This window comes from Phaenicophaeus curvirostris, chromosome 25, assembly GCF_032191515.1.
Source record: "Phaenicophaeus curvirostris isolate KB17595 chromosome 25, BPBGC_Pcur_1.0, whole genome shotgun sequence".
Lineage (NCBI taxonomy): Eukaryota > Metazoa > Chordata > Aves > Cuculiformes > Cuculidae > Phaenicophaeus > Phaenicophaeus curvirostris.
In genome coordinates, this window is record NC_091416.1 from 5,543,095 (window position 1) to 5,788,139 (window position 245,045).

Genomic DNA, 245,045 nt, shown 5'->3' on the forward strand with positions numbered 1-245,045 from the left:
TTCAAAGGGAGAAATAAAAAATAAATCAGTACCGGCGCAGCCTGAAGATCTCTTGGATTTTTATAATTTGGCAGTTGCTAGTCATGTTCACAGGACCAAATGGACCCTGAGCCTTTTATTCATTTGATTTCATTTTCTGGATGGCTACTATTAGATAAAGGCAGCTTTCTCAGGTGCTGCAAGGGTACTGGCCATCAAATTACATCTGGCAAATCAAATCTCACCCGCTCAGGGCTAGACTCACTCTGCTGCCTGCTGTCTCACCCTCTCCATCACAACTCAGCTTCTCTCACTCCTCGAATCCTGTGTTCAGTTTTGGGCCCCTCACCACAAGAAGGATGTTGAGGCTCTGGAGAGAGTCCAGAGAAGAGCAACGAAGCTGGGGAAGGGGCTGGAGAACAAGAGGAGCAGCTGAGAGAGCTGGGGGTGTTTAGCCTGGGGAAGAGGAGGCTGAGGGGAGACCTCATTGCTCTCTATAACTACCTGAAAGGAGGTTGTGGAGAGGAGGGAACTGGGCTTTTCTCCCAAGTGACAGGGGACATGACGAGAGGGAATGGCCTCAAGCTCCACCAGGGGAGATTCAGGCTGGATGTTAGGAAAAACATTTTCACGGAAAGGGTCATTGGGCAGTGGCAGAGGCTGCCCAGGGAGGTGGTTGAGTCACCTTCCCTGGAGGGGTTTAAGGGACAGGTGGACGAGGCGCTGAGGGACACGGTTTAGTGATTGATGGGAATGGTTGGACTTGATGATCCGGTGGGTCTCTTCCAACCTGGTGATTCTATGATTCTATGATTCTCTCAGACTCAGGCACATGGCGCAGGATGCAGCTAAGCAAACTCCCCAAACCCATGTGCGATCCTCTGATTCCTCAGGGTGGCATCTTGCGCGTTGGGAAGTGCTGTGGCATGGCCAGGGCGTCTCTGACCCAGCCTGAGCAGCAAGAAGATCAAACCTGAGTGTGGGTTATGGCCAGTAACCCTCTCCAGTCAACTCTGGATCTGTCCCAGCCATGCAGCACCGCATGGCACGTGTTCACTTGAGGAAACAGCCTTGGGTATCAGCAGGAGAGGTTTAGATTGGATATTAGGAAAAAAATCTTTACTGAAAGAGTGCGGAAGCACTAGCAGAGGCTGCTCAGGGCAGTGGTGGGGCTTCCATGCCTGGAGGGGTTCAAAAAGTGTGTAGAGGTGGCGCTTTGGGACATGGTTTAGCAGGCACAGTGGTGTTGGGCTGATGGTTGGACTGGTCTTAGAGGTCTTTTCCAACCATAATGATTCTGTGATTCTGTGTGCTGCCCTGTTTGGGACACATCTCATTATGGACTGCAATTTCCATTCTGTTCAGTCAGACAAAGAGGGCACCAACAGACAGAAGTGAGTCCAGACATGGAAATGGCTTGGTCTTCCCCTGCCAAATGCTCTGGATTCATAACTAGTTGTTACAATGAGACAGAAAAGTGCTGCTGTTCTCTGATTTTGGAATGGGACTTTGGCTGGATGAACAGGCCAACACAGAGTGTTGCCTCTTCCTGTCTTGTGCATGTAACAACTCCATTACAGGTCTGGATCCCACTTGGAGAACGACGCTGGCTGAGTATGTAGGCTGCCAGCAGTCATAATAATTAACCATTAATGTTAGCAAACACTTGGCAAATCTCCACCCGCTTTCATCCAGAGCTCTCAGAGTCCTTTGCAAACATGAACAGATTAAACTGTGCCAGACACCCTCCATTTCTACACATGAATTGAAAAAGTTTCCTCCACTTCTGTTCTCTGACAGGGTATTTAGTGAAAGCGTGAGGTTGGGAAATACTCAAGTCATCCCCGTTTTATGATGCGAAGTGGAGACCCGGGGGGGAAAGTGAGTTCCCAAAGCCCCAGCAGTGCTGCTGGTGCAGCACTTGCGAGCATTTGTGGCTTCCCACCCTGCACCCAGCACCTCCAGCCCTGCACCACCCTTCCTTTGCTTGGTAGGTCTTGATTCCTATCTCACTGTCAAGAAAACCCAAGCAGGAAAGGGGTGCAGGCTTATCCCAAAGTCCAAGGTGGATGAGGACACTGGGAGAGCGATAGCTCTGCTGCTGTTCTCACTGCTGGGACACAACAGCTGCCACAGAGAGAAGCAACCATGAGCAAAGCACAGGCCAGTCAGAGCACGGTGTCCTCTATGAGAGCATCTCCCGTTGTGCCCGATCCTTTTTTGCTATCCAGTTTTACCATCCTTGCTGCTGCTTTCTGACAACAGCACCTTGTGCTCACCGTTTTGTCCAAAAATAAACCAAAGAAAAGGGGGCTTCTTTCCAGAATAACAATGTCCCCTTGAAATAGTGTCCATGTGGAGGAGCAATAACGAGACAGCTTGGTCAGAGTAACTATTATGCCTGCTAAACCAACAGACTTCCCCTACAAAGACATTTCACAGAATCACCAGGTTGGAAAAGACCTCCAGGATCATCGAGTCGAACCATTCCAATCAACCACTAAACCATGTCCCTCAGCACCTCGTCCACCCGTCTTTTAAACATCTCCAGGGATGGTGACTCAACCCCCTCCCTGGGCAGCCTGTTCCAGTAAACTGTGGTTTTATGTTCAAGGTCTAGCTTCAAACAGAAATATTCATCCATCTGACTCTGTCAGACGGCCAGCAGCATGCTGGGGCCACTTGAACTGGCCAGCAAAACAAACCTTCCTCTAAAAAGAGAGCGATCTGGCTCACAGGACCTCGGACACTCAGTAGCCTCCTGCTAATGTTTGGCTCCCTACAATGTCGTGACCTCCATTTCAGCTGTCTGAGGGATGAAGATGTTGTGGCTGATCAATGGCTCAGGAATAAAACCAGAGGCTGTGTGTTCACCTCCGTGTCCCAGTTTAGTTCAGCAAGCAATAATCAGAGCATCCTCTATAGCTGCACTCACTAATGCGCAAGGGTATTTACTGTAGACTCTGGAAGAACAATCAGTTTTAGGCAGGCGGATCAGACATCCTAATGCTCACCTGGGAATAGAAGGTCTTTTTTTCTTTTTCTCCCTTAGCTCCTTCCCCTCATTTGCATTCACTTTTGGCTTAGCAATAAATTGCTTTAAATCTCAGCTCAGCCAGAGCTAAGCCTGAAAAGCCAGAAGACGACGTTCATGAACATTTCCTGGGAGTTCAGGCAAAAGCCAAGCTGAGACCCTTTTTCTGAGGCTGAGCAACAGGAGGAGGAGTACTTGGGGGATGAATAAGAAAGGTGCTTGGAAGGCAGAGATAGAAGAAGAGGAAGGACCGAAGTTAACAGGTTTGAAAAAGGTCTCACCCATGCTGGTCTCAATTGCCTTCTCCTCACCCAAGTCAATGAAACGCCCCTTACTTCAGTTAATGTTTTGTCCCAAACTAAGCAGAAAGTCCTCTCTGTTCTCCACCGATTTGGATTTTTAGCAGCCACTTTGGACCAGCTTCGTAGCAGGAATAGCCCAGCATGGCTCCCAGATGGGTTAGCAGAGCCGAGGATGCCACTCTGCAGGAGTCCTGATGGACTATAAGAACCATTTCCATCTGCCAGAAACAGCCCTTCTCCCTGCCTTTACACTCCAATAGATGTTTTCTCTCCTTTGCATCCTCAGCTCAACACAAGAGAAACCACAAACACAAGCACCACAATAAAAACAACAGAAAGGATTAGTCTATACAAATCAATCAGCACACAAGAAATACTAGTCCCAAACTGCCTAAGTCAAGGAACAAGAAATGTTAGGTCTTTTTGTTGTAATAGACCCTTATTTATCACGCCAGGAAGGGTACTTTTTAAAGGCAAATGGCCAACTAGTCCCTTTGATACATGGAGATGCTTCAAGATAGGTATGATATAGAAAACCTAGGCAGAAGATATGTACCAGCTAATCTGACAGTTATCTCTTTTACAGCCAACTACTGTCATTTCAGTCTTTGAGAGCTGCCAGCTACGCTGATAACTGCAGACCTACATGCAGCAGAGGAGAAAGCTTTTGTTAATTAAGCTCGCTTCCTTCATTTTCTTACTGATCTGGCCTCAGCAGAGCTTTCTGAGCAGTGATGTGTTGCCCTTTGTGCTGGTGCTGGACCACCACACGCCCCCCGAGACAGCTGCATGTTGGTGGTGAGGGTGGTGACCCTCATCTGCCAGCTGGAATGCTTTCTGGGATGAAATGCTGCAGCCCTGCCACAAATCAGACTATTAGCTCAGCTGGAACACAGCAGATTCCACCTTGGAGGGGAAAAAAAACCTCCCTGAAAGATGCATAAACCTACCCATTGTCTGATCCAGCTGATACAGAGCTGATTTTCCCAATGTGGTATCAAGTTCCAGAGGAGCCTATTTATCCGGAATTCATCAGTGCTACTTTGTACCCAGAAGAGTTGAGCTCTGTATTTTCAATCAGTTAGTGGCCATCAAACCCTAATGGGGTTTCTGGAACTGTGGGTGCATTATCCTCTGCTCAGCAGGCGTTTCGGCCAGACGTGCTGTCCCCTCGTGGTGAGATGTCCAAGCAAAGAGGGACAACACTCAGCAGACCTGCAAGTGTCAAGTGTGAGCCCGGAATTACTTTTTACTGTTTCTGATGGCATTTGACTGTTCCTTTTGCAGACCACTGGCCTGATTCTGTCTCTGCTTATGCCTTTATGTTGTGGGGGCTATTTCCCTTGCTTTGGAGTGGTGCCCCACCGGCAGGCTCTTCTCCTGATGGGCAGTGCGACTTTTTCTGCTCTAGCTAAAGCCATAGAATCAAAGCCACGAGGAGAAGTTTCATAGAATCATTAAGGTTGCAAAAGACCTCTAAAATCATCAAGTCTGGCTGTCTGCCCAACCCCACTGTGCCCACTAAACCATGTCCCGAAGGGCCACATCTACACGCTTTTGGACACTTCCAGGGATGGAGATTCCACCACTGCCCTGGGCAGCCTCTGCCAGTGCTTCACCACTCTTTTGGTGAAGAAATTTCTTCATCGCCTTCACTGGATACACAAGTGAAGTAGAGGAGAGAAACACCTATGTTGCAGGTAATTTACCTCCGAGCTAAGTGAAACTAAAGCTGAGGTAGGGGAATTTGGCCACTCATGCCAGCCTTATCCTAGCCAAATCATGACAGCTTCACGCCAAACCTAAGCAGTCCATTTTTGCTTTTTTGTTCTTTCATAAGCTAAATCATCAACCACTTTTCACCGAGGAGACCACCCCACGCATAGGTCCTTTCCTTTTCCCTAGGAATGTCTTTACTGTTCAAAGAGAGTAAGCCGAGAACCATCAAAACCAGTTGCTCACATTCCTGTGTCTAGCCCAGCTACTCTGTACCCACAGCTGCAGTTACCAGAGCTGTAGATATCTTCTCCAGCTTACGTATGACCACAAAGACTCACACCCCTTCCAGACCCACTCTGTAACTCAGGATCTCTGCAAGAAAAATTAAAAAAAGAAAAAAAAATTGAAACAACAGCTATTGCCTTTGCCTTTTCTCCACCTTTCAGGTCACTTACCTGATGAGGCACTTGGGGTTCAAGGACATAAAGAGGCTCGACAGTGAAGATTTCCATGGACCTGTAATGGTTAAAAGATTCCCGCCTCAGGACCACGTAGGTCCAAAGAGTTCTCTCTGTTTTATAGAGCTTACCGTCTTTCTTCCTCAAGTCCTGTGGGCTCTCGTGGTTCACAGAACCACCCTTTTCTATTTTACTTCCACGACTCCGTTCAGTAAATGCCCCCAGGCTTGTCCAAGCCTTGTTAATACCTTCACCCCTGCAACCTCTGGGGAGAAAATAGCTTTTTATCATTAGGTGAAAATGGAACTGCCTGGAATAACAACACAAACATGGGGTTTAGAGCACGAGGAGAGATCCCAGGCCTTTTAGTTCGGAACCTGCCAGACTGCTGTTGACCCAGCCGGCATTGGAGAACTGGCTGTGACTGCAAGGAGCCCTCGGCCCCACTGCCCGAACAGAGGGGCAGCAGGAGCATCAAACAAAGCAGTTAGAGGGGATAAAGCAAAGTATTAAATTTTAATTGATCTAATCTTTTGGCTCCCGGTGGAATTTGCGGAGATATCTTACTAGAATTACTCGTTTTATCAGGAGATGGCAATACTGGGAAAGTGCCTTTTGGACAGCAAAGCGCTCCAGACCTTGAACTGCATTAGCATTGGGACTGGCTGAGCAGAAAAGGGCCCCACAATAGATTCAAAGACGAGAGAAAAACTGGGGAGAGAGAGAAGATCTGAGATGCAAACTCATCTGGGCATACAAATGCACACGAGTACTCTGGCTTGTGCAGAATCCTGTCTGCTGGGGGGTCCCTCCCGTGTAAAACCCATCGGGATTTACCAGTCCTAAAAACACAGGACCTACTGAGACACTGGAAAAGGCATCTGAGGGGCAGCAGCTTTAATCCTCTTGCAGGGTCCATTTCAGCTCCGAGAGCAAACACTCCGAACACGTAAAACCAAAATTATAGGAGAAGAGGGCAAGAGGAACATGAAAAAAGAAAATCTTCTTAAAATACAGACCCAGCTACAAAACAACATATGGGTGGAACAAGCTAACAGGAGAGATAAAAAGCAAAGACAGGGAGAAACCAGGTGGTTTCTCATAATTTCTTTCCTGACATCCTCTGCCTGAGCAGATGACTGCAAGATCTTTGGAGAAGCAGAAGAATAATGTCTGGCTCTGTCAAGATCCCTCTTTTTTCACTGCAGTGAAAGGGTGAAAAAACATCAGGTCTGATAAATGATTCATGGACCCTTTTCTTCTGCTAATCTGTAAATAAATTTTAGAAAGCGGCTTCCCTTTGATGAGTATATTCTGCTGCTCGTAAAAACATGTCAGCATTTAAACACAACATGGCCACGCTCAGATGTCTCTGGTGTTGCTGTCAGCACTTTGAAAGCCCAAGTTGGCTCCTTGCGGAGGGCAGGGATGGAGATGTTGGTGTCTTATCTCCTTTGAGGTCCTGTCCCTCTAATCTCACGGACCCCTGGGCTCTGGCCAAGCTGCCTTACCTCATCTCATGCTCTCACCTTCACCACTCTTTTAGTCAGGAAAAGGGTCACATCCTGCAGATGTGCACCTGCCAGAAAGCACCTCTATGAACATCTCCTATGACATTGTGCATAACAAGCCCCAAATCTTTGTTGCACGATTGCTCTCCAAGCGGGCACATTTTTCTGTCACTGTGTGGCAGACACTTCTTTTCACACATTGCTGGAAACAACAACTCCAACGTGCCCATCACCATGGCATCACATCCCGTTCCCTGCGCATCCTCCTCAGAAACAGCTGCTGGAGACAGGCTCCTGCCTGCAATAACGTGACCCATTTCACCTGCTCTACTGCAGGGGGTTGGACTGGATGACCTGTGAAGCTCTTTTTCAGCCCAAAGCAATCTATCATTCTCTGATTCTACCTAACCCTCAGCCCGTGGTCAACTGGGCTCCAACCACCAGGTCTAGGAAGTCTGTAACAGCCACGGGTCCCCATTGCATGGAGACCTGGGCAACCTTGACAGGCTGCACTGCCGTTGGATTTGGGTTCTTTCCCTCCTTACCAGCACATATCTTGGGCTTTCTGATTTTCTGTCCTTCTCTCTTTTTTTTTTTTTCTCCCATTTCCATTCAGGTGCAGAGAACAGCAACATCATGGGTTCAGATGCACTGAAACCTGCAACAGCCAAAACACCTTTTCCCTTTCAGCTGGGGAGCAGCTGGGTCTCTCCTTGAGCAGATGGGCCTCAAACCTTCTCATGACATTTGTGGGTGTGGACAGGGAAGGAAAAAGAAAAAAAAAAAGCATGATTATCCAAGGACATCTTTTATTTCAGTACATTCGAGACAAAAAGAAAAGAAAACAATTTGAGAACAGGATGTACCTTCACTCAAGGCTTTATCTCCCCTGCCCCTCTCCATTATCGTATCTATCCTTTTACAACCAGAAATTGCATAGAATTTTTTTTTTTCAATCAGAAAATTAAACTCGTCAATGTAAAACCCATGTCTGTACCAAGCAGAGGGTGAGCTGCTGCTGTTGCTAGGGAAGTAAATATTTTCCTTACATCAGATCCTGGGCTAATGGGTTTTCTCCAACGCTGTGCGGCATCGCCGCTGTTAGACAGGGGCTGGAAGTCAACCTCGAAGCCAAGGGAGCTCCATGGGTCATGAACAAGGGAAGCTCGGGAGCCTGGGGCAGAGCTCAGAGTTACTGGCTGAGGAGAGCGCAGAGCATGGGCTGTGGACACCTTGAGGAGCGACAGTGGGCAGCAAACACCACCTCCCTCCCCTGGTGGGAAAGAGCAGCCTTCCCCAGTGCTCCCCGTTCTCGCCTGCTCCCACCTCACCTTCCTCAAAAGGCTCCCCCACACCTGCATCCCGAAAACAAAGGGAAAAAAAGGAGAACATAACCCCAGAACTGAACAAAAGACACAGAACCCCTGAAATTCCAGGCGTTTCAAGGCCTCTTTGAGTTCACTGTGTTCGTTGGTTGGTTTTTGGCATTTGAATATATATATATATGTGTGTGTATATATATATTTGTATTTTAACAACTCTTCAGATGGACTTTCAGCAAATGTTGCTTCTCATGGGGAGCGTGTCCCACCCCTCCTGCCCTTCCTCCTTCAGCCCACCATGCTCTGATAAAGGAAGAAGAGTTCAGCACCTGAAACTCGGTGCCTTGGAGACTGGGTCCAAAATAAACCAAACCAAAACCATGACTCCTCCCTTCCCGTCCCTTATCCGCGTCAAATAAAAAGACCCCTCCCCCCACCCTTTGAGAACATCCCCCTGGAAGTCTATGTGATGGGGAGACGGCGCCAACATCCCTTCTCCTGGTGTGGGGTGAAGTTCCAAGAACTTGCCCCAAATATCTGCTCCACCAGTTACCCACCACATCCCTCCTTCCCACCTCGGAGCCGCATGGAGACAACTGCTGGAGAGCTCACTCCTGCTGCATCGAGCTTCCATGAGACGCACGTCCTCTTGGCTGCTGAAACCAAAGCTGTCCCTCTGGCCAGGCCTGCGCAAAGGTCTGCTCTGGAGAAGCTGGGTAACTGCTTTTAATTTAAAAACGAGTTGACATTGTACAAGTCCATGTTCTGTAAAATGGAACAGGACCCTCTCGGCCCACCCCGACGCCCCCCATGCCCCAGCATTACTCGGGCTCGCTGCTGTTGGTGGTCTTCTCCCACTCCAAGCTCTCTTCGCTCCGCGCGGGCGAGCCCGCAGACGGTCGCGCCCGGAGACCCTGAAACCTGCGGCACTCGGGGCAGACCCGAATGTGCGTGCACCCCCGAGCGACCAGGGCAGCTTCTTGTGCCAGTCTTTGTGCCAGGGGATCTGGCTCGCCCCCACTGCACAGCTTCCCGTTGCTGAGCGTGGTTGTGCTGTGGGCTCGGCGTTCCTCCGGGATAACGGGGCGAGTCCGTATCATTCCCCCTCGCCTCCGACGAGGATGGAAACTGTCCTTGCAGAGAATGATGTTGCGCAGCTCCGTCACCATCTCTTGGCACACCGACACCTGGAAGGCAGAGCCGAGACATACTTCTCACCTAAGGAAGCTGTGAGCCCAGCAGAGCTGCGTCTGCTCTAGATTCTGATGCCAAAGTGCTACAGACTTGGTCGTTAATCAGGCCAATGGATTTCAACATCAATGCTTGGATATTCATATTCAATTTAGCCCAACCGACTCCACCTCTCATCAGAGACCCTCCTGTATGCTGGATCCCCAAGTCAACACAAGACCCAAACCTACAGCAGATAGAAATCCTCAGATGATCCTGTCTCCAGGAAAGGTACCTGGACGTTGCAGACATCCTTGATCCTACAGAAGCCCTTAGAGCACCCCCCTGGCCTTGATCTTAGTAGTAACGTGTGAGAAGCTCATGTATTTTAGACCCTGACCGATGCTTCTAGGTTTCTTGTGTGATTGAGGTCACTTTACTAGGAATGCCCATCAGCATGAGTGCATTACTTGCTCCAGAGTACTGCACTGCTGCTAACGATAAACCCACACTACCCCTCTGGACACTTTCAGGTCCTACCTCTGATTGTTCAGAGTGCCGAAGGCTCCACAAAAATTCCAGCATAGCCATAAAAATCGCTACGATTAAGCCACAGATGAGAACCACGAAGATTCCACCAATATTCTCCATTCCCAGGCCTAAAATAAAGCAGAAGAGATGATGCTGCGGAGAGGCAGACACAACATAAATGGCAAGCATCCCACTTCTTTACTGTTTAGTTGGCATCGCATAGACTCAGGCAGGGACCAAAACCACGTAGCCAGCACTGTCCTATTAATAGCTACTCGCCTGACTCAGATGGCAAACTGAATGACTTGCAATAACTGCCCGATCGAAGACGCGTTCTCAGAAATGATGATTTTGCAGATAAACAGCAAGTACATTGGAGGGAAGTACAGAGCAATTTGTGGACAAACTGAAAACAGGGGGAAAAAAATGAGAGATCAATTGGACACATTAATCCCTGCAAATTATTCACCCAGCTCCGGTTGCTTTGAACTTCACGAAGGCGGATGAGCGATGTTGTTAAGGAAGCAGAGAAGAAGATGACAAGAAAGGGCTTTAAAGGAAGCTGGCACCAAGCAAAGCTCCTTTGATTGCAGTACAAAGTGCTGGTGCAAAATGATTACGGCTGGTTGTATTGCAACAACAAGAATTTCCAAACCAGACCAGGACCCAACACCGTCTGATGCTACACGATGACCGAATGGGGTCTCTGCTACCTAGGGTACCTGGTTAGTGTTGGGTGCTCTGTGCCCAGCACCCTGTGGCCCACAAGGAGGAAACAGCCCCTTCCATGGGGTGAGTTATCTCACCTCCCTTGGATCGAGGGCTGGAGCACCTCAAGGACAGGCTGAGAGAGTTGGGGTTGTTCAGCCTGGAGAAGAGAAGGCTGCAGGGAGACCTTAGAGCAGCTTCCAGTAATGAAAGAGGCTGCAGAGGGGCAGCTTTAGGCCAGATATAAGGAAGAATTTCTTCACTATGAGAGTGGTGATGCACTGGAACAGGTTGTCCAGGGAAACTGTGGCTGCCCCATCCCTGGAGGGGTTCAAGGCCAGGTTGGATGGGGCTTGGAGCCCCTGATCCAGCAGGAGGTGTCCCTGCACAAGGCAGAGAGTTGGAACTGGATGATTTTTAAGGTCCATTCCAACCCGAAGTATTCTATGATTCTATGATAACTTGCTTACAATGGGATAACTGCCATCTCTGCTGATTGTAGGAGCCATCCAGCTGCCCCATGCCAATTGCCTCACCAATTTCACCCCTCACTAACCTGCCCTGAGCTTTCCACGTGCCAAGGCTGTCACCTCGCTTTCCACCGTACCCCTTGTCCCCAAAGCCACAGCCGGTGCCCCTGCCTGGCCCTGCAGAGCAGGCACGTGAGAGGAGTTGGGGAGCAGCATTAGTTTTTCAAGGAAGGGCTCTTCTCTCAAGTGTTTGTTGGTTTGGGGTCTCAAGTGGACGGGGCTCTGATTGGATTGATTACTAAAAAGCACATGGTGCTTTGCACCGAGGTGACTGTATGAGGCCATTACTCAACAAGAACATCTATAAAAATCTTCCTCTCCCCTCTGTAGCATTAAATCAAAGTGTAAGAATCAATGATTTATTGACTTAATCTCCGCTTGGCTTTTAGACATAAAATCTCACCAAAATCCTTGTAAATCGCTGACCTGTTTTGTTCTAAAACTTAGGAGGTCGCATTTCTCCCTCCCCCTCCTTCATTCTTCCGGCATTGCCTCTGGAGCAATCTAGTGCCTCTGTAAATCAGCCCTTCGCAGAGATATTTCCCTTAAGACAGCAATTGCAGGGTAGAAAACATAGCCCATAATCACAGTTTAGACCCAAGATAAAGGCCATCCTCTCCTCCCAGCAGCAATCATGTTTGAATTTAGGGCCAGTACCTCTCTGTACATCCTTCTATCACTCTACCTGGGTGCCACCTCAGACCAAGCCCACCTGAGAGGCATTTCCTTCCTCCATACATGCATATCAGCAGGCTACAGCCTCCCTGGTTTTCCAGAATGAGAAAGTGAGCAAGGGCAGAGGGCATAAAACAGTGAAAAAACTTGTCCAGGGTCACAGAGCACGCTGGGTAGTGCCAGAAACAGCCCAGGAGCCTGCTTCCAACCAAATCCCCTTCCAAAACCATCTCAAACCAGATTTTACTGCATTTTACAGAATCCACAGAGGAAAATACTCCCCTGTGCCTGATATCTGACACTGGACCAGCATCTCCTGCCTCCACACGAACAACTGAGGCTGCCAGCGGGGAGCTCGAGCTCGCAGGGTCCCATCCAGCCTGGCTTCCAGCCTGCACAGACACCCCCCCCTACACCTGCGGCACCGTCAGAAAAACAAAAGAGCTGCCACAGGCCTCGCTTAGTTCTCAGTCTCTGCACTCACAAAGGTCAGAAGACTGTCCTTGCAACTGAGGGACCTGCTGGCCTCCCTGAAAATGCTTGCTGAGGGAAGGGCAACTGCCAAAACTCAAAACTACAGCAACTGCATTAAGCTGGCAACTGCTCTCACACTGGGACGTCAGCCTAATGTGGTAGCTTTGCTGGCAATTTGCATAGCATTACCCTAAAGAATTTGCTCCTCAGTTTACTGATGTAGTAAAAAGTCCTTGTGTCCCTTCCCTTGGCCGTTTAAAAGGAGCTTTGCACTTGGAGCTGTTAACCAGCGGGCCTGTGGTGGAGATCCATCTCCCTTGAAGGAACCCAGGATTTCTGTCTGATCCCTTTAGCCATCCATTTTCTCATGAAATGCTGCAGACATTCATTAGAAGCTAATTTACCCTCCATATGCCTCCAATATTTGTCATTTGGTTGTTCCCGCTATCTTTGCCCCAGGCAAAAACACACAGCGTGAGGCATAGCAGAACTGTTTGGCTTTCTCCTTGAATTGAGAAGGAAGGAATCTCAGGTCAGAAGAAGGGGAAAAAGTAATTCTCAGGCAGAAAACCTGGCAGCGCTCATGTGCGGACGGACACTCGTCCTTGCCCTGACAGCAAGGATGCTTCTACTGCTTGGTCCCTTCACTCAGCTACCGGAGAATGATGTGGCTCACCTTTGGCTCTGTGGTCCTCCTCTTTGGGGCACTTGCCTCCTTCCCACCACTTTCGCTTCAATATCTCCAGGCGGTTGTTCTCTTGCAGCTGGAGAATGGCCAGGTCAAACTCGTCACGAAACACAGAGCCTGCAACGCCAAGATGGACGTGGTAAGGCACCACCTCAACCAGCTTTCTTCCCCACCAGTGTGCCCAGCTACAAAAACCCATCTGTGAATGCTCTGGAAGGGATATCAGTCCATGTAAACCCTTGAAACCTGCAGCCTTCTTGCTGGGACCATCACCTGGTTCACGTAGTTTGCAGATGGTAGTTTTGCTTGTCCACCAAGACCCACATAGGTCATTTAAAGAGGTCCCTTACAAAGGGGAGCTTTGGCTTCAGAAACGGGGTCTGAACCAGCAGTTCAGTCTCACGTCACTGCTCCTCCAGGCCACTGAGGTCCCTCTCCACTCATGCTGCCTCCAACTTCAACCTTGCTCTAATGCTTCTTCTCTCAACCTGGTGCACTGCAACAGCAGCACATTCACCCTACGCACAAGCCCAACCATTCCTGGTTGAGCAGGCTCCCTCCTGCGCTTGTTACCAAGCTCTCCTGCAGTCCTTGAGCTCTCCTGCAGTCCTCACGATGCCTGCTGCCTGCCAGAGATCAAGTAAAAGGGCCGTGGGAACGACCACGGTCCTCCTGGTAACTCAGCACTATTGTCCCTTTTGGCTCTTCTTATCTGCTACAGTTTCACTGCTTAACAAGACAATGTCAGAACAAATTTAGTCCTGAAAGTAAGGATTCGTACTCAGGATTGGGTTACTGTGACTTTACAAGCTTGCGCATGTTAGCTAACCCATGGTTGTGTCACAGTTCTTATGTAATTCAGCTTAACTTTGTATTGCTAGGTGTGGGTCCTTAAAGGTCAGGGACGAGGCTTCCCAAGCCTGTGAGACAGGCTGAAAGATCAGCTGATCGCTTGGAATAACAACTATTACATCCTTGTTCTGTGCAGCCCTGGGAAAGGATGTTCTCTTGCTAGGTCTCATATTTGAAAGACAATAACCCTGTATTTGTTAAACTTGATTATTAGCTGAGATAATCCCCAAATTGCCCAATTCTCTCTCTCCTGGAGTTTTAAGAGCCATCAGTTGTTAAGAAACTTGGGCTAAAACCAACGAGAGTTAGAACAACGTTACTTTTTCAGCACTTCTGAGATAAAACAAGGAGCACAAAATGATTCAAAACCACCGGTCCGAAAGGGAAACAGTCAGCAAAGAGCATATATGCAGAAAAAAAGCAGCAATTTTGAAACATCTTTCACACGAATTATTTAAAGAGCCACAGTCGCGTGTCACATGGCTCTGGACCGGAGCAGGGTCTCGTACATCTAGCTCTGAGCATGCACCTCAATTGCAATGTATTTGACTTTCCTCCTGAGAGAAAAATGACCCTGGGCAGAGCTGTGAAACGTGACGTTGGCTTTAGAGCCGGTTCAGCCTTTCAAACACTCCGGTCCTCTGCCGAGAGCTGAGAAGGACTAGAATTTGTCTTCACTGCCTACCGACGGGCATGCCAATCCCGTAGCCCTTGGTGTCCAGAAGGCCCCCGACCTGCGTGAGGTTGCAATTGCGCTGTCGATAATACTCGTTCATGGTGGACTCCAGCAGGAAGGCATAATTGGAGTTCAGCACGCGCGCAATCCCTTCCTCCGTGCTCTTCACAAAGACGCTTGGCTGCTTGGAGTACATGTAGTTCCACATCCGCTGGTACGTCTGGTAGCGGGAGTTCTGCAGGGGAAAAGAGGCAAAAGAAGCTGAAGTAGGACCATCTTATTGTAATATAAACCCTAAATTAGACCCTACTATGAAAGGGCCACAACAGGGTTAGGAGTCAAAGCAGATTTGGTGTCAGATTCAAAATAGATTTAGATGCCTAACCTCCTTTTATTCCAATGAGATTTAGAGGCCCAAATATCTTGGTGGATTTGAGACTTTGCTGGCAAAGTGAGGCATGAAATGCATACCTAATTCCAATAGGTTCCAGCAAAGCTCTTTCCATAAATTCCATTTTACAATAATACATGGTTTCCGTGACGGTACACAAAAAACACACACAAAAAAGCCAGGAGAAATAGCTCATGCACGGCTGATTAACCCACCGAACACTCCTGGTACGGCTTGCACCTTATCATTATGGTTTAGTAGTGGACAGGTATGGTTGGGCTTGATGATCTCAAAGGTCTTTTCCAACCAAACAATTCTACGATTCTATATAACTGTAACCTTGTGCTGAACAGTTCATCTGCATCAGAGCCAGAGACCATCACCCTGAAAAGGGCACCAAAGCCTGGGGGCAGCAGCAAAGCTCTTCAGTTTGTTGCTCCCTGAATCTGGATTTTTTCCACTCCCTTGTAATTCAATGCCTATGTAAGACTGGAGTCTTTTCATTGACTACAGTGAACTACAGCTCAACCAGCCCCAAAATCTAAGACATTGTTGGTGATTGAACCCACCTTGGTTTGATCAAGAGAAGCTGACTATGGTTAATCTGTCTTGTTGAGCACAGAGTGAAACCTGCTTGTATGAGGACTGAAGATAGACACATGCTGGTCTACATTAGGACTTTCTGAATTTGCCCCCTTCCTCTCACCCTTGAATTTCTACACCACCTGCCCTCCTGGCCACCACAGGAGGTACATGATGTGCTGCCAGGCACCCTCTGCCATCACCCTTCCAGCGACTCATTTTCCATGGCTGGTGAGCCACGCTGGAGGACCTCAGGGGATGTGCTACCTACTGTCCTTGTCTGTCCAGCTCTGTCCTCTGGGTGCAGCCACTTGGGCATGGGATAGTCCAACAGGATGCATGTTTGTTGCCCATTCACTGCACTTTTAAACCTTAATCCTTTGTGTTATTGTCAGGGAAAGCAGCTGCCAGGACAAGGCAAGGTGCTCCAGCAGTAGACTCATCCCATGCAGCCAGGACTGGTGACGACAGCCCCAGCCATACCTGTGTAATCCAAAACAATTGACCCACCAGAGGCAGATGGATCCCAACAGAGTTTAAACCCTCATGAATGGCACACGAACATCTTCTACTAATTTCTTCTCTGATACCAGCAGCTCCAGTACCCGCCAGACAGCGCAGAGCCACAGTCAGGACTTTAAACTCAAAAGCCTTCCTCAAAGAACTAAACGAGTGCCTCGTACGCAACCACCTTAGTCACTTGGGCTCTGTTCAGCTCATTTTAGATGTAACATTCTGCTTAAAAGTAGCTTTTTGCCAAACCGCTGAAGGGTGCAAAGTCGGGCTGAACAGCTCAGGCTCACTCGAGAGATTTCTGAAGCTTCCCAATTCAGTTCAGGCTCAGAAAGGGGGAGAAGTGAGAAAAGCTTTCTCTCCTCTCGGAATTTCAACAAGTAATAAATAAATAATCCTCAAGCAGGTCTTTGTGCATTCAGAGCACTTGCAGAAAAGATTCACTCATCTATTTCCCTTCTGAATAGAGCAGGGAAGATAAAAATTAAATTGGGCTAAATGGCTCACATAAGTTTGCATACACTCGGCTCATTTGTTTTCCAGACCACATACAGACTCCAGGACCTTCACGCACACTGACCTACCTGGGCTGGGCAACCGTTTCTTTGCTTACCCCACCTGAGGGACTCTCATCTAAAAGCTCAGATCACTCAAAACCACGTAGAACAGCATCTTGTGTCATCACTGCCATGTACCACTTTCCCACACACATGGTGACGCTCCAAGCTGCTAAGCCCAAGCAGGAATTTCTTCTTCTCCAAGATCTAGCACAGATGTCCTGACTGTAGTCTTCTAGCATCCAAAGAGCATGCCAAATGCTGTTCATCCTGCCTATCCTGTCCTTCGCCATCATTCATCCCATCATTCATCCCATCGTCACCCCCTGGGGATGGCGCCCAGTCCTGTGCAACAAGCAGCCCAGGGTCTCTCCAAATTTCCCCTCCATGCCAGAAACTGGAATGAAACAGGCCAAGGCAACATCCAAATCTGGTTAAAGGGTGCCCTCTGCACCACTTAGCAAAAGAACGGGGTTTACTTGGAAGAAGGTCATGCTGGAGCCTCCGTGAATGGTGCCGTACTCGATGGCTGTCTGGTCAGCCAGGTCATCTACAGACTCGATGGGGACATCCATCCGCTGCACGGTGAGGAAAGCTGCCAGATTGGCCGTGTAGGAGGAGATGATGATCAAGGTGAACGCCCACCTAGGGAAAGGGGAAACGGAGACAGTGACCCAAGATTACCCCATGGACTGAATCTGATTTCCATCCCCATCCTCTACCTCTCCCTCTGCTTCTACCCAGTAGAGACCCCCAGAGAAGCCTTCCTGAAGAGGAGGGCTGACCTCCTTACCATACTCCACTGACACAGCGTGTAGATAGTGCTTGGGGAGCAATAGTAGAGCCTTGCTGCATGAATCCCCCAACTGGAAACCACAAGCTGTTGCCGAGAGAGTACTGATTCACGAGAAGATTGCATCTGCCTTGCGAGCAGGGGTGAGGGCTGTACCATTCATACGGTGTCAATCTAAAATGACAAGAAAGAGGTAGGTCAGTAAATTCACTGGGAAACGGGGGCATTTTGGAGGAAAGATGCAAAAGAAAAGCAAAGCTGTGAAGCCCTAACTCTCCTGGAGGCAGATTTTTTTCTAAGGGGGAAATCCTTTGCTGTCAATTCATGCCGAGGGCTCAGCACTGCATGAAAAGCTTGCTCTAAGATTCAGAAGCCAGAGGCTTTCTTGTAAAGATTTACAAAAGTTTGGAGAGGCTCTGCTGAAAATCTGGGCATGGGGAGGCTGCAGCCCTGTGTGAAAACTCGTACCGCAGACAACTTCAACAATAATTCCAGACGTGCACAGACTTGATGTGAAGTTGAAACCAAACATCTCTGGTTGCGTTCCCTGCTGGAAAAGGAGCATCAATGGGAAGTTCAAAAGTGATGTGGGCGAGACGTGACTGCGTGACACCATTAAAGAAGTTAACTATATTACTGCAAATGTTTGCTCCAGGAGGGTCTGCCTGCCCCAGCAAAGTCTAGATTGAAGCCAAGTGGCAGTGCTTCAACTCATCTGATACTTCCAGTGTTCACGGGGATAGGACAGAGATGGGAATCTGAAATAACTGACAGCTTGTCACTGAAGTGATGGTAGCCTAGCTCTCTTTTTATTTTTTTGCTGTTTCCAATCTTCCATTCTCTGGTTGCTAAGAAAGTCCTCTAATTCTTATGCTGCAGGTCATTAGATTGCTAATGGGTTACAAAGCTGGTGCCTGGGAGGGTCACTTTGGGGATCCTGCCAATGCAGCCACACAGCTATTTCTGCATCTCCTACCTCACCATGAAGCCGGGGAAGTGGATGTTATTTCTTGAGGACTTTCTATGGTTGGATCAAGCACTGGCAATAAAACCCACTGTTCTGGGAGAGTCTTCTGCAACTCACTGGGTCGAGAGCTCCTTACTGCTGAGCAAGGCAGAGAGAGGCATCCAAACGTCCATCTCCAATGGGAAGCCACGTAAAGGCACCTTTTTGGAGAATGACGTTTAAAACGTGAAGAGGGGGCTAAAGGGCCACCAAACCTCAGTCTGCAGAGAGCATGAGGCTGCATTATTCAGTGGTCTCCTCAGAACTACGCTTCTGAGGCTGCAACAACATTTGAAGAAACCATTAAAGCCCTGTCAGGATGATAACTTTAGCCATGCTAAGGGACCGAGTGACAGCACAGTTCCAATTTCTGTAATGAGAGCTGGGTATTAACTGTGTCCCCAAAAAGCCTTCAAGCCCCGAGTCTTTGGTGCACGTTGCCAGGACGCAGCTCAGCTCTGTCTGGAAAGGTCCAGCTATGCCACCAACCATAAGCAGCGTGGCAGGAGGTCAGGGAAAGCAGCAAAGGAGCACGCAGCCTGGGTCTCGATGGGAGAAGTGCTGCAGACAAGCACTCAATGATATATTTTAAGGCTGATTTAAATTAGTCATAAGGAAATGGAACCGCGAGATGTCAAGTGAGGCTCTGCACATCAACCAAGAGGCTGTTCAAAGATATTAACGGGCTTTATTTTGATGTACTTGCTGGGTTTTACAGGGCCAGAGGAATCAAACAGCACTAGTGGAATTTGAATTAATATCTCTGAATGTGTTTGCCAGCCTCCACCCTTCTCGCTCAAGACAAGTGGTTCATTTACCTATAGGGAGCAGCATCACATTCAGGGCACCAGCCTGAATCCCAAGCCTCCTCTCACCATTCCCATGCAGCCCTCGGGACCAAAACCCACTGCTGCAGCCGAGCACAATTCCAAATCAGAGCACGCTGCTCCTGCTCGCCATGTCACAGCCATCCTGGGGCTACCATACGCATCAGTGACGTGCCAGCCTGGGCAAAGCCCCAGTCCCCAGCTGGTGTAGGACAGAAGGCTGGGATGCTTTGATTCTCCTTACTGCACCTTCCAAGGGGTGGCTTGAGAGGTGTCCCCGTGTCCCCTTGGGTAACCCCTCACCACGCATCCCCCTCCCTGGGTCTGGGAGCGTGACGCTAGATGGCATCGCGAGGAAGGAAAAGGCACCACCAGTCACATTACCGAGCAACCAAGAAGAGGACGCAGCTGACAGCCAGGTAGGCGAGCAGCATGAAGAGCCAGACGCCAGGGGAAAAGGGATCCAGGAAGGAGAAGTAGCCAGGTTTGCGGCCCTGGAAGGGTAAATAGAAGGAGTTTGAGCTGCTTGTATTCCTACAAATTAAACGATCTGTTCAGAAAATGACACACAGAAACACACCTGCCCTAATGCTGATAATGGATGGGAGCAAGAGAAGAGAAATAAAGAGAACGAAGCTTTGCAGGGTAAACAGGAGACATCAAATACAACAAAAATATGAGTCCTGCAGCATCTCTCCGCTGGGATTCACCTCCTTAGGCTATTCTCCTCCTCACCTCAAATGCTTCTGTTCCTCCAGCCAAAGAAAGAGGTGAATCGATCATGAAATCAAGACAACCATGAAATCAAGACAGTTGCAGCGCTCTGACCTCCCCATGGTGGGATGTGCTGCACCCCTTGCCCGCAAGGTCTCCAAGGGGAAAGACCCCATCCCGCAGCCTTCTCCACCTGCAAAGGTTGAGCTCAGAGGTGGGTGGGATCCTTTGCACAAAGCAGAGTGGGGGGAAAAAAAAAAAACATTTGCATGCACAAAAGGAAGAAGAAGAGATGTTTGCAATATTTCTGGTGTTCTTTCTTCAGTCTTCAAACTTTTCTTCTCTACCTAACTCAATGAAATTATTACTTTTATCTCAGTGAATGTGCTATTTTTATCTCCAGGATGCATCAGAATTTCCTGGTTGTTTTTTTCTCAGCAAACCACCTTTCCATGAAAAGTAAGGCTTCACTGCTAGAAAAAAACAGGTGGAGCTTCTTCCAAAGTGCCGTTGGCTTTCAGAAAAACTGCCACCATTGCAATCTTGTCGAATTTAGCAGAATTTATGCACAGGGAAGATTAATTTCAAGGAGAAGTTTCTCAAAACCTCAGCACCTCCCATTTTGGTGAGCATACATCCCACCACCACCAGCTCTGCCACCTCCAGGCTGGAAAGAGCAGCCACTAATTCACCTCTGAGCACACTCTGAGCAGCTGAGGGAGAAAGGGAAGGAGGTAAAAACAGAGCACAAGCCACACAACTAGAGAAGTTTGTTCTCTGTGCGATTTTGAATAGGCATGGGGAGCTGAAAGTGCTTTATTTCATCACCATACGCCCCGACACTTCTCCCACCTCAAATGCTACTAGTGTCCAGGCAACTCTCATTCACCTCGAGCATCTTCTTTCCTCACTGTCTCCTCAAAGGCTCCCAGCAAAAGTAAGAACTCCAAACATAGGGCTAAAACCTTGCATGAATCCCATGGCAATATAAACCCTTAGTTCAGAGGAACCTCTATCTTCTCCCCGAAACCACAAAGGCATGGCAAAACCTCAAGCTCTGCTTTCCCCAGGCACCTGTAAGCAAGAAGCTGCCCACGAGTCAGTGCTCTTGCAAAGGCTTTTACTGTAAAATCAGAGTGGAAACAGCCTTTTATCACATCTTGGTCAAGCTGCCAGTGTATTTCTTACTGGCACCTTCCTCTGCCACGTGCTGAAAATGTCCAGCACACTTGGCTCGGCGCTGCTCACTCCAAGAGCCGTTTCCCAGCACTCACAGCACAGCAGCCGCTGTAGTTTGCTCACTTCACACAAAATCTGCTGCTCGGGAGCATCTCCGACACACAGCAGCCTGGATTTTCCCAAGTCCACTGCTTTACCCTGCCCGTCTGTGATGCCACGTAAACTAATAATAGCTAGTAATAAGTAACACCTAACCTCAGTTGCCATCGCAAACTCACAGCCATCAAAACCCAGAGTCCCTGTATTTTGAGATTTGTTTAATCCAAAGGTGGTGAATAATTTTCCGTTTTCACAAAAGCCCCCAGGAAACATCGCTGCTATTTTTTTTATCCTTCCCCAGACTCAAGACCAGTGATTTAAATTCCATTTCCATTAAAAAACATTGCTTTACTACTGAAGTATTCCCAGTCTTACACGAAAACTGAATTTCACAAGGTCTTGGTAGTTCTTCTGAAGACTAAGTTGTTGCCAGAAAAGGCAATAGTTGTTGCACAAAAATCTTCCTTTACTAAAAATATCTAGGCTACTGTGATATTCTCAGCTTCAGTCCCCAGCTGGGACTGTAACATCTCAGAAACCTTGTACAACAAACCCTGCCCTGCAGAAAGTAAAGAACTACCACCGTGTCACATAGAATCGTAGAATCGGTTGGGTTGGAAGGGACCTCAAAGCCCATCCAGTTCCACGCCAGCCATGGGCAGGGACACCTCCCACTGGATCAGGGGCTCCAAGCCCCATGCAACTTGGCCTTGAACCCCTCCAGGGATGGGGCAGCTCTGGGCAACCTGTTCCAGGGCCTCCCCACCCTCACAGAAAAACATTTCTTCCTAAGATCTCATTTCAATCTCCACTCTTTCAGCTCTAAACCATTGCCCTTCATCCTGTTCCTGCACTCCCTGGTCTAGAGCCTCTCCCCAGCTTTCCTGGAGCCCCTTTCAGCACTGGAAGCTGCTCTGAGGTCTCCCAGTAGCCTTCTCTTCTCCAGGCTGTCATTGTATGGGAGGTGCCCCAGCCCTCAGATCATCTTTGTGGCATCCTCTGGACTCTAACAGATCCCTGTCCTTCCTGTGCTGGTGATTCCAAAACATCCCTATCCCTGTATCCTTAAAGACAAGATGAGTTTGAGCTTGGGACCCACAGTAGCATTTTTAGAAGATATTAAGCCTTTTAACAAATAGATCATAGAATCATAGAATCACCAGGTTGGAAGAGACCCACCGGATCATCGAGTCCAACCATTCCCATCAATCACTAAACCATGTCCCTCAGCACCTCGTCCACCCGTCCCTTAAACCCCTCCAGGGAAGATGACTCAACCCCCTCCCTGGGCAGCCTGATGGGTTAAGAATCCATGGTTCAGACCTTCCTGTGTCCATTTTCAGGTTATTTTAAAGTCACTTCCCAAGAAAAGTTTCAGGTTCTCCTGGGCAAGGTCTCTCTTCTCTACCAGGTTATCTTACTGCGGTTGGTGTAAGCAGGCGTGGTACCGTGAAAGACAGCATGTTCTGCTTTTGTCCTTTCCCTTTCTTGCTCAATTGATGCTGTGTTCTGCTTTTCCTTATGTTCTTCCCAGAAATCCAGAGACAAATGACCGCTACAACCAGCACATGCGCTTAAACCAAGGGCCTTCAGAGCCAGAGACACTGCTGGAAGCTGCACCCTCAGCATCCTGGAGGGATTCAGTAACATCCTCTGCTCACCTCGTGAGCTGCTCTCGCTCCTTTGGAGTGGTGTGACCATCTCATGGGTCTGTACTTCTCACTGATCCCATCCAGATGATCATGGATTTCAACAGAAAGCCAAGGTAGGTCATGTCCATGCTCTACTCTTTATCATGGCTTTTCTGGATGCTTCACTGGCCCCAGGTTCCTGTTTTCAGCTACAGCTAAACTGGCTCAGCTGCCTCTCCTCTTCCACAGGTGTTTACATGCTCGGGAATGAAATGAGGCAACGGGAACCTGCAAGGTGTGAAGGGCACCATCTGCCCTCAGCTGAGCAACCTGGAGCTTGTCAAGCAGGAGATGATTCCAGGCAGCTTAGCCCTCCCAGCATCCCAGAGCTGGCAGGAGACTCCCAGGCACTGGCAGTGCCTTGGCTTAGGCTCCCTTGTGAGATGCTCCTGCAACAAAGTTCCTTTCTGTAATTAAAGCCTCACTGTCTTCTCTATGTTTCGGGGGCAGTTTGTCAATAAATTACACTCATTAAGGAAATTGCGTTGGAAGCTTTAAGTCTCAGGCTTGGCAGTGACTCTCTCCTGTGACTGTACAGTAGTAGTAGTTCTGCTTCTTTTCAGCTACAGTCATTTTCAGGCTGCTGCTACATATTCTTTTCATTCACAGTTGTGCATACGAATAAAGATATTCTGTTCCCACGGAGGGCACAAACGCTCTCTTATCTGTCTGTTTTGAAGATGGGAATGACAATATCTGGAGTCTGTCAGATATTTTTAGCTGGCCCCAATACAGCTTTGTTAATTGGAAGAGCTATTTTTCCTGGAATAGAAATGTTCAAAATGTCCAATAATTGATGAAGGCCTCCTGCAAATCCTCAGATGGAAGCAGGAGGGATGCATTTATCCTCAGTTGTTCTTGGAAGTCTTCATTTTCAGGCAAAGAGAACCAGATTTCTGAGCAGATACCAGTGATGGAAAAACCTCAATGTGTAGGACATCTGGGAAGAGGAGGAGGAGTGGAGCTCTATGGCCTGGTCCTGGGTTTCATAGAATCACAGAATGTCCCAACTTGGAAGGGAGCACAAGGAGCATTGAGTCCAGCTCCTGTCCCTGCCCAGGACACCCCAACACTCACACCGTGGATCTGAGGTCGTTGGCCAAATGCTTCTGGAATATTGTCAGGCTTGGTGCCGTGACTGCTTCCCTGGGAGCTGTTCCAGGGATTTACCAGCCTCTGGGTGAAGAACTTTCTTCCTTTGTCTGTGTTCAGGTCCGTAAGAGACCTTACAACTCGCTGCCTACCCTGCAGACACACACACAGAGCTCAAAGAGACCCCAGTGCTTGTATCTTCCCTCTCACAGAAACAGTCAGTCCTACCTATGCCATTTCTCATAGACCTTTGTCCCTGGGCAAGGCAGGAGAGCTCTCTTCCCTCTCTGTAATTCAGAAAGAAAGCAAGAAAGATCATCCTGGAAAGGCAGAAATGTTGATGCGTGCTTGGCATAACTGCAGTGCATTTGGTCTCACCAAAACAAAGCGAGTGTATTCTTGTGGTCTCACAACAAGAAGGATGTTGAGGCTCTGGAGCGAGTCCGGAGAAGAGCAACGAAGCTGGTGAGGGGGCTGGAGAACAGGCCTTATGAGGAACGGCTGAGAGAGCTGGGGGTGTTTAGCCTGGAGAAGAGGAGGCTGAGGGGAGACCTCATTGCTCTCTCCAACTACCTGAAAGGAGGTTGTGGAGAGGAGGGAGCTGGGCTCTTCTCCCAAGTGACAGGGGACAGGACAAGAGGGAATGGCCTCAAGCTCCACCAGGGGAGGTTCAGGCTGGACATTAGGAAAAAGATTTTCACGGAAAGGGTCATTGGGCAGTGGCAGAGGCTGCCCAGGGAGGGGGTTGATTCACCTTCCCTGGAGGGGTTTAAGGATTGGGTGGACAAGGCACTGAGGGACATGGGTTAGTGATTGATGGGAATGGTTGGACTCAATCGTCCAATGGGTCTTTTCCAACCTGGTGATTCTATGATTCTATTCTGGGACGACCGTGTCTGATCCAGATGCAGATCCAGACCCCTTACTCTCCATGGTCCTTTCTCTGGAGTCGACAAGCAAAAGCTAAGCGCAAGCTCCTGTGAATATTGAGCCTAATTTGGAGTCACCAGACGGTCCCCAACCAACAGGCCAAGGCACACCACGGCTCCAGGCACACCTGGAACCAGCGGCTGCTCCCATCCTGAAGCAGGAGGCTTGCTGGCAGGGCAGTGTGGGTTATCAGGAGGGATGCTCAGCTCCTCATCCTCAGCTGTTGAAACTCCTCTGGCTGGAATGAAGAAGTTATTCATCCCGTCCTTCCCGCTGTCTTCCACAGCGATCAGGTAGAAACTTCAAGCCTCATTTCACTTGTCCTAACTCACCTGTTCTGGTGTACTCGACAAATCTACATTTTTCTTATCTGAAGGGAGAGCACAGGGAGGACCTTCAGGGCTGATGAGCCGATTTGGGTGCTAGGCAGTCCCTCATTCCCTGCCGTAGAGGCAGGTATGTGAGCGAAACACATGGAAGCTACAAATAAATGCAACTTTCAGCATCGCTCTGTGCAGAAATGGCACTGGACACCTGATTCCAGCCCTCTGCCATGCAGAGTCACTGCTCAGGAGTTGTCACCTATCTCCTGCCTTCCATGGGTGCCACCGGACAGGGGACATAATAAAACTAAGCAAGCTTTTTCTCTTAGCAGCCTGCAAGTCAGAAAGCCTATTAGAGTCCCCATGTCAGAAATCCATACTTGATTATATCACAACAATTGAAATTGAGAAAAATGACAGCCTCATTTAAAGCTGCCGTCTTTGGTTATACGTGATAAGAGACACGCGCACTGTGGTGGGGAAGGGAAAAACGAGGGAATCTCAGCAAGAGATTTATTTGTGGTTATTTATTAGGCTACGTCTGATCGGCGCCGTGATTAACATACGTCAGCTCCAATTTTTGACATTGTAGAGACGTTTGTTGGAGCGGGGAAGGGAGGTGGTAGGAAAAAATTGGACTGTGGAGCTGCCTTCCACTGCTCTGCAAACCCCATGCAATTAGCTCTCTTGCCTTCCCTTGTTAAATAAATATTTGCCGGTTTAATTAGTTAATTGCCACGCTGAGCTCAGAAATTCTCCTTGCTAAGCAGGAAAGGTCTGGACAAAGAGGGGCCAAGTGCTGGAGAGGCAAGAGAGGGTTCTGAGCTTCCATGCTGCGGAGATATTCCTGCTTTTGGGGAGCACACAAGCCCAGGCTGCCCCTGCCATCGCTTATAAGGAGCAGCTGAGGGAATTGGGATTGCTCAGGCTTGATAACAGGAGGCTGAAGGGAGTCTCTACAACCACCCAAAAGAAGGTTGTAGCAAGGTGGGTGCTGGTCTCTTCTTGGGGATAGGATGAGAGGACATGGCCTCGGGTTGCACCAGGGGAGTTTTAGAACATTAGGACATTAGGAAACATTTCTTTGCTGAAAGAGTGGTGATGCACTGGAAGAGGCTGCTCAGAGAACTGGTGGAGTCTCTGTCCCTGGAGGGGTTCAAAGAGTGTGTAGATGTGGTGCCTTGAGATATGGCTTAGTAGGCATTGTGGGGTTGGGCTGACAGTTGGACTGGATGATCTTAGAGGTCTTTTCCAACCTTGATGATTCCATCATTCTCTGTTTGCTCCTCATGGCCTTGATACAGTGAAGTGGGGCTTGCTGCGGGGTGACCTGACCTGGGGTGACCTGACCTGGGATGGCAGAGGACTATTTGCCAAACAATTTAAAGACTGTAATTATTAATCCTGTTTGGTTTGGTAGATGCCTGGAGAGCAGGCTGGAATGTGGCTGTGTTGCGTTACTCTGTTATCAGCACAAGCAGCAGATGTTCCCTGCCCTGAAGAACTTACACCCTAAGTAGATGTGTCAGACACATTTACATTGAGCTCGCACGGAGGCAGCAGCAAACGCCTTGCACTTATAGAGCCGATCACATGCAAACCCTGCACCAAGATTCCTGTGTTTCCTCTGGAGGCAGCGACGTCAGCCTCACGCTCTTCAGGGAATGATGCCTTGTTAAAGGACTTGCTGGAGGTTATGGTGCAAATTGGAGGCAGAGCACGCATGGTACTCAATCCCCAAACCTAACAAATGCATGCAAGAAAGCAAGTAGCGCCGTTATAATCTCAGCTAAGAGATGATGGCAGAAACACCTCCTGGATCCATGAGGTGAAAAATCTAGCGTGGAAATGAAGAGTCGGTTACAGGAGCTTGGAGAGGCTTTCTGATCCGTAAACTCACTGAACCTAAATCCTGCACGTACCAGAGGAAACAGAATTTTAACTTTAATTAGTTTTGCTCTTGGCAGGAGCCACTCAGCGCTGAGAGATGTATGTGCAAGTTTGTTGATGTTCGTAGCGAGCGCTGCATCCTTGATAACTGAGAGAACTGGCATCTACCCACCCTTTCCCTGGTCGCATCGGTCTGATGGGGCTCTGCTTGCACCCCCCACCACAGCCTGGATGCGTTTTGTGCACAGGGGGGACAGGGAAGGGGAGTTAAAATAATGGGAATTGAATCCACCAAACTGATACAAGGCAGAAAGACAGTGAAAACAAAGAAAAAAAAAGTCATTTTGCATTTAAATAAGAAACGAAAATATTTTTATGAGTGGTTCATTTTTCTTCTATAACCAGGCATGGATGCATGCAAAGAATGGAGGGATACAAATGGTTCTAAAATAAGTCTCTTACCATATGAACTCGGTAGAGAATGCTAATTCCCAAAGTCATGAACGGCTTAGAGAAATCAATCACTTTCTCGCGCTCCGCCGTAATCGTCAGCCCCGCCACAGCCAAATCTGCTTTCTGGAGAGAAAAGAGAGCAGAGGAGATCAGGAACCTGAGCCTGGGTGAGCAAAGCCATGTCCAGGACCATGGAAGACCCTCACTCCTGGAGGGTGGATGTCCCCTCTTCTCAGGATGCTGTGTTTTCCTGCAGGGTAAAACTCAGGCTCTGTGGCATTTCATCAGTGCTGTGCACTTGGTTTGGATGGTGCTTCTGCATCTCTTTTCCCTGGGTGGGTTTCACATAAGCCCTGCTCAAACACCCTCCCAACTTTAACTCACCCCGTGCTCTGGATCCTTCTCCTCTTTTTAAGTTTGCTCACTTAGGTGTTTTTTATCTCTATATTTATGGGTTGGAAAAGCCCAAAGCTCTCGGTGGGGAGCTCGGAGCTGTATGAGCAGCTGAGAGAACAAAGTGCTCACAGCCTGATCACAATTTCTAGTCATTTAGTGCTTTAAGACCTGGCAAAACAGCAGCCATCAAGACAACAAATGTTGTATCAATCCAAAGAAAATGCAATCTCCCCCTTCCAAAGTCCCTGTTGTGTCCCCTTCCAGACAAGACTGGTCCTTGCAAGCATCACAAGTAGGAAAAAAAGCAGCATCGTTACCCCCACACCCCAAATGATAAAGTGTACAAGCCTGACAACCCTGCCCTTCCAAAACTGCAGATTTGTCTCCAAAAAATTCACAGGACTGGCATAAAAATTTCCAGATTGACTTGCAAAGCAAATGAGATTAGGGGAAAAGAATAAAAAGAATTTATTCCAGTGTTAATACCCTTGTAATATAGATAAGGGATTTGAATTTTAAATATTATTTTTATTACTATAGCTCTTTTAATGTCTATAATTGCTTTCTGTAAAAATGAAACCTCCTCCATTCTCTTATACATTTGTTTGCCTGCTTTGCAGGATGATGATTATGCAAGTGGAAAAAGAGAAGAGGGGAGGAGGGGTGGAGAAAAGCTGTTTGCACTTGTTGTCCCCAAGTTTCATAAGGTCTGTGCAGAATCCAAGGCACCATCGGGCCCCAACACCAAAATACAGAATCATAGAATCACTAGGTGGGAAAAGGCCTTTGAGATCATCTAGTCCAACTGTTCCTGTTCACTGCTAAACCACCCCTGAGCACTTCATCTACCCATCCTTTAAACCCCTCCAGGGATGGGGACTCCACCACCTCCCTGGGCAGCCTCTGCCAGTGCCTGAGAACCCTTTCAGGGAAGAAATTTTTCCTGACACCCTGGAACCCACAGGGAGAAGGAAAGGGGATCTGCAAGCCTGCCAAGCAAGGGAGACCAGGGAGGAGTGGAAAGGGAAAAGGGGAAAGGGAGAAGGAAAAGAAAGGCAAGGGGATCTTCATGCCTTCCCAACAAAGGAGGTCAGGGAGAAGGTGGTATTTCAGAGCCCATACAGGATGGCTTTATTGGACAAGCCCAGTGCCAGGTATTTGCAATTGTTTCCTAGCAGCTCTTACAGATTCCTAGGAGGCTTAGGCTGGAATGAATTATGAGCTAGGGAGAATTTCTGCCTAGCCAGACATTTACCCATGAGGTTTTTAAAAGGCACCAATAATCACAACGTGGTGTGTGAGCAGTTGAGCTCTGTGTAAACACCAGCAGATTACTCAGATGGGACAAGTTCATCTGTCGAACATGGCATGAGAGGAATTTCCTCCGCATGGAAAGCCCAAAGCTTCCTAAACCTCTCTTGTCTGTGCTTAAAAGGGCTTGCAAGTACTATTGTCCTGGGGTGAGCTCTTCCAGCAAAGCCCCTCAAGAAGACACAGCTTATTCTGACAGTGTATTCCTTCTCCCAGTTTTCCAAACTGACTGCCATTCTGTAAGCAACGTGATAGACTAAATAGGTGGTAAATACGCCACATCAAAGGTGTTTCACTCAAAAGCTCTAAGGACATTCGTGTTCCCATCCATAAGTGGGTGTTGGTTGACAGCGACTGACCATGAGCTAGCAGGGGCTCAGGTGGCCAAGAAGGCCAATGGCATCTTGGCTTGGATCAGACACGGCGTGGCCAGCAGGGCCAGGGAGGTTCTTCTCCCTCTGTACTCGGCACTGGTGAGACCGCTCCTCGAATCCTGTGTTCAGTTCTGGGTCCCTCACCACAAGAAGGATGTTGAGGCTCTGGAGTGAGTCCAGAGAAGAGCAACGAAGCTGGGGAAGGGGCTGGAGAACAAGAGGAGCAGCTGAGAGAGCTGGGGGTGTTTAGGCTGGAGAAGAGGAGGCTGAGGGGAGACCTCATTGCTCTCTACAACTACCTGAGAGGAGGTTGTGGAAAGGAGGGAGCTGGGCTCTTCTCCCAAGGGACAGGGGACAGGACGAGAGGGAATGGCCTCAAGATCCACCAGGGGAGGTTCAGGATGGACATTAGAAAAAAATTATTCCCGGAAAGGGTCATTGGGCATTGGCAGAGGCTGCCCAGGGAGGTGGTTGAGTTACCTTCCCTGGAGGTGTTTAAGGGTCGGGTGGACGAGGTGCTGAGGGACATGGTTTAGCTTTTGATAGGAATGGTTGGACTTGATGAGCCAGTGGGTCTTTTCCAACCTGGTGATTCTATGATTCTATGATTCTAAAGCTGCTGCTGAAAAGCACAGCCCCAGGTTTACCCAGGCAAGTCCCCATCCCTTGCCTTCCCCAACCTTCTCCAGTGTGGGGTGCGGATGGCACTGGGGAACTTTGTGCACTCCATTCCCCCAGCTATCATGCTTTGGGACCTAACTGATCACGAAGACAGCAACATCTTGAACGCTGCTCTTCCCTATGGTGTGAGGAGCAGCCATGTTCCCTCCCTTTCCTTATGGAGCAGAAACTCAGCACAGCAAAGCTGCTTTCCCTGGCCACACAAGCTTTGTGCCAGGTTCCTTCTCTCACCTCCAGAGGGTCCTATATTCCATTAGAGTTGATTTCCTTCCACCTCATGCCCTATCTGATAAACTTGTGTCCTTTGAGGACTTTTGGCATCTCTAGGGCTACAATAGCACCCAGCCTACTCCAACCCGTGCTTGTGCATATCATAGAATCATAGAATCATAGAATCACCAGGTTGGAAAAGCACCTGCACCAGAGCTCCCAGCGGCACAGACCAGCTCCTCGTGGCTTTAGCTGGGGCTCTGCTCCATCAAAGACTCTCTCTGCAGGCTCAGAAATCATGCAAGTTAAGAGCTGATCTCCGACAGCAATAAACTTTGATCTGGGCATGTCATGCCACGTGTTCTCTGCCTGAATATCACCCATTTCATGCTTTCAACTTTGTTTCCTGATGCTCACAAAACTTCCCTGTGATTCACCGAGGTCAGCGTAGCTTAGTTACAGAGGAGCTCTGCAAACCCAATGCTCTCCCCACCTGAGCAGGGGTAGGAGTTGATGTTTTAGAGGCTTAACAACACACCGGGGGAAGAAATGGATTTTGCTTTGTGTTTCCTGCACTCTGTCTGCAGTCGAACCCTGGGAAAAGGGAAAACGGGAGGCAAAGGATGGGGGGAAGAGGGGGCAAACTCTTCGATTTTCATCCTTCCAGCACAGTTGCAGCTATAAACGTCAGTGAGTAATAGGCTTAAGAAAAGACCCAGAGCACTTTGTGAGTGCAGGTAGATGCTTCTTTAACAAAACGCTGCTTAAACAAGGCCAAACTCTCACTAGACGAGACGAAGCTCAGGTGGGCTGGTGTCTGAGATAAAAGCTTGAGCTACCACCACCATACCTGGCATTAACCTGTCTCAGAGACAGGCTCAGGCTGCCACTGGAAAGGATGTTAAACACGGGGGCTGAGCCGGGCTCCTGAGGAGGAACAACAATTAAGCAGCCTTAAGAAGCAAATTGCAGGGACTGCCAGTCCGGAGGAGGCGGCCGCCTCCTCGCTGCGGATGCTGACAAGGCTCATCTTGGCGCTAATGGTGATGAATGGGGCCTGACGTCAACCCTCAGCCTGGGCAGAGAGGGATGCCAAAGCCTCCGGTGGCACTGGGGACTGGCCTGGAGTCCAGCCCTGCTTCGATTCACAACCTCCTGTCAAGCTATGGAAACAAAACACAGTGAGGAAGTCCAGCTGGTTCAAGGCTTTGGGCTGTCTCGTTGTCAAACCCCAGAAAACAAGCCTGAAGGACAGACAGCTTTGTGAGCACAAGGCTGGGGTTTCTTCCAGGACTGTAAGTCCCTGACTTGAAGAGCATCTAGGATGCTACATCCCCTGGGTGCATATGAGAGCACCCTTCTCACCCACGCTGCCCATAGAGCACTAACACCACAGCCAAGGTCATGGAACACTAATTCTTACCCTGCTCCTGCACTTGGAGGACCTCGTAGAAAGCTCAAGTCAGTGTTTAACCTTCAGGACCCACCCGACCACCACTCATTCTCCCCATTGCAGACCCATCAGCACCAACACTTGCCTCACTGGAAACTCGAAGGGAACGTGGTACTGAGCACCCAGCTGGAGGTGACCTTGCTTTGCATGGGGAGCTGGGCTGGATGATCTCCAGAGGTTGCCTCCAACCTCTTATGTTCTTTGCACCTTGGAAATAAGCAGCAGTTTGGTTGCACCCTGCCCACCCAGGCAGCAGCTCTGGAACCACTGTGGCAACGACAGGTCAATCTCTCTGCATCTGCAGATCTGTCCCACAGCACAGCCGGTGCAGCTCGGGTGCCGGATCAATGTACTAATTGCTTCTGCTCCAGCTGCCCATCTGACCTGACAGGAGCTATTTTGGGTTGTGCAGCTCCTCCCGCTGGAGCGAGCAGCAGCCACATTGTGCACTCAGATGCATATTCTTGCATTTAAAACCAGGGCCAGATGAGGGTCACTCAAAACTGGTGTTTGTGTTTTTTTTCTTTAAGGACGTGCATGAATTCTACCATAAGAAAAATGACAGCCTGCAAGCACTGGAGGCTGCAGCCAGTTAGCGATGGGATGACCAGCAATCAGTGCAGATCATAGAATCATAGAATCACCAGGTTGGAAAAGACCCACCAGATCATCGAGTCCAACTATTCCCATCAAACACTAAACCATGTCCCTCAGCACCTCATCCACCCGACCCTTAAACACCTCCAGGGAAGGGGACTCAACCCCCTCCCTGGGCAGCCTCTGACAGTGCCCGATGACCCTTTCTGTGACAATTTTTTTCCTAATGTCCAGCCTGAACCTCCCCTGGCGGAGCTTGAGGCCATTCCCTCTTGTCCTGTCCCCTGTCACTTGGGAGAAGAGCCCAGCTCCCTCCTCTCCACAACCTCCTTTCAGGGAGTTGGAGAGAGCAATGAGGTCTCCCCTCAGCCTCCTCTTTCTCCAGGCTAAACAACCCCAGCTTCACCCCTGTTTCTTCCCCTGCACTTTGTCTAGGCGTGAGAGTTAAAAAATCTGTGCCACGTGTTTTCACCACGCCCATGGAAAAGCCAGTTAAGGTGAGGCAGCAGGAATGGGGACCCGAGTGATACCCAACCAGCTCACACCACACTCAGCATCTTGTGTGTGATTCTGGCACGATCAGCAGCGTGATGCAAACCTCGCTGCCCATCCCCTCGCTGCATTTGCTCAACAACCCACGCGGCCTCGCTTCCCCACTCCCCCTCACTCCCCACCTTCCAAGCCCCCCTGTGTCACACTTGCCAGCTTGATAGCTTGCAAACAGACTCCCCCTCCCTCCCCTCACCCACGCACAGCTTTTCTCGCCAAACACCAACACCCACAGCTGAGTGGAGAGCAGGACTCTGCCTGATTTTGAAACACCTCCTCCCTCCTTACCCCTTCCTGCCATTCCCCATCTCTGCAGCAGTTGAATTTGTAAAGCACCACCTGGACACCTGCAAAGAAGCTGGAAAAAAAACATCACCTCAAAGGTTTAAAGACATTTCAGTTCTTGGTCTTGCTGCTCCTAAGGCCAGATCCTTCCATGTGCTGGACACTCCATCTCCCTTGCTTTAAAAAGAGCTTTGATCATCACTGATCCCAGACAGCTTCAAACCACTGACCCCAAAGGCCAAGCGTTATCCACAACATCCTGCTCCTCCAAATGATTCCATGCAGAAAGGAAGAGCAGGAGCTGGCTGTCCCCAGTCACCCTCTGCTCACTGTGTGCCTTCTGCAGGACCTAATACACTTTGAAATACTCAAACACCCGGGGAACACCACTGGACCTTCTGTGTTACCATCACCAAATAAGAGAGGTTAATTAAAAGTGCCAAGCAAAGCCTAGGCAGCTGACAGATGCTGCACAAAACACACAAAACCAGTCTGCATGGAGGGTACTCCTGCTGGGGCTGCATTGTCCTCCCTGTCCCCTGCACCTGGGTGGGTGCTTTGCAGAGGAGACCATCACCTAGCACTTTAACCCAGCCAGAAGGGGCATTTAGAACCATAGAATCACCAGGTTGGAAAAGACCCACCGGATCATCGAGTCCAATCATTCCCATCAATCACTAACCCATGTCCCTCAGCACCTCGTCCACCCGTCCCTTAAACCCCTCCAGGGAAGGTGACTCAACACCCTCCCTGGGCAGCCTCTGCCAGTGCCCAATGACCCTTTCCATGAAAATTTTTTTCCTAATGTCCATTCTAAACCTCTCGTGCTGGAGCTTGAGGCCATTCCCTCTCATCCTGTCCCCTGTCACTTGGGAGAAGAGGCCACTTGGGCCACTTCCCGGCTGCATCAGAGGGAAGTTTCTCAGAGGTCTTAGAGCAAAACTGCAGCGTCAGATTCCTGCCAGCAAAGCTTCCTGGCAAAACCAAGCTACACCATCTCTTGTTAGCTCAGCTTTATCCTCCTGGGGCATTCCCAAGATGGGTAAATGCAGGAACTGTTGCTGAGGAAGCTCTCAGACACCAGCCCATCTCCTCTGGGAGGAGCACGGGAGGCGAGCGCCAAGGGACGCGCAGGCACCGAGCAGCCATCACCGCACTCCGCTACCAAGACAGCAAACGCAGGCGCGGTGGAAAAAGGAGAAAGCTGTCATGTTGCCCTGAAAATATATTCATTGGCTTGTATAAGACTAGCAAATTCATTTCGGCTCGAGGATGTGCAGGAGAGGGAGATAAAGGGAACACCAGGCAACCGGCAGGGACTCTGGGCCAGAGACTGCACTGCAGCGGGAAGGAGCGAGAGGTAATTCTTCCAGCCCTATTGTCCCCTAAGGCTCCGACGCCAAAAAACAGAAGACAGGAAGATTTGCTGTCCCTCCTTGTTTGCTCATTATGGAGAGCACACGTGGATGGTGTCAGCCAAACTACTGGAGACTGCTGGTGTCTGTGCCAGGACCAGCAGGGCTACTGGGGGAAGTGGCCAGAGTGGCTTTAATACCCTGTTCACTCGAGGAGCAAGCAGGGGGTTCAGCCTCCCTGCCCCGTGTGCACAGAGGGACCAATTAGCTCGGTGTGTTCTGAGTTTGTGACATCTTTCACTAAAGAACGAGCTCGAGTGCTTCCAAGTGGTTCCTCCCAAGCCAAATCTCCATCGGCTGCTCATGAAACTCATGGGTTTCTTGTGATAAGATGACAACCCAGACATAGGGGTCTCTGCTGCTCTGCCACTAATCCCCCAAGCCACCCCAGTCCCCCTCTCCCTCAGCAATTAATTAGTCGATAAGATATGTACTGATGAATTTGGGTCAACAACACATTTATGTTTATACAGCATCCTTCTCAGTCATATCACGAGGCACAATTAGCTGTAATAGAATTCTCAGTGCTTAAGAATAAATCAATAGCCGGTTAATTTAGAAGCAATAAAACAAAACACTTTTCCTGTATAGCCTATAGTTGCTCTGAGGAGATTCAGGACTCAGTGCCACGGGGGAATTAGAGACAAAAAACATGTTGGAAAAGTGTTACACGGACTGGATGATTTTCTGACCTTCTGGCCCCGCACACTAAGTGCACGAGAGGAAAATCTCACTGTCTGACTACTGAGCAGGATCAAGAAGGAATCCCTTTCCTTCAATAATAAAGCTCTAAACAGAGCGATGAGTGCAGAACTTTGATTTTGGGGAGGTTTGGGGAGGTTTGACTCCTGTGATGGGTTTGTGTTCCAATTAATGCTCTTTCTGGCTGTATGAAGAAAAGCACCCAAAGAATAACTCCACTGGAAGAGGAACATGTGCCCAGCACAGGATCTGCTGGCTCTTCTGCTTCACACGGTCCTGAAGTGGAATAGGAGATGAAAAAGGGGCTGAAAGCTTGGATGAATCCTGTTGGGATCTGCTGGCTCTTGTGCTTCGAGTAGTCCTGAAGTGGGATTGGTGATGGACAAAAAGCTGCACCAAGGATGAATCCACTTGGGATCTGCTACCTCTTGCACTTTGAGTGATCCTGAAGTGGGACTGGTGATGGACAAGGGGCTGCACCATGGGTGAATCTCCCTGGGGCTAATTGTCAAGGAAGGAAAGGGAATGCTGTGGATGAGGTTTAGGCTGGACATTAGGAAAAAGCTTTTCATGGGAAGGGTCATTGGGCCCTGGAACAGGCTGCCCAGGGAGGGGGTTGAGTCACCTTCCCTGGAGATGTTTAAGGGACGGGTGGGTGAGGTGCTGAGGGACATGGTTTAGTGTTTGATAGGAAAGGTTGGACTCAATGATCCGGTGGGTCTTGTCCAACCTGGTGATTCTATGATTCTATGATGGTGAAAGCAACATCCCAAGCAGCCCTGAATAAACACCACAGCCAGCACCCAAACAGATCTACCCTGGCTGACCAGACCCAAAGTGCCGGTCCCAGGGACTGATCAAAAACTCGCTGAAACCATTAGAAGATTTTAACAGGACTAGAAAGAACAACACAGATAAAGCTCTCTCACTTCTCCGGTTTTTGATTCAGCCTCACACAGGCTTTGCCAGCGCTGCCCTGCTGAAGTAGAATAAAAATCCTCCTAAATAAGGCTTGAGCTGCCAAAGAAACAAATGGTTTCTATGTGCAGATGAAGTTAAAACACATCACTGCAGAGAATCAACCCTCCCGAAGCTCCTATTTAATGGAGAGGCACCGCCAGGGTTAGTAGGCTAAAAATTTGATAGCTGTTCTCTTCCTTTGTTTGTGTAGATCACACGCTGCTCTCTGCACCTTCCTTCTCGCCTCCCGAAAGGAATGTTGTGGAACTGTAATTGTGTGTGTGTGTGCATGTATATGTACAGAGAGAGATGTATAAGAACTATGCCAATAGCCCAGAGCATTTGCAAACAGCCATACAGAAAGCTCTTTAGAAGAAGCAGACGGAGGTGCGATCTCAGCTGGCATCGAGAGCTCTCGCTCTGCTGGGGAAGGGCGACTCAGGAGACAGGACACTAGCTCAGGAGGGACCTCCAGTCCATAGCATGTTCTGTCATAGAATCATAGACTGTCCCGAGTTGGAAGGGACCCACAAGGATCATTGAGTCCAGCTCCTGTTCCTGCACAGGACACCCCAACATTCACACCGTGGGGCTGAAGACGTTGGCCAAATGCTTCTGGAATATTGTCAGGCTGTGACTGCTTCCCTGGGAGCTGTTCCAGTGCTCCAGCACCTTCTGGGTGAAGAATCTTCACCTAATATCAAACTTAATCCTCCCCTGGTGCATCTTCATGCCATTCCCTCAAGTCAAGAGAGAAGAAATCAGCGCCTACTCATTCTCCTCCCTGTGTGAGGAAGCTGCAGAGCATGATGAAGTCTCCTCTCAGTCTCCTCTTCTCCAGGCTGAACTTAAACCACACTTCATACATCTTCCCCTCTAAACCCTTCACTACCTTCAGCTGTGGGGGAAAACAAAGAGCAGGGAGGGGTATCCAGGCTGAGTGAGCACACATGTACACACAAGAGCTGTCAAACATCAGAAGCAGAGCAACCAGCAGGGCAAGGGAGGGGATTATGCTCCTCTGCCCCACTCATGAGACCTCATCTGGAGCCCTGCATTTGCTTCTGGAGTCCTCAGCGCAGGAAGGACATGGATCAGTTGCAGCAAGTCCAGAGGAGGCCACGGAGATGATCCAAGGGCTGGAGCATCTCCTGTATGAGGACAGGCTGAGAGAGTTGGGGTTATTCAGCCTGGAGAAGAGAAGGGTCCGGGAAGACCTCAGAGCTTTTCCTGTGAGGGTGGGGAGGCCCTGGCCCAGGTTGCCCAGAGCAGGGGTGGCTGCCCCATCCCTGGAGGGGTTCAAGGCCAGGTTGGATGGGGCTTGGAGCCCCTGATCCAGTGGGAGGTGTCCCTGCCCCTGGCAGGGGGTGGGACTGGATGGGCTTTAAGGTCCCTTCCATCCCAAACCACTCTATGATTCTATAATCTCCACTCCACAAGCATTTGGCTTCCAGTCTTGTTGCTGTGCAGTGACACGCTGAAGCAGTGCCATGCAAAGTTCTTGATCCACGCACTTCAAGCAAACAAAAGCTGGTCCTCTTCAGAAATAATTCTCAAAGTCAAGTAGTTGAAAAGACCCTGCCAAAACTTTTCTAAGCAGAAACGTGATCCTTCCTTTCTTCCCTCTCAAACAGTGTGGGTTTGTGAGATCAACTCCTACTGGCTCCTGCCAGAGCCTGTGTTTTTTTCTGTTTCAATTTCTCATTCATTTTTCCAAAGGGGAAAAAAAATCCATTCTTTATCAAGATCTTCCTCACAGACTCTGGAGTCCAGGGCTCTCTTCCAACAAAGCAAACATCCCTGAGAGCACTCAGAGGCTCCGACTCTCCCGCCAACTACTTTGCACACTGTCACATTGACACAAAAAATGCATTTGCCGTTGGGAGAACACATTAAATAGAGATGCTTTGGTCAAAGTCTCACAAATGGCCTAAAAACCCCATCCATCCTTATAATCCTGGAGCACTTCATAAAGCACCAGGGCTTTTCATTGCCAAGTCCCACCAGAGCACAGTTAAAAAGAGCAGCTAATTCACTTACCCGAGCAATCAGCTCCCCGACCATCCCTGTCCACGTGCCGTTTGCCTCAGGGACTCCATACACACCATCGCCAACGAGGTGGATCTTATAGTTGAAACGCAGGATCTCTGCCAGCTCCTTCAGCATGTCCACGCAGAAGCCCTCGTAGCGGTCGTTGCCTTCCAGCTCCTGATGGTTCCACTTCAGCATTAAGTAAGGGTTTTCCTGCATTGAAACTGGGCAGCTGTCATTCCCATCTTAACCGAGACATCCCACCAGTACGGCGCAGGGCACGGGGCAGAGAGGGCTCCCTGGCAGCATCGGAATGGCAGAGGCTCTGATGAGCCAACCTCCCGTGTCAATATATCCCTCTCAATCAGGATATGAGAGATATGGAAAGCTGATTTGGCCACTTGGAAACCCAAAGTGATGTAAAGTCAGCAGAGCTGTGTCTACACTGCTATTTATTGACCTCTGCTCTATCAGAGACGGCCTCAAGTTGCACCACGGGAGGTTCAGATTCGATATTAGGAAAAAATTCTTTATTGAAACAGTGGTGAAGCTTTGGAAGAGGCTTCCCAGGGCAGTGGTGGAGTCACCATCCCTGGAGAGGTTCAAAGAATATGCGGCTGTGGCACTTCGGGACACGGTTTAGCAGGCACAGGGGGGTCATGTTGATGGTTGGACTGGATGAGCTCAGAGCTCTTTTCCAACCTTAATGATTTTATGAGGTGCAGAGGGTAAATCCCAGTTTAGAAAATGAAGCAGAGCTAAGGTATCCTGCTCTGGGGGCTGTTTCCAACTCCAGTGACTGTTCTGACTTACAGCAAGACATACAGAACTCAGCCTCTCTTGGTACAGAGACGCTTGTCCAGTTTGTCCCCCTTTTCAACAAGCTTTGTAGGACATGAGGCCATAGAGCCCAGAGTTGTTCAGGATTTTGAGTGTCTTTAAGGAAGGAGCAGAGATACTGCACAAAATCACAGGGCAGGCAGCACCTGGAAGGGGAATTTGTTGAGTAAGGACAGTGGAGCATGTAGAGGTGAAGTCTTGGTTCATAAAAGGTGTACCCATCTTGGCCAATTTCAGTAATTTCATGGGTAGAAGGGACAACTGCCCCTTCCAACTTACCAGCTGTACGCAAAACAAGAACATCATTCAGAGTTGAATGCAAAATGGCAACTTATCCCGGTCCCAGCCCTCTCCCCAGCTGCTTCTGAACTCATCAAATATCATTTCCATATGAAACATCAACTTGAGTTTAATTACACTGTCATGAATTGTCCTCAGTGCTGTAATTAGGGACTCGGTCGTCTGTTCTTTATGAAATCAGTGTGCGATGCTGCATGCTGGGGGCTGAGGAGGGTAGGAAGGGGAAATCATATCCTAGCTGATTGACACCCCTAAGTGTTGGACTGGCGAAGAGCTAATGGGAACTGTAGGTGACCCCCTCACTTACCAGGATGGTGGTGACAATGAGCGTGGTGTTGAACAGACTGTCTGATATGTTGGAGGAGAAGATCCTGTTGTCCATGCTGAGTCCTTCCGAAACGTGCCAGTGGCCAATCTGGAGAGATAAATGATACAGTAAGAGAATTTACAGGGCAAATTACCGTATGCACCCACCATATGGCTCCAGTGTCTGATGCCCATCGAGCTGGCCCTGGAAGAGGTGTTTACAAACGCTCCATTAACCTTACAATGCACTCCCACACCGGGATGGCCAAGAGATAAACCCGCTGGTTCATGGCTCCAGCACACACGCACCTACATGACAGCACCAAAAACCTGTCCCTGCTCACAAGAGGGGCTGCCTTCCCATGCATCCTCTCTGCAGCCCTGCACCAGGAAGGATCTGTGCCATGCACAGGTACCCAAGGCTTGTGATGACCAAGCAACCTTCTGCTTTGTCCCCAGGTGCCACCAGGACAGGTCCATCTCACCAAGCAGCCCCTACGCAGCGAAATCTGCAAGCTTGTCCCACCCAGCACGGTGCGGCTGGGAGCCTCTGCCATCCCTCACACTAAGACACGGCAGCTAGGTGATGGATACAGGCTGAAGACTTGGTTGTTGCTCTCAAATTGGTGGATTTTGACAGACCCCTCCACATCCTCAGCTCTCTGAAGGCCAACTCCTAGTATTTGATAGGAATGGTTGGACTCAATGATCCGATGGGTCTTTTCCAACCTGGTGATTCTATGATTCTACATGGGACAGGCCACCAAAGTGCTTCATGAAGATGATCCAGGGGCTGGAGCACCTCCCATACAAGGAGAGGTTGTGAGAGTTGGGCTTGTTCAGCTTGGAGAAGACTCCAGAGAGACTTTAGAGCAGCTTCCAGTACTGAAAGGGGTTCCAGGAAAGCTGGGGAGGGGCTCTGGATCAGAAAGGGCAGGGATGGGACGAGGGGGAATGGTTTTCAGCTGAAAGAGTTCCTCGGAGGTAAAAGCCACTTCACAGGGAGCATCGCATCTTCCCTTGCAATCACTGGAGCAGCAGCACGGACATGTGCAGACGCTTTCCAGCCCTGACCAGCAGCTCCACCTTGGCAGCAGGTGGTAACATGAAACTACACTCTCAGCGGTGCTGCACCATGACTCATATCCTCTATCAGTTATAAAGGATGCCAGCCACTGGGATTAAGTACCTCCAAACCCTTTGATTCAGGCTCATCACAGCCAAGAGCTCCATGGACAGCCTAATTCACCCATCCAAGCATCAGTGTCACTGCTGCAGTCCTAATTCCCATCACCGGTGGTGGGGACAAGTCTCTCCTAGCACTTGGGAGGACATCGTGACTCAGCTGTGACGCAAGGCAACCAGCCGCTGCCTTCAGCCAGGGGGAGGAATATTCAACAAAACCTAATTTTAACTTCAAGAGCCTAATCTCCCTCCCTCAGAGCACTGGGCAGAGAGATCAGCACCTCCAGCAGCTTGTTCAGAGCATGCAAATTAGGTTTTTACTTTCTTATGCTTCCTAAAAGAGTCTCTGATTTTTCTCATGGATAGACCAGGAAGGCCAGCTCCTTCCGAGACCCCTTTTCTTTCCTTTTTCTCCCGCAAAGCCTGTCTGCTCCCATCAATCCCAGCTCTCTGCATGCTGGATTGCTGGCCACAGCCAAAGCCCTCTGATGCCACAGAAGGGAGCACTGCTGTGACCCTCAGGGTCATAGAATGGTTTGGGATGTGGAAGAACCTTAAAGCTCATCCAGTTCCAACCCCCCTGCCATGGGCAGGGACATCTCCCACTGCATCAGGGTGCACAAAGCCTCATCCAACCTGGCCTTGAACACCTCCAGGGATGAGGCACCCTTGATTTCTTTGGGCAACAAGAGGTAGAGGTTGGCCCCAGCATGCAGGGGTGTCTTCATGGCTCCTCCACAGCCATGGTGCCAGATCAAATCTGTTCCCAGTTCCCTCGTGCTGACACGATCCATCTCAGGCACTGAAAGTCTAAGGCAGGTTCTCCTTTCGCTGTGCCACAGTTGTCAGGGTGGTAGGAAACAAATTGATTTCTCTTCCGCCAAAGAGTAATCTTATTATGTTCAAAGAGGTGGGTGGAAGGCGACACAGAGCTACGGGCCAGGCGACTGCACTGCCACAGAAATGAATGGGAAGCACGCTGATTTACACCGCCCCAGGATTTACTCCATGCACTCAGTTACTTTTCTTGGCAGTGCTTTGCCTCTGGCGTGACTGATGGTTCAAGGATTTCAGAGTCACTTCCCAGCTCGTGCATCTGAGCCAAACACAACCTGAAACTGCTGCAGGCTGAATCGCTCTGGACACTGAGGAAAGGGCCACGTCCTTTCTTCTCCTGACTGTCGGTGCAAATCCAGCCCAAGCGACTCCGACTCACAAGCTGTTATGGAAGCATCCACCTGTGAGGAATCCCAAATCCAGTCTCCTCATCGCTAGGCACAAGGAGCAGTGGGAAGCTTATACTCGATGGCTCTGTAGAAGGAAAGCAGGCAGGCAAAGCAAAAGGCAGTCGCATGCGTGCTTGCTCTCCTTCATAGAATCATAGAATCATAAAATCACCAGGTTGGAAGAGACCCACTGGATCATCGAGTCCAACCATTCCCATCAATCACTAAACCATGTCCCTCAGCACCTCGTCCACCCGACCCTTAAACCCCTCCAGGGAAGGGGACTCAACCCCCTCCCTGGGCAGCCTCTGACAGTGCCCAATCACCCTTTCTGTGAAAAATTCTATCCTAATGTTCAGTCTAAACCTCCCCTGGTGGAGCTTGAGGCCATTCCCTCTCGTCCTGTCCCCTGTCACCTGGGAGAAGAGCCCAGCTCCCTCCTCTCCACAACCTCCTTTCAGGGAGTTGGAGAGAGCAATGAGGTCTCCCCTCAGCCTCCTCTTCTCCAGGCTAAACACCCCCAGCTCTCTCAGCCGTTCCTCATAAGGCCTGTTCTCCAGCCCCCTCACCAGCTTTGTTGCTCTTCTCTGGACTCGCTCCAGAGCCTCAACATCTTTCTTATGGTGAGGGGCCCAGAACTGAACACAGGATTCGAGGCTGGAGTTGAGGCACCAGGATACAGAAGTGCAGGCAGAGCCAGCTGAGTCCCTGAGCGGGTGTTTACTCTGTGGATAACAGGACAGAGATCATTCCTCTGAGCTGCCAGCCCAGTCCCTTCTCCAGCAGAAACAACGCTTTGCTAAAACCACCTGGCATGGCAAGAACCTCTGAATGTATTGGAAGCATTAACTCTTGGAGGCTGCCCACCAGCAGAAGAGGCACAGGAGGTTACTACCCTCACCTGACAAAGAAGGAGATGGAGGCACAGTGTCAGAGCAGGCTGGGAGCAGATCTTGGCCATCCTGTCCCACTGACAGCTTCTTGTGGCTTAACCACAGTCAAGCTTGTAGCATCACGGTGATGCTGCAGTGCAGGACTCATCTCTGGGAACACCAGTCCCAAACTGGAAGATTTACCATATACTTCATATGCAGGGAGGAACCCTTGAGGCAGAGCTTTAACTGGCCTGCACAGGGTCTGGATGGGTGTGACGGGATGGATTTATCCTGGCTGTATTCCTCACCTCTGCACAAAGGTGCTTGCCTCTTGCTGAGACTGCTGAACAACATCCCATCTGCAGCAACCGCCTCTCGGAGTGAGCCATCAGTCATAAGCATCGCCACATTTTTTTTTTTTTCCTCTCTCAGATCTCACAACCAGAGATTAGTGACAGATTAACTTTAATTTTAACAGCCCTAACTGTTCTCAAATTCGTCCCTCCCCTGCTGGCATGCTGAGACTAATTGTCTGCCTCCTCCTCTGACAGCGCAGTGGGGTTGACCTTGCTTTTAACACAGCATCAAAGCCAAACCCTCCCATGTGCTGGGGTGTTTCCACCCCACCCTGCCTGGTTCCAGGTTCCAGGGTGATCAAGCCCCTAATCAACTCCTCGCGCTGCTCACTGTGTCAGAAGATGTCTGGGAACATCACATCTCTCCCTCTCTTGCAAGATGGATGTCAAGGTGATTTTAATCATTTCTATCTACGTATAAAGCACCTTGGAAAAAGCCAGAAAACATATTCATCTGCAAAACGTGATGGAAAACAATCAAACCCTCTACATGGACATGGAGGGGAGGATCCTGTTGTTAAGGCTCTGAACTAAGACTTAAGAGTTTTTTAGGACTTGGGAGTTTTTAGTGTTGGATATGATTGGTCTGTATAAATACACCAGGTGGAGGAGGTCCATAGCAAAGAGGTAGCACAGCTTTTGAAGCTAAAATGATAGCGTTGGCACAAAAATAAATAGATGTAAACCAGCCAGAAATAAACAGGCTGAAAATTAGAAGAGGGTTTCTAATGATCGAGGGAGCTGAAGTGATGGCAGATCATTCCCAGAAGAGCGGTGAAGGCAACACAACCACCTGGTTGCACGTTGGAGCTTTGCAAGAGGGATCGTACATGTTCATAGCAGGCGACAGTCCATGGAATGGATGGAGAAAGGTCTCTCCGTGTCCAGTTGCTGTGTGGTCCCACTGCAGACCCTGATGTTCTCACCTCTGTACCTCACTGCACTCAACCCCTCTGCCTCCACCACAGGGAGAGTGCTCTGCTCATCCATGCAAATGTCTCGATTCAGGAGGTTTGCCTTGTTGTGTCCTTGTTGTAGGCAGGGAGCAAACATACAGCATCAGTGTGAACCAACCCAAAGAGCCTCAAGCTTGGAATGAGCAAGGAAGTGCCATTGCGTGTGACACTGCCCCATCCCCACCAGCCGGCAAGGTCCCTCAAATTAACTGCTTTGCAAAAGCCGTTATTTGGATTGGTGACACTTGAAGGTTTCACATCTCTGCAGGAAATCACCAGCGGCTACTGCGATGCAAGTGGGGCATTCCCAGTTCGCTCCTGCAAACCTCCATCTCCTCTGTTCAGACACAGCTACGTTAACTTTCTCCTCGTGGTGTGAGATGACAAAATACCACTCATGCTTACGATTTTAACGAAATCTTCTGCTCAGTGCCCCACAAGCCTGAATGGCAGTGAGAGAAGAGATGGCAAGATCTCTCCATAAGCTCCAGAGGCTCCACAGGTCTCACCACCCCCGTTGCCCAGCAGAAAAATAAGGTAAAGGGATCCCTGAATACAGGTGTCTTAAAACAGGCTGGAGACCAACAATGCAACACCACCAGATACGCTCTGAGTAGCACTGTCCTACAGATTGCACTCATCACCCCACCTTCCTCTGCATCTCCAGGAAAAGGAAGGAGTGCAAAACACTATGATTTCTCCCCATGTCCGTGTTTGGAGAGCCTTGTTGGCACTAATGGGAAAGAGAGTTGGCCAGAAGGAGACACCGTTAAGTAGCTCCTGGGTACACGGTGCCTTCACGGGCCTGAAGTGGGGGAATTCGAAGTGTCTGAGATGGGAAAGGGAATAAAAGAAATAAATGAAGGATAGCCTTCAGGGGACACTGCGCAGGTTTGCCACTTCTGAAGGACACCACTGCAAGACTGATACTAACAAGACTAGCAGGCAAAAGCTTGATTTTCTAACCTTGGGGGCTGGAATCGGATGATCTTTAAGGTCTTTTCCAACCCAAACCTTTCTAGGATTCTATGATTCCTCCAGAGAAGTCAGCATGGAACATAGTGAGCATCAACTATTAAAACCTGTATAACTATGAGACATGCACACAACCCACTCCTGAGGCCATGCAGCAACCACCCCGCATCCCCTGCCTCCCCAGATGTCCCCAACACCACCAGTACCTGGCATGGCCCAGGCAGGACCTAATCATAGAATCATAGAATCACCAGGTTGGAAAAGAACCACAGGGTCATTGAGTCCAACCATTCCCATCAATCATTAAACCATGTCCCTCAGCACCTCGTCCACCCGTCCCTTAAACACCTCCAGGGAAGGTGACTCAACCCCCTCCCTGGGCAGCCTCTGACAGTGCCCAATGACCCTTTCCATGAAAAATTTTTTCCTAATGTCCAGCCTAAACCTCCCCTGGTGGAGCTTGAGGCCATTCCCTCTCGTCCTGTCCCCTGTCCCTTGGGAGAAGAGCCCAGCTCCCTCCTCTCCACAACCTCCTTTCAGGTAGTTGTAGAGAGCAATGAGGTCTCCCCTCAGCCTCCTCTTCTCCAGGCTAAACACCCCCAGCTCCCTCAGCCGTTCCTCATAAGGCCTGTTCTCCAGCCCCCTCACCAGCTTCGTTGCTCTTCTCTGGACTCGCTCCAGAGCCTCAACATCCTTCTTGTGGTGAGGGGCCCAGAACTGACCCCAGGATTCGAGGAGCGGTCTCACCAGTGCCGAGTCCAGAGGGAGAAGAACCTCCCTGGCCCTGCTGGTCACGCCGTGTCTGATCCAAGCCAAGATGCCACTGGCCTTCTTGGCCACCTGGGCACACTGTGGCCTGCACCAAGTTCACCAGGTCCTGGAGGGCAAGAGACACTCCGCTCTCGGCAGGATCAGCCCCTGAACTCTTGCTGGGGGTAACAGCTAAAGCAGAACAAGTCCCATCGAGGCTGATTAGCTGCTTCTAAGCTAAAAAGGTTTGAAACGGCAGGGATCGCGGAGGGTCTCAGAGCTATCAGCTGGTAACTCATCTGTATCTCATCAACACAGCAACTAAGACACCCCCGTCACTCCCACCGCCCTGTCTCAGGACACCAGCAGAGCCTTGAGCTTCGTGGTGACTAACTGGCTGCGTGTAGGACTGGGCAAGGGGTCACAGGCAGCGCTGGGGACACGGTGCCCACTCAGGTCTCACGGTGTCTTCTCCTGCCTCTCTGCTCACTTGCATTCCCTGGGGCCGTATCAATCACAGCCCCTTCACTCCCTCCTCCTGTTAAGCTGCCAAACCTCAGCTCTTGGTTTACTGCAAATCACTACGCTGGAACCGGAGGGGTGTGCTGCAATATTTCTTAACAGGGCAAAGAAAGGGAAAAAATAAAAAGGTGACATTTACAAACTCAGTCCCTGTCAGATCTATGGATCACCAACACATTAATGAGTCTGTGCTTTACTGCGCATCCCATGAGCAGAGAGCAGCTCTCATACGGCTGGGGAAAAATTTCCACTAGTTAAGCTAAATTAGGAAAAGACATGTTTGGTGCGTTACATAAATGTATTAAAAATTGGATGTCAAAAAACCCTGTTCTCCTTGGCCAAAAGAAACAGCAAATTACAAAATCTGAGTGTCTCTGGTTTGTTTGCTGGCTGGATCATCTTCAAAATCTGGTGAATCCTCTATCAAAGCTGATGAGCTGGAAGTCCCAGTGGCTTTGATGGATGGAAGGCGAGAGAGAGAGGAAAGAGAGGAAGAGAGAAATGGGCAGAGACCGTGAGCTTGATTAAAAATAAGGAGAACAGAAGCGTTTCAAACAAGAGCCCGAGCAAATCAGTTAATATGACCCACGGGAACAAGCTTGTCTCCAGGATGTCAATGTCTGTTCCTTACCCCATCCCCTCATGGCAGGTTTAATTAAATGACTTCTAATTATTTCTATTACAAGAAGCGGTGTCAGTGAGAAGAAAATAACCATCTATAGCACAGCAGAGGGGTCTTTGTCTTCCCTTTGCAGTGACCAAGAGGTGCAGGCAGGACCCAGATCTCACAGCTCGGTCTGGGATGCTCTTCCCAACTGGACACATCACTCTTGCAGCAGGGATCTAACCCCGCTCCAGGCGTTATCAGTCAGGCAAGACCCCTGAGAAAGGGAAAGCAAACAGTAGAAAGGCTTCCGCAGGCATAAGGAACAGCTTTACAGAGACTAACTCCTCCCTGGTGGGATTCTGAGAGGGCTTGCAGCCACCCCAGGCTCTCAGCAGGCAGGGACCACCCTGTCCTTCCAGCATCTTGTTACTGTGACTGGAAGTGATTTATCACCATCACTGCCTGATGGGGAATTGGAAAAGCTTAGTCCCAGCGCAGCTTTCCTGGGTACCTCTGAAACATGAGGCTCTTTATTTACCCATCTGCAGCACGCAACAGGTAAACAATAAAAAACAACAACTGTTTTCCCTTGTCAGACCAGGTTTGGGGAGAAAAGCTGAGTCTTTTGTCTCTGGGCAGACTAGGCTACAGCCATAGCTCTCTGTGGAGCTCTGGGAGAATCCCTGCTCCAAAAGGACCCGTGCATCGAAAGTGAACTCCCTGCCACATTTAAACACATCAAAACCATAGCTGTCGTCGTGAGATTCGCAACGTTTTCTTCCTTTGCTCCAGCTGAATGCACGCTCTTATTAATGCGGATGGGCTGGGATCTGTCACTTTTGCTCAGAGCCTGATGGGTTTGGGAGATGATTAAAAGGGCACCAGTGCTATGAGAGATCCTACCGTGGGGAAAATGCCATCCTGATCGTCCCCTCACTCAGCTAAAGGCAGCATCAAAGCTGAGCTGTCACTTGACAGGTAAGAACTGGCAGGCAACATCCTTGCCAAGGCTAAAATTCACTCCTGCCAGACCAGGAGAGATTTCCTAATGCCAAAAACCTCTCTTTGCAAGGGTTGGGATACAATAGCTTTTGTTCTCTGCCAGCGTCTGGGAGAAGGAGCAATCTCAGAGAAAAGGGCGACTGTGGAGCTGTCAGCAGGGAAATAAGACAGATAAAAAGCCATTTTTTTGGGATTTCCACATTTTTTTCTTTTTTCCCCCTGAAGGATGTTTGGATTTCCCAGTAAGCCCCGAATTCCTAGAGTCTGTGTCACATAACCTCTGATATCTGTGGCTCTGCGTGGATATCCTTAACTTTAGCTGAAGCAGAAAATACCCCGTGGGCAGAAAGAGGGTAACAAGCAAGAAAAGGTCCAACACTGTGAGGAATCTACAAGCACTGAGACAAAAAACCAAATGAGAGTCTGAACTAAGCAAAGACATTTAAGAGCATCACGTACCGTAAACTGAGAGGTAAATTATGTTGTAGTTCCTCCCGCTCGCCACGCTGGGGAGAGACGGGGCAGATCCTAATGTGGAAAATGTCACTTTCCCCTCCAGAATCAGTTGTTTGGAAAGGTTCTTAGAACCCTCTTTGTCCATTTAATGGGAAACTCCCATGTTTTCTCAATCCAAATAATTTTGTGTAGACATGTCTGAGAGAATCTGAGGCTGAGAGAGTTGGGGGTGTTCAGCCTGGAGAAAAGAAGGCTCTGGAGAGACCTTACAGCAGCTTCCAACACTGAAAGGGGCTCCAGGAAAGCTGGGGAGGGACTTTTTACAAGGGCCTGGAGTGACAGGATGAGGGGGAAAGGCTTTAAATTGGAAGGGGGAAGATTTAGGTTACAAGTTTGGAAGAAATTCTTCACGATGAGGGTGGAGAGGCCCTGGCCCAGGTTGCCCAGAGCAGTGGTGGCCGCCCCATCCCTGGAGGGGTTCAAGGCCAGGTTGATTGGGGCTTGGAGCCCCTGATCCAGTGGGAGGTGTCCCTGCCCATGGCAGGGGTGGGACTGGATGGGCTTTAAGGTCCCTTCAAACACAAACCACTCTATGGTCCTGTCTCCACAAGCTTAAGAACAGGAGTGTCCTGAGCGTGAGCTCGCATCTAGCACACACTGTATGCCCTGCATTATCTCCTGCACAGGAGGGTTACTGTGACAGCACAGATATTGGCTCTAACATCACCACCTCAGGGGCCTGATACATTCAGACAAATCTAAATTATCTCGAGACACATTCTTAATGAAGTAAAACACGATCTGTTTGCCAACCCTGGCCCGCCAAGAGCTACCGTGACAGTCACGCCAAGCTTGTCGCTTGCTGAACGCCTCATCTTGCAAAGGGAGGGCTCTGCAGCCCCCTTGGATCCCACAGCAGCAACCAGACCATCCCCAGGCACCATCCCTGGGGCAGCGTGCTCGCTCATACCTGCCGGAAGCCGCTGCGTGTGTGCTGCAGGATTTTCAAGGCGTAGTTGGATCGCTGACCTTTGCTGTTGAATTCGATGTGGCCGGTGAGACCTTCCAATTCTACCTGTCCAAGAGAGAATGAGTTACAGCGCCCATCGAGGCAGCTCACAGCAGAGCCAGGGGTGGTGACCACTCAGGCATCCAACCCTCCCACAGCACAGACAACCCTCGTGGCTCAATCCTAATTGCTTTTCTGGCTAGGGTAGCACTGAGAGACATGGAGGAGAGCAGGAGAAGCAGCAGTATGAGATGCTCTCCCAGTTTCTTTGCACTAGCTGGTTTGGTAGAACCTCCTCTGCAGCTCCTCGCTGCCTCCCTCCATCCCAAAGCCAACTCAGGCACAGCCTCTTTGCCGTGTCACACTGAACCACGAGCTGGGGATCCCTCCACAAACCATTTCATGCTGTTTCATGGCACGGGGCTGGTGTTTAACACAAGAACGTGCTGCAGCAAAGCCAGGGCGAGCGCCCAGACTCCCAGTGCAGCTCACTTGCTGCTGGAGCACCTCTTGAGCAACAAGAGCAAGCTACTGCACCTCCTAGAAGCAGAGCCAAGGGAAGCTAAAGAGTTTGGTTCTCTCTAAAGGTGAAATTTAAAGCAGGGTTCACATGGACTAAAGCAGCACAAGGTTCAGTTTCAGCTGATCCTTCTTTTAGGGGAAAAAAGTTATCTCATGACATTTCAATTGCACCCCAAACAGACTCAGAAAAGATGCTCCTTCTGCATGGTCAAGCTCAGCTCTCAGGAATCACATCGAAAAACTCCAAATGCTCCACAAGGCTGAAATTTCAGGGTCTGTCCTCATGCCAGGCTTGGTTGGTTCCAACAACCACACTTCTGGGTTCAAAGGAACCCAAATCCCTTCATAGGGAAACCCACCTTTTGCCACTGAGCTCTAAGCAATTGTACTGCATGACCTTATATCGACTTAAGTTCACTCAAAACAGAGCTGAAATCACTTAGAAACATTCATACTTTAAAAAAGAACTCATTGAATTTCAATTTTACTGCAGCAAAGCCTGGAAAACGGAGAGTTTCATGTCGTTTCAAGGCCAGTGACAAACCAGCCCTCAGATCTCCTTTCTTTTTCATTCCCAGTGCTACCTTCAAACAAAGCAACACCGTGCTTGAAGACTGTGCCAGCACCAGCATGTACGTACACGCCTTTTGCTTCCGGCAGCGATGAGCTCTAGTTCCTAACACCCCAGCAAACTTCAGTCCCTTCTCACCATTCTCAGGTAGTTCATCAGGCTGGTGCCGTGCTGCCAGATCTGGGCAGAGCCGCAGGAGAGGGGCTTCACACCGATCTCCTGGCTCCGGTTCAGCTCCTGCACGGCGCTCACCACAGCGTACACAGCGTCGAACAGCAGGGCGGAAGAGAGCTGTGGGGGAAAAGAAGGGGAAAAAAATGAGATGGGAAGACAAAAGATCGAGCCTCCCGCTGAACGTTCAGTCCCTTGCAGCAAGCAGGATTGTGCTCTAACCATCACCTCAGCAGGGATCAGAAGGGAGCTTGTCCAGAGAAGAGCAACGAGGCTGGTGAAGGGTCTGGAGAACAAGTGTTATGAGGACTAGCTGAGGGAACTGGGGTCGTAGAGCCTGGAGAAGAAAAGGCAGAGGGGAAACCTTATTGCTCTCTACATCTATCTTAAAGGAGGTTGCAATGAGGTGGGTGTGGGTCTTTTCTTCCAAGTAACAAGTGGTAACAAGAGGAAATGGCCTCAAAATGCATCAAGACAGGTTTAGATTGGATGTTAGAAAAAATTCTTTACTGCAAGTGAGGTGAAGAACTGGCAGAGGCCGCCCAGGGCAGCGGTGGAGTCTCCATCCCTGGAGAGATTCAAAAAGTGCATAGATGTGGCACTTGGGGACATGGTTTAGCAGGCACGATGGGGTTAGGCTGATGGTTGGATTGGTCTTAGAGGTCTTTTCTAACCTTAATAATCCTACGCTTCTGTGAAATCCTTGTCTACCATTCTGCTGCAGCAACAGCCCACACCCAATCTGCATCCATCCAAGGGCAGATAGAACAACAGCAATTATATCCCTGACCTGTTGTGCCTGTGTATGCACCGCTGGGGCAAATGCAGTCCCTTTCCCAACCTCAGTCCTTCCTCATTGCTCTCTACAATTACCTGAAAGGAGGTTGTGGAGAGGAGGGAGCTGGGCTCTTCTCCCAAGGGACAGGGGACAGGATGAGAGGGAATGGCCTCAAGCTCCGCCAGGGGAGGTTTAGGCTGAACATTAGGAAAAAATTTTTCAGGGGAAGGGTCATTGGGCAGTGGCAGAGGCTGCCCAGGGAGGGGGTTGAGTCACCTTCCCTGGAGGGGTTTAAGGGACGGGTGGACGAGGTACTGAGGGACATGGTTTAGTGATTGATGGGAACGGTTGGACTCGATGATCCGGTGGGTCTTTTCCAACCTGGTGATTCTATGATTCTATAATTCTCCCAGTCTGCTACATTTCTCCTTCAACTTTCCTTCCTTCCTTATCTTTTATGCCTCTGCTTGCTTGCTTGCTCCTCAGAGCATCTTCTATCACCACCACCCTTCTATCTTTGGTGACCCCGGAGCAATCTCCTGGCCAGGGGAGAATGCTCCTGAGAGCAGGAAGTTTGTGAAGTTCTAAAAACCAGGCAGCTGGGCAGAATAATGATCCGGTGCCTGCACCCAGAGAAGGAAAGGTGACTGTGTTGCTTCAGCCTTCATTAAACACCACAGAGACCTCCTTCAACCACTGCTATGAAAGGTAGGTCCATGAGAAACAATGCTTTGCCAGATCTGCTTCTTAAATAACTAAGTCTTGGCGTTCAGACCCCATTAGAGACCATCTAGTTCCTCCAGTTCCCTGCTGGCTGTTCCCTGCTCTGTAATGGCATTGCTAAAGCAACATACAGAATCACAGGGCTCATCCCCTCTCCTTCTAATCTTTGCTTTGTTTGCCTTTTATCAGATTTCTTTGTCCATCAAGCCTCGCAAACTATGTTTTTGCCCATGCACAACTGTTTCAATCTTTTTTATCTAGTTAATAATCAGCCTTTTGCTCACTGTTGTGGCTAAGATTTCACTTTTAATTATTGTCACCTCCCGACTCTGCTGGAATTAAGCCGTTGCGGCTCATTACTATCAAGGCTACATTTTCCTCATGGCTACTTCTGAGAACATCCTCTTACCATCCCAGCTCCCGGCAACAGGCTCAGTCTCTGGCTGGAGCTCCTGTCCCCCACCTTACCCCATCTGTGACTTAGAGCGGTGTCCACATCCTCTGTTCCTCCTAAAGCCTGATTGGGTTTATTCACTTCTGTGAGTTGCCCCGTGGGGACAATCTCACCCAGTTCAATCATCCCAAGGAACCTTTGGTTTCAACTGTGTTACTAATTGGAAGAGAGCGAGCCAGACTTAACTCTGCTTGATGCTGCTCTGATCAGTTGTGAGCCCTCATTGACCACAATGGCCTGGGATTAGGCAGTTAACGAGCAGCACAGAACCTGAAAATCAACGAGCTGGCACAAGTTAAAAGGTCTCGTTCCAGCTTAAGGCTAGCAAAGCCCAAACACCAGTTTAACGACACCAGTGACCCTTCCCACTTCCAGCCCTGGTACAGACTCACTTCTGCTCTGTCACGTTCCTCCTGCACGTACCTGTTTAATCCATTTTACACAAATAACTGAGCTTTGAGTAACCTGACTGGCATCCTTCAGTCTTGCATCTGACCCTTCCCTATGTAACAGTCATACACGATGAGAGTTTTCTCCTGTTAATAAGGATTGACTGGCTCCAGAGCAATAATGTTTTATTACAACTGTTTTGCAGGAGGTAAACTATAACACCAGAGAAGCTGACCTAAACATTCTCGTCCTGGGAAGCATTTTCCCGAGCTTCTTAAAGGCTCTGATTTATCCTTCTCCCTGCCTTTTCCTTTTTACCTTCAATGCAAGTTCCTTTTCTAATGGGTCCTCTCCAGCCCGTCCTGTCCTTGGCCCCTGTTCCATGAAGCTCTGTAGCAGAAACCTTATTTTAACCATGGACCAAATCCCTTCAGGTTACAGGATACATTGCACAATTAGCAATTTCTTTCCTTAATCAGAAGCCATATTAATACCAGTTGGTCAAATGAAAATGTTATGAGAACAAACGCAAGCCCTGTGATCCCAAAGTTTCACCAGCTCATACTGAACCAGAATATTGGCCCAGCATTTTTAATTGTCTCCTGTTGGGTTTTCATTTCCATTTTCCCTGAGCAGTTAATGATCTCTTATTAGCTGGTGAGCAAGAGACTTGTAGATCTTAGCGAAGCATTTGACATTATTGATTGGAATATTTTACTGCTTAGCCTTGAACAATTTGTTAAGATTTCTGGCAGCATCCTTATGATTTCAAGCAATTTAGGGATTGGGGAGGGGGTTGTGAGGCACAGGATCAAGTCCTCTTGGCAGGGAATGGGACTCCCTTCCTACTTTTAACATATCTCTCCTTTTTCTGTGAAAATAAATCACAACTTTACTCAGAAGCACCAGATCTCCATTCCCAATCCTGTTTGTTATTTATACCAGCCATTCTCTGTCCTGCTGGGCTCAAACCCAGGCTCCTATGCCAGTCTCTCTATTTTGTGGGCCTTGGAGAACGGCACCTGGATGCATGGGAGCCTGGCAAGTAAACAGCCCTGTTCACCTCTTTTTAAACCCCTACCTCGATTCTCCCTTCAATCTCTCTTGAATAGCTGCCAATACTCAGACCTCGGGAGGTTCATGGCCTCCACTCTACTCTCTCCTCCGGTATCAAAATCCCCTGTATCCACTCCATATCTTCCCACAGACACTGAATCATTCACGTTGGTTTAGTGGTGTCAGTGGGGTTGGGCTGATGGTTGGACTGGATGACCGTAAAGGTCTTTTCCAACCGTAATGGTTTTATGAGTCCATCCTGCCCCACCACCACCTGCACACCCGCCATCAGCAGCTCTGCTGCTCTCCCACTCGTCTCTCATCCCAACCCAACACAGTGGTTGCTCTGCTGTCCTGTACCACCTAATGTCCATCTTCTTCTGCCTCTGTTCACTCAGTAACACCAATAAACCATCTTCAACCCAGCCAAGTAACTTGGGATGCAGGCTGTGTGGAAGAAACCATTCACAATTACATGGCAGCAGAATGCAGCAGGTCTTCTGGGTTCTTTGTCTCTCTGGCTTTCATAGGTAGGCGAATGTCTTCTCACAAGGTTAATCTGGGGGTAATAACACAAGCTGACTGCTTCCAGCTGCCCCCTAGAGCCCAACAAGTTCAGATGAGCACTGGGTCATTTCAGCACATCCACTCTGGGGTCTTAAACGGAGCTGCTTGACTTTGCACTGGAACAGAAGCAGAGCAGCCACACGTTCCCACATGCATTTGGACCACAACCTTCAGCAGGGTGGGTAGAAAGAGCTGGACACAGCATTTTTAGCTTCCTCCAGGCATATTCAGCCAAGGAGATCTGTAACTGCTCTCCTGTACATTGCCTCAAATTTCTTCATGTTGCCTTTAAAATCTCTCACTACTTTTATATTCCTACTTGAAACCCCAGCTTTGTCACTCTGTCACAAAAAGCCAATTTGCCTGTTAACAAATTGATTCTCTTCCTCGCGTGCATCGCCTGGTTTGAGCAGATCCCTGATGGTTTTGTACCATCTCTGCAAGGTAAGAGCTCCAAGACAGGCTGAAAGACTTCGTAAGCGCAGCAGTAGTCCTACACTCACAGGTTCATGGGTCACAGGGGACTTCCCTCTGTCTCTAAAGGCTAATTCTTGATGATAAATATTGCCACTTGATGTACTTAAAGGGTGCCCAGTACTGAAAGGGGCTCCAGGAAAGCTGGGGAAGGGCCCTTGATCAAGGAATGCAGGCATGGGATGAGGGGGAATGGTTTGAAGCTGAAAAATGGGAGATCTAGATCTTAGGAAGAAATGTTTCCTCAGGTTGCCCGGAGCAGTGGTGGCTGTCCCATCCCTGGAGGTGTTGAAGGCCACGTTGGATGGGGCTTGGAGCAACCTGATCCAGTGTCTTCAAGACAACTAATGCTATCGGATGCCCTGCACCTCAGGAGCAGGGATGGTGCCTGAGCTCTGCTCTGGTGCAGCTCCTTGCTTAGTGCAGCACACCTTTCTCCCAACACCAGATCACCAGCACGTTAAGCATAGTTGAGTGGAAGATCCCACTTTAGTTTTTATTTACAGATATCTCCCATGTGAGGGCCATGTTTAGAGGTAAACTGATCCGCAGGGAAATACAAACAGGTTGGGCAACTCTCCATTTTGCCATGGGTTTTTTTCTGTTTTCTTCCTAAAACATTATCATCTGTATCTTTGCCCCCCAAAATAACACAGAGCATTAAAACCATTAAAACCCTTTGCAAAAGACTTTACAATCTGGATTTTATTCAATGACATAAACACTTAATTACAAACATCTGTTTTAGCCTAAATTCTAATTACCTAATCTAGCCATCTGTAATTTGAACGATTTTCTCTGATTTCCTTTCTTTGCAATGTGATTAATGAGAATGGCATTAGAGCAAGCAGCTCCCTCCTCCTTCCTCAGATGCTTTCTCAGCTCCAGCAAGAAAGCCCTGGGATTTTGCAGCTCATAGGAAACCTCCCTCCTGTCACTTCCAGCTGTTGGCCTTCCTTTTCTGTTTTTAGCATGAGCCATCCCACGAGATATCTGCTTCCCAGCCTTAAAAGTGGAATTTCTTACACAGAGAGATGCTCTCCCGCAGATGAGACCTGCCAGATGTCCAAGAGCGGACGCAATGCATGGCAAAATAGTGCTGGATTTCCTTTGCACAGGAGAGGAAACGTGCCCTGTCAGGGAATATTTCACTTCACCTCTGCTCTGTATTTTCACTGCTTAGGGCAAAGCCCTTTTCTCATCACTGGGGATGTGGCACATTGGTGATGGGAGCCTGCTATGAACACAGAGTGAACCTTCCGTCCATCAGAAAGAAACCACCTCTTGGCTAAGATTCTACACTAGGATTAAGGAGAACTGAACCCATTTTTTTCAACCATGCTGTACATTCTCTGACTCTGACATAACAGAACTCACTTCACTTCTATGTCTCAATTCCCTATTTGTACACCAAGAACCACAATCCCTCTGAGAAGCTGATCACCGGCAGGCACAAGGGGAGCTTCTCAGCACAGCCAAGAGCAGCCACACAGCAGGAGCTGGGGAAGACACTGAAACCCCTGGGAATGTCCTCTAAGGAGGGAACATCTCCTAAAGAGAGCAGGGCTGGAGCAGTTTAAATCAGGGCGATGCAGTGTGACCAAGCCCCGTGTCCTCCCTGGCCCAGGAGGAAGCCTGCTGTACGGCTGATTACGCTTTATGAATGAATGAAAAGAGCATCCAGCTGGCTTAATAATACACTGATGGGTGATTTAGGCTCAGGCTTGCAAACCAAACAGCTCCACGCAGCTCTGAACTCGTTCACTCTTTAAAAAAAAGAAAACAAACATGCTGCAATGGGGCAGCATCCTCCCACCTACAGAATCTGCTGGTTGTTCAAGACAATACAGGATGAGAAGGCACAATGAGATCAGTTATTTCCCCATCACGGCTGCTCCGCTCCTACTGTCTTCTGTTTGTACTATTAGATGGAAATTTGTTTATAATGCCTTCAAAAAGTCCCTGCAACTGTCATCCAAATAGGAAGTTTCTTGTTAGCAATCCCATAGAGATGTAGCAGGGCAGGCAACAAGCTCGCTGCAGCTACCTCTGTGCAGAGGGCTGGGAGGACGGAGAGCAGGATGGACCCAGGCATGCACTAACCGTGGCCTGAGCATCTCCTCAAGCCAATAGGATGTGGACACATAGGGCAGGAAGCTTATTTTACTTGCTTAAGATCACTTTGTAGTGATAATAAGGAGGTTTTCAGCAGCACTCAGCTGCCTTGGCTTGTCAAAGGGGCTTTGGGCTCATAAAAAATGATGAAAAAAGTTCCACTGATGGCATTTTCTCTTTTTCTCCTCCCCCAGCTCCCTGCATCCCTGATTTGGCAAATCTGCTTTGCAAACCTTCCCAGTTATGAAGAGGCCCTAGGGAAGATTTTGGTGCTGATCTGCACTCTCCGTAGGTAGACGTTAAGAGGGTGCAACGTAACACAGCCCGGAGCCCAGCCCTTCCTATGCTATTTGCATCCAGAGTCCCTCTTCCACAAGCCAGTTTCCTAGAGGTTTGCTGAGGGACATGGTTTAGTGATTGATAGGAATGGTTGGACTTGATGATCCAGAGGGTCTTTTCCAACCTGGTGATTCTATGATTCCCACTCTCCTGGGGGTGGTGGGAATTAATTTTACTTACTGCTGGCCCAGTAAAAGGAGCGTGGTCACAGTTCTCCTGCCAGGACTGGTTGAGGCTCTGGACAAACTCTTGGAAGAAAGCATGAGACTGGTTGAAAATGGAAAATCCCAAGATGTTGACTCGGTCATCCAGCAGACTGTCCAGGTGCTGGAGGGAAAACTCCTAAAGCAGCCCAAAACAGAAAATGGGGTTAGGGAAGAGAACAGGCACCAAACATTTCAACCACTCAATAACCTTGAAGGGAAGACGGGATGCCACAGCTACGAGAACATGCACATGAAACACTGGAAGAGGTTGCCCAGGGAAGCTGTGGATGCTCCATCCCTGGAGGGGTTCAAGGCCAGGGTGGATGGAGTTTGGAGCAACCTGATCCACTGGGTGTCCCTGCCCATGGCAGGGGTGGAATTGGATGGGCTTTGAGGTCCCTTCCAAGCCAAAACTTTCTATAATTCTATAAAACCTTCCACCTCCAAGTTGGGGCTTAAATCCACGCACTGGCCAGTAAGGAAGAGTCTGGGTGTTGACCATGACCCAACTCAGTAAGGCTTTTAATGAAGATGTCAGCCAAGTGCAATGCCTTATTGGCCAAGTTCCACAAAGACCAAAACCCCTCCAAAGAGGATTCTGGGATGTTCCCATTTCTGAGCTGCGCTTCCTGCCAACCATCCCAGAGTGCTGTGCTGTTCTCTATAGCTCATAAACCAACTCTGCTGACAGGAGGTTCCCTGTAACACAGAGTTTACAGCAGAGGCAAGGGGGTGGATGGTATTTTTCGGATGAAGCCAGTAACTGCTATAATTGGCCAGAGAAGGTCAGTTCTGCTCTGGGAGCTCCAGAGCACAGAGCTCCTTAGTAGATTTATACTTTCCAAGCAAAGCCTTCTCCAAGGCACTCCCAGAAGAAGGTCCTTGCTGTGTTCACAATGATACCCGTGCTGTGCCTGGGTGTCCCTATGGCTGAGAGCCCCAGACACTCTAAGCACACGGGTGGTAGCTGTGCATCCAAACCCAGGGCTGCCCAGACCATCAGACTGTTGAGACCTTCTTTATTATCTTTAATTTCCGTCGAGAACATCCTGAATTAGACCCCAGCCTGGGTAACCAACCTCATCTGCTGAGGGAAGCTGTTCTACCACCACCACACACAAATCAGTGATGCAAAGCTAAAACTGCTACATTAAACCAGTTCCTTCCCCTAAGGCAATCCTGCCCTGCTCCTTGGTGCCATCAGGTACCAGGAGATGCTAATCATGGGACATCCTAATGCCCCTGTGGAGGGTAGGAATGTGCTTTGACTGTGAGGCCCATTCTTTCACATTTCTGAAGAGCAAAAGTAGCAACATGTATAAAAATGACTGTATAAAAAGAAATTAAAGCAAAAAGAGAGCACTCTGTTTTGCTCCTCATGTCAGTGGAAGCAGTTACACGACAAAGCTAGTTTCCTGGGGAAGAGTTCAGACCTCGTTGTCCTATTAGCAGGAAATAATGGTGCCTTCCTCAGTAATTTCTCTTTTGCTAATTGCTAAAACGGAGTGAGTAGGTAGGAGTGATGGCTTCAGAAACTGTTGGATACCCATTCCCTTCCATCACTAATACAAATGCCTTTTGGCTCTTTAGACTCTGAGATCTCCATGAGTCAAGTCATTTTTTCTCTTTCCTGCATATGCACGCACGTAGGAACAATGTCTGTAAATCTCCAAAACATGGAGTTGCAAGACTATTCCAGCACAGCAAACTCCCACGGGAGTGTGATCAGACACAGGATTAAGTGCATTTTGGACACAAAAGCATTAACGCTAGGTAACATGAAATTGCCTGTGAACTATTGATTCATTTGAATGATATTATCCTCCCGCCTCCCTGACAGGTTATCCATTTACCCACAGCATCCTGTCAACCCACACAACGAGGGCAGATGGCTAATGAGGACCTGAGCCTGATGAGATCCTGGATGCAGGCAGAGCAGCAGGAGATATGTTGAGCCCCTGTGAAATACCATCTCCCCCCCGAGCCAGAAGGCAAATTGCACGAGATACAGGTGGAGCAGGTGCCCGACTGCCCTCTTGGCTTGTTATAGCAGAAGGAAAAAGGGTTGTTGTGTACCAGAAGAGCCACACCTGTCTCAGGCCAGACTGCCCCCACCTCAAGGCAGCTGAAATCAATGCCTTTTGTTACACCTTTTCTCCCCTGCAAACATTTCTAAGCTTCTGAGGTTACTCGGGTCCTCACAGATTTGTTACACGCTGCCCCTTAAATCAGCAGTTCCTGGGTGGGAGAATCATAGAATGGTTCGGGTTGGAAGGGACCTCAAAGCTCATCCAGTCCCACCCCTGCCATGGGCAGGGACACCTCCCACTGGATCAGGGGCTCCAAGCCCCAATCAACCTGGCCTTGAACCCCTCCAGGGATGGGGCAGCCACCACTGCTCTGGGCAACCTGGGCCACCCTCATAGCGAAGAATTTCTTCCCAAGATCTCTCCTCAATCTCCCTTCTTTTAGCTTAAAATCATCCTATCCCTGCCCTCCCTGATGAAGAGCCCCTCCCCAGCTTCCCTGGAGCCCCTTTCAGTACTGAAGGTCTCCTCAGAGCCTTCTCTTCTCCAGGATGAACAACCCCAGCTCGCTCACCCTACTGTCACAGCAGAGGTGCTCCAGCCCCATCAGTCTCAATTCATATGGGGGAAACTGAGGCAGAGGTGTGATTCGCCACAGTCACCAGACCAATCCCACGGGCTGCCTGAGGGAACGGGTCATCCCAGTCCTCAGCTTGGCTCCCTGCACCTTCCAGGAGGATCATCAGCCCACCTTCCCTGCAGTAATGGGGACGGAGGCAGCTGTGACAAAGCGGTCGCAGGCAGACCAGAGCGTGCTCCCCCCGGAGTCAACAATTTGCTCTGGTTCAAATGTTAACAGCAGCTTTTCCCAGCTCCATTAGTGGTGGCTGGTCATTGCAACCTCTGGCTTTTTTCTACCATCAACGCCTCCTATATCCATCTTTTTCTAGGCAAGCCTCCAGCTGCAGAAAACCCCATTTCTGTGGCTGTCACGCTCATAAAGCATCCCCTCTGTAACCCATGGGGATCGTGGGGCCTGTACATGACCCTTTCCCTATGCTGCTCCTTCTCCCTTCCCTCTGCTCCAGCTCCAACCCTCTGCCTTTAAATGTTTTTCCTCAGACGTGCACAAAGGCATTTTGCGGACCCAGGTCAGAAACAAGTAAATGAGGCATGAGCTGCCTATGCAGCGAGATGGAGATAAACCATCCTTGGGGGACACACTTCATTTGCAATGGGATAAGAGATATTTGGTAAGGTCAGGCTCGCGACGGAGGGCAAAGCCGTGAGAGTATCCGGATACACCAGTAGCTGCTGGCTCAGCTTCCATCCCTATTTGTTTTTTAACTTTCCTACACAGTCATTCACCACGCTTGACATTTCCAAACCCACGTTTCGCAAACACAAACTCATTTGTCATTCATGGCCTGCACCACTCAGCTGATTTCCAGAGCTTGACTCTCCATCAGGCAGCCGTGGTCCTACCTCCACCCTGCCTTCCCTAAGCCTCTGATCATAGAAACATTGAAAAGTTTGGGTTGGAAGGGACCTCAAAGCCCATCCAGTTCCACCCCTGCCATAAGCAAGGACACCTCCCACTGGATCAGGGGCTCCAAGCCCCATCCAACCTGGCCTTGAACCCCTCCAGGGATGGGGCAGCCACCTCTGCTCTGGGCAACCTGGGCCAAGGCCTCCCCACCCTCGTGAGAAAACTTTTCTTCCTAAGATCTCATCTCAATCTCCCCTCTTTCAGCTGAAAAACCATTCCCCCTCGTCCTGTCCCTGCCCTCCCTGATGAAGAGCTCCTCCCCAGCTTTCCTGGACCCCCTTTGAGTCCTGGAAGCTGCTCTAAGGTCTCGCTGGAGCCTTCTCTTCTCCAGGCTGAACAACCCATATTCTCTCTTCCTGTCCTCATATGAGAGGTGCTACAGCCCTCTGATCATCTTCGTGGCCTCCTTTGGACTTGCTCCAACAGATCTATGTCCTTCCTGTGCTGAGGACTCCAGAGCTGGATGCAGAGCTTCAGGTGAGGTCTCACCACAGCAGAGATGCTGCCTGGCAAGAGGGGAGCACAGTGAGGAGAACAGGTGGAAACCCTGCTCTGGGAGATGATCTCAGACGGCTCCTCTTGTCACGTGCTTGCGTGCAAGTGTGAACGCATTTCCCTTTCCAAAGATCAGGCTGAAGCAGATAAATACCGTTCGGATTTGAGAAGTGACGTGAATGGTTCTGTAGCGGGTGCACAGGGATTCGGTGTCAGACACAAGGATTTGTCATTGAGACGTTCCGAAGCTGGGTCTTACCTAAGCTAGGAAAAATGATAAACAACCCAAGCACATCTTGGTATGACCTTGGTACCTGGCCTTTCCTAGACTGCTTGAAAAAGGTGGTGCTCACACAGAGTAGTTTACCTGCTGCCTCTCCTCGTGTAGTTACTCTTCCCTATCCGCAGTGCTGGCTGCTGCTTTTACAGGCTGGAAGATCACTTTCCAATGCAATAAGAGCAAGGAGCCATTAGGAAAATAACTCACACCTGTCAGCAGATCCTCTTTAAAGGGGACTCGAAGCCCTGGTGAGCCTTATCCTAGCCTCCACCATCAGAGCAAATATAAATTTGTAATCAAGATCAAGGTATCTGGTGAACATAAGAAGGTGCAAACCGAAGACAGTGGTGCAAGCGCCTCCTCCGTTACCTCCTATTCCACTGCCAAAGATTTTTTTTCCCCTCCTTATACTGGAACCATCACAATAGTTAACCAGCACTTTGCCCTCCTTCTCAGTCCAGCTCTTTATGCAACCTGAGGTGCAGAGGAGACCACAAAAACTCATGCCAAGGCTAATTCCAGGTATTTTCAGTATGTTCTTTAAAGCACCCACCAAGAGTCAATATTCTGTTTCATGAGCTCTCAGAAGAAGCAGGCCCTGAGGGTCTGTAACCAAAATTAATGAACTTTTACAGAAGGAAAATCCCCAGGCTTTGCTCAAACCACAACAAATTCTGCAGCAGCACCAGGCAATTACAGTGTAGGTTTTCTGACTTCTACTCCAGGTCTGCAACCACTAAATATGTGCTGTTAAATAACAACACTTAGCAATTCTATGGCACTCTATATTTTCCAAGTGCTAGGCACACATTAGCTAATTGAATACAAAGGGGTTCCCTGGGAGACAGCACTGGAGGAGTTATTAGAGGATAAAGTCACTCGCGGGTTTGTGTGCTTCGCGCGGCACTCGACCTGCGTTCTCACTTTACAGCAGCAGACAAAACCTGTGGAGTGACCCACACATTTAGATCTTCGCTAATAAAAGCCACATGGCCTAGCTCTGTAATTCATGATTTTAAAGCCAGGAGCTTGGATTTTCTGGCGTCGCTAACTGTGAGTTACGATCAAGAGATTTACAGGCTATAGTCTCCATTCAATTAGGAACAGAAACCCATAACGTGAAACGTGTCATAGGATCATAGAATGGTTTGGGTTGAAAGGGACCTTGAAAATCACCTATTTCCAACCCCCCTGCCATGGGCAGGGACACCTCCCACTGGATCAGGGGCTCCAAGCCCCATCCAACCTGGCCTTGAACCCCTCCAGGGATGGGGCAGCCACCACTGCTCTGGGCAACCTGGGCCAGGGCCTCCTCACCCTCACAGCAAAACATTTCTGCATCCCTGGAGGGGTTCAAAAAGCATGTAGATGTGGCACTTGGGGACACAGCTTATTCAGCACAGTGGTGTTGGGTTGATGGTTGGACTGGATGAGCTTAGAAAGTCTTCTCCAACCTTAACCATTCTAGGATTCTAATACGCCTTCAACACAACGCATCAAAGGCAGGATTTGTACCCAAGGAAGTAACTAATGAAATATCCTCTCAAATCTGCACTCAAGCAATCCACACCCAGGCTAAATCAGACCCCACAAGTGATGATCCTCGCTACTGGCACTGCTGCCACCCATCACACCCTCTTCTCCCAAGTCTGGGAAGAGGTTGGGGACTTCTACGTGGAAAGAGACAATCAAGCAAGGGATTATTAGTGACATAAAACAGATGTTTTATAAAGTGTGGAGCTGCGAACCCTCAAGACCCCCCCGCACAGCCACGCTGTGGTCTCACTTCAGCAAGTGGCTCCTGGTAATTGCTCACCTCGCAGCGGCGAGATGGCCACTTTGCTATTCAGCGCTCTGCATCAGCTATTGAGCTGCTTCCAGCTTTATCGATTTAGCTGGTGATATTGTTCTGCATCCCATTTGTGTGCGCAGAACCTCACTCCCTGACTTGATTCTTATCACATTTTTTAATAATCTAAATCACCCAGGAAGCAAGGAGACAGCGGCCACTACCTGCACGCTGGAGACAAGTATAAAGATGGGCTTGCTTCATTTTTAGTGACTCCAAGACCTTTCCAGACCCTGCTCAACCTCACCTCACCCCAAGCTGCAGGAAGGAACAGGATTTGCTCAGTTCAACCAGCACCAACATGAAGGTGTCCCCATCCCTCCTTTCTCTTCTAACACGCACGGTTAGCTTTCTGTCTTAATTACTGCAGGGACTCTATTGGGTTTTTGGACCTGCCTATTTGCAGCCTCCAAAAAATCCTCTGATGTTTTCATTGCCAAGTGCTCAGTGGGAGAAACTCCTGGTACTGTAAGCTCAGCACTTACCTTGCTCCCCTCCATCCCAGCCAAGGATCCGGCCCTCTGACAGCAGCAAAAGCTGATTTACACCCGGCACAGGCTCACTGCGGGTCCAGAACACGCTGTACTGTTCCTTTTCTATTTTTATGTGGGATGGGAAGGAGAGTATTGGTCCAAGGCTTCCATTTCTCTATTATTAAGCCCTCACTCTGGCAAAACTTCCATTTCAAGAGTATTTGGTGCTTAGAACAGCTGTCACACTCCAAAGACGGAGCTTCTGTGCTGAGATTGCCTGGCAGATTTTTTGCAGGAGCCAAAGCTTCAGCTAGTGCAAAGTCAGCACACCCTAGTGACTTCACTGCCGACATCACTGGGTGCCAACTTGCATCATTACTCACCTTTTTTAGGGTCAATCAGAGGAGAAAAAGAGTCTCAGCTCTTTGTTCTTCAGGCAAAGCTCTCCTTAGGGAGTCTCTCCTCTAAGACATGGGTGGTGGGATTAGTAGGTTTAGTCCAAAGGGGCAGAAGGTACCATCCTGGTCCCATTTACGCTGAATGGATCTGGTGCATCCACTCTGCGGTTACCCCAGGTCTCACAGTTCAGGTATGAACAACGTGTTGAGTCTGGAGCGTGACTCATCCACAGAGAGGGGAAGCGGAAGGATTATTCTTCCTCCAGGGTCACCGAAACAAATGGCTAAAAGATAGAGTCCTCACAAGAAGCCTGAAAAGACTTTGAGGCTTCTGTGCCACTGATGTCCCCCCTCAACCTGTCACCGTGACCAATATCTCCTCCGAGATCTCTGGACCTCCTCTATTAGATGTACCAGTGGAGAAAATACCTGCCTTTGCCTCTTTGGATCCTGTTGCCCTCGGGGCTGAGCTGTCAAGTCTGATAATCATTCCTAAGCTCCTCTAACACATTCATTTATTTATTTACTCAAGTGGACAACATTATGTTAAGTGCTTTATGGTTTTCTTGAAAGGCTCGGTTTATAAATAAACTATTGACAGAGTCAATAAGTTTATAATGGGCCACATGTAAAAATCAATTTGTCTGGAAGAAAAGAAGCCATCACAGCAACAAATTGTGGCCTTTTCAGTAGGGGAGTGGACGTGGGAAATCTACCCAAGGCACTGCTATTGGGTCATTCATGTAGTTAAAGAGGAACTGTGATCTCAAGGAACCATTCTGAGAGGAAATTGCCTCAAATTGCACCAGGGGAAGGGTTCAGATTAAACAATAAGGAAAAAAATTCTTCACTGAAAGTGTTCTCAGGCACTGGAAAAGGCTGCCCAGGGAGGTGGTTGAGTTACTATCCCTGGAGGTATTTAAACATGGTTTAGTAGTGGACAGGTACAGTTGGATTCTATGATCTCAAAGATCTTTTCCAACCAAATGATTCTACGATTGCATGAGCTCAGGACAATTTAGGGGAACTGTCCTAAAAAATCTGGTTGCTCCTACAAGGCTGATGCATCACAAAAGCATCAGAGTGTGCCATGTACTAGCAAGGATGGGTATTTTACCCCCTCGTGCAAGGCAAGCTATTAAATTTTGTAGGCTGCTCTTCAAAGGAAAGCACTTTAGGAAAATACATTGCCCACATCCTTGGTAAAAGCAATTTAGTTCAACTTCTCTGCGGGGAGCCTGAGGTCTGAAGAGTGACAAATCTGCAAAGAAGTCAAGTGCTAATGTTGGGACGCGAACAGCGCAGCTCTTGAAAAACAAGGGGTAGAAAGTCTGAAAGACAAATAGGACATGACAGCATAAGGGCAGAGGAAAAGAGAGAGGTTTGCTCTCACAGCAAAGGGCTTGGGCTGTATCTGAGAGAATGATTTACTCAGCAACTGGAAATCAAGCACAGGATGGACTCCAACAATGCATAAAGAAGACCCAAGACAGGTAAAGTAGCACAAGCAGCAAAACTCAGGCAGGTACCGTTATTGCTTCGTCTAAATCCTCCTTTCCTCACGCTAACTGGAATGAGGAGAAATTGCTTTGGCATCCTTGCAGAAACCTGATTTGTTTGCCCTGCTACCACATGCCATGGAAAATATGAGCCATAAATCCAGGGAATGATCTGGGTTCTACAAAAAGGGTTGCATCAGCTACTGGGAATTCAGAAGGCTGGCTGGATTGCAAGGCAAAATTTGTCAAAGTCTAACAAAAGAGTCCGTGTTCTTCACTTGTGCCAGGTCAAAAGGGAAAGCGAGGGGGCTTGTGGAGCAGTGAGGCCAAACACCACGGCTCCTGATGGAGCTCAGGGTGCACAAGTAGATACAGAAAGAGACGGTCATTTCACCAGGAGAAGGCAATTTCACAAAGCAGCAGGACTGAAAACCCAAGCTCCACAGTTCTGGTCAAACACTCAGCTGTAGCCCACCTTCACTCTGCTCTACTTACATCATTCCCTCCTTCCAAAGGATGTTACTGTCCAGAGGAGGCCACAAAGATGATCTGAGGGATAGAACACCTCCATACAAGGACAAGCTGAGAGAGCTGGGGTTGTTCAGCCTGGAGAAGGCTCCAGGGAGACCTTAGAGCAGCTTCCAGTGCTGAAAGGGGCTCCAGGAAAGCTGGGGAGGAGCTCTTCATCAGGGAGTGCTGGAATAGGATGGGGTGGAGGGGTATGGTTTGAAGCTAAAAAGGGGGAGATTGAGGTGAGAACTTGGGAAGAAAAGTTGCCCAGAGCAGTGGTGGCTGTCCCATCCCTGGAGGGGTTCAAGGCCAGGTTGGATGGGGCTTGGAGCCCCTGATCCAGTGGGAGGTGTCCCTGCCCATGGCAGGGGGTGGAACTGGATGGGCTTTGAGGTCCCTTCCAACCCAAGCCACCCTGTGATTCTATGATTCTACACTAACAACAAGCTACCACTGAAACCTGTGACATTGTCTATTTGAAGTAGACATTATTTTCCCCTCCAATTCCAACAGGACACCCAGAGCGACTATTCAGCTTTGAAAACCTCATCCTGCATGAAGAAGAACCTCTTTATAAATCACTAAAGAACGAAGAAAAAAAAAAAAAAGCAAACAGAAAACAAACCAAAACTGATTTATCTGGTCTCTGGAAATTGAATACGGCAGCTGTTTTATCAGCAAGAACACCTCCGCACAATACTGTCAGGGAACAAAACTACATCCAGCGAATAGACCAGCTGACTCTAGGCACCAGTAAAACTCCTTTACACCTTCCTTCTTACAGTAATAATTTTAATTGTTTCAATTATTTCCATCTAATCTCATTGATAAATGTTTTCAAATTTAAACCCAGCCTGAGGGCCATACGTTATGTTAAAAAAAGAGAAGAAGGGAAAAGAAAAGACGACAAAACCAACAACGAGCTACACAGAATTAACAAGCTAAAAGAATTAATTGCAGTACAGGATTTTGGAGGCATCCAACATCCCTCCTGCTCGGTGCTGCTGACTTCAAGGACTTCCAGCACTAGAAGAACTATTTTATCCCATGCACAACAGCCTGCTTGCAATGCTCTATTTATGGGCTGGCATATTAGTACTATTACTACTACTACTGCTGTTACTATGATTATGGAGCACATAGAATCATAAAATCACCAGGTTGGAAGAGATCCACCGGATCACTGAGTCCAACCATTCCCATCAATCACTAACCCATGTCCCTCAGCACCTCATCCACCCGTCCCTTAAACCCCTCCAGGGAAAGTGACTCAATCCCCTCCCTGGGCAGCCTCTGCCAGTGCCCAATGACCCTTTCTGTGAAGAATTTTTTGATAATGTTCAGCCTAAACCTCCCCTGGTGGAGCTTGAGGCCATTCCCTCTCGTCCTGTCCCCGTCACTTGGGAGAAGAGCGCAGCTCCCTCCTCTCCACAACCTCCTTTCAGGTAGTTGTAGAGAGCAATGAGGTCTCCCCTCAGCCTCCCCTTCTCCAGCCTAAACAACCCCATCCCATCATCACCCATCATCATCCCCTTACATGGTTATAAGCTGAGCAACCTGATCCAGTTGAAGATGTCTTTGCGCACTGCAGGGGGAAGGACTCAATGACCGTCATGGTCCCTTCCAATCCAAACCATGCTATAATTCTATGATATACAGAAACCCTGCGTCCTGTTGGAGAGAAGGGAAGGGGTGAGGCGCATCTCTGAGCTCAACTCAGCACAAACCACGGTGCATGGAGCAGCCCTTGGGTCACTGTTTGCCATTAATCACCCTTCCAGAAGGACAAGCCTCAGAGGGAGTTTATGCAGAGATGCCATGAAGAAACTTAGGTCAGAATGACATTTTCTGCAAGGGGACTGAGAACAGAAGGGCGCTCAGCTGCCACAAGTGCCCCATATGCACATAATGGATGTGGGGAAGAGAAATGCAACAGAGCTGCTCTGCTCTGTGAGTTTCATTAAGACTTCTGGAAAATTTGTTGAGCTTCTGTTGCTGACAAAAAAGGGTCCCTCGAGCTGGCTGAAGGAAGCTGATAATGAATTCGCACACAGTAAATTAGCCCGTGGATATTTTTACATCAGGCTGCTCGCCTTGGCTCCGATGGAAACGCGTTGGGGCCGAGGGCTTCCTCCTCATTTGCTCCCTCAATCTCCTGCCAAAGGCTGGCATCTGCTTGCTCGCACCACTCTGCCTCCCCGCTGAACGACGGGCGCTATCTGCAGTCATCAGGCTGGCTACGGAGGAGCCATCGCCCCTGAATCGCTCTCCCTGTGGACCAGCAGCAGGGGAGCTGCAGGAACTTGCCTCCACCTAACGCTCCGCGGAGAGAAGAGCTGCGACACACAACGAGCTGTCGGCTGGGATGTGCTTATTAAATACAATTAATGCTAGAAGACAGGAACAGAATTCCCCTCTAGTGCTGCAGGGCAGGTGTTTAATTCAGCATTTTATCCCCTTTTCTCTTCTTTATCTGAAATATTTTTTCATCTCCAAGTACCTTAGTGCTACACAGACTGTCTATTCCCCTTCTAATGGGTTCTCCCTCCATTTAAAGCCACCTTTTTGCTTGCTCCCCTCGACAGCATTTCACTCTGATTTTATCTTTTCTATTAGGCAAGGACTGCAAAACCTCAGAGGGTTCATTAGGAGCTTGATAATCCCTCCAGATTTATTAGTCTAAATTGCTCACTCCCATCTCTCATTTCCATTTAAATATTACTAATTTCCTTAAACATCTCTTCCATCTGCCCGGATTTTGCCCGATGTCACCTTTCTTTAACAGTCGCTGCCAAAAATCCAGTGAGTTCTGCTGAGGGCTCGTCTTTCAGACAAAGTGGTAAAATAGCCTGGGTAAACAGATTCGTATCCTGCGAGAGTGAACGGCAACACAACTCATTTCTTTTTCACCTGCCATAACTGCATTACACTAGACAAATGGGTTTCGAAGACAAATTTCACCTCTTGACTTCAATGCTTAACCACACTCATGCTCAAAACCAGGCTGGTGCTGGTGGTAGTGGGGAACTTGGTTTTTATAGTGACTCCTGTAGCCCAAACACCACCCCTGAACAGCCCCAGTTTGTGGGGTGCACAGGGACTGGAAGCGGAACAAGAAACAGTTATGGGGAGCAGAAGGCAGCAGGAAAACTACTTGCTGGGACTGGGAAATCATAGACTCGTAGAATCACCAGGTTGGAAAAGACCCTACCGGATCATCGAGTCCAACCATTCCTGTCAATCACTAACCCATGTCCCCCAGCGCCTCATCCACCCATCCCTTAAACCCCTCCAGGGAAGGTGACTCCACCACCTCCCTGGGCAGCCTGTTAATGACTGGAGTGGTTTAGCACTGTGAGCAAGATCTGGTGGGATGGCCACTGTTCCTCACCAGCTCCACCAGCACAGCTCCACTCTGACTTGGGGCTGGCACTGGAGGGGGTGGTGAGAGACCACAAAGCAGCAACCACTACCTTGAAACAAATGAACTTCACCTCTGGAGGGTGCAGCCCTTCCCAAAGGGCCCATCACTGATCCTAACTCCATCACATCCCCTCTCCAGATACATCCTTTTGCTCCCATGCCCAGTGACGTTCATTTGCATGGGGATAAGCAGGAATCATAGAATCACCAGGTTGAAAAAGACCCATTGGATCATCGAGTCCAACCATTCCTACCAAATACTAAAACATGCCCCTCAAGCAGTGAAGCTTGTTCTGTTATTAAGAATGATTAGAACCTATAGATTCAGCGCTGAGCAGGAATCAGGATGCTCTCAGTTCACGTGAGAAGCTCGTAGCTTTTACTCTTTTTTGCATTTTTCTCTTTTCCCACATCTCCTCTCCTCATCCCTTTTCCATCCTCCATCCTGATTACTCTCTTGGCTTTCAACCCCTCCAACTCACTCCTTCCCCCTCCTCCTCTCCACTCCAGCTCTCCTGCCTACACGTTTGGCTCCATCCATTCCCGTCTGTCTCCCACCCAAACACAAAGCGTGATTCAGCTCTCGGCTTTCCTGGCACACACGCCCTGGCATAAATATTAATAGAAATTAGAGAATATGAGTATCATTTAGGGTTGGAAGGCACCTCCACTTAATCATCCAGCCCATCCTGCTGCACTCAGGTTTCCATCAGCCCCACACCAGCATTAATAAGTAGGGATCTGGTCTCCTGGTGGTCACATTTTCCCCACACTGCTTGGCAGTCTGTTCGAGAGCCTCAGAGCTGCTGCAGCAAGAGATGTTGCTCTGATGTTTATTTTGGGTTTCCCTCTGTTGCTGCCTAAGCCCATTACTCCTTGTTTAGCGCAGTACTCGGGGATTTAACCACACGATTCCCCCATTAATGTTATTAGTAGCTATAAAGCCAAATCACCAGGGGCCATGCTGAAGATATGCCCCTCTCTGCCTCTCAACGTTTATGGCATCATCCTTCCTTTGTCTCACACAGCTGCTCTCAGACGCATGGAAGAAAAGCACACTGCCCTCTGCACACACATCTCAGCACAGCCTGTCCTTCTCCCAGCACAGGGAATGGGATCTGACACCTCCAGTGCAACCCTCCTGAGCCCTTGGCCAGGAACCACCCAGCTGCTGGTGCTTCCCAAAGACCCACACATCTTATCGCACCATCTCTGGCTGCAGTGCCTAGAGATGCTGCCTTTGGCAGATTGGTCGGTGCTGCTGGGCACCCGTTGGGTTTCACCTCCTGAAGCCATATGAGGAGCAGCAGAAGTCACTTGGTCTGTTCAGCCTGGGGAAGAGGAGACTGAAAGGAGAGCTCATTGCGCTCTACACCTTCCTCACAAGGGGAGGAGGAGGAGCAGGCACTGAGGTTTTCTCTCTGGATCCCAGGGAATGCCAGGAAGATGCCACAGGAGGGTGAGGAGAAGATTCTTCCCCCAGAGGGTTGTGGAGCACTGGAACAGCTCCCAGGGAAGCAGTCACAGCACCAAGCCTGACAATATTCCAGAAGCATTTGGCCAACACCCTCAGCCCCACAGTGTGAATGTTGGGGTGTCCTGGGCAGGGACAGGAGTTGAACTCGATGATCTTTGTGGGTTCCTTACAACTCAGGACATGCTATGATTTTATAAGACTTCTCCTGAGTGATGCTCAGGTTGGCAGGGGGACACCCCTCCTTGCCTCCTTCCCCCTCGAATCCTCCACTCGGCATGCACGTGGCTCTTCCCAGCACTCCCACGGGCCAGGGAGATCAGCTCCCATTAACATGACTCTACACGCAGCCGGGAGAAAAGCCGAGAAAAATGTCTTACCAGATTAGTGAAGATATACGTGTAATAGGCAGACGCCATTCCCAGTTCAGCTGCCTGTGAAGGAGAGGAAAGGAGATTAGACCAGAGCCTGACAATCTTCAATCTCCACTCCAGCAAGGCAGAAACTGGGCCACTTTTGCTTTTTCATCCTTATCGCTCCGTGCACGCGTTGCCGTCTTCCTGCAGGTGGGGAAGGGTGGGACACAGCCACACAATTTGACCTGGGAAATTAAAGTCTGGGGAACCAATTTTTCACAGCAGGACTGAACCTACCTCTGAGGTCTCCTCTCCGTGACAGCACAGACGAAGCAAGCACCTGCAGAGGGGCTGCGTGGCACAGAGAAACCATCCAACGCTGCACTGGCTGCACCTTCAGACCCCTGTGCCCATCCCTGCTCCCTCTGTGACCTGGTGCAAGGTGACATTCATGGATTTCTGCATGTGATCCCATCCCATGGGTGTATCCAGCCAAGGACAACTTGGAAGAAAGATCCATACAGAACCCAAGGCAAGGCAGGGCCCTACAGCCCCAACCCGTGGTCTCCAAAGACCCTTCAGGTGGAGAGATCCTTGGGTCTGGAGGAAAGCGTGGTTGGCTGCTTTGTAAATGGATATTGCTTTTCTCCTCTTCAAGCATCAACATCTTTTTGAACATAAAGAGGTTAAGTAGACATTGAGAGAGCTCAGGGCTTGTTTCCTTTTGCTACCAACACCATGACGCAGACAGAAAAGCAGAAAAAACTCTTCTGGAGTTACAGAAAAAGGTCGGTCATCCCAGTGGTGATTTTCCCACATGTATCAGTCCAGTTTGGGCTACGGTCCCACAAATTAATTAGCATGAATGAGACCTAGTAACCCAGACTGCTCTGCAGAATTTAGACAGGGTTGTGATTGCCACAGAAATAGATAAAAAGAGGGCAAAAGTGTATGGAGATGCAGAGAGGACACAGATTTTATCATGGGATGATCTGTTCTAGAGACCACAGACCAAATCATCCAAGTCCTGTTCCAAAATTCAAAATTCTCAGTATGCAAGTAGTTCATTGTGGGAACAGATGCTCAGGAAAGTGGGGGATTAATCCACAGATTCTCCTGAAAGGCTATGTTTCACTGCCAAGCACAGCTGGTCTCAAATGATGCTTCCGGACCTTGGCAAAGAGGTTTTCCCAACACCCCAGACCGCAGGAACTGTGAGGAACTGGAGGCAGAGAGGAAAGGACCAAAGGCAGCACCTCCTTTCTTAAGTTTAGTCCCTTCTCATCTCCCTGATGAAGCTGAAGGATGGCAACAAAAGAGTGAGTGAAGGAAAGATGCAGGGAAGATGAGGCTTAGGTTGCACCTCTTCTTATTTTTGCCTATTTCTGCACAAAACCGAAGCCACCACCGTTGTAGTGGGCACGGGCAGCAAGGAAAGCTGCCCAGAGAGGGTCGACGGTGGCTTAGATCTGGCTGTTCCCAGCCCTCTGGTTGCACGTTGTCACCCTGTCCCTTGCACAGGTGGCAAAACGGACACAGCAAAGTCATTTAACCAAAAGAGCATCACGACTGGAGGCTGCCGACCTGCCTCTCTGCCAGCTTTCCAGACAGCTGCCTCATTTTTAAGCCCCTACACAATAAAACCTGGCACCCATTTCCCTCTCTTCTCCCTTCCTGGGGACAGCGATAATGTCAGCTCTGCCTCTGACCCACTTTGAAGTCAGCGCGTTTGATTTCAAGGGCAGAAAATCAAAGCGAGCAACAAAGCAGTTCCTGCGAGCATTGCTCCCATCCATTTAATGTGTCCACTGGCAGGTGGACGGCTGGGACAGGCTGGTAATCGAGGAAGCAACCATGTGTCTCCAGTCCATATGTGGAGGGGAAGAGATGGGAAATTGCAATTTCTCTCATTGTCAGAGGCCAGGACTGGTCTCCTGAGACTGGTCTGACTCAAAGCACTTTCAAACCAACAGTGTATTTTTCATAGAATCATAGAATCACCAGGTTGGAAAAGACCCATCAGATCATCAAGTCCAACCATTCCTATCAATTCCTATCATGTTCCTCAGCACCTCATCCACCCGTCCCTTAAACCCCTCCAGGGAAGGGGACTCAACCCCCTCCCTGGGCAGCCTCTGCCAGTGCCCAATGACCCTTTCCGTGACAATTTTTTTCCTAATGTCCATCCTGAACCTCCCCTGGTGGAGCTTGAGGCCATTCCCTCTCGTCCTGTACCCTGTCCCTTGGGAGAAGAGCCCAGCTCCCTCCTCTCCACAACCTCCTTTCAGGGAGTTGTAGAGAGCAATGAGGTCTCCCCTCAGCCTCCTCTTCTCCAGGCTGAACACCCCCAGCTCTCTCAGACGCTCCTCATAATCCTTGTTCTCCAGCCCCTTCCCCAGCTTCGTTGCTCTTCTCTGGACTCTCTCCAGAGCCTTCCATGCTTTTAGTGACTGGTGGGCAGGGGCCAAGGATGAACCTACTTGCTCATCGCATCCTCACTCTCTATTCTGGCTGCACCTCTATAAAGAAAATACTTCCCAGGCTCCCAAGCTGCAAGAAGTTGCCAGATCAAAAGCTCATTATTTATTACCTTCCAATTCCTACAATCCTCTAGCTGGGAAGACTACATTAGGTTTTACTGAACTGCTGAAAAATGGTGGCGATCTCTGACATCTTTATCAGCGGTGGCAGAAGGATGCTCGAGCCGGGAAGGGAGACTGCGGGTGCTACTGTGAGCCTGTGGGATGTCACTATAGCAACAGAAGAGGGGGACAGCCCTCAGCAGCCAGGCAGCAGCCACGGGGACCAGGAGGAAAAAAAAAGAACTCGACCACACACACACGCTTACCCTGCATAGAGGGGACTCAGAAAACTCAGTCCTGCCTATTTAGAAATGCAAAATTGCATGCAGTGAAATGAGGAATCTTTAGAAGAGGTGGGTGGAGAAAAATAAAAACATCCCTAATGGTACAAGAAAGACATTGAGGGGCTGGAGTGCATCCAGAGGAGGACAATGAGGCTGGAGAGGGGTATGGAGAAGAAGTCTTATGAGGAGCAGCTGAGGGAATTAGGATTGTTCAGCCTGGAGAAGAATCTGAGCGGAGACCTTATTGCCTTCTACATCTACCTTAAAGGGGGTTGTGGTGAGGTGGGTGCTGGTCTCTCAAGTAACAAGCAACAGGATGAGAGGAAATGGCCTCAAGTCGTGCCAAGGCAGGTTTAGGTTGGATATTAGGAAAAATTTCTTTACTGAAAGAGCGGTGAAGGCCTGGCAGAGGCTGCTCAAGGCCATAGTGGAGTCTCCATCCCTGGAGGGGCTCAAAAACAGTGTAGATGTGGCACTGTGGGACATGGTTAAGCAGGCACGGTGGTGTTAGGCTGATCGTTGTACTGGATGATCCTAGAGGTCTTTTCCAACCATAATGATTCGAGGAGTATATGTTTTCTGCTGGCTGTCATCATGGATAAATATCAAGGCCTTTGGATGACTGAATCCATAAAATCACAGCTTTGACACCGCGTGGAACGCCTGCACCAACAGCCAAGGGGGACCCCATTGCATGGAACCTGCCTCCATTCAGGAAAGTACTTCTTCCCTCCAGGATGTGGGAAACTCTACACAACTTTAGACTCCACCTGGAGCCCCCGCTCAATTTTGAAGCAGACTATCAAAACAAATGCTAAAACCTGCAGCAAGAGACCATTTAAAAAGATACATGATTAAAATAAAAACTCCGTTAATAAGACAATAAAAAAAAAAGGAAACAAAAAATTAGGAATATAGTTGGAGGAAAAAAAAAATAATGAAAGGAAAAGCTATTGCAGTGATTGAGTAATTTCCATGCACTAATCAGCCATCCATGGCTGTGTGATGGCAACAGGAGCCACAAGCAGCCACCACTTCTAGAAAGCAAAACACATCAGCTCATACCAATTAAACTGTTGCTTCTACACACATGGTCCTGGAAAGAGAGAGGAAATTATTTTCCCCAGAAACTCCATCAGTGACAATTCCCCTCTCAGCAGAGACCATTTCCAGTGTTGCTGCAGGGATTTTTCCATTCCATTATCACACAACACCTGCGTGCACGTGCTCACGGAGTGCTCACCATGTCTCGTTCGGTGGAAGCAGCGGCATTTACGGCTGGGACACTTAATAGACACTTACCTTCTGCAGAATGGTATGAGACATGGAAGCGTTGGCGTGGACGATGATGGTAGCTGTTTTGTCATCTCGGATCTCTTTTAGGAGAGGGGTAGGATCCCGGCTGTCATCCAGCATCCGAACTGAGAGCGTGTCCTTGGAAATGAGGAACTGCCGAAGCAGCTTCTCCAGGTTTAAAAGGCCTGCAAATAAAAGGGAGGAAAAAAACCCAGATAGATTTAAACGTTATGATTGTTTCAAAAAATACTTTGCCTATGGCCCATGGTCATCCTCGGTGGGAAGCATTGCAGTTCTGTGTCTGTGCTGCAAAAGAAAGGATTTGGGGCTGCAGTGTAGGCACAGGCTTGGGGAAAATGATGGGGTTATTCCAGCTGTTCTCCAGACAGAAAGCATCCCCAAAGACCTCTTGAGAAGAGATAAGATCACTGATACAAATTTTCTCAGGACCCCAAAGCCCAGACAAGTTCTCTGTTATTTTCTTGCACATGGGACGGGTGGACGAGACGCTGAGGGACATGGTTTAGTGTTTGATAGGAACGGTTGGACTCGATGATCCAGTGGGTCTTTTCCAACCTGGTGATTCTATGATTCTATGTGGGGTTGTCTGGTTATTGCCAGTTGCTGGAGGATTATTCCTCGCCCTAAGCCTTCGCATTAAGAGCTCCCAAACCAAGTGCCCTGCAAGGCACAACCTGACACTATGGAGATCTTGGAGCACTCTGATGAGGAGCTAATATCTTCCAAGGACATATGTCCCTGGGGATGAAAAGCTCTGCTGAGAGTCAGACAAAGCAGAGATCATTGCAAAAATACAACATTAGGACAAGGTAAAAAAAGGTGTAGTAAGGTCCTAGCACAGTGCAAAATTACGTGTGGGCTGGGGATTCCTAGAGCAACACAGAAGCCAATAATAAAACAAAACAACCAGCGTATTTGGTGCTTTATGGAGAATTTAGAGGATGGAGTAGGACAACGGTCGCAGTCCAGTGACTCCATCCCTGGGCAAGGTGTTGGGAGACCCACATTCCACCTCCATGTCTAAGCCCTCCTCCCTCTTCTGTGCCCACACTGAGCCCTTCCAGTGCCCCAGCACAACATCAGCCACGGGAAGGAGTCACAGCACCAAGCTTGATGGTATTCCAGAACCATTTGGCCAATGCCCTCAGACACGCAGTTTGAATGTTGGGGTGTCCTGGGCAGGGACAGGAGTTGGACTCGATGATCCTTGTGGGTCCCTTCCAACTCAGGACAGTCTAGGATACCTTCGCATTCCCCAGGAGGTCTGAAGGACAAGTTCCCCCTTCAGATGGGGCCAAAGAAAAGAAGCAATAATTAGTGGGCGCCCACATGGATGAGTTCCAGCTTCCGTGGACTTGTGCTCTATTGCCTTTGGCACTTCGAATTGAAGTTTCTTCCTGCAGCTGGATCATTGCAAAGGCTCCTTCCAGCACAGCTTCCCTGATGTCTAATAAGACGTCAAAGCTCTGGCTGCAGCTGTTCTTAGTCAAAAAAGCATATTTGATAGAGTCTGCCTCCTCTATCCAGCTGCTGAGTATCCTCAGGAAATAACCTCCCGTCAAGTCTGATTGACCAGAGAGACCACCAGATGTAGTCATTAGCAAGACACCGACAGCTAGCATGGTCACACCCCCATCCCTACAAAAAGACAATCCAAAAGAAGAAGGAAAGCTGAACTGAAGGAAACACAACAGCACTAGCACCAGAATCACATCCCAGCTGGCAGAGGGGCAAACCCCACCCTCAAGTCAGAGCTCTGCTCTTAACCTGACTGCACTTGTGACTGCGTGAAAACACTCGTTCACCAGAAGGTCAGGGGATGGGGAAGCGATTCAATGCGATGTGATCAGTTCAGAGCATGCTGCTTTCAAGGACTCCCAGCACTTCAGAACGGTTACAATGCAGGGCATTACAAGGGATGCATCCAAGATCAGGAGCCTCTCATTCGCAGTGAGAGTTTTTCAGCCAGCAAAGTTTGCACTGAGCTCTTCACAATGCATTTGCCTCTTTACCTTTTCTCTGAGTAAAAGCAGAAACTCAGCAAGAGACTACAAAAACATCCACAGCCAGGACTTGTCTAGACCACATTGGCTTCCTTTGCTTTCTCAGTAGCCAGTGAATCCACACTGTGTACAGGATGCATGGACTTGTGTGCGAGCCCAAGTGAAGAGTGAATTTTACCCAAGCCTCCTGTTTGGTCCCTGCAAGGTTTATTTACACTTTATTCTACATCTCCAAGGCACCAGACAGGTTGCTGCAAGCAACAGTCCTAAGAATACCAAGTTTACCGACAGCTCATCCCAACAAAACCTGCTGCTGCAAGACTGAGGGAGATTTTAAAAGCGCTTTACTAACTTTATAAAAGCCTTGCACACCACCCTGCTTGTGGGAAAAGTCCATATTTACACCACAACTTGGTTTTCAAGGGGACAGAAATTCATGGAAAGGCTGGGGTATGGAGTGAAATCTTCATCCGTCTCCTTTGGAAATGTCTCTTTTATTTCATTTCCTGCAGAAACAAAACTAGATCCTGCTTCTTAATGCCAAAGGTTGTTTGTATTTCTCAGTTGCAAGTTAATCTTGCAAACTGGAGAGCATCCCTCTGCCAGCTGCAATGAGTTTGCGATTCACATCTGACCCTCAGCTTCATCCTCATTTTGCTCTCTGCACATCAGCACCTTGGTTGCTGCCTTCTCCTCCAGCCCACAGGGGCATAAGCTCAGATACAAGAGCCACCCTGGAAGGCAGAGCCCAGCTGCTCACTTTCCAAAGCACATCAGGCACAGAGAAGAGGAATTAGGACCAGGGAAAAAATGAAGTGTTTGATCTCCTCCTCTGGCTCGAGGCAGTTATCATTTCCAGCATGTTAGATCCTACCTGTAGCCTCACCAGGCCTCCTGCTTGCAGCTCATCTTGTCGTGTGGAGGGAAGTCTCTATTATCTGAAGAGATTCCCCTTTGTTTGATGAGGAGAGGATGTGAGATGCTGCTGCTGCTGGCAGACTGGCACTTCAGAAGGCTGCTCTGCAGACTGAACACGAGCAAGGGCTTGTAGACCCCTCCTGGCAACTTTGAAGTATTAAAGCAAGGACCAACCGCACTGCATCAGGCACGTAGTGTTTGAACAGTCCCATGGGGACCGTAAGCATGTGTACAGGCAGGTCATGGGTTTGAGCTGACCAGTGGGAAGTCATGACCTTGCTTATTTTATTTTTCCTTTTCTTAGACAAACATCTGGAGCTGGTAGAAGTAGCCCACCCTCACCCTCTCTGCAGATACCTCCCCTCCAGAGTACCTGGCACACCTTACAGCAGGAAGGACAGGACCTGGAGGCTTTTGTGGACCCCCACACCCCTGTTTATTGCTCCAACCTGCAAGCCTACTACAGCGAAGGAGATGAGCTCCTTCTCTCCAAGTTTTGCTGACCAAAGCCCAGGGGACCAGCATAGAATCATAGAATCACCAGGTTGGAAAAGATCCATCAGATCATTGAGTCCAACCATTCCTATCAAATACTAAACCATGCCCCTTCAACTTATGGTTCAGTTGTTCAACTTATGGTTCAGTTGTTCAACTTATGGTTTGTGCTAATGCAATCTTTGACCCTGATGATTAGGAAGAGATATGGCAATTCACATCATCCAGCCTTGATTTTACACCCAACAACTTTTCTTCAAACACCTCCCTGAGGCCCTAGGTCACACACATTCTGTGGCCTGGTCTCCCTTTCTAAGCATTAGGTGTTATTTCCTCCCCTCTGACTTTTCTCCAGGCTAAACACCCCCAGCTCTCTCAGCTGTTCCTCATAAGGCCTGTTCTCCAGCCCCTTTACCAGCTTCGTTGCTCTTCTCTGGACAAACTCCAGAGCCTCAACATAATCTCATTCTATTCACCATTGCATTACCCTTAGGCTGGCCCAAGTCTTTGACTTTGAGGGTCATTTTCTCTTTCTTCCAGAAATTGCAATCAGCCCCAGAGGAAGGATACGACTCCTTCCATTGATAGTATGAGCCTGATGGGATAGGACTCAGGAGTCCCATCACAAAGCCTTCTACTTAAACCAAAACAGCTATGACTTGCTCTCCTGGGACCTTAATAACAACATCCCTCAAAACAGGATTTGATCACCGATGAGCAGACAGCTCATAAGCTCCCCTTATTTGCCTTCAGGGAACCTTCTGAAAGCCTTAAGTGCCTCGAGTTAGTTGTTTAAGGACTGTGCTTGGGAGCCCTGCTTATCCTAAGGGAAAACAAGGACTTGTGCTCCTACATAACGCTGGGTTATGACTTTTCTGCACTTCATGACTGTCAGAGCATGCTGTGCTTCCAGCCTCGCCCAGAGAAGGTCCTTACTGAGCCTGAAGAGCAGGATGCAAGAAAGGCACCCATCACACTTCTCCCCTAGGCTTGGGAACGACTCCGGTTACACAGCACATCCTAAATATTCAGTTATCCTGGAATACCAGAGTATAATAAACTACACTGATTCAATCAAATAAGGTGTTATTTTAATGCAAGTAAATCGCTTCCCAAGGTTTCGATCCAGTTAAATGAAGAATCATTATTAATACCAGGGAGGTATTAATATTTCAACAGGTGGTACCTGCATGTTTTGGCACGGAATTGAGGAGAAGGGCAGGGATGTGTGGCGGCTGCTGATGCGCGTGTTCACTCCGTGCCTGGCAGCAGCGTGAGGGCAGAGCTGTGAGTGAGCTGCACGGCAGGTGAGGAAACCTAATTATCTTTCCTTCCTCTATTTTTTTTGTTCCTTTTTGCTTAAGGTTAGACAATGAAAAATTCCAGCAGTCTGAGTAATGTAGGAGACCATTTGCATGATTTTAATTGCATAATTTTGGGTCAGGTCCTCTGCTGGGGTGAATCTGAGCATGGTTACTGGAGACGATTTTCTGACTGACACCAGCTGAGGATGTGGTCTCCTCAGGGTATGTAAAGTAAAAAAAAAAAGGCAAAGACACTGTGATTCTCTCTGTCCCTGTGCAGGATTTTGCCACAACACACAGCTGGTGGGTGAAGCTTGCCCAGGGCTAGCTGGAAAGGATGCTGCCTTTCCTTTGTAACTGGCCCCACGATCAGAGCCGGCGATGCTCTTGCCACTATCCCCAAAGCTCCCACTGGACCCACGTGCCTTTTGAAAGCCTCTCTCCACAGCTTGTCTGTCCAGCAAATTCTAGTGCTAATGAACCTGAACACAGAATAATAAAAACAAAATAGACGTGGCTACTGCACACCAGCTGCCTACCCACACGCTGACCTTAAAAAGCGCAGGACACACTTTACTCTCTCCAATCGCTCTGATGCAGAGCCTGCTCCTGCCATGGTAGGACAGTTATGCAGAGATGAATCTGGTCCTCCCGAGGTGAATGCTCCAGCATCCAGATGCGCAATTACCAACAGATGCATGGCTGCAGAGCCCAAGAGGGTGTGCAGCGTATTGACTATTAATCAAGTCCTGCTTTTAGACCACAAACTGCACGTGGGTTTGGGAAAGACGTATTTCAAAAAGCTTTACTTGCTTAAAATTATCTCCAAACAAGCTAAAGCCTTTTTCTTTTTTTTTTTTTTTTCATTTAAAAACCCCATCTGTGCAAGCAAAACACTCTTCAGATTGTCAAACAGAAGGCAGGCAAGTCTCCCCCCATCCCCTTTTCCTCCTCTCACAAACACTACAAAAACCTTCACAGGGCAACAAGGTGGAAAACCTACCCCACAGGTCTCTGCTGTTTTGGGCTACTCTGACCTCCTGCCAACAAAAGAGACCTTGTCACCACAACAAGGTGATGTAAACACGCTGGGATGCAACAGTGAGGCAGCTCTCACACGCTGCCAGTGGGACCTTCTCCAACAGGCACCGAATACGCAGGAGGAGACGGAACAGAAGTCCCAGAGGGGCAGCCGAATGCAGCCTGGCAATGAATCACAGAATCACCAGGTTGGAAGAGACCCACCGGATCATCAAGTCCAACCATAACCATGACTTACATTCAGCTTTGGCACAGATGAGGCAGGCAGTGGTGCAGTTAAAGAAATTCAGGATTCCTGCCACGGCCACGCTGATATCGGTGTTGCTGGGGTGGAGGTTGAGGGTGGTGAAGCGCTGGAGCTGCAGCTTCAGGAACTCCTCTGGCGCCACTTTGAAGTGAGGAACCTAAGTGGGATGGAAGGGAAAGGCAACATAATTAAAGAGGAAGAAGAAATAAAACCAAGTAGATCTCTCATAAAAGACCTTTGGTGTGAGGGGAGACCTCATTGCTCTCTACAACTCCCTGAAAGGAGGTTGTGGAGAGGAGGGAGCTGGGCTCTTCTCCCAAGTGACAGGGGACAGGACAAGAGGGAATGGCCTCAAGCTCCATCAGGGGAGGTTTAGGCTGAACATTAGGGAAAAAATTTTCACAGAAAGGGTCATTGGGCCCTGGCAGAGGCTGCCCAGGGAGGGGGTTGATTCACCTTCCCTGGAGGGGTTTAAGGGACGGGTGGATGAGATGCTGAGGGACATGGTTTAGTGTTTGATAGGAATGGTTGGACTCAATGATCTGGTGGGTCTCTTCCAACCTGGTGATTCTATGATTCTATGAAATGCACAGCAGGCAGAAAGTGGAGTATCCCAATAAAACGGCAGAAGCATCACTGGAGTGAAAAAAGGAGAGTGGGATCTATGTGATAGCAGGAGAAAATAATTAGCAACAAGAAGCCATGAGGAGGAGTGGATCAGGAAAAGTCTTACTGAGCCACTCAGAGACAGGCAACGGGGTCTGTGATTACAATACAGGAAACCATTCCAGATGAGTGCAACATAATTAGCTTGGGCACTAATTGCAGCCAGGCCCACACTTCATTCTGGGCTGGCTGCCTGTGTAGGTACAGAGGATGCTTTACAGGGAGTTTCACAGCTCATGCTCGAGACCCTCACATCTTCGTTGCACGCGAGGTGGATGAAGAACTGCAAATCCACCTCTACCGGCACTACCTATGCGTCATCAGGTAATTAGGAGAGATGAAGGGAAGAACAAGATGACCCCGCACTGGCAAGGCTCAGGAGAGCGGGGAACAGATGCAGCAGCCAGAAGCTTTGGGCTTTTCTGCTCAGTAGAGAGGCAACAGGTGGCTGTACGGCAGGTGAGCTCCAATGGGACCATTGCGGCGAGCCCTAATAGCTCTGTGCTTGTCACTCGTAAAGCGGAGCAGGAGAAGGGGGTGGGATACTGTTCCCTATGGAATTTAGGGAAGGGGGAGCAGGGAAATCACAGGAGGGGACAGCTAGAGGGCTCCTGCCAGGCAGCTCTGCTGCACCCCTGGGAGTCTTGCATAGATGGATTAGGTGAGCAGAGAGATGACACTCAGACACTGGCGATTCAGCCAAATAAGGAGAAGCAATATTGTTTTCCTTTTGCCAAGTGAATTATTTGGAAGAAATAGAAGACAGAGAAAGGGAAAGATCTGCTTTGGCTTCATTAGAAGAATGTCAAGTCCTTTTTTCCTCCATTATTAGTCCTTCCAGAAGCTATCATCCCATGCCTCGTACCTTGCTCCTCTTGGGAAAGGCTATTAGTAGGTAGTGCTGTCTGCTTTATTGACAGCATAAACTGTTTGGTTAGTAACAGGAAAGTTAAAGAGTAATAAGCTGCTATCTGCCTTGATTTCACCGTGTAGCCCTCATCACAGGCTCTGTTAACAAGGAGAGAGGCAGAGTGTAAGCAAAAGTAAAATTCCTTTAACCAGAGCAGACAGGGCAGCTCCAGTACAAGCGTGCTGATCGCTGTTGGGAGCCACGTGGAGTCGGAGCCTTGCAACAACAACTGCTACCAGAGAAGAGAGAGATGCAGGGGTGAAGACAGACACCATCATCGTAGCTCCCAGAGCTGATCCACAGCCCTGGATCAGACCTTATGTTTCATCCTCTCTACATGCTCCCTACAACTACCTGAAAGGAGGTTGTGGAGAGGAGGGAGCTGGGCTCTTCTCCCAAGGGACAGGACGACAGGGAATGGCCTCAAGCTCCACTAGGGGAGGTTTAGGCTGGACATTAGGAAAAAAATTTTCACAGAAAGGGTCATTGTGCACTGGCAGAGGCTGCCCAGGGAGGGGGTTGATTCACCTTCCCTGGAGGTGTTTAAGGGACGGTTGGACAAGGCGCTGAGGGACATGGGTTAGTGATTGATGGGAATGGTTGGACTCGATGATCCAGTGGGTCTCTTCCAACCTGGTGATTCTATGATTCTGTGACCCTGGAGCCCTCCTTTCCTTTCCATGAGCTCCAGCACCTCTCCCTGGGCAGGAGAGAAGGAAAACTTAGGGCCAAAGGCACTAGAAGGAGAGACACAGGTTCACCCTTCAGGTCTACCACAGCTAAACATCAGGCCAGTCACTTCACCATCTAATGCCTCAGTGGTCCAATTGGGACCCTCTCCTTTACCTGAGGGATGTCAGTAAGTATAATGACTCTGGCTGGGTTGCTGTATCACATTTAACACAGTGGCACCAACTGATGCTGCTGTGATATAAATCACAGGGAGTTACTGCAGGTTTACATCACTAGGAGGGCAGCCGAGATCAAGCTTGAGAAGCAAATACCTTCGAAGTGCACTAGCACTCACCTTTCATTTCTGAACAAAAAATGAAGAGACTTAGATCAGAGACTGAGACAGAATATGAATTTCAGGGGAAAACCACTTGCAATCTGTTACTGAAGAGTTGCCTTTGCCTGGGATGGAGCACATGGCTGGGACATTTAGCTGAAAAAGCACTACAAAATTCTCTCAAGAGACCTATCCTGCTGTAGCCCAGAGCACTAGGTCTGAAAGATCTCTTCCATCTCTTCAACACTTCTGATTCTCAGGGAACAAGGAACAGCAGTCCTTTGTAAATGCAAGTTATTTACAGTGCTGGGTTCCAGGCACTCCCCTCTTGGAAGCTGAGCTTCAGAGAGAGACCACTAAATGGCTGAGAGATGTTATCTAGCTTTAAAGGGATGAACTATGAGAAGAGAACTCAATTTCTTTTCCCTGAGCAGAGCCAGGCCAGTATAAGATGGTCTATAAAATATTAAATTGAGCACATAGTCTGGGCAGACAATAAGGGCTTGCATTGATGGAACAGCAGCAAACAGAAAGGGGTGCAAGTATGTGCACAAAGTAAATGTCACAGCCGGGAGCTCTGGCCGGGATGAGCAGAGGTTTTTGCACCCCTCAGTCAGTGGGGAGGAGGTTTACAATGGTGTTGCATGTGAAGGAAGCTGAAGTAAAAGGTGATATGGATGAAAGGTAAGAGAGGAAATGGAAAAGGAAGAAGCTCTAAGGGGAAACCTCATTGCTCTCTACAACTCCCTGAAAGGAGGTTGTGGAGAGGAGGGAGCTGGGCTCTTCTCCCAAGTGACAGGGGACAGGACGAGAGGGAATGGCCTCAAGCTCCACCAGGGGAGGGTCAGGCTGGACATCAGGAAAAAATATGTCACAGAAAGGGTCAGTGGGCCCTGGAACAGGCTGCCCAGGGAGGGGGTTGAGTCACCTTCCCTGGAGGTGTTTAAGGGACAGGTGGACGAGGTGCTGAGGGACATGGTTTAGTGTTTGATGGGAATGGTTGGACTCGATGATCCGACAGGTCTTTTCCAACCTGGTGATTCTATGATTCTATAACATGTGCATTAGGAGAAGGGGACAGAAACCAAGCTGTGACCTCTGTTCAGGTGGAACATGAGGAGGACTATATAGTGGATAAGAGGACTACAACAAGTCAGCTTTGCCAAGAATGTCCTAGAGTACCATACACAGGCACCCCCTGCCCGTGTCTAACAGAGGCAACATCTCTGCTCCGCTTGCAGGTGCGACAGGAGGACAGAACTCACCAGGGATGATGATGCACATGGACATCAGCTGGAGAGGGCGTGGGGAGCTGGGTGGAGAGGTGTGTGTACACAGAAATGATGACTGGCAAAGAGCACCAGACTGGTACAAGGATGGGAAGAAGCAGACCAGGGGAGAAGGCAGCGCAAGGCAGAGCTGGAGGCTGCAGCGAGCTGTGCTGCTGGAGCTGGCTCTTGGCAGGTCTGCGACAGTCTCAAACAAAACCCTGCAAGGCTGCAGAAAGCTCTTCTGTATGGGATGTGCACAGGAGGCATTGCTGCTCGGTATAGTGGCAAATTAAAAACCTAATCTGTGCTTACAAAACCCTGTGCTGAGCCCAGGAGCCAGGCAGCAGCCAGCGGGAAGCACCGAGAGCATCTGCAGATTGAAGAACAACACGCAGAAGGTGTGGGCTGGGGAAGGAGTGAGGAACTCTATGGTGTCTTTACGCAGGGAAGGCAACTCTGTTCTCACCCCAGGCCTGCTGTGAAACATCAGGAGGAGGGAGCCGAGGCTCCAGCGTTGCCCTCCCAGCCCTAGGCAGCCACCAGGCACGAGGGCACTAGGGCCAAGTGAATTAGTGCATGGGCAGAGACTTAAATCAACACGGGACGTTTCCACTTACCTCTTTCTCCCCACAGATATTGCTGATAATAGAGCTTGAGGCTGGGCTTGAGGAAGGTCCCAGGACTCCTACCACCCCTTTTGGGAGAATTTGGCACACTGCGGACACCACAAAGAGGAAACACGCGTTAGAATTCATCCTCAGTTTCCAGCTAACTGTCATCCTTACAGAACCTGCTGCACCTTTCTAAGGACACAGCATCGTCTCCTTCGCACAACATACTCGCGGTGATTTATCTCCCCCCAGCCTTTCTGAATCCCACCTAAACTCCTGGTATCCTCATCTGTGACTCAGAACTGGGGTCACACCCCTTTTTGGCCCCACCTGCTATGCGCCAAGATAAAACATGAACCAAAGTTTATGGAAGATGCAGAACATGGCAGTGTTCTAGCTTCAAAGCATCATAGAATAACCAGGTTGGAAGAGACCCACCGAATCATCGAGTCCAACCATTCCTATTATCTAGCAACAAACAAACTTGTATAAATTTCTTCCCTCATCCTCTGCAGAGCTCAGTGGTAATAAGAAGGATTGTATCACTGGTTTTCATTTGTTCTTTTTTTTTTTTCCTGGCAGTAGTTAATCTTCTGGCTCCATGCCACCAAGGTTAGCAGAACAGTAAAAAGACCCTGACAAAATGAAGAAGTTAAATGTCTTCCCTCAAGCTTACCCGGTTAAACTGCAACCTTTTGTCCTTTTAATTCACAGAACAAATTTAGCTGGAATAGCACTCCAAGGACTACTCTAGCTGGTGTCACCTCCCTGCTGCCACCCCAATCAGCCATGCCACTCCGAAACGCTCCTCCAGAGCAGCGTGTGCAGGCAAAGCTCATGGACAGAAGGCAAGAACCCCTCGTGCCTCAATCCCCAGACGCCGAAAGGCTCGTCTGAACATGTGCTGGTCATGGCTTATTCTGAAACACCAGACTTGTCTCAGCATCATGGCACTCAGCTCCTTTCTCCCCAGCCAGACAAAGCCATGTTTGCTCAACTGGCGTCACGCAGCTGCTTTCTGAAGAAAGAAGATACCACCCGGGAGAAAGGAGGCACCAAGACAACTTATCAGTTCTGGCAAGAGCAAGCTCACAACATTTTCATAGGTAAAAACTAAACCACTGTATCACAAAGCTGAGATTTGAAAGATAACACCTCTCAGCTCCGCCAGGGGCGGTTCAGGCTGGACATTAGGAAAAAGTTTGTCACGGAAAGGGTCACTGGGCACTGGAACAGGCTGCCCAGGGAGGGGGTTGAGTCACCTTCCCTGGAGGGGTTTAAGGGACGGGTGGACGAGGTGCTGAGGGACATGGTTTAGTGATTGATGGGAATGGTTGGACTCGATCCGATGGGTCTTTTCCAACCTGGTGATTCTATGATTCTATGGTTCAGTGTCAAATTGCTGGTCTGTTTGAGAGCAGCATCTTCACTGCAGGTCCCTGCCTTACATGTCAGAGCAGCTTTTGTGATGTCTGTAAGAAGTTATCTAGATGCAATGGCTGGAAAAAGGAGCTAGAAAAAATTCAAACTGCAACACACTTCTTCATAGTGAACGGAATCCAACAAAACTGCCATCCTGAAGATCAGAGCAGGATTTCTATTAAGTTTTTAAAACAAAACTGGATGTTAAATAAGAGCCTATATCATGCTTGGGGTGCTTGGAATCACAGAATGGTTTGGGTTGGAAGAGACTATGAATGAGGGTCACCCAGTCTAACTTATCTGCAATAAGATTTTCAACTAGATCAGGTTGCTCAGAGCCTCTCCAAGCCTCCTACTTATCTCTAGGTGCTACTTGGAGGAAAAACTCCATATACTATTCAATTCCTATTCACACTGTTTGCTCTGACATCTTACAGAAAGCGACAATGATATGCAAACATCTTCTCTTGGGTTTTCCTGCCTTCTATGCTCTCTCACTCTCTACCATCTCAATCTGCCACAGAACGAGGGATATTTTTCTGCGGCATCTTCAAAGGAGCCCAGCACCGCTTCTCCTCTGTGCTTAAAAATTTACAGGCACTTACACCTCCTCAGAAGATCCTTTTAAATAAGAGCACCAGCAATCTGAAAACCAGCAGCACTCATCAGTCTCTCTCAGCTGCACCAGACCCTGCGGGTGCTCTGCAAATCAGCATCTAGAAGGAAGAAGATGCTCCAAGTCCTCTTTATCCACAGGGCAAAAATTCTAGGGGGAATTTTGTTGTGCATAAAGGGGAAACTTTGGTGAGCACTTTTCTCCTCCTCTCTGGTATGACAAAAAGTGGGTTAAGTAGTCATAGCAACAGAGCTGCAACAATTGTCAGAAGATCTGGCTTATCACTCCAAGGGCGGAAACATCCAGTAAAATTAAGGGAAATGAATGGAAACAAAGTGGAGGTGCCTGAGGCAAAGGCTTCAAGTTTGGAAAGCTTCTTCTCTTGTAATGCAAACACAGCTCTTATTGCAGAACATCACCTGATGCTGTTTAGTTGCCCCAGGGAGAAAAGGCTCAACCCTGCTGCCATCATGAGGCTGAGGACTGAGACCAGAACTTGAAGGAGGTAGAAATATTGGCCCTGGACTAAAAATCCATCCTAAATAACTGCATGGACTATCACCACAGATACTGGTGCAGCCCCTGCCCCTCCAGTCTCCTCGTAACTCAGCATATAGGTGCCATGAGACACATTTTTGGCTGCTGCAGATGCAGATACCTCTGCCCAAGATTGTGTCCAATGTTTATGGTTTCCAGAATTCAGAATCTCAAGAAATACTGGAGACTGAAGTGATAGCAGATGCATGTGAAAGATCAAAACCTCTTTATGGTGAGATGAGACGTGTGTACTCCTGATCCACCACCATTGAACTGAACGACTGAGGCGTCCCAAACCTCCCATTCCAGTCATTTTTATGGCTGCCTGCCCTCCGTACTTCTAAGTCAACATCCTTGAGAATAGGAGGGCAGAAAAACAAGAAACAGGCTTAACAAACAGATTTCTTGACAACACACTCTTAAAATACACAAGGCTTTGAAAAGGGCACATCCCAGGGCACACCCTTCTCTGCTGGGACCTGCACTGGTTATAGGCAGGACAGGATGCCTCCTGCCATCACTGAGAGCAGCTCCTCGGATGTGTGAGCTGGTGATTGCTGCCTTTCGACTTGTATGTGGACCTCTCTACTGTTTGTGCAGCTCAGATGTCCCATTACAGTAGGAACAGCTGAGAGAGCTCGGGGTGTTTAGCCTGGAGAAAAGGGGGCTGAGGGGAGACCTCATTGCTCTCTACAACTACCTGAAAGGAGGTTGTGGAGAGGAGGGAGCTGGACTCTTCTCCCAAGTGACAGGGGACAGGACGAGAGGGAATGGCCTCAAGCTCCGCCAGGGGAGGTTCAGGCTGGACACTAGGAAAAAAATTGTCACAGAAAGGGTCATTGGGCACTGGCAGAGGCTGCCCAGGGAGGGGGTTGAGTCACCTTCCCTGGAGGGGTTTAAGGGATGGGTGGACGAGGTGCTGAGGGACATGGTTTAGTGTTTGATAGGAATGGTTGGACTTGATGATCTGGTGGGTCTCTTCCAACCTGGTGATTCTATGATTCTCTGTCTGCACAGTTCTGGGCTTCACCTGGGAGCTGGGAGTGGGGTCAGAGTCTCCAGCCCCTCTTCCAGCCCAGGCCACAGTCTGGAGCTGGGTCATGGACCTCAAGCAAGCTCAGGTGTATGTTCAGCAGTGACCCTCTTTTCACACTAGCAGGTCTATCCTGCCACGTAAGCAAAACAAGAAATGATTTCAGCATTCTCCACAAGTATCTTTGGGAATTAAGAACAGGTCTGGATGCTCAGGAAACGGCAAGATGTGTTTTAAAGGAAGATGGAAATGTGTGCTTATTTTTAAGCACGAAAAAGCACAATAAATAACGAGGAGTTGTCACATTATATATGTAAGTACACCCACTTAGTGGTGGTCAGATAATGCCTCCTGGGATCTCAGGGCCCTTGGCAAGCATTTCCATGAACTCTCCCTATTCAAAGCTCGGCTCAAAGAGCATCCAGCCACAGTGCAGAACACAGCATCCCTTTCACTGCATACAGATACCTGATACAAGGGTTTCAGCCAGCAGGCAAAGAATATTCCTGCCTCTAATTGAAAATAAACGAGCAGGGACGGTATGCAATTACCTCAACATTTCCTTGACTGCAAAACAGAGGATCTTGAATGACAGGGACTGGTCAGGATGGGGTTCTCCTAGAGAAAACACCAAGTGCATAAGCAGCCGGCGTTACATCCTGCACCAGGGCTCCAAGATTGCTCCCTACTGCATCCTTTACATTTCTTAATAGAGCAGGCTTGAATGTGAAACCCAACAGGATCACAAAAACGGAAGGATGGTTAATAGCACGTTTGAGCCAATGTCACTGAAAGGACGGGCCAGGCAGTTTGAAATATTGCTGTGAACAAATAGAAATTAAAAATCCTCCAGTTGCTGGCTCCCTCTGACTGCTGACCTGCCCTGAGATGTTTGGATTAACAACAGAAAGATGCTTAAAAGACTGATGAGGCGTTAGGGGACAGAGACACAAGTCCAAAATCTGTCCTTCCCTACACATCAAAAGGACTGAGGTGTTTTAGATAAAGACATGATTAAACAAGGCATTTTGGATCTCCATAAAAGGAGTTGAAACATCAAACAAAGAGAGAGAACAGGCTTTATTTGTAACAGAAAAAAAAAGCTCTATCCATAACCTTTCACTGCAAACTGGTTTCAAAACACAGAGCTTCACAGATGTTGCGCAGAGGAACAGGCAATGTTTGTCTTCATTCATATATAAAGTAGCAAACCACGCACGAATGTGATTCTGACTCACTCATATTCTACCTGTTCTGGCAATTGTGATTTTGAGCCCCCCGACAGCAAGATGCCTGAGTCAGAGAGGAGGGAAAAAGAAAGAAAAACAGCTCAACACTAAATAAAAAACTAACTCAGAAAGCCTTTCTTCTGCTGAAGCACTGAATGTACACAGACTATCACTGATGGGGTGTAATCACAGCATTCCTAGGTCGGTCTGTGAAATTTAAGGGTGATTCAAAGGGTGTGAAATTTGAGAACAGTATTAAACAGACATAGAACAGCTTTGCAGTCATAGGTTAAAACATCTAAACTGCTTTTATGAATATTATGTGTGTTAACAAATATCAGCGCTGTATTAAAGCTGAGATCTCAGACATCTGAAAGGCACGAAGGGCTTGAAATTAAAGGATCTGATTCTCCTCTGCTACAAGTATAAATCAATAATAACTTCACTGACATTAAGAGCAGAGCCATGCAGAATCCAGATTATTCCTTTTTTAAGAAAAGCTGCGAGACGTTTTTCTCTCTGAAGAAAAGGCAAATAACATATTGCAAACGTGAATATTCACTTCACCAAAATCAAATAGTTCGCTCCGATTTCTGCTTTTTTTTTACATTCTATAAGCCAAAGTAAAGAAAACAAAGAAAATCACCTTAAGGTGGAAATTTGAAATGGATGATTGCCTCTTCCCCACTTATCCCATTTCCACATTTTCCCTAAACACCACGTTTCCGAAATCAACATCATCTTGCATAATACTTCATTCACGGCAAATTAGTATTATTCTGCCTACAGGAAAGCTGGGCAGGGGCTCTGGATCAGGGAAAGCAGGGACAGGATGATGGGAGATGGTTTTAAGCCAGAAAGAGGGGAGATTGAGATGAGATTTTAGGGAAAAATGTTTTGCTGTGAGGGTGGGGGGGCCCTGGCCCAGGTTGCCCAGAGCAGGGGTGGCTGCCCCATCCCTGGAGGGGTTCAAGGCCAGGTTGGATGGGGCTTGGAGCCCCTGATCCAGTGGGAGGTGTCCCTGCCCATGGCAGGGGGTGGGACTGGATGAGTTTTGAGGTCCCTTCCAACCCAAACCAACCTATGATTTTTCTCAAAAAGCTTTTCAACAGAAAGATTCCTGAGCAGCATTACAGATGCGCGTGCGAGAAAGAAATCCTGCTCTCGATCGTTACCACAGCTCTGGGGTCAGTTGGTGATTGAGTGTGTTTCCCAGACAAAGTTAAACAACAGAAACCCTGCTCCATGCAGGAGATTTATGTGAAAGCAAAAAGAATGGAACTGGAATTGCTACTGGTTCTTCCCAAGACACAGAAGGTTCAGGCAAGCAAGCAATCTTCTCATTTCCTAGGAGGCTCTCTGGGAGATCTGGGACTTTCAGGGGCACTTGGAAAACCAGGCAGTCCCCATCTCTTCTGCATGGCCTGGCCAGTGAGACTTGGTTTGCCCTATTGCTGCGCCAAACGAGGTCAAAGTAGGATGTGCACAATCCTGAACTGATGGGAAAGACCCAGAAAAAGTTAAAAGAGATGAGGGATCCAAAAAGGTGGGGAACTGGTGTTTTAAACGCTCCCTGTGATGCTGCGTGTGATGATCTTCATCTAGACTGCCTCGTGTGTGCCTGGCTCTATAAATAGACACGCAGGTAGATGCTGAAATGCACTTTATTAACTAAACGCTTCTATAAATAATGCAAATGCTAATTCAGGAAATGAAGGAGCAATCTGCTGATCTCACAGGCTCGTTGAGCTGTTCTGCCAGTTACCCAGAGACCTGCACCTGAGCAGCACTGGGGACCACGGGGCTTCCCAGGCACAGGGATGCTCAGTGCCATGCAGAATATAGAATTACAGAATCATAGAATGGTTTGGGTTGGAAGGGACCTCAAAGCCCATTCAGTCCCACCCCTCTGCCATGGGCAGGGACATCTCCCACTGGATGAGGTTGCTCAAAGCCTCATCCAACCAACCAAGGCTCTGGAAAAAAAAGCCCACTCTACACCACATTTTTAAATGCCTTTTGGGGATACCCTGCAGATTATACAGGCTTGGAACAGAGAACCACTGGGAAACGAGTCTAAAATCCCTGCTATTTAAAATTATTTCTCCAGCTTTCTCAAGCCAGCTTGTAATAAAAAATTACAGCCCTCCCCTTAACTCTAAAAGTCATCTTAAAAAAAGAGTTCTAAAGGGAAGCTAGTCTATTCCAAACGATATTCCCTCCCCCAGGAAGAATCTGTTACAGATCTTTTTGATTTCTTCCACTTGGGCTCCTCAGAGGTCTGTGGGACACTGACCATCAATGTCTTTTTTCATTCATCAGCATGTGATTGATACATTGGGCATGAAATGGAAGACCTAAAATAGAGAGCTGTTTGCATTAAGGGACTTCAGAGCAATGTAGGAAGCATGCTGCTCTTTTGAAATCAGCTCTTTCCAATCCATGTGATTTTAAACATCACTTGAAAACTTCCCTTTGTGTAAACAAACCACCGCCACTCTAGAGCAGTGGAAGAGCCATCGTGTTTGCTGACACATGACATTGCGTGGGGTTTTGAAACTACCTTAATTGCACTGAACTTACCCAGAGTCTCTTATTTGCACACATTAAGTACTTCAACAAAGGAGCATCACCTCCCGTATCGTTTGCTCTGGTTATTGACACAGAGATGAAAGAAAACAGCTTGTCCCAAGCTGCTGAGCTGAATGGTGGCAGAGCTTATTGGGGATCCACGTCTTCTCGGTCCCTGCCACGGCTCATCTCACCCCATCACGCTAAACCCTCAAACGAAAACTGGTCTCAGTGCTTGCCCTCCAAACCTAATGTCCCTTTACGTGTCCCTGTGGTGAACGCACCCAGGCTGGATCAGCTGTTCCAAACATGCTCCACACCACGCAAGTCCTGCTAAAAGTCCCATGCTCCTCTCACAGGGATTCTGTACCCACGTCCACACCGTACCAAACCCCTGCATCAAACCTGACTGCACTCGGACAGCCAGGATGGGCTCTGCAGAGCCCCATTTCCAAGCTAGCACATGTTGATCTCTCAAGTGCCAATAGAGGAGTAGAGATGCTTTTTACCCTGTGTACACACCTTGACTATCGCACAACTCTCCTCTGTGGCAAGCGCACTGTGCCAGTGTAAGAGTCGGACAAAGGATCGATTTCTGTCTCAACATTTTCTCATTTTTAGCCTCAGAAAAATGGCCAGAGCTGGTATGGAACGAATGCTTTGTACCTAACCACCTGTACCTACCCCCTTATCTCAAAAATGTTTTGTAACTGTCTTCAAGCCTCCTTGCTCCCTACTACTGTGAAAGATCCATGAAGCAAGGAGGAAAAGACAGGAAGATTAATGACGGGACTTACCACAGACCCATAGCCAACAGAAAATGCGCACAAGGTGATGATGACTACTGGCCTTCATCGGGAGACCCCAGGTCGACCACTGCCACCAGGACAAGTGCATGCACAAGGGGAGGAGACCTGCAGACACTCCTCTCTTGGCATGTGTGGCCTGCTAGGTGGAGATTGGCACATCTCCACAAGCAAAGGTGGGTCACAGGTGTATTGACTGGCATAAAAGACAGCCCCGGAGCAGCTGAATTTGGGGGGAACAGAACACCAAGACAGAAGACGACCGTGGGATCACCTCCATCGAAGACCGAAACAGTGGAACACCTTCTGGACTGGGACTCCCAGAGACACTGGACATCTGTGGACCCATGGTGGTAGCTATAAACCCCTTTTCTTTCCCTCTTCTCCCCACCTCTTTCCTTTTTCTCTGTCTCTATCATAAGTCGCTTTATGAGCACAATTAATAAAGCACCAGTTTAGATTGAAATTTGACTCCCTTGACTCGTTGAATTATTTGCACTCTGAAATCATAAATGAAACGAACCATCACACGCCTGCTTATGAGTGGACTGTGACAGCCAGACCCCTCCTGCGAGCCAGCAGAGAGAAGGACGGGGAAGGACCAGCTACGGGGAGGGGTACTTACTGGTTTCTGCCGTCTCATACTCGCTGTCGCGCAGCAGCTCAAAAATGTCCACTTCCACTTTGGCTTTCCCCACCCGTTCAGGCGCGCGGTTGATGCGGTTCTTGGCCAGGGTGATGGAGAGCCTCTCTCCTCTGCTGCACTCCATGGGGTCATCCAGGATGGCAGCTGCGGGAGCGAAGATGTTGGCAGTGGTTAGGCTTGGGAGGGATCCAGAAAGCTCTTCACATCCTCCCTCAGCCCAGCACCCTTTCGGGATCTGCCACCGCTATTGTTAGCGCATCCTCCCTCCCACGCGCGGCCTCTCCCGCCGCTTCGCCCACCTCCCAAGGTCTTGGCAGACACGTGGGTGGCAAAATCTCTCCAGCAGCGGGTTTGTTACCTGCTGGTGCGCTGCAGCCACCCACGCTGCCGGGTCTCAGCGGTGCCCAGCACCCACTGCAACACAGGCACCCACCGCTCGCCCGGGGTGCTCCTAGAAAGGGACATCCAGCCCCAAAACAGCCCCAATCCCGGCACTGCCCCACATCCCAACAGAGGAAGAACGTCCCCAGATAGCCTCGCTTCTCTCCTTTGAGAAAGCGTTGGAACGGTGCTGATAGCTGGAATATTTCAGGAAGCGTGTGGGCTGCCGTGGGTGGGAAGGGACAAATATTTTTCAAACAGAAAGCACTTGACTCTTGAACTCAGCTCCTAGGTCTGCCCACTCAAATCTGTGTGAGGCAGAGGGAGAGAGTGTGGGGTAGTATTTTTATTTTCTTGACGGAAGGCAAAAAGAAACCTGAGTCGAGCGCTAATCACAGCCTTTCATTACAAGCTGGCACAACTTCTGCACCCCAGCGGGCTTATCCTGGCAAATAAGAGGTCTCCTCCTAGAACGCAGTTATTCAGTTATACCTAGGGAAGAGCAGTGGTGTTGTTTGTTGTGTGTATTAGAAAGGCACCAATGCTTATCTTCCCTTTCCAAAAATCCCTCTAAAGGGAGAGATGCTATTCAGAACTGCTCAGGTGTAGATGGAGTGGAAGCTCAGCACCGAATCAGGCCTCACACCACGCAGGTTGGCAAAGCGGGGATTAGTGGGGCTCTGCTGCTTTGCGTGTCAGGGAACCATGGAACTAACTACAGCAGCTAAGCGCTTTGTTGAAGCTTTAGAAACATAGCATTGTGCTGTGGCAGGTTTGGGTCTGGTTTGTTTTTCAGACAGGGAAAACTAAAGTGAAAGCCATAAAAGTAAAGCCCATCAGTTATAAACAAGAGGTGTCCTCCCTCCCTCAGAGCAAAGACTGGCAGCAGAGTCGAAGGATACGCTCATTTTGAACACAAAGCCAACTGAGACCACTGTTAGAGAAGCACAGTGGTGACTTGCTGTAGGTGGGATCAAGACCATGTTCTTCAGAGGTCTGGTTTGAGCCTTGGAGGTCTTCACTGCTCCCCCAGTGCCTGGGCACCCATCACCCTTCATTGCCACCAATACAATGAAGAACCCTGTTTGGGTTCAGGCTCCTTTTGCTTTGGCTTTCCTGCCTCTGAGACTTAGAATCATAGAATCATAGAATCACCAGGTTGGAAGAGACCCACCGGATCATCGAGTCCAATCATTCCTATCAATCACTAAACCATGTCCCTCAGCACCCCGTCCACCCGTCCCTTAAACACGTCTAGAGAAGGTGACCTGCTTTAAAGCAACCCAGATCTCAAAGCCCAGTTTCAACAACCACCATGTACCACATTTTAGGGCTTTTTTCTCAACCTTTCTATGGAAGAAATTGTTTACTTTGAGGGTGGGGAGGCCCAGGCCCAGGCTGCCCAGAGCAGTGGTGGCTGCCCCATCCTTGGAGGTGTTCAAGGCCAGGTTGGATGGGACTTGGAGCCCCTGATCCAGTGGGAGGTGTCCCTGCCCATGGTAGGGGTGGAACTGGATGGGCTTTGAGGTCTCTCAACCCAAACCATTCTATGTTCTATGATCTCCAGCCCTGCCCTAACCCCAGCTGTGGAAGGTAACTAGATGCCAAATCCACTGGTGAAGGAAAGGTGGTCCATCTCTCCTGATTTACTTTGTATCCCGCTACATCCACTCAAGAACTCCTTCTCTTCCTGCTTTTTCCACAGTTTTATGGGAGCGAAACTGAACCAAATACTGACAAAGAAACACAACAACAATTCTTGTACGATACGCACAGATGTCTTGGCGAACATTCCCAGTCCTTCAGGCAACACCATCTCCTCTGCTCCACTAACATGCAATCACCATCATTATCTGCAAAGCTAGGGCAGTAAATCTTAATCTCATTATACAAGAAAAAAGGTTGTGCCTTCCTCTAAGGCCAGGAGCATGGATCACAGGTTTTTTAAAATATCGATATGGCTGGTGACTGCTCTTAATTACAAAAAAAGCTGGGAGACTAAAGGGCTCCAACAAGCAGCTTGCTCAGCTCTGAGCTTCTTCAGGAAAGCAGAGAGGGGAGAAAGTCCCAAACAGGCCCCATTACCTCATATTCAAAACTTTTTGATGCGTTTTAAGTCTTCACTATTGCCCTGCTTCCAGGAAAGGGTAAAGCAATTCACTGAATTTGATGAAGATCACAAAATGCTGCTTACATTCCAGGTGCTGACAGAGCAAAATTAAAGATCACTGTTAAGGGAGCCTATGTCAGCATTCTTAGATTCATTATTTCCTAATTTAAAGCTTCAAAATTGCCAAATTGGACAAGTTTTTCAAGCGTATTCTTCAATTGTCAGTTTTCAAACAAACCTCATTTCCACTAATGCAGAGTTAAACATATTTTAAAAATAAAAGAGTTGAAACCAAATTTCGAATAATTTCCTCAGATAAGTGCTTGAACAACATTTTTTCTGTCTCTGTTTCATATAGGATTTGCCATTTTTGTTTTTTGGAAGTCCTGAAAGCTTCCCTACAACAGGGAAGGGTGGGGGACACCCAACCAACCTTCTTCCCTACTCACCTCTGGTTTGATACGAACTTTGAATCCCACCTCATAAGCAAGTACACGCAGGAGAAGAAAGTGTCCACAGCAAGAGTTGGAAAGGAAAGGAACACAGCTGGACAGCCTGGATCCCAGGATGGAGGTGGCTGTGGATGTCCTAGAGCCCAGCCACCAACCCAACTCTATCACCACTTCCTACCACCCTACAGGGTGTGTGTTATAAAGCCAGCAACATCTGCTACCTTGTATTTGGGGAAGACTAGTTAGTTTTACCAAATATTAAACCAGTCCCCAGAACAGACTAGGCAATGAAGCTGAACTAATCTTGATTTATTAAAGCTGGGGGATGAAAAAAGGTCATTTAATGTTTAAAAAAGGTTGGTTTTAAGACTTCATATCTTGGGACACAGTGCCAAAGCTCATCTAATAGCGGCGTCATTAAGTATGAACGAAAATCTTTATAGAAATTCCCTTTCATCTATTCCTGTCTATTAAATATGGGAAGATGCAGCGAGTAAATCTTTAATCCTGAAAACTTACAGCAAAGTCTTTGAACTTTGTTGGCCTCAAAAATCATTTCTATCTTCCCCGTCATAATAAATGTCTCCGTTCCAGACTGCCTTCTTGATGAATGATGAGAATAATATTTCAGAGAGAGTCAGGAGCACCTGAATCTGGGATGTCCATTTCAGGGCTGCTTTGGATTTCACAGGGATTGAGTCAAACAAATCCATGTCAAGCCAGCAAGGACTGGGAAAGGCTGGGATTTTCTCAGGAAGAAATGTCTGGAAACATCTTCTCCCACGGGATGTTTCAAACTCGATAGATAAATGCCCTTTATATAATAATAATAATTCTTCTTTTATTCAATATGCTCAGGTTTTCCTTACACTGAATGCAAACCCACGAGCCTAAAACCCAGAAGAGTTAATCGTTTCAGATATGCATTTATAATAGTTGGGTTGCAGTTGCTCAAGATTTGAGCAAAAAGTGACTTCAATCACAAATTTCAATCAAACAAAATTCAAATGCACCACTCAAAGTTAATGATTTAACAGCAAGAACTGGAGAAAAGTTATTGATGGCAGCCAAAGGAATGCAAGATGATATGATGGTGACCTCTAAGAAAAACAGATTTCAGTAACTTCCCTACACGTTACCCTCATCTCAGGGTTTTTCCAGCTCTCAGGAGACACAATGAGGTGCTCTCTGATGAGGTGTGGGTATATGCACCCACGTGTGTGTGTGTGTGGTGACACAGATCGGGTCCAAGTCCTTCCTTACTGAGATGTTGTGTAGAGGATACCTGCAAGAGCCTCATCCAGATAGGAGCACCCCAGAGATGTGTCTTCCCTAAACCTCCCTGCTCATGGCAGAGGAGTTGGAACTGGATGATCTTTAAGGTCCCTTCCAACACAAACCAGTCCATGATAGGAATGGCTGATAGCAATGTTAGGTTGATAAGATGGTTTTGATAGGAATGGTTGGACTCGATGATCTGGCGGGTCCAACCTGGTTATTCTATGATTCTATGATTCTCAACTCCATCAGCCCCACAACACAGGCAAATATAGTGAGAGATTCGAGAGGGTGGCATCTGCCTGCAGCATTTTCAGTCCACTCAAGCAGAGCAGATGCACACTCTTCTGCCTTTTCTCCTCTTACCCTGGGTAAATGTCTCCTGGAGGAGGAAGGACATTCATTCCTTACCCCGAGCAACTCAATTTTACTCCTTTTCACCAAAACAGCAAGCAGGGGCACCGGCAGTGCTGTCAGCTTGCGTGTTTTCAGTGGAGGAGACAGCTGTCTTCCCAAGACACAGCAACCCATCCTATTAAGTGCACCAGCCAGTTTGCAGACAGCGTCGCAATTGAATCCTTTCCACCCTCAGATGGGTTTCAACCAGTGCTAAAAAAGCAGAAAGACTCCATTCTCCGCTTCCCCCAAGCCACACGGCTCCCCGGAGCGCTCCTCACCACCAGCCAGACTGACAACATATGCACCCTGACAAGCCTAATACGACTGTAAGTTTTACTACATATCCCTACTTAATTCATGATCCAACCCAGATCTAACGAAGTAGCATTTTTATAACAATAACAGGGAACAGATGTTACCGGGAGGTTTATAGACTGCTACAGCAAACAGCGTGGAGCTGACCTTTCTCTTTTAACTTTATTAAGCGTTGTTCTGTTTTCTCAGATGCTTTGCATACCATGGAGATATGAGACAATACTTAGAAACACAATCGCCGTCTCAGTTCTGGTGGCTTGAAGATGTAGATTTAGCAAAGCAGTGGCTTAGTAAACATGATATTTCACTCTTCATAACCTGTCACTCCAAGTTAAAAAGATATAAAGCCATCTGCAGTATTTCTCAGGTGTCTCTACTGGCAGGTTAAGATCACGTCTATAACCTCCTGTTATTTATACTGTAAACACACTTCTCAAATCCTCTATGTTCCTGTGATGAAGGGACTCTTAAATTAAGAACTGTAACCTCAGTTCAACCAGGTTTAGATACACAGAAGATCCAATATCTATCACTAGAGCTGATTACTCCTTAGACTCAAAACCAAAAACCCTTCCCATCAATGTCATACCAGGAAAACGCATCATTCTCCAAAGATCCAATGTTCTGCTCAGGAACACCAGCCTTGGGAGATGCTGGGACCTAGGGGAATCACCTCACACCTTCACAGAGAATCACTGAATGATTTGGTTTGGAAGAGACCTCAAAGCCCACCCAGTTCTACCCCCTGCCATGGGCAGGGACACCTCCCACTGGATCAGGGGCTCCAAGCCCCATCCAACCTGGCCTTGAACACCTCCAGGGATGGGGCAGCCACCACTGCTCTGGGCAGCCTGGGCCAGGGCTTCCCCACCCTTATGGGAAAAAATTTCTTCCCAAGATCTCACTTCCATCTTCCCTCCTGCTCCCTGACCGCTTTCCCAACTGCATCAGCAGAATCATAGAATCACCAGGTTGGACAAGACCCATCAGATCATCGAGTCCAACCATTCCTATCAAATACTAAACTATGTCCCACCTCCATCTACTCTCAACTTCACTAACCCCAAACTGGCTCAAACCCCACAAGGTTCCAGACTCTCTTGAGGGGGCAGTTAATTAAAAATGGTTGCACGATTGACTTATTTTGCATGTTTCCCCTCTGCTGAACAGAGCACCGACCCTTCAGGCTGTCAATACAGTAACACGGTAAAAAATTTGCAGACTTCCTTGTTCCAGGGCTGTCAAGCACAGCTCCTGTGGAGAAACAGGTGGGATTCTGTTTCTATTATAAACTCTGAAGTGCTGCTTAAAAATAAAATAAAAATTTGTCAGTATGCTATTACTCTGAGAGGAATGAGGATGTCATCAAGGAAAAAGAAAATCTAAACCCATAAACTCTCCTTCACAAAGAGACTTGATAATGTTTGTCTCATCAGTGTTGCAGAGGGCTATTTATTGCTCTTGGCCAACATTTGAAATCTGCATTTAAATGGAGCTTCCCTCTCATTTCTGCTACCCAGAGAGAGTGAATTCAGGAGAAAGGGGAAACATGATAAAACCAGCTGAGGGCTTTAGTTCCTACAGCTTAAAATACAACCTCTCTTTTCTCTTCTTTAATAATTGCTCTGTGTACATAAAATCAAAATAACATTTTCTGGGACTGGGAGTTTCCAGGAAGATCGAGAATGTCATCACGCTTCTCTGCTGTCCTTCCCTGAGCTTGTGAAGGTGATGACATGTAAATGGGGAGACCTTAGAGCAGCTTCCAGAGCTGAAAGGGGATCCAGGAAAGCTGGGGAGGGGCTCTTGGTCAGGGAGCATGGGGACAGGACAAAGGAGAATGTTTTTTTGGCTGAAAGAGGGGAGATTGAGATGAGATCTTAGGAAGAAATGTTTTCCTGCGAGGGTGGGGAGGCCCCGGCCCAGGTTGCCCAGAGCAGTGGTGGCTGCCCCATCCCTGGAGGGGTTCAAGGCCAGGTTGGATGGGGCTTGGAGCCCCTGATCCAGTGGGAGGTGTCCCTGCCCATGGCAGGGGTGGAACTGGATGGGCTTTAAGGTTCCTTCCAACCCAAACCATTCTACGATCCTGTTGTATGATTCTGTGACGCTGGATCTGTCACAGTGCTGGGATGCAACAAATAAGCGTGGGCAGCTCATCTCTGCTCCCCAGCAAACATTGTCCCTCTAGTCGAGGTAGGTAAGAAAGCCCTGTCAGACTCCTCTACCCTCTTTCATGAAACAGAGGTGGCTATTCCTGTCCCAAATGGGGCTGGGAGGCAGAAACACACTTCAGCTGCCAGTCTTAAAGCAGGTATCTGCAAGACAGGTCTCATCTCACCTCTCGCTCCTTTGCTTCACATGCAGGGAGGAAATCACCCCAATGAGACAAGGTCCTGCTCTTCTGATAAAGAGCATCCACTTTTCTGAATACAAATGTTACTACAAGGCAGCCAGCAAACACCTTAGCATGGAAACAGAAGCAGAAGAGTACAAAGGAATAAGAAAGGGGTCTGAAATGGAAATGCCCTGTCCAGAGCCGGCTAATGAAACCATCCTCTTGTACAAATGCAGAGCAGCGAACTGAAAACCAGCAGGGCAAGTCCAACATGTTTCCACAGCTGGAGATTTGAGGAACATTGCAGCTATGGGTCAAGTCCTGACCTGTTAATTCAAATAGTGTGTTTCCAACCAGGTAAGTCCTACCTAATCCCCTGAAAAGCCTGCCAAAAGACTTCCCAAAAACATGGACCGAAGAGCAGGGAGAAGGAGGAATGACTGATCTAACCTTCCTGAGATGTAAGGTCAGGGCTGAGCAGGGAACAAACTCTTATGACTCTGAAAGAAAGGGATGCTCGAGGCCTCCAGCAGGACAAGCTGGAAGAACAAACAAGAGCTCTCCGTCTCATACGGGCAGGGTTTGGGAGACAAGAAAGGGAAGGACAAGGGTCTGTTAGAGCAGGCCTAGAGGAGGCCACAAAGATGATCTGAGAACTGGAGCACCTCCCATACAAGGACAGTCTGAGAGAGTTGGGGTGGTTAAGCCTGGAGAAGAGAAGGCTCCAGGACCTTAGAGCAGCTTCCAGTATGGAAAAGGGGCTTCAGGAAAGCTGGGGAGGGGTTCTGGGTCAGGGAGGGCAGGGATGGGATGAGGGGGAATGGTTTTCAGTTGCAAGAGGGGAGATTGAGATGAGATCTTAGGAAGAAAAGTTTTCCCATGAGGGTGGGGAGGCCCTGGCCCAGGTTGCCCAGAGCAGTGGTGGCTGCCACATCCCTGGAGGGGTTCAAGGCCAGGTTGGATGGGGCTTGGAGCCCCTGATCCAGTGGAAGGTGTCCCTGCCCATGGCAGGAAGGTTATAACTGGATGGTGTTTGAGGTTCCTTCCAACCTAAACCATTCTATGGTTTCAATGGGTGAAGATCTAATGCTTAACAGAGAATGCAGGCAGGCACGGTGGGTACCTTTCACTCAAGGCATCCCAAGAGTCACAGACACTACCAAGGGATGTTGCTAGCAAAGGCACATGGAAGTAAATCTGCATCAGGAGGAAAAAGCCTCTGGAGATGTCAGAAATCTTCCAGCAAGTAAACAGACAATTCCAGCCAGCAAGAGCTTGTTTCTCCATGTGGGTACATGATGTGGTGGGATGCTTTTTTGTTTCCCTGAACTTTTGCTCGCAGCAGGAGGTATTCTGAACAGAGTTCTTTAGAGCGTTTTTTCTGTGTCTCTGAAGAGCCTGTCTGTCAAATCAGACTGCAGTTTGTCACAGAATTCAAGCTACTGGATGGACACTTACCCACATCCACACAAGGTCGGTCTAAGTGCCTAAATCTTATTTTCTTAGGAAACCAGCCCAAAAACACCGACTAAAGTCGGGAACATTGTTTTCCCATCTGTCTTTTGTTTCAATAATGTCAAGTTGAGTTTCAAAAAGAAGGTTTTCTGCCCATTTTCATGGTCTCGGGTGACCAGCAGCAGCTGTGGTTTTTAGGAGAGCAGCACTGGGAAGCCCTGGTGGGGCCAGTAAACTCGGCAAGACCGGGAAACAAGCAAGAACTTAATTAAGTCAGTGGAGAGTATAAATCCAAGAAAAATAACCACACAAACCCCAAGTGCCACTTCCAGGCAGACAAAAAGAATGAGGGAGGAAGAAGCAATGTATAAAATTCTAAGCTGAAACCACCCCAAAAAATCGAAAAAACAAATGGGAAAAGGCCGCTAGGATTTATAGTTATAATCACAGATTTGAGAGATGGCGATGCACAACGCAGCTGTGGGACCCGGCGTTGGAGAGCAGGCAGCAGCCACCGAGGTGGGAGAGAGGATGGGGAGGCAGGAAAGAAAAGCACAGCAGAGCCCCAGATGCTTTCCTGGTCACACACTCACACTGAACGTGTTCTGTACCTACAAGAGAGGTGACCACAAAACCCCAGAGCTCCATCTCCAGAGGCAGCTGTATTGCAGTGGCAGGCAAGGTTATTTCAGCATAGACACGACTCTGCAACACTTTGGGATTTACTGATTGACAATGATGTAAGGAGAGCAACATTTCCAAAGCTGGCACTTTGCCTCTTGCAGAGGGAACTGTTTCTTGAACCTCCAGCAAGCTTCAGAATTAAAGGAACTTGGGTCCCCTCTAAAATTGGTGGATTTACAAAGGCTTGTAGTGATAAGATGAGGGGCGATGGCTATAAACTGGAGAGGGGCAGATTTAGACAAGACATGAGGAAGAATTTCATCACTATGAGAGTGGGGAGGTACTGGAACAGGTTGCCCTGGGAAGTGGTGGCTGCCCCATCCCTGGAGGTGTTCAAGGCCAGGTAGGATGGGGCTTGGAGCTCCTGACCCAGTGGGAAGTGTCCCTGCCCATGGCAGGGGTGGGACTGGATGATCTTTAATGTCTCTTCCAACCCAAACTATTCTATGATTCTACGATTTCCATATATTTAAGTGGGGTCTTTTCTGATCCATTTCACTCTTAACTCCTCCTGGAATCTTTGTGTTTACAGGGCATTCACTCTTATTTCAGCATCCCCTCTTTCAGGGATGCTTTCGCACTGCTTGCTGACTCTTCCCAGGCTGGCAAACACCAGTGCATTGCGGAGGATGCACAGCTTAGATCAAATGATAGAGTATGAAAGTGCCAGCCCCTGGCTCCAGGCTTCCCCCAGCCAGCTGAGTAACTGAATACACAAATAGCAAAGAGTCTTGAACGTGGCCCCAGTGTCAAGGTCAGAAGGGGAAAAAAATGCTGTAGCGACAGGATAGAAAGTTTTGCTTTCACTAATATGGAGATCTTAGAGATACTCTGTTCTATTCCTGTCACAAATCATTAGCCATTGCTGCTATAAAAATCTCTAAAAGATAGATCCAAGGACAAGGACCTACCCATGCTGGATGGAGATACCAGATATGACAATTCCTTTAAAGATATGAGACAGACAAGCGATAGGCGAATGACTTTCATTCTCTTATGATGGATGAAGAACAGAGGCAGAAAGAGATAAAATGACTCCTCAAGGGTTTGCAACACCACAAGGCAAATAAACAGACTTAATATGCCAAGAGGCTTCAGAAACCCTTGTTTAGCACCTTAGCCTTTTTACTTACTGCCACTGAAACTTGACACGTCTGCTTCAATCAACAGGCATCCACATGCATCACAAAACCCAAGTGAGCACTGTTAGCAGGGCTTCTGGGAAATGGGAATCTCCAGAAGCAGCAGCATATTAAAAGAAACATATATGAAGATAAATGAAGACCAGGGTCAATGCTACAAGGCTGAGCACAGCATGGATGGAAGATACACACTGTGCTTGGAGCCTTTAGAGCGAGTGTTTGATAGGAATGGTTGGACTCGATGATCCGGTGGGTCTCTTCCAACCTGGTTATTCTATGATTCTATGAGTGGAGAAGGTCAGGACCTACAGAGGGCAACTCGGAGCACCAAAATCAGGTAATAATTTCTTCCTAAGAAGGTGGCCTTTTGAGTCTCTGTGCTCTTGCATCCCAGGAAACCTCACTGCCTAACTATCACCACCTCCCTACCTCCACGCTGCCCACCTACCTACTCCGCCAGATGCTGGTGCACAGATGTGCAAGGGAAGGGAGTTTGGCCTATGAGTAGGAGGAGATCACTGAGAAGCCGAGTAGAAGATGAGCAAGGGTGGGAAAAGGTGACATTGTAAACCTCACCTCTCTTGCAGAAGATCCAGATGTATTAAACTACATGAAAGAGTTTGATCCAATTATAAAACAATGACACCCGAGCCCTTCACTGACGCGCACAAGGATTGTTTTCATCTCTCTGCTTTACTGTTAGAACAAACAACTTTCCTGCTGAGTCACAGTGAAATGAGATGCTAAAGAGCTGTCACACCAGATGTGGAAGCCCTTCAGATCCAATATCCATCAATCTACACAGCTTCTATTTATTTATTTTTTGCCACTCAGCCTCCAGCAATTTAATAGGTTACTTTAATGTCTTCTTGCCTTTCCTGTTCAGTGTGCTCTGCTCACTGCATTTTTCCCCTCCCTCCCCTAACTTCTTCCCCTGGCTTCTGGATGGGAAAACAAAAGAGGAATTTTCTTCTCCCTGGACTCTGACATGGTTTTCTCTCCCTTTCCATCTGTCTAAGCAGCAAGTTCATCTAATCCTAGTTTGTATAATTCTTTGCTAAGAAAGTGATGCCGCGTTATGGGAAATTAACTGTTTTCCCTTGCTTTGCTTGTGTACAGAGTGGTTCCTGTTTGACTCCAAATCAGCACCTGTGTCCACCCGCCTCGCACTGAATCCAAACTGCAGCTGAACACGCAACCGCGGAACTTCAGTACCCAAGCCAAATGGTCATCCCTGAGACGTAGAGCTGAACCAGCTCAACCACACTAGCAAGATTTCCATCTTCTGCCTCGAGCACTGAGCCTTCTGGTACCTCCTGCAAACTCCATTGTGAGATTCTCAAATAGTCATCCTCAAGATACCCACATGAAGTGGAGAAACACAACCTTGGCCAGTCTGAAGACGTCAGGAATCATAAAATGGTTTGGGTTGGAAGGGACCTTAAAGCCCATCCAGTCCCAACCCTCCTGTGATGGGCAGGGACACCTCCCACTGGATCAGGGGCTCCAAGCCCCATCCAACCTGGCCTTGAACCCCTCCAGGGAAGGGGCAGCTATGACATCTATGGACAACCTGTTCTAGGGCCTCCCCATCCTTGCACAAGTTGCCCAGAGAAATTGTGGAAACCCACCCCTGGAGGTGTTCGAGAATGAATTGAATGAATTAAAATTTGAAGTTAATGTTCACAATTTACAGTATATAAAAATCTCAGGCGGGTGCTCTCATTTGGGAAAAAAAAGCAGCTCCACTTTGTTGTTAGATTACTTTTTGAGAGAAGGGATCTACAGAGACCTGCCTGAGTGAAGCAATGCACAGTAGCATCCCTGCCCGAGGCAATTTGCCTTAGCATCCTCTGGAGCCCAACCCCGTGTGGGGTGACAAACAGTGCCTGCAGAACCCTTAGCACAACAGAAAATAACCACAAGATCCTTAAAAGTTACTCAAACTTTTCTTCAATTCAGGTGAAGAATAATTTTTAGGCGAACGGCTTTTGCTTTCAGCTGGGGAGTTCATTACTGATTCTCCTACATCTGTGCAATGCGGAAGAGTTTCAAAGATGCTACACAGAAGAAGGAAAGGGCAAGTGAAGAGGAAGAAAAGAAAGCAAAAAGCAAGGATAAAGAAAAGCTCAGCTGCATAGAGTAAATTAAATCAGACACAAACATTCTTAGTGAACAAGGTGAAAGAAACCCAAAGGAAAAGCTATTCCAGCCTCCCAGATGCTGGGCATGACGGAAGCAGCAGCAGCTGGTAGGATCGGAGAGGGATCGATACCAACACTGGGTCAAGAAGGAGACGCACCAGAACCAGCCACACTTGTAAAACAGAGGATGAGCGGAGTGAGTTACACCCCCTGTAAGCTGGTTATGATGCTTCTTAGAGAGGACACTGAATTAGTAACATCAATGCAGCAAGGAACTGGATGAGGCTCGCAGTGATAAGCTTAATTAAACCACAGAGTTATCCATAGGCTGTGGCTTATGTTATAAATAAGCAACACTTACGCTGATTAATTAAAGTCATGGTTCAGATCATTAAATCCTCCTACTTTCAACCACCTTACTAAGGATACCTGCAAGAGCTGAATCCAGCCACAGACTTTTTGACCCTTGTGAGCCTGAGCACACGCTGGAGGGGAGGGGATCTTGCGAGAAGGCTGGGACCAGCTTGCATTGCAGTCGGTGGTCCAGGCGTCTCCACTGGGGGTTTGCTCTCACTGCTGTCACATGAAGAATTAGGATTGCTAGCCGCAGGCGGCACCACATTCCCCCTGCTTCTCCAAGTCTGTAAAAGGCGTCTTAACACAAACGCTGAAAACATCTTCGAGACAGCAAGCTGTGTCAGCTGCCCTCATGGATCCAATTCTTTTTCATTATCCCAGCTAGCAGAACTTGCCTGGAGAAAGAGGGCTGCTTTATCATCCTCTCAGCCTCTTCCCACGTGAGAGACATCCAGGGCCACCTCCGGGATACCAAATCGCTAGCTCATCATCAAACACCTAGACTTGCCCTCCCTGTCACCCACTCCTTGCCATCCTCCTTACTTCGTGCATCACAGTCCTGGAGTCCCTGCTCCAGCCAACACCGTGCATGCAGCTGACATCAGGTGAGAGCTACCCTCCTCCTCTTGCCTTGCACAATTAATTCCCCCTGGATTTGCAACTGCACCGCAGCCACCTTCCACCAGTGTGAATTACAGGAGGAGAACAGGAGCGGTTCTCTGAGCCAACAAGATCACATTATCTGTTTGCTTGCCACTCAGTTCGGGATGCGGTTCAACGACGCAGCAATGGGACTCTGGAGGGAGCTAAGACGAGGTCCTGAGTCACTAACAAGCCCACCAAATGGTCCCAACAAATTCTGCAAGGATGACTATCTGCTCTCCCAGCCTTCTCCCTTTTTCTTAACGCAATTTTACCAGATTGGGAACTGACTAATAACGATAATAATAAAATAAACCTCGTTTACAATCACTTGCAGGATTGGGGCTATTTCCTCCATGTATTCACTGACAAAGAAATTGCCTTTTAAACGGATAACAATGATTGCGAGGGTCCAGTTATTACCTTGAAACGTCACATTTTGATACATCCAATGTTGTTCTCTTATATAAATAACAGTTATTACTGTAAAGTGATTTCTCCTTTTCTGTACTTCCAAAGAGTTCCTGCAGGAGATGGCAAAGAAAATGGGTTCTATTAATGCTACTCTTAGACCCTGTTGCTTTCATACTTTAACTCCCATCATTAATCTTCCAATGTGTCTTTAAACAAATGTAATTTATTCCACAACACTCTGGCAGCTATTCTTCCCATCTCCTCCCCTCTCTTTCACCCAATACCCTCTCCCATGAAGCAGGAGCTCTTCCTCCCCTGACTCATCAGTGGGTGTTGTGCTCCTGCCAGTTAGGGAAGAGCATTTCAGCTCTTGTTCACGCAGTTTGCTGGTAATTATGAGAAAAATATGAGAGCCCACAATCAGGAAACACACATCAGAAGAGGCTGTGATGGAAGGATTTCTTTCCTCCCTGAAACCTTGCAGCAAGGATCACAGGATGACTTTGCTGAAGAGATTCTTCTAAACTAATCCTAAGCTGACAGTCACCTCCACCTGGGTCCTTGTGCAGGCTCTCAGCACAGGGAAAACATTGCCTCTGGCACATAGCATCCTCTTTGGAGCATAATACAAATGCAACTGCCAGATGCCACTTTGATTTGATTTGATGATGATAAATAAGGCTATTCTTTTCACTACATAATCGAGGGGCAACCGTCAACTGTTTGCACAGGTCTATTTGAAACAGCCTAGACCCCTACTTGTGGTGCTGCAGGCAAGCTCCTCTGCCATCACCTCCATTTCACAGGGAACTAAGGCAGAAAGCGACACAGCCCCGTTCTGCGGTGGCATTTAGGCACCGATCCTACCCCTGAGGAGGTAAAATCCCACCTACTTCAAGGAGCAGGTATCTGCAGGAGTTTTATCAGAATAGGAGTCATGCACTTAGAAAGCCTCAAGGGTCTAAAGGGCCTGCTTGTCTTCTAGGAGAGGGAATTGAACATGCACCTTCGGAATCCCACAGCACGCCCTGCCCTGATGCCACAGCGTGGCTGCACCACGTGGACCCCCGTGCACCAGCCAGCACGGCTCTGCCAGCATCAAAGAATTATGGAATCATAGAATGGTTTGAGTTGGAAGGCACTTTAAAGGCCCATCCAGTTCCACCCCCCTGCCATGGGCAAGGACACCTCCCACCGGATCAGGTTCCTCAAAGCTCCATCCAGCCTGGCCCAGAACACCTCTAGAGATGGAGCAGCCACCACTGCTCTGGGCAACCTGTTGTGGTAAAGTGATGATAAAGAAAACAACCTTTGCAAGCGTCCCACTTTTCCCCCGCATCTACCACCTTTGGCAGCAGAAATAGCAAAGATTAGTATTTTGAGTTATTCATATAACTCCTGGACATCTGGGCTTTGCTGTTTCCTCCTCCTCCCTGAAGAGTTATGACATTCCCTTTACCCCTTCTCGGTTACAGCCTCTTCTTCATTATCATCTGTCAAGTCCAATTAAGATGTGCACTGACATCAGGGAAGATTATTTCTGAAGTCTCCTGTGAGAGGCAGTTGACAGGAGCCTCCACCCTTGAGAAGTGCGAGCAAACTCCCCAGCAGATTGCCATCATGCCATCACTCTTCACACAATCCTCCCCAGAGAGCCCAAGAGTGTGCAACGCCCATCTTGCAGCATTTGCCTTTCATGGCAATGGAGGATGTTCTGCATGTTGGAGAACATCTGTCTGTGACTGCTTTCTGATCCTAGAATCACAGAATGGTTTGGGTTGGAAAGGACTTTAAAGTCCATTCAAGTTCCAACCCCTTGCTATGGGCAGGGACGCCTCCCACTGGATCAGGGGCTCCAAGCCCCATCCAACCTGGCCTTGAACACCTCCAGCCATTCCTCCTCTGGGCATAATCCCAGGATTTCTGAGATATGTTGATTAGAAGCCTACCAGCCCATCAGATTTTCCAGCAATCTAGAGGGTTATTGAGTGTGGAAGGAAGATGCCCCACAATGCCTGGTAGCTTCGTACTGGATTAGCCCCTATGCAGAGAGACCAAAGTGACATGGTGAGGGGGCTGGAGAACAAGCCTTACCAGGAATAGCTGAGAGAGCTGGGGGTGTTTAGCCTGGAGAAGAGGAGGCTGAGGGGAGACCTCATTGCTCTCTATAACTCCCTGAAAGGAGGTTGTGGAGAGGAGGGAGCTGGGCTCTTCTCCCAAGTGACAGGGGACAGGACGAGAGGGAATGGCCTCAAGCTCCACCAGGGGAGGGTCAGGCTGAACATTAGGAAAAAATTTTCACAGAAAGGATCATTGGGCACTGGCAGAGGCTGCCCAGGGAGGGGGTTGAGTCACCTTCCCTGGAGGGGTTTAGGGGATGGGTGGACGAGGTGCTGAGGAACATGGTTTAGTGTTTGATGGGAACGGTTGGACTCGATGACCCGGTGGGTCTTTTCCAACCTTGTGATTCTATGAAACCACTGCTTTATCCCAAAACTTTCCCAAGGGTGATGGGACTGGAGGGACTGACCCTGGCAGTACCAGTGAGCCTGGGCTCTGCTTACACAAACATCACCCAGAACAAGATGCTCTCCCCATCCTCTGGTTTTCCCCAACTCCTGCTGTTCCAATGGGGCCATCAGAGAAGAAATTACACTCTCCTACCTTTCGCTGAAATCCCACCCCTGCTTCTGCTAAATGAACATCATCTCCCCTGTTCCAATCAGCTGCCTACTGGGATAAATACATTTTAGGACAATAATTTGGTTGCTTGCAGGTGCCTCTTCTGAGCTATTTTACTCCCTCCAAACTCAACATGCCTTTCACAAAAAACACTTGGCCATGTTTCCCATGTTCCTGATTAAACAGTTAATGAGGGATCTGGATAGAAGAGAATCAACAGGAAATTAAGGCAACATAAGCCACTGCATCCCTCCTATTCTAAACAAGAGAAAGCATAGGAAAAAATCCAAAATATTTCCCTCAAGACTGGCAAAAAGCTACAGGGGAAGAGGTAAATCATAGAATTGTTAAGGCTGGAAAAGACCTCTAAGATCATAGGGTTCCAATTGTGAGCCCAACCCTACTGTGCCTTCTAAATCAGGTCCCCAAGTGCCAAATCTACGCATTTTGAATCCCTCCAGGAATGGAGACTCCACCACTGCCCTGGGCAGCCTCTGCCAGTGATTCACCACTCTTGGGAAAGAAATTTTTTCCAATATCCAGTCTAAACCTCCCCTGGTGCAACTTGAGGCTGTTTCCTCTTGTCCTATCACTTAGCAGTTGAGAGCAAGCACTAAGGACAACACTTATCACGGGGAACACATACTGCAGACATCACACTACTCTGCATCCTTAACTCAACGAAGCACATTAATGATCAGGAATACTACCCGGCACAAAGTAATTGCCTGAGGCCATCCAGGAATAATTTCTAATACATCTGGTTCTGACTATGGCACTTCTGCAAGAGGTCACTTCTTGCTGTTTCTTCAGGTGGACAAATTTGCCTCAAGGCTGTGGTTTTTCTCTTTTTTTGTTGGTTTTGTTTGTTTACTTGAAAAAGGTCTTATAAAGAAAAATAAATAATGAAAAGAGAGAGAGAGACTTGGATAATTTTTTTTGGCATCAGAACCCCTGACATGTCTTTCTAATCTGAAAGTGCTGATTTTCAAACCATGACAAAAATTACGATTTCTCATGAAAATGAGCCCAGAAAACAGTTTTTCCAAAGGTGCAGAGAGGGCTCTCATTGCACTGGAAATCTCTGAAGGTTCCTTTGTGCAGGACCTGGTATGTGGCTCATGACCAGAGTTACGAGATGCCACTAACATACAAAATAAAAGATATTAATCACTTGACTGTGACTTTGCTTTTCACGCAATCAAAATCTAATATTTGTGTGTGTGTATATAAATACCCCATGGAAAGACAACCTTTGGTTATAATCGACCACCCCACTAACGAGGCTCCACCCTACCAGGAGCAGCAAAGTTCTGTCCCATTGCTTATGGGGACTCAGAAACAGCAGCCCCATCTCCTCTGGCCCTGGAACAGGACCTCACGCATCCCGGACTCTGAGACTCAATCAAACCTTCCTCTTGCAAGAGCAAAGCATTCACAACCTCGTTTCCTTCCCTCAAGCTGACATTAAATTCCACCACGTACCTAGACTGTTGGCAGTACTCACAGCTCGACACCGAGAACTTCAATTAAATCAATTAGCATCCCCATACATGGCTAATATTGGAGACATCGGAGAGGTTTTATTATCCAAATAGAAAACTAGTTTGTGTGTCCAGATGGCCACTGGAGGCACTGTAATTACCATACTATCACTGTAACTCTGTGCGTTTGAGCCCATTTCAATGGCACCAGCCCCATTTCTCTGCTTGGAGAAGAGCCTGTGCCATCTGGGCAAGATGAGGTTCATTGTCTGCCTGGCATCCACGGAATAAACACAGCTCCCCCACTCCTCAACTGCCATTTATTAATATTGACTTTGAAAAGGGATGAGCGACCCAAAGAGGCTTCTCACTGAAAAGCAGTTCAAGAAACCTCTCGGCACACAAAGATGCTCCAGGGAGGTGCTGGACCGTGCCACGCTGCACACCAGCGATGGGCTCTGCACCGCAGGGCTGGTTTCTCACCCCTCACCACCCTCCCAAGCTGCAAAGGGATGGCTGGGGCTCTCAAGAGAGCACAGGGACAAAGCATGGGGCCAAAACCATAGCCCTAGACCCTCCTGAGCTCCTCATCATGAACCTGCATGTGCTGAGGAGCCAGGAGGGTTCCATCTGCACATCACCACCATCTCTGATCTGTTCTTCAGGCAAGTTCACTAGTTTAAAAAGCTAGCGTTTTTGAAACACGTGATGCAGGAGATGGAAAGAGACGTAGATGTGGTTCTTAGGGACATGGTTTAGTGGTGAATTTGGAAGTGCTAGGTTAATGGTTGGGCTCTACGATCTTAAAAGTCTTTTCCAACCTAAGCAATTCTATGAGCTCCTGGCTGCCTGGTTGTATCGCTCTTCTCTAGACGATTTGAGTTGGAAGGGACCTTAAAGATGCAGCCCCTGAAAGGGAGCAAGCAAACAGGAGCCTCCAAGGCAGCTAAATTAACCAGCTATGCTTCCTGGGCTACAAAGGCGCTTACAGACGATGGAGGTCGAGCCCTAGACATCAAGCTAGAATCATAGAATCACCAGGTTGGAAGAGACCCACTAGATCATCGAGTCCAACCTCTGTGTGTTAGCAGAACATACACATGGGGCAGGCTCAGCCACAACTTCAGAATGCACAGCAGCTCCCTACCTCAGCTTCTAATGACAGCAGAGGAACGCTCACAGCCCGTTAAGTCTCTAACTGCTGCTAAAAACCTCCCATTAGTCTCCTCATGTCACCTCCCTGTCAGAAAAAGCAGCGGGATAAATCCTTCTCTTCTCACACTTCATCCAGTCTAACCTACGAGTTAGATTTTCCCTCATTACACATCTGTGCATTAAACACGCGGGCACGCAGCTACCGCGGCACCCGAAAGAGGTGACAACACAAAAACGTTTCCCTGTGCATGAATGGAAAAAAAAAAAAAAATGTTGTGAAAGGAGCTTATTATGAGAAAGACAACGGGGGGGGAAAAATTCTTGCAAGCCTGATGTAGTTCTGCAAAGAGTGAAACAGGTTACAAAAGAGAACCTGTGAAAATGGATGTATCACTCTCTCCTGACATGACATCACCTCAATTAAGTTTTCTTATTGAGGTAACCCAGAGGCAGCACAGCAAGGTAACAGATGGGAACGACTACCTGGGAGGGTAAGTGTAGGGTTTTCCTGTCTGGAGTTACACAAAGCAATTTATTGTTCTTTTTTCCCCCCCCTTTCTCTCGCATTCAGCATTCCCGACGAGGTCAACAGGGAGGGAGTAGAGAAAGTCTAGATTTGGATTCAGATTTCACACATCAGAAGGGGAACGGTCAAATTGAAAAAGCTAGGGGAGCAGTACCTGAGAAATTATATACGTGCTTTTTCTCACCTCCAGCCCTGTTTCTTTATTTTCTTGAAAACTGCCACGCTAACGTAGCTTTCAAGAAATAATATAATGTTCTTCTACATTTTCCCAGTGCCGTGCTCTGAGGGTTTGCACAAATAACACAATCTGCCCAGGCACTGCTAGGTTTTACCCACTCTTCGTGGGATCAAGACATCTTTGGGTACCCACAGCTCTCCTTTGGGGTCCCAGTGGGGGTCAGATGATGGGGCACAGCTGGGTGATGAGCCCAGGGTTGGCGTTCTTCAATGATGAGCAAAGGTGAGGTCTGAAGCCTGCAGGTCCTTCCTTTGTGGTCCTTCCTTGCTTTTCCTTTTCTAGCAACAACCATGTCCCAGCAGCAGCTGCCCGAGCTGCTTCTTCAGCAGCTGCCCCCTTTCCACTCTTACATAGACCTCCTAGAGCTTGCTCATCTCTGTGTCCCTCAGGCTATTGTGGGGGGCTTTCTTTAGAGACAATCCTGAACTCCCTCCCGTTCCTACTCTTTGTATTTCAAAATTAATCAACAGCAATAGAAACTTGAATCCCTGCCTTTAATTTGCTGAGCTCATTCACTCATAAGAAAAAAAAAGGAAAAAAGAAAAAAGAAAAAAAGAGCTTATTTAACCTGATGTTCTTAAATCCTTCCGCTCCAGGAGAGATTTGCACAGCTCTGGCACAGCTCTGCAAGCATCCCAGCAGTCTGTCTGCAAGGGAAGCTTGTGAAAGCCACTGTTCTCCCCTGGAGAGGCTGGAGGACTCATAGCCTGGTTGGGATTTCACCTCTTTCCTCTGTACCTTGACCCTTCCTTGGCAGCTGAAGCTTCTGGACTCAGTATCCAGGGAACAGCAGGGATATCCCTCTGTTAAGAGCCTCTCTGTTTACATGGGTCTACAGTAGCATCAGCTGCTCCTCTGGAAGGCTTTGGAGGTTTTTCCCTTGCTGCAGTTAATCCCTCAGCCACGCAGAGCCTTTGGCAGAATGGTGGGGGCTTCCTCAGCAGTTCTCCTGCTGTTAAACCTACACCCAGTGCTGGGCATGTGTCCAGCTGCTCCAGTTGTTGTTTGAATGGTTGGACTCGATGATCCGATGGGTCTTTTCCAACCTGGTGATTCTATGATTCTGTGAAAATCCCAGGGGATGGAGCACAGCCTGAACGCACCCAGTATCCAAGCACCTCCAGAGGCTTTCCCTGGGCTTCTTTAGTTTCCCTTATTTCTTATTTTCACGGCTACTGCTAATTCCATGCCCCCACCTCAGAGCCTCCGGAGCTGAAAGCAGGACCTCTCCCTCTATTAGCAGGGACGGAAATAGTTTCCACACTGAGCAGAAGCGATGCTAGCAATTTCATTTCCTCTTTAATTTTAGCCTTGAATATATATTGCTTACTTAAAGGGTAGAAAAAAAGAAGATTCACATGCCCTACAAAGCCTCAGTACAGCTTCAACTCTCTGACAGGGGACAGGTGAAAGTTTGCAAGACACAGACCTACGCTGGTGAGAGAAATATGAGAAAGTGCTTCCACAACCCAGAGAAGTGGGGAGGTGATTACTGGACACAGGGGAACCCCTGATCCCTCCAGGTTCATCCACTCCACACCTGCCCTGAGCGCAGCCAAGGCAAAGGCACTGCCAGCCGCTATCAGCTGAATAATTTTGATTATACAAGGGCAAAAATCATCATGCTGGTGGGGAACAGACCTCGTCTTCATGTATGAAAACGCACCGAGCTGAGTGGTGGTTGTAGGGGCAAAAAACACACCCACAGAAGAGGCACCAGAGGTTTGGGAGCCTCCCGCACAACCTGGCATCCAGGAGGCAGCAGAGCAACGCTTGCAATGCTGGAGTCGAGAAGGTTAACTTAAAAATATGAAAACTTACAGACAGAAGAAAACGGAGAGAACAATACATTTCTTCCTCCCCATGTTATCTTGCTAAAGAGATCCAGATAAGAGAAAACATGACAAACAGAACTATAGATTTGTTATTACTATTATTTGCCGCAGAGCCAAGGAGGACTTTGTAGAAACACACCTTCTCCCTAGAACAGCCAAACAAAGCGCCATCCTTCATTGATTTCTGGAGTGGGACTACAAATCTAATTACCCCATCAATGACGGAAGCAAAATACTTTTCCTTATAGATGCAATTAGAGACACGGCTCTGTGCTTGGCTTGGACCAGGTCTCCACCTTCAAATACCAAGTGGCCAAGGTAGGGTCTTGACCCCAGGACTTCACTAGGGAAGTATTCTCAGGCTCATGCACTTGTTAAGGATTTTTTTCAAGAAGCCCAGGCAGCTCGGCCATCTAACACAGGACAAAGAACCCGACAGCGAAGCTGAGACCTTCTGTGTACAAACAGCACCTGTTCCTCACCCTTATCTGCTCTGCCTGGAGGAGCCGATACATCAGGTCCACCCCGGGGCTTAAGCAGGATTTGAGTAATGCTGAGCCTGTGCCCCTGTGTGGGACTGAAAAATCTTTCTGTAAGAGCTCAGGGACTGACAATTCATGCCTCACCCTCTCCTGGGCCTGAGAGAAGACTGAAAGTAGAGAACAGACTCACAAAACTACAGCTGAGGCCAAAAAAGTAATATTATATCTCACACCACGCCACTGTGCAGCAAAGAACTGTCTGAGGTGAGTAACATCACCTAAAATCTCTTTTATTACTCCTTTTTTAAAGCAAAAAAATAAATTAAATAAATGACATCTCCTTTTTCATCTCTGCTACCAGGCAGCCTGTCTACTTAGATGATGGAAATAAATACTTTTAATTTAATTTGAGGCTTCTCATTACAAAATCCTGCAAATCTATAGGTTGGTTTCTGCCTAGATTAGATCCAAAGATGAGCACACAGTGTTAATAACTACAAATAAATGTGGAGTGGAACTGGGGAGGACTCCTGGTTTTCTCCACAAGATGCATTTCATTTTGGGGCTATTCTTTGAACCATTTCAACCTAGGAAGCTGCCTGGTAATTTTCTTCTCCTTTCCACACTGAGGTACAAATATCAGAGCTCAAAGGCTATGGATGAAAAGCCCAGATCTTCTATCTCCAAGGCCTTTTTAAGGCCACCCCTCCTTTTACAAACATACCACTTTGATCCCAAGTTGTCTCTTGCTTTGGACCTGCACCAGCTGCTTACGCTGCCTCTGGTTTCCGCTGGAGGCAGAATAAGATGCACAAACTCAAGAGCAAAGGTTGACTCTCATTCAACGTCAGTCAAATCATGCTTTTACGCAGGAACTTTCTGTACGCCACTTCCAAGGAGAACACTCCAAACAAGGACATTATTTCCCATTTTAAATAACTCCAACACAATGGGTCTGTTAATGGTCTACAGCGTGGGAGTTCATGTCAATGGTCCACCCTACAGCATGCACCTTAGGGTTAGGTTAAAAAAAGAAAGAAAAAATAACTAAAAAAAGGCACTGGGAAAATGCAGTCACCCCTGAGATGCTGCAAGAGCAGCAAGAGCACAGCACCGCTTATCAAACACCTCAGAGATGCAGAGAGGATGCCTGCCTTCCTGCGTGAAAACGGTTTGGGGCAGCTCACCAGTGGCAACAGACAAGCAGCAGGGGACTGAGTGTTCACATGGCTCAAGGGACCAGCTCGCCTGACCCTCAGAGAGGGCAAAACCCCAGCATAGACCAGAGTGATGGCCTTTTTCACTGCCAGCTGACCCTGCACTTAATACAACAACCCTGGGCAGCTACAGACTAGGAGAAGTCTGGCTGGAAAGCTGCCTGGAGGAGAGGGACCTGGGGGTGTTGGTTGACAGCGACTGAACATGAGCCAGCAGGGGCCCAGGTGGCCAAGAAGGCCAATGGCATCTTGGCTTGGATCAGAAACGGCGTGGCCAGCAGGGCCAGGGAGGTTCTTCTCCCTCTGGACTCAGCACTGGTGAGACCGCTCCTCGAATCCTGTGTTCAGTTCTGGGCCCCTCACCACAAGAAGGATATTGAGGCTCTGGAGCGAGTCCAGAGAAGAGCAACGAAGCTGGTGAAGGGGCTGGAGAACAAGAGGAGCATCTGAGAGAGCTGGGGGTGTTTAGCCTGGAGAAGAGGAGGCTGAGGGGAGACCTCATTGCTCTCTACAACTCCCTGAAAGGAGGTTGTGGAGAGGAGGGAGCTGGGCTCTTCTCCCAAGTGACCGGGGACAGGACAAGAGGGAATGGCCTCAAGCTCCACCAGGGGAGGTTTAGGCTGGACATTAGGAAAAATTTTTCACAGAAAGGGTCACTGGGCACTGGAACAGGCTGCCCAGGGAGGTGGTTGAGTCACCTTCCCTGGAGGTGTTTAAGGGACAGGTGGACAAGGTGCTGAGGGACACGGTTTAGTGTTTGATGGGAATGGTTGGACTCAATGGTTCTTTCCTACCTAGTGATTCTATGATTCTAAGCATGACATCCCTGTTGGTGCCTCCTCCCTGTGTCTCGTGCAAAGGCTCTGCCAGGGCAGGGCAGGGCTGGCACAGCCCCGAAGTACAGTAGATCAGGTGGCATCGGTACGGGTCTGGCTGCCCCCATGCTGGAGCTGCTGCTCCCTGTCTGCTCACCACACATGTTTCGTTTCCCCTGCATCTGCTGCTGGGTAGCACTCGACTGCTCCTCCAGATGCTCTGGGTCCTGGCAGTAACAGCCTGCTTGCAGGCAGCTTTCTGATAATGCTCACTGCTCCCTGGGCTGCTGCAAAGCAGAGTCAGGATAACGGCTGGGGCTTCCAGCTCTCCATCTCGCTGATGCCCTCACTGAAAACCTGCTCCTCCATCCTACCCACTGGGCAAGGCAGTCAGCCCAGGGCAAGGGAACAAGACAGTGGCTCAGAAGCCTGGGTGGCAGCAGCTTGGTTTGGGCACACATCTCCAGGGCCGGAGAGGAGCACTGAGGGCTTGCCTGGCTGCTTAGAATCATAGAATCACCAGGTTGGAAGAGACCCACCGGATCATCGAGTCCAACCATTCAAAGCAGCAATGCCATTTACCCCTCATTCTGCAAGCCAGATGCACTGAGCACGCTGCTTTCCAGTGGCTCAAAGCGTGCGGGGATGCAGCTCAGCTTGAAAAGGCAGAGGGGACCGTGACCTCCCGATGAGCAGAGAAAGGTTATTTGAGCTACATGGAGAAGTAGCAGTGGAAGAAGCAAAAGCAACAGCATCACTCCAGATCTGGCAACTGCAGCATCTCTTGCGTGTGCTCCCCTTCTCAACTCAGGCTGAGTTAGGTTTTTTCTGTAAAATCCTTTTCTGTTTTGTTTCCAGCTCTTTTCACACAAACTTTATGATCCTTTCAGCAAAGCTCTGCATCAGGTTATACTTTGCAATAACAAAGACAAATGGCATTACAATAATTCAGACTCCAGGCACGGCTATCTTTAATGTTCTTGTTTTTACTGTGAGCGTGCAACGTTCACATCATGATTTTTAAAAAGCCTTCTCTGTCGGCCAGTGGAGTCATCCAAACTTTGATTCCTAAGAGGGAAAGGGGAAAAGAAAAGAGGCTTCTCCAGCTCAGCTTTCTCCTGGTTCCGCTGCCTCAGTTATATGTGGATTGATCACAAAACACCCAGAGAGAGTTTTTAGTCTCTTGAATCTAATTTTTTCATCAACTTCCTCAGCTTAAAATAATCCAGAGTGAAAATTTGTGTCCTTTGAGTCTGCTGGGCCACAAACAAAATCCTGTGTAATTTGTGTGCTCAAATTAATTGTGCAGTGGCATCACCACCAGCCTCACAGAACAAAGAAGAGGGAACGGGCTGCCCTGGGCACAGCCAGAGCAGAGACCAGAGCACAGAGTCATGGAATGGGTTGGGTTGGAAGGGACCTTAAAGATCATCTAGTTGCAACCCCCTTGCGATGGGCAGGGACACCTCCCACTGGATCAGGGGCTCCAAGCCCCATCCAACCTGGCCTTGGACCCCTCCAGGGATGGGGCAGCCACCACTGCTCTGGGCAACCTGGGCCAGGGCCTCCCCACCCTCACAGCAAAACATTTCTTCCCAAGATCTCATCTCTATCTCCCCTCTTTCATCAGAAAACCATCCCCCCTCATCCTATCCCTGCCCTCCCTGATCAGGAGCCCCTCCCCAGCTTTCCTGGAGCCCCTTTCAGCATTGGAAGCTGCTCTAAGGTCTCCCTGGAGCCTTCTCTTCTCCAGGCTGAACAACTGCAATTCTTTCAGCCTGGTCTCGCATAAGCAGCTCTCTTACCATCTTCCAGAGGCAGAATCAGCCCCAGCCTCTTCAGCTCCTGGCAGCGTGGGTCACCCCAGTCACAGCCACAGCTCACCCCTGCTGAGGTGGACACAATGCAGGGGGCATCAATAGCTGAGCTCCAAAGAGAAAAGCTTGGGTAGATTAAGCTCTTAGGTAAACCAAAACACAAATAACTTTAGTCTGCTAACACTGAGTACACAGAAAGGTGGCTCTAGAGCTCTCAAGGGAGCCTGGAAATGTCAGTGGCTTCTCCAGCTCCATGGGCAGAAGGCTCTGCCCGTATAACTCCGCTGTAATGGCTGGAGTTGAAATAAACAGCTTGAGCCATGAACTAGCACGAATGCTCTATCCCATCTGACTATGACTGGGTTAGTTTATTTTGATGTCTCACCATCTGACAGCAAGAACTTCGGTTTCCTTTCCAGACTGGCTTTGTACAGCACCTAAAAGCAAGTGGGGCTATTCCCATGTTACCACAGTGGCCGTAAACAGCAGCAATTTACCAACGGATTCAAACAAGGGTGAAATGGATTTATAAAAATCAGCCGTTAAACCAGTACAACATCTGTTGCCTATGTAGGATCTTGGCTGAAATACACTTCCAAGAGATTCACAGCCCTCTCCCTGTGCCTCCACATGGCTGAACTCCCATCACGATGTTCACAATAGCTCCATCCATCTCCTCACCATGCCACCAAAAGCCATCCTGGAAGATATAATGATAGCAAGTCTTGGTGCATTGAAAGCAAGCATTAGCCAAACACTTTGCTCCGCATTTGTCTTCCCCTTTTAAGCTGTCTCGTTTGAGAAAAGACAGTAAGTTTTATCCTGTGCAGGAGGAGGTGGTTATGTGTCTCCCTGGGGCAGAGGCAGGTGTTCCGCTAGGTTGGCCTCCAGATGTTTCTGCCAGCATCGCAGGCAGTTAGGGAAGAATGAGTCAGATATAACTGGAGCCTGCTTGTACCCTTTATCCGCCACCTCCACCCCAAAAATCCTTCAGAATTTCACGAACCTGCTGCAGCAATCTCAATTACCCTTAAAGTGCCACTGCCATAAATCATGTTAAGACAAACTACGTTCAAGTGTTCTAAGCAGAAACGATGACAGGGGCCTTGTACAATTGCCAATTATCACAGAAGAGTGAATTAACAACATAAATATAAGTGAGGAGGGCCATTTTCTCAGCTCTCTACAACACTCGCCTCTCTCCATCAGTTGTAAAGTGGGGCTGCTCTCTGAGCTGCTGCATGAGAACCTGCAGGAAGCTGCCAGGGGCCACAAGCAGTGGAAGGACAGTCAGATGTCAAACAAGTGGATCTGGTGCCACACAACCAGGCCAAAGCAATGCACAATACCAAGGAGGTCACTGCCTCCCAGTATTGCATTACCATCACCTAATTTTGAGGTGCCGAGGGGCATGGTTTAGTGATTGATAGGAATGGTTGGACTCGATGATCCTGTGGGTCTTTTCCAACCTGGTGATTATGTAATGCAATCCAGCGTTCTCCAGGTGCAAGCAAAGTGACTGAACTGTCTTTAACCCAACCACACCACCAGCAGGTATGTCTATCTGACGGGAAAAGAGTTCATAGAATCATTAAGGTTGGAAGAGACCTCTAAGATCATCCAGTCAAACCGTCAACCCAACATCATCATACCTAAACCATGTCATGAAGTGCCACATCTATATTTTTTTCTTTAACCCCTCCAGGAATGGTGACTCCACCACTGCCCTGGGCAGCCTCTTCTAAGGCTTCACCAGTCTTTCAGTAAAGAATTTTTTCCTAATATCCAATCCAAACCTCCCATGGTGCAATTTGAGGCCATTTCCTCTCCTACCACTTGTTACTTGGGAGAAGAAACCTGCACCCATCTCACTACAACCTCTTTAAGGCAGATGTAGAGAGCAATATGTCATCCCTCAGCCTCCTCTTCTCCCAGCTAAAGTTGTTCCCATAATCAGATCATACATCAGAATCCTAACAGTGACACCTCTTGGGTTTGCATGTTACGACAAGATGACACTACCATGCTGTAGGCCAGAAGAATCATAGAATCACTAGGTTGGGAAAGACCCATCGGATCATCGAGTCCAACCATAGAAGGAAACTATCATATTCCAGCACCTTGTCACGTTGTATATGCAGGAAATCAAACAGCCCCCAATCCACTAAGATAGACCATCCATAAAGGAACCAAAGCTTCATTTAAGGACATGGAAAGATAGAGACTGCAAAGGTTTTATGACAGTTTGTTCCAATGGCCAAAGCTGTCCTCAGCAAGGGCTGAGCAGAGTGACTCTATTTCATACCATCTTCTAGCTCCATCAAACAGAAGATGAAATACTGCTTTACTGAGCTAATTATTGAAGCTTTTCTACAAATGCCAGACACCTAGGGTAAGATTCATCAATATGGGCTCTCAACCATGTGTAAAAAAGGGCTGGAAAGGATCCTTCATATTCTCTGTAAATACCAAGGTCAATAAAAGATAGATTCAGGCTTTGAAGACAGATAATCTATTATGACAGAGTTCTGCAGGTTACTTTTAAGCACGGTTTGATAAGCAATGTGTTTATAACCACTTTATAGACTACCCTGGTACATAACCAGTACTTCACAGTCCAAGAAGGTGGAGCAGCCTCACCAGGGCTGCAGCAAGTGGAGGCATCAAGTTGTATAAGGACTAATTAGATCCTGAACCAGAAATCTCAGACTCTTCTCTTCACCGCTTATTAATGCTTGAAAAGGTCTGTACAAATACCACCTGCATATATTGAATCTCACCATGCTAAAACCCAATGATTAAATTACATATTTGTCCCAACGGCACGAAAAAAAGAAACTTAATATAATTCTCTTACAATGGGAGCGAATTTTTAAACAAAGATTTATTTGCCTGATTTTTTCCTAATATTAAACCTTTAAATTCCCAGTTTGATTTTCCTTGCTGTTGCATAGATTATTAAGAGGGGATTTTAAAACCCACCGGTCAGCTTTCAGATGGCAGATCAGTGCCCATTTTATTACTCTTTTCCTTCTGCAGCCATTGGTGGGTTTTGTTTTCTTTTACATTCCTTATTATTAGTTTTGCTCTGCGCGACAACAGCCAGTCAGCTCCGTGGTTCTGCTTCACTGGAGTTTCTCAAGTCACCTAGCAAGGTGATCACATCATTGCCCAAGCTATTTGGCACAATGAGCGCTTCATCATCTTAGTTTGCAGGAGGAGCTGGGACTCTCCCTCCAGCCTCGCATCCTTCAACAAGAAGTTGTTTCTAGACCTGCTTGTTCAAAGAGGTGCCTTAAACATTTGGGTTGGCCCAAAGGCTTATGAACCTCCAATCTCCCTATATATCCACGGGCTCTTCTCTAAATCATAGAATCACCAGGTTGGAAGAGACCCACTGGATCATCGAGTCCAACCATCCCTATCAAACACTAAACCATGCCCCTCAGCGCAAGCACCCTCAGGGGCTGCAGCCAAAAATGCACCCAAAATACATAGAAAACACCAAAATGCAGCTGCTCCTGGTGTGACACATCAGCCAGCAACAGCCTCCCCTGTTCCCAGCCCTTGGGAAGAAGAATCCATTATAAATTACAGTAGAAAAGTTGACATGCCATGTTATAAAGGATTGTGCTTCAAATTCAGTCAATAATACTTTGCATTACTAAAATCTGGGTTTACGATCATTTCTCATCTGAAAGCTGGTTAATCTAAGCAGTCAACACTGCGCTCGCTACTGACTCACTGTTCACACTGGAAATATTAAGTGCTTTTCCTACATACCCACCTCCTGGAGTTACGTGATGACTGTCCAGCCCACACAGGTAAGTGGACACAAAAGCCTTAGATATTTCCACCGTTAAATGGCAAGTTTTAAACATGTGAAACCCTGTCTAATTTGTAAACTATCACCATCTGTCAGGTGGATTTTCAAATAAATAAGGATGTCTGTGTTGCATGGGCACTTATACATGTCCTGTAGAGAGAAATGGGTGCCTGCAGCTCCAGCAACACAGCTGCTCTTGTCCGACCAGAGCATCCCTGCCGAGTCCTACAGCATCAGGCTGTCCTCCCCTTCTTGATGCACTGAGAAGATCCAGCCTGGCTACTTTATAATGACCTGGCAAGATATAAAGCTAAAGATACACGGATCTGTTAGAGCGAGTCCAGAGGAGACCACAAAGATGATCCAAGGGCAGGCTGAGAAAGTTGGGGTTGTTCAGCCTGGAGAAGAGAAGGCTCCTTAGAGCAGCCTCCCACTACTGAAAGAGGGTATGGCAGAGCTGGGGAGCGATTATTATCGCTCTTCATCAGGGAGTGCTGGAATAGGATGGGGTGGAGGGGTAAGGTTTGAAGCTAAAAAAGGGGAGATTGAGGTGAGATCCTGGGAAGAAATGTTTTGCTGTGAGGGCAGGGAGGCCCTGGCCCAGGTTGCCCAGAGCAGTGGTGGCTGCCCCATCCCTGGAGGGGTTCAAGGCCAGGTTGGATGGGGCTTGGAGCCCCTGATCCAGTGGGAGGTGTCCCTGACCATGGCAGGGGTGGAACTGGGTGGATTTTGAGGTCCCTTCCACCCCAAAGCATTCTATGACACTGTGATACCTGTCTGATGCTTGAAGGTAAGTCTGCAGCTATCTAGGAACTTGGGGGACAAACTCCTGAGGAGACCAGATGCACTGGAGCAGGCTGGGAAAACACAATGCAGAGGTGGCAGCTGTAGGGGAAGCTCAGACCAGTATGAGATTCAGGAACTCTAAGGACAGGTGGAAATTCAGGGATTTAAATGCAGCACCAGCCTTTGGCCCATGTTCCTGAGCTGTCTGTAACACGAGTTTGCCAGAGTTAACACCGATGCCCTCAAAATGAGCAGTTTATAACTCGCTCTTGTTTGTCTGTGTCTCTATTGCTGCTATTAATATTTAATGTCTCTGGAGTAAAGGTTCCTCTCCAGCATAACAAGCCCTGCTGCAGTATTAATCAGAGCGTCAGCAGCCCGGAGCTCAGCTCCACGCTCAGGGGTTCCCAGGACACACCGATAACCTGTGGGATGCCGAAAGCGGAGGGGGACAAGCATCCTGCTGGCTCCTCTGCTCTGGAATCGCTCTCCTTCCCGCTGTGGGCAGGAAGGGACAAAGGGTGCAAAGACAGTGTGTCTTAAATAGAAACCATCATCTCCTGCCCCTCTTGTCCTGCCAGCTTCTGCATATCCAAGGTAAACCTTGAGCTCTTGGTAACAGCCCCTCAATAGATTTTGATAGGAATGGTTGGACTCGATGATCCAGTGGGTCTCTTCCAACCTGGTTATTCTATGATTTGACCTTTGGAGGGGAAAGCCCCATTCCCAGCCTGGTCCCAACACGAGCCTGAGCTACAGCTGGGACCTAAACCTGAGGATCCACATCTAGACCTGCATCCTCGACATTAAACATCCTCTCTTGCCCCTGACTAAGGGAATCTGGGGAGAGATGAGGAACAAAATGGGGACCCCTGTCCACCTGGAAGCCACAAGCAGCTCCACAGACCTTTGTAAAAGCTCCAGAGGGCAGCTTAATAGAACACGGCTCGCCTTGGCTCTGATCCCTTTAACAAACCCCTTCTTCTGCACCTCTCCACGCATGTAATAGGCAAAACCGTTAAAGAACAAGGGTCAAAAGCTGGTATTTGATGGCATCCCATTTGCCCTGGTCTTAAGTATCCCCAGGGTCACTAACTCCCTCAGATAACCAGAGCTCTGCACTCTAATTTAACCCAGTGGGAAAGGTGCGGCTGACGAGGAGAGCGGAAAGATCATGAGATGGATAAGAGGGGCAAGAAAACAGGATCACTGGTTTACACAAAGATGCTCTTCTAGACAGCCTCAAATCCCAGTTATGGACTACAATAAAGGCAGCCCCATCACAAAGGGATTTCTGCCTTGCCCTGGCTACTCAACATCCATGAAGAAAACAAACTAATCCCAGCTCTAAGAGGACCCATCACGTAGAAAAGCTGCTGTTGCTTTCACCACACACACAGTAAACTCCAGAAAGCTTGAATAAGCAGTATTGCACCAGCAGTTACACCAGAGACTGCCCAAGGAGTGAATTAATTACTGTTAGTTACAGCACAAAAAGGGGGACTGAAGTTATAATTATACGGATTTACATCCACAGGGACGTGGAAGGTCCCTGTTAGCTCTGCAGGACACAGTTCAATGGCCTGAGCCGGTTGCCGTGAGCAGCCTGGGTGAGGCGACGCTCGGCGTGTTTGTTCTATGGAATAAAGATTTTCAGTCCAGCCCTTCTTGTTGGTATTCAATTAAATGAAATTCAGTTTGAAAAATTATTTTCTTTCCGTAAAATACATAAACCAACCCCCTCCTTTTTCAATCTCAGCTGCCAAACCTTGGCCCTGAACTTCAGAGCCAATTTCTCCTTTATTTACTGAAAGCTCACTCTAAATCTTTTCATACTCGAAATGCCAGTCCTCCAAACAATTACTCTGGCTGAAACATTAGTCATTTGCTACATTTTCCATCAACATTACTCATTTGATGGCATATCATCTTTGCTATAATGGGATGCGGGCCATCCCTTTTCTCTCCTGTCCTCCTTGGTGCTCTTCTATCCACAGCCTCCCAGACAGAATCTCCTGGCCAGGGGCATCAAGCATCACATTTCTCTCTCTGCTCGACCACTAGGAAAAATCAATCTGTGTGTGGCTCCAGCGCTGGTCTCCTGGAGGAACCAGGGGATTAATAGCATAAACACCAATCTACTTTGTAGCTTCTTGCAGCAGATCAACAGTGCAAAGGAATTTTTAAGGCTGGAGATCTTTTAATTAGCATCTCAGGGACAGTGGGAAGTCCCTGTGAATCATTTAATAACCAACAGCAAGATCAGAGCCAGAAGTTACAGAAACCAGACTGGAGCTGAGCATCAGCTTTGAGCCTACTCCCCAAAAAGAGCAAAGCAGCTACATGGGACACCAAAGGGGAAAGTTCTGGATTTTTATCAAGTGTCAATGGCAAGGAGAGCATCTGCCTTAGAGAAAACCACCTTTAGAACCCAGACTCCTTGTTCCATGGTGGTTAAGGACTGGAATTATCCGAAGGCATAGCCCCTATCTCCTCCAAATCTAAAACCTCAAAGATAGAAGCATCAGATCTAAGAACATGACTTGTCCTGCACATGCCACCAACTCAGGAGCTAAAACTAAAAATCTACCATTAATAGTACGAGACTTGAGATGAACTGAATGCGTGAACTTGTAGCCAGAAGCCACCTTCACTGGTGGACTCATCCTCCTCCTTGAGCATCTCACAGACAACAGCGCTTCCTTATCCTTCCGCAGCTGGAATTTGCAGGCTACACCCAGGGTCACAGCAGCCTCTACCTGGGAGATGCCTGCACATAACTGTGATCTCAGCTCAAGTTCAGGTTTTGCACACAAACCCTGCTATAAACATGTTCAAGTCTTTTTTTCCTCTCCCTCATGAAAGTCTTTGATAGAAAACTTATGACTATAAACGGAGCTTTCCATTTTCTGCTGCACCAGAAAAAAAAAAAAATAAACCAATGCTCTCTTTCTACATGCATACGTTTGATGTCAAAAAGACAGAGCAGGTCATTCTTAAAAAAGACACTTCAAATACCAGTGCTCCCTGTCATCTCTGTTTTCCATCAGAAAATGACAGTCTCCTGCTTCAAAACAAGATCTAATGAGACCACATCTATCTTCATCTTGCTGTAATCACATTAGACGGTTCTACCAATTTAACTTTATTGGTTCCTTAACTATCTGATAAAAACCCCCATACAGACCAACCCTACATGTTTGACTACATGGGAACAGCCACCTGCAGGATCCTGGCAAAAACAGCATCCGATGGTCAATAAAGAGCTTTCTGCTTGCTTTGAGACTTCCTGCTAAGATCTCATTTTCTTGAGGAGATTTGTGTAGCTTTCGAACGCATTAGATTCCATTTAAGCAAAAATTTGCGACGTGTGCTTGGCCATTCGAGGCTCATTTTCTAAGGCTCATCAGTGTGTGAATGGTTACTGGTGGGAGAGCTTGGCTATAAACACATACGAGATTGTTGTTGCAAACCACAGTCCAAGGAACCTAAATGATGTGCCCTAACCCCTATGGAGATGGAAAGGCAGGAACACGCGTGCGTCTGGGGCAGAGGGGATTGCAACACCAGGGATTCGGTTTTGCAGTAATTTTTCATCCCAAAATGCTGGTTTTCAGTAGCACATCAGCTGGATGCAATTAACCTTTGCATCATCTCACTGCTTGCTACATCCACAAGCCAATCTTGTTCCCCAGGTGCCCTCAGATTTCCCTGGAGAAGCAATAGGTGTTTCCCAGCAAAGGAAAGAGAAAGCTGGCCCTATTCCAGGCACCACCAATTTAGAAAAGAGAAAAGCAGCAGCAACCAATTTATCTGCTGCCTAGGTGAAAACCTCAGCCAGATCTTGTTGAATTTATGTCTCTTCCCCACAGCTGATGTTCGTGCTACCCGACACACATCGGCAGCACCCATCAGTGGACACAAAACAACCTCTTGGTGGGGGAGTAAACTTTCCTCAGTGCTCTAAGGTCCCATCTTACTCCTCTAGCGTTGAGCCATGGAGAACATTTTCCATCCTGAAGGGAAACCAGAAGCTCTGTCATCTCCTACAAAAAACTGGTCCACCTTTCTGCACAAGCAAGCCTCTAACAAAGTCTGTTTTCAAAAGCAACTCAGTGCAAGAAAAGCACAGAAGTGTCAATCCCAGGGATGGAAATGCTACTTGGACATCTAAACCTGCAAGCTGTACCCAGTACCTGTCCAGCTTTCTCTGTAGTCACTCAGATCCACCTCATTTCAGCAAGACCAGAGGCAGATGCTATCCAGGATTTTTGCAGGAGTGATGAGCAAAATCATCAAAATCCACCACGCCCCTGCTCAGTTGTCAAATAGGAAAGCTGGGAGAGGGCTTAGGCCAGCTTCTAGCCTCTTTGTGCTTCAAATACACACCTCCCATCTATCTACAAGCTTTTAGAGTAGGCATCACCAACACCTCCTCTGTTTTGGGTACCAAACCCACTGTGGAACTGGAAAGAGGTTTTCACAGGAGATCATACTGAGGAGGAAAGCTCCCTTATCTGGTTTCAGTGACCACACAACATGACACTCAGCTAGAGGGTTCTAAGTGTCAATCCCAGGGATGGAAGCGCTCCCCAGACATCCAAACCTGCAAGCTCTACCCAGTGCATGGCCAACTCTTGATCAGCCCATGCTGCATCCAGACACATAAAGACTGCTCAATCCCATCTCTATGCTCAACACCGTGCACGCTACTAGCTGTAAATACAAACTCTGGGAGGGAAAGAGGCATCAGCTTCACGTTTACAGCCACCCTTCCAGAATGGTCCCAACCCCTTGGAGAACATTATCCTCCTTCCCCTCAAAAAACTCTCCGATGTTGCCTGCAAACACTGGTTATGAAAATAAATAAAACCACAAGCCGAAGAGAAAAGCAGACTGCGACGTTAGCCCTGCACGCTGTTTGTGGGCTGTCAGAGACTGGGGAACCAGCGAGATGCGTTCTCTGCCATTACAGCTGGAGATGCTGCATCCTACTTGCTGTCAGGTCGACAATTAATATCAACTCCTACCTCCACAAACGTATTAGTCAAAATGCACACATATAGATACCTCCTGCTCTTGATAGGGTGTTTGAACACATGCAACACTGCACAGCGGGCAAAAGCTAGCAGGGGAAGTGTATCTAATTAGCTAGAACATGGATTGGAAGGCTCCAAGTGGTTGTGTTTTCATACCACCAAATTAGACTCATCAGGTTACCCGCTATGGGCAGGATGATTTTTTAAGTGTTCCTTTGAGGCAGATAAAAGGTAACACAAATTATTTCAGCAAAGTGCTTTGGGCCGTGTGGCTAAAAGAAGCTTTTGTCTGCTCTGTACCTCAGTCAAGATAGAAAGCAGCCCCTGAATGCCATCTCCCCCTCCCAAAGCCCAAGCTCTGGTCCCTGTCCCCAGGTGGCTCCCAGTGCCCAGTACACTGCTTCGCTGTTGGGAATGGGAACTCCATCTCAGGCCGGTTCCCTTCCAAATCAGCAAGTGCATAAACTAGAGATCATCAACAAGAGTCTCATCACCCAAACAGACTAAGAGATGGTTGGACAGGTTTGAAGAAGCTAATCGGTTTTGTCTACACTGCTGAAGTAAGCACTACAACTTCTTTCCTTCTGCTTCCTGAACACAAGACAAATGTCCTTGGGGATCATCAGGAAATGAGGACAGCAGCTCTTTCCTTCTGCTTGGCTCCGCTTTTCATGGAAAACTACAGTGATAACTGTGCTACAAGCGGAATTTCAGTCTTATTTCTTCCACTGGAAGAGGCCAAACCATGGCTGTGCAGACCCTACAACCAAGATCCTCTTCTCTCTACTCTGCAAGAAGCCAAGGAGAAGACAAACACCAACTTTGCCATTCCTCTAAGTTCACAAGCTGGCTGAGCCCAACTGTCCGAGTCATCTCCGACTTGGACTGAACTTACTGGCATACAGAGCAGCCAAAGTCCAGAACAGCGAAAATGCAGACATTAGAATCATAGAATCACCACCAGGTTGGAAAAGACCCATCGGATCATCGAGTCCAACCATTCCTATCAAATACTAATTTTATTAGGAATAATAAAATCAATGGGAGGAAGAAGAACAACAGAAGCACCACCACGACAACAGCAACACACAAAGCCAGTCTCATGCAATATAGATTTGGGTAGCAATAGACACGGACATATGCCATGTATCTCCCATTAAACAGAGACTGCCAGGTCCCAATTCCTCGTCAAATCCACAAAATCCCATTTGCTGTCTGCACACTCCTAGCAGTAAATTAAGCTATGGAAATAGGAAGCTTGCTTTGCAACACTAAATATTTCCATTTTCCTTTAATAAGGCAGCACTGGCAGCAATTAGAGGACAAAGCCATTAGACACAATTTGTTTATTCAAATTAGTGACAAGTCAGTGTCAAAACACCAGCTCCCCACGGCCCTGATCTCAGAAGAGGTTTTTGAAGCAGAATGATTGATTTAGCTTCCCACCGTCCCTTGTTGACTTCAGCAGGCTTAGGACTGGGCTGCTAAAGAAATTATTTTGGCTTTCCAAGGCCCGTCTGCTGTCAGAGCAGCTCCTGGTCCCCAGCTGCTTGACTGTCCTCTGGTTTAACACAGCGCCAGCCTCAATCACGGCCACCGTATCCTTCTACTGCCAGCACGTGCCTTCTCCATGGGTCCATCCCACCCCATACAGGTTTTAGTCCCTCAGAGCTATGAAGATATTAAAAGCTGCCCGAGATGTTTCATCCCCATAGGGTTCCAGTAAGGTCCGTGGTGGGTGTGCCCACCCCAGCCAGCCTCTAATCCAGCCTTCGGTCTGCTACAAAAGCAAGTGGGTGCTTACGTATGCCTGAAATATCCCGAGCTATTTCAAAAGGCTTGTGGCAAGGACCTCCACTGCTCCTTTTCTCTATCCGTTTATGAAAGGCACATGCACACATCACTGCACAGCGATACAGTGTCACGCTCCCGGCTCCCAGGGTTAATTGGCCCTTAGCATCTCTGGGGCCGCTTCCTCCTTTAATAGCCAATTAGACCTTATTAGCTACATTGTCATTTACATCCAAGGCTCCCAGCAGCAGTCCAGAAGCTACAAATTCACCTCAGCAGCCCTTCTCACAAGGCTGCGTGGCCTTTTACATCACAAGCTGACCCTTCTGCTCAGCTTGTGGCCTCCTTGCTCCGGTGCCAGCAGCTCACCAGCATGCTGATGTGGGGACTCACCTGCCGGGAGCCCAGATGGAAGACCCAAGGAAGGTCTGATCCATCAGGAAGAGGCCAATCTGTTCAGCTTGTCCTCTAATGGGCCTCAGCAAAGCAGTGCGCGGATGTGTTCAGCAGACCAACGTCTGCTCGTAGCCACCTGCCAGAACACGTTGACATTCTGCAGCACGGGCTCGATAGAAAGAGTGCTAGAGAATAGGGATGGATTTTACACATATAACGAAGTTGGTAACTCCCTGATTCAGCCATGAATTCATTTTATTGACCTGAAGGTCAAGGGGACTGAGAAGTTTCATTACTTTCTTTAAAAAAGCAAGCATTATGGTTGGACTCAACGATCCAAGAGGTCTTTTCTAACCTGGTGACTCTATTCCTCTATGCTCATTTGCTAATGAGAGGTGGCTTGGTTCCCTCTTCATTCTCTCTGCTTCAGCCTTCCCTCCTCTGCTTTCTCCAGCCACAGCTGAAACCCACAGACAGCAGCCTGACCCATTTCATGCTGCCATCACACACTCTCAGACCCACATGCTTCTCTTGCCACAGAAGGTTTCCTAACCCGCTCGCAGCAGGTCTCCCTAGACCACATGGACTTGCCTCCTTACAGGAGCTTCATGCAAAGTCCTTCTTTGGAAAGCTTGACCTATACAAGCATCGTCTTTTCAGGCAGTTGTAGAGAGCAATGAGGTCTCCCCTCAGCCTCCTCTTCTCCAGGCTAAACATCCCCAGCTCTCTCAGCTGTTCCTCATAAGGCCTGTTCTCCAGCCCCCTCACCAGCATCGTTGCTCTTCTCTGGACTCGCTCCAGAGCCTCAACATCCTTCTTGTGGGGAGGGGCCCAGAACTGAACACAGGATTCGAGGAGTGGTCTCACCAGTGCCGGGTCCAGAGGGAGAAGAACCTCCCTGGACCTGCTGGCCACGCTGCTTCTGATCCAAGCCAAGATGCCATTGGCCTTCTTGGCCACCTGGGCCACTGCTGGCTCATGTTCCGTCACCGTCAACCAACCCCCTCAGGTCTTTCTCCTCCAGGCAGCTAGAGAGGAACTGGAAAGAGGTTTTCACAGGAGATCATACCAAGGAGGAAAGCTCTCTTCTCTGGATCCAGTGACCACACAACATAACACTCAGCTACCGGTCTGTGAGCAGTGCTGCCAAGATTCATAATCTACAGTGATAAATAAAATAACCTCCTACCCCTTGAGCTGGAATATGGTCCACACTTCGTCTGCAAAGCAATGAAGGCTCCAGCACTCAAACTGTGCTGCAAAAATGGACCCTTGTCACTGTGTTGTGATGAGTTACGGTGGAGCAGCCTTTTACACAAAGCATCACAGCAACAAAAGGATTGGTACATTCAAGGAGACTACTTCATCCTGAGAAAAACCCATGTTAGCCAAAAGACAGGCGATATCATCCTCATGAGCAACTTATTTGTGAAAGGGATGGCTCTATTGCATAAGCTGTTGCAAACAGAATAGAGCTCCACACTTAGGACAGGAGCTGATGAAGTCGTTTAATTGGAAAATTAAAACAAGGTCCTTTGATGGCAAGTCTGGGGCATCCTGGTTAATCCACCAAAGCTTTGCCATCAGTGTTCTCCCCAGGTAATAACTGTCAGGATGAGAGAAAACAGCCTCACGTTGCACAAGGGGAGGTTTACAGTGGATATTCGGGAAAATTTCTTAACTGACAGAGTGGTGAAGCATTGGAAGAGGCTGCCCAGGGCAGTGGTGGAGCCACCATCCCTTGGGGGTTCAAGAAATGTGTAGACATGGATCAGTTTGCAATCGCACATGTGGCCCAGAGCAGTATCTGTCGCTCTGTGGCTGATGATGGAGATGCAGCCTGTGCTAGCTGAGCCTTGCTGGTACATGGCCTCTGCATTTCATCCTACCACCAGATCCCAAGGGGCATCAGACCCTGCTCACATCAAGTGAGAGGGGAAAGGACGAGAGGGAATGGCCTCAAGCTCCGCCAGGGGTGGTTTAGGCTGAACATTACGAAAAAATTTTTCAGAGAAAGGGTCATTGGGCACTGGCAGAGGCTGCCCAGGGAGGTGGTTGAGTCACCATCCCTGGAGGTGTTTAAGGGACAGGTGGATGAGGCGCTGAGGAACATGGGTTAGTGATTGATGGGAATGGTTAGACTCAATGATCAGGTGGGTCTCTTCCAACCTGGTGGTGATTCTATGATTCTAAGACAGCTGCACAGTCCCCTGGCGCGTCCTGCGACCACTAGAGCGAAGATGCGCTTCTGGTTTTGCCGACACACCACAGCGTCTGGTCCCTGTAAGCAATCAGCTGCTGCCAGCCCCGCTCCTCCTGCGTGTCTGCCCTGCTCCATTGCAGTTGATTTCACACATGGACACCCAGCACCGGCGCCACCCTGCACACACAGCTGCACAGCCTGGGCTCTGTCACACCAATGCACTCTCAGGGCTCTGCTCCATTCACACACTTGCCCTCCAGCATCCTCCCCTGGCTTGGAAGGCAATTTCATGCTCGTGTAGTGCTGTTTTCTGCCCTGTGCATGCATGCATACAGCAGCCTCCCATGCAATTACCATCAGATGCTCAGAGAGGCAAGGGCTCAGCACATGGATACCATCAACATTATCCAGACAAAACAAACTGTTTCCCTCTTCCACTTGCTGCACCCAAACCCACCTCCATCACAGAATGGTTCGAGATGGAAGGGACCTCAAAGCCCATCCAGTTCCACCCCTGCCATGGTCAGGGACACCTCCCACTGGATCAGGGGCTCCAAGCCCCATCCAGCCTGGCCTTGAACCCCTCCAGGGATGGGGCAGCCACCACTGCTCTGGGCAACCTGGACCAGGACCTCCTCACCCTCACAGCAAAACATTTCTTCCTAAGATCTCATCTCAATCTCCCCTCTTTCAGCTAAAAACTTCCCCCATGTCCTGTCCCTGCCCTCCCTGATCCAGAGCCTCTCCCCAGCTTTCCTGGACCCCCTTTCAGCACTGGAAGCTGCTCTAAGGTCTGTCCACAGCCTTCTCTTCTCCAGGCTGAACCACCCCAACTCTCTCAGCCTGTCCTTATACGGGAGGTGCTCCAGCCCTCAGATCATCTCTGTGGCCTCCTCTGGCCTTGTTCTGACAGCTCCATCTCCTTCCTGTGCTTCCATCCCCCAATATTTCTGCTCGGCCCTTTGAACCTGCAGCCACGGGCACTGTTCAGCGCTGCCACAAGTTTCCACTGTGTGTTGCTAACAGCCAAGCTGGATTTCAACACCTTTTCAGTCTTGATGGACAGTACACCATACTGGGACTTGGGAGATGTAGGTGCTAATTTGAGAGGTTGCTAGAGGCAATTCCTTTCATTTTCTTTGTGCCTCTGCTTCATATCTAGATGGTAAGAACAAATGTTACTGCCAAGCCAAAAGTCCATCCAATAATTCCTACTAACAGCCTCCCAGCCTTCAGCAACCTCAGGTTAAGAAACTTCTGAAAATGATGTTGTTTATATATTTAATAACTCTGAAGTGCTTTTGTCTTCTCTGTGCTTGCCCAGCTTCCCCTTAAATCAATGAAAACTTTCTGTATTCACTACATCCTTTGAGCTCAAAGGATCAATCACCTGTTGCACAGAAGCGACACCACTGTTTGTCCTGGGCTTGGCCTATTGGCCTCATTCAACAGAGAATCATAGAATGTCCCACGCTGGAAGGGACCCACGAGTATCATCCAGTCCAGCTCCTGTCCCTGCACAGGACACCCCAACATTCACACCGTGGGGCTGAGGGCATTAGCCAAATGCTTCTGGAATATTGTCAGGCTTGGTGCTGTGACTGCTTCCCTGGGAGCTGTTCCAGGGCTCCACCACCCTCTGGGGGAAGAATGTTTCCCTGATATCCAACCTAACTCTCCCTGGCATCTTCCTGACATTCCCTCGGGTCCCGTCATTGGTTTCCAGAGAGAAGAGCTCAGCGCCTGCTCCTCCTCCTCCCCTGGACTTGACTCCTACCAGCTTCATTCAGCATCCTCTGGTTCTCCTCTCAAGAGAGATAACAGAGCAACGGATTATCTCCAGTTTCTCCATTCTGCTTATGATTTTCCTTCCAGTAAACTCTCCAGCAGACATTGTCTCTCGCTATAAATAACACCACAGCAAGGGATGCTGAGGGTGCTCCATCTCCGCTGGAAATCCTGGACATCACAAGCTAAACCAGGTTGGCCTTGTGCACTTGTACAGCTCCTGTGGACACAGAGTCCCCTGAGCACCCAGGGCTTGCTGAGGGTTGTTCCACCCACAGGCTGCCCTGACTGAAATCCAGACCCCGTTAGAAGCTGATGGATTGTTTTCCGCTCTCACGCTTGACTCTATATTGGGTTATCTATGCGGAAACGCAATTTGTTTGCTGATATCAAAACGCTGCCGCTCACCTGAGGGATTAACACCGTGACAAAATCATTAGAAAGCTGATGGAGTAGTGGAGGACGCCTGAGTTTGTGGAAAATTCATTCTTCAGCTTAATAAATGTCTTTTTCCAAACAACTACAACAGCAACACCCCTTTTTCTCAGGTCTCACTAGACCAGCCAGAAATGCACATATACATAGAATCATAGAATGTCTTGAGATGGAAGGAAACTACAAGGATCATCGAGTCCAACTCCTGTCCCACAGACTTAAGGGCTCAGCTTGCTCTTTACCAGCACAAGGGGCAAACAATATCTGAAGCTCAGGACAAGCGCTGAGGTCCAGCACTGCTGCAGCAGCACAGGACTCCCCTTCAAACATCAACATGGCATGGGGAACCACTGCGTCTAAACCCCAGGGAGCGAATCCCACCATTGCATCTCAACTCCACAGCCACAGAAAGTCCCCAGATAAGCACCTGGATCTGCGGGAGGGTCGGGAGGCTCCAAAGGGATCTGAACAGGCTGGACCGCTGGGCTGAGACCAACGGGATGAGGTTTAACAAGGCCAAATGCCGGGTCCTGCACTTGGGGCACAACAACCCTGAGCAGCTCCAGACTAGGAGAAGTCTGGCTGGAAACTGCCTGAAGGAGAGGGACCTGGGGGTGTTGGTTGACAGCGACTGAACATGAGCCAGCAGTGGCCCAGGTGGCCAAGAAGGCCAATGGCATCTTGGCTTGGATCAGAAACAGCGTGGCCAGCAGGTCCAGGGAGGTTATCTCCCTCTGGACCCAGCACTGGTGAGACCGCTCCTCGAATCCTGGGGTCAGTTCTGGGCCCCTCACCACAAGAAGGATGTTGAGGCTCTGGAGTGAGTCCAGAGAAGAGCAACGAAGCTGGTGAAGGGGCTGGAGAACAAGAGGAGCGTCTGAGAGAGCTGGGGGTGTTTAGCCTGGAGAAGAGGAGGCTGAGGGGAGACCTCATTGCTCTCTCCAACTACCTGAAAGGAGGTTGTGGAGAGGAGGGAGCTGGGCTCTTCTCCCAAGGGACAGGGGACAGGACAAGAGGGAATGGTCTCAAGCTCCACCGGGGAGGTTCAGGCTGGACATCAGGAAAAAATGTCATGGAAATGGTCATTGGGCACTGGCAGAGGCTGCCCAGGGAGGGGGTTGAGTCACCTTCCCTGGAGGGGTTTAAGGGACAGGTGAACGAGGTGCTGAGGGTTTAGTGTTTGATAGGAATGGTTGGACTCGATGATCCAGTGGGTCTTTTCCAACCTGGCAATTTTATGATTCTAAGCAGCACTGGGTGCTGAGCCTTTCCCTGCTGTTCTGCTTCCACATCCTTCCCTCACACTCATCACAAGAGACAAAATGCTCCTCTTGTAGCTCTCCCTACTGCTCCCTGCGAGTCGCTACTCCTGCATGACGTGAGGAGCTGGCAATGAGTCACTGTCACTCCTGGGGAAGGGGGAGAAAAGCGACCTTCCTTCTGCTGATTCACTGCCAAAACCCCCACGTAACACGAGTTGTCTGCTCCACATTAAACCCTCCTTTCCCAGTGCACTGGAGAGGATTTTTCTATTGCCCTGCCACCAAGGTGACACCATCAAACAGGTTTTTTTTCCAAACAGAGCTCTAAGCGACACCAAGATTTGCATTTCAATTTCAATTCATTCTTATGGTTCAGATGAACTTCTGAAATACCTCCTCGTTTGTGGCTGAGCAGCATGCTCGCTCTCTCTCTCTCTCCTCTGCTCTACACACGTGTATATTTTTAGCCTTGATCCCTACATCAGAGAAAAGTTACCCTTTTAAAAGAGCGGTTTTATTGCCAAGCGATATTAGCACAATGAAGAAAATCGCTCCTAATTTTTATAAATTATCTCATCATCTGCAACTAATTAGCAGCTGCTGAAAGCTGGGAAATTGCTCTTCACCCTAGAGAGAGTAACTCCAAGCTACACAGAACTCACACATGCCTGATGGTCAAAGATTTCAGGAGAAGCTTCCAGCTGGCTCCAGCACAGGTCCCACAGCCTGTCCCACCAGGGGAGAAATTCTGCAACCCCAGCACCTCCAGCATCTCCGCTGTGAGGAATAGTTGTGATGCAGCTTTTAGCTGGCGACTTTATTAAAATCCATCTAATCAAGCTGTTGCGACTCACCATTCTCCTTACCCTTGCTCCTAGGCGCCGGTGCCTCTGTCTGTGCCGCCATAAATGTGTCTATAAAAGCAAAATGAGCAAGCAGCTAACGGCTAAATGGCACTTAATCAGAAGAAAATGTATACCCTGGTGGATAGCAAACTGCTATTAAGTTGGTGGGGGGAGACAGAAGAAAATAATAAGCTATAAATGGACAACCAAATAAATCTCCCGCCGTACCAAGTGAGAGCACATCTGGTTAGATGCCACCTCCAATGAGTTGTGAGCAAAATATTTATTTGCTGCTGAGTACCTGGCAGCAGGAGTGGGAAGGGATTACAGCCTGGTGAGCGGCTCTGCTTTCGCTGCCCTGGGAGGCAGCAGCACATCAGATGCCCGACTTCTTTGGCCACAGCAAAACTCAATCTGAAAACATCCCATCTCTGAAGCCAGCAAGCTGTCAGGGCTCAGGCACCACTGCCCAGGCAGTGACGGTTCCCGTGAGTGGTGGGACCGCTCTGACTTGCTTTCTTTGCTGCAAGGACAGCGGTTCGAGCTTGAAAAGCCACCTCCTCTCCACCAGGAGAGCCTCTCAGCCTCCATCCCTACCGCAAGCGCTAAGAGGGTCAATAAGGCCACACAAGATACACCAGAGACTCCAAAGCTGTCAATACCAGAGAACCTGCACACCTCTGATCCTTGAGAGTGCCTTAATTTAATACAGAGTGCTTCAGCATGAGGAGAAAATGCGATTTGGGACTTGGAAGTCCCCGAGGGAAGAGCTCCTCAGAGAGGGGCACCATTGCAAAGGGGATTATCACCATAATCACAAGATTAGTTGAATAATCCCAGCCAAAAAGAGTTTTTGTCATCTGCAAGACGCTCAACACCCTCTAGCTTTCACGGAAATAAAGCGCAAAGCAGGGTCAGATTGACTTTGAGGAACAACGTGAGGAAAGAGGAACCCAATCTAGCAAACTCCGTGCCTTACAGTCCCCTCCAAATCCATCAGCGTGTCTCTGATCTGCTGAGCACAGGTTGGTTTGCTCACTGCTCTGGCAACATCGTACACACATCGACTTTCTGTTCCTTCACAACACCTCCCTGCTTCAGATCGAGGGATTTTGCAGTTTATTCCTCCCAATTTGGATTTAATGCAATAAAAAAAAAATGGGGAAAAAAAAAACTAAGGAATCCAGTTTTACCAAATCAAAAGGCAACGTGACAGGGAAAACTAAGCAAACCTTCTGTACTAATCGCCTTGCCTGGCTCTTCTACGGCAGCGCTTGTGCAGTTGAATTGCACAAAGTAAATAATTACTGGCTGGTTTCTACTATAGGAGAGAAAGTAGATTAGCTCACTGAGACTGAAATCTAAAGCACGTGTGTGTCGTGCCCAGGCTTACAACAAGAAGAAAAAAAAGCCAGCCAGGAGCAGAACCCTGTACCAGAACCACAGTTATTGGACCTTGCTGCTCTCTGAGAGACAGACTCTTCTGAGCAACAAGAAAAACTCTCAATCTCACCAGTTGGGCTAGAAAAATGCATAAAACCAATGCTAATATTTTCACACTTCCAGACTCTCAGCTTTTAACTGAATGCATGCAGATTTACTACTCGGGGAAAGATTTCCTGAAAAGGGAAAGAGAAAGTTTGATATTTTCTCCTGGAAATAGCTATATCTTACAGACAATCCAGATGTCTCAAAGCCCAGGTATATGCTTGGCTGAAGCCTTTGCTGGAATTGGAACAGAAAGAGAGGAGAGGTGTAAGAAAAAGTAATGCCTGCATAAATATTCACTGTTTCCTATTTCCACAACCGAAAGCAAAATTCACCTCCTTGAGGCCACTGCAAAACTGGGAAAGATCATAGAATCATGGAATATCCTGAGTTGGAAGGACGCACAGGGATCATCGAGTCCAACTCCTGTCCCTGCACAGGACACCCCAATATTCACACCGTGGGGCTGAGAGAGCTTGGTGCTGTGATTGCTTCTCTGGGAGCTGTTCCAGTGCTCCACCACCCTCTTGGGGAAGAGCCTTCTCCTACTATCCAACCTAACCCTCCCCTGGCACCTTCCTGGTGGTGAGAAACTCCTGGTCAGGAAGCAAATGACAGTTTTCCCCATGGAGAACCTGCTTAATTCAGTTCCAGTAGAAAAACCTATAAAGCCAGCAGAGAAACGATGATGTTCCAAGTAGCAAGAGCGAACTACCATGAACTATCACGTTTCACAGCAGAGCCTGTACTCCAGCAGCTCCCAGCAGAGCAGCGAGCTTTAGCCCTGAAAGGTTGCGCTGACCTGTGCGAGCAGAGCGGTTGAGGATGCTCATCCCCACCACGCTCACTCCTGTACATCAATTGCTTTGCTGTCCCTTAGGAAGGCTGCAAGAAAAGCAAGCAGCCGGTAACCTGTTGCACAGCTCCCCGCAGGTGCTGGCTGTAGCCCAGGCAGCACAGAGAGCCAGTTCTGCCTTTTCAAGCAGGAATAATCCTGGACTGTCGCCAGATGGAAGCAGGGAAGGGAGAGCAAAGAGAGCCAGGACATTTAAAACAAAAGCGTACAGCTATATTCAGCAAATCACTGCTTTTCAGAAGGGTTTGGGTGTTAGTCACAGAGATGCTCTTTCTTGTATTTCTCCTGGAGCTGGTTTATTTTAGTTTAGTTCTGTTCTCACATCACCTTTTGGCATTGGAACGCATCCATGCTTCATGCTAGAGGGGGCTCGTTCCAGTAGCAGGAGAGGAAGCTCTAAAAGCCAGTGTGCTAAACTAAGCCACCAAATCTTTCTGAGGTTCATTGATTCCCTAAGCACCAGGAGGCATCTTTAAAACCACGCTTAGTGGCACCAAAGTGCTCCAAGTTTCTGTGCTGCTCACCAACGCCTAAAAATGCTTCCTACTCCTTTGCAATACAACTGACTGTCCCAGGACAATAAAGAGCCACCCACCCCTTGCAGCCTGCTGTGAAAAAGGACAGGAGCTCAGGAGACGCGAAGGCATCAGAGGGACCACAACCAGCTCCAAGCCATCTCTAGCCACGCACAGCTGCCCCCAGAACGACTGAAAACATCTTCCTCCTAAAAGATCCCCATCACAGCATAGGGCTTGGGGACTGAAAGCATCTGCCAAGAGGAGTTCCCAAATCATAGAATCACCAGGTTGGAAAAGACCCACTGGATCGTCGAGTCCAATCATCGAGCCCTCCTTGCTGCTGCACTTCACAGAGGTGCTTACTCTGATGCCAAAAAGCTCCTATAGACCACGAATGCTCAAGCTGGCTGACATGACCATGAGGCTCTTGATAAACAGTGACTGCTCCTCCAGAGCAATTACAGACTATTAAGTAAATGAGACATGTTATGGGAAAGAAAAACATAATGAAGAGCCTGCATTTACACAGGAGCCTGTAATGACTCCATCGCCGTGTCAGCTTCACATGCTTGACAAGACAGACGCAGGAGAACTTTTGAGTCTCCTGCCTACACTTCATTTCCTTTTCATAAAGCCGAGTACAGTGGCGACAGATTAATTTTCCTCTCTCCCTCTTTCTTCCTGGACTTACCTTGAGATACCCTGATACCATTCAAGCAGAGGGTGAGGCTGGGGTTGCCTCCACATCAATCTCAAGATATCCCCCACAGCACCATGCAGCACCAGAGCCTCTGATACCTATCAAGGTTCATTATGCAGGTGAGCTGTGCAACAGCTTCATGTTCACACCCCATGCCTTCCTTTATTTTTCTGAGCTCTTTATTCCTTTTCTCTCTAGCTATTCCGCAAAAAGCAAAACATCTGGCAGGAACCTGGTTTAAATACATTTTGCTTTTTGCTGCCCTTTGTGCTCACAGTTTACAGTTCATTTTCTGTCACCTGTAGAGAACTTGCAAAGTCCAGAGATGAAAGACGACCAACCGTGCAGCTTGGAGAGGCAGAAAGGATGGCTCCGAGAGGAGGTGCTGCTCTCCCTGTGGCCATTCCTGCCCCAAACACACAGCAATGAGGTATTCAGGGCCAGAACTTCCAGAAGATGTTCCCACCTCAATCTGTGGGTTCTGCACACCATGGAAATAGCAGTGCCCGTATCCTGCTCAGGGCAACTCATGATGCGCTGTAGGGTCCTGATATCCCCTTCTCCATGCACGGCTGCACGTTCCTGACCTACCACACACCCAGTGTCTTCCATTCATTTTGTTCCCAGTATCAACAATTTTACCAGCAGTATTTGCAGGGCTGCAGGGACTGAAAACACACAGAAATAGAAAACAGTAACCTAGAGACAGGGAAGGGAGGGAGTTCAAAGCACTTTTCTGCTAAATGACAACCCAAGCTGCCTGCAAATAAAACTCTGGAGCTCATCAAGTAACTCTGACCACTGAGGGTGCTTAATAAAGATTACTTTTCTATAGCTCCGCTTGCCTGAGGCATCATTTGTTCCTAATGAGATGCTCCATGGGATTTAAATGCATGAGAGAAGAACAGGCTTTGCAGCCACAGCCATTACAATGAAAACAAGCTTTCTGCTCCAAAACCCAGGTGCTCAGACCCCTGTCTTACCCTGGCGATGCTCCTCAAGCCCTGCCAAGCTGAACAACCACAGGGCTTGTGTTCTGCCAGAGCTGGTAGGCACCTATCCCACCTCTTAAAGACTGATCATGCTTTCCGTGAAATATTTTTTCCTAATGTTCAGCCTGAACATCCCCTGGTAGAGCTTGAGGCCATTCCCTCTCGTCCTGTCCCCTGTTGCTTGGGAGAAGAGCCCAGCTCCCTCCTCTCCACAACCTCCTTTCAGGTAGCTGCAGAGAGCAATGAGGTCTCCCCTCAGCCCCCTCTTCTCCATGATTGCCAAGATCTTGATTGCTAACTCCATGATTGCTAAGATCATGGTATTTCTGGGCACGACTGGAATAGTAAAGCAGTTCTTCCCACTGTACCAGGGCCCCCAGTGAAACAGGCATGCCAAAAATATTCCACATGCCAATGAAACGGATAGAAACACAACAGATAACAAATGCTAAAGGTCTGCAGCTGCCAAGCTGTCTTCTGTGCAAGGGGTGTGGAACAAAATGTTTTGAAATGGCGAAGCCGAACGACTTCCACTGCTGGTCAAATGGGAAGATGTGGAGGGCAGCCAAACACAACCAGAAAACCACTCTGCAGGGTGAATGAAGGAGCCCCATTAGGGGCATCCTGCTATGGTAAAATTAGATGCCCGTGAATCAGATCTGGTACAAGGTGGAGGCTATCAAATGTGCTGGTGAACACCACAGCGCGCACAGACGCGCATCTGTAAGGATGAATTCTTAAGATGCTGTTCACTACAAAATCCTCTAGCAGTGAGACGGGGCAGCTGATCCTATCAGATACAGGTTACTGGGTTCTTCTTGCCTAGCAGAAGAACCATAAATCAGTGTTGGGAAGGAGGTGGAATCTGTAACAAATGTGGAGATCCTCAGACAAACCCAAACTGACTTTAAAACTTTCCAGACTTCATTATCCCCTGGGCTTAGCAAGAAGATTACAGAAGTTTTAGGCTCATGTGGGATGAGCCTCAGGCTAGATATCAGACATTCATCCTTGCCTGCACCTCTAAGATATGAAACCAGGAATAATTCTGGAGTGCACGGCACATACAGACCAGCACCTGTGAGTCTGCACTGTGCTACGACACAGGGTGGTGAACTGCAAACCCCCCCCAGCAAGAGAAAAATACACAAATAGAGCCCCTTCCCTGCCTTCCTCCTGCTATGCCAGCTCCATCATCCTCCCTAAACACAATTTCAGCAGCATAAGATGCAACAACTTCCAGAGCTCAGAGACCAGGTTGTCAGGACAGGAGGCAAAAATAGAAGAAAGAAAAGCCATGGCTCAGCTCTGCCTGCTGGCCAGGTTTCTCTCTCCTGCCAACCACATCAACCAGGGCTACCCAAGATGTAATATTTTCATAAGACAGTCTCCTTTGAAGGGATAGGAGCATAACCCAGACACATTATCGAGAGCCTTACAGGGGCTGGAGTTTGATCCTGGATCTCCTGCATCCCTTCTGAGACTCCTAAACCATCAATGGCTTTGGAGTTGATTTTGTCTCAGAATAGTCTGAGAACAGCTTGAAAACTCTTGTTTTTCCCCAAAACAGAACATAAGATATTCTGAAGCCTCAGAGTTACATGGCTAAGAGGAAAAATCAAGCCTCATCCCGTGCATTAGCCTTTTGTACCTGGCATTCAGCATCTCCCCTCTAAGCCACATGCCACTCCTGCATGGCATAAGCTCCCAGGTTCAGGTACCAGCTCCAGCAGCCGAGAAGGGAGTCCTCTGAGGCTGAAAGGTGACTGCTCGGCACTAAGATCAGGTCCTTCCCTCCACAGGCAATTTTAGAAGCATCTGGAGCACTTATGCTTTCATGACTATCACTAAAGAGAGATGGGTCAGAAACACATGCAAGATGACAAATGACATCTGCATTAAGTCAGGTGGCCGGCTAAAGTCACCTAAGAGTACCAGGTAGCTCTTCTGCAACAGATCTGCTCTTGCAGAAGCAGATAATCAGTGCCCATTAATAATTACTAAACTCTCTCTTCACAAAGAAACTGCAGCCTTCAAGATTTCCAGCACTTTCTCTTTCCCTCCTAAATCCAGCAAGAATTTGCTCCCCTGCAGCAACCCCTTTTCAGTGCCGGATTTAGCCCAGGAAGCATGAAGAGCTGCATGGCCCTGGGCTAGGAAAGTATCCAGGGGCTTGTGGCTCCAGAGAGGTTGTCACCCAACCAGAAGGATCATACAACCATGCAATGGTTTGGGTGGGAATGGACCTTAAAGATCATCCACTTTCACCCCTGGTCATGGGCAGGGACACCTCCCACTGGATCAGGGGCTCCAAGCCCCATCCAACCTGGCCTTGAACACCTCCAGGGATGGGGCAGCCACCACTGCTCTGGGCAACCTGGGCCAGGGCCTCCCCACCCTCACAGCAAAACATTTCTTCCTTAAATCTCTTTTTCTCTCCCCTCTTTCAGCTTAAATATGTTCCCCCTCATCCTGTCCCTGCACTCCCTCCCCAGCTTTCCCGTAGACAAAGAAGTGGCCTCCTATGCTGTCAGCAAAAGAGAAGAACTACGCAAGAAGCTTGAACAAAGTTCTAACCAATTCCCTAGCAGCAAACGAGATCCTCATCAAAGTACAAAGCACCCATGGGCAAACTATTCCCTCCCCTGTACTCTTGTGATTCCATTCTGGAGGACGCCAGCGCAGCCTTATCCTTCTGCTTCATCACATGCATTTACCCCTGTAGGTTAAACTTTTCCTCCAGGAATCCCTGCAGCAGATAAAAACTCAGTTTATTAAATAAGGCAGTACTCTAACAAGGGTAATCCACAGATAATTTCACTCATTTAAGCCCTATTTCATCTCAACCAAGTAGACTTATTTCCATTTAACAATCTTAATTCTTTTAGCACTTTCCGGCTCCCAAATTGGCTTCGACAGCAGAATTGACATTCAGCCATCATTTTCACATAAAGTTCCATTTAGTCTCTCCAAACCCCTACAGTGTCTAGAGGTGCAAGAGGAATTTATTAGCGGTGTCTTCAGGAAAATGAGCCATCCCCCCCTGCAGCCTTCTTACATTCTCAGCCCTCCCTTGGCAGGGGCAGAGCCAGAGCTGGCAAATGCTGGGCTAAGCAGCTCCTCCACTGCAGATCCTCCTTGTTGCTCCTCTCTAACCCCACACGCTCAAGCCCACCCCTGTGCTGACACGTGAGCATCTGCTTTCTCTACTTCTCTGCCCGCTGAGCATAACATTTCGCTTTTATCTATGGGTGACAGAGCTAAAATCTTGCAGCCTTGACCCTGCTTGCTTACTTACATCCTCCCTCCTTCCCTTTCTCATTCTCCTCAGCCCTACAAGCACCAGGTCTGCATGTCCCTCACTACAGGGAGGTCTCTGCCAGCCCCAGGAGCCCTGTGGTCCATGTGCTGCTACTGCTCCAGGTTGCCCCTCTTGCACATAACCAGCCATGGTTATGAGTACCTATCCTCCATGTATCTCCCAAGTCTTTCCCCTTTCAGGAGCTCTCCTCCAGCTGGGATCTTCACCTTCCCCTTTTCAGGCATCCTGCACTCATCTCCCCTCCAGAGGTAACACCCCAAAGATGACGTAATGATGCTACCCTAACACAAAATCATCCTTTCGGATGGCTGCCCCAGCAGCAAACAAAATGTGAGCTGAGGGCACCCATTTGTCCTGCCTGCTCACAGCTATTTTAGGTATGGATCATGCCCCGAGTGTTGCCCTCTCCTCTCCCACATGCACACTGCTTCTCTTACCCATCAGCACAGCTCTTTGCTTCTCATAGCAGTAATCCTAGAGAAAAGCAAAACATTCTTTCAAGTTCTTCCATCCTTCCTTTTCTTCCCTCTGCGTTTTTCAGCAATCTGAGCCACCAAGGTCTTTGTGAGGGAGAAGAGGAGCAGGAGAAGCACAAAGCTAGGAGCAAGGCTTTGCAGGCACAGGCAGGACCTACTCCTCACCAAGTCCAGAGCTCTGAGTAGAGCCAACCACACACAGCAAGCCACGATCTGCCTTACTTGCTTTGTCATCAGGTTGTTCTCCGCTTCTGGGTTTGAGACTTGTTCAGATGATATAGGTTCAAAACACCTGGATATCAATAGCTAGGACTTCTGAATCCACGCCGGGACAGCATGGGCTTTTAGCTTTACAGGGGTGTGTTTATCTTAAACTGAGCCACAAGCAATTAGCTGCAGAGGGGCACTTGAGATAAGCGCCCTTCCAGTTCAGAAGCACCATTTCTGGGAAGGTTGCCCAACAGCCCTGCAGTGCCTAATGCTTGCAAGACGGCTTGAACACCTCACTGAGCTGGATCCAGGAGAGCTGGCCCCGGAGCTCGCAGTCCACCCATCTGCAGAGCAAGGACGAGTGAACCTGCCAAGAGCTACACAGCAGGAGAACAAGGAACAAACCTTTGAGCACAAGGTATATAGCTTCAAACAGAGAGAAGCCCTACCTTACACACAGTGTGAGATCTCAGCTCTGCTCCAACAGACTGTTACAAGCTGGAGATGACTTGCTGTCTTCCTCCTCTCATTTGCTCCCCTCCAGCTTGCTTTCTCAGGAAGGTTATAATAGCTCACAAGGTGACAACTTTGGCTTCATCTTTAGAAATTTGGACCACCTGCAAGGCTATTCTCCACCTCACCTCCTGAAAACAACCTTCAAACCAATTATTACAGGTAGGCAACTCCCTAAAAGAAACCAACTATGTTCTTCAGCCATGGATCCACAGGTGCCCCCACTCAGAGCTGCTCCCTGCCCTCCCACACCAGCAGCTGCTGCCTGGATGGAGTGTTTGCTTCCACTATGCTCTTATTTCAATGGTTTAACTTGACACAGTTCCTGCCCATATCCAAAAACTCTCCTGTTCCATTCAGGTGGTTCTTTAAACGCAAGTTAATTGGTCCATGGGGAGGAACGAATTTGAAGCTCAAAGTATTGCTGACACTGGCACTAAGTTTTCAAGTCTCTGAGCTGCCAAGCCAGCTGCTCTCTATCAAGCTGCTTTGCAGGGTGATGGTTCTCACTCCAGCAAGGGGCTGCTGAAGATATTTAATTCAGGCTTATTCTGCAGTGAAGTCAAGCTCACCAGAGTGTGTGTGAAATCCACCCCTTCTCAACTGCCCACACGGAGAGCCCTGGGTGAGGGGCTGGGCAACAGGAATCTGTAATGCAGAAGAATGCACCACCCTATCTCATGCCGCACTGGAGCTTTCTGCAGAAATTCCAGCTTTGCTGAGTTTGGCTCAGAGTTGGAATTAATTTTGGCAGCTGTTTAGGCAGGGAACCAAGCATCTTTCATTCATGTAATTGACTTTTTTATTCATATATATATATATATGAAAAAATAATGAAAGAAATGACAGAGTAGCTTTTGCTGTGACTCTGAAACAAAGATCTGTATTAAAAATGGCTCAGTGGCTAAATATACAAAGAGCTGCCCCAGGGCAGTAACAGTATTTAGATATAAAATAGGTTATGTGGCTCTCAGATCCTGATCCTTGGCTCAGGAAGAGACTTCAACATTCAGAAACAAAAGTTAAAAATCAAAACCTCTCCATGTCCAGCTTCTGTTGCTCCCCCTGAGACTACACAGGGCTGTGCCTGTAAGACAGAGAGATGGATAGAATTGCATGATGGTTTGGGTTGGAAGGGACCTCAAAGCCCATCCAGTTCCACCCCTGCCATGGGCAGGGACACCTCCCACTGGATCAGGGGCTCCAAGCCCCATCCAACCTGACCTTGAACACCTCCAGGGATGGAGCAGCCACCACTGCTCTGGGCAACCTGGGCCAGGGCCTCCCCACCCCCACAGGAAAACTTTTCTTCCTAAGATCTCATCTCAATCTCCCCTCTTTCAACTGAAAACCGAACACCCTCACCCTATCCCTGCCTTCCCTGACCAAGAGCCCCTCTCCATCTTTCCTGGAGCCTCTTCCAGAACTGGAAGCTGCTCTAAGGTCTCCCCATAGCCTTTTCTTCTCCAAGCTTAACAACCCCAACTCTCCCAGCCTGAATATATATGTATATATATGTATGTAAATATATATAAACCTTTCCAGTGACTGACCCCTCTCTCCCTAGCTCATCTCCTTAAAGCAAATTCTCCTCTTCCTGCTGAATTAGCTCCTTGAGCCCCGTCACCTTTGTGACCTACAAAGCGGTACAGCACCGAGCAGCCACTGGCTGCCGTGCCCATCCACACCACATCTTTACCCATTCTGGTGAGCAAATAACTTTTATTAAACAAGTAAATGAAAATAATAGAGCTCTATAGTGATTTTCTACCTGAGGAGCGTGGCTCTTTCCCATAATTACCAGCCGATTTTCCCATCCAGATGTTCTGCACACAGAGATCTATACCTATATAATATGTACATGGATATATAATGAATCAAAACAAAGCTTAAGGCCCCTTGGGATGTACAGTGCAGCCTGCCTCAGAGACATTAATGAACAGGAACAGATCAGTAAAAATAACTCTGCAGAGAGGTGCAAAACACATAAAGAGATGGTCTGTCTTGCTGAATTCACACCTCTCCTCACTCCATGCCGTGTAAGCATTGATGTAAGGTATAAATCTGCTTATTATTTATTATTCATATTATCATAGCGCTGGATTCCTCAGCTGTAGACTAGAAGCTCATTAAGTTTTATGTGGCAAAACAGCAGCCTGGAGAGACACACACCCCTCCTACCTTGATCTTCCAGGTGAGATAAGCGGCACTGGCTACCCCAAGGTGTGGGCAAGCAGGGCAATGGTCTGCCTGGCACATGCCATGGAGACATTTCTCCTGCAGAGCCATCAACACCAGGGCAGGATGCCTGAGTCACCCACGTCAGGTCACCCCACTTTGCACCTTCTTTCTTCCACACAGGATCACTGCAGCACATAGCTCAGTCCTGCGTCCAGCCCTGATCGCATGAAACTCATGTAGAGACTTCTATGGTGGAGGAAACCATCAGTCCACTGCTCTTTGATATCCAGTCCTCAGTCTGTGTGCCTCACTGCTTAAATTCATAGAATCATAGAATCATAGAACAACCAGGTTGGAAGAGACCCACTGGATCATCGAGTCCAACCATTCCTATCAAAGCAAACTGAAGCAGGGACTTCTGATGTTCTGGCCATTAGAAAAAAATTTTTCATGTAAAGTGCCACTGGGCACTGGCAGAGGCTGCCCGGGGAGGTGGTGGAGTCGCCATCCCTTGGAGGTGTTTAAAAGACAGATGGATGAGGTGCTGAGGGGCATGGGTTAGTGGTTGATAGGAATGGTTGGACTCGATGATCCTGTGGGTCTTTTCCAACCTAGTGATTCTGTGATGTCTACATCCCTCAAGTACTCGCTTGCAACTCAACCCGTTTCCCACTCACTTTCTCCAAGGGCTCCTCGCTTGGAAGCTCTCGCTTTCCTCCCGCAGTTTGCGTTCACACCTCAATGGTGCTAATGAGGCTTCTGCCTCTGCAGGCATAGAAGCCGCCCAGCAGCCAGGGAAGGGCTGCGTGTGCTGAGGGGCCACATCCTGAAACAGGTCTAGGACAGGCAATTACTGTGTGGGGATGAGGGAGCCACAGGGCACCCCTGGGAAAGCCTCTAGCTTCAATTCCTAGCTGCTAGAACCCCAACATATACATGGGATGCACCTACCCACATTTAACGTCAACGTAGTCACAGCCCACGCCTGCTCGTGTCACTGCAGCATGGGGACAGCCACTCCGTTCATCTTGTCTTTCTCCAGAAGGAACTTGGCAAACACTTTTCAGTAGACTCCTCCACCATCCTTCATGCCTAGAAGGTCCCCCTCGACTACACCCTCCTCCCACCCCAATGCTCAAGCTCGGCTAGTGTTATCACAGTCCAGACACAAGGGAACTTGAAATTTTACGTCCTAAAAGTGCTGCTGCCCTCCTGGAGTGCGGGCACAGCCTCAGGCATAGAATCATAGAGTCACAGAACCACCAGGTTGGAAAAGACCCACCGGATCATCGAGTCCAACCATTCCTATCAAACACTAAACAATGTCCCTCAGCACCTCATCCACCCGTCCCTTAAACCCCTCCAGGGAAGGGGACTCAACCCCCTCCCTGGGCAGCCTCTGCCAGTGCCCAGTGACCCTTTCCGTGAAATTTTTTTTCCCAATGTCCAGCCTGACCCTCCCCTGGCGGAGCTTGAGGCCATTCCCTCTCGTCCTGTCCCCTGTCCCTTGGGAGAAGAGCCCAGCTCCCTCCTCTCCACAACCTCCTTTCAGGTAGTTGGAGAGAGCAATGAGGTCTCCCCTCAGCCTCCTCTTCTCCAAGCTAAACAACCCCAGCTCACATAGGGCCCTGCAGCTCACAATGGTTTCCTTTTAAGGATATTTAAGGATTATTTTTAATCCTTTAGAAACAGTTAGGTCCACAGACAGAGAAGTCAGCTAATCACATGCGTCTTGCCAACCTGCTTTGTTTCCAGCCCAGTTCTTCCCCTCCAGCCTGCTGCCTTCTGGCAAGGAGTCATTGGCTGTGCCCTCTTATGGTTGGACTTGACGATCTGGTGGGTCTTTTCCAACCTGGTGATTCTATGATTCTATGATTCTATGTCTCTGCTCCTGCTGCCGGTGGGACAGCTGGCCAGAGAGTCACTAACCCTTACCAGAATCATTGTTTTCTTAAACATGAATGGTAATTACAAGTGGAAAGGACTTCCAGCAACAGCACCACCATGTGAGACTATGTTTCTATGCATTAAACCAATTGCAGCAGCCTGTCTGGGTGCAAAGCTGTTTCTCTGCTGGGGAAGAGCAAGCTGGTGGACAGCAGCCCATTGCAGTTGCATTGGCATCATCCACAAAAAGCCTTGGATATGCCAGGAAGCAGGACTTCATATGGAAAGGAGTTTGTAACAAACATCCTCCTCCAAGGAGGGGTTCAAGCTGTGTTGGGAAGCTGCCATCAGGATATGGGGGCACTGGGGCTGGTGTGAACCAACCACCACAAAGCCACAGCTCTCACCACCCTCCAGAAAGGACACAGTTGTGTTTCTCCCCATCCCCGAGGAGACTCTATAGCAACCCTCCAATAGCAGAAGGGGCTACAAGAAAGCTGGAGAAGGACTGTTTACAAAGGCTTGGAGTGATAGGACGGGAAGCAATGGGTATAAACTGGAGAGGGGCAGGTTTAGACTGGACATAAGGAGGAATTTCTTCACTATGAGAGTGGTGAGGTCCTGGAACAGGTTCCCCAGAGCAGTGGTGGCTGCCCCATCCCTGGAGGGGTTCAAGGACAAGTTGGATGGGCCTTGGGCAGCCTGATCCAGTGGGAGGTGTCCCTGCCCATGGCTGGGGGGATGGAACTGGATGATCTTTAAGGTTTCTTCCAACCCAAACTATTCTATGATCTTGGATCACATCCCTGCAAGGAAGCATTTGTACCTGCCCGCAGGGGCTGACACTGATGTTTTACTTCTATGGCATCCAGGGGACTGCCTGCACCTTCATCATCAGTGGCGCTACCCCCCTTTCAAACATTAATGTTAAATAACGCTGCCTTGTGGGATCTTCTCTGCAGTGTCTTTAGCAGAATTATGTATGTCCTCTGGGAGCTGGGGAAGCTCAACTAAATGGTCCACAATTCTGTTCATTGCCATTATCATTCATTTTTTTGCCTTATGCGTTTTTAGTGCTCAGTGCTTCTTCCTTGCTTCAGCCCTCCAGCTCAGACACACCAAGGTACAAACTGCATTGGATAAGGCAGAAGCACGTGGTGCAGTGATGGAGCCTTCACTCACTAAACAAGCAGCTCGGTATCATAAACATCTCCCAAGGGTAATTAAACAGGGATGCAAGGCCACACAAACGATGCTCTGCTACAAAGGTCTGTGATAGGTAGGAAACAGAGGGGCACTAAACAATCACAGCGATGCAGAAAAATTGGATGAATCATATCATAGACCCATAGAATGGTTTGGGTTGGAAGGGACCTCAAAGCCCATCCAGTTCCACCCCTGCCATGGGCAGGGACACCTCCCACTGGATCAGGGGCTCCAAGCCCCATCCAACCTGGCCTTGAACCCCTCCAGGGATGGGGCAGCCACCACTGCTCTGGGCAACCTGGGACAGGGCCTCCCCACCCTCACAGCAAAACATTTTTTCCTAAGATCTCATCTCAATCTCCTCTCTTTCACCTGAAAGCTGTTCCCCCTCATCCTGCCCCTGCTCTCCCTGATCCAGAGCCCCTTCCCAGCTTTCCTGTAGGCTCCTTAGCATGCAGGCATGTCTCCAGTCTACCTTTTCCCACTTACTTCAGCACGCAGAGCTAAATGCCAGTGCTTTCCCATGAATCCACATGCTCTGGAGGATCCCAACAACATTTTCTTGACATTATAGTTCCACAATCAGCACAGATGTGGGAGATCCACACCCCTTTAGGTATTCCAGACCTTTAGAAACATGCCTAGAAACAAGGACAAACAAATCCTAAGCTGGCACTTCTAGTTACACCCCACCTTCAGTTTGTATTTCTGGAGATTTGACCACATAGAATCATGGAATCACCAGGTTAGAAAAGACCCACCAGATCATCGAGTCCAACCATTCCCATCAATCACTAAACCATGTCCCTCAGCGCCTCATCCACCCGTCCCTTAAACCCCTCCAGGGAAGGTGACTCAACCCCCTCCCTGGGCAGCCTCTGCCAGTGCCCAATGACCCTTTCTGTGAAAGATTTTTTCCTCCTCTTCTCCAGGCTAAACACCCCCAGCTCTCTCAGCCGTTCCTCATAAGGCTTGTTTTCCAGCCCCCTCAACAGCTTTGTTGCTCTCTGGTGGATGAAACCCTACCTCAAGCACTGGGACACCAAAACAGATTGCTTCATTTATCAGCTGAGCAGGAGGTGGATGCGTGTTCACTGGGTAGAAGAACCCATGGAAGAACAACAAATTTCAGCAAACAAGATACCCTCAAGTGCTAGATCTGCATCTTGCCTTTTGTATGAAGTTTGCAAAGTTGGGAGATAGAGGGAGGGAAGGGATTTGTACAGAGGCAATTACAGAAAAAGAGCATTTTAAAAGGCTGAAGGAGGCCTTGCAAGGAGTTTGTCAGTAGATCGTATGTCAGTGCTACCGAGCCTACTGCTAGTTAGGGCAATGCCATGTATAAACTACAACTTCGGCTTGTATATGAATTTTAAATGAGCTGTTAGTAAACCCAATGAAGCTAGCAAGAGAATACCAATGTAGGGCTCTGACGGTTTGCTCTACAGGACCAAGTAAATAACTCAGTAAATAACTCAAGTGAATTTCCTGACACTTTATTGAGCATGAGTGAGCAAACAAAAAACAAACTGAAAATTAATTCTATAGCCAGGATATACTGCAGGAAGCCAGAGCTGGGGGAGATCATAGAATCATAGAATGGCTTCAGTTGGAAGGGACCTTAAAACCCATCCAGTTCCACCCTCTGCCATGGGCAGGGACACCTCCCACTGGATCAGGATGCCCCAAATCCATCCAACCTGGCCTTGAACACCTCCAGGAATGGGGCAGCCACAACTTCTCTGGCAAACAAAAGACAGACACTGCTTTGGATAAAGCGTGTGAGTCGGTGTTTTTCCCCACAAAGGTCTCCAGAACAATATCAACTAGAAGACTTCTTCCAGGACTGGATCAGTAGGGACTGCAGAGTTTAAGATCAAAGAAAAAAGGCTGGAAAAAAGGTTTGCACCAGTCTTTTTTCCTTTGTATCAAGGAGAGAAATAGAGCATACGAGTCTACAGATTGTTCCTATGCGTGCCAAAGGCACAGGGAAGGTCACCCTGTAGCCTATATTCCTCTCTCTTTTTTGCATAGATGATGCCTCTGAAGCTCACTGCAATGCAACACTCATTGCTGGTCCTCTCCAGGCAGCAAAACCTCCTGTCGCTGCGTGCGCAAGGATTAAGCAATCTGCTGCCTGCAAAGTCCACTTAGAGATATCAGGGCCAAGATCCACATGAAACCCCAAGAAAGCAGCAGAAGGGAAGCTTCGAGCTTACTTTAAAAGCTGAGCCAAATGCCCCTGACTCAGCACCATCAGGCGTCCTTCTACCCTGGAAGCTGAACACAGCAGGGAATCATCTCTCTAGCCACTTGGTGAAGAACCCAGGCACGAAGTTGTCTACGTTCACCTCACATCACTAATCTAATAACTGTGCATTTAAGCAGTCCGTTACCAGATGGTTTTCAGAATTATTTTAAATGTTAGCTTGCGTCTTCTTTGAATATTTAAATGTTCATGCTGCTGTTTTCTTTTTCTATGCAGTGCAGTGATTTATGCCGCCAGATACCATATCTCCCTGCCTTGCTAAAAGCATGCATTTGGGAATGATTTCAGGGCTCCTAGTAATATTTTTTCTCTCCTTTTATTTTGTACTTTATTTTTTATTAACTTTTTTTTTCTGCTGTTGGATATATTGTTAAAATAAAACTGTGTCTTGAAGAAACAAAACCAAAACCCCAACCCCCTCTTTGCCCATCTGCTCCAGATCCCATTTGCAGAGAAGGTAGCTCTGAGGCCACAAGCAAAGCAAAAGCAGTAGACGTGCACCAACATATCTACCTGAGCTTCCCCATCCCCAGTAAATTCTTGCTTTAGGCTCATGGGTGGGAATTACCCACATCCAAGGTCGGGAATGCTTGAGTCCCACTATGAGGATGCAGGAGGTGACTGAAGGCAGCTGTGACTTGACTGCAAAGTCTCTTCCATTCAACTCTACTTGGCTCAGAAGTCAAGACCTCCAGTGCCTTATAGGAGGGTTGGTGAAGTTCCTCCCCATTCCCACCTTCTTTGAAATCTTGACTTCTATGTTGCCTTTGCAATATCCTAGTACAGGTTCTTCAGTCCTAGGAGGATTCAACAGACAGACTTGCCCTGTACAGGCTACAGAAATCCAGCATTTCCATCCTGGACTAGGAAGCAATAGTTTAAGTTTTATGGGCAACCGTGTCTGGAGCAGCTCCAGTATTTTTACAAAGGAAAGTCAAAAGCCCAGAACTGATAATTGGGTGAGGATTTAAAAACTGGAAAGATGGATACAAGAGAGCACGACCACAGCATGAGCGTGTTTATAATCATGGGTACAACAATCTCTGGAATGGAGAGTGAAGGATCAGCAGATCATTTTTTTTACCAGAAAAAATGTTTTCCTGTGAGGGTGGGAGGCCCTGGAACAGGCTGCCCAGATCAGTGGTGGCTGCCCCATCCCTGGAGATGTTCAAGGCCAGGCTGGATGGGGCTTGGAGCCCCTGATCCAGGGGGAGGTGTCCCTGCCCATGGCAGGGGTGGGACTGTATGGGCTTTGAGGTCCCTTCCACCCCAAACCATTCTACGATTCTATGATGACTACTTGATAACTGCACAGCAGCCCAACCCCCAGCACCGCAGCCCTCAGCCTCTGCAGGTACATGATGCTGAGGAAGAGATGCTTATGTTTAACCAGCATGTGCTCAGCTATTCACCACCACGCGTCCCTGCTGAGCACACAAGCATACAGCTTTGTACCTGTACGAAGCAGTGGGATGGGGAATATGAACCATGCCTGTGTTCAAGTCTGTGAGTGATTTCTATTCTGGATATGCCTTCAGGAACCCAGCAGCATGTCAAGATCTCCTTCACCCAGCAGCAGATCACAGAAGATAAAGATAGTTTTTGGACAGAGGGAGGGAGGCAGTTGCTTATGTTTCCCCTGAACTCACAGACACTGCAGCTTTTTCTTGTGAAGTGACCTCACAGCAGTCACCATCAACTTCATTTAGGGAGCTCTGGAACATGCACCAAGCTGAGACAGCAGCCAATTCCACCTGGTTGTCCCCCAAGAGCAGCGCAGCAGGTTTTCATTGCCAGTCCTCAGCCAGGAACTCAAAAGCACCATCCCACCTCTCTCAAACACCTCCCGGTTTCACTCTGGGTTGTGTGAAGATGGACAACCTCACCAGTTCCCAGGCTGGTTTGCAGCCCAGTGCTGCTACATGCGATGCCGCTTCCCCTCGCACTCCCAAGCACCCACAGAGCTTTCCCCACCGAAGCAGATGGCCAGCGTACAAAGCGTAATGAAGAATCTTTCACTTCCAGCATCCTAATAATTTACTGTCCATCCCCATCCGCTGGTTCAAGTGGGGGATCTGCCGATCAACATGAAATGCAGTCTGCGGAGCTGAAACTATGCAGCACGAGTGCTCCACATGAATCACACAGGAGGGAAAATAAAACACCCAGCCACCCTTCCCAGACTCCTGCCAGCACAGACCCTCCCTTGCTATATTTCTGAGCTGCTCTGTGATCCGCTAGCAGAGCGGAGAAGTAATTTTACTTCAAGTGTCACCTGTGAAAGTTGCAAATGGGGACAGGTATAGATTAGCTTCTTATCTGCAACAAATAGTTAATTAAACCAGCTAGTAGCTCCAGAAAGAACAGTCAGAAAAGCAGTTTCTTTTCTAAACTACAGAGCAAAGTGTCAATCCTATGAAGCCAGCTTCCTTACAAAGTTTCTGGATGCATTTCTTTCCCCTAATCCACACAGGCAGCAAGCGATGAGGATGGTGCCTCTTCCTGACCTCCTTTTAGTAAAGCCCAGAAGAGACAGAATGCAGAGGACTATATTACAATACAAAATTCAGTCACTACATACATTACAAAAGGAGCATTTTGGGGTTATTAGTGCCCTTGTAGCATCACTTAACCAGATTCAGTTTGGGCTTGAACAATCCTTGCTCATCAATGCGGGGACAAATAAATTTGTGACAAAATACCCTGTTCCTTGCATGTGGAGCTTAGGAGAGCATCGAGGTGGGTAAGATGTAGGGGGGACCAATTTTCATTCCTCAGTACCTCTTCAAGGAGTGGCTTTCACTTCAGATTTATACAGAAAGAGATTCCCATCAGGTAACATCACCATAAAAGTCAACGCAAATGCATACGCTCACCATAAACCATTTAATTTACAAGATGAAGGAAAGAACCTTTCCCAAATGCAGCGGAAACACCGCAACTCAGCAAGTGACTCAACCCCACCCGGACAGGGAGCACATCACCAAGGCAAAGCTTGTCCCCTCTTGTCCAAGCATTTCAAAGCAGAGTGGCCCAAACGATGAGTGGAAGGGTGGTTAAACGTAGGTCAGAGCAAACTTTGGACTCACCGATCCTCAGGGAATGGGGGCTGGCAGCGATCCTCATCAGCCACAGCAGAAGGAGCACCAGAGGCGCCAAGACACGGGGCATCTTCTATAAATCCTCATGGAGCCCTTCGGTGGTCTGGGCATGACATAACTCTGCAGAGAGAGGACACACGGCACCGTGAGCACCTCTGCTCTCAAACCAGCGACGCAGCAGGATGACACTGCTGCCAGCTTGCCAAGCACTTGGGACAAGGAGTCTGTTTACCAAAGGAGGAGGACGAAGCTATTTACAGCCTATGAATTATTCAGGGATTGGACTCAAACTGGGAGAAGAGCTTCTAATAAAAAAAATTGAAAAGAAACACAAGGAAAAGTCCAAATACTTCATCTTGGCACTTTTAACATTTCCACAAAAACAAGTGGAAATCAATATTGAGTCACGTCTCTAATTTCTCTTAGACATGCCCCTCCCTTCCTTTTTTTTTTAAATCAAAGCAGCCTACAACTTTATATCTAATCATAGAATGCTTTGGGTTGGAAGGGACCTTTGGAGGTGACCCAGTCCAACCCCCCTGCAAGAGCAGGAACATCTTTAACTCAATCAGGTTGCTCAGAGCCCCGTCCAACCTGACCTTGAATGTTTCCAGGGATGCGCCTCCCCTTCTTCCTTAGGCAACCTGATATAATACCGACATCTGGTCTTCAGATAGGACGTATCATTTTCATTACCAAAACATAATTTGAGGGATAGGAGTGAGAGACAGTGAGTCACCTTGGCCACCAAGCTAGAAACCAATTCTTTGTATTGCTTCAGCCCCACTGACAACCACCATCTTCTTCCCTTCTTATCATGTGCAAGAGGATTCAAGACAAGACCAAGACCAAGACCACTTTTTCCTTCCTCTTACAAAGTAACACCACCCCAACACATATTGGTCTGACTTCTTAAGTCCAAACACTATCAGAACGAAGAGCACTAAGTGGAGATCCACAAACCTGTCATTAGGACAGATACCGAACTGGTTGTCACACAGCAGACTCCTGCAGCACAGTTAAACAACTTTTTAACAAATATAATTTTAAACAGCTACGTAGAGGGTAAATTTCACTTTATAGGAGAAATGGTTGTCCCTCGAGTTGATAAAATTATCTCCACAGGCAGCAATGTCCTTAAATGCTGACTTTGAGTATTTCAGCTGCTACCTTATCTCTCCCTTCTCCAATTTTCTGGCAAACATTCTCACTCCATTGCATTTGTCTAATTCTTGGGCCAAATACTGAAGTCCCGACACAAGCAAAGTCTTTAATCTGTCTTTGAAGCTACCAGGAGTTTTGTTCAAGAAAGATGTAGCTTCTAACTTGCAGTTTTCCAATTCCTCTATTTTTAGATTACATTTAGACTTCCTCCATCTCATCACACCATCTCCCAGAGCACGGAAAGGGGCTCCAGGAAAGCTGGGGAGAGACTTACAGGGGCATGGAGGGATAGGACGAGGGAGAATGGCTTTAAACTGGAAGGGAGGAAGATTTAGACTAGACATTAGGAAGAAATTCTTAATGATGAGGGTCAGGAGGCCTTGGCCCAGGTTGCCCAGAGAAGTTGTGGCTGCCACTAGAGCCAGGTTGGATGGAGCTTTGGGCAACCTGATCCAGAGGGATGTATCGCTGCCCACAGCAGGAGGTAGAACTGGATGATCTTTAAGGTCCTTTCCAACCCAAACCATTCTATTATTCTATGATCTCCAATCCTTGGAGCTTGATCTTTATCTGGATCACATGTGCCTTGGGAAGTTCCACCAGCAGCCCTGTGTTCTGAGTCCCAATTCTCTCAGTTCAAGAAAACTGAGGGCCCCCATGCTCAAACATCAGCTGGACATTTTGAAGAGCATCCTGATTTTGGAAATTGTGTGTTCAACACATTTTTAAAAAGCAGAAACTGCCAAAACCCACCTGGAAATCATTAACCACCTCTGAGAAGGCCAAAAGCAATTTTCTCTTTAAAAAAAAGTGGGAGTTGTAGAGTAATACCTAGTGAGGAAAAACCCTGAAAGGTTAAGCGCATAGTAAATTGGTTACTTAGAAGCACTGGCAGCAGCAGAGACAGATTGTGGAGCAATATATTATTTGAGCACTTTGGAGCCGCTATTTCAAAACTTTCTCAGTTACTGACAAAACAGCAGGATGGCGTCAAATTTACTCACACCAGTATTACAGCCCAGGCTGGGCTTGCAGCTCTGAAGTCGCACACAATCACACGCCACTTCCCTCTCAATCCTTCCCTGCAGAGCCAGAGGAGGAGCTGGGGGGACCTTGAGAGGAGCTTGAGGTCTGCACCCCAAGGAGCAGCATCATGCTCAGGATCAGCTCCAAAGCTGCTAGGTAAAACTCACAGTTTTGTTTTCCTCCTTTGGGTCCCACTTCTTGCACTACTACTCTACGCACGCTTTCAGTGCAGATGTCCTGAGCAGTCCTTGCCAGCCAGCGATGATTAACAACTACATCTCTTCTATCAAAGCATCTGATACAGGACCTCGAATGTGTTTCACCTTCCACTGGTCCCTCCTGCCTGGCCAAGGTTGTTTAGAAGAGACTTACTAGAGCCATTGGAGGGAGAGAGGCAGAGAAAGGCTCCAAACACATCTCAGGGACCTCAAGGTCTGCGCCATGAGGAGCAGTATCGTACTCGGGACCAGCTCCACAGCTGCTACCTAAGATTCACAGTCTCGTTTTCCTCCTTTGGGTCCCACTTCTTCCACCACTACCCTAGAGTGCTTTCAGTGCAGAAGATGCACGCTTCTCCACAACACTGTCTGCATCCGTCTAATATCATCAGGCAAGGAGTTTTAAGATCATGTCTTTGTGCAGATAAATACGGTGATCCCACCTGCAGCAGACACTTTGTGTGAGAAAAGCAGGAGAGCAGCCTAAGTGTGTCTCTGGACTAGAGCAAAGAAAAGGGGCTTAAAACCCACCAGTTTCCAGCCAGAGAAGTAAAGAGAAATGCCTGCCTGGCATCTGACAGGATGCCAGAGCTAACATCACTGTTGTTCCTTGCCAAAGCCCTGTGGAATCATCATGCTGCAATGGGTGGTCCTCATTTTAGACTCTGCAGGGACAAACTGCACCAGGATAAGCTCTCCAGGCACCCTAAAAACAGCCAAGGTCTGGGAAAGGATCCCAGGGCTTTCAGCTCTCAGGGACAGACCTCAAGGCCACCTCTCCTGTTTGTAGCCTTGTTTGGTGAAGAGGCAAAGTACAAGATCCCCAGAGAAGCAGCTGCCTTTGCATCACCAGCTCTGAGTTAATAGTAAAGCTAAATAATAAATACAGGGCGCCCGCTGTGCTCTGTTACGTGAGCGGCAGGGTTGTAATTACCTAGAACATGGAGCACAGAGGGATGCTGCGTTCACCTACCGCATTCCCCACTAAGAACGGCTTCCCAGTATTTTGATTTTTGAGCACGAACCTAAGGAACAGCTGTCAGCAATAGAAATACACCTTGGGGTTCAGCAGACAGCAGAACGACACAGGCCCATGCCCATAGACCATCTGGTTGATGGAGGTGCTTGCGAAATACCCAGGGAATGCAACACAAGGATGCTTCCCCACCTGCGCTACCGAGCAGTGGGAACAGACACTGGAATTCAAGATGTAAGATGGCAGGGAAACAAGAGAGAGAGGATTTTTAGCCCTAGCCTAACAGCAAGGTTTCTATTCTCAGAGGGACAAAGGTACTTCAGTCCTCGTGGCTCTCGTCATCTCCTCAGTCTCCAAGTTCCTCCTGCCTCCTACTCTCTAAATTCAAGCATGAAAGGGTTGTAAACACAGTTCAAACCCATTCACTGTAAAGTAATTTTTGCCTTGCCGAGCTACCCATCCTCCCAACAGCTTTTCCTTCCTCCCAGCTGCAAGGCGCATCTGTCTCTCTCATCTCCCCGTGAGGAGCTATTGAACATGCTTTCTACCCAGGTGCAATCCTGAATCAGAGGTAGGACTTGGGTATCAACTCCAGTGTAGCCCAAAACTCCACACAGGGAGGGAAGGAAGCTAATAGTCTCCTTTCATGCAACACAAAGAAGTCAAGAAAATACTTAAGAAGGGTTTGGGTTGGAAGGGACCTTAAAGTCCATTCAGTTTCAACCCTGGGGTTGTTTAACCTGGAGAAGAGGAGGCTGAGGGGAGACCTCATTGCTCTCTACAACTCCCTGAAAGGAGGTTGTGGAGAGGAGGGAGCTGGGCTTTTCTCCCAAGGGACAGGGGACAGGACGAGAGGGAATGGCCTCAAGCTCTGCCAGGGGAGGTTCAGGCTGGACATTAGGAAAAAATTTTTCACTGAAAGGGTCACTGGGCACTGGCAGAGGCTGCCCAGGGAGGGGGTTGAGTCACCTTCCCTGGAGGTGTTTAAGGGATGGGTGGATGTGGTGCTGAGGGACATGGTTTAGTGATTGATGGGAATGGTTGGACTCGATGATCCAGTGGGTCTCTTCCAACTTGGTTATTCTATGATTCTATGCCATGGATATGGACACCTCCCACTGCACGAGGTTGCTCACAGCCCCATCCACCAGCACCCTAAGTCCTTCTCTCCAGCGCTGCTCTCAATCCATTCTCTACCCAAGCTGTATATGTGCTTGGGATTACCCCAACCCACGTGCAGGACCTTAAAAGAATGAGGATATTTAGCAGCTTGCACTAATTCTTGTGCATGGGTAGATGACTTACCCAGCTCACCCTTCCCACAGCTCACTGGAAATAAATCAAACCAACTTCCTTCAGTAAAGTTTGCACCAAGAACATGAGAACTTTTGTCAGCCTGGGTATTTACAGCTATTGCATCAACAGTTCCTCTTTGCTGTACTGGCAGGCGTGCTATGACAGCAAGCAAGCCTGGTTGATGGAGGGCTGTTTATAAAGCAATCTGAATCTGCAACCCCCAAAAGGAGTAGGCTGGGTAAAAAACAGTTCCATAGGTCCTTCAGGATGGTACATGAATTGCTGAATAGCTGGTGCATCATGTGCGGGCCCCTGGCTTCTCCCTGCACAGCACAAGTATGGAATTCTTTTCCTGCTAAGCCCTTCTTCATCTTTAGCTCTGAAAATTCAGGAGAATAAAATAAATCAAGACCATCCTGAATAGTTTTGAATTCTCGCTGGAGATAAAAGTCTCTAAATACCAAGCAGAATTATGGACGATTTGCTTCTCAGAGGAAGCAACTTGCTTCTGAAACTACTTATACATTTTTAATGACTGTGTGAGATGGTGCTCTTCTGCGCTGCTATCACCGCGTCTTCCTGATATTTTGAGATCTTAAAATTCTTCGACAATACAGCAAAAGCCAAAAGGCAGAATAACACATTAAATCACAATTAAATTCTCTCGAAGCCACCACACGGACAGCATGGAGATCCATGAGCACCAGCCACCTCTCTTCTCTCCCTCTTCTTCCCTCTGCCCACCCTGACAAGGACACTGAAGGAATCCAGGTGCATTGCTATTTCTGTTCACATTTTCAAACATATTGCCACCCTGTGAAATCTATTTGCCACCTGCCCTACCACATCTGGCCCCAGGCAAGGCGGGGAGCCCTGGAGATGGGCTGCATCCCAGCAAGATGCATCTCCAGCTGCACTAGCACTTTGCTCCATGGTCCTGGAAGGTAATGCCAGCACCAGGCTTTCAAAAACCCTTCACTATGTGCTTTATCCTGATGCAACCTCCTTTTCCTTGTACTGCAAACCCCCCTACGCCATCATCTGCAAGCTCACTGAGAAACCACAAACACCCTTAAAAAATTGGCAGCAACTTATCCAGGCAATGGGGAGGCAGACTTTTAGCCAACTGCTAGTTTGGAGGTGGCTTTGGTGTTAACGGATCTTTCTGTGCATCACCAGAAGCTTGATGAATGGTGAGAAAACGCCGCTCCAGCAAAGCTAGAGTGATCCTCACAGCTGAGACAACAAATTTAACAGCTGCAGAGCAGCAAGGAATTCTGAAAAACTGTCAGGAAATATCAACAAACAACTCGACAGAGCCCTTTTCATTCTTTTGACAAGCGAAAAAAAGAGCGATTTCCTTTTGTAAAGCTTCTGCAGAGAAGCTAAAATTTAAATGGAACCGACAAGAGGGAAAGAAGCTGAAAACCATTCCAACAGGTGACTGTTGCTGGGCTTGAGCAAGAGCCTGTGTGTCTCAGGGGGAGGAACTAAACTGCACGCCTGCCCCAGGGATATAGAGCTGTAAGTTCAATTAAACTGAAAAATCACTCCATTTAAAGCTACAAACAATATGTTTTCCTCTGCAAAACGCATAATTAGCATGGGTAAATCATTACCGCTAGGTATTGTTGCAGTCAAAACCTCAGCAAGATTGAGAGAAGGATCAGACATTTATAAAGAGAATGAGTAGCTAGAATTACAAGAGTAAAGTTTGAGGTTTTTTAAAAACAAGAGAAAATAAGATTTTGGATGGTGTGTAAGCCCTTCACGCTGCAAGGCATGGGCTAACACGCTGTGTGCGAGGGTTAGAAGAATCGCCCCTCGGGGCAAGGCTCCCAACACTGCTTCTGGAAGCAGCCAGTACTAAAAAAAGGATGCTTAACAATACGAAGCACAGTGCTGTTCCAGTCTAGCAATTTCTATGTTCCTATAAAACCTATGTCTCCTTTTAGATTTCATCAGCATTAAAGCGCCTGCTTTGCTTTCCATCATCTCGCCTCTCCTCTCCTCGCATCGGCCTCACAATATTTGCTCTGTGGTTCGCTGGGATGAACTCTCCCGCGGTGAGAGACAGAGCAGTGGTATCTCTCTTCCCCAGGTGTCGGGGGGATTAAAGGACCTCTGACTCTCCATCGCATCACGGCTCAGCTCCGTGAGGGCCACGCTCTTGGCCCTGGAGTAGGTGACACTCAAGGGAAGGTGATATTGGTGATAACCACCTGCTCAGCTGATACATAAAGTAGATTTTTTTTTTCCAGTTCTACTAGCTGTGATCTTTTATCTCTCTCTTTTTCTTTTTTTTTTCCTCCCCCCCTTCGTGACTTCCAGAAAAAGCAGCAAGAAACTTCAAGGAGAAAAGAATTCTGGAGGCAGTGAAGCAGAAGGACAAATAGATTCCTGACATTTCTCATTCCCGTGGATTATTTGCTTTAACTTTGTCTCTCTCTCCACAACCCTGAGTTCCCCCTCGTCTCACCCTTCTCGATCCTCCCCAGCATTAGCAAGGCCTGATGAACTTCTCCTATCGTTGCTTCGAGATAAAAGCAATACGCACCCATACAAGCTGCAAACAGGCTCAGCTATCTCCAAGGGAGATTTTCCCCAGCATTATCAACCAGAGACCTGCAAACGCAGGAGCCTTCAGCGGTTACAGCTTCAGGCTGAGTCACAGGACATCTTCATTCAATTATCCGCCCCTCCGCAGCCTTGTCACACAACCTGTCAGGGCCCCCAGGGTCGGTCAATACTTGAAAGTTTTATTGGCTCAGTGAAGTGAATTGTAAGTGTGAAAACCTCACCTGCCCCCTCAGAGTCGTGCTCGCAGCAGGCCCATTACCGACACCGACTTGACAGCATTAAACCTCATTTGTTGGGGCAGCTTATTTTATTCCAGGACCGAGGTTAAGCTGATTCTCTGCTAGGAAATTTTGCTGGTACAACCACACTGGGAAATACTTTTGGGCACGCAAAAGGATGAAGTCTGTGCACTGCTGGCCCCTCTCCTTCTTTGCACTGCAAGGACAGCAAAGGGCGTTGAGGCTCTGGAGCGAGTCCAGAGAAGAGCAACGAAGCTGGTGAAGGGGCTGGAGAACAGGCCTGATGAGGAACGGCTGAGAGAGCTGGGGGTGTTTAGCCTGGAGAAGAGGAGGCTGAGGGGAGACCTCATTGCTCTCTACAACTACCTGAGAGGAGGTTGTGGAGAGGAGGGAGCTGGGCTCTTCTCCCAAGGGACAGGGGACAGGACGAGAGGGAATGGCCTCAAGCTCCGCCAGGGGAGGTTCAGGCTGAACATGAAGAAAAAATATTTCACAGAAAGGGTCATGGGGCACTGGCAGAGGCTGCCCAGGGAGGGGGTTGAGTCACCTTCCCTGGAGGGGTTTAAGGGACGGGTGGACGAGGTGCTGAGGGACATGGTTTAATGATTGATGGGAATGGTTGGACTCAATGATCCAGTGGGTCTCTTCCAACCTGGTGATTCTATGATTCCACCCCTGGAAGGGTTAAAAAAGCGTGTAGATGTGGCACTTCAGGACATGGTTTAGTAGGCACGGTGGGGTTGAGTTAACAGTTGGACTGGATGAGCTTACGAGGTCTTTTCCAACCTTAATGATTCTATAATGAAATGAATCCTATGAAATCCTGTGGCTGCTGAGGAATCCGACACCAAGGTACATAACCTGATGGACACACACAGCACAACAAGCAGAACACGTCGATATAGGACATCACAAGGACCTTTTGGCAGGGCTGTTTGAGTCTAACCCTGCCTCACCCTCCCCAGCAGAGCCACCTGAGCCACTTCTGCAGCCGGGAGCTGTGATGGACAAGCTCTGGCCAGCTTCACAGCATGACGAGCAGGATTCTGCCTTCAGCTGCCCCATCCCTCTGCCAGAAATCAATGCTCCTGGCAGCAAAATGCCAGCGTTGCCTGTGCCTCAGCCCTCTCTCCAGCTCACAGCCTGGCAGCGGAGCTTATAGGTGATGATTTACACTGCATGCAGGGCAGACAAGGCGAGGAGACGCGGGGCACACGTGCATCGGGAAAAACGAGACCAGTAACCTTCCAAACCATCCCAGCATGACCCTCCTGAGTTCATCTACCAAAAGGCTCCCTGGCTGTGACAATTCACTTCTCGCTGGGAGGAAAAAACAATGAAAAGAGGAAACCAAGATCATGTGGGATTTTTTTTCTTCCTCCCTACTGCCCACAATTTATTTTTATTAACAAACAATAGCAGTTAAAAGCGCTGTGGTCTCACACGGCGATGTCTGCTCTACCCACTGCAGACACTCTTAATTGGCTTGAAGCTGTTATCTTAAAGGAAAAATCACGACAAGCCTGGAGGAAGGCGAGTGTCTGTAGGTGGAAGGAGAAAGGCAGATTTTCTTCCAGCTGAGGAGGACAGCGAGCTGCCATTGAACAAGCGCCAGAGCTGTCCCCACCAACACCGCTCCTCTGATCCAAGCGCTGTGTGTCGTGACATCACCTCCATCTTTTAACCATTTAAAAAATATCAATAATGAGGGCTGTCTGCGTTGGATAAAGTTTTTAGAGACCTCATTGCAGTCTGCAGCTTCCACACAAGTCGGGGAGGAGGAGCAGGCACTGAGCTCTTCTCTCCAGGCTCAAGGGAATGGCAGGAATGTGCTAGGGGAGGGTTAGGTTGGACATCAGGAGAAGGTTCTTCCCCCAGAGGGTGGTGGAGCACTGGAACAGCTCCCAGGGAAGCAGTCAGGGCACCAAGCCTGATAATATTCCAGAAGCCTTTAGACCCACAGTGTGAATGTTGGGGTGTCCTGTGCAGGGAGCTGGACTCAATGATCCTCCCAACTCAGGACTTTATGATTTTATGACTCCAAATCATCTAAAAAGATGCAAGAAGAGCTTTTTTTACCTCCCCACACCTGGCATTCACAAAATCCTTGATGTACGGTCTCACACCAACAGTTTCTCCCACATAAAGAGGCCAGGGCTCTCCTATCAAACATTACACCACATTTATTCAGCAGAAGACTCCTACCCACTCGGCAGGTCAGCACTTCCATTAAACCACCTCTGCTGTGAGAGAGAGCGGCGAGTTTGTGCTGCATTCAGCAAGCAGCTAAATACAAGCGGATGATTTCAGGAAGGGGAAATACAAGCTGATCTCTCCAGCTGAGGTGGCCCAGGGAAAGTCCTGGGTGAGCAGAATATCGATTGCTCAACCACTGTCTTCTTGCAAAGAGGCCTGTGGGACCCTGAATAAATAAAAACAGTCAGAGCCTTGGTTTCATAAAAGGTTTCACCAGGAAAAAAGAAAAAGCCTTTAAACCAACAACAGGTTTGCATTAAGAAATAAATAAAAAGAGAGTTTTGAAATTTCAGTTTCGTTCCAGCAGAGAACAGACTCAAGACAAACAAGTGAACCAGGTACAAGCTGCTGGATGAAATAGGGGACATCAACTCCTTTGCAGACAACATCCCTCAGCAACACTCCTGTATCTTCCCCCAAGCAGTGTAAGAGCCAAGTACTTGGATGGCATTAATCCTTCAGTTCTTCCAACTCACTTGACTTTCTCACTACGCTGGGATGCGAGTGCGTGTGTGAAAGAAAACACAGTAACCAGGACCTTGGCTTTATAATGTGCCAAGGACTGTTCAGGATTACCTGCTTTAAGAACCCCTTTCCATGAGCCCTCCTTACCTTTCATCAACACTGCTTTGATGGAAAATTTTCAGCTCTCTCTGTAGAAAAGAAATCCAACAAGCACTAACCCCTATTTGCTGTTAGTGAAGAATTACTGCTACCACCAGGTCTCTTTACACATGAAGGAAGTTCTGAAATATGAATCAGATCTGTGAACATACCAGGAATCTAGAGGGAGAAAAAGCTCTTAAATGCATCAACCTGATCTCAGGGCTACAGAAAGATTAATCTATTTATTTCACTTAAAGTCTCTGGCAGATTCAAGAGGGAAAAGAAAGGAAAACAAAGAAGCCTCTACCAAATCAACCTGCAAGAAGTGCTTTATGGCCAAAAAGCAAGTTTTGCTTCTTTTTACAGCTGCCAAAATTGTAAGTGAAATAAATAGATTAATCTGCCATCTATCACCCAAAGAACATTTTGATGCATGTACTTTGGGGCTGGGAGGAGGTAATTTCTGAATGGCTGAAGATGATGTTTGTAAGACTGGGTTTGTGTATTTGAATGGAGCAAGAATTATTGGGTGTGCATTTGGAAGGAGGTGGGAAAGGAGACAGATGCCAAGTGAAGAATATGCACGAGAAAATATAGGGGTGAGAGGCTTGAGAGCAGACAGAGGAGGAGCAGAGGAGGAAAGTCTGCACAAGAGAGCAAGGAAACCTGCAATACTAATGGTGTATATGGAAAACACAGGAGTTAGGAGATGCAAATACATGCAACACTAGAGGTGCACACAGCAACCAGATGTAAATGACAGCTGCTGGAGGAACAGAGTGACTTGGAGTAATAGACCTTGCACAAGAAAGCAGAACCGAAGTCCAAACTGATAAGTGATGCTGCATTTAAAAGGCATTAATTTGCATGAGAGAAGCTTTTAATCCTGCTTGTAGCTTAAGTGACACGAAAACGACTGGAAACCAGAAAACTATGCTTTTGATTAACAGTTGAACACCAAAAGGCTTCTAATGAGAGGTGCAGTGCCACTGTGTTACAGATGAAATGTCCAGATCCCAGAGGGATGGAGGAGAATGGGCAGCTCTTACATTTTTCCCCTATTTATTCCAACAGATGCCAAATCCCACAGCAAGCAGCAGCGGAGAAGCGAGGGGAGTCCTGGCCACATAAGAAATACTCACACTCAGACAAGTGCATAAAATTTCTGAGGGCAGGAGAGGGTTGAAAAAGAAAAGGAAAAAAACCCGCAAACCTCCCTTACTGGGTCACTGCAGAGGATGTGAGCCTGAGGGAATAGGCTTTTCATTTAATCCGATAGAGATTCTTTGAAAAGAGCTCCCTGGGAAAGAAGCCCTCACCTTTCTGGCTCAGCAGGAGAAGCACCCTGGTAGCAGTGATGGTGGAAGGACATAAAGGAGGCAATGTTTGCTGAGAAAAGGAAATTTCTTATTACTAGGAAAAAAAAAATCAACAGAGAAACCTTCACACACACCCCCTTGGCAAAAAGCTCCTCAGTTTTTCCCCTCATGACAGCACAGAAAATTCAGCCAAAGACAAGACTTCTCCCCACAGTCCTGGCTCTGCGTCTCTCAGCTTCTCATCATCCTCTTCTCTCGTCTCATGGCCATTAATGTGTTTATTCTAAGGCTCGGTGAGTCTTTTGCTTAACAGGGAATATGGGCACAGAGCAGCTTGCCTGATGATACAAGTGCTTTTGAACAAAGCACCACTCAAGTTTCATAAGCCTCAAGATAACTGCTCTACCTCTGGCTTATCCTTTCTCTCCCAAACCTGAAAGGAGGTTGTAGCGAGGTGGGTGCTGGTCTCGTCTCCCAAGTAACAAGTGGTAGGATGAGAGGAAACGGCTTCAGGTAGTGCTAGGGGAGGTTTAGAGTGGGGAAAATTGCTTTACTGACAGAGTGGTGAAGCACTGGCAGAGGCTGCCCAGGGAAACGGTGGAGCCTACACCCCTGGAGGGGTTCAAAAAGCGTGTAGGTGTGGCATTTCGGCACGTGGTTTAGTAGGCATGGTGGGGTTGGGCTGATGGCTGGACTGGATGACCTTAGAGGTCTTTTCTAACCTCAATGAATCTATGAATAACTGGCCACGTTGCTTCAAATATGGCCATATATATATGGGAATGGCCTCAAGCTCCGCCAGGGGAGGGTCAGGCTGAACATTAGGAAAAAATTTTTCATAGAAAGGGTCATTGGGCACTGGCAGAGGCTGCCCAGGGAGGGATTGAGTCACCTTCCCTGGAGGTGTTTAAGGGATGGGTGGACGTGGTGCTGAGGGACATGGTTTAGTGATTGATGGGAATGGTTGGACTCATGATCCAGTGGGTCTTTTCCAACCTAGTGATTCTGTGAAATGCCATCAGCCCTCTTACTTGCAGAGGTCTTGCCCAGACAGAGTCACTCCTGCAAGAGATCTAAGCTCTTCTACACTACAGGCCAGCAGACATCTCTAAAAGTGTTAATGGGACTTACACTCCTGAATTGCCATGAAATGTAGCATAACACGTCCAGCCTTCCACCACTGATTGAAACAGAGCCTGCATTTTGCCATCCCTGGGAAGAGTTAAGCCTGGGATAAATCTCACAGACGCTTAACGGGCCTTTCCTTCATTCTTAGCCGCGTGCAACAATTCCCTTCCTATCTGCAGGGTGATATAAGCAGAAGAATAACACCACAATTGCAGATTTTGTCCAGGGGTTGAATGTGCAGCAGGCAAAGATCACTTGGCTTCGTTAACAAAGCACAACACCAGGGAACACGCTGGCCTACAAAGGCACAGGACATCTCCTCAGTGAAAAAAACAAATGCGTGCGCAGAGCAAATTCATTCTGACCACTTTGCCTTTCTGTGGCTCCAAGTTAGCTATATAATCAGGCTGTCTGCGCTCCTGACTTAGTATCGTTCTCAAAACTGCTCCCAGAGCAGCCATCCTCATCAGCGATATCCAATTTCCAAACTGAGCAAGGAACAACTCTTCCCAGAGTTGGCTTTGGAGTTGTTCTCACCACTGGCTTAACATCAATTCCAGTTAAATGAGGAAAGTATAAAGGAACTAAGTTATGCCCACATTGAGCGCTCTGAAAACCCCGATCACATCGTTCTCTTCCAGCTACAAGCATAAATCGTCCTCATTAACCAGCCTTAGCCCAACTTTAATGATCACATCTTGACCTATAATCCATCCAATATCCAGCACCATATTCTAATGCAGCCGTTACCCTTAAGCCCAAATTCACAGCCTGCCTGGCCAGATGGGACAAAAGGACTCAGACATACGACTGAATTTGTTTTTTTTTCCAATTCAGACCCTTCTGATTTGCTGTCTATACCAGAGAAAGCGAGGCTCACACACTCGTGCTTTCAATACCCATTGCTAAACTCATCCCTAATCAACCTGGAATACGATGGCCAATTGCCAACCAAATTTCCTGGGGATGCAGACTCACAGAACTCCCCGTTTCTAAGAGTTTCATGAAATAATAGTCTAATAGAGGAGAGAAAGATTTCTCCACAGAGGGAAGGACTGCAATTTAGCTTAACTCCCGTTAGGCACTGAGGAATCCATCAGGGAAAGATGTTATGCATGCCCCAAAAATAGGGAAAAATCATCAATTAGAGTTTACTGAACTCAGCCACAAGGCAGAAACTGTACGCAAGGCTGCCTTAACTCCCCAGTGCACAGGAACCACTGGGTTTTTTTCTCCCTCCTCCCTCTGGGATTCACTTCAGCACAGACATGCTCCAAGCAGAAGAAGTTTTGAGCGGCTGCGATTCAGCACAACTCATTTTGAGCAAGTTTTGAGCCCAGCAGGCTTCCAACTATTCCAGCTGCCCGGTAGCCATCAGCTCAGCTGATTGCTGCTAACTACTGTCAAATGGCAGCCTGGCAGCCTCTGCTTCTTCTCCTGCCCCCCAAAGAAAAGCTATTAGGGTAATACATCACTGCTTTCCAAAAGAAGCTTAGAGCCCAGTAGTGGGAGAGGGACAAATACCCAGAGCGACAGATAAAAATGAGCATTTTGAAGGTGAACGAAGGTGGTTGCTCATCAGACCTCCAGCCTGAGCTTTTCCCCCAGCCCCTTGTGGAGCATCTCTTCCTCCTCTCCATCTCTCAGCCTGCTTTGCCAGAAGTTAAATCACTAACCGTAGGGGACCATTTTCTCTGTACCACCCCCCGACAGACGCTGTTGCTTGAACAACAAATCCTCAGAGAATGCAGCGAGACGGTGACCCCCGTGTGCAGATGCTGTTATTACACAGAACAAGGACGGCCTGGTGTGTGCAGATAGACCCTTAAATTAAAAACAAAGCCAACTGCCATCACCTCAGTTGCTTCCCATTATAGGAATAGTCCCTGCCCTGAAGATACGTCGCTGTCTGCATCCACTGTGCCGCTGTCTGCGCTCAAACAGCTATTCTACCAAGCCAGCTCTTCTCCTGAGATGCCACAAAGATCGGGGAGGCTATTTCACACCTGGATTTCAGCCACTGATCTGAGTTCGGCAGCACATGGAGTCCAGGAGGGACTCTAATTTCACCCAGTGATGCAAGCGCCTTGGCATAAGCACCAGGAGAGCGCAGGAGATGCGATGTGGGAGGAGGCTGGTTTGGTACTGGCACAAGAAGACAGAAACGGTTAACAAATCAAACTTCTGCAGTGACACTGCAGCCAAGCACACAGCACAAAACTCCTTGAAGAGCTGGGTTAGGGAGAAAATCACAGAATCACAGCATCACCAGGTTGGAAGAGACCCACCGGATCATCAAGTCCAACCATTCCCCTCAAACACTAAACCATGTCCCTCATGCCTTGTCCGCCCGTCCCTTAAACCCCTGAAGGGAAGGGAGGTTCTTCTCCCTCTGGACTCGGCACTGGTGAGACCGCTCCTCAAATCCTGTGTTCAGTTCTGGGCCCCTCACCACAAGAAGGATGTTGAGGCTCTGGAGCGAGTCCAGAGAAGAGCAACGAAGCTGGTGAGGGGGCTGGAGAACAGGCCTTATGAGGAACGGCTGAGGGAGCTGGGGGTGTTTAGCCTGGAGAAGAGGAGGCTGAGGGGAGACCTCATTGCCCTCTACAACTCCCTGAGAGGAGGTTGTGGAGAGGAGGGAGCTGGGCTCTTCTCCCAAGTGACAGGGGACAGGACGAGAGGGAATGGCCTCAAGCTCCACCAGGGGAGGTTTAGGCTGAACATGAGGAAAAAATTTTTCACGGAAAGGGTCACTGGGCACTGGAAGAGGCTGCCCAGAGGGTGGTTGAGTCACCTTCCCTGGAGGTGTCTAAGGTAAAGAAGGATCGGTGCAGAAAGGTTTTGGCACATCAAGTTAAAAAAATCATTCTCAGCAATAAACAGTGCCTAATTTCCTATTAGTGGAGTGCTGGCTTAGCTCTGGCCCCTGAGCAGCCTCAGACGTGCCACCCACAGGACCTCTGCTGACAGCATTCCCAGGGAGCTGCTCATTAAGGGCTGAACAAACACAATGCCCCTTCAGATCAAGCTTTTCTCTGAAGCTGCAGTGCCTTCTGCCTCTCTCCTAACAATCAGGAGACTCTGCAGCCAACTCCAGCCTCCTGCAAACAGAGTTCATTTCTCTAGCTTATTTATTATTATGTTTATCCCAAAGGCTCTCTCTCTGGGACTGTTTCACCCATGAGCTGAGCAAAGTCAACGGCTTCCCAAGCCCAAGAGCAATCACTCAGGACAACAGGCTGCTGCCAAGGGAGGCAGCTCAGCTGCCTGGTACAGCACTCGGATGTGTGCCTGTCCTTTTTGCCCTGGCTCCTGCCCGCAGCTGAGCATCCCCATGTTCTTCCCATCCCCATGGCTACCAACGCTGCCTTTTTGCTAGTTTTCTACCAACCACCCACCCTCGCAGGCAGGAGAAACAAGCACCTGCCTGCTGCTGCTATATAATGCAGTCGCTGGGAACGGAACCCACTGCTCTCCCCAGCTCACCTATTTATTTAAATTAGTTATGTTTTCCCCACTCCTTTACTACAAACTTCCTTGGCTGTGTTTATCTGCCTCCCTGCAGAGGATGACAGCGTCGTTATCCGCCACACGGGCTGGCACGGCAGAGGGGACACAGTGAGTCTCTGGCAGGGCACGCGCCGCCCCCACAGAGCCCCACGCAGTCAAAGCAGCATCAGAATCATTGGAAGGGATGGAAAGAACAGACTTAGCCAGGAAAGGCATCCTGAACTTTAATGGGAAATACCTGGTGCTGCACAAGCTGTAGTAAATGTGCGACAAAGCTGGTGAGGGGGCTGGAGAACAGGCCTTATGAGGAACGGCTGAGAGAGCTGGGGGTGTTTAGCCTGGAGAAGAGGAGGCTGAGGGGAGACCTCATTGCTCTCTCCAACTGCCTGAAAGGAGGTTGTGGAGAGGAGGGAGCTGGGCTCTTCTCCCAAGGGACAGGGGACAGGACGAGGGGGAATGGCCTCAAGCTCCAACAGGGGAAGCGTAGGCTGGACATTAGAAAAAAATTTTTCATGGAAAGGGTGATTGGGCACTGGCAGAGGCTGCCCAGGGAGGGGGTTGAGTCACCTTCCCTGGAGGGGTTTAAGGCACGGGTGGACAAGGCACTGAGGGACGTGGTTTAGTGATTGATAGGAATGGTTGGACTTGATGATCTGGTGGGTCTTTTCCAACCTGGTGATTCTATGATTCTATGATAAATCAGGCAAGATTCCCAGTTTCATTGAAACACAGCCATTTCTGACTGCCGTCCTCCACCATAGCACATCTCCTGGAGAAGGAGAGAGGGGTATCTCAAAACAGCACATCTGGGGAAGAGGAGGAGTTGAAAAGACTGAGCGTTCAGAGCTTGAAGAGCCCACATTTCTGCCTAGAAGTGAGCAGGCTGAAGACAGAAGAGCATCCATGTCCCAGGGAAAGAATGGATGGTCTCAAACGCTTTGAATTTATGTCAACGTGGAGACCAGACAAAGACCCATTAATTCCCAAGCTGTCCAAGCAATAATTGGATGAGTGACAACTTTAGCATTACAACTTCAATGGACCATCTCCCCAGGGTGCCAGGGAGAAGATGCTCTTCCCGGCTCTACTGTCTGAAATGCCAAGAGAGATCCAAATCGAGCACAGCCCACCGTCCTCATGTTAATGACCAGGATCCCTCTTCATCCTACGTGCCTTGTGAAAGCTGATAAAGAAAGCTGCTTGGCAGCACTGAAGTCTTTGCTCTCCCTTCACCCGCCTCCTGGCAGCTCCCTGGCCTTCTGTTATGTGACTGACTGCCACTCACACAGAAACTGGTCTCTGGGGAGGATGGGGGGCACAGGATTCTCAAATCCCTCTTTTTTAAGCTGACAGCAGCCTTTCGGTCCAACAACAGCTCAAAACGCTTGTGAAGAGAGATATTTTTATGAAAGCTCACCCCCCACTCGAAATCTTTCCAAGCTCCTTTTCTTAGGCACTTTGAAATAATTAAAGTCTTCCATCAAATTATACTGAAGATCTCTATGAAAAGCCTTTAATTTCCATTCGCTTAATGTAACTCCATCCACCAGATGAACTCAGTGGGGGGCTTTTTTTGTTTGGGGTTTTTCTTTTTACATCTTTTTTTATATATATATATTTTTTTTTATCCTTCCCTCCTAAAATATCCCGCTGGGAAACTTTAATTTGATTTTTAGCCTGACTAGAATTTCGGGCTGTGCCACATCGTCTCAGCCGATCCCAGCTGCAGAGGGAATCTCAAGCTCTCTTTAACTTTGAGGCGTCGCATTTAATCAGCTCATGCTCGGCAGCAGCAAACTCTGCGCGTATGGTAAAGCCTCCGAGTTAGCAAGAAACATAAAGAGCATCAGAGCCTCCCCAATCCATTTCTCCCTCCTACAGGCAGGCTACCAAAAAGTAGCCCAGAAAGCTTAGAGCAGAGAAGCGAAGGTTTCATATTTTATCTAAATAGGGTAGATTGCCCAGTTGACCTTTAGCTCACAAAATAAACAGCAGGGATTTTCCACAGGGAAGAAATAGCTCTTTCTACCCTGCTGACTTTTTCAGTCCTTAATGAACAAGAAGTTTCCCAAAAGAGAGTCAATACCCCCTTCCAAGCGACTGTCAGTGGATGCTGCACAAGCCGTGACAACGCAACAACTCAGAGCCAAACCGCAGGAGCTGCTGCAGCTCAGGATGCCCCTGGGGAAGTGTAAACATGCAGAGGATTTCCCCGTGTGTGCCAAAGCCTCTTGCTGCAACCGGAGGAACAGAAAAAAAACAACCCTGAATTCCCCTGTCACTACTACTCTAGCAGTTTAGTCACTTCAAAGCCTATTTGCCTTTACACAGATGAAGAGTCTGCTCCCCAAACTGTTCAGGCCATCTGTGTGCTGCACGTTAAGGCTCAGCTCACCAGCACTAAACACAAGGAGCCAGGGAGTGCAAAGGAAGGATGCAAAGCCCACTCTATCCCGCACGCCTCCGCCTCTGAGCTCCAGCAGAGGCAAAAGGCAGCCACCTACACAGCCCGGGCTCTCCGCAGCAGTGGCAGACTGCCTGCGCAGCCGAGAGACGCAACGCAGGGTGAGGAAGAAGCTGAAGGAGTAGAGCCAACACCTTTAAATCGAGGGGAAGCCAAGGGAAAGAGCGCATCAGCAGGGGCTGCTCCCAAAGGAGACTCAGCTAGGAGGACAGCATGAGCTCCTGTCCAAAGCAGAGGGAGTTTTCCTTATTATTTTGGCTTTCTGCAGGATTTCGCTCCCACTGGTGCTGATCCACCCGTCCTTGTCAGGTCCCAGCTGCCTCACAGCTCAACATATTCACCCTGGTACAAGGGTAGAAACAGTGGCGTTGTGTAAAGGACAGAAACTGAGGCTCAAATCACGAAATCATAGAATGGTTTGGGTTGGAAGGGACCTCAAAGCCCATCCAGTTCCACCCCCTGCCATGGGCAGGGACACCTCCCACTGGATCAGGGGCTCCAAGCCCCATCCAACCTGGCCTTGAACATCTCCAGGGATGGGGCAGCCACCACTGCTCTGGGCAACCTGGGCCAGGGCCTCCTCACCCTCACAGTAAAACATTTCTTCCTGAGATGAGATCTCAATCTCCTCTCTTTCAGCCAACAAAACATTCTCCTTTGCCCTATCCCCATGCTCCCTGACCAAGAGCCCCTCCCCAGCTTTCCTGGAGCCCTTTCAGCACTGGAAGCTGCTCTAAGGTCTCCCCAAGCCTTCTTTTCTCCAGGCTGAACAACCCCAACTCTCTCAGCCTGGCCTCGGATGGGAGGTGCTCCAGCCCTTGGATCATCTCTGTGGCCTCCTCTGGACTCGCTCTGATAGATGCATCTCCTTCCTGTGCTGAGGACTCCAGATCTGGACACAGGGCTCCAGGTGAGCTCTCAGAGTGGAGCAGTGAAGCAGAATCCCCTCCCTCAACCTGCTGGTCCCATTGTTCAGGTGCATCAAACCAAGCCAGATGACTACAGTCAGCCGACACAGCGTACAGCAGAGGAGAGGAGCAAGAGAACCAAACACAGCCCATGGGACAAGAAAAATGCCCACACATTTTCTTGAGTGAGGGTGGCACAGCATCCCCTGCAGCCAGAGAGGAGGGAGCGAGCCAGATGCATGCTTGGCAGATACCTGGCTTGGTGTGAAATGGCTTATCAGAACCCACACCAAGGGAAGGAAAGGAAAGAACCCTCAAGCTGCAAGAAACAGGCTTCAGCTGCTAATAGTTGAGAGTTATAGGGCAGGGAACAGAGAAAATGTAGAGGAACACAAAGCTGCTCTGCATCCTAGGAGAGGAAGCGGAGAGGCAGAAAGGAATACAGATGCTTTTCAAGAGCAGCCAGTGTGTTAGACTCTCTCAGACCTTAAACTTGGTTTGACCATACTAATTTGAGGATTATATCCCACATTATCCCAGAACAAGAATAAGAAAAGGGATGCCCATGTGCCTGCAGTCACTTTCCTAGCAAAGAGTAGGACCAGACAGCACTGCATGCAGAATGTGACCCTGCAGGGAGCACAGGGCCATGTTCCAAACCAGACACAGGGCTCCCGTTTTTCCAGAGCACTGCAGAAGCTCTCACATGCCCCTAAAAATACTTACACCACCTCTACCCAGGCTTTATGAGCAGACTGTGAGAGTTAAAGCACTGGCATGTGGTATTCACAGCAGCTGCTCTGCAGAAGGAAGAAGATGCTGATAAACTGGTGTTTGATTTTGTCATGGTAAGCACACAGCTGGGAGATGGGGTTAAAGGTGCTTTATGGGGTCTCACAGAGCTAACAGACAATCAAGCAAGTATATATGAACAAGAGGTGTAAGCTTGCTGACCTTCCAGAACAGGAAGGCTGGACTTAGCAATCAAAGCACCAGCAAAGCCCAAGAGCTGGAAGAGGCAGCTGTGAGGCAAAGCATGGCACTATTTCAGGACACCGAGATTTCATCCCCATTTCTGCTGCTTGGCTAAACTACTTTCTCTCTTAATGCATTAATTTTACCACCTGTACCTAGTGAGAATAATGTTGCAGACCTCTTCAGCGAAGGGCTTTGAGGTCTCCAGATGAAAAGTGTTCTGTAAAACTCATATATCATCATTAGCTCTGGCCAGGAATAACCCGGAGACTGGAAACCTGGAGCAGCTTTTTTCCAGCTGCATTTGGAATGCATTTCCCTCCCTCTAACCCCAGTAAACCCACACCCTGATGCTCTGCCTATAGCTGGACTTGGTCATTTAACAGGCTGCCCAGGGAGGGGGTTGAGTCACCTTTCCTGGAGGTGTTTAAGGCACAGGTGGACGAGGTGCTGAGGGACATGGTTTAGTGTTTGATAGGAATGGTTGGACTCAATGATCCAGTGGGTCTCTTCCAACCTGGTAATTCTATGATTCTATGATTTATTTGAACAACAGCAGCATGGCAAATGAAATCCTCAAGGCTCCAGATAAAGTTCTTCTCCCCAAACACTGTGCTCGTGTCATCCAAGCTAAGACAAGCCCTGTGCTCTCTAGAAGATGCTGCCATTTACATTTCACACCTTAAGCTCTCACCCAGCGTTCACAGAAAAGACTAGCATTTAGTAAATGAGAATATAACATCTTTGAACAACATCCTCATCTCCATTGAAAGTCACTCAAAGACACTCCAACAATTCCTTGTAAACATAAATCAAACGGGTTACACAAGGCAACTTTCTTCTACCGAGACGCTCTCTCTTGCACCAAACAAAAGCAGCTGCCAGTGATTTACCAGTTGAAGCAATTCTAATAATTCTCCTGCTGACAGCTCAGGACAGGCGACACAGCGCTGGTATCGTCAGGTCACTGCTCTGCCTCAGAGCCTTGTCCAGAACAGTGCTGGGATGAAGGTAATTAACAACGTGGTAACTAATCTGTTTAGTCATCCGCTGTGTCGACAATTCATTTCTGTCATGTGTAAATAGAGTATCAAAGCTTGGTGGTAACGGCTGTCAAGTAGCGTGCTCTCCTGCAGCAGATTTGCTGGGTTTAGAGAGGGATCCAAGTAGTCTTTTCCAAACAGCCATGTCCAAATAAACCCGATGCTTGCCACCAGCAAGAGTCACAAGGTGACAAAATGCAAGGATTCCTTCTCAGCCCAGCTTCACATGCTGCTGCTTCTCACAACGCCTCAGTACAATTATCAATCCTCACTTTGCGGATGGGAAAATAAAAACCAAAAGAGAGAAAAAGTATTTTGTTGACAGGGCTTTGAACTGAGATCACTGCATGACACCCCATCCTCCCAGTAAAATAAACAAAACCCACTACAGATAAGATTTCTTTAAGAAAATATCATCTTCATGGCCTCCTCTGGACTTGCCGTGAAGACGATCCAAGGGCTGGAGCACCTCCTATACGAGGACAAGGTGGGAGAGCTAGGGTTGTTCAGTCTGGAGAAGAGAAGGCTGCAGGGAGACCTTAGAGCAGCTTCCAGTGCTGAAAGGGGCTCCAGGAAAGCATCCACCAACCAACAAGGCAGATTTGGGCAAGTACAAAGAGGATCTAGTCTCACCTGCATGCTCTAGATGACCTCATCAAAGTATGTCCCAGATTTTGCATGCTCATAAGGACGAGGCACAAATTTCATGGCTTCATTCCCATTTTCGGCTCTGTATGTGGCAGGAAGGGACCAAAATCACAGCTCGGCTGCGTGCGGGGAAATCCACTTCCCAAGAAATCCACCACCAGAAAAAACAGATGTTTCTCCAAGGGTTTCCAGCTCTGTTTGGAAGACCCAAAGGGTAACCGTTCTTCGACTACCAGCTAGGGAAATGTTGGCAATGCCTCTAAAATTGCCTCATGGAGTTTTCAGGGTTCACCCATCAGCAATGTCTGACACAGCAACTGAGATTAAAACTGTGTGGGTGGGTACATGTTTGTGCTTGCTAGTAAGCCTGGAAAAGATAACACACACAGCGTGATAGTTTGGTGCTGTTGAATTGGGACTCCAGAAATCCATTTTTAGCTCTACAACTGCCCTATTCCCTATCCTTAAATAGCTCACTGTCTCTTCTTCCCACTGTTTACCCCTGTAGAAAACGGGAAGCGTTCCCTTCTGGGTCTTCTTACATGGTTCTGCATGGATCCATCCAAATGAGCTTCAAAAACACCTTTTCAGTTATGCCACACACTTGCCTACGAGTCCCAACATGGATTCAAAGGTTGCACGTAATGACTCCTTACCAGCTACCTAGAGAGAAGATGCCTTCAACAATTTCTCAGAGTACACAGCGACATATGCATATGCTGACAAGGTCACACCTCCCTTTGTGAGGAGATTTGGAGCTGGAGCAGTGAAGCACCAACGCTGCTATTAAAAAAAAAAAAAAACAAAACAAAACAGAAAGTAAGCTTCTCCTACATACACACGCACAGAACCCAGCTTCAAGGTGGAAAGCTTATTTGTTTGCAGAATATAAGCTTGTAGAAGCTTGATTCGACAAGAGGCAAGGCACACTGGCCCTGCTCCAGCAAAACATTCAGGCATGCGCTCTATCAGAGCTCGCTCTGTGCCCAGCTCGTAGGCTCGGATGACTCTTATTTAGAGAGGTGGGGAATCACAGGGCTTGGCAGCAAAATGCACCAAAACCCCAACACTGGACTGACTTCAGCCTGCTCAGATCTTTCCAGCACACAGGCAGAAGACTTGAGAACAGCCAAATATGCCCTGGGAAGTTACTGGTCTCCTGAGACTGAATTCAGATGCTCTCTTCTTCTCCGTCCACTTCCATTTTATTATGAACATTTGTGGTTTAATTTCCGCCTCCTCCTCCCCTTTTCTTCCTTCTCCAACCACGCTAAAAGCTGGCAGGTCTTAAAACCTCTGCGTATCTTGATGAGAGAAGGGCTGGAACGACTCCTTTGGGGACAATGGATTAGATTCTCCTGCAGTGTGCCGACAAAGTCAAACCCAAATTTTTCCTTTTTTATAGGAATCCATTCAAAGCCTATTGATCTGAGCCTTCTTCCTGGTCTTAAGTGTCTCTGAGTCTGAAGTTTTTGGATGAAGGTTTCTAAAATGACATTCAGGTCGGCATCCTTATTTGCTCAGTCAGCCAGCCAAGCCAGCCGGCTTTGCCTCCTCCGTGCCCAACTCCACGACAAAACCCAAATCACAGACCCATAGAATGGTTTGGGTCAGAAGGGACCTTAAAGCCCATCCGATTCCAACCCCCCTGCCATGGGCAGGGACACCTCCCACTGGATCAGGTTGCTCCAAGCCTTCATTCCTCATCAAAACCACTGCATTCAGCTTTTCAAACAAGGACAAGACTGCTGATGACACAGGTTTGGTTCCTCACAGACAAGGTGGGTATGGCTAGGAGGATTATGGAGGCTGAAATCACTCCCTGGGAATCATTACAAGCTATTCCTAAGCTGAATCTAGGGACTCCTTATTGCCTGAGTTATCGTTCTGGAAGCAGCTCTTGCAACCTGCTAAAGAGGTTCTACATGCTTACGGATTATGACAGTTTGGATTTATTCTGTGCTACAGCATCAAAGCACAAAAGAGAAACTTTTAACGTGAATTGTTATAAAAGTACTTTTAACTATCGTAAGTTATAATCATTTAAATATTATAGAATATATATAATTTGTGTATTTTATATATTTATATTTTTATATATTTATAAGTTATAATAGTATATAGTTACAACACTTACGGCTCCTACTTGAACTCACACTTGAACTGCTGATGCAGTCATCAGATCACCCCACCTGACCTCAAGATCATTGAGTAATGCTATCAGCAATCCTCACCGGCTTTTGAGAGCTGGCAACCAGGTCAGCACAACACAGACACCTCCAGAGCAGAGAAGGATGGGGACCAATTGTGCCAGAGACAGAAGGCTGGGGAAATCTTTCACCGTGAGTAGCTGAGCAATTCAGGACCTTACATAGAATCATAGAATCACCAGGTTGGAAGAGACCCACTGGATCATCGAGTCCAACCATTCCTATCAATCACTAAACCATGTCCCTCAGCACCTCGTCCACCCGTCCCTTAAACCCCTGCAGCAAGTTTTGCTCAGGTCACATCAGGTGGCACACCAGGTTGCTGCCAAAACTGTGAAACTATAACTCTCTTCCTTGTGTAGCTCTCCAGTACCCTGCAAACCACTGAGAAGCAAGGACACAGCCCCGTAACCCTCAAAAAATTGGGATCTGAGCGCAAGAGGAGCGGCAGGCAGACAGACGGATGTGCAACAGCAAGCACAAGGCAGCAGTGAGATCACCAAGATGACTGGGAGAAGCAATAGCCCCAGATTTATGGCCAGGTTCGAATGTCTGCTAGAGCAGAAGGTCAGGGGAACAACCCTGCCTGCCAGAGAAGAGCAGCAGTAAATCCTTCCTCCTACCACCGCTGGCCTGGAAATTACAGAAGAAGGATAAAATTGTTCTATTACACAATCCTGGAAGATGACATGGTTTGTCTTGGTACCATCACTCTAAATTTCAGCTCTTTTCTATAAGCGATACCAAAGTCCATAGAGCTGTGGTTTGGGCTGTGTTGCTAATGGCAGGTTAATTAATTAGACCCAAACAAGGGATCCTGTTAAGACACAGCCAAGCCACCGCAGGTTAGGATCACATACACAGCCAGAGGTTAGTGCTCCTAAAGCAGGGAGATGGAGCCAAGCAAAGCAGGTAGAACGTGCCACCGAGGAGCTCGGGGGCCTTAATTTGAGCCTACTATCATTACAGACAAACCACAAAGACAAAGCTGATTTCATGCAAATGCACAGCCTAATAGCAGATAAAAAGGCTTAGAAGGGTAGAAAAACCAGGAAAAATATGTCAGGTTCTGAAGGAAAAAAAGGCATTTTATGTCTTTCATGAAATAAAGCACATTTCCATTCATCGCCATTCACAAAGAGGATAAATACTGAACTAGCAAAGACATAATTACTATAGGCTGATTCCCCCTCCCTTTGGAAAAACACATCAGAATCAGGGTTCTTTATCATAATGTGGTGGGAATCGCAGTGCCAGGTGCTGTTAATGAGAAGCTGCCTCCAGCCTCAGGAACTTGACCGTTCTCTTCGGGGCTTTCTACCCATTCTCAGACTTAAATTTTCATTCATCAAAAATAACAAAAAGAAGGGTTCAAACAGATTGATGTATACACGTTCCCCACACCTCCACCTCCCCCCACTGGTGCCTTCTCCTTTAGCGACTTTGCCAAAGGAGAAAAATAAGTCAGTTGTGGCTAAGAACAGCATTTAGAAGTGTTTGTTGTTTTATAGCCACTCATTGTACTTAATTATAGATGTGTTGCAGCTCACATGATCTCCTTCCCTTCCTGGAGTTACATAATCAGCCACCACCGCATGCTTCCACCTACGACAACAACATTACAGCAGAAGGGCCAGAATGTGCTAAATAGTCACTTCCCAGAGCCTATTAGTCTGAGGGATGCAAATATACAGATGCTCATCACCTTTCCTGGTCCTTAGGAAGTCCACGAACCACAGGAAGAGGTAAATACCATGACTGCTCATAGAGAACGGCCTCAAATTCTGCCAGGGGAACATTAGGCTGAACATTAGGAAGAATTTTTTCACGGAAAGGGTCATTGGGCACTGGCAGAGGCTGCCCAGGGAGGGGGTTTGGTCACCTTCCCTGGAGGTGTTTAAGGGACGGGTGGATGAGGTGCTGAGGGACATGGTTTAGTGTTTGATGGGAATGGATAGACTCAATGATCTGATGGGTCTTTTCCAACCTGGTGATTCTATGATTCTATGACAGTGGCTGGACTCACCTGTACTAGGTGTGAGGCTCTGCTCCCTGGGTAGCCAGAAGGGCTAAGGGATTTCAGAGACAGCTTCACCTGCCAAGTGGCACTCAAGTTTTGCTCCATCATGTGGCTGTGGACCCACTAACTTATCTTGCATCGTCTGATACCCAGGCCCTTTAAGGCCAACGTGCCACACTCCTACCTGAAGGGCTTAAGAGGCTTTCTCAAATTACAACTTCATTGACCTTGCAGGTTCATGAGAATTAGACATAAAGAAGAATTTCTTCACCATGAGAGTGGGGAGGCACTGGAACAGATTGTCCAGGGGTTAAATCATAGAATGGTTTGGGTTGGAAAGGACCTTAAAGCCCATCCAGTTCCACCCGTCACGGGCAGGGACACCTCCCACTGGATCAGGGGCTCCAAGCCCCATCCAACCTGGCCTTGAACACCTCCAGGGATGGGGCAGCCACAACCTAGCATATGAAGGAATATATGAATGCAAATATCTCTGGCATTGTTAATGTCTTTGTGGTTTCTGTGTTGTGTCTAAGGTTTGTTTCACAAACCAGAGGCTGGTTCGGGAAAGGAAAGCAGATGAAAGACGCAGGACTTGAGGAACCTGAACTTTCTGTTCAGATTACAAAGCCATTCAACCATCTGCAACAAAACCCACAAAAGCTGGCAACTTTTGAACCCTTTTAGAATGCAAAGTTGCAGAGTGAGCAGGAACTCACAGCTCATCCACAGCTCAGCTAAAACCTCTGCCAAGGCTGCAAGTGGTTTATAAGCCAGGTGCTCGGTGCCAGCGACACCGGTCAGTGCTGTTCCAAAGACAGGTTACTCCCCAGCTTTGATCAAAGAAAACCCTGCTATGTTTAAAGCTCTCCTGGAAGCAAAGAGGTTGTGAAATGTGGCACAGGCAAGGAGCCAGGACAGCCAGACAGAGAGGCTGAAGCCACAACAGCACCCAAGTCCCAGCTGAATTCAGGGAAGAGCCACAGTTTGCAGGGTAGACACACAGGGAAGCATGAGCACTCCAAAAGTCATGAGCACTCCGAAACTCATGGGCACTCCGAAAGTCACGGGTCACAGCAGCCCAGTTTCCATAGCAGTTGTTGTTCCAGTACCAACTGGGGACAGAGGAGACTGAACTCAGCTTGCCACGTGGATGCACCCAGAGCATCCAACTGTCTCACAGATCAATCAGAAGCTTCAGCCTCCCACCTCGCCAGGGACTTCACAAGAGCAATTTATCACAATGATCTTAAGGAAAAAAAAAAAAAAAAGCATTACATGAGTTGGAGAGAGTGTCAAGGAGCAGAGGAGGGGGAAAAAAGCTTTCCCCAGACTCTAACAGGTTATCTTTGATCAGCGTTCACTCCAATGACAGATTATTTCCACCAACATCAAGAGATGGCTTCAAGAACCTCTCACATCATTGGCCCTTCACACCATCCTCTTAGCTGTTGTGTCCTCTGCCTTCCTCACATCTCCATTCCCTTTGTGCATTTTGTTTTGGCTATCCAGTCAAAAGGGGAAGGAAAAAAAGATTAAGACATAAAAATTCATTGATTGATTTAAAATTATGCTTTGAAACAAGACCCTCTGGATTGTAACACTTGTATTTCAGTGTGGGAAGGGATGGTAGAACAGAAGAGACGTACCACGAAATGAACAACCTCATCTCAGAGCACATATTTTGTCTTCATTATGCCCCTGAGAAGGTGTTAATATACAACGTACAATGTATTAATCACCCCTCTAACTTCCAAATGCGAAATGCATCATTAACATTCATGTTGTTTTCAATTAGTTTACTGTAAGGAAGAAGAACAAAGACAGGTTCCCTCACTAAATTTTGTTTCATTTGTAAAGCATGGGGATCATAAAAAGCAACCTGGGTGAAACGCTTGCACTCCCAGCCATACACTGCTGAGAGCAGGATGCAGACACACTTTTAATTGACGTGGCTATTAGAGAAAGCTGATCCTACTGATGATGTTTTCAGGTAACCAGGTAATTTAGAAGCTGAAGTTCCATTTTCAGGAGAGATTCAAGTACTGGGAGACAGATTTGCTAAAGATAATACCCATCAGAAGAGGCAGATAAGCACCTAGTGGGATTTTTAAGAGCCCCTTAAACTAATAAGGATCCTGACTCCTTATGATACTTTCATTTAAAAAGGAAGGCTTTGAAGCTTTTTTGATCCAAAGTCTTAGAAGTTCTCCAGTACACATACAAGCTCGTTTCTGGGGAGAAAGCCTGTTTGTTTATCATTTGTGAACCTCATCTTTCACAGACTCTGTTGCCAATTGATCCAAGGTTCAAAGTCTCTCATGAGGGCACCAAGTCCTACAGGAAGGGTGGGGAGGGGCTCTTGATCAGGGAGTGCTGGAATAGGATGAGGGGGAAGAGTTTTCAGCTGATAGAGAGGAGATCGAGATCTCATCTCAGGAAGAAATGTTTTACTGTGAGGGTGGGGAGGCCCTGGCCCAGGTTGCCCAGTGCACTGGTGGCTGCCCCATCCCTGGAGGGGTTCAAGGCCAGGTTGGATGGGGCTTGGAGCCCCTGATCCAGTGGGAGGTGTCCCTGCCCATCGCAGGGGTGGAACTGGATAGGCTTTAAGGTCCCTTCCAAGCCAAACCATCCTGTGATTCTATGTCCTGTGCTACCTGTCCCTAAAGGCAGAGGAGCGCCCGCCCATTACAGGATGTTATCACTTCACCTTGAAAGGATTTAGTTTGAGTGCTGAGTACATCTGAAGGATGTGCAGCTCTTGATAACTGGAAGGGCAACAGCACCAACAGGTTAGCTGTAAGATTTTCCATCCAGTCAAACTCTTCCAAGTCTCACTGCTCTTCTTTCCAGAAACTGGCTTCCAAGACAAACCTTGAACAGTTCAAAAGAGCTTGCTGAAGAAAACCTGTGAACACTGGACTCTTTTGCTAAACCAGCTCCCACTTACAGATCAGAAAGAACCCCTGTAGCTGTCCAGGCCACCTTCCAAAACAACCAGCCATGGGCCTTCTTGAACCCATTCCAATTCCAACTAAAGCGCATCTTTCAGGAAAAGCATCCAATTGCAATGCGAAGTCGCCATTCATGGACAATTGACCACAAGCCTTAGAGGTGATATTACAGTTTCTAATTACCCTCACTGTTCAAAAACATCTGTTTCATTTTTTAGGCAGAGTTCCTTGAGCTCCAGTTCCTTGTAAATGGCTCTTACTGTACTCTCTTAGACAAAAGACTGGAGTCACCTTGCCACTAGGAAGACAAAGTAGGATTTTGTAAAGAGAAAGTCTGAGCCCAGGAGGATGACTCACATGTGAGATATCACCTCCGGAGGGAGCACAGTCCAATTCCTCTACATTGACTTAAGAAGAGATAAGATGCCACAGTGAAGGTAAAGGGGATGGTTGCAGGGCAAGGATTGAGAGTTGAGTTCTCTCCCAAAACATCTGACCCCTAACCAACGCAGACACCCTGTGGAGCCCAGGTGGTAAAGCAGTCCTGTAGAAACTCCTTGGCTTAACACAGGAATTTAAAAGGATGCTCCAAATATTCAACAACTGAAATAGGATGGAGCCCGTATTCCAATTATAAAGACGCAGCAGTGGCTCTGCCACGTCCCAAGCTGCCATCCCTACCTGCAGAGTCACTGGATACCAGGGACTTGGTACAGAAGGCAGCAGGATTCAGCTGTTGTTTCCCAATGTGAGATGCAATAATCAAAAACCTCCCACACAGATCAAGGCGAAGACAAATACTGAGCCTTTCCTAATTAACAGCAGTTACATGCATTTTACTTTAACTGGCAGCAAACTCCACTTAATCCTTCTCATTATATCATGTGAGCTGTTAAACAAAACAGCATTTTGTTTAAAAATGACACTGCCGGTGACAAAGAGAGCTGCTTGACTGAGTTCAACACCCAGCACAAAACCACTTGACTCAGTCTAACATCCAGCACAAAACCATCTCTCACCCGTTCCCCGCTAACCACTACTGCACGGCAGCCCATGGGGGATAAGCCAAGTCAAAGAGTTCCCACGTTCTAGAGACCTGAAACCACCCAGCGGAATAGGTTGCTATGGTTGCCAAGATTTAATCCAAATTGATACAGGTGAAAAAAAAAAAAAAAAAAGAAAAATGAAGTGATTAAAAATAAATAAATAGACAAATCTGGGCCTTGTGCCATGAAAAATGTGAAGTTGTCCTTGACTCCGGTAGCAAATGAGGCATGAAATGTATCAAAATGTGATATTGAATATAGGGATGTATTTAATATTTTACAACACTGGAAATCTTGTTACAAAAGAGTTAGATAATAAATCAAGCTGAAAGGGGCCAGTTCTCTCCCCTTTCTTTACCTCTAACTGTTCTTAGAAAAGTTTGAGCAGATGATTCATTTACTAGAGAAAAGAAAGCTGAACATCACTCACAAGAAAACTGAAGGAGCTTCATTTGTCCATCAAGAGCAATAAATTCTCATTAATCACCTATCCTGCTTGAAAGTCACTGTTAATTTTGGAAGATGTCTGTCCTGCACAGCTATTCCCTGCCAGCCTTCAGCAAGGACATAAAGACTGGAGGCAAGCCTCTACATAAAAGAGATCTCTGCCATCAGTTAATTTAACCAATAGTGTTAATTGCCTACCTGGGCCACCACTTATCAGCTTATCACTTGTTATTTGTACAGAACGATCTGTCACTCAGCTCTCTCATACTGATTTTGCCCCCGGATTTTTATTCCTTCACTGGATGCTAAACAGCAAAGCTGGAGACCACGAGCACCATCCCATCAGCTTCGGAGCCAGGGGAATTCATCTGGCAACCCCACAGGTTCCGCAGATGGAAACTCATCTTTATGGCTCCTAGGCGAGAGATGAAATACATTTTTCACTCCTCTTCCTTCCCGTTGCCCAGACACATAGACACTTTCCACAACTGCTTTTGTTCAAGCACACTCCTGGAAATGGCTAACACGGAAAGGTAAAGTGATTTTTAGAAAGACTCCATCTACAGTGGAGAAATAGATCATTTTTAATATGCTGCATGCCATTTAACTAACCCTCCGGTAACTGCGGATATGGTACTCACCAAACACAAGAACTGATGCATTTAAATCCCATCCCCTGGTCACAGTGAAGTAGCAGTTTTAATTTAAGCACTGCACTTACCCACCCTGCACGCCAAGTCCTGTTTGTCACCACGTTAATGGACACGTTTAGTCACACACTCCCAGAAGAAACCATCTCCCAAGTGGAAAAAATGCTCCTTCCTCAGCTTAGAGTCCAGAAATGGTGTCACCGACTCCACCAGGGTCACATCAAAGGTAAGTCTTCCCACTTTTTCTTTACCCATCTGTATTTCTAACTTGCTTTCCTATGGAAACAAGCTCCCCCGAGCAGATCTCTCAGCCTCCCACAACCATAAATGAACCCACTGACCACCTGCAGCCACGTTGGACAGAGCCAGCTCCCTCAAATCCTTCAAGATTCACAAAAAGAGCTGACAGACAATAGCCAGTGTCTCAGCATCCTGACAGACAGGCAGGATGCAATGCAAGCTCACTCCTTATTCAGAGAATTTACACAAAACACAGCTTTTCTGAAGCTTTTTCTGTGGCCGAGGTGTTCAGTCAAAGCTCCCACTTATTTAGTTATCAAAGAATCCAACCGTGAGAAAGAAATCCATAGGAAATCAGGCTTCACTGCTTCCACAGCTGATGATACTACCTCGAAGACCGTGAGGGAAAAAGAAAAACATTGGTACTTCAAATGATGGAGCTTCCAACACTTACCTGGAAATTTATTGCCCGGAGTAATTGAATTGCTGGGTTGCAAACGATCACCTGCTCAAGGCTTAATAAAGCTCAGCAGAGACAGAGAGGGGCTTTACTCAAGTCGTGACCATCACGTGCCAGCAAAACCAAGTGCCTTTTCCACCGGAGAGAAGCTCTCGAGGAGCCCCCCCAGCCCACACCCCGCAGGCTGCTCACCAGCTACTGGGGCGATGACAAAATTATTTGCTTCAGATTGAATAAAATGCTTTCTTCCAATTTCAATATTTATAACCTTAATAAAAAGATGAAACACATCTCAAAACAAACCCTTTTCTTAATAGAAAACAATCAAAGCCTCTTTTTTCTCTCGAAGATGACAAACTTGCACATTTACTCTTTTCTACAATTTTTAGCTTCGATGTTCCATCTTTCTAAGTGTTTGTTTTGTGATGAATTTACTAAAACGTTCTGCCAAGAAGTTGCGCTATTCACCAGATATCAAACAGTACTTGTGGATTCCCTCTGTATTGGAATCACTAAGCCTGAAGCCCCAAGTGGTTTAGACAGTTAATTCCCACCACAAGCAATGACAATTGGATATGGAGGTATCTGGGCTTCTTTCCATTTGTTTCTGTCCTCGGGAATGAACCAAGGTGAATGATCCCTGGAGGGGTTAAAGGGACGGGTGGATGAGGCACTGAGGGACATGGTTTAGTATTTGATAGGAACGGTTGGACTCGATGATCCGATGGGTCTTTTCCAACCTGGTGATTCTATGATTCTATGATCTGAGGTGAAGCAGTGAGCCCTCTGCATGCAGGCTGGTATTGGTGCCTTCGCCGTGACTCACCTTCCTCCCCTCCCACCACGGCTCTTGTGCAGAACTGCTACACCTTCAGTTCCCTGCCACCCACCACAGCCTGCAACAGGCTCTGTTCAACAGCGGTTTCAAACCTCCTTGCATTTTCATAGGATCATAGACTGTCCCGAGCTGGAAGGGACCCTCAAGGATCATTGAGTCCAACTACTGTCCCCAACATTCACACTGTGGGGCTCAGGGCACTGGCCAAATACTTCTGGAACGCATCAGGCTTGGCCCTGGGGTGAAGAACCCTCTTGGGAAAGGATCTTCTCCTAACGTCCAGCCTAACCCTCCCCTGGCGTCTTCCTGCCATTCCCTTGGGTCCTGTCATTAGTCACTAAAGAGAAGACCTCAGCATCTTCTCCTCCTCCTCCTCCTCCTCTTGTGAGGAAGCTGCAGACTGCGATGAGGTCTCACCTCAGTCTCTTCTTCTCCAGGCTGAACAGACCAAATGACACCAGGTGCTCCTCATACAGCTTCCCCTCTAAACCCCTCACGAACTTCATGGCCCTCCTCTTTTTTTTTTTTTTCTAATTTCAGTAACAGTTTGTAAACTTCATGCATAGGTAGGTTCAACATTATGTTGCTCTTCCTTAAATCTCTGCCCAGCTGGACACAGCTATTGCAACAACCACCACCCTTTTTTACTCAAATTACAGAGAAGCCACTGAGCAAGGAAGCTCATTCCCACGGGGAGAGGGAGCTGCTTGCTGTCTGCAATCTCTCAATGTGATCTTCCGCTAGTGCCAGTTCATTACAGATTTGTCCTCTCTAAGGAACGGCATCCTCCCCCCAGAGACTCAGAAGATCCCACATAACAGCTCTATCACTGCTTCTAATCCAATATACATGCAGCTCTTGCTGGAATAAACACAATTCCCCTTTCCTCAAATTTAAGTGTCAGTAACCACATCCAACATCTTTATTTCATTTTTTCCCTTCCTTCCCGTCTCCAGAAGACATTTCCACCCAACATACTCTGCCTCAGCAACTCTAAGTAAAACATACGAAACCGTGTCTTTATTCACTTCTCCAAGAAGTAATTAGAAGCGAGAACAGGAGTCAAGAACATAGACGTTACCCTTCCTAAAAGCAAGCAGATTTCTAATTAGTGAAGGGAGCAGCTTCTGTGGGATTCTTTCTCCAAACAGCTGTTACTGAGGGTTCATCTGTCTTTCTTCACTTCCCCTTCTGCAGTGAAAAGTTCATTTATTTTAACATATATAACTGTTGCAGCACCCAATTTAGGCAGACGTAGCAAGCCTCGAAATCAAGGGACACTGTAGCTGAATAAAGATGACTTGATGAATCCTAAATCACTGCAGGAATAAGGTGGGCAGCACTCTAATCACCGCAAGCCTTCTCTGAAAGCCAAAGGGCAGCTTCTGCCTCTCGCCTCCACGCAAAGTGGCTGCTGGTGCCCCTACTGAGCCCTCCACCAGCCGAATTCTATACCTGGCCTCTGTCCTCACACGCACATATACCACTTAGAATCATAGAATCACCAGGTTGGAAAAGACCCACCAGATCATTGAGTCCAACCATTCCCATCAATCACTAAACCATGTCCCTCAGCACCTCGTCCATCCGTCCCTTAAACCCCTCCAGGGAAGGTGACTCAACCCCCTCCCTGGGCAGCCTCTGCCACTGCCCAATAACCATTTCCGGAAAAAATTCTTTCCTAATGTCCAGCCTGAACCTCCCCTGGTGGAGCTTGGGGCCATTCCCTCTCGTCCTGTCCCCTGTCCCTTGGGAGAAGAGCCCAGCTCCCTCCTCTCCACAACCTCCTTTCAGGGAGTTGGAGAGAGCAATGAGGTCTCCCCTCAGCCTCCTCTTCTCCAGGCTAAACACCCCCAGCTCCCTCAGCTGTTCCTCATAAGGCCTGTTCTCCAGCCCCTTCACCAGCTTTGTTGCTCTTCTCTGGACTCGCTCCAGAGCCTCAACATCCTTCTTGTGGTGAGGGGCCCAGAACTGAACACAGGATTCAAGGAGCGGCCTCACCAGTGCCGAGTCCAGAGGGAGAAGCACCTCCCTGGACCTGCTGGTCACGCCGTTTCTGATCCAAGCCAAGATGCCATTGGCCTTCTTGGCCACCTGGGCCACTGCTGGCTCACTCAAACCATCCCATGTGTGTGTGTCCCACTATGTGAATACAAGAGATGGGAAAATGGTGCAAGGGCTAGCTCAGCTCAGAGGAAATCGAGGAACAGAAGTATCTTAATGTAGCAAGGGACTTTTTTCACTGATTACTGAGCAAATGCCTGTACTGGCATTAAACATAGACAGTTAAAATAACTATATAAAATCCTCATGCAACCATGACATCCAAAAAACCCTCCAGTGCATGAAAGCATGAAAGGGACACTGAAAAAATCATAGCATCATAGAATACTTTGGGTTGGAAGGGATCTCAAAGCCCATCCAGTTCCAACGCCGTGCCATGGAACACCTCCCACTGGATCAGGGGCTCCAAGCCCCATCCAACCTGGCCTTGAACCCCTCCAGGGATGGGGCAGCCACCACTGCTCTGGGCAACGTGGGCTTCCCCACCCTCATAGCGTGGAAACAAGACGACCTCCATCCAAAGCAGCAAACATTCTTCTTTCTACCGGCATCACTTCTTTTCCTCATTTCTATGACAAGACAAAGTTTTTAAACCACGCAACAATCAAAGCTGCGCTACGACTTCACACACACGCATGATTATCACATCAAAAAAGACATTTTCCATTAAAGAACATGTTTCACAAGACACCTCTTTCTTATTTCTTCACATGTATTTGTTTTTTCTTCATTATCATTTTAACCCAGGAAAGCCTGACAAGTTCTTTTGAAGCGGGGGGGGGGCTCTGTGGAGTTGTAAATCATCACTAGCAAGGGCACCTTTTTTACTTCATGTTGATAGGGACTCTTAAGCAAAACCCAAGCCAAGAATACTTGCACACGTGCTACTCTGATGCACGCACTCCTGCACAATTATAGACTAAGATTAGTTCAGTGGACAACTCCTCTATATGACTATTTATGTCCAAGGATAATAATGACACAAAAGCTAATGGGGCTAAGCAAATTCTGAATTGATTTCAGCTGCCATTCTGAAGGCGTTCCCATCCATTAGAGCAGCAAGGATCTATAACAGCCTTCCCAAAAACTAACAAAAGGAGGAAAAAAAAATCCCAAAACAATAGCAGCTTTGAGATGGTGCTTGCTAAGCTTTACCAAGGCAGGTACCTGTGATTGCAGGGACTGCATGTCTCGTAAGGTCCCTGTCCGGGCTTACATCCAATATTCCTTCAACACATCACACAGAGAGAACAGAGCAACGCATACATATGTGCCACACACTGTTTTCAGCCAAGCCCTCCACTTTAAGGTGGAGGTGGCTGTGGCACACACAGACATATTGTGCACCTAAGATACCACATAAACAAACACACCTACAAAGGCATTTCATTGCTGAACTGGTTTCTCTCCAATCTATATTGCACTGGTGAGACCACTCCTTAAATCCTGTGTTCAGTTCTGGGCCCCTCATCACAAGAAGGATGTTGAGGCTCTGGAGCGAGTCCAGAGAAGAGCAACGAAGCTGTAGAAGGGGCTGGAGAACAAGAGGAGCAGCTGAGAGAGCTTCTTCCTGGAGAAGAGGAGGCTGAGGGGAGACCTCATTGCTCTCTACAACTACCTGAAAGGAGGTTGTGGAGAGGAGGGAGCTGGGCTCTTCTCCCAAGTGACAGGGGACAGGACGAGAGGGAATGGCCTCAAGCTCCACCTGGGGAGGTTTAGGCTGGACATTAGAAAAAAATCTTTCATGGAAAGGGTGATTGTGCACTGGCAGAGGCTGCCCAGGGAGGGGGTTGAGTCACCTTCCCTGGAGGGGTTTAAGGGATGGGTGGACGAGGTGCTGAGGGACATGGTTTAGTGATTGATGGGAATGGTTGGACTTGATGATCCTGTGGGTCTCTTCCAACTTGGTGATTCTATGATTCTATACACCACAGCTTCCTGAAGAAAACCTGCAGGACCACAACAAGCCCTACAGAACCAAGTGTTGCAATCTAAATAATCATTTAATAAGTCAAATTGAAGCTGCTTCACTTCTATCTGGACAAACCACTCCCTCCTTCGCTCTCAGGAAGGCTTGGGTCCCTTCCCAGACTGAGTTTCCTTGCTGGGGAAGGCAGAGAAGGGAGCTTGCAAGTGCACAAGAAACACAGCCTGCTGAAGGACACTTGCTACAGCCAACACAATGCAGGCCAGCCAAAATAAACCCCTTTTGCCAGCCCAGAGCTCCCTAGGGACTGAGTCAGACACACAGCTCAGAGAGCTCTCATATCTGACTGCTGGAAAAGGGCACGCAAACTCATTCAGTATCTGACCTCAGAAAGTCCATACCTGCCTAAAGACATCCAAACTCCATCATACACATGTTCCTGTTTGCAGAGAAATGCTGATGTGCCCACTCAGAGAAGAAGAGAAAAAGAAATAAAAAAAAGAAAAAAGAAAAAAAAAGGAAAATCTGAACATCTCAAGGAGTCAATGAAGGCAGAGATAATTCCCAAGCATTCAGTTATACAAGCTAGTACAAACACACAAATAAAAAGATGAGATCTATATCAATGCTTTGGGACTGGCACATCATGGATACCACCTAGAAAGTGATAAAGCCAAACAAGGAGGAAGGCAGGGAAAGCCACAAAAGAAGAGGAATTAGGTGAGGGTAGAGCAGCCTGAGCTGTGTGTCCCTCTTTTGCACAGCCGAGCTCAAACCTCTGATGTCTCCTGCCACGGGGAAACATTGACATTGCAATCGCCCAGAACCAGTGGCAGAAGGGGTCAAGAGACAGAGCAGCTACAAATTTTCCAATAGCTGAAATGGTGATTGATCAAAGGGAAGTCTTGGAAATCACTGTTGCATTGCTGGGAGAGAGCACAGGACCCTATATTTCAAAAGTAATTCTTCACTTACAGCCCACCTCTCCTGCAAGAAGCCAGCTTCTGGCCTCCCTCCCTCCCTGCCTTGACTCCAGCCCATGTAATTCAGCATATTTACATCAGGCTCTCTTAGTATTTTAGTACACATTATACCATCTCAATCTGGTGTTATAAACCAGTCCATCATAAACATCAGCTTGATTACAGAGACTGCTGCATGTAATAAATGTGTATAATGTGTACACAGGAAGCAAAAGACACCTCTATATTTTTGGTTTTGTAAAAGACAGATAGCCTCAATTGTTTAATCAATAAAAATGCCTCTCCAACTCCTACTGTTATTACAAAGCAATTTCAGACAGAGTGAAAAAGAACCATTGGATCTATATTCCTGTCAAAGGAGACAGTGGCTGTTTGGCTAGCGAACGAACTACCTGGACACAGAGTCATGGAATGGGTTGGGTTGGAAGGGACCTCAAAGCCCATCCAGTCCCACCCCTGCCATGGGCAGGGACACCTCCCACTGGATCAGGGGCTCCAAGCCCCATCCAACCTGGCCTTGAACCCCTCCAGGGATGGGGCAGCCACCACTGCTCTGGGCAACCTGGGCCAGGGCCTCCCCACCCTCACAGCAAAACATTTCTTGCCAAGATCTCATCTCCTTCTTCCCCCTTCCAGCTTAAAGCCATTACACCCTCTGTGTCACTCTCAGACTCCTGAATTCCAGCACTAAGCAAGCTGAATCTTCCCTGCACCCTGGTCTCTGCCTACAGTCCCATGGCTTCATCCAGTTTAAAGCATCCCAGTAACCCAACTGGGGATTCTTCCAGGAAAGGACACGGCTTCTAAGCTGAAAATACAGAATCTGTAACTTATTCAGCAACTAGCGATTACAGTGCAGTGGGAGGTGCTGGTTTGGAAGGGTCATATAGGGGGACATCAACAGAGGAGCAGCTGGTGCTCCTGGAGACCTGGGAGAGGGGGAGCTGAGGAGACAATTCCGTGCAGGCAACCCTGGGAAGAGAGAAGCTGGAACAGATGCTGCTCCAACAGGGAGCACCAGTCCCACAGCAGAGCCCACAGAGATCCAGCTGCCAGGAAGCCTTCAGAGAGGCAGGCAGTGCTGGAGCAGTTGTTCCTAATTGTCAGCAATGTTTTCCTGGTAGGAACAGCAGGGTCGAGCTCAGTGTGAGGTGAGTCACCATATGCCTCAACTTGCTTGCTCCAAAAGCTCCAGCTCAGAGCTGTAGGAACTCTCAACTCAAAGGACAAAGAAACTGCAGTTCTTATAGCTCCTCTTCCCCTCCAGCGTGACTTGTCTTTAGGCTTCTTGCTCCTGGGGACACATGTCACCTTCAGGAAGAATGAAGGTTTGCCCTCACTAGAGACAGAAGATTTATTTTATCCCTCAAAACCAAATGTGATGCACAAGTCTGAAGTCAGCCTTAGCTCTTAGGTACGTAAGCACAACTCCCAGTGATTCCTTGGAACAGACCCTGGAGTGGGCAAATCCAGAAGCTCAATCATACCAGAAGGCAGCAGGAGAAAAGAGCAGCAAGCAAAGCCTGAAGACAGACCAGAGGGCAAAGCACTCTCCCTCTCAAAGACGGAATCAGGCACAGCAGCAAGAAACCACACTTGCCCACGTGTACACATGCTCACACTTTGATCTCACTGCTGGACAAGGGAAATGGGCTGATGCCCACTTGAAGGGGGTCATCCCAGTCTATAGCAAAACCAGATACCCCAGGCCCCAGCTTCACACTGTAATTGTGAACACCCTCCTATTGAGGGCCCAGTTCAGCTCTTGTATTTCTTCCAGCATCTTTGTCTAACCTAGAACCTCCCTGTGGTGTCAGGGAACAGCTCCTGGGCAAGGGTTTCTCTCACATCCTCGGGAAGATGCGATCTCCACTGACCAGGACAATACTGCTGTAGAAAGGGGAGAAAACCCAGAACTCAGGAAGATGCCACGTATTTGCACACCACCATCAACTCTTCCATATCGCTTGCTTCTTTGCAACAAAGACATTTTTTCCCTTTTTCTTTTCCCTTTCGTCTCCTGGAGACTGAATTAACTGTCAGTTCCCTGGTATTTTGTGCACTGTGCTTTCTGGCTCTTCTCCAGATCTCCAGGGTGCCATTCTTCTTTTTTTTTTTTTTTTAAACCTCCTTGCTGCTCTCTTTTCTTCACCTCTCCAGTTCACCCCACTCTCCCTTGAGGTTTCTTCATCTCCACAGTTCCTGGCTGATGGACTTATGATCAACAATGTCCAGCAAGTCTGATTTCACCCATGCCCCTGTCGGGTCGGTGTCTCCTTCCCTGGGAATGGAGCTTGGTTGCCCTTTCTTCAGCAGGTGTCAAAATCCCAGAGGAAGGGAGAGGAAAACAGGGAAATATATCAAGACAGCCCGCAAGATCCCGAAGTTCCCTTGTCAATCACAGCCTGAGCAAAACTGCCCTTCAGCCCCGTCCAAGTTGAGCTGTTGCTGGCTGGGGAAAAGAACAACTCATCTGACTTATCAGTGTGGGAAGAGAAATTAGAGATGTTCTGCAGTCTGGAGAGAATGGAGAGAGAAAAGGTATTTGCAGAGAAGGAGGGGAGATGTTTGCTTGTCAGGTACAAGTAGAAGCTAAGAGGAGAGAAGTGAGGAAGAGAAGGGGGAAACCAGACAACAAAGAGAAGATATGGCAAACTCTTCTGCCCTTTACTTCAAACCGATTTTGAGTAAAGAGAAGAAACCGAAGCCACAAGCATCTTCCTTCTGATGTGAGCTAAAAGAGCTTGAAGCATTCTAACATCAAAAACACAGGGAAGGGGGAGGAAATTGCATTCTCTCTCTCTCACTTAGGCTCCCCATTGCCATGCCCTCACCCCAACCATCCACCGCGGCTCACCTCCCTCTCCCTGCACATGCACACACGGGCACACACATTCTCCTTGGCTCCTGGACCACAGTTAAGGCTTAGGAAATTTTGGACCTTGCCGAAATGTTGATAAAGGGACAGACCTGACAGGGACAAGCCTGCCCAAAGCCACACGCTCAGCTCTTGAATAGCCTCCTCTCCATGCCGCCCGTCCCAAAGCCATGAGCCAGCAGGGGCCCAGGTGGCCAAGAAGGCCAATGGCATCTTGGCTTGGATCAGACACGGCGTGACCAGCAGGTCCAGGGAGGTTCTTCTCCCTCTGGACTCGGCACTGGTGAGGCCGCTCCTCAAATCCTGTGTTCAGTTCTGGGCCCCTCCCCACAAGAAGGATGTTGAGGCTCTGGAGCGAGTCCAGAGAAGAGCAACAAAGCTGGTGAAGGGGCTGGAGAACAGGCCTTATGAGGAACGGCTGAGAGAGCTGGGGGTGTTTAGCCTGGAGGGACATGGTTTAGTGATTGATGGGAATGGTTGGACTCGATGATCCAGTGGGTCTCTTCCAACCTGAAGAAGTAAGTAAGTAAGTAAGTAAAGGCTCCCCCAGAGCCTTTCCCTCTCCCTTCCCACATGGAAATTGCTCCCCCATTCCTGCCCCTAACACTATTCCCTTCCTCTTCAGCTGACAAACTCATGTCTTCCTGGCTCCCACACCCCAAAACGCCACCTGCACCCTCTTCTCTCCCAGGGGATTCTTGGGTCAAGGGTGCAGGGAGGATGTCCTGGTTGTGGTTGCAGCATCCAGGGCCGGGGCTGCACACGCTGCCCCATTTCTCAGCAGCTCAGGCCCTGCTCTGGCACAGCTCTCCTTCATTAAAGCTCCTGGCTATGCTGAGGTACAGGCAGTTACTCATGCCTGGCTAAAAGCTGAGCTGAAGCACAGCCAGAGTGAAGAGGTCTCGCTGGCAGGTGAAATACAGCCCCTGGGATGAGCCAGGAGCAGGAGAGCTAAGCCGTGCCAAAGAGAAGGGTAGGGGGATGTGGGAGGTGGAGAGGGAGAAGGTGGACGGTTGTGAAAGCAAGGGATGCAATTCTCCCTGATACTGAGTAGATGAAAAGAAATGCCTGCCTAGGGGCACCCTAGTAAACATTTGAATATTTACCATACTGTTCATTCATATAATTTTCCACCTGACTCTGCTCAGCGTCGCACATCTCAGCACTTACTGACCAGGCAGAGGGGTTCCCAGCTCAGTGTGCTGCTAGCTGTGACAGCCCTGAGGGAGCAGAGAGGGAGACAAAAGCTTCAATTTTGCTAGTTCGGTAGCCACAGGACCACTGCAGCCAGCCCAGTTGTGGAACTGGGGGCACATCAACCTTTCCCCAGCACTGGTGAGACCAAACCTCGAATCCTGGGTTCGGTTCTGGGCCCCTCACCACAAGAAGGATGTTGAGGCTCTGGAGCGAGTCCAGAGAAGAGCAACGAAGCTGGTGAAGGGGCTGGAGAACAAGAGGAGCAGCTGAGAGAGCTGGGGGTGTTTAGCCTGGAGAAGAGGAGGCTGAGGGGAGACCTCATTGCTCTCTCCAGCTCCCTGAAAGGAGGTTGTGGAGAGGAGGGTGCTGGCCTCTTCTCCCAAGTGACGGGGGACAGGATGACAGGGAATGGCCTCAAGCTCCGCCAGGGGAGGTTCAAGCTGAACATTAGGAAAAAATTTTTCCCAGAAAGGGTCATTGGGCACTGGCAGAGGCTGCCCAGGGAGGTGGTTGAGTCACCTTCACTGGAGGGGTTTAAGGGACGGGTGGATGAGGCATGGAGGGACACGGTTTAGTGTTTGATAGGAATGGTTGGACTCGATGATCCTGTGGGTCTCTTCCAACCTGGTGATTCTATGATTTTATGATTCTATGATTCCCCTCCAACTAAGATGCCCCTGCAAATTCCCACAAGGGAGTAATTGGGGAGGAAAGGACCCTTCCTCAAAGAACTTCCAGCCAACACAGAACACTCATATAGAAGGAGAACAGAAACCAGAGAGGTTGGTAGCAGGCCTGGAAGGGCAGCAAGTGAGCAATGTCATAGATTCAAGCCACAGTATTTCTGAAAGGGAGAGAAAAAAAACCTAACCTCATGCTTATAAAACGGAAAGAGAGGCTAACACTTCGCTTATGAAGACTTCTCCTTCTGCAAAATTAATCCTGACAATACAAAGATGTACACAAGAAAGGAACAACTCTCTGCAGAGCACCCAGGAAGGAGGAAGCCAAGTTCGGTCAGGACAGATGATTGCTTTAACATAATAATGCCCCTCATGTATTTTCAGAAAACCTGTTTTGTGTTTTCATCTACTCCAAGGCTGTAATAACCCCACTCAGCTACAATAAAAGCCATATGACAATAAACCAGCCAAAAGGCCATTACATGAAACACATTTTCGATAAAATAAAAAGAGAGGAAAAAAAACAATAAAGCCAACGTTTTCAGAGCAAAATCTCAATGCCCGTTTCATGGACACATTTGCAAATGGTCTCAGTTCTTAAAGACTGCTCCATTTTTCACTTCAGGAATGGTTGTTTTGCAGGTCATTAGCAGCCCTCAGGGAAACACATTTTCCCACAAGGCTGCATTCCCAGGCAGCACGTCTGGATGATGATGGGAAAGGACAAGACCTCATTTTCTTGGCCACATGGATGCAAACCAAACTCAACCAGCACAACAATGAGAATGGGGCATGTGATTACCCAATTCTTCCTCAGTTGTAGAAAACCATGGCAGCAGGATGCCTTGAAAGGCAGCACCTTCTGGGGTGGAGGGTCAGCAGATCATTAGGTTGAACTTCCCCAGATGGACCCAGCTTCCCTTGGGACAGACTCATGGTCTCTCTGGTCTGATAGCAGCCAGCATCAAGTACTCAACAAGAAAGTGCAAAGGCAGAGCAGAGACAGCTTATCCTCCGGTTAAGCTTCTGCTCAGCTCTCATTAAGCAGCAGTTAGGTCATATCCTGAAGCATAAGAACTTATAACTTTCTATTCATTTATGCTTTTACGCTTACAACTCTGTAAAAAGTCTGATAAGCCACATAAATATCTACTCTCAGCTTCAATTATTCTGTATGACAATGAATACCACGGGCTATTTTTCCACGACAGTAAGGAATTAACCCACGTCAGCAACTCAAGTTTGACTTTGAATTACTTTGTATTTCCCTGATGGTTTTCCAAACCATCTCTCATCATAGAGAAAATCTTGCACAGCAAATGCAGCAAAGGGAATTTTTTAATTTTTTTTTTTTTTTTTTTGTGAACTTGTCTTATTATGGATGTTCCAGATCCCATTGGCAAACCTTCTCTGATGGTAACATGACCACCTCACACAAGTACTGCAAGCACTATGCTGCTGCACACTGGTTCAGAGCATGATAACGGCAGATGAGAGAGCGAGCTGAAGGGAGTTTGGTCCGCAGCAAACAGGAGCTTCAGCAGCTTCCTCAGCCTTGGCTAGCTGATAACCATGGAACAGTTTTGGGTTGGAAGGGACTGCAAAGCCCATCCAGTTCCACCCCTGCCATGGGCAGGGACACCTCCCACTGGATCAGGGGCTCCAAGCCCCATCCAACCTGGCCTTGAACCCCTCCAGGGATGGGGCAGCCACCACTGCTCTGGGCAACCTGGGTCAGGGCCTGCCTACCCTCACAGCAAAACATTTCCTCCTAAGATCTCATCTCAATCTTCCCTCTTTCAGTTTAAAACAATTCCCCTTCACGCTGCTGCTGTACTCCCTGATAAAGAGCTTCTCCCCAGCTTTCCTGTAGGCAGGAAAGATGAAGATGAGCATTGTGCATTGGCAAGAAAGAGATGGAACACTCCTCCTCCCTCCACGCTGTAGGACTCCTCTCTCTCTTCTATCCTAACGGCAAGTTCTGCTCCAGCACCTGATGTTGAGCTATTGCTGTTCCAAGCACACTTACTCCTATGGATGCAGAGTGGTAGAGCCGCTCCTTCTTTCCGAAACCGTTACTCTGATGCTCTCCCTAGCCAGATTAGAAACTTCGCTGTAAACATCTCGCCTTCTACAACAAGGAAGGACAAAGAGGGGACAGGGGCACTACAGTTGCCTCTGTCTCTCTGCAGGGCTCCATGTGTCAGCAGAAGAACCCATAATGGCTGTTTATTATTCCTTCTGTTAAAAAGTTATTGTCACAAGTTCTTAAGACATCAACGATGAAGAATCCCATTGTTCTCCTAATTAATTCAGCAATCTCAGTGAAATAATACAAGCTGCAATTGTAATTCCATGCTCACCCCTCGACCACTGGAATCAACTAATTAAATAACAATCAGCACTACCGTTTGCATTTAGAAGATGGACTATTCCTTTTTATTGCTGCAATTAGGGAATGCACTCAATAATCAGTATGAAACACAAATTTACCCAAGAGCCCACTAAATTATGACCATTCATACTTTGTTTTCTTTTCATCCTAGCAGAGAGACAGCAATTTTCCCTCTTCCCTGCTTCCTCAGTTAGAAAGGGCACTCTGGAGATGTAAGGCAGGTTACCAGCTGCAGACAGCCCTGCTGTGCCGGCGACATCTTTTCTTCCTCCCACTTAGGATAACCTCTGTCTTTTTGATCAAGGTCCCTCATAATCGTCTCCGACTGCCTCCTTTATTGAATAAATCAGCATGGGGCCACAGACATGTTCACAGAGAGGTTTTGGCTGAGGAAGGGACTGTCCTGGTGTTATTGGGAGTATGCAGCACACGTGCTGCCCTGCTGCAATTACCCGAGCTCAGATCTCTGTAGAGATGGCAATGACAGAGATCACTAGGACAGTGACAATGGGCAGGAGAGAAAGGAATCCTGGATGCTCACCCAGGGTGCCTCTCCACCCCTGGAGGTGCCACCACCCATCTACACCACTGTACCCACAGTAGCAGATTACAAACCATTGCTGTTATCTCCAGAACGGAACCTCCAGGTGATGGCCAGACCATATTCTGGGTGGAAGCGTGGACCTGATAGAGGGTCGGAGGCTCCAAAGGGATCTGAACAGGCTGGATCCATGGGCTGAGACCCATGGCATGAGGCTTAACAAGGCCAAATGCCGGGTCCTGCACTTGGGGCACAACAACCCTGAGCAGCTCCAGACTAGGAGAAGTCTGGCTGGAAACTGCCTGGAGGAGAAGGACCTGGGGGTGTTGGTTGACAGCGACTGAACATGAGCCAGCAGTGGCCCAGGTGGCCAACAAGGCCAATGGCATCTTGGCTTGGATCAGACACAGCGTGACCAGCAGGTCCAGGGAGGTTCTTCTCCCTCTGTACTCGGCACTGGTGAGACCACTCCTCGAATACTGGGCCTCAATCTCCACCAGGGGAGGTTCAGGCTAAACATTAGGAAAAAATTTTTCATGGAAAGGGTCATTGGGCACTGGAACAGGCTGCCCAGGGAGGGGGTTGAGTCACCTTCCCTGGAGGGGTTTAAGGGACGGGTGGACGAGGTGCTGAGGGACATGGTTTAGTGTTTGATAGGAATGGTTGGACTCAATGATCCAGTGGGTCTTTTCCAACCCGGTGATTCTATGATTACTTGATATAAGTGCTAAATATTATGCACAGAGCAGAAGCAGCACTTAGAAAAATAGTCGGGGGATAGTAATCCATTTTAAAAGGGGATACCTGGACGTAACTTGTCATGCTTTGAATCTTTTTCCTTCTTCTGCATTACACCTGTGCGTCGAGGTCAATGGCTATGAGGTCCTGCGCATTTGAACAGAGCAGTGCTAGAGCTTCCCTCCCATTTCTCCTAGTCTTATTCAGAGACTCACAGAATCAGTAAGGTTAGAAAAGACCCCTAAGCTCATCAAGTCCAAACATCAGTCCAACACCACTGTGCCTACTAAACCACGACCTAAAGAGCTGTATCTACATGCTTTTTGTTCATCTCCAGGGATGGTGACTCCACCACCGCCCTGGGCAGCCTCTGCCAGTGCTTGACCACTCTGACAGTAAATATTTTTTTTTTTAATATTCAATCTACACCTCCCTGGCACAACTTGAGGCTGAGCTCCAGCTCAGTTTTGAGCTGTGTTGGAAAAATCCTCTGTGGAAACAAGGCAGAGTCCAACACAAGCTACCGCATCCTCTCTAGTAAAGCACTGGACACCAAGCTGAAAGGGAATAGGTGCCTCATCTAGTGAGGAGCACTCTTTGTTATTAACCTCTGCTCAGCACTCCTCAACCAGAGGTTAATAACAAACAGGACGCTCCTCTCTAGATGTTGCTGTGCACAACCTGCTGCCCTTGTGGTTCTTGCTATTCAAACTCTGCCTTCCCAGCCCTGTGTGAAAAGTAACAGCAGTCTGACAAATGGGATGGTAGCACAAGCATCCCTGTTGGCACATTAGTTACTCTGATCAAATGAGCACAGATTTCTCCGTTAAGAGCACATCACTCTCTCTGTCTCTCCACTTAACTGCCAATCCTGCAAGCTCAGACGGGAACAGGAGATTCATGCTGGGTCCTTTCCTTTTTGCCATTATGAGTCATAAAGATCACACATGCCAAATGCAGCCTGAGAGGCCACTGGGCCCCGGAGAATCTGGCTCTGTTTTCGGGGATATAGAAATGCAATTGCCTGGCCCATGAGCTGAGACTTCATTAGCACTTGTGGTGATGCCCGAGCCACAGCAGGACTTTCCAATTGCAAGGCTGTCTGCAGGTCTAGCAGGAGCAAAGAGGAAAATAAACACAGAAGAGCCTAACTAAAAGCACACAAATGTTTTACAGATTTAACCAAATCAAAAATAATGTTCACTGCCATCAAGAAGTGACGCGTGTGTCTAAGGAATCCTGGTTGAAATGGCTTTGCCTCACTAAGAAAACCCATGCTAACCACTCTACCCATATTCACAATCAAACCTTGAAAGAGAGCTGTTAAAATAAGTTTCTCCCCCTTCTCTAACAGGGTAATTGAGATCCAAACTGATGCTTTTGTGACAGCAGCTGCACCCAGCAAGTCCCCAGAGGCAGAGGAGGAACGTGCCATTCTCTCCATCCTCCGAGTTTGGCGATACCACACAGGCAAACACACTGATGAAGGGGCTTCATAGAAACACAGAATCACCAGGTTAGAAAAGACCCACCGGATCATCGAGTCCAACCATTCCCATCAATCACTAACCCATGTCCCTCAGCACCTCGTCCACCCATCCCTTAAACCCCTCCAGGGAAGGTGACTCAACCACCTCCCTGGGTAGCCTCTGCCAGGGACCAATGACCCTTTCCATCAAAAATTTTTTCCTAATGTCCAGCCTGAACCTCCCCTGGAGGAGCTTGAGGCCATTCCCTCTCATCCTGTCCCCTGCCACTTGGGAGAAGAGCCCAGCTCCCTCCTCTCCACAACCCCCTTTAGGTAGTTATAGGGAGCAATGAGGTCTCCCTTCAGCCTCCCCTTCTCCAGGCTAAACACCCCAGCTATCTTAGCCGCTCCTTATAAGACTTGTTCTGTTTATATATAAATCAGCATGACTTCAGCCCTAATTTGAAGTTAACTTTTTGCTTTAGTACAGTCTTGGTGGGTATCTGAGGTGCTTTTCCCCAGGACAGTTGGAAGCTATGGCAGAACCAGCTCTGGGACCTCATGGACCAGCTCCTGAGCTCCTGGAAGCCAGTTTGGGATGGGATGGGAGTCTGCAAGGCAATGGCTCCAATAAAGGAAAGAGACACCCACTGCATAACCACAGAGATAACTGGCAAGGACAGCAGGAGGAGGTGTGAAAATTAAATTGGATAAAAGGCAGGTGTTCAGGGAGGAGAGGAGGCTGCAGGGAGGGGGAAGGCAGGAGCAGTAGAGTAAGCAACTAAATAAAATGGTACCAGTATTGTGTTGCCGTCACTGTCACTTGAAAACTTTTGCAAAATGCCCATGGCTGCTTCAAGGAGAATAAGTAGAAGGAGCTTGAAATTGCATGATCAACCCATCACCAAAAGTCAATGGAAAACTACACCTTTGCTCTGCTCTGACCTTGTTGCAGAGGCAGAGGTTGGGTGAGCTGCACTGCCAGCCAGGCAGAGGCACCTTTTGGCTCTGATCAGCTCCTAAACCTTCCAACAACGTCATACGAGAAGCAAGGAAGGAAGCAGCAACACAGCCAGGTCCAACCAGAGCTCCACGTTGCTTCAAAGTTCAAGCTCAACAGCCACCCTGCTCTGCCCAGCTCATGCTCTCCTACACCACGACGCAGGGATGACCGAAGGGGTTTGAGAGCATCCTTGTGACTCTGAAATTTTGCAAAACCCAATCTCCACCAGGTAAAGCACCCCTTGTTTTAGAGAGATATCAGATTGCTCCCAGATTGCCCCCCTAAGACCTGAGATGTCCAGGGTAGATGGGAACCATTGCACCTTGCCAGCAGGGTCAGAACGGGAGAACAGGTCTCTGCTGCTGCCTAAGACATGATCATTCCTGACGTGAGGAATATTTCAGATGAGGCAGCATCCATGCTTCAGAAATAATCAGCTGTGATTATACAGGACGGTGGCCAAAACACATTATAGCTAGAGCTGGGGAGAATTTCTCAAATAGTTTTTGTCAAGAGAGTGGCTTTCTGCCAAAAAAATGATAATTTTTGCAATTCGGCCCCCTCACCAAGAAGTTTCCAATTTTTCCCACAAGCCCCTCAAGTAACACACTCACTTTATTTGGGGTTACTGGAGAAGAAAGCTCTTACCAAAGGTGGGAGAAAAAGGGAAAATAAACCCAGCAGAAGGGAAAAGAGGTTGTGAGAAGGAGGAATGTGACTTTTTTTTTTTTCATTCTCCAAAACTGCAACTATTTTTCCACGTATGTATTTTTGCCATTTTGGAGCCTCCTCCAGCTCTCACGGGTTTACTCAAACCTACGCAGAGCAGGAGGCAGATGGGATAATTCGAGTTCCTCCATGCCACGTGTGCTCTGGGGCTGGGTCAGCCCCGGGCTGAGGCAGGAGAGATTCCCCAGCCCAAAGGGACAAGACCACAGGGTGATGGGGACGTTCATACCCAGCCCAGCGAGGCAGGAGAGCCGCGTCTGAGGAAGGTGCCAAAGATGCTTGTGGTCAGCAGCCATCCCTGCCCTGTATCCTCACACAAACAGAGGGGTCAGACAAGCTGACGTGACCCACATTTGCCTCGTCTCCCCAGTGCAATTGTTCCCTTGACCTGGAAGGCAAGCGCCTCGATTCAGGGGCACGGCAGCGCTTCCAGCCCGCTAATATGAGCTAATACTCCAGCTGATTATTTTATTCATATATTTTTTTTACACATAAAATTTTACTGCTTCCCCTTTCACTTTAACAGCTTGAAGAAGTTTCCTGTAATTACTGCTCAGAACCTCTCTCCTCTGCCTGGATGCTGATGCCCAGCCTGGCTCTTCTTCGCTGCTGGGCTACACTCCTCCACATTTGCTCCCAGGAAAGGTGTCAATGGACAGTCTCAGATTTATTCCAGATGCTGTCACTGACTTGCTGTAACTTCTTTAGGATTTTTTCACTCTTTTGTTTTCCGTTCACGATTGGCAAAAGGTGCAGCAAAGAGCAGAAACACAAGAAAAAGCCCAGAGCTGTAGCAGCAGCAGTGTGCCAAGGGTGCTACGGATCACAGAATGGTTTGAGTTGGAAGGGACCTCAAAGCCCATTCAGTTCCACCCCCTGCCATGGGCAGGGACACCTCCCACTGGATCAGGGGCTCCAAGCCCCATCCAACCTGGCCTTGAACCCCTCCAGGAATGGGGCAGCCACCCCTGCTCTGGGCAACCTGGGCCAGGGCCTCCCCACCCTCACAGCAAAACACTTCTTCCTCACCTCCATCTCCCCTCCTGCAGCTGAAAACCTTTCTGCCTTGTCCTCTCCCTGGCCTCCCTGATCTACAGCCACTCCCCAGCTTTCCTGGAGCCCCTTTCTGTACTGGAAGCTGCTCTAAGGTGTTCCTAGAGCCTTCTCCTCACTAGGCTGACCAACTTCAACTCTCCCAAACTACCCTTGTATGGGAGAATCGCCTCCCTCAACCTGCTGGTCACAATTCTTACTCCTGTCTCTGACTGCTCCTTCCTACCCAGTGCTCCAGCTGCTCCGGAGCAGACTCCAGGCATATGTACACTTCATAGAATCATAGAATCACTAGGTTGGAAAGGACCCACTGGACCATCGAGTCCAACCATTCCCATCAATCACTAAACCATGTCCCTGAGCACCTCAACCACCCGTCCCTTAAACACTTCCAGGGAAGGTGACTCAACCCCCTCCCTGGGCAGCCTGTTCCAGAGCTTCCTTCAGCTCCAGGACCAGTTTCAACTCATACCAGTATCACCAGGACAAAGCAAGTGTCACAAGCACCAGCCACCTCCAGATGAGCCATATCTGGCCTCTGCATAAACATGGACAGGTTTTTTTGCCTTGGTTTGTGCCCTTTGTTACACAGAAAAGCTCACAAGCCACCTCTGCTCCCTGCCTGACAGCTCTGAGCTTCACTAGATTTGAAAGAGCATCAAGTAATTACCCAACCATAATGAACTAAAGCAGTTTGCAGCAGAGCTGTTATGTTCGAGTCAGGAGTCTTTTATCTTATGAATCAGTGACCTGAACATTTTGGCATAGAGCACAAAAATCCAAGCCATGAACACTACTGCGTTCCCAGCAATCCCTCTGCCCATGAAAGAGCCTTCGGATAAATGCGACTTCACTCGTTCACGTGTTCTTGCTTTGAGCAGTAAAGGCACCCAGAAATGACTGGAGGCCTTTCCCATAAAAGAGGGGAATGAGTTGTTAGGTTAATTGGAGACAATTCATCCACAACATAGTTTGTTGTAAAGCCAGGTTTATAGCTACCAAAGCTGGGAAGGATTTCAAGGTTGTCTCCTTTGCCTGCTGCTAATGTGAAGTGTAGCGGCCCATGGGTTTGCTGGATCTCAGTTTCTAGAAGCCAAGAGATCATCATCAAAATTGCTCCACAACATTAAACTGAAGGGTTGTCCAGTCCTGGATCTGGTCTCCAACCAAACCAGAAGATCCAGACCTGGATTGGTCCAAACATTTGGAAAAAGTTGGAAGGAAAACCATTAACCTGTCCTGACGGAGAATTAATCCTAGCCTTTGCCATGTCCAGCATCAGAAAGATTCTAATCTTAAACAGATAGATAGACAGAAAAACAGATATACTCCTGCCTGCACAGTACTTGCTCTTCTCAGGTTTGATTCTCCACAGGCAGACCCTGTGCTACATGGAAAAAGAGGAGGGGGTTGAGTCACCTTCCCTGGAGGGGTTTAAGGGACGGGTGGACGAGGTGCTGAGGGACATGGTTTAGCGATTGATGGGAATGGTTGGACTCGATGATCCGGTGGGTCCTTTCCAACCTGGTGATTCTATGAATTCATCACACTTGCCCAGGGACTCGGCAGCAGCGCAGGGAACCACATTCCAGCAGAGGCTCCACCACCCATAAGACCCCAGGCAAAACCCTCCAACAGGACAAGACGGGGATGATAGCACTGATCGTCCTCTGCTCTGATTCCACAGGACATGTACTCCCTGGCACATCAGCCCAACGCTACTCCTCATTGCCAACCACAATTTCAACTAATCAAAGTGGAAAGTAAGAGAAATTCTCAATTCATCTCCAAAAGTACTGAAGACAATACAATTTGGATCAGAACAAGGTTCTTCAGCCCTCCAGCAGGGCAGGGAAGACAAAACAAACCAAAGCCTTCAATAATAACCCAGACTTGCTTCCAAACCCATGAAATCGTGATGCTTTTTCCTCTCTTTTATTGTTAAGGGGAGAAAGACAGGACTTCGATTTTTTTTTCCTATTAAAATAATTGAAACCCAAACCTTTGCCAATGCAACATCTTAAAAACACATAGGGAAGGTGCTTCTGTCATCAATGTATTGAAAGCTCTAATCACAATCCCATAAACCAGTTACCTTGATTAGCCAAGCATGATGTAGGCAAGGCTCCCCCCGCCACTGATCCTTGTTTCCCTGACAGGGTTTGATCTGTCAAACACTTCCCATTCCATTTGCCAGTGAGAGGGCGTTCAAGCCAAACAGGAGTCGTTACAAATTCAGGAGACACTGCACACCCCTTGTCTCTCATGTTTCCCTCACCCTCTCTCCCTAATAAGGTTTGCCACGCTAATAACAACGCCAGTTTTGAGCAGTTCCTTCGCCTGCATGTCCCCACTTATGCGGTTGGTACAACTTGTCCCAGTTCCTGCCTGCTAATTAGAGAAGAGGAGGAGTCTGGAGACCATAAGGGAGATTCTCCTTGGGTTGCAGCATTCAAAATCTTTGCGGCGTCTTTGCACTTGCTGTGACATTACTGTACTCCCTTGCCATATAGCACTACTTACACACTATTACAGCCCGAAGGAGAGCACACTTCTATGCTCCTAATGAGAAACAAATAAGCAAACAAAACCCAAAACCCAAACTATTCCCTCTGGGCCTGAGTCAAGGTCCCCTAGGCACTCTATCACCAGCTGAACTTGGTGCCATGGACAGAACTGATAGGCAGGAACGGGGCTGGAGCTGCACAAACCCAACAACTTATTTGCTGGCTCTATCCACAGGGACACATTTGTAACAGGTTTCCTTCCCTGTGCCTACGATATTTCATCTGAAGGATGGATGTTCATATGATATACACTGAGCTGTCAGGGGAAATGTGTTAAAAGGTAGGCGAGAAGCCCATCTCCTGCGATGCTGATGCTGGAGGACAGCATCCTCCAAGTCCATCCTCCAAGCCCCTCACCACAAGAAGGATGTTGAGGCTCTGGAGCGAGTCCAGAGAAGAGCAACGAAGCTGGTGAGGGGGCTGGAGAACAGGCCTTATGAGGAACGGCTGAGAGAGCTGGGGGTGTTTAGCCTGGAGAAGAGGAGGCTGAGGGGAGACCTCATTGCTCTCTACAACTACCTGAAAGGAGGTTGTGGAGAGGAGGGAGCTGGGCTCTTCTCCCAAGGGACAGGGGACAGGACGAGAGGGAACGGCCTCAAGCTCCACCAGGGGAGGTTCAGGCTGGACACACAGAAAGGGTCATTGGTCCCTGGCAGAGGCTGCCCAGGGAGGGGGTTGAGTCACCTTCCCTGGAGGGGTTTAAGGGACGGGTGGACGAGGTGCTGAGGGACGTGGTTTAGTGATTGATGGGAATGGCTGGACTCGATGATCCTGTGGGTCTTTTCCAACCTGGCGATTCTATGATAAGTCTTGCTGGATGGCCTAACAGAGCTGATAACCTTTAGAAACCAACACCAACCCTTTGCTTTCTTTAAAGTCAGATTAACTGCACAATTCAGAGGTGCCCAAGCCAGCTCTGCATGAGCTGCTTGCCTACAGCCATGCCCTCCACTTGGTATTTCATAAGCCTTCAGTATCATGTTGACAGGCCATCAGCTGGGAGGCTACTGCTGTAGGAAGTGAGCAGCATGCTTTCAACACAAGATGAAGAACATCCCACACATAATTAAACCGGTGGAGCTCACTGCCACGAGAAACCAGCAAATGGCAAGAATTGGAAAGTCTGACACGTTGCACAGGCAAGACCCAGACGTTTGAAAGGACTGGTTAGCAAATGTGGGAGAATATCACACCTTTTGTCCTTAACCCAGCTCTACCAGCAGATTAACCATTTCTGTCACCACTTACAGACACCTTGAAATAGATCTGACAGTCCCCAAAATAGTTACCTACCCAAAACCAACATCGGTTGGATTTGGTACTGCAGGAACCACATTTTTTTTCAGTCCTCTCACACATTTGGTGAAAAAACTACCCCTTTGCATGCACAGAGGTTGTTCTGCATAGACAAATCAAAATATACACACAAGCAAGGAGGCACATTGAAATCCTGCCCTCTCCTCCACCTTTTGGCTGTTGCTGCAGCCATCACCAGACATGTGCATCATATGCAGCTCTCAAGATTATTACTTTATTTAAAGTCTCATTTATTTTAGCTCCTTCCCTGAAAGCCAGCCCCAACTTGAAGCCCTTCTGCTGACACAAGGCCTTTAAAAAAGAGGAAAAAGTGCCTTATTGTTGCTGTCGACGTTTACAAATTCTGCTGTATCCATCTGTCCAGTTAATTACTTTGTGCAGCAGCCTGTTAGCTTCTTAAAAAAAAAGAAAAAGGACCCAATTATCATTCTGGGCAGCTCCCTCGATCCCAGAGAAGCAGCACATCTCCAGTGCCACAAAAGCCTTTGTCACCACTGTAAGCCGACAAACAGGCAGAGAGAGAGAGAAGTGCTTTGCAAGACTTACTTATTCTAGCAGGATGAGAGCAGAATTTCCATCTCTCATTTATGTCAAGCCCTGTCCTGGTGACTGTTACTGGGTTTGCCAGGGAGGGTGTCTGCTCTTACCCCCTTTCCCAGCATCTTCACTCTCTTTGCATCCACGCTGTCTCCCCTCCATCCATCCCCAGTTTCTCTCACACTCTCGCCTCCCCAAGCCTTCATCTCCTTCCCACGTCCCCTGGGGCTCAGCCACCTCCAAATATGAGGGCCATGGCATGGGGCAAGCGACTCGGTGGCCCCGATTAGGATGCGGCTCTGCCTCGCTGTGAGCCACCTCCTCCCACAGCCCCCACTCCACACGCACTAACTAATAAGTTCACGAATGGATGTCGGTGTCATTCATTGGAATAAAGGCAGGAGGGTTTTGCTCCGGCTCGGCTTCAATGAGAGCATTTTTCCTGGAACAAGGGGCTGAATTCAGCTGCTTGGTGCTGTCTGATCGCGGTTTGTTGCCAGAGTAACGGAGGCACCGGAGCTGCCAGGGCCACGCTTCAGGGGACGGAAAGGGCTGCCGCCTGGCATCCCGCTTGCCACCACTCTGAGGAGGGTTGGGGACACGGGTGAAGGGTCCCCCAGACCCTCTGCAGGGGAAGCTGTGCCCTTGGAGATGCAGAATCGCTCCTGGCATTTCCTGGAGAGGTCCTCAAGTGACTCTGAAGTGGTTACTCCATTCCCCTGCAAAATGGGGACACCAGGCTGCCCCTTTGCTTCCCAGCTCCAAGCCCACCTGCAGAACCCAGTCAGAGCCTCACATCTCTGAATGCGACTGAACACGAGCCAGCAGTGGCCCAGGTGGCCAAGAAGGCCAATGGCATCTTGGCTTGGATCAGAAACGGTGTGACCAGCAGGTCCAGGGAGGTTCTTCTCCCTCTGGACTCGGCACTGGTGAGACCGCTCCTTGAATCCTGGGGTCAGTTCTGGGCCCCTCCCCACAAGAAGGATGTTGAGGCTCTGGAGCGAGTCCAGAGAAGAGCAACAAAGCTGGTGAAGGGGCTGGAGAACAGGCCTTATGAGGAACGGCTGAGAGAGCTGGGGGTGTTTAGCCTGGAGAAGAGGAGGCTGAGGGGAGACCTCATTGCTCTCTGCAACTACCTGGAAGGAGGTTGTGGAGAGGAGGGAGCTGGGCTCTTCTCCCAAGGGACAGGAAACACAACGAGAGGGAATGGCCTCAAGCTCCACCAGGGGAGGGTCAGGCTGGACATTAGGAAAGAATTTTTCACGGAAAGGGTCATTGGGCACTGGCAGAGGCTGCCCAGGGAGGGGGTTGAGTCACCTTCCCTGGAGGGGTTTAAGGGACGGGTGGATGAGGTGCTGAGGGACATGGTTTAGTGATTGATAGGAATGGTTGGACTCAATGATCCGGTGGGTCTTTTCCAACCTAGTGATTCTATGATCTCAGACCCAAATCTTTGGCCTGATCAAATCACCCATCTACCCCCTGGCTGCAGCCCCAGCATCAATAAGCCAGGTTTTCCAAGGTTATTTTCCATTTGAGCACCTGGACATAAGAACTGAACACGACCACAGTGAGAATGCTTGACAGGTTAACATGTCAGCTATCTCTCCGAGAATATACTTCAGTCTGAAATAAAACGCAACGATGTCTTCTGTTTTATACAGGAAAACCTGGCCTTAGGGATCCAACAGACCAGCAAAGGCTGAACAGAAGTGGTTTTCTTAGACAGCGAGGACATAATTCGTGCTTTGTACATTGAAAGCGCTAACATAACCCTCTAAGACAGAGAATGCAGTCTCTCAAGATCAAATAAAACACCCTGTGATTTTCCTTTTAAAGGGAGGACAAGTCAGAAGTTACCCCATCACACTTGTGATCCTTCAGCTCTACCTACATTCCATCACTTAGCAGATCGCCAGGCAACCCCTGCATTTCTCTCCTTCCCTTCTCCTTATGCTTATGGATTTGTAAATTGGTTTTCCATCTGTAACCTACTGCTCAACTCACTCCACAATTTATCTTTGCGGTGGGTTTGTAGATTAAACCAGACAGTGAAAGGACACAAATTATATACCCCCAGCCTTCTCATATCACAACGCTCCAAAGACAACGGAAAACACTCCTAAGTCAAAGAACCGTAGACACGAGCAGGCTCAGCTTTGCATGGCATGAGCTTTGCCTTATCCTGCACATGCAAATGAAGCCACAGCCGTGCCACACCAGGGCTCTTCGACTTCTCTGAATATGAACGAGCTCTGTCTCTCTGCTGATTCCCTCTTGCCGTCTCTCCGAAGCCAGGAGACCCAGCCAACCCTGCCACACACACCGACTTTCTCCCTTCCTGCCTGTTTTGCAATTCTAATTCCTCACCTTTCTAAACAGCAGAAGATTCACTATGCTCTTGACAGAAAGATTTAATTTTCTGAACATACTTTTTTTTTTTTTTTTTTCCTTCCAAGGGTCCTAGAAGTCCTGAGGTTTAAAGTTTTCATACAACACTCAACCTATTTACATAAAACCTGCTTCAAAAGAAAGGACTGCACAGCACAGCAAGTAGAATCACTCCCAGAGTGCAGAGGTGTCGTTACAGGGCAAAACCAGTTTGTTACTGTAAAGTTTGGCCCCGACTTTCTTCTCGGAAATCATGGGATACCAGTCAAGCTTTTTTCCATGTTATCTCAATTATACAAAAGGACCCATGGGTACTGGTCAACAGCAGCTGAACATGAGCCAGCAGTGGCCCAGGTGGGCAATGTGGCCAACAGTATCTTGGCTTGGATCAGCCATGGGGTGGCCAGTTGGAGCATCATCCCCCTGTACTTGGTGCTGGTGAGGCTGCACCTCAAATCTCACATCCAGTTTTGTGCCCCTCACTCCAAGAAAGACATTGAGGGGCTGCAGCGTGTCCAGAGAAGGGGAATGGAGCTGGGGAAGGGTCTGGAGCCCAGGGGTTCTGGGAGCAGCTGAAGGACCTGGGGCTGATCAGCCTTGAGAAGAGGAGGCTGAGGGGAGACCTCATCACTCTCTGCAGCTCCTGGGAAGGAGGTTGTGGCAACATGGGTGCTGGTCTCTTCTCCCAAGGAACAAGGGATAGGATGAAATGAAATGGCCTGAAGTTGCACCAGGAGAGGCTTAGACTGGATATTAGGAAAAGTTTCTTCACTAAAAGAGTGGTGAAGCATTGGAAGAGGCTGCCCAGGGCAGTGGAGGAGTCTCCATCCATGCAGGGGTTCAAAAAGCCTGTATGTCATGCACTTTGAGACATAGTTTAGTAGGCACAGTGGTGACAATTGGACTGGATGATCTTAGAGGTCTTTTCCAACCCCAATACTATGATTCTATCCACTGACTGTAAAAGAACATAACTCATCCTGGGTCTGTGACACAGATGCCTCTACTTGTTGCTTAAATTTTGGCCCATTCTCAAGAGGTAAATACGACTTGCTCAAGGTTGCATGGGAGGTCTCTGGCAGAGCTATGAATTAAAGCCAGATTTGCAATAGCCCAGGGCTGCCGCTCGTGTATTATTGTTGAAATCTGGCATGGACTCCTCTCAGTGGTCGGAAGGCTGTAAATAAGGTACTAAGAAAGAGCAAAATAACCCTGAACTCCCTGCCTCCAGGGTTCTGCAAGCCCCTGAACCAGACTGTGCCAAGCAGAGGTGAAGTCAAGCACTCTCAGGGCAGCATCAGCCGGGCACGGGGAGAAACACACCCTCTCTGCCCTCCTCTGTGCCCTGGGACTGAGGAAGGAACCGTGAGAAAGAGGGAGTAAATAAAGAGCTCTGCCACCCCCCCATCTCTCCAACCAGCTCAATCCTTCCAAGCCATTTCTCTAATCTGTTCTGTAAAACCTCCAGTGACAGATACGCTGCAAACCCCCTTAGCAATCTATTTCAGCGCTTCACTATTTTTACTGTTCAACACTGCTTCCTGATGTCCAGCCTCGATTTTTCTTGCCTCTATTTATGCTGTTGAGAAGAGTTCATTCCCTTTTCTTTGAGATTGTTTCTCTTTGATTCCTGTGGGCACGTTCAGCCCAGTGATGGGCACAGGTTTCCGTGCTTTAATAAATCAAACATTACAGAACAGAATTGATGGGTTCTCTTATTTGAATTGCCCTCTGCAAGCCCAGCTCAGGAATTTGCTGTCACTGTATGGCTGCTCAAACCCGTGCACGTGGCACAGCTAAATCAACAGCACAAATAGGAGCCCTGTCTATTAGAGCCTCAAACTGGCAACCAAAATTGAAGGGGTTGGAAACGGTCACTCTCTAAAAGCACTGGCCTGGTTTTCCAGCCACAGAGGTTGCAGACCCCTCTACTCAGGTTTGGGTACCCAAAGAATCGGTTTCTGTTTCAGACCAGCTAATTACCTTCAAAGGGTTATTTCTGTGCCTAAGCTGCAGACGTTGGAGTTCAGCCTTAAGCTCCCAACTTTGAAACGTTGGCTTGTGGCCTTGGGAAAGCAGGAGGAGAGGAAAGCAGCGCAGTGCCAGAGAGCTAGGAGCTAGCAACCGCCAATCAAGGCCAAGGCAACACAAGGTAGTTTTTAAACAAAGTAATAGATGGGGGAAAAAAAATAGGAGCATGCTGGGAAGCAAATGGGAGAGAAGCAAAGCTCTCTGAGTAACTACAATGCAAATGAGAAACACACAATCCCACACCTGTTGCTGAAGCAGAATTGCTGAGCAGCCTCTGCTCCCAAGTCCTCCCCCATGCATGGAGATTATCCCCGATGATGATCCAGTTCTACACCTCCTTCCTTCTACACACTCTGCTCTGAAAGGGCTGCGACTCCTCTGACACAGGCTGTGCTTCAGCCCCACAGCCAGAGCTGACCTGAACAGATGTGAGGGTGGTCCTGCACACAACCCAGCTTTCTAGATGATCTTCAAGGTCCCTTCCAACGCAAATCATTCCATGGTTCTATCTGCCATCCTTACACCATAGACCACAAAACAAGCATAGTTTGATGAAGGGAACTAATTGCATCTCATTCATAAAGATGTGACACTGCTTTGCTGACCCCACCGTACCCAGCCACCCAAAGGCAGCCTGTGGTCCATGATCTTCTCCATGTTGAAGACTGCTGAGGTCATTGTGTGTTCCACTGCAGGGCAGAGCTGTGCTCCTCAGCCTTGGCTGGTCCATAACCTCAAAGCCTATCCGATTCCAACCCCCTGCCACGGACAGGAACACCTCCCACTGGATCAGGTGGTTCAAAGCTTCATTCAGCCTGGTCTTGAACGTCTTCAGGGATGGGGCAACCATGACTTCTCTGGGCAACAGAGCAACGTTACACTGCAATTTCTTGGTCTGTCTCTGGGCACAGTCACCCACAAAGTGCTGTCTGCAGCTTCAGCAGGTCCCAACCAACTCCACAAGAGGATTTTCCACCCCACCAGTGCTCCCTTACTGTCCGCAGTGGGAGCAGGAACAAGGTCTCAGCACGTACTGACACATTCCAGCAGTTTGTGCAGCCCTTCTCGCCTCTCTGCAGCACTCTTGAAGACATCTTTACATGAGCCTACAGGGCTGCTCCAATAATTCAGCTTGTCCTGCTCATTTGCAGCAGCCTCTCGGCATCCGTCCCCGTGCCGTGTTGTAAGGACAGGGAGGACACCCACCAGCTCCCTGCAGCAAACACCAGGCACTGTGCTTATGGAAATCATCTCAATTCTGCTCCTAAACCAACCAGTGCTGCCTTCTCCTGCCTGGCTTCCCTGTGTGAGGGCCACGGGACTCAAAAGCTTATCTTCATAGCCAGACAGGGAAAGAAAACAAGGCAGCAAACTGTCCTCCCCATTTTATGTACCAGAGACTTGCTTTCACACACTAAACATCTCACCAATGACTGCTTGACTGCAAACGGCAAAGATGCCTCCATTATAATACTTTCCTTTTCTTTCGTTCTTCCAAATTACTCTATAATGCTGTTACACCCTTTGTGTTGCTTCTTTATCTCTCTATAGCTCCTGCAATCTTCTTTCTCCTTGCAGGCACTTTGCCCAAGAAGGATGGGACAGCAGGCTCTAACTAATCACCCAAGACATTAACAACTGCATATGCAATTATTTGCAAGCCCTGTTTCCCTGATGAATTCCATCCTGCGCCTCTGCAGGCTGTATCCATTTGTTCCCTGCCTTTTGCTCCCAGATCCCATAAAGAATTTTTCCCTGTCATCATTAGGGCTGGTGCCTTTTCGTAGTTGCTGACTAACTGCTCCCGGCGGCTCCCTGTTACTCTGTGCCTCTTAAAAAAAAAAAAATATATATATATATTCCATGCTCCTTCATTTCAGCTGTAAAATAACAATACCCCAAGTACAAAACAATTCCAAGCTCTCTTGGATAGGAGTGGATACATGGCATGAAAACACACCTCATTCCACTAGACCAGAGCAGCGATGCAGACACAGCAATCAAGCCACGCTTACATGCTCCCTGTTGTTTAAATTAAGTAGATGCATCCACACCTAGGGAAAAAAAGAATAAGCTAACACATACAGAGCAGCTGGCTTGATAATTCTCATCCAGTGAAAACCATCTCTGCAATAATTAGAGGCTTTAGATGCTCTAACACCAGTTCCACCCACAGGGCAAAGTTCAGTAGCAGAATCTGGGAGAAAAGTGAACAAAAAAATATGCAGTGAATTAAAACTCGAAGGCAGTCATCTCAGTGGGAACATCCAAGTACAAGTCAACAGCTTCCTTTAATTAAAAAAAAAAGCCCAAACCTCATCTCAATCTGTTTTGCACTGTCTTTTTTTCCACTTATTTTTAAGGATATGAAGTGTATTTGAATTTTTTAATAGAAATTAAGTGAAGGCTGCTTGTCCACAGCTACTGGTTCTCACATTCTAAATTATTTACAGTTAAGAGCGGTGACACAGGACCATACAGATCCCAATTCTCACATAGAAAACATCCATTGTGAATATATATATATACACACACCCATTGCTTCTTGAAGATGGAGTGAAAGAACACTCAAACAGGATCCTCTTGCAACACTTGCTGCTCCTAACACCGTCAAGATCCTACAAGCACCATGACCCCAAAGCAAATCACAAGTGTTAGTGAACTCAGCTGGTCTATCACTACAAAACTAAACTTCATAGATGTTGTCTGAAACTTAATTCAGTTTTTTTCCCAACAATTTAATCATGCAACCGTTTGGTTGGAAAAAGCCTTTGAGATCATCGAGGCCAACTGTACCTGTCCACTGCTAAACCATCTCTCTGAACAATCCTTCCTGGTTGGATCCTGTGTAACCAGAGTCTCTCGCTGGTGTTCAGAGCTCTCTGGTTTTGGGTGCTCTACAGGCAACCAATGATCCATCATTTTCTCCTTCTGCGCTGCCTGCATCATAAATTCAATGTCTTCCAACTGGGAGAAAATGCTCAAATCTTGGTCTAGGTTCAAGATACTTTCAGAATAAATGTTCCACTTTGTCACCTAGCAAAAAAAAACCCCACTGCCACTTTTCTTGCTGCTCAAGCAGCTCAATAGGTTGCAAGTCTGGGTCACTGGGAAGCACCTCTACTCTGGTGCTCCCTTCAGACCAAGAAGGGTTTCCTGCAGAAACAACATCCCTGTGGCAGGTAAGGCAAAGCAGATGGGTTTTAGGAGCAGAGAAGAATTGTACATATTTAAAGTACTGTCAACTTCCCTCCTTCTTATTTCTTGCTCACATCCTACTCCCCTCCTCAGAAGCATTCCCAGGGTTGAGTGACTTCTGAAACACACGGTGCCAAGAAAGCATCAGCTCCATCAGCAAGAGCTGGGGGCATGGGGACACGACCCAAACAGATGGCATAACAGACTTCAGGTCATCTGCTGAGATCTTCAGTGTGGAAGACGAAGCCTTGCATAAGAAAGACAGGGAGAGATATAAAAATCTGGCACCAACTCAGCAGTGAAGCAGAAACAACTCAACTGTCCAACACAGGTGCGGGGTCCTGCATCTGACCTTCCCAAAATGTTCCAGGCCAGTGCTCATGACTGTGGCTGCTGCTAAATAGAAAACACTGATAGTCTTTGCATTAAATGATCTCCAAAGAGGCTGTCAGCTGTGCTGAGAACAGGGAGAACACGCAGTGACACCAATGACATCCCAGTGGCAATAGCCTGGGAGACAATGACCCTCACACTGCAAAACCAGCTCAGTTGCTGACAGGTTCAGAGCTCCAGACTTTCTCTTGAACAAAAGTTCATCCTTTCATCAAGAAAGGGACTTATTTCTTTACCAGACTGAGTTCACCATTAAAGCACAAACGCCCCAGTAATGGAAATAAAGTGAGGTAGAAACCCTCTTGCCAGTTCTCCAGGAAAAGGTAGCATGTTTTCTCAAACCCCTACCATCCATCATGAATCCTAAATCACAGCTTTCACACCATCAGGGACTCTCAGAATGTGACATTGAGATTGTATTTTACCAAGGGATGCTCTAGACTAGAAAGACCAGCTCGCAGCATCCAAACTGGAGTCACCACACCAGCACTCCAGAACACCAGGAACATCCTGAACCATCCCCTACCAGCTGTTGCGAGAGAAAGGAGTCACAACTTCTTGACTTGCAGCTTCGCACTGAGCACCAACTCTTTGGTATTGAATTCTGGTGATGGGAAAGGAAAAGAAACAGCTCCCATCAACCCAGCTTGAGGCTCCACTCTATAAAAGGGCTGAAGCAAAACTCCTCATTAGTCATGGCTAGCAAACTTGAAAAGAATAAAGGGAACCAATGAGTAATGCAACACCATAAAAACATAACAACCTCAATAATGGGAAAATCAAAAGCCAGCACAAAACCTCCATGTAAACAAAGCTGCAACAACAGGAGCGCTTAAGCCAAGGTATATAGCTCAAAAATTCCATCTGTAAAACTGCATTTTGAGCATTTCAGCTAAAGTGTTGCTACCAGCTTGGAAATGGTGGCTCTCCAGTCCAGACATATGCACAAACTCATAGTTACGACCATCGCCTCCATCACCTTGGGAATTCCATCTAAAAATTGCCATTCCAAGAAGCAGGTGAGCAGTAGTGGCTCTATCTAGCATATGTGACAGCTTTAAAAGCTGCATTTATGCAAGCAAATGGAGCATATCAGCTGCACTGTATTAACAGCAGAGTCTGCAAATGGAACTCTGATATTTCTGTTGCTATGACTGGAAATTTTCTCAACATAAAGGCAAGGAGAAAACCACTTTGAGTTCGACTTTCAGCATCGACCCATTTTTATCTGCCATGTTCCAGAAGCACATCCACGCTTTGCACATAGAAAGAAGTGAGAGGAAGCTTTCCAGTATCATTACCAACCAGCGAATCTACCAGCATGGAGAGGAGAACAACTCAAACTGCTGTAATTCACAGCAGGATGAGGCTTTAAGCAACATCATCCAGTGGGAGGTGTCCCTGCCCATGGCAGGAGGGGTGGGTGATCTGCAAGGTCCCTTCCAAGCCAAACCAATCTGTGATTCTATGAGCTGTGATGAGGGATTTAGGAGACTATGGCCTTGATAAGGAGCCTCCTTTCCTTGCTTGTCTCCACAGAATGGTTGAAAGATGCCAGAAAGATAGTCAGAGCCATCGCTGCAATATTAAATCAACAGAGAGGCTGACCAGGTAATCTCCAGTCCCTCTGAGATCTTATCTGCATGGCTACACTCATGAAATTAAAGTACGCGAAACAAGAAAAAGTATTTGAGGACAAATTCATTTCCCCATGAAAGCTTTTCCACAGAATTTAGCAGGTTCTATCTTCCATATTTTAACACCACACCTTTATTAAGTCATTTATTCCTGAACGCCACCTGTAGATCTCTCTTAACTTGTGCTATGCTCTCAACTTTATAAGAGCCAGAACAAACCCTGCAGGATTTTCCTCTTGCCATGATGATATTCCCAGAGAACTAAGAGCTACAGAGAAAATTCTTACACCATATTATAACTGATTCTGTCTCCAAAGGATAAACATGTCAAGATACAAAAATCTTTTTTTTTTCTTATCAGCACAATGAAGATGTGATTGAAAATGTTATGTTCTGGGTGTATGAGCAATATTCTCATAACTCATCATCTAAAATGAATTGTTCTATCATTTGTATTAGTTAGAAGATAGTCAAAGTCAGACAAGCTTAAAGCAGAAGTTTAAACATACTCAGCATGGCAGAGAGAATATTAATTCCCCCTCCCTGTATAAATGTAAAATCATCATCTCTCACTTAGCGTTAATTAATGGTTCAAAAGTGCTTGAATCCAACAAATACACAGCAGGAAGATGTGAAAACCCAGTCCGTGGTTTCGGGAAAGCCCACTGCAAATCCTCAAGGTTTCCTGCACAACCTGGCAGGGAAGAAATAATTGGATATGCAAAACCACTTCGTGTTTTGCCACGAGTCTTTTCTTTGAGAGAAAAAATTTGCAATTACTGTGGACATGTTGGATCACACGGTGGATACAGAAGAGGAGCATCATTTAGTGCAGGGGATTACTAGAGAGTGCTGCCAGCTCCTTGTCTCGCGTTACAGAAGGACTCTGAGGACTCAAGGACTTCTGGAGCTGGGTCCTCCACCGGACTCTCCTGCCTTGCTGCATGTGCCTGGCTCTCCTGCGCAAAGGCTCAGCCAAGCTGCTGCGCCAGCCTGTGCTCCCCAGCGTGCGTATCCTGAGCAGGAACCCTTCCACACCTGCACATTCGCAGCCCCCCTAGGGAGCCTGTAGAGCTTCCCCGAAGTGCTAGAAAAGGCTTTGACAAGTCTCCAGTGGGAAGCATTGCAGCAGCGCACACATCCTCTCATTGCTACACACCAGTTATCTGCAACTACTTGTCCATGATTACCTGACTACAGAGCCATTTCCATGAAAGATTCCATAGGAAAGCAAGGTTTTGGTTTTTCTTTTCCCTCCATTGCCATAAAACACTACTCACTTCTCTAATGGAAGCTTCAGCAACAAAAACTCTAGCGAATGCAGCAGCTTCTGCAGAAACTCGGACTCCAAATCCATGCAAAGAACAGCTCTTGGACCGAGTTCAAATCCATCCCCTGCTTAAATTCTTGTCTCGGGCCATTTAAAAACCCTAAAGCATTAGAAGCATTAAAGGTACTTGGGAGAGAACAAGGCTGGCGTGCAGGCTGAGATCACTCCAAAAAGGAGGAGAGGCTGCTAAATATACTGCTGGTAAAATGGAATCGCAGGGGGAGAAAGAAAACGAGCAGTCGAGATAGTTAACTGGTGCAAGAGCAGCTATAGCATTTAATCAGCGGTAGGCCATCCGCCTGAAAGGAGAATAACAGATTACATCAAGGTAGTGACAGACAATCAATGAACACTCAATTAACAGTTACAATATTACTAACTTAAGGAAAACGTGGTTTTGCAAATGGTAATCTCTCCCTCGCGCTGATACAACCATGATTTAATTTGCTTCAATGCTCCAACGCCAAACACGGAAAGAGAAAAAAAATGCAGATGCCACCATCTAAAAGGAAGTAACCTTCGATTCTGTGAAGAGCTGAGTGAAAGGGGCCAAAGGAGACAAGGTAAGGCTGCAGGACAACCACCCGGCAACAGCTTCCATCTAACAGAGAGAGGCAGCACAGTCCTACAAGAGTCCTACAGTGGCTCAACAGCCTGGAAGTGCAGACTTGCAGAATAACAGAATCATTAAAGTTGGAAAAGATCTCTAAGACCATCCAGTCCAACCGTCACCCCAACACCACCAAGCCCCAATCTCTTGTTTCAAGGTGCAATGTGCCACTGCGTTTTCTTGCCACTGCTCCTCTTCCACTTCTGCCTTGCTTTGCAGCTTTAAGGTAGGTGAGGAGCTAGGTAGGAGGTGAATGTAACCTTCCTGAGCATAATGTGTGCCCTAATTAACATGCCAGCCACCATCTGAATGGTAATGATGCCTCATAATCTCTCTCCCGGAGTTTGCTGAACATGTGGCATAAAGGATTTGGGGTTGCAGCACCCTTTGTTGCTGTGCAGGCAGTGCTGGAGGCTTAGAAGGTTGGTGTGTCTCATGGAAGAGTATGAGGGAAGTGGATCTGGAGGAAGCAGAACCCCTTCACCCACCTTGAGCATGTCGAAACAGCAGATTCCTCAGATGGAAGAAAACAAGGAGAAGGGAAGGAAGCTTGCTGGAAAAGTCAACCGGGGAAGAGAGGCAGGTGATCCAGGGATGAAAGAACTGTATTGAAATGCAGAGCACAGGGAACTCTGGGACTCTACTCCACATCATTGGCCAAAGGAAGAGAACGTCCACCCCTTCATATGGTCAGTACTTGACTTAGAATCATAGAATCACTAGGTTGGAAAAGACCTCCTAGATCATCAAGCCCAATTGTTCTTATGGTTGACTTCATCCATCTCAAGTGCCCTTCAGTGGTAACCGATGGTCTCTACCACCTTCTCCCCTCCATAGGGAGCAATCCTGGCCAGGACATTTCAAATCTCAGCTCTGAAGTCATGCTAGAAGCAGGTCAGTTTTTGGACCGTTCCTGTCCTAACAGCAGCGGGAAGAGGGGATTCTTTAATTGCTGTTCAAACAAAGGAGCCATCCTTACAAGTGAGAACTCAGCAAGGGTGACAGTTTGGCACATGCAGCACTGGGGCATTATGGCCTGAGCTTCTGGCCAAGACCTAGGAATCATTGTCATAAAATGGTTCGGGCTAGAAGGGACCTTAACGATCACCCCGTTCCAACCCCCCTGCCACCAACCTGATCCCTTCTGAAGTACAGACCAAATCCCTGCTGGTTTTTTTTGGCCATCCCCAAAAGGTAAAAAATATATATATATTCATGACATCACTGCAAGATTCAAAGGACAATAATGACCACTTTGGAGATCTTGTTTTACCTGTTATTGACTCATGCTGAGTTTTCCCACACCACACTCCGCAGCCTGCAGTTGACCTAAAAGAACTCTGCAAGATGTATCATTTCAATTTAAAACCAGCAAATGTACCAAGTCTTGGGTAATTTGCTCCTGTGCTTAAATATAAAGCTGTACAAAAATAAAACATGCCTTTTTCTCATCTGAATTTATCTAGCTTGAAGCACTCAGCCACAGAACCATGCCCTGCCTTCGTACCTTTGGCTAGCAGAGACTCTTCCCCTGCTTAATTACTTGCAGACAGTAATCAAATCACCCCTTAACCTTTTCTTTGTTCAAAGAAACAGGTTGAGCTTCAGTCTCTCTCTCCAGCATGCTCCAGACTCACATCATCCTCATAGCTCTTCCCTTATCTCTTGCCAGTTTGCCAACATCATTTTTAAGGTATAGATACCAGGACGGCACACAATGCTCTCCCTACTTGTATTCATTCTTTGCTTAGGCAGCCAAAGATAGCATTAACACCCCTGAGAATTCACACCACAGCACAAGACCAGCTAGTTATTGATAAGATAATGAAATTAAGCTCCAGCTTCTCACCTTGATGCGGCAGCTCCCCAGGGTTCTTCTCTCCAAGTGTGGGCTTTACTCCCTGCTCTCGTTAATGTGGATTAGTAAGTTATCACTCGCCAGCCATGCTGCAAGAGCTGTCTGTAAGAGCTGTCTGTACGTTTACCCTTTTCTCACCACCAATTCAAGCTAACTTGACTAAATTCACACCCTTTGTCAAACTGTCACGTTCATCACAGTATGGGAACACGGGTTACCTTGGCTCAGATGACACAGGATGCTGGTTATGCTGCAGACACCCCAAAACCTGGTCCACGGTCCACGAGTGAACTTGCCTGCTGTCAGAATCCCAGAAAGAAACAGAGTCCCAAGCCAGGCTCTGCGCTGCTGCAGTAAACCAGCTCTCAGGAGCCAAACAAGCTCCATCGGTCAAAGCCAAGCAGCGCTAGTTTATCCGCGCTCAAGGCTCCTGCCAGAATAAATCTACCACACAAGGATTACAGCATTTCACACCCCTTCCAACAGAGCTGTCCCTAGAACACGGAGCTGGTTCAGACGCAGCTCAGATAGTTCAGATCCTCCTTCTGGAGACGTACTCCTGCTTCTCCAACACCCACAGGACAAGGAGCCAGAGCCATCGAGAGCCAGCAAAGCCCCTCTCCCATGAGATGCACTGTGGGCAATGCTGCCAGCACGTTGCAGACTGATGCCACGGCACAGGAATCGGATGCCAAATGGAAATTGCAAACTCATCCAGCGTTTGAAAGGGTCTGGACTCAAGGTTTTGCTTTAAGCTTTCTCTCTCCCTATCCCCAGCCCCACCAGTGCGAAGGGAAGCCAGCACGTTCTGATTTTTCACCAACAGTCAGAAAAAAAATTGTCACGGAGGATGTGCACGCATTGATATCTTAAGAGAAAAAAGATGCAGATTTCTCAACTGTTCACAGCACATTATGGAAATACATTCTTTGGGACTATTAAATATGCGGATTATTGACTAGATGAGCAGTAGCTCAATGGGCTAGCTTGCAAATATGTCTTTAGACAATTCTTAAAATGCAGATTAATTATCTAACAGTTCAGAACATTTTTTTTCCTACAGACTTTCTAATGAACTGTAGCATAAACAAACATCCAGACAGTTGTGTTTGCATTCGTGTTGGCTGTGATGTTCTTCAAGAGCTAAATAGTGACCGAGGAGACTTAAATCTTATTTAACACCCAGCAGGAACAGAACAAAAAACATGTCAGTCCAAATCAATGAAATACACATTTGCTTAAGACCCTTTGGATGTCAAACCACCATCATTCCAAAGGTTTGTTTCCCAAAACAAAAAAACTTCAGATATGCCACGGAGCATTAAATTCCATGCAGGGATGTTGTCCAGGGCTCTCTGCTAACTCAGGAAAATATCACTGCTTCCCAGCCATGCGTGGGAAGATTCATAAAGCTGGAGAAGTTTGAAGTTGGAGTAACCCTTGCACTGAGCTCTGTTGCTGCCCCTACCCACTAATTCCTTCACAACGATTTGAACCCTTAAGTTAGAATTTAGAATTTCCACCTTGATTTTGCATTTGCCACCAATACAGGAATAAGCACAGCGGTCATTTCCCCAGTAAGAATAATTAAGATGTTACTCGTAGGCTGTGCTTTCAGTTTCTGACTACTCAACTTCTTTATGCCTGTTCTGATAGGTTAAAATGTTGTTGAACATCAAAACCAATGCAAAGCAAGTGTGAAACATTATTATTCCAGCTTCACACCCACTTTCCCTCGGTGTGAACAATAATGCAAACTGCAAGACAGTGATGAATTGGACCTGGAGAGGACCAGATGCTCTGTGAACATTAGCACAGTCTCTGCCCCAAACATTTTTTAGTCCAAAAAGAGATGTGAAAGCCTGCTTAGAAAGCTATCCATGGACACACACAATCTTTTAACCCCAGGTGTTACCACATCATACGCAAAGTGTAACAAAGATGGGAAATAAGCAGAGATCAAACAAGAAAAGAGCAAGGACAAACAAGGAGTCTGGGTAGAGTAAAATATATTTTGATCAACCTTTTGAGTGGAAAAATGAGATTTGGCATGTGTAACAGTTTGAAGATCAGCACAGGATCTGAAAGAGAGGAGGCTGACATGAGATCTCAGGAAGAAATGTTTTGCTGTGAGGGTGGGGAGGCCCTGGCCCAGGTTGCCCAGAGCAGGGGTGGCTGCCCCATCCCTGGAGGGGTTCAAGGCCAGGTTGGATGGGGCTTGGAGCCCCTGATCCAGGGAAAGGTGTCCCTGCCCATGGCAGGGAGGTTGGATGGGTTCTAAGGTTACTTCCAACCCAAACCACTCTCTGATTTTATAACTAGCAGAATTATACAGGCTCTGCCCATGGCTCTGTTACTTCCCAGCTTTGCCACTTCACCCAAGACAAATCACACTGAGAGCAACTCTATCAGACACAGTAATCCGAGTTTGCAGCATTACCTACAAAGGGCTGATACCCAACATAAATCCCATTACAGACTCAAACATCAGTGACAACCAGCTCTGCAACCCCTCTTTCTGTCCCTAGGCAGGGCCAGAGAGCCATTGAAAAACCCCTCAGCTTCAAGATGTAACTCGTGCTTGAGAAAGATCATGAATCATAGAATCATAGAATAGTTCAGGTTGGAAGGGACCTTAAAGGTCATCTAGTTCCAACCACCTGCCATGGGCAGGGACACCTCCTGATCTGGGGCTGCCCAAGCCCCATCCAACCTGGCCTTGAACCCTTCCAGGGATGGTGCAGCCACCACTGCTCTGGGCAACATGTTCCAGGGCCTCCCCACCCTCATAATGAAGAAATTCCTCCTAATGTCTAGTCTAAGTCTGCCCCTCTCCAGTTTAAACCCATTGCTCCCAGTCCTATCACCACAAGCCTTTGTAAACAGCCCCTCCCCAGCTTTCTTGTAGTCCCTTCAGGTATCGGAAGGTCGCTATAAGGTCTCTTCAGAGCCTTCTCTTCTCCAGGCTGAACAACCCCAGCTCTCTCAGCCTGTCCTAGTATGTGAGTTGACAAATTGTCAACTTGTCACTGAACCAAAAAACTCGTCTTTTTCAGCAAAAAGTTAAAAATGTTAAGGCTGAACAAAACGTGGCAGGGATTTTTAACAATCCATCCTGTCCTGCTCAGGCCCAGGCTATCTTTGTTATCGGATTCAGATGTCCGTGTAGGGAGGGTGCAGAGCCACGATGGTGTAGAAGAGCTGATTTTCTGCTGAAGCGGCTGAGGTGCAATCACACAGCTCATCAGGCTGCAATGCTAATGACGTAAACGGCTTCAGCTCGAGCCATGGGAAGGACCCCCAGAGCCTCTCCCAAGGGAGGTGATGCAGGAACTACCATTAGCTGCACAGAAAGCTCTTCACCACCAGCCATCCTCCTCCTCACCCCCCCCCCCAACACACACACATATTATGACAGCCCCAGAAAGGCAAAAACCTGCTTTTTAAAAAATAGCAAAATGTTTAAAGAGCTGAGCACATGCCTGAGTGGGCGGGAAATTAGTGTTATTATTACTTTGCGCTCACAAGGTCTAAGACCTCGGATGACTTGTTTGTGCCCAGAATGAATTTTTGCAGACTCATTATAAACCCTCGCAAAGCAGGGTTTATAAGGTCACGGAAGAATTTCCATTAACTGTAGGCTAGCAAGGGATTGCGAAGATGATCTATTCCTCTCATTTATGCATATGCAATAAGGGCGAGACGAAGCTCCTTTCGCTTTATTTCCACATCATTGTGCTGATGCTGAGCTAACCAAATAAACAAACCAAAAAGGCAAGTGGGGAAGGGAGGGAGGAACAGAGAGACTACGGAATAAAACGTGTGCCTGGCTCTCTCCCTCATGAAGGATGCAAATCAATTCTGCAGACTTTGAAAGCAGGAGATCTCAGCAGAGATGAAAATCCCCTTGTGCTGGACGGCTCACCAGGTGCTCAGTTGAGACACTGCTTGGGTGTTGCATTATGCAGCCGCTTCCACGCAAAGGATGGTCAGAATAAATGTTTTTCCCCTGCCACCTGACTGAGACCTGGCTCGGGGATTTGCAGTCAAGCAGAAACACAAACCCTCTGGGTTCTCTAATCTCCCTCCCACCACTGTGAGACCACAGCCTCTTCAAAACCTGCACTTCAGGCACTCAACAGGAACACTCGCCTTCAAACACTGTAAGCAGTTTCCAAGTCATTGGGTAAGAGATGCTGTGGATCTGGGTAGGGAATTGCCCGTGTGGATGAACAGCTTCTCTCTTGGCTCCTTCTTCCCTCATAAATCAGTATCGTGGTATCCATCCTCTCAGAAAATCCAGGGGAAGGTCCCACCAAATGGTCAAGGAGGAGCTCACCAGCTCCCAGTAAAGTTCCTCTTGATTAATTTTAGAGCCTGCCAGCCCAATCAGATGCTGGCACCGTCTGGATGCCCAGAGGCCCTGCTCCAGCCAGAGCTGTACCCTGGCCCCAGCAGCAATGAACCCCTAGTCTGATGGGAGAAGCTTTGGGAAGAGCTGACTGTTACTGCTGTGGCACTGTGGGCACCACAGAGCCCCTGGACAACACAATGCCTGGGACAGAGATCATTTTTTACCTCACCAGAGCACCTCCTGGAGCTCCCCTTCCCACGCAGCCACCTAGCCTTGCAAGCCAAACAGACACAAACCACATGTACCACCTCACACCCTGCACATTATCCTGGTAGAATCCCACAGAAGCATCGGTGGCTGCTCTGTTCGCTCAGGTTTTTCCTTTTTCACGTACTTGTACTGCTCAGGTCTGAGTTAGACCCCGACTGCTGCTACACTGGCACACTCAATCCAGCAGCCTTGTCTCTTAATTCTTCCAAATGCTTAGCAGCAAAAGCAAACCTTTTAGGTTGGTACACTCGCTCCCTGTAACCCAGCTCTGATCCATTTCCACCACCAGATCATTAAAGATAATAAATAAGCCTAGCCTCAGCGTGAGGAGCCTTCATGTAATCACCTATCTGCGCTCTGATCAGGGCTCCTCCGTTACACTTCTATTTTCCGCAGCTTAGCTAGGAAAGCCGCCACCAAATTCTACCCCTTGCCCTACAGCTATTTATTGCCTAAAATAGTCTCTTTCGGTTGCATCTAATGAAAAATCCAAATAAATTTGGTCCATTTGTACATTTTCCATTTCATTTTATTAGCTTTCCAAGCTGCAGTTGGCATTAGGAAGGTGAGCTACCCATCTTCTGCCTGTAAGCTACAGTGACAGAACAGAAGCAAAACTCACCTGACCAATACCCTGTTCTCAGGTTTGAGTTCTGTAAAGGCAGAGCCTGGCAAAACTCCTCCTGTTGTACCTCACAGTTCCCTTTGACCTCTTCAGCTCCTGCCTTGGTATCTTCCTGGAGAGAAGGGAGAGTTGTTCCTTTCATGTTAACATCTCCTGCTGCTTCACTTTACCTGCTTCAGGGCTCTCAGATGAACCATCCCCAGCCCTACTGATTTACAACACCCAAAGTTTCTTCCTTTGCTCCATTATGTCTCTTTAAACAATCCAATCACTTCTAATTTGCTGCAAATGAGGATTTCCTCAACATCCTGGGTACAGGGAAATGACTCTCCTTTCCCCCAGCTAACTCTTCTCTCTGCCACTGGTCCTCATACCTCCTGGGGCTCAGGGAGGGACTGTTCACTGCTGCTGTACTTGGAGAAATTCTGGTCCTGCTGTTGCTTGGCCATGTTGGATACCACCTACACAGCATTCCTTATTCCACACTGCCCCCAGAAACACAGGGAGACTTTTCCCAGCCCAAACAAGGTCTCCTGCAAAGAGGAAAGCAATGAGCAAACAAAGAGCAGGACAACATTACAGCTGGCTTGTGCTGGGTCCAGCTCCCCCCATTTGGCACGGTTAGAGAGAAGCTGATATCCACAGAGCTGTGTAAATCACAGCTAAGCCTCCTTTCTCCTCTCTCTTGCAAGGCACCTGCAGATGCCTGGTTGAAAAGTACCTGAGGAGTCCCATGCTCACTTTACTCACATTGCTCACTTCTTACAGTGTTGCCCAGAGCAGTGGTGGCTGCCCCATCCCTGGAGGGGTTCAAGGCCAGGCTGGATGGGGCTTGGAGTCCCTGATCCAGTGGGAGGTGTCCCTGCCCATGGTAGGGGTGGAACTGGATGGGCTTTAAGGTCCCTTCCAACCCAACCCATTTATGACACTAGTTGAGCATTCTAAGGTCCAGGAAACATGACTTGCCAGCTCTGGTGCACTCATCAGCCACTCACTGCTGACCTGCTCAAGCTGGTCCTCACTACATTTTCCTCCACCTTCCTTTAAAGTAACCACCGCAACCTCCCCCATCTACTGTAGCACACAAAATCTCCCACAGCCACCAGAACGATGTGAAAAGCACTGCCATATTAACACCACCAACAGTTCTTCCAAGCCAAGTCCCACAGATCAGATGAAAAGTTATTACAGGGATCCTTAAAACTGCTCCATTACCTCCTCATAGGTTTTAAAACTTCTTTTACTCCCCATTTGTCTTGACTGAGAACCCACAGACAATGTTAATGGTTCCCTTGAGAGGGTATAGCCAGGCAAACTGGAATTCATTGTCTCCTGGGCACAGGCACGGCTCTGCAGCAAGACTGGAGTCTCTTTTCTGTACAAAGCTGAAAGCCAAGTCTTCAATTCATGTATAAAGCTTTCATCATGGAGTTGCTATTATCCCATTGATTTCTCCGTATCATTCCCTCAAATCTAAGAGACAACCTTCAAGCTGTTCTCGTCTTGTTAGACCACAATTTCAGTGTGTTCCTCCTATTCACACACAGCAAGAGGCTTCTTGTATTAACAGATAACTCAGCCTTGTATGTATCGCCTTGGAAGCCTCTTGCCCAGAGCAGAAAACCTTTCTAAGAAGACTTGCAGAAACCGCTGTCTCGCCTTCTGCCTGCCTACAAGCATGAAAAATAAATTCATTCTGACCCTAACGAGTGCTGAGTATGAAGACCTGCCCCAAAAGTCAGCGATAATCAATATCCTCAACCCAGGCACATCAGCAAGCCTTTAAAAAGAGACTAACCACCCACATATGCTTAGTCCTGGCTGAATACTGACCACAGCTCAACCCATCTTCAAGGAAAATGAAGTTTCTCGGATGAGCAAGTTCTCCTCTGTCCGTATGGACCAGCAATATCGGATTCTAAGATATTCTAAGATAAGCATCCACTCCTTCCCAGTCCTTTATCACTTCTGCCACCCCATGCTCCTCCTCTCCCTTGCTACCTTCTACACTTATTTCTGATTTTCCCTCCTTCCTCTTCCACCACTGACACAAAAGCCCATCCTTCCACCCACTCTCACACAGGCATTCGCTCCTCACGCAGGCTCATCTCTCGCTTCTCTTGTGTGCCCAGTAAAACCACGCAGCTTCACTTCCAGCCAAAGGGCTTTCCTGGATCTCCTCTGGTACAAAACCAGGGCTTCTCCCAGAGAAGGAGGAATCTAAACCAACACAGTCAGAGCAGATATTGTAGCAGAAAGCAGAGAACCTACATTGCAGGCAGATGCTTCCCCACAACAACTTGTGTGCTCTGCTACCATCTTGCTGAGGATCTTCCCCAAGTCCTGACTGAGCTTTAAGTTCCATCAAGCAAAGAAATCAGCACGAGTGCACACACCCCCACCCCCACCCTATGGTGAGGATGGGATTTCCTGACACACTTTGCTTTTCAAATACATAATTTGGAGGCAGCACAGCACATACCTGCCTTGCTGTCACTTTGATGAGCTCTCTGAAGACCAGCTCCCTCGAATCATTTGCCATTCTCCCCCAGATTGCTGCATACTCCTTGGCATCTGGGTCTTTAGCCCTTTGCCAGCCCACATGACTCCTTGGCTTATTTTCCTTGCACAGCTTGCAAAAGAAATCTCCAGCAAGAAACTTGCAGGCAGCAGCATCAACACTGTCTCTTGTGTCTCTCCCAGAGCTGCAGGCAGCAGCTCTAAACCCCCTTTTAAAGCCAGCCTTTCACAGCTGACTCTTTTTAGGGAGATATTGATGCCTTTATCAGCCTCGCTCTCTCCCCTTCTCACATCCCCAGTCAGGGCTCTGGGAACCGCTACCCACAGCCCTTTATTTCAAGGTTCACCTTCCTCAGGCAACCTGTGCCCACCTCCATGAGCAGAGACATCATCCCTGCAGGAGCCACCCCACAAAGGGTTAAGAGAAATGGCCATTTAAAGGGGGAAGAGAAAAAAAAAAAGAGCATTCTCATTTGCTGTGCTGACACTCTGAAGCCCTCTCCCTGCTCAGCACAGTCTGTCAGCTCCCTCTCCCCCCCATCCCAGGCACAGGGCTCTCTATCAGGGCACTAATTGATGCCAAACAGGGGGAATGAAGCACCCACAAACCACCACCCAGCAACTTTCCCAACTTCAGGCTTTGCTAATCGGGCCAAACCCTGAAATGGAAACCAACAGGGAAAGGTTCAGCTGCTTACCCTCTGTTTCTCTACCATTTATTTCTCTACCATCTATTTCTCTCCGCAGATGGTTCTCTCCAAACGCAGAGCTTAATATGCATAAATACTAACGCAGACTTACATCAAGACACTTTGAAAACGCCTTGGCACGGTGGGAGCCTGCCTGCAGATCCCAATTTTAACCTAGTGCGAAACGAAGAGGGAAGCAAGCCGTGGCAGGGAAGCACTGGGCACAGTTCACATCCACCTCCTACCTGTGAGTGTGCACGTCCTGACACCCAGGAACCGGTGACACAAGCTGCTGGCGGCAGCTCTACAGGAACGCCAGCAACTCTATGGGGATGCTCGCTCTCCGGCGCCGTAGACCTTCATCTCCCTGTCCAGAGAAGCATGGAAGGCTCTGCTTTCAGCTGGCTGCAGCGGTCACATCCAGCTGGGATGTGGCTGGTTGGTGAACGTCTTCCCAGGAGAAAAAAAAAATAAGGCTGTCTCACCTCAGAGAGATGAAGGGACTGGCTCCTGCTGGGGGAAGCAGAGGAATCTTCATGGGGCAACCAGTGCCCACCAGCACTCCATCAGGAATGCTGCCCAGGATGCGGTGGTGAAGTGAGCGGTCCCTCAGCATCTCCCGCTAGCAGAAGGCCCCCAGGGAGGCAAGGTGAAGCTCTGGGTCCTCCAGCAAGGAGCACCTCACCACAAAGGAGGCACGTGTGGGAGACGAAGCTAACCGTACACTCCTTAGGTTAACTTTCCCGAAGGATACAACCTTGAGGTCTCGACCCTACCAGGCTGGGAAAGGGAGAAACCTGACAGAGGATGCGAGCTGAGCAGCACTTGCAGCATCTCTCCCTTATGCAGAGCTCCTGGTGGGAGCTGCAGGCTATGCCGGAGTTTATGCAGGAAGAAGAGAATAAAGTTGGGCCTAGGAAGAGGTTTCTGCAGGGAGTTTTTTCCCCCCTGCCCAGAATCAGTGATGCTCGTTCATTAAAGGAGTCTGTGTCAGCATCAAGCCTGCACCTCTGCGCATACAACGAATGCCTTCTATGTCCTAAAACAAATTATTCAGAAGCCCAACTCCACCAAAACACATTCCAGAACATTGACCCTTTTCTTCTCAATCCAAAGCCAGGATCTGTTAAACAGCATTTTCCCCACCGCCTATGGCTGGAACACACCAGGCTGGGAATACAGCAGCAGCCAAGGACCCGGGGAGCATCCAGTCCAGCTCCTGGGCTCCCGTACGGCTGCCCACCACACCTCCACATGCTGGAGACATCCCGGGAATGCTTCCTGGGTTATCCATAGGAGTTGTAGCCATACAGAGCCTCCCCCCTCCCCACCTCTCCGCACTCCTTGAACTTCAGCTCTTCCCAGCCGAAGTGTGACATTTCCTACGGTAAAAACACTGTGGGCACCAAAACATCCACACCCTGTAGGAAAGTCCTTTAGGAAGTGTTGCCCTGGACCGGGAGGACGGGGGATGCCGCTGCCGGCTGCCACGGGGATGCTGAGGGATTTAGGCTCCGGTTCTCACCCCGCCGCCCCGGGGGCTGAGGACGCTCGGGGCTCTCTGCATCTCCGGAGTCCCGGCATCTCCCGGGTCAGAGCATCCCTCGCTTCCCAGCATCTCCGGGCTTGAGCATCCCCCGGCTCCGCAGCGGCGGGGAGCGGCTCTGCCCGGGGACCGGGTCTGGAATCCCACGGGAGGGGACGGTGACATCGCGGGGGGGACGCTTCCCGACCTTCCCTGGGTCCCTCCGGCCGGAGCCGGGGATGCCCGACCCTCCCCCCCCCACACCCCCCCATCTCCCCGCGGCGGCTCCTACCTGGGCTGGGCGGCGCGGCTCTGCCCGCGGCTGCTCCGGCCCCGCTCCGGCAGCCGCTGCGGGTCCCCGGCGGCGGGAGGGGGAACTGCAGGGGGCGGGGAGCCAGGGGACCCCCCTCTGCCGGGGAGGGGGGAGACAGGGCAGGGAGTGCGAGGAGACGGGATGGGGAAAGCTGGGGTGCAGGGATGAGGATGGAGAGGGAGGGCAAGTGGTCCAGGGAGGGAGAGGGGGCAGGGACTGCAAAGAGATGGGATGGGGAAAGCTGGGGTGCAGGGATGAGGATGGAGAGGGAGGGCAAGAGAGAGGGCAGGGAGTGCTAAGAGTCAGGATGAGGAAAGCTGGGATGCAGGGAGGGCAAGGGATGAGGATGGAGTGGGAAGAAGGGTAGGAGGGAGACAGCAATGAAGGGAAGGAGAGGATAGGAGGGAGGGAGGACAAGTGGTCCAGGGAGGGAGAGGGGGCAGGGACTGCAAAGAATCATAGAATCATAGAATCATAGAATAACCAGGTTGGAAGAGACCCACCGGATCATCGAGTCCAACCGTTCCTATCAAAGAGATGGGATGGGGAAAGCTGGGATGCAGGGATGAGGATGGAGAGGGAGGGCAAGTGGTCCAGGGCAGGAGAGAGGGCAGGGAGGGCGAGGAGACGGGATGGGGAAAGCTGGGATGCAGGGAAGGCAAGGGATGGGGATGGAGAGGGAAGGCAAGTGGTCCAGGGCAGGAGAAAGGGCAGGGATCACTAAGAGTCAGGATATGGAAAGCTGGGATGTAGGGAGGGCAAGGGATGAGGATGGAGATGAGAGAGGGAGCGGGAGAGGGATGGAGAGGGAGGCAGGGAAGGGGACCAAGGAGGGGAGAGAGCCTGGGAGCACAAGGAGACGGGATGGGGAAAGCTGGGATGCAGGCAGGACAAGCAATGAACATGGAGAGGGATGGAGAGGGAGGCAGGGTAAGGGATCAAGGAGGGGAGAAAGGGCCAGGAGCACAAGGAGATGAGATGGGTAATGCCGGGATGAAGAAAGGGCAAGAGATGGGGATGGAGAGGGAGGGAGGAAGGGAGGGTAGGGGGTACAGTGAGAGAGAGAGGGCTGGGAGTGCAAAGAGATGGGATGGGGAAAGCTGGGATGCAGGGGAAGGGATGGAGAGTAGGGGGTTCAGGGAGGGATGGCAAGGGGTTTCAGGAGGGAGAGAGGGCAGGGAGCAGCTAGTCACTGGAACTATTGCTTTTGGAAGCAACCGGATTCTCCAAGCCCAGACTGAGCACTCTTGGGTTTTGGAAAGACTTTGCCTTCTCCCTACACATCCTAAATCCTTAACTGCTTTTTGACCCCCTGCTATCAGCCAGGGCCCCGACTCTGCCCCTGTGTCTTCTCCTACACTGCCTGAGAAGCACAGGGTGAGATACTTTTGCCCACAAAAAAAGATTTGAAAATCTTTATATTAAACGTTAATCTTCTCCTTGTGCCCTGAACAGTAATGGATGCTGAGCAAGAGACATCATCTGGGACTGGGAAACTGGTTGGAGTGGGACAGGCAGGACCTGTCCTTTAGCGCAAAGCTGAGAACTGCAGCACCAGACAGTCCATGTTTTGAGCTGCGTCCCTGCAGGCCGTAATGTTCCAGCCTTCTCTGCTACACTGCAGTTTTGTTTTCCTGTTTGTTTGTTTGTTTTTAACAGCGAGCAAAGCAAAGCTTTTAAACCATCAATTAACTGGACTCTTGCATTAGAAGAAATGAACTATTATTTGACAGAAATTCATCTTCCCCTCCTGCTGAGAAGAAAGAAGCTGGAGGAAAAGAATCAGCTTCACAGGAGGAAAAAAAAAAAAAAAGAACCACCTCTGCTTCAGAGACAAATTACTCATAAGATACAGAGGTAACATGCACAGGATGCTTTGAGCTCATCCCTTTGAGCTCATCATTTCCCTCAGGACAAGAGCTCGGAGGCAATCGCTTTGTGAACACTCCTTGTGCCTTTGCACCCAGGACCGGGACCAACAGGCCATTCCCAGTGTTCGTTATTCTCAGGAATATTCTCATGATTGTGGCCCTCAAGGTCCAGATTCACAGCTGTCTGGGGCACAGCTCCTGCACGGAGCGGAGCTTTCTGCTCCTGTCTGAGCATGGATTTGGAGGACAGGACAATGCAGGTTTGGCTGGCAGAGCTGTGATTGCTCCAGGATCAAGAGCAGCCACTGTGCAAACTCCAGAGGTGGGAGACAGACATATCCTACCTCTTACCTCACTGCTGACCCCACCCGAGCAGGCAGAGCTTCCTCTGTACACCCCTTGCAAACATCATCCTGCCAGATGCTGCATCCTCCTCATGGTTGCTGCCACCTCCTGTCTTCAGAGATGTCCGCTTGTGCAGCCACACAGCTTTCTTTTAGGCATCTTTCATGTAGTTCAGATACATCTCTGCAGAGCCTTAAGTCCTTCAAGCCATTATCAGAGCTTTAGCCTTGTTGTTGGACTCTTAGAGGGGAATTGAAGACCTTTGCCTTATAATCCCCATGAGGCATCCTATGGAAGGGTATAAATCAGTGCAGAATCACAAAATTCATAGAGTCATTGAATCACCAGGTTCGAAAAAACCCACCAGATCATCGAGTCCAACCATTCCTATCAAACGCTAAACCATGTCCCTCCATGCCTCATCCACCCATCTCTTAAACACCTCCAGGGAAGGGGACTCAACCCCCTCCCTGGGCAGCCTCTGCCAGTGCCCAATGACCCTTTCTGGGAAAAATTCTTTCCTAATGTTCAGCCTGAACCTCCCCTGGTGGAGCTTGAGGCCATTCCCTCTTGTCCTGTCCCCTGTCCCTTGGGAGAAGAGCCCAGCTCCCTCCTCTCCACAACCTCCTTTCAGGGAGTTGCAGAGAGCAATGAGGTCTCCCCTCAGCCTCCTCTTCTCCAGGCTAAACACCCCCAGCTCTCTCAGCCGCTCCTCATAAGGCCTGTTCTCCAGCCCCCTCACCAGCTTCGTTGCTCTTCTCTGGACTCGCTCCAGAGCCTCAACATCCTTCTTGTGGTGAGGGGCCCAGAACTGACCCCAGGATTCGAGGAGCGGTCTCACCAGTGCCGAGTCCAGAGGGAGAAGAACCTCCCTGGCCCTGCTGGCCACGCCATTTCTGATCCAAGCCAAGATGTCATTGGCCTTTCACCTCCCCTGTGATGAGCAAACGTCCAACCCAGCGTAAGGCAAGGGAGCAGGACAGCGTGGCTGCAAACCCTCCCTCACCACATCATCAGGATGGGTCCTATCCTATGAGTCTTGCAAGACAGGGTGAAGGACAACACGGCTGAACTCAGTTCCGCTCCCTTTCTCCCTCTTCTTTCCTCCTCCCCAGCTCTGGAGAAGGTCAAGCTTTCCTCCTCATCACTAAATTTGAGCAGAGATAGCTGGATTCCAATTATTTTGAACTTCATTTGCTCTCTCAAGCTTCTGAGACGGCTGTGTTTTATTTAAAACCTTTTGGGATCTTTGCGCTTGAGATAATTCGGCAAGGGAACAAATGGGGTAGAAACTGCCTGCAAATAATTCTGGTTTGGAAATAAAAAGGATTCTAAGCACCAGAGAGAGGTTTTGAAACTGCCTTCTGATAGAAAGTGTTATGTGGGGAGAGGAGGAGGAGGGAAGGCATCCAACTAGTTTTTAAATGGAGTTTGGTCATTTTATGAATGAGGTTATCTGACAGAGTTTGATGACCTAGAAAATCCTGTTTGTAGAATGAACTGTTGTTAAGATTCTAAATCAAAGATTACAGAGGGTGTAGGGTCCTACTTAGACTCAGGAGCACAAGAAGACAAGGAAGAGATGCTGCTGACTTCAGAAGGCCAGAGAGGGAGCATCTGTCGTGGTGCTCGGAGCCAAAGGACCCTCTGGGTTGCTCAAGGCAAAGCTCTGTGCTGCACCAGGCAGCCCAGCAAGATCCTTTCCTTGAAGTCACTGCTGAGATGTCCCTAAAGTCAGCAAAGCCCCCCAGAACTCCTCTAGAAACACCCGGGACCCTTCTAAAAGAACCAGGACCCCTATAGAGACCCCCAGGACCCTTCTACAACCACGAGGACCCCTTTAGAGACCACCAGGACCATTTCAGGACCATCAGGAACACTCCAGCCCCCCCTGCCCCCGGACCCCTCTGGACACCCCGAGGACCATTCTAGGATCCCCAGGATTCCTCTAGAGACCCCCAGTACTTTTCTAAATGCCCCTGAACCTATCTTGAGCCCCGTCCCGAGGGCCCTTAGGACCACTTTAGGGTTCCACAGCACTCCTCTAGAGCCACCTAGGACACTTCTAGGAACCCTAGGACCCCTCTAGAGAAGAGTGGACCATTCTAGGGCCCCCAGGACCCCTCTAGAGCCCCCTAGGACCACATTAGTGTCTTCAAGGACCTCTCTTGGACCAACAGAACCTCTTTTGAGACCCCCCAGAACCCCTCTTGGACCATCTGAACCCCTCTAGAGCCAACCAGGACCCCTCTTGTACCCCCAGGACCCCTCTACAGTCCCTTGAGATCCCTTTAGGGCCTTCTAGGTCCCATCTTAGATGCACAGGATTCATCCAGAGCCCCCTGGGACACCTTTAAGGCCTTCCAAGACCCTTCTAGGATCCCTAGGACTGCTCTAAAGACTCCCAGATCCCCTCTAGAGACCCCGAGGACCCTTCTAAAGACATCCAGACCTATCTAGAGCCCTCGAGTACCCATCTAGGGCCCTCAGAGCCCCAGTAGAGACATCCAGCACCCCTCTAGAGCCCCCTAGGACCCTTCTAGAACCCCCAGGACTCCTCTAGAGCCCCCTGGGACCCCTTTAGGGCCTTCTAGGACAACACTTAGACCTGCAAGACCCCTTTAGAGACCCCAGGACCACTCTGGGACCTTCTAGAACTATTTAGATCATCACGGAACCTCTATAAAGCTATCAGGGACCCCTCTTGGACCCCCAGGGCCCCTCTAGAGCCCGCTAGGACCCCTTAAGGCCTTTCAGGACCCTTCTAGCACCCCCAGGACCCCATCTAGAGCCCCCCAGCACCCCTTTAGAGCTCCCTGGGGCCTCTCTTCAACCTCCAGGACCCATTTCAAGACCCATAGGACTCCTCTAGGACCCTCTGGATCCCTCTAGAGCCGCCCATGACCCATCTTGGACCCACAGGACCCCTTTTGAGACTCTCTGGACCCCTCTAAACATCCTCTTGACCCTTCTAAAGGCCCCCAGACCTGTCTGGAGACCCTGTGTACCCATCTAGGGCCCTGAGGACCACTGTAGGGTCCACTAGCACCCCTCCAAGCCCCCAAAGACACTTCTATGACCCCCGTAGACCATCCTGGGACCCCTTAAGAGCCTTCTAGG

General features: G+C 48.4%; 1 protein-coding gene across 4 annotated transcripts; it reads right to left on the reverse strand.

Annotated features, from left to right (window-relative positions):
* Window positions 1-8,929: 8,929 nt before the first annotated feature.
* Window positions 8,930-239,733, reverse strand: GRIK4 (glutamate ionotropic receptor kainate type subunit 4). 4 transcript variants are annotated; one of them, XM_069876474.1, is made up of 20 exons: window positions 239,689-239,733; window positions 160,653-160,784; window positions 96,195-96,359; window positions 87,362-87,459; window positions 82,880-83,045; window positions 76,866-77,044; window positions 72,722-72,775; window positions 58,339-58,500; window positions 51,230-51,382; window positions 49,960-50,064; window positions 40,081-40,188; window positions 38,643-38,846; window positions 27,679-27,792; window positions 19,683-19,792; window positions 17,466-17,639; window positions 17,152-17,317; window positions 14,639-14,864; window positions 13,090-13,218; window positions 10,036-10,154; window positions 8,930-9,512 (listed from the first exon to the last, which is right to left on the reverse strand). In XM_069876474.1, the coding sequence occupies exons 2-20, from the start codon at window positions 160,732-160,734 to the stop codon at window positions 9,147-9,149; spliced, it is 2,880 nt and encodes a 959-aa protein (XP_069732575.1). In that variant the 5' UTR covers window positions 160,735-160,784; window positions 239,689-239,733; the 3' UTR covers window positions 8,930-9,146. The 4 variants fall into 4 exon arrangements, with proteins under 4 accessions (XP_069732575.1, XP_069732578.1, XP_069732577.1 ...); XM_069876477.1 differs by lacking the exon at window positions 239,689-239,733 and adding an exon at window positions 238,117-238,139; XM_069876476.1 differs by lacking the exon at window positions 239,689-239,733 and adding an exon at window positions 237,145-237,468.
* Between the last annotated feature and the right edge of the window lie 5,312 nt (window positions 239,734-245,045).

Bases quoted from the DNA above. Each gene is read 5' to 3' on its own strand.
- GRIK4 (XM_069876474.1), bottom strand. From the start codon at position 160,734: ATGCCCCGTGTCTTGGCGCCTCTGGTGCTCCTTCTGCTGTGGCTGATG. The intron at 87,460-96,194 runs GTAAGTACCCCT...TGGTGTCCGCAG, and splicing joins GTATGAGACGGCAGAAACCA to TGTGCCAAATTCTCCCAAAA. The intron at 14,865-17,151 runs GTAAACCCCGTT...TTTCCCCTGCAG, and splicing joins CCAGCATGACCTTCTTCCAA to AACTCCCGCTACCAGACGTA.